Genomic DNA, 288,358 nt, shown 5'->3' with positions numbered 1-288,358 from the left:
AAAAAGTAATGGAAATTTCCACAAACCAACTCAAAATATATATATACACATAAAAAATACAACTGAATTTGAAAATTCAGGTACCAGGTGAAAATTTCCAGGTGCTGTGGTGACTGAATGCTCTGTATTTGTCTACACCTGATATTATCCCAAGTGTAAGAAAAATAATTAAAATTTATTATGAATATTTCATTTTGAACATAACCTTCAGTGAAACCTATACTTTAAAATAATGTTGCATTTCCTTGGACAAATGATATCCCAGCCATACTCAGGGCAGTTACAGGTACAAGATAACAGTTGGCCCACTCTGCCATTTGAGGCTAAAACAAAATCCATACAATATGTACCAAAGATTCTTTCAGGTAGATGGTGAATTCTACTTCCAGGGAACCAATTCACGAGTAATTTCTACGAAGACAAGTGCCAGGGGTACACACTTTCATATTTCAAGAACTGCAGGTGATTAAAATATCTTGTGCATCACTAGTTTATTAAAATGAATTTCATTACTCACACGAAGTCTTTGACTGTAACTTTCTTGATGGTTCCTTTATCCATATTTTTCTCTTATTGCGCCAGGTGCCACCAATTCTAAATATTAACATTTCTCAACATTTCTAACCTAAAAATGAAAGAAAATGTTTTTCATTAATTAGCATGCAAGCAAAGAACAATCATGATTGGTTTCCAACGTAAACTGTGCACACATTAACATAGAATCTGGAATATACATGTGTACATTCATAGACCCTCAGAAAATTTCCAAACAAATACATTGCCACCATGAGAGAGACGAAAGCTGTGGGGAAAAAAACAAGTTTTTCACTTACGAGGCAATCATACCCTTCATACATGACAAAATATATTTTATGAAAATAAAAAAAAATAATGTAATCTATTCCAGAAATATTCATAGTACTGAATATTCAAATAGACATAATTCTGCAAAAATATCTGCTTAGACTAAGGTGACCATAGTTTTAAAACAACAAAACGGGATGGCAAAATGTACATATTTTAATATAAAACTGTTTTCATAAATACTTATCTTTGAAAACAAAATAAATATATAAATACTGTGTAAATAATGTACTGCACTGTGCTCCAACCAAGCAGTTGTTTAGAATCAGAAATCATTCATTGTTGTAATAGTCATAGTAAGGAAAGTGTTGCGAAGTAATTCTATGCCAGTAAGTTACTATCACATAAAGGGGACAATTTGGCATCCCATTTTACACTTTTTTAAAATCGGGACACTCAAAAAACGACTGTCTCAGTTAATACTGGTCTGGTCACCTTAGCTTAGATACTCCTAAACACTGAATCTTTAAAAGACTTCAAAAGATTAACTCTTCTGATTATCACTTGATTTTTGGATTGATTTCGATACATATATCCATTGGTAGAACTTGAATTATAGATCTGCATATGCATATGTATGTTCGAAGCATAGCTACAACAATGCATTTGTTACATACCTCTTTACAAAGTTTGTGTGTGTCTGTGTAGTATGCTGAAAACTATACAATACCTTATTCTGTACTGTAAACTGGGGTGACTTTGGCACCTACAGTGCAAATTCTTTATTAATGGTTTCTGAAAAGAGCAAGTTGAATATCCACACTCTTTTGATGATACAAAATGTAGAGGTATAAATCCTTTTTAATCACCCCCTTTAGGACATCGATGAGTAGCTGTAGTCTATTATTGGTGGCCACAAATAGACAATCACAAAACCATTATATTTTATAACAGGAAAAAAAAACAACTTTAATGACCACCATAGTGTGTCCTTCAAAATGCCCAGGTAAGTCAATATCCTGTACTAATTTTCAAAGTCAATATATAGACCATATGAGAATGCCGATATGTTTTCTACTTCGGGTAACTTGCAGTAGTGTATTTGAAAGCAATTGTAACACTAAGTCTGTTTTTCATCAATAATATAGTCCTGCAATACTAATTAAAAATCCTCATTTATGATTCTCAGTTTACCTGGTTCTGAAATTCACTGTGCCACGGTTGATGTACTTGCAGGCAACTTTATCAACTTTTTAACATGGGAGTACCCATCAAACATTCAAGATACACATAGGAATAAGTGACCAGATGCCATTCACAAAGCATTTAAAAATAGAATGTAGAATTTTCAATATGATGGCTGGCAACCACTTGAGAACAAAGCTCCAGCCTGTAAGTACCTTTTTAGTATATTCAAAGGGTGAAGCAATTTGTACATTCGGCAAATTTTACTATCAATTTGTACATTCAACAAATTTTATTATCTTTACATTCATGTTAACAAAAGTTAAAAAAAAACTTCACAATATTTTCCCATACTTCCAGCACAAGAATTAATAGAAACATTGGGTAACAGTTTCGTATATTGGAGACACATTTCTTCATTTTTACAGAAGAAACTACTTACGGAAATGAGTTTCTCTAAGGTTTCCGACATTCGTCGAGGTATTCTCTTTCAACGTGGAATCTGTTTGACTGGGAAATCATGTATTTTTCGAGAGAAATATCTCACCGACGCACAAGAGCCATTGCTTTCGCTAAGTGAATCGGATGCTGCATACGTTTGATGACGTAACCCCCTGTCAGTGTTTCCAACCCCCTTTTTTTAAACTATGCTTGCCTAACCTAACCAAACCTAACCTTACTGGAAATGGTTCGTGGGGCTATCCGTCAGCTGTCCGTGTATAATGTACAATTTGCATATGTGATGAACACAATAGTAGGTATTTTTCGGTGAAGAAGGTTGGAAACACTGCATAACCACAACATTAGTCAAGCTGAGTCAGCCATATCCTGTGTTACGGAAGCGAAGAAAGGAATAACAAAACTTACTGTCTATGTGAAAAATTGTGTTTGATTTCGTGTAAAAAGCATAATGGCACCTTGAACTATGTTCCGCAATACATAATTGGTAAGTACAAACCATGCGAAACACAAAATATCCACTTTTAATGTGTCTCCGATCTATGAAACTGGTACTGAAAAATTGTGCAATTAAGGTTACTATACAATGTGTGTCAATGGTTTGGACAATTTTTAAAAATGATGGTAATTCAACAGTATAGTTCAATAAATGATAAAGTACTTCTTTTTTTTATACTATACTATTACACATGATAATAGTATATTATTATTAATTCCAAACAAGAATACGTACGAAAATACTGCACTTACGGTAGTGCCTTTGATTACAGAGAAAAAGAAACTTAGCAGCAACCAGAAAAACAGAGGTACTCGTAAATTTACCATTTACAGCCATAATAAAATAAATGTAGTTTCTGCAGGCATAAAATAGAATTAATATTTTCTCTAGAAACAGTTGCATCAATATTATATAGGCCTACAGTGAAAATCAACAGCCTTTAACATTTCAAACAACTTGTGTAAATGCAGATTATTAAATAGGTAACAGTTTGATATAGGCGAAACACATTTCTTCAATTTTACAGGAGAAAGTACTTACGGAACTGAATTTCTGTAGACTTTTGAAAGGTCGTGGAAGTGTTTTCTCCCTTCGTTCAATTTATTCGGCCGGTGAAACATGTATTTTTTGACTACCATGTCGGTCCAAGTTCAGTTTGTTTTATTGCAATTTCACCATGCTACGAATGCAATTTTTACATGGTTTAATTTCGATTTATGTCTGTTAACACATACTGCGGAGTTTTAGCAATCCCTTAATATTTTCTTCAATATATGCTTCGTGGTTAGGTTAGGCAGGTTAGGTTTGGTTCTCTTAGCATTAAAATAAAGTCCCTAAATGGATTCTACTAACGTTCCGATTTACTTCTACATTCAGTCGCACGCTTCTACGATATTTACTGTTGCTTGTCGACGGATAATATCTTGTCCATGAGAAGTTCGTAAGGTAATTTTCAAGTTGTTTTTTTCAACATAAATAACTTCTTTTGAGTCCAAGCAGCACTCATTACTTTAAGGAAGGTTCAAATTCCGTGTGACAATGATTTCCAAAATTCTACGATAATTAGTCTTTGTGCTAGGAGAAATCATAAAACAATCTGAACCGTTACCATAATGTCTCTGCGATGCACAAAAGCTCTTGCCTCCATTACCTTCGACTACGTGAACCAAATGTTCCATGCGTTCGATGACATAACCCGTGGTCAGTGTCTCCAACGACGCCATTGTTTTCCCAGAACATGACAATTTTAACTATGTTTGCCTAACCTAACAAACTAACCTAACCTTGCCGTGAAAGGTTTGTGGGGCTATTTATGAATGGTTTGTGGGGCTATCCGTAAATGGTGTGTGGGGCTATGCATGCATGGTCCGAGGGGTTTGGAACCCGGAAAAAAAAATAATCTGTAACACGAAAGTAGGAATTTTTTGGTTAAGATGGTTTGAAACACTGCATACCTACAGATGATAGACAACGCTAGTTAAGATTTGCCCGCCATATTGCGTGTAACAGAAGCGAAAAAGCAACGAACAATAAATACTCGTAATGTGAAAAATTACAATTATTTCAGTGAAAAAAGCAAAATCCCACCTTAAATAATGGGTAAAACTGTCAAAGCCGGGAATCGGCTGTAACTCGTTTATTCTGTAATTGTTGACATTCATACTTTGAATTTGAATTTAAAATTTTGGGTGTGTCAGCACTAAGGCTATTTTGCACCCGTCACATTATACGGGATCCAGCCCCTTATCGTTACACAGAACAACTCTAAAATCATAAAATATTAAAATCTTCAGACTTTCGTTAAAAGCTGAGGCTGTAAAGGAGCACTCAGCACAAATAAGGACAAAACACAGGACAACACAAACAAAATTATACTGGCCATGTGGCCAGTCACCAGAGTCTCGTTAGTCTGCAGTTCAGGGTGTACTATGTGGAAGTGTCGTACTTACTTATTCTGCATTGCAAAAGATTGTTAAACAGGGGATTTCACTTTTTTTAACGAAATTAGTATCTATTGTCGACATATTGAGTAATTATTGTTCGTTCTTTTCTTGCTTCCTGAACACGCAAAATGGCGGGCAAATCTTGATTAGCATTGTGTTTCAAACGGCAAAGCAGTGTTTCAACCTTCTTAACAGAAAAATTCCCGCATAGCCCCAAAACCCATTCGGGATAGTATGACCATCCACGAATAGCCCCCAAAACCATTCTGTATCGTATAACCATCCACGAATAGCCCCAAAAAACCATTCACGATAGCCCCATGCACCATCACGTTAAGGTTAGGTTAGGTTACTTTAGGTTGGGCAATATGGTGAAAAAACTGTGTGTTTGGAAACACTTACCGGGGATTACGTCACGAGATACTCGCAACATCCTGTTCAAGTACTTGGATGGAAATGCAAGCAACAGCTTTCGTGCATCGGGCGGACATTATTATTGAAAAATACATGAATTAGCGGCCAAATACATTGAAAAATGTGAGAAAACACTTCTATGACCTTCCGAAATTACACAGAAACTCAATTCGTAAGTACTTTCTCCTGTAAATTTGAAGAAATCCGATTCGGCTTGACAGTTTTACCAAATAATGTTTCGCAATGCATAACAGGTAAGTACGAATGTAAAAAAAAAACGAAATGGACTCGTGAAATGTGTTTTGGCTATATCAAACTGTTACCAATTATGAACCTAACCTTTTAAAAAGATACATTGTCGTCTTAAATTACTGCACACTTACCACGTCGTGTTTGCTTTGAAAGACTGACCAAATAACACCTGCTCCAGCACATACATGCTTCAATTTTTCTATAAACAAATATCACATGGGTTATACTACGTTTATTTTTTCTGTGGTTATGTGAATGTCATACCATTGACACTCATTCCGACAAAGAAAATTTCAAATTACTCATGTCTGTATTATAACTGTTCCGTACCTTATCAATAAAATATAGCTAACGGCATTTTTAGACTCATCACAACATGTTACCTGCATGACACAGAAGAAAAACCTTAACAATATTGAAAAACAAAAAGATCTTTACCGCCAAATTTTTGTTCGGAGAGAAGGGAAGGGAACAGATTTTCATGTTCGAGCATGTCAAGAAAAATCTTCAAATTTCCATTGGTATTCCCTCATCATAAACTTAGTTTGATCATCCTATATACAGCGCAGTGTTGGAACTGTTGAGTAAGGTTCGATCAATCCACTAGTGATGATAAAAAGAGTTTTAGGTAAATTATAAACGGCCTTCGATTACACATAATGGACAAACCACGATTAAAAATTTCCGACTATAATGTATACAGTTACAAACAATTCTAGGTAAACCAGAATATTTCAATTCATGAGAGACGGAGATAATTTTCTGATGAAAGTGGTGCATATTGTAACACAACGTCACATTGATGTCGATATAACTGCTATAATCGAGAGCACGTTTCTTCACTCTGGCAATACTCGATGTTTAGATGATATAAGCAGGCAGGCCCGTACTCAGGGGAGGGGCCACGGGGGCCATGCCCCCTCGAACCATGAAATATTTCAATATGAACCTATAAAAAGCAACGAAAATAACATCGACGATTTTCCAATTTTGTAAAGATTTCAATTTTGTTTTTGCATAAATGTATATGACATGTTTGTTGAGTAGAAGTCTGTAGTCTGAAATGTTGGGTAGTTTCAGTTTTATAACCATTGATGCAAGGCTGCCAGACGTCCGATTTAGCCGAGACAGTCCATTACTTTTAATCCCTGTCTCGACTTTTTTCGAACTGCAGTCGTGATACGAAAATGTTTCTTCCTTTTGTTTTTGATTGATTGATTGATTTGGTGTTTTAAGTCCACTTTATGAACAGTAAGGCTAATCGGGATTGGACCTACAGTTTAAAGTGGGATCCGAACCACTATGTGCCTCCACCGGGTATCGACCCCGGGATTCCTTGATTACAAGGCGACGACGTTCATCCTTTTGTTAACTCACATTTAGACATGTTCTTTATTGTAATAATAATGGCTAATACGCAACATTAAATATATAAATATATTACTTTCTAAACAGAATTATGACTTTTGAATAGCGCTGGTATAAGAAAATTAAAGGAAATTTTGAAAACATTGTTAATTTGCGGAACAAAGAACTATTTGAATACTTCAGATAATTGAATGTAAGCACTAAGGTGTAGCAAAAATTAAATAAAATCTAATACTTAAAAGCATTTAAACACTTCCAACTATTTTATAAACTATTTATATATATATACATATATATACACATACATACATACATACATAGATACATAATATATAACATTTTCGGATCTGGCCACTCATTCAAAAAATCCTGGGTACGGACCTGTAAGTAGGGGTGTGCGGGACAGAATTTTTTGGGTCGGGACGGGAATTTTTTTAAATCCTGACATTCGGGACGGGAAAAATTATGTTCCAAATTTTCCAAAGCTCTGCAAATCTCGAATTCTACACGTCATTTTCACTTTAACATAGGCTTGCGCAGACCCTCGTATTAGTGGGGCGGGGGGGAGGCAAAAGCCTTGATGAAAGTTCAGTCGGGAAAGAAAAAACTAATTGTATCTCACTGTTGTAGTTTCATTGCATTGATGGGTATATGCATATACATACTATATATATGTGTGCGTGTGTGTGTAGTAGGGATGGCCAAACGGATCCGGATCCAAAAGTTACGGATCTGGAACCGGGTCCGAAAGTTTCGGATCTGGATCCGGATCCGAAAGTTCAGGATACGAAAATCCGGATCCGAATCCGAGAGTTTCGTATCTCAATCCCATTATAATATTACCACACCTTAAAAGGTATTATGATCTTCGATTACAAAGAATTTTTTTATTAGTTAGTCCTACAAGATTTTTTTTCAAGTGTTGTTCCTAAAATACTTTGTTACGCATCGGCTAACACACACGTGCACAAAAATAATCTTACTTGTTTAACATAAAATATCAGAGGTGATTTTGTAAATACCATTGAAACGAATATGTATTCATTCGAATGTATTGGAAATGGAAACACACATAAATGTGAGACTTTCCATTCCAGGATGAAACCTTTAACACATACAAGATAGAAATGTTATACAAAAATTATACAATTTGTGTGCACTTACAGTTTTACAAATTAAAATAAAACATTTAATAGCTTTCCATGAAACTTGGCAGGTGTATAGAGGGACCCAATGGAAGAAATACGTATTTTTTTCTTTCAGCTAAAAAACAGTTTTAGGGGGCAAAACCCCCTCAAATGTCAAGATGAGAACAAATTGAAGTGAGGATCTGACCCTTATGTTCCCCTCCGCTTTCCATGATACTTGGCAGGTGTGTGTATAAACGGACCCAAAGGAAGAAATACATGTTTTTTTTGTTTCGGCTAAAAAAAACTGTTTTAGGGGCAAACCCGCCTCAAATGTCAAGATGAGGACAAATTGACGTGGGGATCATCTGACCCCTGTGTCCCCTCTCCGATTTCCATGAAATTTGGCAGGTGTATAGAGAGGCCCTATGCCCCCTGTTTCTTCCTATGCCATATTTACGTAGTTTCGGGGTCAGATCCCCACTTCAATTTCTCCTCATCTTGACATTTGAGGGGGGGGGGGTTGCCCCCTAAAACAGTTTTTTTAGCTGAAACACAAAAACACGTATTTCTTCCTTTGGGCCCCTCTATACACCTGCCAAGTTTCATGGAAATCGGAGAGGGAGACTTAGACCTCCTTTGTATGTGTAGTAATTAATTACAAATCGCGCACGTGCGCACACACACTAATATATATATATATATATATATATATATATATATATATATATATATATATATTAGCAGGTGAGAATATGTTATAAACACATTCTTACTTTCCAAAGAAGCGCGCGCATGTGGGATGGCAAAACTGATCCGGATCCGAAAGTACCGGATCCGGATCCCAAAGTTTTGGATCCGGATCCAAAAGTTCTGGATCCGGATCCGAAAGTTCTGGATTCGGATCCGAAAGTACTTGATCCGGATCCGGATCTGAAAATTCCGGATCCGAAAAATTTTAGGATCCGGATTTCGGATCCGCGAGGATCCGGATCTGGCCATCCCTAGTGTGTAGCAAAATAGAGGCACCATAACGAATAAATAAATTGTCTCTGAAATGTGTTGCGTTCCTTTTCCTCCAAACAATTATGTTCATGCATTTAAGACCAAGCTGTTTAGCAGCAAGAGTCTGAAATACTTAGTAGTTATAACTTATCTCTCTGGTAATTTACAATATATTCTAGAAAACAATAAAATTGCGAGCAAGAAAATTTTTAGATCCAAATTTTTGCAAACTCTAAACGAAATCGATTTAATATGGCACATGTATTCTCTTTTGCATTTTTTTTTTAATTTGGATTGTTCGGCGCCCACGGCCAACCCTCGCCGCCCCCTAACTACGGGTCTGAACTTGACAAGACTAAGAAAAGCTGAAATTGCGAGCGAAGCGAGCAAAACAATTTTACGTAATGTATTTTTATTTGTATAAAATTTGATATCGAGAATGGCAATTGCCTCTTTCTGTCCCCTGCAGGTGCTTTTGGCCGTCTGGAAGAAATAATGCAAGAAAGACGTGAAAACTAATTCCATCTTGAGTATTTTTTTTTGTCCTACTACTATTAGATTCTACTAGTCTTGCTTTCTTTTACCTCAATGTTTGCCCCCTAGAATTGATTTCCGTCCAAGGTTGGGGAGGAGCAATGCCCATTCCCCCTGTAGTTGCGCCACTGCACCCCCTTCCCTCGCAGTTGCTTTGAAATTTAATCGGCTTGAAAATACTTCATTTTCTTTAAGAGTATGATATCGTTTAATAACGGCGATAAGATTCGTCTACACTAAATTTCTAGGTGAAAGTATAATAATAATGTAGGGACATGGATGTCTGGAAGGGGAGGGCAAGGATGGCCACACCCCCCTTAGAAATCGAATGTCAACCTAAAAGTATATATTTCACACGTATAATATGATTTCAGCCATAGTAATTTACATTAATGCGATAATTTCAAATTAAAGTTTTTTTTTTTTTTGAGGGGACAACACTATTATCGGGATGGAGAAATGGAAAAATTCCTTGCTTGTCCCTCCGTGGAAAAATCTGCGGACGTCCATGATTAGGATTCCCCCGTGCGCATGCCTATGCACTTTAAGTGATTGTTTTTGCATTTCTGGTACAAAACTAACAATTTTCGGTAAGTTCCAGACATTTAAAATGCAGAAAAGAAAACGTCGAGCATTAACAACTTTTTAAAATGACCATTCGGTATTTCCCGACTGCTTGGGATCCCGAGAAGTCGGGAATTCATTTCCCGAAGTCGGGATCGGGACGGGAAATTTTTTCCCGATCCCGCACACCTCTTGATATAAGTTAACTGTGGGAGTTGCAATCAAATTTGAATGTCTGAACACGAGGGGTGTGTAGGATCCCGAAAAGTATAGTAATAGTCATTTTAAAAATTCGTTAATTTTAGACGTTTTCTGCATTGTAAATGTCTATGGAACTTATCGGAAATTGTTAGTTTTTGTATCAGAAATGCAAAAATAATCACTTAAGGTGAAAATGACGATTAGGAATTCGAGATTTCTAGAGCTTCGGAAAATTTCGAACATTCACCGTCCCGAATGTCGGGATTTAAAAAATTTCCCGACCCAAAGTATCTGTCTCGCACACCCCTACTGAACACACAACCGCTAGGGTAAGCAGGATTTTTTCTTTTATGGGGGGGGGGGGGGCTGAACTTGTAAACTTGGATGGTGCATAAGTGCGTTCAGTAGCGCAGAAACATTTTCCATCTGGGAAATACAAAATTGGTCTTCCATATGGGCGCTACTCACAGGATGTTTACATTTCTGTGCTTCCTTAGCGCTGGCGGCGACTGCACTTCCGGTTTTGAAAATAATAACATGAAATTCAAAGCTGTAAAGGCAGTGTCTTCGGAAAAGATGACAATCTTTGTGTGGTTTTCGGTTTCAACATGAGTATTAACTTGAAAAATTGGAACGTAGGGGAAGAGCTAAATTTGGCAAATCTGTTTTTAACATTTTTTATCTGCATGTTAAGGGGAAAGGATTTTCGAGGAAACGCCTTAAGGAAAGAGGCTACACTTCGTTGCATGCTAAATTTTGAACAAGTTTCTAATTGCGCACAAGGACTTTAGTGTTTTGGTGGATTGCTGCATTTATTTGGAATTTGGTAGTCCAGGAAAATAATTTAAGCAAAACTGACTTGACTCCTTCTCTCGTCGTTTATTTGTTGTAATAATATAAATATATGAAAGACTTACATAATGTACCAGAAATATAAATAAACCACATGTAAATCTTCATTTGTTAATTATACTACAAATATAAATCATTGATTGTGTATATTTTGCTTGCAAGAAAATTTCCAGCAGTTGCCTCTCAATCAGTAACTGTAACTGAGTTACTTTTTAAAGTGATTAACTGTAACTCAATTACTTTTTGAAGCAAGTAACTGTAACAGTTACTCTGAACACCCTGCTGTCGGCTCTAAACACAAATCCAACCTTTGCGAAATGTAACAAATTTCAATTTTTCCAAAGACATTTAACTCTAATATTACCGCACAGGCGAATTAAGTTGAAACTATTAACGAAAACCACCAACACTCAATACCTTTGTGCACAATCGTTAAAACAACTTCAGTTTTTTTAAGCGAAGATCTCTGTACCTTATGGACAAATAATAGAAACAAGAATGAAAGTTTCATTCTGATTAACTTTTCTGGGAAACAAAAGTAATTCCAACTGAGTAGGTACATATTAAAATTAATTAATTAATTAAAATTAAGGAAACATAAATTTACGGTGATAAACAATAATAAAAAAATTAAAGATAAAATAACTAGATTGCCTTCTATCGTCTTTCTTTCCTCTGAAGAGTTAATTAAAATGAAAACGTGCCAAATTTAATATTATGATAATTACTGTTGCATCTTCCAAAGGATTAAGAAGCAAGACAATAAAGATGAACTAATTAAAAGAGGGAGTTCTTAATAACGAACACTCATCCTACCACAATATCAGGGAACTTGATCCATTTTGAGACCGGGATACAATTTACATACAAATTACAAAGTTGACAGGGAGGTTACTTAAGAGTTGACGAATTGTGTACCCGGGCTCCTTTGCGATAAATTCTAACTGGTTAGGGAGGAATGGACAATTTTGTTCTCATGATCTGCGAATGCATGATGTTTTTAGAATTTATCATTTTAAAATATCTCTTCAAGATAACCAAATTTTACATTTTTAGCATATTTTGAGGACGAAATTTGCGATTATGACAACGTATAATGAGATTGTAACAAAATGAAACAAGTTTCTGAACGAAACCAGGTCGTATAGAAAATGCCGCAACTGAAGGTACGGATGGCAGAGACGAGGCGTGCCATGGCATAATCTTGTTTCGTCTCGTAAAGATGGAAGCTTATGTAGTTCTCGGTATGGTGTCTATATTAAAACTTCAGTCTCGTTCTCGTGTCGATTCTAGAAATAACAGCAATAAATATATAAAAGTGTTCCGTTTCCAAGTCCCGGTCTGGACATGAGTTTTTCTCTGCGAGTGTCGCTTCACCAGTTTCACCTAATTGGCCTAATCATCATTCATCCTCACCGTCACGGTTAGCCAAATTAGAAAAAAGTAACATAATTACGAAAAAAATACAAATTCAAGACGATATTATATGAACTGTCCAATGCGTAGTGGTAATGACGTAGTCTTGTAATAAGGGAGTTCTGGGTTCGATTCCCGATGGAGGTACGTAGTGGTTCGGCTCCCACTTTAAACTGTAGATCCAGGCCAGATTAGCCTATCTGTGCATAAAGTGGGCTCTAAACTTAATCTAACTCAGTCTCACATCTCACGAATTGCCCAGTATTTGCACGGAACCATTGTTTATGAAAGGAGCTATTGCAATTCCTAATCTATGAATATACCAGCATCTCTCTGAAAACAAGGTCGAATGCTAAAAACTCCCATTAGATTCACTTCCAATCTGCAAGCAACTTTACCTACCACCCACAAAAATAGAGCACGATCTACGAACGGGGGCAAACTGGGAGATTAAATAGATAAACTAAGTGCATTTGCATCTAATAATATATCCAGCATCAACCTGTTTGAAATCGATTTAGGCGCAGGGGCTGCAACCATTCCACCAGAACCTCTATTTTCTTTCCTTCTCTCCCTCCCATACTCTGGTGGAACTCCCAATCTGAATACAGCAGCAGTAGGGATAAAATAAAATAAGAGACTTTTCCGTTCGTGGCTCGAAAGAAATGAAGCGTGAAGCAGATAATATAATTTTGACGTCAAAAAGCATTTCTTCTCTGCGTCCTCCACTTGCGCTGGATGGAAAGGTTTTTCAGTATCCGAATGGGGGGAATAGACGAGGAATACCGAAGAAAAAGAAGTGCCAACAGCATATGCAACACGGATGTTCAATAGTCTGTGAGATATAACCACTTCTTCCCGCCAAGTCAATTGAAAGCGCGCCAGGTAGCGAACTTAAGCTGATTGGCTGCTTGACTCATACGCGCGCTTTAAAGCTAAATTTTTTGGCGGGAATACAAACTAATTACATTTCACTGGCTATTATTAGAAAATAGGTACTGATAGAAATTACATCCTTAAGCGGTACAAAATCTGTTACCAGATGTGAAATTTAGTTCTATTTTGCTTCGAAATTAATTATTTTACCATTCTCGCGAGCAGGTATTTGAAAACTTTAGGATACAATTTTTATACTTAAAACAAGCAGATGAGCATGAGCAATCAGGTAGCGAACTGGAGCTGATTGGCTGCTTGACTGATACGCGCGCTTTAAAGCTAAAATTTATGGCGGGAATACAATATTTCACTGGCTATTCATTAGTAAATAGGTACTGATAAAAATTACATCTTTAAGCGGTACAAAATCTGTTACCAGATGTGAAATTTAGTTTTAATTTGCTTCGAAATTAGTGATATTACCATTCCGGCGAACAGGCATTTGAATATTTTAGGATATACTTTTTTATACTTGAAAACATGTAGTGTGCTCGACTGTTTGTAAAAGTGCAAGATTTAAAAATCGTCGCTAACATAACAAACAAGGCGGAAATAACGCTACACTTTTTAAAAAAGCATGCAAATATGCATTACGGTTGCAAAAGTGAACTAAATTCTCTCAAAATATACGTTAGAGTTATGAAATCTGAAACGCACGAGGACAACACTGATTAAGTCTTTTTTTATTATCTTCGGAATATATATTGAACATTTAAAGATCCTTTACATTCATTTCATCTACCGAGACTTTCCAAGTTTGGGACCTTCACAGAGAACTGCAACTTAATTAGATCATTTATTTAGAATATTTCAGTTCTCGTCCTTCATTCTATTTTATGCACTCCTATTAAAAGGAATCGAGACGTGATAAACAAATCTCAATCTTGTTCCGAGAAAATGCACAACACTTGCAAATGTAAGTACACAAATAACTTGTCTTCTCTGAAGTTCTACATAAACATTATCTCAGAATCGATCTCTCAGAGAAAGGAGAATTGGGGTTGGGGGGGGGGGTCGTCGAGATTTCTTGCGACAGAAAACTTTGAGTAGTTCTGGTGTTTTGAAGCCAGTGATCCGAAAAATTTCTCATTACAGTTTGTCTTGCAAAATTTCTTTCACAACGATATATGCTCACGAACTTTGAGAAAAGGTAACCGACGAAAGTTTTAAACAAAAGAAGAAAAACTACAAGCACGTAAAAGACCTTCATGTAGTACAAGAAATTAACATCTACGAACGACAGAATTTTTCATCAGGTAATTAGAATGTAACTTGAAGACAAAATTAACGATCTCTGACTTTAAACATTTTATGTTGAAGAGAAATTTCATAATAATGTTACACGAAAGGTAATTTTCAACTACAGAAAATGAGGGGATTGGGTAAAATCTGTAACTTTCAAAAACTATCTTACAGTGACAGTTTACGATACGTACCTCACATCATTACTACGCCAGTATTTTCAAATATTTAATGAACAACTTTATAATGAAAATTATTTAGTATTTTGCTGATGCCGTTCAGAACACGTTAAGCCATAGGGGAGGCCCTGCAAAATGACCAAGATTAGAACAAAGGTTCCTTATGTGGCAGGAGACCAACAATTTGAGAGTCCCCCATCCCCGGGAGGCCACTATTGCCACTACTGCTCGGTTCATCCCCCACTTGAAACACAGAAAGAGACCGTTGTACGACAGAACATCCGTAAGTAAGTACAAGGACCGACCACATTCGATTGTTGCGAAAAATATCCAGTAGGATTTACAAGAGCCCCTTCCCGTGGACTGCAATTTTAATCAGCGCCGAAATATTCCACAATAAAGACCCAACCGATTATAAAGAACGGTCGTAATCCGGGTGTAATTAATACGTTATAAAACGCGCCTAATTTAGGAATATTGCAATATTCGCCACTTCTCTGCTTTGTACAACCCCACCGCACCCTTCCTACAAAACTTTGCACTCCTTATCGTCTTCAGGGGGGTTGGTTGGAGGGGGATCAATTCCGCGCCTTATAGTACCTCTCGCCGCTAAGGCAGATATAGTCGTCTCACAAACGACACTTTTATGGACACTATACGCTTTGGCCACTTCCATTAATGTTCACAATTCCCTTGCGATGATCCGCCGTTCACGAGACCCCCCGGTTTCATCATATTGTCATTAAGGGTCTTACCGTAAAACTGGAAACCGCAGCCCTTCGTGTCCTTAAAGGGCGCTGAGAATACAGTTAATCACACTGAGAGCCCTTCCAAGACGCCGAATATTTTCCAATTAACGTTCCACGCCAGGAAAAATAAACCGATATTACTCCAAGGAATTTCGCGTTATTGCTTGGGGAAGGAGTGGTGCTTAGTGCTCGAACACTTTCATGAGGACAGGAATATGCCATTTCCCGTTTTTTCCAGCACGTAATATTTTAAGTCTGTTCATAAACAGTCTCGTCGCATTATTGGATCTTAATAATAATCTAGCTGTTCTTTTAAGTACGGGAATTGTGCAATTTTGTTGTGACAATAGCAATAGCCAGTGTATAAGTTTATGCATACAGCAAATATTACACATAAATCTCTATACTTACAGTACTATTTTGAATTAAAAGTGTAATTTTGATCAGTGGCAGCGCGTGTCCTAATTAAAAATTATTTGACGTCAGAATTCTACTTTTTTTTTTAAAGCATAAGGGAAGATTCAGTGCTGGGGGCAAGTTGTTACATCTAATATTTTTCAGAGTTCTTACAATGAACGCCGTCTTGTGACTAGTCTTGAGTCAAAATTCATGGTCGTTTCTCGATCTTATGTAAAGTTATATTTTAAAAAATGCACAGAGACAAAAGTTTGTTTGGAATAACCAATCAATAGATTCGCATAACTAAATATTTGTTTAAAAACGCGACAAACAAATGATTATTCACAGAAACAAATCGTACATTTGCTTACAGTTACCAAAACATTTAGTCCAAAGTACTAAATTTAGTAAAGGTTACCAAATATTTTGTTTACGGTTATAAAAAAGCTTAACCTAATGTGTTTCGTATTTTCTGTGTAGTTTTATAACAAAGTTTGAAAAAGTCTTTTGATTGACGTTCGCGATTTCTTACATTACTTGCACTGGTACATGGAAAGTGTTTTCCTTCAACATACTTTAATAGTAAACTATTTTAGATGTCTTGCAAATTTACCTGTACTGTACAACATATTGGTTAGGTGTAGAAATTTAGTGATAGTAAACTGTACACGACAGCACGTAAAAATAGGTATTAGCTGAAGTAAGACTTGAAGCTTTCTTGGTGACGAATGATGAACAGATTCTCTCAGGCTATTGACCAGATGAGTTGGGGAAATGATTCCAAGCTTTCGAGAGCTAACATCACTCTCATATTCAGGGTAGAAGTGCAGTTCTGGATAATAAACATTTTTCGAGCAAGGCCTCATCTCCAGGAAGCTATCAACTCGCGGCAAGCCACGGCACCTAGCGACCTGTTGAGTGAGATGAGTCAAGGCAAAATGGATAATAAACCTTTTCCTGCTCCCACAAAAATAGGTGAGCGTCAACCCGGTGTATATACGTTCGTGGGGGGGTCCCGGTGAAGATGGCGGACCAATCGAGTGGCGTGTCTGCTACGTGCGCTAACCAGGTTGGGTCCAGTTCGAGCCCGAGTCGCGATTAAGATTGTCTTTTTCTTCATAAATGGCTATTGCTTCCTTCATAATACGGTCCCAGTAATTTGAAGTTTTGGCTATGATTTCTGTGTTGCTGAAATCTGGTCTATGTTGATTGAATGTTCTGCTAGTCCCGACTTTTCAGGGTGGAAATACTTGATGGAGCTTTGATGTTCTTTACAGCGCTGTTCTATTGTCCTACCCATTTGCCCAATGTATGCTTTCCCGCATTTGCAGGTAATACGGTAGGCTCCCGTTGTTTTGAGTTCTGGCTCATCCTTGGGGTTGCGTAGTAGGCTTCTGATCTTCGGAGGTGGTTTGTGAATGGTTTGTATGTTACGTTTCTTTAGAATTCGGCTGATAACTCCAGAGCGATTTCCTGTGTAAGGAAGGATGGCTATCTTCTGGTCAGCTTTGTCCGTGTCCCCTGGTGTGTTCGGATTCCCCGATGTGTCTGGATTCCCCGATGTGTCTGGATTTCCTGGCGTGTCTGAATTCCCCTATGTGTCCGGATTCCCTGGTGTGCTGGTTTTCTTGGACAGTACTCGTTTTAATGTTCTGTTGATGTTGTGTTCCGAGTACCCGTTCTGTTTGAAAGCTGTGCGAAGATGTTGTATTTCTTCTGATAGATGCTCCGCGTCGCTGATAGAGATGGCCCGGTGAAATAAAGTAGAGAGAACTGTAGCTCGTTGAGATGGCTGGTGAAAACTGTTGGCATTGAGATATAGATGTGAGTCGGTTGCCGGTATACACTGTGTCCCAAGGATCCGTCTGGCTTGCGTCTGATGAGAATATCCAGGAACGGCAGGCTGTTGTTCTTCTCAGTCTCCATGGTGAACTTTATATTTGGGTGTTGATTGTTTAGATGATCTAAGAATGGCTGAAGAGTTTCTTTACCGTGCGGCCAGACGACGAAGGTGTCGTCGACGTATCTGTAGAAGGCGGTGGGTTTCAACGGAGCTGTGCGCAGCGCTTCGTGTTCAAAGTTCTCCATGAAAAAATTGGCTATGGCAGGCGAGAGTGGGGAGCCCATTGCCACACCGTCGGTTTGTTCGTAGTACTGTCCACCGTAGCTGAAGTAGGTAGACGTCAGTGTGTGCTTGAACAGACTGATAATTTCAGGTGTGAAGTGGCGTTTTAGTAGTTGAAGTGAATCTTGAAGTGGCACTTTGGTAAAGAGTGACACTACGTCGAAGCTGACTAGGATGTCATCTGATGATGTTCTGATCTGCTGAAGTGTCTTGATGAATTCAGTGGAGTTTGTCACATGATGTTCACATTTGCCTATCAGTGGTTGAAGCTGGGCTGTCAGGAATTTTGCAAGTCTGTACGTTGGGCGTCCAATGGTGCTGACGATCGGTCTTAATGGCACTGCGGTCTTGTGTATTTTTGGCAGTCCATACAGTCGTGGTGGTATTGTTCCGCTTGGTATCAATTTGTCCTGAATGGGTTTCGGCAATGAAGTTTTCTTCAGAAGTGTTCTGGTGTTACTTTCAACTGCTGCTGTAGGATCTCGGGGAAGTTTCCTGTATGTGGAGTCTGCTAGAAGTTCTGAAATTTTCTTGTCCTAGTCTGCAGTCTGGAGAATAACTGATGCGTTTCCTTTGTCTGCTGGCAATATGAGGATGTCCATGTCTACTTTTAGTGCTTTGAGTGCGGATTTCTCTGCTGGAGAAATGTTAGGTCTAGGTGGAACGGCCCTTTTAAGGGCCATATAAGTTTCTCGACGTATGTCTTGAGCGGTCTCGTCGGGAAGATCTTTTACAATCTGATCAATACTGCTCATTAAAAATACATACAACAATATATACCTGTAGGAAATACAAACAATTAAACGAGCACATAGGCTGTTTAAATCCAAATTCAAAATATATTAATAATGAAATTTCACATGGGACGTGTTGATACTTTCAGCATGTACCGTAACTCTGCCGTTTTCCATTTAGAGTAAATCTTGTACTTATTTATAAAACGTTTAGGGTTGTTTATGCATGCACTGTCGATGCTTTCCATGCTTTAGGAGCCGAAAAAGAGAAATATGATATGCAGGCAGTGTTTGCATGTTGGGGAAAATTGAAATTATTCCGCTTAAGGGTAGCATATGAGTGGACGTCCTTACGAGGATGCATTTTCTTGAACAGGTACTGCGGCTTACCTTCTGCCAATACGCCGCGAATGAAACAGAGATAATGCACCTTGCTTCTGTTTGCCATAATATTACTATTTAAAATCGGAAGAATGTGGTTAGTTACACCTTTTTAGTTGGAAAATGTATTTAGTACACGCATTTTGCACCATTTGTATTTTTTTACTGAGCTTTTGCGAGAGTTGAGGTCCATGAACACTATCACAAGAGTCAAAAATTGGGTAAATTAATGTCTGGACGAGTCCTTGCTTGCATTCCACAGGGAGGAAGTCGCCGGAACAAATCCTGAGCGTTCCTTGAGCTTTCGTACACTGCGTTTTTACATGCTCGGTCCAATCAAATATTTCTTCAAAGACCTGAACAAGATTTTTAGCAGCTTTATTCATGACAATGGGCAAATAATTTATTTTGCTTCGATTTTGATATTTGAAATTAACGACATTGTGATATTGAAAGTGAAATTTTCTGGATCGATTTTCAGATCGTTAGATACGCACCAGCTATTGGCCATGTTCAGTGACTGAAGATTGTGTTCTCGTGATGTTGCGTATTTACCTGAACAGTATAACTGGGTTGGGTATCGTCTGCGTAAAACCGTGGATTCAATATGACTTGTTGCAGTTCTGCAGTGTAAAGGGTGAACAGACAGGAAGGGGGGGGGGGGGTAATTTCCATCCTCGTGGCACACCTACTTTTAGCATTATAGACCGAGAGTTTTCAGCAACGTGAACAACAGGTTTAAATCATGGCAAGAGGACATTGAAAATATACCAACTTCAGATGTGATTGATTCAATTTTTTAATTTATATTTCTCCTCTAAAACTTTGACTCTAAACAAACATTTGCTAAACCACGTACGCACATACGTAATATTTCATTCAATGAAGTTAATTGTTCTCTCGCTGACCACTACAAAGAACCAATTGAAAACACAGTTTGTCCTCGGACAAAAGAAAAAAAAACAATGCAAATTAGCCAAGTGTTCAACGACGTTAATTATCCGGCAAATTTAGTTAGAACCTTGTCCACGTCCAGAAATTCATTGACGTCAGAGTGTTCGTCACAGTGTACGACAAAACAAAACATGCACTATTTTCATTAGTACGAAGAATAATGAAGAAGAACTGAATAGATAATATAATTTGTAAAATAAATAGAAACTTTTGATGCACAAGTGAGTATAAAAATAAAACTATGAAATAGAAAACGCATAGACTGTAATGACAATATTCTGTGGTGTGGATCTAAAAGGGCCACTTTCATTTTGTAGAAACGAGGTTGTCGTGGAAGTCAAGCCCTGGGTGCTATTTTCTTGTCAAAAATAGTCCAAGTTGAGTAGGCAATAATTTTCAACTAAACTTTATATTATAAAGTAAAAACAACAGAAAGAGAGCATGCATGAATGTATTATCTGTTTATTTTTTATTTAGCGTCGCGTCTCTGCAACGTTTGGCTAATCGCGACGAGAAGGATGATTAGATGAAGGGCCACTTTTGCCGGTAACTTCGATGGCGAGATCTCATTTCGACCACCTAAACACCTAAGCGGCAGTTTACTCCTGTCATTCTATTTCACATATATTCATAGCAATTTGATAGTTACTCCAACACGAAGGTTGGAGTCCACCTAGACAAAGTACAAGTGGGAGTTGGTCGCATCGTTCGAGCGAACCAAGGCGCTACCAGGAGCGGAATGACAGGGGCTCAGGGCTATCCCCTGGTCGCCCGTGGCTACCGAAGAAAACATCTTATTTTCTTTTCCCCTGCATTTTAAAATTTGGCAGGTCATTGACCCTGACTTGAGGTCGATCAACCTATCAGTAGGGGGTTGAGAGTGGGGAGGGATTCTGAATTAAAGCCGAGGATCGACATTGAACATCATTAACAATAGTGACGCACTTTGCGTAATAAAGCCTCCCCCCCAAATAACATAAAGAGAACATTTTACGCGGGGAAAACAATTCTGAAATGTCATTAATTAATAGCTGAACTTATTTTCCTTCCATTTTCGAAACAGAAAGAAAATGGATGAAAACCCATTTATCGCTGCCTATCCTTCCAATTTTCATTTGTTTATTTGAAATAAATGAAAATCCCGCATCTGCACCACGTAGCGTTCCACCCTGTAGAACGCGGGAATCGACCAAGGGATGTAACTCACCCCCACCAATTGTAGCACTTGGTGGTAGAGACGGCCCTAAAAGAGCCAGGTGTGAATACCTAGCTTAGCATTTAGTAACAATTGTAAAACCCATGGTTTAGATTTAAACACTTCTGACTGAACAATGAGAATGGCAGATGAGGGTGAAGATGTAACTTACAATGCTCGGTAACGAATAAATTTATGGCTCCAGCTCCTCCAGACGATTACCAACAAAAGATCCCGTCCTACTCTCCTCACCTGGTTTTCTTCCATCTCTCGACCTTCGCTTACTTCGCTAAAGGTAAACGTCCTAGACGTTTCCTGCATAAACTCATTATTCTACAATATTCTAGGAACAAGTCCTGACAGGTTATTTATTCGTTACCGGGCGGGGAATGTTTTGGCATTTACTTGGTCAATAAAGAATACTATTTGGCCGTATTGAATCGTTTGCGTGAGAAAATCCGTCAGAAACGGCCAGATCTGTGGAAGAACAATTCGTGGATTTTACACGACGATAATGCGCCATCGCATACAAGGACAGTTGTGACCGAATTTAAGGCCAAAAACACAATAAATACCATCGATCAACCACTGTATTCACCAGATCTGGCCCCGTGAGACTTCTTTATGTTCCCAAAATTAAAATTGCCGCTCCGGGGTACCCGTTTTCACTCGATTGAAGCCATAAAGCAAAATTCGTGGAAGGAGCTGAAGGCCATATCGGAAAGCGCCTATAAAAAGTGTTTCGAAGACTGGAAAAAACGCTGGCATATTTGTGTTGCATCAAATGGGGCCTACTTTGAAGGCGACAAAATAAATATTGATGAATAAAGGAAAATTGTGCGTTTTATTTAACAATTCCCGGTACTTTTTTGACAGAATATATAATTGTGATATTCTACATGGATACTAATCAAGACATCGACATATCCATGGATTAGTGGTAACTTTCCGCCGAAATAACCGTAAGGGTTCGTTTGAGCTTGAGCTTGATTTGGTGTTTTAAGTCCACTTTAAGCACAGTATGGTTAATCGGGACTGGACCTACAGTTTAAAGTGGGATCCGAACTACTATGTGCCTCTACCGAGTATCGACCGTAAGGGGTCCCTTCCGATATATATTTTTAGGTAAGTGCCTGCTCGTAACGTCGTCGCTTTGTAATGAAAGGGCTCCGGGTTCGATACCCGGTACGTGGTGGTTTGGATCCCACTCTAAACTGTACGTTCACCCCGATTAGCCTATCTGTGCATAAAGTAGACATAAAACACAATGTCCCTTCATCACTTTCATTATCATCACTCGTCCTCCTCTTCGCGATTAGCCAAAAGACAGAAAAGCAAAGTAAAATAAACCAAACCAATCATATCATTATACACAACAGCACGAACTTATTAGAGGAAGCCTAAACTCAACATGACCAAAATGTAATGTATTTTCATATGAGCATGCCCAAAAGTCAAAACTGGACTTTAAAATCACCTCTCCATGCATTAAGTTTTCAATTTTTTTCTAGCTACATTTTTATCAACTCCCTTAGGACATTCGTAGTACCGCACCACAGCCAAACGTACTACAAACGTACACTTCAAAAAGGATAACCCCCCTCCCTCCGTCCGAACCCCCCAAATTCTCAGAGTAGGGACCTTTTCTTTTTTTTTCCTCTCTCCGGATGACCGTAAAGAGATTTTTAAAGCTTACTTTACGATGGTTTTCGTGGGTGGATGTCTAGCCTCGAAGAAAATTGGAAATTTTTATTGCTCAGAGGGAAAAGGGAGGAAGGGAGGGGAAGGGGGTAACAGTAGGAATCGGACGAAAGAAGAAGGATGATGGAAATACTAGTGAAGAACGGAAACGGAGAGCTTGGGGGGGGGGGGGGTCCAGAAATGGGAAAAATCCGTTAAGGAGAGAAGTCCCATTGGTCGAACGGTTTAGGAATGCAGGATCAGCATCCGTCGGATGTGGAAGCTGCTAGTGATTGAAGGGGAAATGATTGAACCCAGGACTCCTTTGGGGAGGGCCGGCCGGGGGGGGGGGGGTTCGGTAACAGGCTGCTTAGGAGGAGCGAGAAGAGGAAAAGACAAACGATCCGAGCAGATTCCACGCTGCGAAATCAAACTAACACATTTACAGTCATTTCACCCCCACAACCCATTTAGAATTTTACTTCCTTTTTTTATTTTATTTTAGTGGCTATGTTTAGAAATGGCGTTAAAATATTCAGGACAGTTTGCTGAGAGAATCGTAGGGAAGGAATATTTCAATTTTCCCCTCCTAATGTAGAATAACCCGCCTGTAGGGAAATCTTTTTATTCTCGCGAATCTATCCTTAAACACCGCCTCCCTGATGGCGCAGTGGTAGCGTCGTCGCCTTGTAATCAAGGGGTCCGGGGTTCGATACCCGGTGGAGGCACATAGTGGTTCGGATCCCACTATGAACTGTAGGTCTAGTCCAGATTAGCCTTACTGTGCATAAAGTCGACTTAAAACACCAACTCAAATATGCTCTATCCTTAAACACAAGATTAAATATTTAATCTAAAGTTAAATATTTAATCCAAGACTAACATTTTAAGCTGAGATTAAACTGATGATATATTCACCGTACAACTCATTATTATAATAACAGTTGCGTGGTTCAGTCGGTATGGTGTCTGATTGCTACGCGAGAGATCCTGGTTCGATTCCTGCGTGGGTCCTCTCCGATGGTGTAGAGAAACTTAATTTTATCCTCTATGTATGCAACCACGAGGTTCGGATTCATGGTTCCCACTGAAACCAAGTTGTACATAAGATCGTTAGTTTGAAACTTGAGATACAAAACGAGAAAATAAACGCTTCCAGAACAATTAATAATAAAAGAAACATTGCTGTTGTTTAGAACTCCATTAAATGGCAAAATTTTCACACTTCAAAATAAACCTTTGAAAACCAGTGGTTTGGGGAAACATTTGACTACATATTATTTTCTAATGTTTTTCTATTTCTGCTTTTGTTCTCTTACGTCGCTTTTCTGCCTTTTGGGTTAATCGTGATTGCTAGGATGGTAAATAGATAAAATGGATTTTTGTAATAGTAGTAAATCCGCCTCTACCCGCATACATTCGAGGGTATGCGCTTAGTGCTCTGCATGAATTTAACGGATCCCGCCTTTTGATTTATCTTATTTTATACATGACAAAGTAACATACATATAACAATAGACAAATATTGCATGGTACTTGATTTATAGTATTTTATTTGATTATTTTTGCCGTTATAGGGACTTTATTAAGTACTTCTGAGTGAGGCGATCGATGACTGAATAGTAGGTGTGAGATCTGTTATTATTTTTATTATAATTTAATTTATTATTTATAATTTAAATATTCCGAATGTGTCGGCAAGTCCAATGTTAGCAGAACGGGTATTTGGTTTGAAGCGAGATTTTGTTTCCCTTATTCTGGAGTCCAGAACAAATAACTTGCATTTTTAATGAAGTGTGTGCCATGTTACAATATGCAGTTTGAATCATAAAAATGTTTCAGAACGTATGCAATTTTGTTTTGATGGTCCAAATATTAACATGAAGTTAGATTTGAATGAAGATGAAATGGATGTTGAGACGAGCACAATGATCCATCCATGCCTTGACCATGGTTCGAACCTGAAACCACTTACCAGTTCTCCATTGTCATCTTCAGTTGCGCAGACGCACCTCGGTAAGGGCAGGCGAAGGCTCTTCCATTTTTACCAAGCAGAAGACGTTGCATTGTGTTTCCTCCTCTTTGAAGGCTTTACATAGTGGTTTTAAAAGACGTCCGGACGACGTTTACGGAGAACGAATCAGATTCATTGGAGTGAGAAAAAGGGAGGGATAAAGGGGGAGGAGCTGGAGGAGGCCAAAGGCAAAATGCGGAAGAAGGGGGAAGGGAAGAGAAGCAACACAACAATGAGTGTTGCTGAATTAGTTTTGTAGAAAGCAGCTAAATCGAATTTCAAAATAGGATATTCAAAGAACTAGATTTTCTAATGCTCGAAAAAATTGTCTTACTACAGTTTTGAGTTAAAAAAAATAATGGCGCATGCAATCAGATGTTATTTGTCAGAAACTCGCCTGCAACACACAGCTTTAAGGAAAAAATGAGCCAGAATTAGCCAATCGAAGGGTCATGATCTGCACCAGGACAATGCGAGACTCCATGAGTTGCAAATCCAAAAGAACATCTATGACCTGGGTACGGAATTTCTTGCACACCCCCAATACTCTCCTGACATGGCGGAATCGTATCATCGCATTACAGTCTTTGACCACTTTCCCAACTGAGAAAAACCATTGCTAATTCGGGCAGGCCCCTCCCTTTTCTTTCAGTTCACACCGGTGACTTGATGGTATCTGAAGGCCTACAAATGGCTGGACGAATGTTCTCTCATCACATGGTGAATACCAGGGTGCGAAATCATTGAAAACTGGTGGAGGGGGGAAGTTCTTCATCTACAAACCCCCTCCCCCACAAACATATGTGTAAATTATACGATACATATTTGTAATGTTATTAAAAGTAAAAATAAATTACTCAATTAAAAATATATTATTATTAATATTATTATTAATTACATAAAGGAAATTAATTTGTTACTTTTATACATATCAGATATTGCAAAGCAGCTAATTAATTCCTATACTAACTGGTTAAAGATATTAATAAATTATAAAATAGTTCAAGTGGTTTTATTATTTGTAAGTTTTTGTTTAGTTTGTGCTTTATGATAAATCAATTAGATTTCATAGTTGTTATTTTCTTGCATTCTTGTTGTACTTTTATTGAGCGTATTGATGTAGATTTGTTAATGATCTCTTGAGAGAGAATTCATTCAATACTGACAACTACACAAATTTGTTTATCTTTTGGATATTGTTCTTAGTAAAGTATATTTGAAATTAAAAGTATTTGCTTATCTTTTGTTTGTTTGGTGGGGGGGATTTTTGACGCCAAGATTGTTGGTGGGGGAAATCCCCCCTGTCCCCCCTAGGATTTCGCACCTTGGCGAATACAGCTGAACCAAGATGGAAAAACCCTGGGAAACTCGCAAACTAGGGCGAACAGTCATTTCTTTTTTTCCTATCGCTTCCCCTACGATACGGTTATACGTCAGAGTGCAACCGTGCTGCCATGTGTATAACTTCCCTCCATTGCTTATTTGGCAAAAGCTTCACAAACCTTAGATATTACGTCTCCACTGTTGCTGTGTTCGGTTTTTCCCTTCATGGTCATACAAAAACGTTGCACCGACTAAAGGTGACGACAATGTGTTGAAGAATGCCGCGCATTTGGGCAAGGCAATTGCAGGTTACATGGTAAGCAGCTGATTGCATCGTCCACGCTACCTCTGCTCGACTAAGGTTGAGAATGCGACTACAGCGCCACATGGGTATTCTCATCTTGGTAAAGCTGTAACTTGTGAATTAAAGGTGTTGTTTGTATGTTGGTGGTGGAATATCGTTATGTCATTACATGTGTGTTTATAGGCAATCGTAAAAGGACTGCCAGTGCTAAAAAGGGCTACATTGCAGAGCTAGAAAGCTTCTTAGAGTATTTCAAGTAAAGTGCAAAAGAGCCAGACTTGATCCCAGAAGAGCCAAGTTGGCAACAATGACAAGTCTTGCGATATTCGGGAGTAGATCCTCGTTCTCTAACGTTTCCAGTTCCTTTTGCGGGCAGGAATGCATTCAAGTATTCTTACTGGTAGATGCTTGGATCTCAAGCAACGGAGAAGAGGGGGACTAGTTTGAATGATGATATGGAAACGAGTTGTCTCATCGTGTAATCTCGTGCATCAGGATTTCGAAAAAAAGGGAGGACCCTGTGTATAAATTCCATGAAGTGGAATTAGATATTCAACCAAACAGACGGACGAAACAGGAACCGCCACGGGCTGGGAATTTTGGAATGGGTCCAGCAAAATTTCCAGTCCTTGGATCATAATCTTCCGTCAGAAGCAAGGCGCAGTGGGAATTTTATGTTTTTGCTTAACAAAACCTCGACAGGAGGCGGTCAAACTTGTACACTACGTAGAACTACTTGTACATGTGTTAAACGGAAGATTTTTCAAAGCTAGTCAACCGTATATTTTATCTATGTGCAGTTATTAAACTGTTTATTAGTAATATTTTCAAAAATCAATACGCACGCACACACACGCACATCTATGCAAGTGCCAGAAAAATGGCATGGCACAAAATGGATGAATATTTTCTGGAGGATAGTTGCATTTACACCGCAAGTACAACACAAGAAACGTGTATTTGGGATAAAATATAATTTTTTGTCCATTTTTCTGAAGTCGTCACTGATCTATGCATAGATATAATATAAATAAAGAATTAAGACCTCCCTAATGACACAGTGCTAACGACGTCGCCTTACAATCAAGGGATCCTTGGTTCGATATGATGGCACATGGTGGTTCGGATCCCCCATTAAATATATAGGTCCAGTCCCGATTAGCCTATATATGCATAAAGTGGACTTAAAAAACAAAAATTAAAATTCAAAATAAAAATAAAAAACACTATGCAATTTGGCTTACTGATTGTGGAGAAAATTGGCTTGAAAGTGAGCAGTGCAAGAATCCAACTGGAATCTTATTTCGAAGAAGGAAATGACATGGGGTGTGCCTCAAAAATTGCTCCCAAAGGATAAAGTGTGAAAAGTTTTTTGATTTTTGTTTCCAGGAACGCAAAGTTATCTTAGTATCCTCCGTACTAATTACGAGTATTATTTTTAATCGGGTTCATGGTTACAGCGCTATGTTAAGAAATGACGAATAAAAGTTTTAAAAAAAATCGAGTTATATTTCGATTTCTATATAAAAGTTTCTGAAAAAAGGGCATTTCACTTGCTATCACCATATTCTCTGAAGTATCTCTATCGATTACCGTTGGTTCAACGTTTTTACGTTGAATAGTAATAATTTACTCAGAAAATAAAAACCTGCAGGTGTAGTTTGCTGGCCATCATATTTGAAACCAAGATGGCGGTGATTACCCAAGATACCTGTCGAAATTGTGTTCAGGACATGTGCTTCATAGACTCTGTTAAAAAAAGACACTCAGCAACCCAAAATTTTAGAAATATGGATGTTGATTGATTCTAGGTCGTAAATAGAGCTAAATTCCAGAGAATGCAGTGCAGTTCGAATAGATTTCTAGAGACCAGAGTGTTATTTCTTCAAAGTTACATGGCTTATCGACCTACCCCATTGTTGCCTTGCGTAGCAACAAGAAAACAGCACCCCAGTTCACTTCATAGATGTGATTAATGTCTCCATCAGGACTGACTTTGTCAGCGAGGCATTCCACCGTGGGGTAGCCACCAAGAAGGAGGCATAATGCTGGTTACTTGTTCTCAAGTTGAAGTTTCGATGCCGCTTCGGGAGAGGGGGGAGGGTACCGAAAAGTTAGTTCTCATGGTTTTGACGCGAGGCTTCCAAGTAGAAATTCCGTGTCGTTAATCTCCTAAAGACAAGACGAACCGTCGTTAGTCAGGGGGGTACTCTTGGTCGAAACCTTCCCCCACTTTTTTTTCCTATCAACTGACACGTGGCTTTGAAAAGTATTGGAAGGAAAGTTTAGGGGACCAGAAATTTTCATCTTCGTTTCGCCGTTAATGTAGCGTCGTTGACCACAGTACTTTCCTTTCTTCTACCCCCATCCCTTGCCTTGGCTCTTTGACGTCGCATGCTCGTTCATCTTCTCTGAAAGTATTTCCTTTCTCCTGAGGGAGAGGATGAGGAACTTACGGCAGCCGAATTCTTACGGAGCTCGTCCTGTACCCACTCCGGCAGAAAATTCATATTATGGTTCGGTGACGTAACTTCATTTCTTCCCTGGTGTAAGGAATGCGCTAAAATGCCAACCTATTTCCCCAGCAATGTGCCCTAGGAACTGAAACAATAATTGGAGCCTAAAAGTCTCCAGAAACTATACTCTATCCCGGGTATCTTTGGAGCAAGAACGCGCACAAGGGCAGAGAAGGGGAGAGAGCGAATGGGCGGAGTTCAAGCAGCACATGCTGCTGCAAAGGCTGGTAACTTCAGTCGCTTTCCCCCCACCCCGCAATCCCACTCCCTCGCACGTGTTCACTGGTCGAGCCGTCTCCCGTCACTACTTGTTTTTGTTCGCTAGCTCCAGAGATTCCAGGGACAGAATATAGGAGACTCAGCTTTTCTCGAAAAAAAAAACTGGCAATAAACGACTGTTAGTAGAAAAATCGAGGCAGCTTTCTATTCAAAATGGCCAACATAATTTTAATGGCTACACTGGTCGACATTTTGAAAGAAGTTGAGCGATGTTTTGAAATGAGTGGGTGATCCTTAATGCATTTTTCCTGCTGAGTTCGAAAATGACTTCCGTTTTTCTCTATCACGTCAAGTTTTTTCCACAAATGGCACAAACTGGTTTTGATTATGGCGTGTAATACTGGCGCAGGTGTGCCATACAATTACTATCAAAAACGTATTATTCCACACACACAAACCCAAACAATAATTTAATACCAATACATTTTTACGTCATACAGTTACATTACGCACATGGAGTAGATGGGCTACGTGTTGAATTTAATCCTATTATATCAGTAATTTAGCCTTTTATGGAGGCTTGAAGAGCATTTTCTGGCAAATGCTAAGCGCTTGTAAGAAAGAAATAGGTGCTACTAACAATTTAATAATACCACTGGTCGACATGGGTTCCGATGGTTTTTTTTTATCTTTGTGTGTTTTATTATAGTCCCTTGGTAACTGATTCTGAAACAGCTTTTAGTTTCTTTCCATCACCCTCCATTTTCGAGCAGTTTATTTTTTTTTAATTTTCCAGCTTTTCAATTTACCCAGCGTGCAACCGTTCGATTAATTTGTCTGTTTAGTGCAATTATGTACTTGTTTGTTTTGTCCTCGAAAGTGAAAGTGGTCAGATTGTCAGGTCGAAAGTACAAGTGAGGTTTCCTCCGAAGCGGCATGCGACACGTGTCATTTGAGGATTTCGCTAATTGAAAGCAGACTTGCGCGGCTTGTAATGCCGATAGGATGTGAAGCATTTCTGTTGATTGATATGCGGCACAAAGCGGAAAATCACGTGGATATGTTTTAAAAACGTAGTTGTACACTTTCTAGGAAACTATAAACAAGAAAACCACTAACAGTATGAAGCGTGGTTGCAAAATGAGTCTAAAATTACATTCTGTACTCACACCTCGATTTCTTTCCAAGTAATCTTGGTGACATCAATCAGGAACAAGGCAAGCAATTCCACAAAGACATTATGGAAAGAAGATACCAGGGCAAGTGGAATGCAAGTAATGGCAGATTACTGCTGGATGCTAAAGCGGGACGTTACTGCTTCGAAAGGTACCACAGGCAGAAGATCTAGGAGAATGGAATTTCAGGCATAGTAATACGTGCTATCAAGGTAATCAAGATATCTTTGTCGGCTTTTTAATAGCGCAGACATCAAGGAAACCTTTAAAATACCGTAAATTTCAAGTGTAATTTTTCACGATACGACACTATGCATAAGCTGGTAAAACATATCTTATTTACGGAACCTTCTGATGAGAAGTGTTCCGGGTAATTTAGGTGGTGTGATGCTAAATTTTATTTTTATTTAAAAAAAAAAAAAATTTGAAGATAGTAAAATCCAGAACGTAATTGGAACGTGAAAAAACAAATACAGATTTCAGAAACATCAATTAACTTACGTATTCAAACTGTATTAAAGATTACAGACTTTTATGATTTATATGGAGTCGGACTTTCCAGCTCTAACTCCAACTAATTTTTAGATTGATTAGTGTTAAGTATTGAAATGTTCATTTTTAATTAACTGTCGATTCTCGTGTTTTTCTAACTAGTACAGATTAGAATGATTAAACATATCCAGATATTATTAGAATAATTAAATCAAGAAAACTTAGGTGGGGAGACCATGTGGCACGAGGAAAGAAGAGTTTAGAGGATACATTTTGGGAAACCTGATGGTAAGAGACCTGTAGGAAGGCCAAGACAAAGATGGAGGTATAACGTTGAGATGGACCTAAAGGAAATCGGTAAGGATGGAAAAGATTGGATTGTTCTTGCTGTAGTGGAACCGCGTGTCCTGTACATCGTACTCGTGCGTTGAGGGGAAGAGTAGAGTGGAGGAGGCTTCGTTATGGCCAGAGTTGAACGGATGGAGGGGAAGATGAGCGAAGGCTTTTGGTCGAAGGTTCTTTTATTGTGGTTGCTCTGTACCTTAAATCACAGCGCAGCACTCCAACTTCAACAAACACATTGTTGGAAAGAAATAAAAATGCAAGATTCAGCTAGCTCTGCGTTCTATTTTGCCCAATGAATGAAGCTGCGTTAAGAAGAACGGGGGGAAAAAAATAGAGCTATATACGAGGAGTGATTAAAAAGTAACAAAAATCTACATCGTTACACGTGTCACGCAATGGTGAGGAACGTCGGAAGTGTTTGGTTTCCGGGGTCTGAACTCCAATACACTTCCACTTGTGGTTGCACTGCGGCGTGTGTAAGTTTCTTTGTGTTGAAATCAGAACAAGAGTCGAATCTGGAGTGCACGAGTCCTTGTGGCGGAAATGTCCTCCAATGAAACCTCGGCAGCCGAAGACGTGGAAGCCAAGTTGCAATTTTCAGGAATCAATCAACCAGACCAGATTCCATTGCCAGACGATCGGTTACTCTATTTTTCTCCCCCCGGATTTAAGTTTCCTTTGTGTAACGTAAATAGCCGTGATTAGATCGGAAAGGTCGTGAAAAATCTCTCTCTCAACGGCTGCTCGGGTCAATAACTACTTTTTCCCTCCGAAAACAAAAAAAAAGACGAGACGGAAATAGAAGGAGACTCCTCTCGGAAGAGAAGAGAGGTAGTTTCTGATAAGTTATTACGACTGTTTGTCGAGGAGTGGTAAAGAGTCCCGAAGGTATTGGATCTCGTCATCTCCGAATCAAATCGATCAGAAGAAAGAACCACTCTTTCGACTTGTCGCGGCCATGGGTGGTTTTGTTGTTGATGATGTGGAAACCCAAGAACTGCTATCTCTATACAATTTCGCTTGAGACTGGTGCTAAGGCAATCTGCTGAAAGTAACTGCTCAAATGTCCTAAGCTGTGGCATGACACGGGCGGAGTTATAGTAAAGTTTCAATTCTTTTAGATTTCCTAGTCTAATTCTGCTATTTCTTCCAGTTTTCTCTATCGGGTAACAAACTAATTTTAAGGAATGTCCACGTTTTTTTAAAAAAATACATTCTTCCTAGGACAGAATTCTGTGGTCAGTTCGTGGCATCTTACAAAAATATTCATAATGAAATCATCACTTGTTAAGAATTGTCAAGCTTTGACAACTTACATTCAATTCTATTTAAAAGAAGAAAATATAAATATTAAAATCACTTCCTCTAAGCGCTTCCCAATTCGCTATCCCATGAATTTAATTTCGACATTCCCCCCCCCCCCCCCAAGGTTTTTCTTTAACACCCTTTCTCTTAGAGTTAGAGAGGCACTGAGAACGAAAACTCTTAGAGACTTGGTAAATTATATCCTTGAAAATTTACCTTGGAATACTACTTATTCAGACAGTCAGATGTGTACCCGATTCTTTACGAATAAATCATGTATTTTGCACATCGCAATTGCTAAGTTCATGAATCAGTGAACTGTGAATCTAAATATTTGTAATAGTTCCTTTACACCACAGGAAGATTCACTAGAATGCTGTTGAAAGAATTCTAAACAGATGTCATTTTTAAAATTTTGTATAATCATCGCAGTTTTCTTGATTCGAGATAATTTTTTTGCAAAATGAAACGTTATATCTACAGTAGGTGCACTAATCACCAGTAAAACCCCGCTCTTCGATTTGTGACGTCACAGAAAGAGAACGCTAGAAACATCAAACCTGACCTACCTAACCTACTCATACTTTTATTTTGCATGTAAATAAATAGTTTCTGTAGCAGTTTTCTTCCTTTGTGCTTACCTGCGTAGATTAGATGATCAGACTTAGTGTTCTAATTTCCTGACGTTACACCTTAAATGGGTTTTACTGAATGGTTCCAGACAAGGCAATTCTTGTTCCCAAGATCCTCAAGATGTAAATGTATTGCATAAGAAATGTATTTTTTTGTCAATATTACCCTTTCCCCATTATTTATGTGAAGTTGACGCTACCTGCTGCACATCAAATGTGCGAATCCCTCGTGAACGGACCGAGACTATCTCGAATTGCAAACAAACTCAAACTATGAGGAATAACCTAAGGAAAATCAGAAGAGGCGATAGAAAAACAATATAACAAAAAGCTACAATGTGTTCAAAAATTGGATAACAGTATTTTATGGATATTGTACTTATATTGCTCAGTACATTAGTAACAATAATGTTAGGAAAAAATAGTAAAACAAAACTGAAGTTACGCTTTAAAGAAAAGGTCAAGGGTCTTCTTGTTCAGGATATTGTAACGTTTACGTTCGCAAACGTACTTATCCGAACACTTACCAGAAGAAAACTCAGATTTATTCTTGCTTCGGATTAGGGTCTGTACGGATGAGCGCATTATTGAGACTCTACTGTATTGGATATCCAACTAATATTCTTATAATCACTGGTTACCATCTGAGTTTGAACGATAACCTTGCCCCATTGGTCACTTCAAACACCCGCTGTGCTGGCAGAAAACACTCTCACGTATCGACCAATTGCATCATCTACTACCGCCAAAAGAGGCGGGGTCGAGGTTGAGCTTACGGTAATCCAAGAGTAGCTAACGTGCATATTTAAGAATAGTATTAATTTGCGAGTTTACATTATCAATAAATATATCCTTAGGCTATTCTACACCTGACTTGAGAAATCGCAGATGAACGTTTAAAGTAAACGTTAGTTTCTGAATCAATGATTGTTTTCGAACAAACGCAGTTCAAAGTTAATCTTCACAAAGCTGTGACGTAAACGCGGGTGTCTAGGATAACATCCAATTTGTGTCACGCGGGAAGAAAACACGTCCCTTGTGTTTAATTAACAAGCAATTAAGATCGTGTGCATGATAATTGTTGGTCGGTGAAAGCTGTTGTGATGAGCACAGGGGCTGGTTGTAATATACTTGTACACTTCAAATGACATTACTCATTTAGGTCACAAATTACAGTAACGTAGTGGAGTATTTAGAACTTGCCCAGTGGAGGAACTACAGTACAACATATAGCCTAAAGGTAGAGTATAAAAGCACGAAGAATAGGATGATGAGAATGGAAGAGAACGTAAAGCGAGAATGAATATTAAGGAAACTGTATTTGGTAAATATTTGAGGAGTTTGGAGGATATTTGTTGAAGTGGCCAAGGTTTCACAAAGGCTGTAGCCCAGCCAATAGATAGATATATATAGCTAGAGAGATAGAGATAGCTAGAGACAGAAAGAGAGGGAGGAAAGAGGTGAAAATAAGCAGGAAGACATTGAGGAAGAACAGAAGGGTGAGAAAGAAAGTAGAAAAGAGATATGGAGAAGAAAGTACGTGGAGATAGCTAGGGAGATGTAAAGGAGAAAAGAAGTAGAGAGAAATGTAGAGAACGAGGAGGGGTGACATAGAGGAATGGAGAAAGACAGGTAAGGAAATACGGTTAGAAAGGGAGAGAGATGGGTAGGCTGTGGAGATAGGTAAGGAGTTATAGAGGAGAGAGGCAGAAGAAAAAATAAGAAGTAGAGAGATGTATAGGAGGGGGAGAAGTGATGTGACAGAGGAAGGGAGAACGGTTGACGGTTAGTTGCACCCCGAGAATACCTAAATGGGCGAGATGAACCGCTAAACTATTCGAATCCAGGGGTCAGTTGCACCGCTAAACCCTTCGGACCAAGGGGCTTACCCTTTCTCCGCTAATTTTCCCTTCACACTTTTCACAGGCTTAGGACTGTCATGGATAAAAGCTCATGGCGTGTTTAAAAATTTCCGGATGAGTTTCCTTTGTCTAATTTTACCTCTATATTTCAATTTTATTTCTTCTTATCCTTCTTTGAACTGTAGTAGGAAATAGCCTTTAAGAAATCAAATCCTGTTAGTTCTTTATTCTTATATTTCTGCTTCATTTTTTCCATATTTTCCTTTATCTGTTTCAGAAATTTACTATGTTTCTTTGTGACATCTGCACTATTTTTTAAAGCATATACATCAACCTGGGTCTGCTTAATCACTTCAATAAAAGCATAAATATTTGGATTAGGTGCACTGAAATTGGAATTGAATTTCGCGTGAACCGATTCACAAACATTAGTTGTTCTCTCTCCGTCTACTTTATCTGAAGCCCATAGTATTGGGACTGAGATGCATGGAAACGACATCCTATGATGTTGCTTGTAGGCCAGATTTTCTTAATTGCTGAACGAACGCCAATTTCAAAATCAGCAACAATAGGCTTCGGCTCAAATTTCAATTTTAATTCTTCACAACGCTTTGACAGCAACAGAAACATATCTACGTAAATGCAGGCACTTTTGTTTTGCAAAAGATAGTGAGCAAGTGGTATGTAGTGACCATTTTCTTTGACATGCAAGGAAAACATTTGATGGAAAAAATTTGGACAATGTTTGAAACTTCCATCGAAAAATATCGTATCATTTTTTCACAAAAATTATAGATTAGAGGCACTTGAAGAAAGAATTCTCTCTTATGTATAGTGGGCATCCAACAATTAGAGGAAGGAATGGCACAGGTTTTTTAGTTACTGGAAATGCGAGGAAATGTATACTTGGATTTGAACCAATAAATGACCGAATATGTAAATTAAGAATAAAAGGAAAATTCAACAATATGACCTTTATATGTATATATGCACCAACCGAAGACACAAACAAAGAAGATATTGAACATTTCTATAGTGAACTGTCAGATGTATGTGACAGAGTACCAAAACATGATGCATTAATTCTACTGGGGGATTTTAATGCAAGAATAGGTAATGAATCCAGCAGCAGTGGAGTATCAGGCAGATTTTCCCTACACAAAGAAACAAGTGACAATGGAGAAAGGCTGATACAACTAGCACAATTACAAAACCTTGATATCAGTAGCACCAGATTTAAGCATAAAAAAATCCACAAAGGGACTTGGAAAATACCCGGTGAACAACGATGTAATCAAATTGATCATGTACTGATCAATAAGAGGAGAGCTACATTAATAATTGATGTCAAAACATATAGAGGACCTAGTTGTGATACGGATCACTATCTTGTTAGAACTAAAATAAGACAAAGGATTAGCATGGTTAATGATGGAATATACAAGAAAACTAAGAAATGGAACATAGAAAAATTGAAGAAATCTTCTATACAAAATACATACAGACAAGAAATACAAACAAAACTCGATGAAGCAGGAGAAGAAGATGATGTAGAAGTCGAGTGGGATAATTTAAGAAACATCATAGATAGTACTGCTGATCAGGTTTTAGGAACCAAAGCATATGAAAAAAATGAAAATTGGTATGATGAAGAATGTAAAAAGGCGGTTAAAGCAAAAAATGAAGCTAGAAATAGTTGTCTTAATAGAACTACAAGATCAAATAGAGAAAAATATGAAAATCTGAAAAAGCGTGCTAAGAAAATGTGTAGAGAAAAGAAACGCCAAGCAGTAAAAACACAAATAGAAATGTTACAAGAACTAAACACCAAAAAAGAATATAGAAAATTCTATCGAACCCAGAAAGTTATAACACAACAGTATAAACCAAGAACTAGAAACTTAAAATCCAAAGATGGTCAAATCCTAACTGAACAAGCAGAAATAATGAATAGATGGAAAGAACACTTCCAGGGAGTTCAGCACAACCAGGATTTAGAAGTGCCCTACTGGAATACGACGAATCAGCAGGATAATGAAAACATATTAGTTGATGCACCAACATACGAAGAAGTGGAGACAGTAATTAAAAACTTTAAAAAAACGAAAGCACCAGGAAATGACAATATGAACAGTGAACTTATACAAGCAGCTGGAAAAGAAATGTATCGTAGAATACATAAACTTATAATTAATATATGGAATCGAGAACAAATGCCAAATGATTGGAACATAGCACTAGTGTGCCCTATACTTAAAAAAGGAGATAAAACAGTCTGTGAAAACTATAGAGGCATTTCACTACTAAATAACCTATATAAAATACTTGCAGCAATAATTAACATCAGACTAACTGATTATGCCGAAGATATTATAGGAGAGTATCAAAGTGGATTTAGGAATAACAGAAGTACAACAGATAACATCCTGATGATGCGTTTGATATTCGAGAAATGCTATGAATATGATATAGATTTGCATGTTTTGTTTATTGATTTCAAACAAGCCTTCGACTCAATATATAGACCAACAATATTACAAAGGTTACAAGAAATTGGAATACCAAATAAATTAGTAAGATTAATCCGAATGACAATTCAAAACACTAGAGCCTCAGTTAAAATTGAAAATTCAAGATCGGACTTTTTCGATGTCATGACAGGAGTCCGCCAAGGAGATCCTCTTTCAGCAACATTATTTAATTTAGTTTTGGACTCAGTGATTAAAAAATTAGATGTGAGAGGAGACATCAGTACTAGACTAAAACAAGTCACAGCATATGCTGACGATGTAGCTATTGTAGCAAGAACTAAGAAAGCTCTTTCAGAAACGTTTATAAGTCTAGTAGAGGAAGCTGCAAGAGTAGGACTCCAAGTCAATGAAAAGAAAACTAAATACATGAATATTAATAGAACAAACATGAATAATAACAGATCAATATTAATAAATAATTACTCTTTTGAATGTGTTAGTAACTTTACATACCTTGGATCTACACTTAACGAAAACAATAAAATAGAATCTGAAATAGATGAAAGAATAAAGAAAGGTAATAAGGCCTATTATGCAAATGTATCCCTGCTAAAATCGAAACTTCCGAAACGAAATACAAAAATGAAGATATATCTTACTATGATAAGACCAGTGGTTACATATGCTGCTGAAACCTGGACCCTAACACAGAAGGATAGAAACAAATTAAGTATATTTGAGAGACAAATTTTAAGGAAGATCTTTGGCCCAGTACAGATAGAAAATGATATATGGAGAATAAGAAATAATGTGGAATTAGAAAAATTAATCAATGGTGCAGACATTATAAGATATATTAAAAGTCAAAGAATTAAGTGGTTAGGCCACATACAAAGAATGGATAACATGAGAACTATAAAACGTATACTAGAATGGAAACCTATGGGAAGGCGAGCAATTGGAAGACCTAGGATGAGATGGATTGAAGATGTATGCGAAGATTTAAAGATTCTCAAAGTTAGGGTTGTGATGCTAATGGAAGAAGAAGAGGCACTTGAAAAACAAACAATACCTTTTTTAGAGCAGAATGCACCTCTTTTGAGTTTTGGTGGAAGAGGTCGAGCCGTGCTCGACTCAAATTTTTCCTTATATATTCCATATCTTTTACACTGAATTCGTCTGTAAAACCTGAAGGTGCATAACTTATTTCCCTTCTAATTAATTTTTGTGGCCGTTCGTTCAATTCGTCGAGAGCATTCCTTTTAACACTATTCGAGGTGACTTGTCTTTTAAAGTTCTTATCGGGGTCATGATTATGGTTCACATCACATTTTACAATAACTGTGGCATTTCCGTCCGTATAAATCTTTGCTAAGCAATTTCTTTTCACAATCTCCATTTAAGTCCTTCTTGCGTTTCATGCTGCCTGTAAAATTTATGACTACCGTAAACCATAAGCCTACGTCGATCATCATGAATTCCATTATTACTAAGAAACTTCAAACAAACGATAAGACATTCGATACTAACAAAGTTAGGTACGTACCTTCAGACAACGCACGTTACCACAGTACAAGCAAACGCCTGTTTGACTAGAAGAGAGGCGGACACTGGCTATGACGTCATGTATCCGGAACTGGTGCAACTCCCTTGTTTGGTCACGAGGAAGTCGGGTGCAATTCGCCAGTCGTTTGATTGACATGTTATGCTAGCGGTGTAATCGGCCCTCGTCCGGGAGAGCGACAGGGAAAGAAAGAGGGGTAGAGAGTGGGAATAGAAAGTAAGTGATATAGAGGAATGGTGGGGCAGGGAAAAGAGACACAGGAGAACATAGAGAGGATGAGACAGAGTGCTGTACAGGAGGAGGAAGGGCAAGAAAGATGGAAATGATGAGGGGTAGACAGATAGAGACGGGGTAGGATGTGGAGATAGCTAAGGAGATAAAGAGGAGAGAGACAGGAGAACAAATAGGAGGAGGAGAAGTAACGAGACAGAGGAAGGGGGAGCGACACGGAAAGAAAAAGGAGTAGATAGGGTGTTTGAGAGAGATAAGAATACGTATAACTCTGCAAATATATGTCAAAAATTAAACGCGACGAGGACATGTCAGGCGATTGATGTTTCCGGCCAAACAAACACATTGTTCTTTATGTCCATAAGAAACATCGTCCATAAGAAACATCGTCACTCCACGATCTTACACATGCAAAAGAAAACTCATTAAAAAAATTCTCCTTGACGGTGCGGTGATGGTTTTTCGTTCCTCGTAGATGTTTTTCGGCAGCCATATCGCGGCGGCCAGGGATAATTTGAACTTTCTTCTGCTCAAAAAGGTAGGGAAGGGGGAACGTGAGGGTTCGCAATTTTATTTTTCACCCCACCCTCTCGCCTTTCACGTCAATCCAACCTACGCCCAAACTTTTTCTTCCTTACGGGGGAGGAAGCTCACCATCCCTTTAATGTATTCCGCCACTTGACATGGGGAGAGAAAAGTTTCTGGGCGAATTTAAATGAAGTGATGCTTAACTTAATTAGGAAAAAAAGCGCTTTCTGGTCATTGAACAATTTGAGTGAGAGAGGAAAATAACGAGAAACATGCATATTTTAGATGTAAATTACGAGGAAAAGGGGAGATTAAAAAAATAAATACTAGTTCAGCGTAAACAGGATATGAATGGCTCAAGAATGGTGTGGGCGTTTTAAAAATAAAATAGATTCGTGTAGCTCATTTGTCTGGTGTATACAGGGTGATTCGGAACAATGGGGATAAACTTCAGGAGGTGATTTCTGACAGGACAAGGAAAAAAAAGTTTAAATGAACATATGTCCGTAAATGCATGTGTTCCAAGATAGATGGCACCACTCGTCGCCATGACGGAAGTTTCTCGTAAGATTGCTAGTTGTCCAACATGGGGAAAGATGCATGTGATGGGCAGTTCAGGTACAGAATTGCAAGTGTAGGTAGGGACACAAGCAGAACTACTTGTGTGGTGCGCCAGTGGAAACTTGAATTGAATCCTCAGAAATGTTCCTGCCTCACCTTTATGTCACTCATTCTTGAATACTGCTCCCCCATCTGGACAATGGCTTCTAAAACTAATCTTTCCAGGATTGATTCTGTCCTCAGCTTTTTCCTCGCCATAGAATATCTTCTCTCAGACACATCCATAAACCAGATATTATGTCTATTTTGAATATCCAGTCACCACATACTCGTCACGAACTAGCAGACATGAAATTTTTGCACAAAATCATCAACGGCAAAATTAAAACCGAATTCCTAGTCAACCAATTTCATCTACGAATACGGCCAAGCCGCAACGTAAACTCTTTCACATTCCCGCTACAAGGCTCTACCTTCTACAGCGATCTCTTTACTCAATAACCTGACTGTAAATTTTGATATTTTCTTGTCAGAACACAGTTTCCGGCAATCGCTAAGAATGTACGTGTAACATTTTCCTTTTTCCCCCTCTGTCATCTTGTATTTTCTTGTTTTGTTGTTGTTATTTTTTTCTTGTTGCTACAGTTTCAGTATAAAATGGTCTTTCAGTACTATATCTGAAACTTTAAGTAAATAAATAAAGAAGGCGGATCTGTTTGCTATGGATATGAGCCTAGTAGACGATCCGCATTTTCTTTCAATGCTCTTCTGCTTTTTACGAAATTCCTCAAAACGTGAAAAATCGACATTTTGAGCACCGGAAATGTGAATTTTAGTTAGTCCGTTTGCGAAAATATCCCATGTTAGGCAAGTAGTGTTCTTACGAGGGACCCACGGCATGACGACGGGTGGTGCCATCTATCTTGGAACACATGCATTTACGGACGTATGTTGATATGGACCTTTTTATTCCTTGTCCTGTCAGGAATATACAGGGTGTCCGAGACGAAACACCCTAATTTGAACTGTCTGTAATACGACATGTACTCGATGCATAAAGAAGATTGATACAACAATGAATACACATCGTTATGAAGTTTTGTTTGTGCAATCACACCATTTCTACATGAGCCCCACGAGTGGTACGGGGGATGTCTAATCGATACTCGATTTCACACCAGGTAGCCTGTAGCATGTGTGGCGTAACTGTCTCAATAGCAGCTCTAATCCTCTCACGAAGCTGTTCCACAGTTGACACTTTGATAGAGTACGCCTTGTCCTTAACATACCCCCACAGGAAGAAATCCAGGGGAGTAATGTCAGTAATTCTGCATACCACCACACGGTTTGTGCTTTTTCAGCATTCGTTGTCATTTTTCAGCACCTGCAATGAAAATGATCTTGCTCTTACATTACATAATTAAAATTTCCACAGCTATTCTACCATATACCACCTAACAAAATTGTCTTGGTTGTTTATTATGTTCAGTATAAGTGTTTCAAATTAGGGCGTTTCGTCTCGGACACGCGGTATTTCTGAAGTTTATTCCCATTGCTCAGAATCACCCTGTATTGGGTTTACTTGAGATGAGCAATAAGGGCACATGTACAGAATGTAGCCGTACAACACCATCTAACTTTCATGTAGAGGAAATCAAGGCGAACAACTTTTCTTGGTAACATTATCCTCGTTAAGTACTCGTTTCTAAGCACTGACCACTGACCAAAAGGGCATATTCAATCCCGTATATATGCAACCAGGCATCACAGATTCATAGTTGCCACTAATATTTAGTCTTCCTGTCGGAAAACATACATACACACTGTCTCGAGAATCTGTGGATCAAGCCCGCACATAATGTTAAAGAAGGGGAGAAAACGAGTAGGCGGAGCAAAGCAGTGCTGGTAGCTGCAGCCGCTTTCCTTTCTCTTTTGGCAACGATGAAGATGAGTGATGAGATGATGAAATTGATGAAGGGACACTCGCAGAGAACATCCATTCCCAGGCCGGGATTCGAACCGGGACACGTGGCGTCGTAGCCTGCTGTGCTAACCACTCGGCAACGTAGGCCGGCGCATGATGAGAGAGAGAGAAAGAAATGATTCAGAGATGGAGACTGGAACGACAGACAAGCATGGAGAAAAGCAACAGATAGGCCTATATAAATAAGCACAGAGATGTTCTTAACATTGTACAGTCAACGCCAAAGATAATGGTAGGCAAATTGTCCACCGTTATTTTCATTACATTTTATTCTAAATCCTGTGTTGTTTTAAGAAATGATATTATACTGGTGCTAAACAGGCATTGCCCTCTGCTTATTGACATCTTTATTTCAATCCCTTATCATCATATTGTGCAATACAGACCGAATGAAAATGGTGATGGAGAATTCGCCTACTGTTTCTTTTGCTGTTGGGTGTACCACCAAGTGGTTGAAACACTGTGCTCTCTTCTCTCAACATCTCCACCACCATACACCAACTGATGGAATAGCTCGAAGCATAGCACCCACGTCAGAACAAAACGAATGAATGAACGAAGCAAGCCACATGATCCGACCCCATATCAGATTCCCGTCCCAAAATAGCAAACGTCGCTAAGCATATATCAAAGACAAAACAGATCAAAATGCTATTTTCTGCCGTTTGTGGTGCAACAAAAGTGTTTCCCCATATTGAAGACAAGGAAAAGCCTTGAGGCATCCTCGTCCATAATTAAACACAAGCCTCACAGAGTCATTTCTTTTTTAATTCATCTTTTTTCTTCTTCATAAACCCGCCCCGTTCCCCCCTTCGGAGCAGGAGCGGATTTAAAGCCGTCGTTAGCTCGGGTAAAAAAAAGGAAGCTAGCCAACCAGAGGCTCATTTGAAACTAACGAAGCGGAAAGTATTGTAAATACCTGCGAGCCAAGCAACACAAAGGTTTACGAAGCATCGATTTTTATTCCTCTTTTTCTCTCTGATCGGATTGGCTGGTGGGCGAGCCTGAAGAAAATTGCGTGCGAGTTTCCACGGCGTTTTGTTCCTTCCTCGGTGTAATCTTCGACAGGGAAAAGATAATGATTTTTCTTATTTGCCGGAGGATTCCTCTTTTCAGCAACGTGTTGACTGTCTTACTAATTGACATGTGACAGATCCAACGCATCCTTTCGGGTAAAGAGCTTCTTTGTATTTTCCGCCAAAAGAAGTGACGTTCAAGATTTCACCAATGCTCACTGAAATGCAAGAGTTAATGCCTTGCATAAAAATTTGAATAAGATCGCTTTTTTGACAGTGAAAATTGCAACGTTCACTATTCCATAGGCTACCGAATCAGTTCAATATCATCTCAAACCAAATAGATATATTCAGTTCATATTAATCTTTTATCACCAACATAGAAAAAATGTACATAAGTAATGTTTTTGTGAAACTGATCCGTTTAGCTTGGTACTGTTTTGGCTTGTTTATTTTGTTATCCTTCTTTTGTGTTTTTAATCTTAGTCTACTGTTTTACTGTTGTATCTTTCTGGTTTAAAATGGCTTCTGCTGTACTGGAAATTTCAATAAATAAATAAATATTAAATGAACTTTTGTCCAAGTTTTGAAGTAATTGAACATATAAGACACAATTCCCAGAAGTGAAGAAGACAGATTTCTAGAATACCCTGGTAGAATCGAAAACCTGTCAACTGACACAAATATGTTAACTCCCATCACTACCGTACGCAGAATTTTCTTTCGAGATGGGCTGGAATTGTAAAAGTGAATAGTACATAGCTGCTTTCAAGAGGGGCGGTATACATAATATATTTCGCATATTTAGAACTTTCCACTCTCAAAAATGGCAATTGGAGGTCATTTCAAGGGAAGTTTTCATTTACCATATTTTCCCCGAGTCTTTCACTGTTTATATTTGAAAATATTGATTTTTCTCAAAATTTCGGAGGGAGCTGTAGCCCCATCAGCCCCCATCTGCGTACACCAGTGACTCCAATAACACGTTAAAATGCATAAATTGCTAATGATGCACTACCTAGTGCATCAAAATACTGCGTAACCTGCAGAACTACATAAAAGGGCACTTTTATCAGCTGCTCCAAAAATGCATCAGATCAGGCATGATCCGATCAGAGAAACCAAAATTACGCGTTTAGCTGAGTCAATTGTGCACCAAAAGTGATTTGAGTACTGCTTGATATTAGAAAAAGGTAAAAGCTGTTATGTTAATATTCCTGATAATATTTGTGCAACAACACTCTCAATATTACTAAAACATTTAAAGTGTCAACTTAACCACGAGGAAACAATTGCACAATTATTCAGATCTGAGTTCTATACCGGGTGTTTCAGAAGTAATTGAGGGGTTACAAAATTTATTGCAAGTAAAGTATTGAACTTACGCTAATGAAACCAGTCCAGAAGGAACGAGCTACTCAGTTTTTTACACCTACAAATGCTCAATGTGTGCACAACGGGTGACACGGCACACGTCGACAGGATAGTCTCGTATCAACATGGGCCTGTCGATAGTGTCTATCGCTCTGATGATACGCTCCCTTAAGTCTACGATATCACACAGCATCGGTGAGCCGATTACCTTGTCTTTGATGAAACTCCACAAAAAGAAGTCACACGGTATAAGGTCCGGTGAACTTGGGGAGCCAAACATTCCACACTGTGAGTGATGTAGGTGATTTGAGTGTCGCCTAGCGGCAGAAATGTGAACTCTCAGCTTACCAAAACATACACGCACAAATTGTTTCCGTTCCTCGTTCGTTCTGGACTCGTTTCATTAACGTAAGTTCAATGGTTTACTTGCGATAAATTTTTGTAACACCGCAATTATTTCTGAAACACCTGCATTATGCTCTGGTATTGTCTATTCTGAAATCACTTTCGATCTGCCTTTTATAGAATGGAAAGATGCAGGCCTAAATAAGTGTGATTTTGAAAAAGAATCGCAGGTTTTCGGCATCCCATAAAGAAGTCAGCATTTTACACATTTTTTATTGAATCTGCATTAAGAGACATTAACATATATATTATATTACTTTTACCAAAAAAACGGAAAATAGTACAGTTTTACACAAGTGAGATTTTCTTTGTAGACACACAATTTTAAAATATTCCTGCCATCTTTCGATTATCGAATGTACTATACAGAGGATTATTTTCAAATTTATCAACTGGCGCATTAATAATTTGATTCTGAGAAAATCTAATGAATCAAGTCTACAGAAAAGTAGGTTTTTTTGGTTTCAGAAATACCTTTCGAAATAAATAGGTGGACTTCAAAAGTAAGATAGGGCCTGTGTGGTAAGAATACAACTGAGGTAACATAATTATTGATGCAGTGAAAGTGAGGGATAGAAAGTCTTGAACCCTTTCTAGAAAGTGGAAAACGAGAATAGAATAGTAATTGGGTGTGAATTTACATGTGTAAACAAACATCCGGTTTGGACATGCACACCAGAGAGAGGCAAAGAATTACCTATGCTTCTGCTTCAGGGTTCAAACCAGGTTCTTGAGATGCTCAGCTACGTAAGCTGAAAGTTTCCAAGAGGGAGAAGTTTAATGAGGGATCGAGGTGAGAATGTTGAAGTCGGATTATTAAGGAATGCCACGGAATCATGTGTCCAGAGGCCACACGTGGCAAATACTGTTTCGGTGGATAGCCTCTTAATGTCAGAGTTATAATTCTATAGAAAAGAAGGAAAGAAATAGGAAAGAATGGAGAGAGAGAGAGAGAGAGAGAGAGAGAGAGAGAGAGGAAGGAGGGGGGGGGGGTGAAATCAGATAATATTGAAGATAATCTGGGACCTACAATATCCCATATACTAGTAAAATTTGCTCTCTTGACCCTCATATAATACCATGATGATTCATAATAAGGTGATTTGCAAATTTTAGAAAGTGTTACTAATTTAGTTGCTAATTTTGTACTTTATTCCACGGTACGTATATTCCTACAAATTCCACCTATAATATTTTTATCATTTATTTATTTATTTATTTGCTTTATTTTACTTCGCTTTTTGTGCCACTTTTGGCTAATTTGCGAAGAAGGGGATGAGTGATGATATGATGAAATTGATGAATGAACACTCACAAACATCCATGCACAGGCCGGGATTCAAACCCGGGACCGCTGCTGTCGTAGCGCGATGTGCTAACCACTCCGCAACGGGGACCGGCAATATTTTTATCAGTTTCCACATTAATGCATTTGGGGAGGGCTGCTGCAGCTCATTAAGTCCCTCCTCTTGGAACGCACATGTATAGCAGTATGAGGAAAGAAGGACCACATTGGAATACATGAAAAAAATGAGCTGGTTAAACACGATTATGTTCTGTGCTTGTACTGGCACCCAGAATTATCTTGATGATAGAGAAACATGTCATGTTTTGTAATGTATGAGCTATTGTGTATATTTACATATCTTGTTAGAACCCTGTAAAATCTGGGGTTCATCTTCAACACTTAAACTTGTCATAAATTGCAGGACAAAATTGCGACTGTAAACGTCTCTACACTGCTGTCTTAAATAATTTCCTCGCCAAAAAATCGGAATGCAAATTTCCAAATGTGAAAGAACGGAAATGGATATATAATAATAAGATCTAAAGACTGTCTCACAAGCCACAGTTCCAAAGGACTCGTCTTTATGACTTGCTATGTCGAATAATGTAAGAGCAGGACTATTTTATGACACCCAACTACATTGCCGTAACATTAAGGGAAATCGCATCTGATACGCGCTGTGAACATTATGTGCCGCATTATGCATCGACATATTAGACGCTTTATAATTCATTTGCATTAGGAATCGTGAGAGATCGTAAATTATTTCGATGGCATTTATGGTTGGAGATATCAAAATTATTGCTTTTCTTGAAAGGAGCGACAGAAAGGGCAAATGCTGGAGTCATCGTGTAGAACAGAATCGAATGCTTTAGCGAAGTCAGTACCTAATAACTTTGGGTTCAACAGTTCACTCGTGCTCATTGTTTGAAACGTTTTCTCTAATATTTTTCGTTTTTTAAAACATAGTAACACTACACGATGATTTTACCCTTCAGCTGGTAACGTCTTCAGCATTCATTTTCAACATTCTTCGCCACGCTTAATACAGTAACAGACAGTGAAGGGTTTTAACAACTTTCTCAACGCAAGGGCACCACACGGTTTATTGAGAATTTATTAATGCATTTAGACGTTTCGGGGAAAGGGATAGCATGATTTGAGACATGAAAGGGAGACTGGATATTTACTGCTAAATGCAGACGTTAAAGGGATGGTGGTCGCCCCCTGTTTTTCTTAATATACCATGTTGTTAGAGAGACCGCAACGCTGCACAACGCTGAGTTGTTCACAGGGATCTGACTATCCATATTGGTAGGACACAAATTTAAATATTTTTCACATGATCCGGTTTTGTTAGTAGAATTATTATTTGAAGGACATTTCGAGGGTTTGAACCCTTCACCTCCCTCAACACGCCCTTATAACGACTCATAGTAAAATAAATTGCTTACTGGAAGCATTTGTCCCATTCCGTAATGTTATAGAGGCTTGAAATACTTTTACTATAGTGTAATAATACTGAAACAAATACTAATATTCGATGGATTGATGGATATCTCGTATGATAAGTAGCAAAAAAATGATGAAAGGAAGCGATAAAATAAGAAAGAGAGAGAGAGAAACAGAGGACTGTAAATTTGCGAGCATCAAATGACCCATATTCAAATATATTCTGCAAGAATCTGAATTGGAGATACGTTCTCATATTGCTATCGTAAGTCACATTCATCAATTCTGACAGATCAATTTTAAAGTGACGATGTTCTCACGACAAAAACACTACCTTCTTTCCATTCGTATCATGATTTATCACCAACTCACTTTTCTGTGCCTCTTATCCAACTCTAAGTATAAGTGTCGAACAGAAGAATGGAGAGTGAGAGAGAGAGAAAAAGAGAGAGAGTCAGAGAGAGAGAGAGAGATATTATGTAGTGGTAAATAAACAATGCGCATATATTTTCCACAAAATACCCACAACTTTCTGCTCCTGGTGTGTACATTTTCTAGGTTAAAATCGACCTGGCTGGCAAATAAGTTCGACAATCAACTTCTTTTCTTCAGCTTCTGTGCCACTGAAGTTAATACAAAATCAGCACTTTCAATGTCAATATATAGTAACTAATGATGTTTATATTTTAGTTACTTTTACGAAGTTGTCCATTTTCCAAGCAAGAATAATCGTTATTATGTAGGACTGGTGAAACGGATCCGATTAAGTCATCGTGTCTTAACTGCGATTCAGACCATGAAATTACAGTCCCTACCAAAAGTTTAAGACCACCAATTCTTTTCATATAAATGAATCATGACCGAAGGTTTTTGGTACAAATATGGAGTGAAATTGTATGGAAGTAATATAGTGTGTGAGGCATATATTGCCGAAAAAATATTGGTACACGTCTTGTAGTTCTTGAGATACGAAAGTGGAAAATCAAAATTTCTTAACTGAAAAATCCAGCATTTTGAAGTACAGATGAATGTTTATACACGTAACCAACGTCGTTATGACAGTACTGAATTTTTTCCAGTCGCGGTGGCTCAGTCGGTAACGCGTCTGACTACCATGCTAAAGATCCCGGGTTCGATCCCCGGCCGGTTCAAATCCGGGAACTTTTCTAACGATGGAAGCGGTCCCGGCGCCCACCCAGCGTCGAATAACATGGGTACCTGGGGGAAACCCTGGGGGGGTAAAGGCGGTTAGGGGCGTGATGCTGATCACATCACCCCCACTCACGACCGGATCAAGAAAGTGTGGGGCGTTACCCCCACACCCCCTATATGCCTTCATGGCATGGTGCTATGCACAGGGGAACACTTTACCTTTATTATGGAACATGAACGAAGGTTTTTGGCCCAAAAAAATCCAAAAAAAAATTCTCGTGTTTTATATTTTTTTCTTCTAAAATTCGCAAAAAAAAAAATACAGTGAAAACTGAGAGGTCTTCAGATAACAATATCTTCCTCAGCGACTGTGCTGGAGTGAACAAATTTTATCAGCCATTAGTTGAAATGTGTGTCAATAGATGGCACAGAAAGACATATCTCGAGTAGCAGCATTGTGCAAGTCCAAACCTGTTTTCGTTACGCTTGATAATAAACAGGCTGTTTGAATCACAAGCTACGTGATAATGGGGAAAAAAATCTATGCCCGTGGGCGTGAAATGGCAAATAATTGTTATGTACAGATGCAATAGGTCTCATAGAGAAATTGCAGTCGCATTGAATGTGAGTAAAACCTGCGTGGCGAACACAATAAACAAATTCAAGCAGCAAGGTGCAGTGGTTCATAAACCACGCTGCTGCTGACCCAGCAAAAAGCCATTGGTAAAAAATGTACATAAGAGAAATCGTGTGAAGTGGTGCAAAAATAAAAGAAACTGGTCCATGGAACATTGGGGTAGGGTTCTTTTTGAGTGATGAATCGCGATTCGTGCTGTACAGCTCCCGAAAAGTGAGAGTTCGGAGGACAGCAACCGAGAAACTTCTCCCCGAATGTCTCGTGCAAGCTGTTCAGGGTGGGGGTCAATCAGTCATGATCTGGGAATGCATGTCTGCTGCAGGGACCTGGATTTTGAGATTCATTCCTGGCTCCATGGATTCACGAGAATACATCGAAACAATGAAAGATAACATGCTCCCGTCCGCCCAGAAACTCTACAACAGGTACTTCGTCTTTCAGCAGGACAACACGACTTGCCACACGTGAGCAGCAACAATGGCTTGGATTCAAGCGAGGGATATCCCATTGTTGCCTTGACCAGCACGAAGTCCGGATCTGAATCCTATAGAAAACCTATGGAATACCATTGGTCTTCGTGTAGCCAGACGCCAGCCAAGGAATGTCCAGGAACTTCGTGAACAGATCTCCGAAGTATGGAATGAGATTGCGTCCCAAGAATGCCATAAATTAGTCCGCAGCATGAGAAAACGTGTGCAAATGTGCTTGAAACTTAAAGGTAGACCATTTGAGTATTAAAATTTCACACTTCCAAGTATATTTTCAAAGTTCAGATTTAATGATTTTACAAATTGTACCTTTAGTTGCATCTATTTATTAGTCATAAGTGCATTAATATGCCCTTACACTTTCTTGATCTTAATGTACCTTTCAATAACATTAGATAATAATTCCAACTTTGTATTAAAGTGTTTATTTTATGAAAAGCACTCGCATATATACTTTTTCTGTTTGATGGTTTTGGTAGGGACTGTACTTCGGTCGATTGGTAACCGATACATATAGACGCCATTGAACTCCTATCCTTTTTTAAAATTCAATCGCAAACTGGAAAAGATATTAAATGCAGAAAATTAAAACACACAAAGTAAGGAGAGAAAAATATGAAAGAGAAAGAGGAATAGAGGGAGAGGAAGAGAATGAGAAGCAGAATAAAAGTGAAAAGGGAACGAGAAATAGAAAGAGAAAGAAAATATGAGAAAGAGAGAGACTAAGACATAAAGGAGTAGAGAGAGAATATAAAAGAGAGAGAAAGAAAATGTGAGAAAGAGGGAGACTATGACATAAAGGAGTAGAGAGAGAATATGAAAGAGAATAAGAAATAGTGAGAGAAAGAGTGAGAATTTCAATTCCAATAGAAGAAAGAAGAGAATATGAGACAGGATGAGAAATAGCGTAAAAAAGTAAAAGAAATGGAGAAGAATAAAGATTGACAGAATGAGGGGAAAATGATCCAGAGAGAGAGAGAGAGAGACAGAAAAGTATTTAGTGTTGTATGACAGAGGATAGGGAAGAAGAAATACACATTAACACCCACATTTCAGTTGCGTCTTTCTGTACCAATGCAAGCAACCTCTTCTAAGTGTGTGAAAGAACAACACCACACACACACACTCACGCACACGGTAGAAAGAGCCAATCTACTTTAGAACCATAGCGTGGCTTCTCTCGCTGAATGCACCTACTTATCGTCGTAGGAGACGAACGCCACACCTGCTGCTTGCGGAGACCAAATAATATTTGTCGAAAGGTCGCAATTTCCACTGGTTTGAGACGCTTATCGCGTTCAAGCCGTTCCCTGACTGAGGTGCGTGTGGGATATTTCCCACCCCCTCCCTTCGGTTGGGAGGAGACGAAAGATGGTGGTTGGGAGGTGGGAAATGGACCAAATGTGAGCTCGGAAATCTCTCTCTCTCATCTCAGAATCGCGAGAGAAGAGCTTGGCGTAGACACTTTATCACCAACATTGGAGCCACGTGGCTGGCTTATTGAATACAAATAAAGCGATTTAGTGAATGCTTCTCTCCTCCATCCTCGTCTTAGCTTTTCAACCTCTCGGAGAAAGATGGTTTGCTTTCTCGCACCATTCGTGCTATTTGACTGTGACGTGTGTATTGATTTCTTCACGTGAGTTGGGATGTCTATATTTCTCGTGACAGTTTCCGCGCGATGTCTCACACGCACACTAAAGGGCTAAAGCCCCCTTCCCCCCTTCTTAGTCTCTCCTTACATAGCTCATCCCTAGGGACATTGAATTTTCGCGATGCGCGAAATCGCGAAATGTGAAAAAAAGATGCAATTTTGAACATTCTGCACGTAACTACACCCCCAATGATGAAATATTCATGAGTTTTATTCGCGAAGTAATTCGAAATGTGTGCTTTTCCACGAAATGAACGCTTTTTCGCGAAATAACCGTGAAATATCATCAAATTAAGTAGAAAACAAGCAAAAACCGGCAATCGAGGTTGTGAGCGCAAACTGTCGATTTGTAACGAAACGTTTGCCTAAAGTTTCCTACCACTTGCAGCTGAAGAACGTTTTATCTTCGGTCACATCAGGAAGACGCTGCAAATTGGGATTTCCCATGCACATAATCTCAGTTCGAAAACTTCGCTCCCTGTCAAGCTGCATTCCTTTCTTCCCCCAAATGTCTACTCAACTTCCAGTTTCATTGAACGTGCTAGCTGTAGCAGCGATAAAATTAGTCTGTTCCCGCACATCAAGGGAGACAATGGTGTCATTTGTGTTCAGTCATGAATGAATTTTGTTTATCATCATGTGATTTTCAACATGTGTTTGTGTATGTGCAGTAGTGATTATTTTATTTGTTGGACAGCAAGGATATCCTTTAAATACATACAATGAATAAATCACTTGAGATATGAAATTTAGAAATGAAGTGATTTTGTGTTGATGTTTTCTTTTTGGTTGGACAGCTAAGTACTTGTGCATGTGTACAGTATATAAAAATGAAGTAGTTTATCAATTTATAGCTCTTTTGTATGTTGTTTCCTCTCATAATGAAAAAGTGTGTGCAATTTTTTTCACCGCTGGTATATACCGCTGATCTAACATTTTATTTACAGCTCTCCTCAGTTTTTATTTACCATAAATTTGTGTCCCTACTCATCCCTATCTTCACTTACACAGGCATAAACAGTATCTCAACTGAAGAGGTTCTTCATGAACATGAGTATTGAAAATAAATTCAAGCAGACTGATGTGTCATACATGGTATTAGTTCTTTAACACAAAAAATTGAAAAGTGTGTTTTAAATTTATTTTGTGAATGGAGAAGCTAATCAGGGCTGGATATGAAGCTTAAAGTGACACCTGAAACACTGAATTGTACCCAAACTGAGAATCGAATCCATGGAATTTTGATTACAAGACTACAGCGTAAAGGCTATCTGGGAGGTTTCAACAAAAGTTTCTGCTAAGAAGCAGTAACTCTTAGCGAGTAAGTAAAGTAAAAATAATAACATTAAAGGAAAGCAAAGTAAAAGGAAACGAAGCAAGGTACAGTAAGGTAAAGCAAAGCTAAAAAAGTAAAGAAATGAAAACAAAGTACAGTAAAACAAGCTAAAAATTAAAATAAACAAAGCAAACTACAGCAAAGTAAAGCAAGGCTAAAGAAGCAAACAAAGCAAAATACAGAAAAGCAAAGCTAAAAAGTAAACAAACAAAAGTACAGTAAAGTAAAGCAAAGCTAAAAGTAAACAAACAAAAGTACAGTAAAGTAAAGCAAAGCTAAAAAGTAAATAAACAAAAGTACAGTAAAGTAAAGCAAAGCTAAAAAGTTAACAAACAAAAGTACAGTAAAGTAAAGCAAAGCTAAAAAGTAAACAAACAAAAGTACAGTAAAGTAAAGGAAAGCTGAAAAGTTAAGAACATAAAACTGGGTCAGTGCATCGAGTACCATCACCGCTGTTTTAAAATTATATTTTAGCCTTACTTTACTTTGCTGGACTTTCTTTTGTTTTCTTTAATTTTTAGCTTTTGTTTACTTTACTGAACTTTGCTTTGTTTGCTTTTTAGCTTTACTTTACTGTACGTTGCTTTGTTTTCATTAATTTTTAGCTTCTGTTTACTTTACTGTACTATTCTTTAATTTTTAGCTTTGCCTTACTTTACTGTACCTTTCTTTGTCTACTTCTTAGCTTTGCTGTACTATACTTTGTTTTAACTTCATTCATTTTTAGCTTTTCTTTCTTTACTATACTTTTCTTTGTTTGTTTTTTAGCTTTAATTTACTGTAATTTTCTTTGTTTTCATTAATTTTTAGCTTTGCTTTACTTTACCGTACTTTTCTTTTTTACTTTTTAGCTTGGCTTTACTGTACTTTGCTTTGATCTTTTACTTTACTGTACTATTGCTTTGTTTCTTTTACTTCTTTGCATGTAGCTCCCTAATTGTCCTCATGATATTGAGTCAATGCCAAAATTCGGAGCTTCCACATAGAAACGAACCTGGAACCTCACGCAGCAAAGACGAGAGCACTAACCATTCTGCTAAGTAGGAGCTCACGCACACCAAACAAACCTGATTTTCCTATTTCTATTTCTGGTCATTCTAAAGTTGGTTTTCCACCTCCTTGGATGAACGGCGACGTTTAGAATTGTGGCGAATAAATACACATCCATGCCTTAACAGGTATCGAACCCAGAACCGATGAATCCGGTGCAGAGGCTGTCGAACCTAATTTACCCATCTTCACTGCAGGCTGTGCTTACGCGAACATCCGCAAACTCTTAAGAGAGCACGTGCCACGTCCATGTCTGCACGAACAAACAACTAATTTGAATGAATGCCACATGTTTCATTACGCTCGTAATTCAGTTTCAGGTGAGGAAAATACAATCACTAAATTTGAACATCCCGCATTAGTTGGCTAACTTTTGAAGGCCCCCCTGGTACTGGTAAATGTTAATATTAACTCTCGACATCATTCATCACTTTCATTACCACAATAAACCAAGGCAAATTACGTTTAATTAACAATTTCATTATGTGCCCGTGACACTGGACTCTTTAACCAATTTCCATCACCGGTGCCTTTATTTGGGATTAATTGCGTGTGTATGCACATCGCTTTGCTAATGGAGCTGTCATTTAGGAACAACGTTCTCTATGCATTTCCCTAGATGTTCATGTACCTCGTACATCACAGTATGCAAGTTCAATGTTAAGACAAATGTTGCTTTATAACTATCGGTCTTGTTTTCCTCTGCAGGGGTGTTTAGTACAGCGCACTACGACGCCAGGGGTCCCGGGTTCGAATCCCAGCTTGGGCTTTATCAATTTCATCACATCATCACTCATCTTTATCTTTGCGATTAGCCGAAAGTGGCAAAGAAAAGAAGTAAAACAAGCCAAAACAATCAATTGCTCTTCAGAGGACCTCAGTACCTCCGCTTAACTATAGTTAGAGGAGAAATTTTCAAATAATGACAATAAGCGTTTGAATACGATAATAATAGGGCTAAATATGCACACAGAGATTAAAAGAAGGAGAAAGGTAGTGAGATACAGAAATGATAGAAAAAGTGATAAGGTTTGAGAGAAAAGCGTAAGGAATCAGGAATATAAATAATTGGAGAGAGAGGAAATAGACAGAAGGAGAAAAACGAAGAGAACGAGAAAGAAACATAAAAAGGAAAGAAAGACACAGAGAGACAGAAATACTGAAAGAGAGGGGAAGACGGAACGATAAAAGGAAAGAGAATCCAAAGGCCACCGAAAGGAAACTTACCTGAAACATCCAAACGGAATTCTCTGTTCTTCAGTCACAAAGAACCTTTATGACTAGTTCACAGAAATTGATTTGCATTTTATTTGGGCATTTTGTTTTGCATTTCTCGAGGATAGGTAATTTTTTAGGTCATTTAGAGCAATTTTAATAGTTTTCTGAAAGTCAATGGCATTTTTCGTTGAATTTGGAATTTTTAGTTAATGCTTGTTCACACGTATAAGAAAACAACATTTCCAGGAAACAAAGTACGTAGGCCTGTATCAAAGCTCCTACCCTTAATTTTCAAATTTTTCTCTTGCCGACTGTAAATTTAAATCCAGGAGACATTGCTTGCTTTCAGTATTATCTAGTTGTATCAGCGAATACAGAGAAGCGCTTCTCCATGTACAAATCATTACTTGCAGACAATGGACAATCATTTTTATTTAGGGCCTCCCAGATGGCGTTTTGGTCATCGCCTTGTAATCAAGGGGTCCCGGGTTCGGTACCCGGTGGAGGCACATAGAGGTTCGGATCCCACTTTAAACTGTAGGTAGAGTCCCGATTATCCTTACTGTGCATAAAGTGGACTTTATATACCAACTCAATCAATCAACTCAATCATTTTTATTTGAGAATCTCTGCCAATATTGTTCATTATAATTCAGATTTATTGTCAAAAGGGACTGCAAGTTTTGTTTTCAATAACAGTACAGAATACAACTATTTTTGCAAATTGGTTTTAAATTGTATATACCGTGTGCGTCAAAAAAATGTATACACACTTTGAACTGTCATAGAAAATTTATTTTCCTACCTACAAGGTTAAATTTCTGGGAAAAAGAAATGTTATGTTTCCTCAACAGGTGGCAGTAGAATCGTCGATCTAGCTGCGCAACCCAGTTAGTGGCAAGAGAGTAACATCAACATGGCGGACGTACGTTCAATTCAAACTTAATGGAACTGTCAATAGGCATAATTGTGTGTACTGGGCTAAAGATAATCCCCACATTACTGTTGAAAAGGCTGTGAATTTGACTGGTGTAAATGTGTGGTGTGGTTTGTCTCCTAGGGGACTCATTGGTCCTTTCCGTTTTGAAGGTACTGTAACTGGAGAAAAGTACCTAACAATGCTTGCTGATACCATTTTCCCTGCCATTCATGCAATGTACAGTAATGACAGGTTTTATTACCAACAATATGGCGCCCCGCCGCACTATCATAGGGATGTGCGAGCATACCTGGATCAAAATGTACCAGGCCAGTGAATAGGACGCCGGGGACCAATCGAGTTTCCTGAAGCCTCTCCAGACCTTACGCCGCTCGATTTTTTCTTATGGGTCACAGTAAAAGATGAGGTGTACCGTTGTAAACCACCGTACCCTGGGCACACTTTGGGATGCGATTCAAGCGGTGTGTGCAGAAATCCCATTGGACACTTTGGTGCGAAGTACGGAATCAGTCGTGACTCGTACTCAGAAATGTATCGAAGCTGAAGGCCATCATTTTGAACATTTGCTTTAACCACCATTTAGAACATTCAGTTTGACCAGAAAGTACACTTATTTTTCAAAATTGGACTGTAGCCTTTATTTTCCCAGAAATTTAACCTTGTAGGTTGGAAAATAAATTTTCCATGACAGTTCAAAGTGTGTATACATTTTTTTACGCACCCGGTATTTGCCAGTTCTGCAATAATCCGAGTGTTTCCTAAATGAGGTGTCGAAAGGAAATGAACCCCCTTCCCGAACGAGTTATAGTAAATTTGATCACTTTGCACTGTCATCCATTAAATTATTTAGATATTCATAACAGAAATGTTAAAATAAAAATATTGGTCACTTTGTTTCAGGTAGCATTTGCGTACGTAACGCAAACTTTCGCGTCGTTTGGAATAAGAAAGACGCCGAAATAGCAAACCAGCCTTAGGCTATAAAGATATCAATATTGCACGCTGTCTGGCTTTGGCACAGCACTAGAAGAAAGCAGCTTCATACCATTATAACTCCGTTATGTACAGTCACCGGCAATAAAACTGGGACACCTAGATCCTGAAATACTTGCTTCCCTGCAAGGCAACGTATTGCGATTATTTCAGGATCTAATTGTGACATTTCTATTGCCGGTGACTGTACCAAGTAGCAGTCCGTGTTATGGTCATTAAATTAATGCTCATGTTTCTTGCTTGATTCATTGATTGATTTGGTTTATTTCACTTCGGTTCTTGCACCACTTTTGGCTAATTTGCGAAGATGGGGGTGAGTGATGATATGATGAAAGAACACTCACAAACATCCATGCCCAGGCCAGGATTTTAACCCGGGAGCCCTGGTGTCGTAGCGCTATATACTCGTATATACATACATTTGCATGTGTGACGTGTTTTCGTAAATGTAGTCACCAGTCAACAAATTTATACAGGGTGACACAATGATGTATACCCATTTTGGAATGAACATTACACAGTTAATTGTACACCAAACTGTATTATTTTTGTTGTATAATGTGTGTGATATATTGCCATTTATTTTACATTTATTTATTTATTGCAGTTACCATGGAATATAAGGGGGGAACCCCCGAATACAACCAAACCTCCACCCGTATGCATTCGAGGGCATACGCTTGTCCCAGTGCCTCTGTAAATAAACTGGGACGTCTTTTGCTCGAATTACGGTTCCCCCGTTATCGTTGTGCACTACTATTTTATTGATAATTGCAGATACATAAGACTGAAAATAAAAAGAAAACAATACAAGATTAAATAACATAGTTAATAAATTGAGTTACATTACATTACATTTGTAGACAGTACAATGCTATACATTTTTTCACGTGAATAAATATCTTCCGTTACATATTGTTTGTATTACAATTTTAGATGATATGCTGTAATGTGTGGTGATCTAGCATGTACCGGATCCTGGGCTCCAGGATCTATGAATGAGAAGTTTTTGGAGCTCGCACGCCCTATACATTACATAATATTGTTTATTGATGCATCTTGCATCAGGAGCCGGCAACCGAAAGCGGGTGAGCTCTTGGTTTAAGACCATTTATTTTTACGTTTTGCAATTATTGTTGTCAAAGAATGCTCCACCCCAGAGGCTAGGTGTTCCGCTGTCGGTGTCCAGCCCCCGTCTGTACAAGAGTTTGGGATTTGGAGTTGGTAAAGAGTGATTATAGCGCGCGCGAGTTTCCTTAGAACGGGTATGTGTGGTTTCTTAATGCTTTGAGATAAAAAATATATATGAGATAATAATAGATATAAAAATTTAAAAGAACATTAATTTAGATGTTTGATGTTCTGGATGCAGCCACCCTTATAAGGTAGTCTTTATGTTTCTCACCAGGCATTCTGATTGGACGAATTCTCCTACGCTCCTCAGTTTCCTGCCTTCCCAGTAAGACAGCGAAGAATCTTCTTCTTGAAGCATTTTCCGGAGCTTCCTCCACTTCTTACACTTCGTCTCCTTCTGCGTCCAGCCGAGCCGGTGCGGGAGGCACATTCCTGGTGTGTGAATTCCTTGCCGGTTGAAACCTGATATTCCTTACTTCTTCATTGTGTCTTGCCGGGATGGGCGCTTCCGGTTGGGGATTTTGGAGCCGAGTATTAAATTTTCTTTGTTCTTCTAATGATACTGCGTTCGCCAGGGCTCTAAGCTTGTCCAACTGCTGAGGACATAAGAGTGTTTTGATGTCAGTGGTTGGTAGTTCCCGTCTTAGTCGTTTGATCTCTTCACCAGCTGCCTGGCAGAAGAAGACTTTGTGTTCTGGCGTATCTCTTATCACACCACATGCACTGCACGCAGGTGTGGGTCTGCTGCCTATTCGGCAGAGGTGCGTACCATATGGGCCATGGCCTGTCAGAAGATGTACGAGTCCTCTTGAATATTGATTGCTGGCTAGTTTATTGTATCTGATGTTTTGCACAAAGCTATATACTCTTCTTCCATTCTCAGCAGTTTCCCACTCCATTTGCCATTCATTTGTCAATCTTGCTCTTATATCGTGTAGGGTAGGGAGGAAGATTCCAACACATTTCGTCAATTCCTGTTCATCTCCTTTCCTGAACTGGTATTTGGCTGCTCGCCATCTCACTTCCTTATCTAGTTGTATGTTACCAGTTACGGCAAGGAGCGCCTCCGTGGAGGTCGTGCCAAATGCTCCCGTCACTCTCAGGAGTATTCTCCTTTGTGAGGATCGAAGTACCCTAACATTCTTCTTATTTTTGAGTCCACCCACCCAGACCGAGGACGCATATGTGGTAATCTGTTCATATATGGACTTTATGTATGTATCCATGATGCCTGGTGGCAGATTATAGTTTTGGGCTGCCAGTCTCGTTAACTTGCTCATGGTATTTTCGCCTTTTTGGGTAATTTTGCGAATGTGAGCCCCAAATCTCATCCCTTCCTCCAGTGTCACACCCAAGTATTCAAATTCTTTTGTCCTTTTCACTGTTGAGCCAGATATTTTAATGCTAGGATTCCTCTTATGACTTAGATGTCCTTTGGCAATAAGGTATTTCGTCTTAGATGACGAGAGTTCTAATTTTGCGCCTCTGCACCACTCTGCCAACGTTCTCAATGCTTGATTTGCTTTATTCTCGATTTGAGCTCTCGAGTTGGCCGAACACACCACCGCTACATCATCGGCATAAGCAATAACTTGGTCAACGTTTTCGTCATTTTCTAGCGCTCGAAGACAGGGTTCAAGGTTTACATTCCATAGATGCGGGCCCAATACCGAGCCCTGTGGACAGCCCTTTGTAGTTATTTTTAATACCTTTACTCCATTTAAGTCGAGGTGAACTCGTCTGTCTTTGAAGTAATTTTCCAACAATCTGAGGAGTGTAACCGGGCAGTTTATTTTCCTGAGGGTGTAGAAGAGGTGGGGCCACCACAAATTGTCGAAAGCTCCGCTAATGTCCGCGAAAACGATTACGACGAGCTTCGTTTCTGATTTTTCCACAACCTGTTTTAGCTTATTTATAGCGTCCTCCGTAGAACGACCCTTTGTGAAGCCATACTGGTTGTCATTTTTTCCTACCATGGCGAGGAATTCCTGCAGACGCTTGTTTATAAGTTTTTCAAAAAGCTTCCCCATAGTATTTAACAGGCAGATGGGTCTGTACGATTTTAAGCTCGCAGCATCTTCTTTTCCTTCCTTCCTGATTACTACTAGGCGTCCCTCCTTCCATGCCCTGGGGAATTCCTTTCCTATAATACATTGGTTGAAGAGGGCTGTAATGAAAGGTAGTGTTTTTGGAAGCGTTTGCTTGATTACTCCAGCTGGTATGCCGTCTGGGCCTGGCGCCTTGTTACTTTTCATTGATGTCAGCTCTCGGACAATTTCTTCAGATGTGAATGGGGCTATGGGAGTGTTGTTAGGATAGCGTCCACGTTCCCTCCTTATCGCGGCATTTTCCTCGTTGTCCGTTTGTTCTTCATCATCTGGGAGGAGTCCATGCAGCATCAGTTCCGCGGTTTCCCTTGCGTTATTGGTTAGGGTTCCATCAGATCTTTTTAGGGTTGTTGTCACCTCTCTCTGTTTAGTTTTGCTCGTGATAATTTTATACGGCAGACTCCATTTATCCTTATTAAGATATCTATTTACGAAATTATGCCACCTTTTCAATTTGAAGCTTTTCAACTCTTCTGCATATTTAGACTTTGCTCTTCTATAGTCTTCTAGATAAGTTGCTCTTATGTCAGGAATGTTTGGTTTTTGGTATAGTTTTCGAGATCTGCGCATGTTGTTCCTAAGCCTTGTCAATTTGTTTGACCATGGTTTAGGAGGTCTGTCCATATCGTGCCTAGGCGTGGATGCCTCTATGGCTGCTTGAAGCTGTTTCGTGAGCAATTCTGCAAAATCATTTGCGTTATTTGCAGATCTAGAGCATTCTGGCAGATCGATGTTGTTTAGCAGAGCAGTCTTGTCCGTTTTTGCCCAGTTGTAGGTAGGTGGTCTCATCGTGTGGGTTTTTGGAGCATCTTCCAGGTTGACATAAAACTCAATGACGTTGTGGTCACTGGTTGTTACCATGTCCAGGACTTTCCATCCCTCTATAAGAGGGCTCATGCGGTTGTTGGATAGAGTTAGATCAATATTACTGCTCGCCCCCGCTCTACCCCGGTAAGTTGGTGGGTTACCCGGTTGATTTTCTACATTTAAGTTTAATTCAGCTAGAAGGTTCATCATTTTTTCGCCATTGGAATCCATATCCCTGCCAAACCAGAGGGGTGAGGAAGAGTTGCTGTCTAGAGTCACCAGAATCTTGTTGTATGAATAGGCCCTGCAGGCTTTTCTGATGTGGTCTATATATTTGTCGATGCTGTGACTATATTGACAATAGGTGTTTATGATTGTAAAATTTTGTTTATTGTATCCTATTTCTACGCAGTTTGTGTGTGAATCAGATAACTGTTCTATTTTGAGCATATTTATGTTTTTATTTAGTGCTACTATTGCAGTTTTGGCATTCTGGTTTTGGTTATAGGCTAGTATAGCGTCCAATGGTGCATGTATCACCTTTCCGTTTAGAATGTAAGGTTCTTGTAACAACAGCAAGTCGACGTTGTTTGTTCTAGCTAAGATGAAAATCTCCTCCGTGGCCAGTTTCGCTCCATTCAGATTTACCTGCAGTATGCCTAACTTGTTTCTCGTTAATGTCTTATTACCGAGCTCCACGACGGCCAAGGCTTGGTGGCATCCTGGACAACTCTGCCATATCCCCTTGCGAAATCTTTGTAGACCTCTTCTAAGTCTAGCTTTAGGTCCCTTCGGTGAAACGTTTGTTTTAGTAAGTCGTGCAATTCATCCGGACTAACCGGGATGTTGCTGCATCTTAGGATCATCTTATCCACAGCCTCCGGGTAAGGGAATGTAATGGATTTTCCGTTATCATGTTTTAATCTAACCAGCAAACGCAGCGCAGTGATTAAATTATCCCTCTCTTCAAGCCGGCTAAGTTGTAGATCAAGTTCGAATTTACGGTATATCATTGCTGGGTTGATGTTCGTTTTTGGGGTATCTTTGAGTTCTGGTCGGGGTGGGTTCATTATGACTGGTGCGGTAAAATTTGAGTATTTTGTTTGTACATGGAAGGGAGGAGCTTCCGGGTTTAGACTTGACCGACTTGGAGGTTCGACTAGGTCAATCAGGGAAGGAGAATGAGACGATAGATTGGGGCAGGGGTCATTCTGGGGGGTCTTCATAGCTATGAGAGAAGTATGAGGTGGGGCTGAATGGGGTGTGTGAGAAAGACCAGGAGACTGGCGAGGATTGTGCAGAGTGTGAGTGCGGTGGTGTGAGTAGGACTGATTCAGGGGGAGAAAGTGAGAGTGGCGATGGCGGGGGGATATGGATAACTGAGGGGGAATAATGAAGGCACATGGTTTCAGGCCAGGTATCGGTGTGCTAAGAATGGGTTTTTGACAGTTATAGTGAGTAGGTAACGGCGTTAGTGTGGAATGAAGAGAGAAGTTGCTGCGGGGAGGGGTGGGGGATAAAGTAGTTCTCCGGAGATTAAGGTATTGAGGTGGAGAGGAAGATCTATTGTGAAACGGTATTTTAGAATTTCCTGAAGTTCACCCTGTTTCCTTACTGCGTATGCCGCCGCTCTTGTCGCATTACGGCGTCGGCGGCTAGGGGTGTTCCTATTTCTCTTTCTTATTTGTTTAAATTCCATAATTGGTTTTTTCTATTAATCTCTGCTGAAAGAACTTCATTGTAGGGCAATCCTGTATATCGGCGTTGCACGTTCTTTTCCTTCTCATGCAGGGTATGCATAATTTTTCTACCCTCTCCTTTCTGCATTCCTCTCTAGAGTGTCCCTCAGCTCCACATTTTATACAGTATTGCTCCCCTTTGCAGTGCTTCGCGACATGTCCATATTCCAGGCACTTGAGGCAAACCGGGACGACTAAATAGTCCTTCATTGACAAGGACAGATAGGCTAAATGTACCTTATTCATATTTAGGATAAGTTTCCTAATTACGGGATCCACCTCGTATACTCTGTGCGAGACTGGTCGGTTCCTGGGCCCGGTTTTAAACCGAAACTTGAATTTGGTCTTGAATTCATCTAGAGACATGTTCAAGTGTTCCTCGATACCATTCAGTGCATAAAATTCCTCTGTTATATTCTCCTCTTCTCTTTTGATTGGGATTTCATAAATGATCATCAGCGGGTTGCGTTTTTTAGGGAGTTCTACACTCAGTTTCTTGGATTTGAGGTTTTGATTATTCATTATTTTTTCAAGGTCCTCTCTGGTGGCGGTCTCCACAATAAGGGTTTTTGGGGTGGTTCGCATAGCTTCGATTTTTACCCTCTCACGGACTGGATTTATTGCCATAGTGAAATTATCCCATATATCACGAACCTTTTGGTTATCTTGCGCTGTGATAAATACGGTATGTTTTGTTTGGCTGGTGATTTTTTGTATTTGAGCAGCTTTTTCTCCCTGCTGTGCTGGATTGGACAGTGTTTGCGCATATGTTGGCTTTTGTTGAGTTGCTACTGTTTGGGGGTTATTATTAGTTTCCAAAATACGGCACGCCGTTCTTAAAGAACGGGACTCTACTATGGCTTCTGTATGCACTTGATTCATTTTGGCCAGGATTTCCAGTAGTAGCCTTTTTGTCCGCCGTAATATTCTTATCTTTCGATATCACGGTAGAAATATCCAAATGTAGCCTCTGGTACATTCCCAAGTTGTATTCTGACGAGTCTGATACAATTGTGCTTATTTGGCTTCCTGGGGGGTTTGGGGTGGGAGTTAGGTGTGGTTGGGATGCAGCGGTCTGACCGGGATTCTCCTGCTGCGAAACTGTATGCTCTGGGCTATCCGACAAGTGCTTCCTCTTGGAAGGGGGTGTGCGTGCTAATCCTCCACCCCTTCTAAAGGGGTCGGTTGTTTGCTCAGAGGGATAATCCATGCTGTGGCGGTTATTGGTATTCTTAGGGGTGGCCCCCGTGGGAGCCATCCTTCACACTGCACTTCGTTGCGTTACAAAACAGCGTATCACTCGCGGAGAACACAAGACAGCTTTCCCGCCAAGAGCGCACGTGGAGTTTGTTATTGTTTGACATGCGCTGCGAAACGTCAACCGATCACAACATCAAACGTGTATCACCACGTCACATCCCTTGAAGACAGGACGTGTCAAGCCTGGGTCGTCGCCCGTGTCCACGTCCCACCGCTACAGCGATTTAACTGCAACACATGCCGTCACTCTGAAGGGGGTGGTAGAGTCTCTTTTTCACTTGAAGGGGGGTAATGGTCTTGGTGCTCGGGGAAGGATGGGGCTCTTCGGTGGTATAAGTCCCGCCCCTTAGCAAGGGCTAGTTCTCGAGTTATCGGGTGGTAGACACAGAATGCACTTTTAGTCCTTTTAAGCCTAATCCTTGCATAAGGATAGCATGGGGGAGGTTTAACCTATGTAGAAAAGTGAGAAACAGCGACTCAGTGGTTGCAACTCAGAGGTTATTCCGCCGGCACTTCCACGTAAGGCGGCATGGATCAGTTCCAACATGCAAAACAATCTTAAAATGAGTTAAGCAGTTTCGATTCACAGGAACTGTAACTCCAAAAACAACACCAGGTGCTGAACCTCTGAGCTGCAACATAGGCATCATACGTGAACACGTGATGTTCCACCGACCACGACTCCATGGTGACTGCAATAAATAAATAAATGTAAAATAAATGGCAATATATCACACACATTATACAACAAAAATAATACAATTTGGTGTACAATTAACTGTGTAATGTTCATTCCAAAATGGGTATACATCTCTGTGTCACCCTGTAGTACAAAATTAAAACTATATGTACATTATACATAAAACATTATTACAATAACAAGAATAAAGTGCGACAGGAATTGATGTTGGTGCTGGGGGTGTCCAGCCAATTTACATGCAAAGATATGTGAATATGATATAGTTTGACTCGTCCTTTTTGGTGAAGATAAATACACAATCCTTCTCTTTAGTCTTTTAGGAAAGATGGAATGGAAGATATAGAGAAATATGGAGAAAGAGAGAGGGAGCTAGAGAATATTCTGACCTCCGAGCCAAGTTGGAAATGATTTCGATTCTCACTGCTAGGCGCTGAACCTAAGCTAACTTTTGGCTCGTTTTTCTTCCCGTTCCATAAGTATGGCTTTTTACCAACTGCAGCGTCGTTTTATCTTCGCACTTCCAGCGCTCCAAAGAAGAGGGGGGGGGGCAAAAGGGGGGGAGGGAGAGAGACAATTTGTCCGCGCGGGACCGCTCTCTGGGTGCGACAGGATGAGGCTATGATAAAGTGCTTTGTATGACGTAATAGGTCACTGTTATTTAAACCAAAAACGAGAGATATTGCCAAGAACTTCTCGCCTTTTGCTTCCAGCACCCTCTGTAGCCAAGCTGTGAAAGCGTGCTCCAACAGTTCTCGAAAGTCATACAAAAAATTTCCCCTCTTTCCTCAATTCGTTGCCCAGTCTCCCAACTCGCTTGAAAGGGACAATCGGGGAGTTGAATTTATTCGTTTCTTAATAAGTTTTGGGGCAGCATAAATATGAATTGAGACCAGGAATAATTTGTGAATGTAACTCTCAAAATTTAGATATGTATACATGACTTTCCAGCTCTTTTTAATCTCTCATATCGACTTCTCTTTTGCTATTTTCTTCGATTGGATCTAATAGGAGAATATGAGGGAAAAGGGATAGGGGACGAAAATAAGCGATAAATAGTTTAATCTTTCTGTGCATAAAGTGAACTAGAAACAAAAACTCACTAGATTCGAACCTGGGTCTCCCGCGTGGTAGTCAGACGCCCTGCTGACTTTCTTTTTCATACATATCTTTTAAAGGAAACCCCTAAGCGATGGTTCCACTTGTCAATATCTTTCAATTCTCTCATATGTCAGTATTACACAATTCTCTATTTTTACATTCAGGACAAGTACAAACATCCATGTCTTACACCCGGGATTCGAACCCGGGACCACCCCTGGCAAGGAGATCGACGTACTGGAGCAGCGCGCAGTGTCGGCTCCAGACTTTCTGTTGTTGATGTATCATTGGATGCTACTAAGGATTTGGGTGGCCCAAATCTTCAATAAAAATGTATTTTAATATTCACATATTAATTCCATAATACGATCAAGAATTTATTGACCAAAGAAATAATTTTGTACAAATAAATCATATAAATTCGAGTGCTGTGTTAAATTTTAAGTTCAGACTTCCATCACCCAGGGTGTGACTTGAAACAAGAGGAATGGAATCATGTGCTACGTTCTGTAAATATTGTGCTTCACTTCTTTGGCGGAGAATAACAAGGCGTTAACAGCTTACTCTGAGGCCACCAGACAGGGGATAAACCTTAACACATTGGAAAATCTATCATAAACATCGACACTACCTTATACGTTTACAGCTTCCACTGATGTTACCTCCATGTATCATTTACACTTAATAAAGAAAACACTTAAGTAGGCAATAACAATATTAATCTCGAACTAACTTTCTTCAATTACACTTGTCCATATCCCGCAAAACATAAATCAGCATACATCATTATCTCTCTACTATCTCGTACAAACTGGAAAGAACTTTACAGGCTTGTTAATGACCATTAGGATGATCACAGGATTGACGTCATAATATGAGAAGAGTAATTGTTTTTTTATATTTAAACATTTTAAATGTAGTATTACTGAATTTAGCGGCGGATGTGTAACAATTGTAAGATTTCCCATCATTACAAGGGTGAGTCAAAAATTATCTACACTTTTCACCATAACTTTCTTTAGGTTGGCCACACTGTCCACAGCTCTCGCATGCTGAAAGGTGGTACTGTTGTGGTTACGTGGCTGAGGTTTCATTTTATTTGCTCCATTTCTCTGTCTTTTGTAACAAAGTAAACATGGCCTTGCTACTGGTAATGTGCAGCAAGGGAAAACAGAGAGCAGTGATCTGAAGCTTGTCGTGGACGATTTCGCACACAGAACCATGACTAACAGTGGCGTGTCGAGAACTTTTGAAAGGGGACGGATTTATGTATACTTTTTTTTAGTAGTCGGTCCTCATTTTGCCATCTTATCCTGCCGTTGACATTCTTTTTGTTGAAGAATACTGGGCGAAAGAGGAGGGGTTATAACCCCAACCAACCCTCCCCCCTCAGGCATGCCACTGATAACCAATTTGCAGAGAGCATGCACCTCATCGGCTGCCACCCTGCGACCCATCTGTTCGTCAGAATCATCTCTTGAGCTTGTTGAATCTTCCCATCAGTGGTGGAGGTTGATGGGCGTCCTGCTCCCGCTTCGTGCTTCTCGCTTGTCCGGTCATTTTTAAACCTCTCGATCCACTCATATACACTTCTACGGAGTAGAGCACTGTCCCCGTATTGTACTGAAAGCCTAAGGTGAAAATCAGCCCCTGACACACCTTCCGAGCAGAGAAACGGATCATTGTTCTCTGTTCTGCGTTGGTTATAGTTTGACAGTGTGTGCCAGCAGGTGAGACTCACTTTGGATGGGCCGTGGCCCACTATGTTCCACCCTTGGCAGCGCCTCCCTTCCTTGGCAATAGGTGGATGTTAATACAAAGAGGAAAGAGCGCAGAAATATAAAGATAATACAAGCCAGATTAGAAAATAGAAAGAAATGAGCACAGGGGGAAAACATTGGAAGAGGCTTCAACAAAAAAGAAAAATACCGATGCCAACAATGCAATACTTCAACTATTACAGTCGATTAACTGTTGAGAATGAAAACGGAGAAAATTGATAGCGAGAATGGGCAGCAGGATACGATTACAGCAACTATTATGAAAAAAAAAACAATAAGCTTCGTCGACACCATTCCCCTTCACGAGAAAAATAGCAAAGAAAGAACAAGGAAGCATTACCCAGCTTGGCGAAGCTAATTTGTTGGCAAACAGTTGCGTGCGCTCTGTATCTCATCCAAGTGTGAAGAGATTGTTGTAAGTATGCTAATATTTTCTGCTCTTCGTAATCCTATACCTCGTTAGTTCCTAGGGAAACCCTCTGTTGATATAAAGCCAAAGCTTCAGCAGCCCATTGTGAGGGAAGCAAGTTCCTTGGGTTTAAGAGTTGGAGGATTTGGGAATAAGTAAAATATATCGCGTCATCTGCATAAGACCATGGGCAGTAGGGTCCTCCTCTTTTCTTCCCAAGTAGAACTGCTAGTCTCTGTAATAAAGTTAGGATTCACTTCCATAGTATCTTTGCTAGTTTTACAAGTTGGCAGTTCTTTATGGAGTCATGAATTTCTTTTGTTCTGTCGGCGTTCTCTCGGAACGAAGCTGAGTTTCTTTTTATGCTGATTGCGATTCTGATGCATAGTTGATTGCGGTTGGAGTTACACATTTTCATACTTCGGATGTACAGTTCTTGGCAATAAAAGGGGGACACCTACATCCTGAAATATAGGCTTCACTGCAATGGGTTATGTGGGTTGCACAACTCTACAGCAACGACAGAGCCTGCTATGGAAAAGTTGCTATTTTAGTTCGCTTATCGCCGGAAACAGACATTGCAAGGGAGAGAGAATATCAGTATCTAGGTCTATTTTATTGCCCGTAACTGTACCTCGGGAAAGAGATCGATCCTTTTTATTTTCAATTTTACTGTGCATTTGCGGACATCAAAATTACTTCCGTTAAATGAACAAAGTTTCTTCCAGCAAGTGAAAAACTTCGACGAAAGTGAATTAAACGACGTTTTATCATATATATTTTCAAATTTGCCCATGAAAACAACAATAGAGATTTGGATTGCGCATATGCCATAAAGATAAAGCTACTCTTACCATGAAGGTATTTGTGAAGGTGATGTGATCTGCACCATGTTCCGGCAGCCTTTACTCACAATAAGTAATACATAAGTAGGAAATGTTCGTCCATTAGAATCTCCTTTTCTAATTTTTTTAAAAAAATGCACTTTTCAGTATGTTCTACAAACGTGAATGTAGCGTAATAAATTTCCTCAGCTGTGCCCTGTGATTTTTTCGTATCTTTTAAAGTGAAGACTATGTGATGTTAAAAAAAATATGACATTAAGTACTTTTCTTTTCAAGTCTCACAGGACATATTTAAGACTCAGTCATGGTGCATGTCCAGGGAAAAGTAGACGTCTGTACGAACGATTCAAATTCGGATAACACGGCTGCCCGCAAGGAAGGTCTCTAGAGGGGTAACTTCATCCCCTTCGAACAAGTAGAAATGTCTGTTTCCCCTCCCTCCACACCTAATTGTAGCTCCTTTCTCTATTTCTTACTTGTATCTTCTTTCTATATTTAGATCTTCCTTTTTCACTTCTCGTACCCCCTCGCCTACGTTCGTGTTTACTTTCTCTCTTCTTGATAGATACTTCTCTATTCTCAGATAAACATTCTGTCTATTTCTTCCTTATTCCTTCTCTTTCTCTCTCTTTCTGCTTGTCTTTCTTCAATATTTTTCTTCCACTTCTCTCTTTACTCTTTCTATCTCGCTTATCTCTTTGTTTCTTTCTCTCGCTTCTATATTTATTTTTCTCCCTTTCTCGCTTCCCTATTTCTTCTTTCTCCCTGCCTATTTCTTTCTTTCTGTCTCTTTCCATCTTCTTTGTTCCTCTTTCCCCCTCTTTCTCTATCTCTCTCACTTCTTTATCTCTCTCTCTTCTTTTTTATTCTCTCACTCTCTTCTTTTCTCTCTCTCTCTCTCTTTGTGTGTCTTAATCTTTCATTATCTACCGCAAATTTTCTCTCTTTTCTTCTATCTCCCTTAAAACATTTCTTTCTTTAATGCAATGTAAACATGATGTAAACGTAGGCATATCTAACACACTTTTTTTTATTTTTTTTATTTTGACTCCCATTGTAAATTTTTTTGCAGCGATCCATGTTCATGTGATCCTACTTGTACACCCAACGGCGAGAGAAACAGTAGGCGAATTGTCCACCACAATTTTCATTCGGTCTGCATTACACAGTGTGATGACAATGAATTGAAATAGAGACGTCAATAAGCAGAGAACAATGCCTGCTTTGAACCAACATAGTTTCAATCCTTAAAACAACACAGGATGTAGAATAGAAAAAGTAATGAAAATAGCGGTGGACAATTTGCTTACCATTATCTTTGCCGTTGACTGTACTCCCGAAATGTACTTACGCATCGACAAAGAAGTGCGTTCAGTGCGTAGGTGTGTACATTTCTATAAATCCATTCAGGGGATCAAAATGGTCATTTGTGGATAATAATTCGATCTCAATTACCACAATCCCTAAATCTGCAAGCAAAGAGTTCGTTCTGGAGAATTAGTGGTCATCTCATCACAGAATGGGTTCGTGGAATCTATTAGGAAGCAATACACCTGATTATGAAATATAATGCCATCGACGTAATTAGAAGCGTTTGATTGATAGATATTTCCCATAGGAGTTTCCTCGTAATAATCGGCCGTCTTTTACACGTTTTACAACGTAAAATTGGTTACGCCGGGGAGAGAATCCACATCGGAACAACCGACACCACGCTTCCATACTTGCAATATAATCCACACTTCCGATGGTGGTGAATTATGGCGTACAAAGGCATGCATGCACCGTTCGCAACAATTAAGGCAATTTATGGCCAATGTGACTTACTTGTAATGAGACACACAGATTCTATGCTCTAATCGGATCAGTGATATTCTAGCCCGTTTGCATTAGTGATTTTGTATTAATTATACACAGTTGCACACCTGATCAAGCGTACTGAGTGGTGAAATTTGTGCACAATTGACTTTATTAATATTAGCAATGATTATGGGACGACGATAAGTAGGGAATGTAAAGAAACAGAATTTGTAAAAATTACAAATGATTCTACTAATTATGCATGTAACACTAAGAGGAAATTAATTTGGTGGAAAAGAACATTATTCTCTTTGAAAATATATTTTCTATCTAACTAACTCTCTAGCCTTCTTCAACCCGAAGGTTCATGGCTGCAGCAACACAGGCCTTCCATCTTTCCCTATCTTGAGCAAGTTCTATATACTCCTTTCCATCCCTACCGACTTCCCTTAGGTCCATCTCAATGTTGTCCCTCCATCTTCGTCTTGGCCTTCCTACAGGTCTCTTACCATCAGGTTTCCCAACAAGAATCCTGTAAACTCCTCTTTCCTCTCCCATTCGTGCCACATGGCCTGCCCATCTAAGTCTTCTTGATTTAATTATTCTAATAATATCTGGACATGAATACAAATTATGTAGTTCTAAATTATGTAACCTTCTCCACTCACCTGTCTCCTCATCCCTTTTAGGTCCAAAGATTTTCCTAAGGATCTTATTTTCAAATACTCTCAATTTATGTTCCTCTTTCAATGTAAGGGACCAAGTTTCACATCCATATAATACTACAGTCAAAATTACTGTTTTGTATATTTTAACTTTTAGTTTCTTAGATATTAAACGAGAAGACAAAAGTTTATGAAGAGAGAAGTAACATGCATTTCCTGAATTAAGCCTACTTTTTATTTCCTCTTTAACATAATTTTCATTTGTTAATATTACTCCTAAATATTTGAATTTGGAAACTGGTTCAAACGAGTTGTTATCAATAATTAGATTTTGATTATTACCTAACACTTGGTTTCGGCCTGTAAGCATATATTTAGTTTTCTCTTTGTTAACTTCCAAACCTATCTCTTTAGCAGTTTTGAAAAATATTTTAGCATTATTCTTAATTGTATTCACATCATCCCCCAGTAAGTCTACATCATCTGCATATGCTAACAACTGAGTCATACCATTTAATTTTAGTCCTTCTTTAGTTTCTTTTACCTTCCTAACAGCATATTCTAAGGCAAAATTAAAGAGCAATGGAGATAATGCATCTCCTTGTTTTAACCCATCATGAATTGTAAATTTGTCAGACATATTAATATCTACACGAATTTTACTTTCTGTTTCACTGGTGCATATTTTTATCATACTAACAAGCTTCTTAGGTATTCCAAACTCGACTAATATATTATATAATTTATCACTTTTGACCGAATCATATGCTTTTTTGAAATCAATGAATAGCTGATGGACATTTTGATTATATTCCCACTTTTTTCAAGTGTCTGTCTGATGTGAAAAATTTGATCTGTAGTTGACCTGTTACGTTTAAATCCACATTGATAATCACCTATAATTTCATTAGCATATGGAGTTAGTCTTGTTAAAAGAATGTTAGATAATATTTTATATGTTGTTGAGAGTAGAGAAATTCCACGGTAATTATTGCAGTTCATTTTATCACCTTTTTTAAACACAGGAACAATTATGGATTCTTTCCACTGTTGAGGGATTTCTTCCTTATTCCATATTAAACAAATTAATTTATGAATTTGATATATTAATGAATTTCCACCATACTTAATTAACTCATCTGGTATTAAATCAATGCCAGGTGCTTTGTTATTCTTTAGCCTTTTAATAGCATCCTTAACTTCAATCAAGTTAGGTTCTGGAACTAAAGGTTCTGCTGTGTGGACTTCATTTACTTCTGATTTATCTCCTACATGGACATTTAAAAGGTCATTAAAGTAGTTCTTCCATCTATTTAGAATATCGCTTGGGTCAGCTAGAAAATCACCGTCTTTATCTTTTATCAAGTTTACTTTAGGTTGCCACCCCTTTCTAAACTCATTTACACCTTTATATAAATCTCTGATATTTTTATTTTTGCTGTTTGTTTCAATTTCGTTAATTTTGCTTTTCAAGTAATCTCTTTTTTTACTTCTAAACGTGCGGTTAACTTTTCGCTTTATTCTATTATAATTGTTTAGATTTTTATCATCAGAGTTATTTAACCACATAAGTCTAGCCTGATTTCTTATTTCTATTAGATTATGACATTCATTATCAAACCATGGCTTACTTTTTCTTGGTTTATGGTATCCTATACTTTCTTTAGCTGCTGATTCTATTGCATTACGTATATGCTCCCAATTCTTATTTACGTCTGTTTCATTTATATTTTCATCATCATTTAAATCCTGCAAAACATCAAATCTATTTGACAGTTTAATTTGGTAATCTTTCTTAATTCTTTCATCAGTAAATTTTCCTGTATCAAATTTTAGAACTTTTAGATTTTGTTGCTTATGATTTATCACTGAGAGTCTTTCTCTTAATTTAGCAATTACTAAATAATGGTCACTGGCACAGTCAGCACCTCTATGTGTACGAACGTCAATTATACTACTATGCCTTCTCTTATCAATGAGAATATGATCTATCTGATTATGAGTTTTACCATCTGGAGAAGACCAGGTATATTTATGGATATCTTTATGTTTAATAGTGGTACTTTTCACAATTAAATTCTTTGAGGTTGCAAAAGTAATCAATCTTATGCCATTATCATTACTTAATTCATGAAGACTTTCTTTACCAATCGTGGGTTTAAATGTCTCTTCTTTACCAATCTGTGCATTACAATCACCTAACAGAATTTTCATATCATACTGAGAAAATTTATCAAAAACCTGTTCTAACTCTGTATAAAAATCATCTTTAGTATTAACATCTTTATCTTCCGTTGGTGCATGTATGTTTATTAAAATAATTTTACACCACCTACCCTGTAAAACTGCATATGATATCCTATCATTAATAAATTCTACTGTTTTAAGAGCCGATATAATTCTATTATTTATGAAAAAGCCTGTTCCAAAATTATGATTTTCAGTACCACCATAGAAAAAAGTATAATTTTTAGTTTTACAATTCCCTTCTCCTGGCCACCTAACTTCTTGGACAGCTACTACATCTAATTTATACTTAACTATCTCATTAACAGTACACTGAAATGCCCCAGGCCGGTAAAGGCTCAGAACATTCCAGGTGCCTAATTTAATATCCTTATTCCTAATGTAGATCTTATCCTTAGTCCAGGGACCTCCCAAAGTAGTCCCCACCCGGAGATCCGAACGGGGGACTATTTTACCTCCGGAATATTTTACTTTGGGAACATCCATGGCCTTATATTGCTGTTTCTTGACATGTCTTTTTACAGTGCAGAGTTGTCAGCTCTACGCCTAACCCCCAATATGAATGGAGGAACTACTACACAAGACAAACACAAACACATTAGACAGCACAATTACTACACAAGACGAACACAAACACATTAGACAGCACAACTATTACACAAGACACACACAAACACATCACAACTATAACATAATATAAACACAAACACACCACAACTACTACACAATATAAACATAAACAAACTACACACCACAACTACTACACAAGACAAACACAAACAAATTAGACAGCACAACTACTATGCAAGACAAAACAAACATACTAGACAGCACAACTACTACACAAACATACTAGACAGCACAACTACAACACAAGACATATACATACATATCACCGATACTACACAAGACAAACAGAAATACATTAGACAACATAACTACTACATAAGATAAACACACATACACTAGACAGCACACCTACTACACAAGACAAACTCACACACTACACAGCACAACTACTGCACAAGACACACAAACACATAACAACCACTACACAGAGGACATTTGCTTTACATAAACATAATTTCACTGAAAACACAGGATGTACAAAAAAAAAAGAACGAAAATAGCGATAGACAATTTGACAACTATCTTTGCCGTTGAATGTTTAACCAAGACAAAGAAAAATAAATTATTTTGAATTTCTTAAAATATTACCCACTCCATCCTCATGTTTACTTTTTCGGAATTTAGCCTATAAATGTTAATACACTGCATAAGGTATTAAATGTTAGTTATTTCAACTTCTTGTTCCAGAGAGCTTTTCTTTTTCAACAATTTAATTTATCAGCAAAAACAAACAAAAAAGAAGGGCAGGAAAAGTAAAACAACTAATTTTAAATCATGATGCAATGCATCAATGCATTAAAATTCATCACATTTTAAATTCAAATTAAATTCAAACACAAAAGAATCATTCATCCTGATAATTATTTTCCCTTGCTGCATTAAAAATACATCCGATCAGAAGCTTTGTTCAACGACGAACCAAGAAACCAACAATTACACATGTATCAGTTGATGCATTTGAAGTTAGAAACATAACATTGATGCATTTTCTTTTGTGTGTGTAAGCTTAGAAAGGAAGTTATGTTAAAAATTCCCTTCTGGCACTTGAAAATACCTAGCACTACTGTCATCCACTACCACACTAAAGAACGGATTGTAAATTTTATATAGTATGGATAAAAAAAATGTTCATATAAGCTCTATTTATGATTTGCTGAATAGAATTGTAATATTATAACACAAAAATGTAAACTCATAGCAGTTATCTCACTTAAAAATTATCTGAAAGTAAAAATTTTAGAATTATAGAAATAGAAAGCAATCTCATAATCTGTTTTTTTTTTAAACAAATTACAAAGAATATCTATAATTTGAAGATCAGTGTTTTACTCCTTTTCTAATTTTTGGATATTAGACTGAAATATCTCCACAAGTGAATGCAAATGTAACAAGTAAGATTCGCTTAACTTATTTCGAAAAGCCAAATTAAAATTTTAGGTAGTTTAGATTGGGTAGAGAAATGTGATTTCAATGCCACGAACATTTCTAGCACTCTTTCAACAGCAGGGGAAAGTGACAGCCACCTAACACTTTACCTCATATCCGTTTCTTCCATCCTTTAAAACTGGATATTTTCTTTCGCTTCGTTATTTCATGAAAGTAAATATTACTTAATAATCAAAATTCTCACTACGCATTTCTGTATCGCGTATGCATAACTCGTAAAGGAACTGGCCGACCTCTGTGTTGGAGTGGTTAGCACACCGCGCCAAAAAAGCAGAGGCCTCGGTTTCGAATCCCGACCTGGGCATGTGTGTCCTTCATCAAAATCATCATATCATCGTTCATACTCATCTTTGCGATTAGCCAAAAGTGGAAAAAAATCGAAGTGCCTATTTTCGTGCCTTTTCTTAGTTTGTGGTTCTTTTTAAGTGCCTATTTTCATCATTTTGGTGCATATTTGACTGCCTACTTCAGAGATTTTTAGTGCCTTAAATACGCGCCCTACTAATGACTCAGTCGGGAAAGTGATCGTATTGAGCTCCCAGATGCTAGGTGAGCTATTCTCGAATATTTAACGCGCCCCAAATTAAGCATTGTGTATGCAGCACATTTGCTATGGTCAATGCTATACTCTTTCCAAAAAACGAGGACATTTACCGATTTCTGAAAAATCTGATATTTTCTATCGGCTATAGAAATTTTTTTTGCACATATATTAGGGTCGATTACAACACCACAACATTAAGCACTAGTCTATCGAGGAGGCCAATCTGTACGAACGATTATAGGGTTCACTAAACACATGAAACTTTATGGCTATTGTTATATTGATTGCAATTGACTAGATAAATTATATCTTTATTTTCATGTACTATAATGTATTTCATTTTATTTTCATGAAACACTATAACTGAATTATTCGTATCGAATTGATACTAATGGCAAATCAAGTCTGGTCCCATAAGTAACAGAAATTGTTTCTTGCAACTGAGAAAGGAAAATTTATTGAGTTCATTTCAACATATTTATGTAGTTGTAGGCCCCACATAGATATGCACCAGGCCCCGTTACTAACCGAGACCGTCTCTAAACCTAACAGCACAAATAAAATTGATTGATTGAATGTTTTAATTCATTTTTATTCGCTATTCTGCCACTTTTGGCTAATCGCGAAAATAAAGCACAATCGCAAACACATATGGACAGCACACAACCCAAACTCCCATAGGGGATTATTGTGAGTTCAGTTGCCAGAGCGTCGCTAGTCTGCAAAATGCAGTTCAGTGTGTACTACGTGAAATGAGGTTGACAATTGGGTGCCTTCCGATAGGGTCACCCCATACTCCAGCGCAAATAAAAAACGACATACACATGCGAGCTCGCGCATATACATTATATACAATTTAATTAATGTCATTACTGTTATAATGGTTAGATCGTGTGACTACGAATTATATCATTGGATTATACTCCTTCAGCAAGAGTAAGACAATAACCTTCGAACTTGACAAAGAGTAAAGGAGATAGTTCCCGTGAAGGAAGAAACGACCAGGGTTAATTCTGTTTCACTGCCTCATCAATTGATATTTGTGTCAGCTAGAATTGAGGATGTTGGCACAGAACTGCCTTATCAGTAATGGATGCTGTTGGATCCATCCTACTCAAACATATAAAATTGATTTACTAAGATAGTGGTTTCTTATTAAGAGCTGGAATGACGCAGTCTGTCACAGCAAATACTTAATCGAAAAAGCTGTGCTGATCCTAGATGCTTGGAATAACACTTACTCCTATTGTAGTGGAGCTATGACACTGACAAACTATTTATTTTAAAGAATTCGACGATCATATAATTTGCTGATTCTAGATATTCTCTCATACGTCGCTGTCTTGGATTATTAAGACTTGGAAATATCACGGTTATTCGTCTTCTATTTGCACCATTTTTAGATTTGATACTTTCGGACCACCCTCAGAGGCGGAGTGGTTAGCATAATATACTACGAAGCCTGAATTTTTATTTGATAAAGTTCACTTTATGTACAAATAGGCTAATCAGGACTCGACCTACAGTTTAAAGTGGGATCCGAATCACTATGTGCTCCACAGGGTATCGACCTCGGACCCTCGATTATATATATGTATATATGCGGGTATCTTTGTGTGTGTGTGTGTGTGTGTGTGTGTGTGTGTGTGTGTGTGTGTGTGTGCATATATACTGTACACACACACACACACAAACAAACAAACTTTCACAGCGCATGTGAAAATGTTCTTGAGACGTCGTTTCCCCCCAATAGGTTCCATCGAAAAACGGCATTTTAAATATTCGTAACATATAACCAAGCTGTGCAGTCTCATGATTGACACTGTCACTTTTTTTTGTCAGATAACATTCTAAATCGTTAGGAAGTCATGGTGGCACTTTCATGCCAGGAGAGGCACCAACACTGTTGTCACAAGATTACACCGTCTGCTTACATCCCGCACATGTTACATATACTATTGTATGCAATTACATACGATTTGACCGGGAGTTTCTCCCCCTAGAGAAAGACTTTGCCTTGATTGATGGCTCAGTCTGTCCGTAGCATACTAAAGGGTACCTAGCGTCAAAACGAGGCCTTGACAACAAGATAAGTCTTCATGTTCTCTTCAAGTGTGTTTCAGTGTAAATATAATGTATATATAGGTCCTGCATATTTATTTCTCTAAGAACGAATATTTATCCACTGCTTCTATGGAAACAAGATTGAAGAATAACGATCCTACAAATGCAGAAATAATCTTAACAAATGTAGTGGAGAATGAACATCTGGCCTGAATTACAGATACGTACACGGGGTAACAATCTCCACTCGTCACAGTAATCCAACCTTGCGTATTAAAAAGCTCCAAAACTTGACAACTCTCGACATCACTTCAGAGACCCTTCAGCTTATAATTTTTCATCACAAAACGAAGAATTGCAATGAAAGAAAGTCTTCTCTTCTGATTTATTATGCCGTATGACGGAGTTAATTCTATGCAACAACCATATCAGTTACTCGCCGAAACGGATTTGTCGAGTCGAGCGTTCATTTGTGCTTGTAGTTCCGAGCAGACGGTGAAAAACAACACAGTGGACTCTGCAATCCAATCACCACAATAACAGAAGCAGTTTGTAGGAGTATAATGTAATTGCCACCGATGCAAGCTTTTGCATTACAAATTTACGTACATCGACTGACAACGCTCCAAGCCCTGCTTTTGGCTAATTGTGTTTTGCATTAATTAGCCTGTTTGTTATTCGTTCAAGTTATCTGCTCCGCGAGTGCTCATAAAACTCGTTTTTCTGTTTGGACAGCTTGCAACATATCGTATCTTTCGGCGTTGATATCGACGAAGAAGCTGACGCTGCATTTCATCACAGGTAGAATATTGACTGTTCTGTTTCATACAGATCCTACCACAGATATTTATTTCATCACAGAATATTGGCTGTTTTATTTCATGTAGATTCGACCACGGTCATTTGATCACATTTAGAATATTGATTGTCTTGTTTCATGCAGATCCAACCATAGACATATCACTGAGTATCGGTGGTGCGGTTTCATGTACATACCACCAATGGCAAGACACTCGAGACCCTCGTTACATTCTTTCTATTTCTCGAGCTCGAAAAAACAGACTTTAAAGTAGCAAACACTTTCATATAACACACTGTATTGTAGTTTACTAATGTGCCGAACGAGACCGGGAGTCTCGGACACTAAGTCTAGGAGGGTTCATCTCGATTTCACAGTTCAGTGGCGTCGTCATGGAAAAATCAGTTGGGCGGAAAGGTCTAGCGAAAATAGTTTTTGGGGGTTGTTAGTTTTAATATACCAGTAAATACCACGCAAGAAATGCATATTTAGACTAAAAGAACATTTACATATATATTGTTTCTCGTTTGCTAAGGGAGCGTTGGTCTTGTCTAGACATGTTTTGAAAGGGTTAGTCTCGCTCTAGTCTCGGTTTTAATAGGACTTCGTTGTCTCCGTAACATCCATAAACTTTTCCAAGCTGGGCGCTGGGGGATTACAAAGCAAACAGGAACTTGAGACAAGTTTAGGAAAAGGTTCAATGCTTAGTTGCTGTGTAATCCAGAAACAAACATAGATAAACACAGATAAAACTTCTTTTTTATGTATAACAAGCAATATAGAACAGAACAATAATGTTATATAAAGCCTAGAAAATATTTTATGTGAGGTGATAAAAACCAGTCAATAAAACCCAAATGATAGTTTGTTGACACATCTCATGTGGCAATATGATGAATGGACCGTCATGTGACGTCGGTGCACTACAGAAGACGGAAACTGAGAGAAATGCTCAATGTGTTACAATGTTGTCATGTGCGAAAGACTTCGAAACTCTATTGGAGGAAAATGGAAGTGAGAATCCAATCAGGTGACTGTTTCCGCCAGACGCGTACAGGCAGGCACTATTTACCTCTTCTCTCACTGAGTTTGTATATAACACATATCGATATTTACAATTGTTAACATTCAAACTTTAAGGTGATAAACTTGATCACTCGCCAAGATGCCCGAAGACCTCTCATGTTGCCCTCAGCCTTTGTCGCAGCCATAAAAAAGATTTGGTTTTCAGATATTTGTTTACCTTTAGTTCTGGGAAGGGTTTATCAGTGCTACTGCTGTAAGCATGAACGTCGGCGGAATACCAAGTGCCCAAATGACGAGTAGGCATAGCATTTTTCCAAATATCCTCCCCAAAAAGAACCACTGTTTGAATTTGAACGTTCTTGCAGCGAACCTGTACTGGATTTGGTCATAATGATCAGTTGGTGACGACAATGAATGTGATTCACTGTAATTACACGTATGAAATATAATTATCCAGAAAGGGCTGTTCTTTCCGGACGTTCATGTTCCCATGTCGTTTAGTTCTGTGGAGAGAATCCCTTACTGTTGAAGTGAGTTTGCCAGAAACCTAAATTCATTAAAAACTAAGTATCAAACGAGAGACTTCTTGATAGCGTCAACGGGATGATCCAGATACATTTTTCATGCTTCAATATGACCAAAAGCAGAAAAAATGTAGATATGAAGAATGGAGAAGGCCAATAAAAATATGAAACTGAACTAAGAATATTATTTGAAAATGACATTTTTCATATTCTACCATTATCTCAAACTTTAAATTGGTGGAGGAGTATATCCACACAATCAACGCGTTTCAAAGTTACACTTCAGACGCTGAAAGGTGGAATTTTTCACGCCATAAAAAACGCAATAAAACGAACCGACAGCCCAATGGCAACTTGAAGCGACATTTCTTTGTCGTGGAACCTTGAAAGCGAAAATAAAACGGGCAATGAAAAAGTAACTTGCGGTTGCCGAAATGGGGGCGAAATCACGAATTGCCACACTTATGTTCTCTTAACTGCTTGAGGTGAGTAGGACTGCCATTTTTTTCTGCTTGAAAAGCCGGAACAATAATTCACGACTGCTGAATCAGATATGAGAACATCAGACACGAAGGCAAATTGCCGAAGCTTCCAACAATGGAGACATATATTTCCAAAAGTCTGTCTAAATCAGCTTAATGGTAGCGCTCCTCTTTCTCCACGTGTGGTTTATTCTGTGAGCACTTCCAAGCACCTGTAACTCCGTAAAGACCATTTTCATGTGGCAATTGTCTTCTTATGTAAACCTCTTCCGATTTCTTGTTTGTTTGTTTGTTTGTTTGAGTTGGTGGTTTAAGTCCACTTTATGCACAGTAAGGCTAATCGGGACTGGACCTACAGTTTTAAGTGGGATCCAAACCGCTATGTGCCTCCACAGGCCATCGAACACGGGACCCCTTGATTACAAAGCGACGACGCTACCACTGCGCCATCGGGGAGGCCATGGATGTTTGTTCGTCTACTTCATTCATCATCATTGTTCCATAAAACTGCGTAGGGATACAAGTTAAGGTTGATGATTCATTACCTAAATATAGTTTATTTCCAAGAACCAAGAGTCGCTGAGGTGTCAGAAGAGACAAATTTCTGGTCACCACTGAATGATTGATTTGGTTTAATTTACTTCGCTTTTCTGCCACTTTTGGCTAATCACGAAGATGAGTATGGGTGATGATATGATGAAATTGATGAAGAAGGGACACTCACAAAGAACACTCTTGCGCTGGCATCGTAGAGTACTGTGCTAAACAGTCACTGAAAAAGGCACAAAACCAAAGCGGTTATATCAATATCAATGATGCACACAAATCATTAGACTTACAGCTCCGGACAAACGCCGGCACCCGTGGCTGAGTGGTTAGCACATCGCGATACGACGCCAGGGGTCCCGGGTTCGAATCCTGGCCTGGGCATGGATGTTTGTGAGTGTCCATGCATCAATTTCATCATATCATCCCCATCTTCACAAATTAGCCAAAGTGGCACAAGAAGCAAGGCAGTATAAAGCAAATCAATCAAAAAGCTCCGGACAAACTTTAGGGAAGTACAGCTTTATTTGCCTCACAATATTCACTAGACGCGTAGGGGCATTTGATCTCTACATGTAGCTTCGATGTTGCCAATTTTTGCAAGGACACCAATGTCGAAAGAGCAGCAGTGGTTGTCGGTGGAGAATTCATTTTCGTGTAGTAGAGGGTCGAACAAAGTTCTGCATATTCATCAATAAAATAGGAATTTTTTTCATATGTTTTTTGAGATTTTTTTTTGTTTGAAGACCGAATTTGAAGTTTGGCTAAAATTCAACGAATGTTTTGAAATTTACCAGATTTCAAAAGAAAGGAAACCTGAACAAAAAAGGCACAAAACACAGTCCTCGCGTTATTTTGTGTCCTTTTCGAAACATTTTAGGCACTTAGACACTAACGTTCAAAAGAGGCAATTATAGGCACTATGGAATTTACATGTAATGATTGTATTACCCTGAAACCTACTTCTGCACTGAAAGCATACGAATCTGGTCACAGAAACAAAATAGGCATTTCGGTGAAGACCAGTCCCGATTAGAAAATCTGTGCATAAAGTGGACTTAAAACAATAATTCAAACAATTCAAAATATGTATTCAGGAAAATATCCGGGCTCTATCACCACGGTAACGAGGTTGTGGCGCCTGGAACTTTCACAGACTCTAATGAGGATCCGAAGAATTTTATAACGTTTTCTTCGAGACGTCAACCTCACCCTCGGAAAGAGCTGTTACCCTTCACACCCGCTAATTAAATTCTTCCCGAGCATACTTACATAGATCATTTCGGCATCGGGGCGGAATTTTAAAAAAAGTAGCAACGTCGTGTCAAGATACGCAATAAAGATAAACAAACTACGGGTGCGCCAATGAGTAATGGCCGATGGACGAAACGGCGCAGATACGCAGGGGACCTAATGAGCACTAACAATGAGTGGAAACATGCCTAGCCTTGCGGAAACCGCTTGCCTCGGCACTATTAGCGCTAATCGCCATTGGATTCCGGCCAATCTATCTGTTAGGCTTTTGTCAGGCGCGTTCGGATGCCCCCTGATGCCTCTCTGGGAGGGAAACACGTGTCGTCATCGCTTTTGTTTGCCGCCGGCCAATCCATGCATCTTCCTCCGCTCTCGGCCAGGGAAGATTTCGCATATTACTCGGCAGCGACGGAGAAAATTACGTCTCCAGACCAATCGCTAAGGCAAGGATTAGTATATGAATGAACAAACACAATATAGCCCTAGACGAAACTCGAACCCAGAACCTTTGGGTCCGAGATAGCTTTGTGTGTTTGGCCACCAAGGCAGAACAGAGTCGAGGAGGAGGGCTCTAGCACTGTGAAACAATCTTAGTCCGTCTATCTACATGTCTAAGTACGAATTTCCATAATCATTTAGAGTAGAACAGATTGATACAGAGAGAAAAAGAGACAGGAAGAAACAGAGAATACAGGATGATTACAGAAAGAGAGAGATAATGCAATAGAAGAAACAAGAAAACAACAGAGAGAAAGATTTAAAAGACAGAAAGTGATAAATAGGGAAAGAGAACCAGAGAGAAGGAGAGGTAGCTTGAGAAACAGAATAAAGTAGATAGAAAGAAATAGAACAACAAAAGAAGAGAGGACGAGAGAGAGAGAGAGAAATGGATACAAAACAGAGTAAGATAGAAGAGATAAAGAAAGAATGAAAAATAGAGGAACAGAGGAAGATAGAAGAGAAAGAAAGGATGGAAGAGTGTTGTTTTTAAGTCCACTTTTCGCACAGAAAGGATAATCGCGATGGACCTGCAATTTAATGTGAGAACCAAACCACTATGTGCCTCCACCGTGTATCGAAACCGGGACCCCTTGATTACAAAGCGACGACGTTATCACTACGCCATCGAGGAGGCCAATAAGATTGAAAGGTAGCGAGAAACGGAAGAAACATAGAGAGTAATCTGAAAATATTTGATCAATTTTTGAAACCGTGTCGCTTCTGTCTGAAAGCTCTCATAGAGAATCTATAAACAAGCGTACAACAAATGAGCAGCGAAAGCAAAATATATGAATAGTGGGTGCGGATTTTTATATAGTCTATAAATGCCTATTTTGAGGGTTAGTGCCTATTTTGCTTAATCATGCCTAAAAATGCCTATTCTGCAATTTTTGCTTAATGTACGTTTGGCTTTTCCTACATTGAAGAAGGTAAACCTTCGTAGATGTTGAACTGACCGAAATGTGGTATTCGCCAGATTTGAGAGTCGCAAGGGATGTCACATACTTGGAAATAGCAAATGTCTCTTAATCAGGGTAAGCAAACTAAACAACCTGTTGGTGACTTATACTTGGATAAAACGAGGTCAATCCAACCCTTCTTTTTTTCACCATGTAAATCTGAAAGCTTGTAGGAGTCAATCAGTATTCATTTGCTTTGTTGTGTGTGTGTGCAAGAAAGTAGATAGTTATCTGTAGAGATATCGTGTTCTTGTGCACAAAAATGCCAAAACACAAGACGGCCAGATTTTCAAAAGGTAGGGTTACATATACTTTGTTACTAGTCAGCCCCCATTTTACCATCTTCCCCTTTCTTTAATATTATTTTTATTTTGGGAATACTGGGCCAAAAGGGAGGGTTATGATCCCCACCAACCCCTCTTTTCTTGTGCACGCCCTGAGTATGGCTGTGCATTGAAAAAGGAAAATAGAAATAACTTCATGTTCAATGCCTATTTTTATGTCAATTTTTTTTTGTTTTGGGGTGCCTTTTAAGTGCCTATATTAGTGCCTATAAATCCGCACCCTAGTGATAAGGAAAGCTGGCCATTTCAATGACGCGTCCTGAAGAGAAAAACATTGTTTATTTGGTTGTCAATTGCCGTTTGGCTTCTGGACCACACTCCTGAATTGCTGGCCACAGCCTCGATTCTCCTCTCGTGTTGTTGACAGGCGAAAACTTCCAAATAGAATTCTCTCCGGACGCTTCTGGGGTTTTTCTTGAGGGGGGGAGGAGGGGGTGTTTGACGAGGGCGAAAAGCACACCAGGGCGAGCGGAGAATTGTGAAGTTCTCGAAAGGTTGGCCCCTTCAGACCTTTTGGAAGAAAAACAATAAAGAAAACCACCGGGAAAAAAGGTCGAAACGGAAAAAGAGAATAAGGCAAAAAGATGTAACTGGTGTAGTTTTTGTCTTAAGTTGGAGTAGCTTGACCGGAGGAATTCCGTTGTTGGGAAAACCCATTAATTTTCCATTACAACTTGCGCTCTTTTCCCTCGGAGAATGTTGCTGAAGGCCACTCGATTTGCGGGGAAGTGGTGTCAGAAAAATAATTAACGAAATAAGAGCTATGGACATCCACACCAGAATTCCAAGTAATATAAGAGCAAGGATATACTTTTCCTTGCTGGAAAATATTGGTTAACTTATCTAACGGACGAAAATTGAACTTCAGATCATTTTTATGACTTCCTATTAAAAGTAAATGACTGCAATGACTAATTATCTCGGATGGAAGAAAATATATTGACAGTACCCGCATTGATCAACCTCGTTATGTTAATATGTAGTACCCCAAGTGCATTTAGAATACCCAGGATTATACATACAGAAGACAATCTTCTTGCACATGCTACACCTTTTTGATTCAACAATAATTAACAAAATCATGCCTCATCCACAAATAGAAAGAAATAAAATGTTAATATTCATATTTAAGTATAGCTAGGAGTTCTTTTCAAACTTTTCCCCTGAGATTTCGGTCAGTGAATGGGACCGGTGGTCACCCACCATCGTAAGGGAATTGGGTAGCTACGAATGAGTAGCGTAATCCGGTCAAGGAAACCTACACTACCGACTGGGGGTTCGTCGTGCTGACCACACGTCGCCCCGTAATTAGTTGCATGATCGTCCAACTCCGCTGAGGAATAAGTAGGAATGAGGCCGGCAATCGGTACGCAGGTCCTGGTCCTCAAGGGCTGTTGCGCCACGGGTTAGTTTATTTTAAATTTATTACTTACATTCTTATATTGTAAAAACCTATGAGCATTATTATAATTTGTTGAAAATTAATGTGTACTTTTGATTGTCATCGATGAAAAAAAAAGAACAGTCCTCTTGTCATTCATGCATGAAGCACGAGATTTGTATTTTATCTGGAGCAAAGGAACTCTAAAAGGGAACTGAGTTATTGTAATTCCAACAAATTACTTACTGTCCGATCGCGAACTAGCTCAACAGAGCGAATCTACAAGCGACAGGGGTAGAAATATGCCCTTAACAATGTTGCAGGTTTCAGATCAGTAAGTATCTTGTTTGTTTGATTTCGGTTATTTTGCTTATTAAGGCTCGGTAGGTTGTGCTTGTGACGGCTTTTACAATTCTTAACATCTTGCCAGTGACGTGCTGTGTGTGAAGCTTCAATATCGTTTCAGCAGCAGCAGACGTTTTTCACTTCCCCTTGTACAATCACGAACACTTCTGGGTTTTAGTAACGCTATTGACTTTCAATGGAATCATTACAACCCAGAAGTGTCCGTGGCTTTACGTTCCCCCTATTTTGCCAATGGATTCATCCAGTCAGCGCACTTGAGTCAATGGTCGCGACGAATGCAGACGGACCATACTGTAATTGATTGATTGATTGATTGAATTTGTGTTTTAAGTCCACTTTACACACAGTAAGGCCAATCGGGACTGGGCCTACAGTTTAAAGAGGAATCCGAACCTTCGAACCCGGGACCCCTTGATTACAAGGCGACGACGCTACCACAGCGCCATCGGGAGGCTTATACTGTAATTGAAACTCACATACTTTTAAATAGTAAGTTTCCAAACACCGATTCAGACTTCCGCACCACACAGTACAAAAATATATCTCAATATCTTGCACAGCCTACTCTACCAGAAATTTTGCTGACCTTATCTAATACTAATGCGTGGAGGGGGATCAGAGACCGGATATCTCTCGAAGATTTTCAGCTTCTTCTTAATCCACTTTATCTGTCTTAATGTCTACAGGGAATCCGAGAAGTCCCCACACCCCTAGATTATTACATAGTACATATCACCCCAAGATATATGACATATACAGATTTTGCAACAGTACATCGTTTTTCCCATACCTTGTCGTTTGTGCACCCACACACACGTCACTAGCAGTTCCTCACCACTGTAACTATTGATTGAACGATTGATTTAGTTTAGTACTTCGCTTTCTGTTTTTGGCTAATCTCGAAGATGAGGATGAATGTTGATAAGATGAAATCGATAATAACATATAAGGACAACACAACACGGCAACGGAGGATTATACTGCCCGTGAGTCCAGACGCCATATCCTCGTTAGTCTCAAAAAAGCAATCTAGGGTTGACATTTCGGTGTTTTTTTTAAAGGGTCACCAGCACTGTAACTATTTCTGCTCACATCAGCCATGGTGCAACAACGGACATACGAATTCCAGCAAAGATTGCAGGGATGCCAACCACGATAACGAAATCATCCCCAAACAACCGAATACCGGTAAATTTTCAACACTGTCGCAACAGCATGCATGCAAGTAGGGGTACAGAGTCTTCTCGGACATACCGTACATCTGACGGTTTCGGCAGAGGCTGGCGCGTGGAAACAGGATACAAAAGAGATGCTGCTCATTCCCAGGATGTCTTGAGAGAGAGAAATTGATTTTTCCGAAGGTCTCGATAATTGACTATTGAGCAGAAGATTCTTCTCCGTTGTCGTCAATTCTGTATTCTGAAAGGAGCGGCTCTATGCAGGATTCATCTCCTTCGGGGAATAAAAAGTCGTATATCATAAAGAGGAGTTATGGCCTTTCAGCAACTTGCTTTAAAAGACGCTTTCACCAACTAAAAGTCGCTGCCTCAGTTTCTATCCCGTGGAGACCCGACTCGCAGTACTTTGGCCGGGACCCAAAGTTCTCCATCTTCTCGCGGCGCAACTCTTCGGCTTTCGTTTCCTCCGGACCCCCTCTCGGAGGGACTGGTGATGCCGTCGTCGAAATTGTCGTTCTCTGCCAAGTTTTCATTCCCAATATCCTTGTTTGGGTAACTGGATTGCTTATTCCTTATCGGCCGTTGGCTTAAGAGCGTTCGAACGTCTCGGGCCTTTTCGCTGATGCGGAAAGCAATTCGTACGAGCAATTGGTTCTGTCTAAGTCGAATTTCTGTATGCTTCGTGAAATCGCGACGAAGAGGATCAGTAAATGAAATTGATGGAGCTTCTTGTGAAGAAACACCCATGCCCACGCCAGAACTCGAACCCGAAACCGGATAGATCATTAATCGACGATTCAACGCGCTCAGCTATCGAGATGGCTAGGTGAAGGTCTCGCATTCAGAACGTCGCTGATTTGACTGTGTTTTCTCTGCTTAGTCACACCAGTCATGGACACCAGTACTAGATAAATGGAGACAACGAGATAGAAAAAAGGGAGGAAGGGGTGCGAGAGATATGTAAACATGAAAAGAAAAGAAGAATGGTGTAATATTGGCTGCACAAGGTAAAGAAAAGTGTGACATATATATAAGAAGGAAATTAATAGAAAACAAGCGAGAGGTGGAAAGAAGGAGTTAGCTACAGATACAGAAACAGATTAATAAAGAAGAAAGAAATTAGGCAAGAGAGAGAAATTGATACATAAACAGGGTAAGAAAGTAGGCAAAAAGAAATAGAACTAAGGGAGAAATAGGAGAGGACGAGAGAAAAAGAAAGAGAGAAGTAGACAAATAGAGAAAATGAGACAGAGCTACATAAACAGGATAAGAAAGAAAATAGATAGAAAAATTGGATCAACGGAAGAAGAAAGAAAGGGCGAGAGAGGGAAGTAGACATGAAGTAAACCATATCGAGGGGGAAACTAAATAGACGTTATAGGAGACAGAAATATTGGAAAAGAAGAAAGACCTAACAAGCTATGAAGGAGTATGTATTTGTGCGTTTTCTTGTCTGTTAAACAGGTGGAATTACATCTTAACATTTATCATCAGTCCTACTAACCATGAAATCACATCCAATTAAGCTCTATACGCACCTCATTGGCAGACTGTAACGCAGCTACAAATAGTACAAAACGACACGAAAAGTTGATGTCATGTTTTCATGCCTAATGATGCTTCGTACGGAAAATGAAGTTATAAGCTGCAAATAACGAATACATTGAACTGGTAGCTGTATTTATTAAAATAAATCTGCATATATTTGTATAAGGTCGCAGAAAGTACATTTCTCTATCGATGCGTTGACAGTGTAGCGGGTTCTAAATTGCAAATATTGCCTTTACCCAATGCGTGTTGTGGTGAATCGTAATTAGCGGAGAGAAAGTCTCTCCCAAGGGCTAGCCACTGTCATTCGGTTTGGACAGATTTCCACCAACGCAGGCCGCCATTTTTTGACAGACTCTCTTTTTATTTACTTAAAGTTTCAGATACAGTACCGAAAGACCATTTTATACTGAAACTGTAGCAACAAGAAGAAAATAAAAATAATAATAAAAATAAAAAGTAAAAAGAACAGTAAACAGTCCTAAACGACAGAACTACCCCCTTTTCTTTACAGAGCATCCAGCTCGAGGAGAAAGGGGGATTTTATTATTGAAAACAAGCAAATTGGATAGATTTTCCAAAAACATAAACAAAGAAGTGAAACTCTGATCTCATTTATATTCTTCTAACTTCAGAAAATTTGACTTCAGAAGGGGTACCTGGTTTGATTACTTACGAAGGTACAAGTGTGCATTAGTTCAGAACCTACTTTAGGCTGTAGGCCTTGTCCCGATTAGCCTAAACATAAACATGCATAGCCTAAAGAAACATAAAATGAACTTGAAACAAACTTTGCTTTCTTGCACAATTATGTGAGTCGGGTGTACCATCCATAATCACTACGATGAAAGCGGGATTACATGTCCTTGAAGAGTGATCTTTTGTTGTGTTTCCCTGCAAATTTGGTCCATCCAGCATCCATAGGGCTGATACTAGAAGTTATTTTACGGAAATTCTTTCCATAAGATGGCAACATTGCTTTCCTGTACATTGTTATTATATTCCCCCACAAGAGGTATCTGCTTATTTCCGGCCTGTCTTTGCAAGGTTTGTAGAAATATTACTTTGGCTGACCATACGGATAATATTGGGAAAAAAGATTCGAAGAAGAAATCAAAGATGTCCCGCTTCCCTGCTCGCGGATATCAAGACGAGAGGGTACAATACGCAGAGCAATTTCTAATGAAATTAGTACTAATACAAGGGGCAGTAATAAAACGACCGTCATCTCGGATTTCATGCAAGGAGACGGGATAAGGCGCCCGCCATTCCCACGTCTTACGGGACGAGCAACGCGGACCGCAACGAAAGCAGTAAAAGAGCACGTGACCCAGCAGTAAAGCCCGCCGAAAATCATTTCCCGCGCGCGGGCAATCTCGCACTTGTTGACCTTCCCGAGGGCGGAATTGCATTAACATGAATAATTGTACGACCCTTCTTTACTTCCAGCGAACCACTTCCTGTACATTCTCGTTTATGGCTTCGGAAGGTGCCAAGAAAGCAGCGATTGTAACGCTAGTGTGTTCATTGCCTAACCTTTTATATTGATTTCGAGCTGTCTCAATTGTGTGCAAGGGGACAGAGAGGCGTGGGGCGGTTATGAATTTTAATGGTACCTGCTCGTCCGAAATTACTCGCTAATTTGGGATGGTAATGGAGCAGGAGGGCGGACATGGGCTGTAATATTCGCCGGTGACTAAATGGCGACGAAGCCAATAAAGAGAAAGAGTGGAACCAGATAAGGGTCTGTGACGGCACCTAACACATACTCTCTCTAATCAATATTCAGGCATCATGTTCAGCAGGGATTTTAGCGCTATCTGGTTTCATTGTACACCATTGGGCAGGCGTGTTCAGATAAAATTTTATCATCGCCGGTTATATTCAATATCCCCCATACATAAATCGTTTAAAGAATTAAAGGTCTCTCGCGAATTAAATAGAACTAGATCATTATGTACTCTCACACAGATTTTTGGATTATACCGTTCTCAGCATCCTTTTAGAAAGTCGTTTGAGGTGAAATTTTATATTAACAGTGAGGATTAGAGAAATATAATAAATATTATGATTAAGCAAATTTCGTTTAATCGACTTTGTATTTAAGAGGGCGAATATTGAAAGGGCTTCTTACCTGTTTCAGGCGAGTGCTGCTATGGTGCCTTAAGCGAAGTCCAAGGTTACATTCAATTTCTTAAACGCAGATATATTTCCAGCTTTCGTGGAAATGCTCACTGTCAGTGATAAATAACCATTTACAAACGACGGTAAAATAAATTAAAAACAAAAACAAGAATATCTGACGAGTACACACTGTAGCGTGTAAAATCATTACTTAAGGCAAAATATATTTAGTGAAGGATAATGTTCTACCAAAATTGTAGATCCAGTTTTGCTTAGCTTATGTGCTGAAGTTGAATTCCATTTCGAAACTTCTGACAATTCTAGATTTTTGGCAAGAACACCCACACAGAACACTGCCAAAATGGTGTTAAACCACACATACAACTACACACTACATTCCAGTCAGCGTTTAACCTCAGTGGTGTTAACAAAGACACATGCTTGTAATCAATACCATCTTAACACCACAGAAATTAATAACGTGGAATATGTGTCGCTTTAACACCGGTGTTTTTTTTCAGTTTACTGCGTCATAAGAGTATGTAATTGAGTAAGTCATGATCAACCTTAAAGAAGCCTATATCGATTTCTACGCTGTGTTAGTTGTGTACTATTTATTTTGATTTCTTTATCGAAAATCGTGGCTCATTGATCGTAGCCAATGTCTGATCACTATTCTTCATTGACTTTCCTGTCATGCAGCCAACATGTTGTTTCATAAAATTTTGTTACAGTTATGGAAACATAAAGTCTTCCGTGCCCACGTTGAAATAATACTAATGCATCTGCTTTCAATACATTGCGGATACAGTCTTTCTGGAAAGATATCAAATTATCATCTCCCATCACCCCACCGAGACTAAACTAGACGATTAGTCAATATGGATGCACCAATTACGCACCAATTCCGAAAACAAATAATATTTTCGCAGAAACAGTATTTTCCTCAGATCTGAAAACATTTGGAAAGAGGAAAGGGAGAACGTGCAGTTCCTACCCCATCGCTCGGTGAAAAAAAAATAATGTTTAAGGTTAGAAAAAGTAGCCTCGACATCTCGTACGTTAATTCCTGATATTTTTGAAATGTTAATTTGATCAAGAAAATTATGAGAGAGAGAGAAAAAAGAAAGTAATTGCTCTTGGTCTTCTCTTTTAATTCGGAAAAAGCGTGACTCATCGATGCATCTTTTTACCCCATCGTCGAGAGAGAAATGGGGGAGGGGAGGCATTTCTCGTCTTTAATTAAAACTACTTCAGAAGTTAATTTTCCAAGCCTGGATTGTTTCCAGGGTTCCTAAGATGCGCGTCCGAGGTACCATGGGGGTGAGGAGGATTCAAATCTTCCGAAACGCTCCCCTTTTGCAATGCTCATTTGAATTCCACCCTCCACCCCCTTTCCTCGAGTTCTTTGTTCCTGTAAACAACAGCATCTGATATCCAGGACAACAGAGCCTTGCTGCATGCATTCCCTATTCGACTTAAATTGGAATGTTTTTATCTTCTACCGAAAAAAAAAGCGTCAGGAAATGGAATTTGAAAACAAATTACATCTTCACACGAACACAACTCGGGCGAAGTATGCGGCGTATGCTTGAATATTGAATACGCCGAAACGGAAAGATACAAATGGACTTAGAAATACTGTAAGAAGGGCTTGAATTTAAACGTGTGAGAAATGAGTCTTTCAGAAATAGCAATTTATTAATGAAAATTAAAATAAAATGCTAAGAATGCAATACATGCATACTGTGAAATTAAATAATATTGTTATTATTCTCGTAATAGAATTTACCAAATTTCAAGTCTCAATCTTTTATGTATGAATAACCAATTTCAACTATTTTGACTTTTCGCAAGTACCAAAAGAGATTAAATTCTGATATCTTCAATAAATTTCTCTTTATGACTTCAGTCCCGATACTTATTGGACAAACCCTGTATGTCGAAAACCAATCCCCTCACCAAACTTATTTTACTATAATATAATTCAGTGCACTAAAAAGTACAGTTTCAGGGTTAGTCTGTACATAGCGACACTCTTAACACACACGTTCATAGGTAAAAATCAAATTGTTACAACATGACCAAACTTCAATTGTAATACGTAAATACAAATTTTAAGAAGAATATTCCCTTTTTGCACAACATTTTTTATTGGATTTTTAGACTTGCACGATGCAACTATGATGAACAGACATCATTCTTATACTAACGTTTCAGTATAGTACACGTGTGTGAATAAAATTTCAAAGCAAAATGTATGTTTAAGGCCAGTTGCCAATAATCCTCGTAACTCAAGAAATTCAGTTCCCCTGTCAAAATAACAACGTAAAAAAATTGAGTGGAGGGGGCAGATGTGATGAGGTGGCGGGAATATTTTCTGGAGACACATTCGCGTTCAGTGCAGTCGTAAATATCACACCGAAATGAGTGTTGGGGATGGATTTGCTTTGATAGTTATTGTAGAGCGAAAGTTTTATTGGTGGATATCCGCTTTTCCTGTTCCCCTCCCCCACTCTTGATGTCACAACTTTGCTATAAGTGACATCTCAATAATTTATTTACACTTTCTCTGGAAATAGCATTTTGACGACATGCTTTTGTAGTTCAGAGAGTAAATATTTTCCCCAAAACATTCACGATTACACCGTAAAATGCAGTCTACGTGCTGGTATGTTTATATATACATGAAACATATTGCACTGGCAAGTTAATTACATCTTACTGACCTTATACTTCCCCCTTTACACATACCACTGTACCAAATAGTCAATAGCATAACATAGACTGGGAAATAATACTTTCACACAGAATTTTATGAAACTTTACTCTCCTTTAAAGAAGATGTGTTACTTTTCTTTTCAAGAACCTACATTTTATCAGTTCTAAGAACAAGACCATTTAATGCTTTTCCTTATCAGCTATTTACGTAGCTCCTTTGTCGGCTATTCCTCTGTAGAATACAATTGCTGAGTTACATACTCACCTTACCAAAACTTGATGATTAATGTAATGGCCAAATGAACATTGTTTTCTCTTACTTTTTTTAACGTATAAACCAGAAGAGGAATAAAACTTGTCAGAAACCTATAATGTGTAATATATCCTGGGCGAAAATAATAAAGAAAATGCTTATAGCACACTACACTTCGCGATGAAGAAATTACCTTGCGAAAAAGCTACTTGACTTTCGTCGAGAAGCAGGTTCCAGCTTGCACGGGGACAAGGCAAGTACGTATAGGTGGCGCCAATTACTGGCAATAAAATGGCATTCGTTGACGATAAATGGCATATTTTTTAGACATGCAATTTATGATGAACGAAATCGTATTTACTCCGTCAATTTTAATGAGACTTGGCGCATAGCTTCTTAGTGGTAAAAAGAGAAACAAGAAGACAATTGCAAATATTTAGGATTATTTTCCTTCGTCAAGTTAAAACTCAAGTGCTTGCAGAGAATGAGAAAAAATATCTTGCACGTTAATAAAGAGTTTATTAATTTTTATGTCGTTTTCTCTTGACTAATATGATGTAATGCTTGAGTGAAAATTTGATAAATAATAAGAAAAATACATTATGCATTATTGTGGATACATTAAGTCAAACAATTTTCATATTGTATTAAGTTTCAGTTTAAACCAGACTTTATTGAAATAACTTATAATAATTGCCTAATTGGGGTCCCCACGATATTGTAGTGGATATCGCCGTTGCCTTGTAATCAAACCGTCAAGGGACCGATTCTCGGTGGCACAGTGATTCAGACCATACTTTAAACTATTCGAATATAAAGTGGACTTAAACGTTGTCAACTCTTTGCAAATAGTTTTTATTCAAACGATGTGATAAATTCATTGTTCTTTAAAACCTTGAAGTTTTTACGATGGGCCTGCAGAAGAGGTACCCTCTTTTTACGATTCTGGTGAAATAGTCTAGGAAGAACAACCAGCCTTGTTATCTTTAAGAAGGAAACAACATACATTATGCTCACAGCTTCAATGCAAGTAAGGAAAAGCATTTCATCACTTTAACACAGACGCGTAAATTTCCAACAGTCCTTACTCACTCTGAAGAATGAGACATCCAGCGTTGAAACAAGTAGCTGACAAAATGAAACTCATTCTCTCCAGAGATCTTCAGACTTTGATTAACTGAAATCTTCTGGTCCTAAATCACCCAAGGTGCTTCGCGACCAAACAAGGAGACGTTAAAGCCAACAATTAAAGTCGGGGAAGGACCGGGATCAATTTCCGTTGCAGATCTTCTCCATGGTTCTCGTAAAGGGTTACGTCATTTGACGGTCCTACAGAGAGAGAGAGAGATTGCAATTGCCCTTTTTCTCTCTCTCCACACTTTCTCAGAGAAGCGAATGAAACTGTTTATCACGTGCACTTTTAGGGCACTTCAATTTACTTTCCATGAGGTCTGAAGGGACAAACCCCTTAATTGCATGGATTATAAACCGACGTGCGTGATGCATCCCCCACGTCGTTTGGCCAAGTGCATTAATTCATGGGAATGATCGAAACGAAAATGACAAATCTCGATGACTTTGTAATTTCCACTCATGTGTCTTCTGCAGCCGTCCATATTTCACAATTCCCGTACGTAGGACATGGGTTTACTGCGATATCCAATCGCTCAATTATCTTTTCGTACATTTCTCATTGAGGTTCTGTCCAATTACCAGCCGCTCCAACCATTATTTACCTCTTGTGCTCATTTGTCTCTACCGTTACTTAACGTCGAGTACATGTACTGTCATTTTAAACGGCCACATGATTGATGACCAGCTTTGAAGAAAAATGCAACTTTCACGGAGGAACAACGGCTCTATAGCTATGCGAATGAACAATTACATTGAATTTTAGTTATCATTTTTCTACCTCTCCAGATAAATGACGGCAATGAAAATGACAAAAGTTTAACAAAGTTTGTATTAAGTCAACTTTATGTACACACAATCTGAACTCACAGCGTAGAGCAGCCCCGTAGCTAGATATTTTGGCACCCTAGGCCATCGTTTCTCAACCTATGGGGCGCGACCCACTGCTGGGTCCTGAAGGGGCGTTTGGTGGGTCGCGAAGTCAGGATCGAAAATTTAATGGTAATTTTTTCTGCCTTCCGGACCTTAGAATCGATTCTGTAGTATCTTTCTGTTCTCGGTAACGAGATTGAAAATTACTTTCCAGAAAGTTACGTTGAATTCAATTGAATGCTCGTATTTTGAAAGTTCGAACATGTTGTCAGCAAAACTAAGAGAACAACTGTGTGATATCAGCTGTAGTTCTGACATTACAAATATTTTTTTGGGATTCAGACTTAACATAGTTAATTATCTTCAAGGTTATCTTTAAGATGCGTGTATCCTGAACTTTCGGATGAGGCATTAAAGTTGCTCATGCCGTTCTGTACCTTATATCTGTGTGAGAAGGGATTTTCATCTGATTCAAGTGAAGAAGAAGTACAGATATATACTTGACGTGTACTCAGATTTGAGACTTAAGTTAACAGCCATTGAACCCAACATACCCCAGCTTATGTGGAAAAGGCAGCCCCAACCATTACATTAGTTCGGTAAGTAAAACTGTTTAGTTTTTAATTTCAGCATGTGTATTTAATTAGGTGTTAGACAAGAGTAAATTAGTATTTTAAATTACATATTTACTTTTTAGAATGAAGTATGTGTAATCTGTGTAAGGGAGGATAAAAAAGCAAGCTTCTTAAAGTACTCAATGTTAGCAAAAATATGATGATTATAAACTGGGTGCACACCCCTCTACAAGTAATTCCGCCAGCGCCATGCTTATGGGTCCCACGAAGTGTAATATCCTTCAAGGTGGAAAAAGGTTGAGAACCACTGCCCTAGACAGAATTGTGGCTTGGCACCCCCCTCCCTGCATTACCAAGCACCGGCATTTTTTGTGCGTTCTTCAATATTTTCTTCTTATAACATGGTTTGTGATATTTGCATCCTACAAATTTTGAAATGAGAAAACTAAGAAAATTTCTTTAAAAATAATATAGGTTTTATTTTAAGATTCATAGTTTGAATTTCTGATTTCAATTTTTTTTTTTGCATATTTAATAATATTTTAGGTATGCCTTAGTGTTTGAAGAATATCTTTAAAACACACTATTACTACTACGTTGAGAAACAAAAATGTCAGCAGTATGTTACCAGAATGTGCGGTTATAAGAAAAGATTCAGGATGATAATTGAAATAAATAAATAAAAAATAAAATATTCAGTAGAAAAAGTTGTAATATAAAATTATTCAACTCTGCGTGAAAAAATAGCATCGTTATAAACACAGTTTTGTATTACACATTATTGTGGATAAAATTTATAAAATATGTATACGATGCCTTTAAAAAAAGCTTTGAATGGTGCCCTCTGGCGCCCTACGTTTAAGCCCCCCTACCCTAGCCCTCGCTACTGGTATAGAGTGGAATCTGAAACGCTGAGTTGTGTCATACGATAAAGATAACAAGAGGAGGCAGCAACCATAATGAAATATAAATGCCTTGTCCGGGATTCATGACCAGGATCTTTGGTTTCAGCGACGGGGTTAAGGTTGTGCCAGGGGTTGTGGACCCCTGAAAAATTCCCAGTCGCATTTCTCCTGCAAGAGCCTCCCCGATAGCTTAGTGGTAACGCTTTTCCCTTGGAATAAAGTGCTCGCGGGTTTGATTCCAGTATAGACACATTTCATAGTGGTTGAGATTTCACTTTAAATTTATTTGAGTTGATTTTTCTGCTAATTGCAACGATTTGAACGAGTGATAATATAATATTTTTTTTTTTTGTTGTTATTTAGCGTAGCTTTTCTGCCACTTTTGGCTAATAGCGGCAATGAGGATGAGTGATGATATGATGAATTTGATGAAGAGACACTCACAAAGAGCACCCGTGCCCAGGGCGGGATTCGAATCGGGGACTCCTGTCACCTTAGCGCGCTGAGCTAGCCCCTGCGTCACGAAGGTGGGCTTGTAGGTTCAAACCCGATTAGAATATTTGAGCAAAAAGTTAACTGTGTGTGCGCGTGCGTGCTTATATGAACATGACAATACACAGTTTTGTGTACTCTCACCTCCCCCTTTGCCTCCCTATAAAAAGTATTCTGGCGTTTCTAGTGTTGGTTGTACCGGGTGTCCCAGAAGTCTTTCTCCGATTACAAACTTTATACATATCCGATATATGCAATGTAGAGATGTGAAAGTCGTGCCAAAATGTTGGAAAACTAACCAACTTTGTTGCAGGTTTCAGTAATGTGGCTGTAGTGTAGCAGTGTCAGCGCCAAGGAATCCGGAATTAATGCTCTCGACATCGGGTGGCATCTTTCCATATAATGTTTCTTGGACGTGACAGGATTTGGGAATGAAGATAAATTCCATTTTCTAAATACCAACTTATTGATGGCAGATATTCTAGACGAAAGAATTCTGTACATTTGAAAGTTCCTCTGCACTGTTATTGGGGCCGGGTTTCGTGATACCAGAGGACATGCTGAGCTTTTTCCTGATTTGTGAACATTTCCGGTTTTCTGGGCACTGACACTGCTACACTACAGCCACGTTACTCAAACCTGCAACAAGAAAACTTGGTTAGTTTTCCAACATTTTGGCACCACTTTCACATCTCTACCTTGCATATAGCGGATATGAATAAAGTTTGTAATCAGGGAAAGACTTCTGGGACAAGCGGTATATTACAGCAAATAAGAAAACAAGCAATACGAAGCCAGGAGCTCCAGGTTAACTAAACATACAGTAGCAAATAGTTGTCTTCACTGACTTTGTGCAATCTGTGTAAAAACCGTCCACACTTTCGGTCTTTTCGGAAGCACTTCACCGCGTGCTTTTAATGCTACAGGGGATACGTATATTTACCAGACCACCACATAACTTTGTGGTGTTCTAGAGGTTAGAACTTTCTTTTTCCTTGAAATAATTCTGAAAGAAGAAAAAAAACATTTAGTATCCCGCTGCGAAATTTGAAGTCAGGCACCGTGGCGAATAACGCGTAGAATTTATCACAAAATGCGATGTTCAGAGTCAAGAAGTGTGAAATTAACTCGTCATACGTCGTCATACTGACTTTCTCTTGTTAACAGCAACATCCGATTTAACCGCCAGAGGGCCGAGGGCTGGGAGACGCAGATTGTGAAGGAAGATTAACTGTGTATTAAATACAGAGACACTGCGAAACGGAACGAATGGGTAAAATCCTGGTTGAGAGTACGAGAACAAAGAGTTTGGCTAAAGTGGAAGATGAGTAACATGAAGATTGGTACAAACTAGAAGAAAAGCGTAAGATTATTACTGTTGCTTCCCAATAATTGTTTAAAGAAACTTGTTAGCCTTAACAGGTCCTATTAATATGCATGAGCACGTGCTCACGAGCACGTCCCATCTCACACTCAGCTCCAATCTATAGCGACCCCTCATAGATATATCAAACTTTCAAATGACCTGGGAACATACATGCCTGAATGCTAATGCACACATATATCATTTTCCATTCATATCAAAATGTGAGCACATGATAAACCTTCTTGTTCTTTGTTTGATTTTTGTTAATTTACTTTGCTTTTCTGCAACTTTTAGCTAATCTCGACGATGAAGACGAGTGATGATACGATGAAATTAATGAAAAGAACAGCCATGCCCGGCCGGGTAATCTCGTTCATACGAAATGCAGTACTTGTTAGAAAATCTTGAGAAATGAATACGCATCGCACCGTTTCATCAACTTTGAAATCTCAGCAGACAGATGTCACTCCAATCGACTCTGCTTCAGTCGACTGTATTAACTGAATACGTGATCTGTTACGCAGTTGACTGGGGAATTCCAGTGGCGAGAAGTGCGCGCAGTGGTTCCACGAAACGAAATTGAAAATTTTTGAGCAGAGACGGTTTAGAAGTTATCTCCGTGGAAGAGAGGTTAGCACAGCGCGTTACGAGGCCAGGGGTCCTGGGTTCTAATCCCGGCCCGGGCATGCGTATCATTTGCGAGTGTCCCTTCATCAGTTCCATCATATCATCATTCATCCTCATCGTTGCAATTAGCCAAAAGTGGAAGAAAAGCGACGCTAAATAACATATATCAAATCAAACGATTTAGAACCAAGTCCCACAAAGCTCCTCCTTGCCTGATTAAGCAAACACCATCAAAGCTTAGTACAAAGAAAGAAAAATATTGATTTGTGAAAGGAACTTGATAATGTTCTGTAATTTACAGAAATAAGTTGTGTAAGATTAGTACATATTTAGTTTGATTCTTTTGAACCATTGAAACAGGCGCTTTTTTTTATTTTATTTTTTTATTATATATATATATATAAAAAAGAAGGGGTCATGAGACTAGGGGCCGAACGAAGACGAAGAATCTCTGACTCAAGTATCAACCTCCGTTCCGAAGGGAAACAGACCGTGTTGACATATCTGATCTCTTCATGGACGAAAGCAGAATTTTTTGTAAAGGTGGATCAAAATAAAATAGTTGTGTTCGGAAGTGCAGATGGTGTAACGTCATTGTTACAGGTCATAAAACTGAAATGTTACAAGAAAAGAAGACAGGGAGATATATATTTGTAGAGAGAAAACAGAAATCAGGAGATATAAAGAGAGAAGAGAACACAAATGGAAGGGATTGAGCATGTGTGTTGGTGTGTGACAGGGAGAGGAAAATAAAAGAAACGAGAGGGAGGAAGAAATGAATAAAAGATGTTCGAGGGAGACAGGGAAAAATAGAATAAATTGGCTTTGATTAATCGATTGAATAGGTTAACTTACGTCGTTCTTCTCCCACTTTCGGTTAATCGCGATGATGAAGATGATCGATGAAGGGACAAAGAACAGCCGTGCCCGGACTGGGATTCGTAGTGCGTTGTGCTAACCACTCCAGCACGGAGGTAGGTGAGGATAAAGGTAAAAGTGGAAGAGAAATAATAGCAAACGGAAAAGAGTAACAGAGATAAAATACACTCAAAGCCATACGAAGGAAGGTGAAAATCTAGAGCCAGAAATATAGAAAAATAATAGGTTTCATTGCTTTGGTTTATTTTACTTCGCTTTTCTGCCACTTTAGGCTAATCGCGAAGGACGAGTAATGATATGAAATTGAGGAGGGGACAATCACAAAGAACATCCACGTCCAGGATTCAAACCCGTACCCTAGAATAGGTAGTACGTAGGTATACAAGTATAAGAGAGAAATCTATATTAGGTAAACAATTTCTCAATCTTTCAGGGAGATCAAGTCCCTGCGTGTGCCCATGGATCCTTCAAAGATATACTGATGACATTTTCGCATCTTGTACATCTCCGACGAAGTGATCTAACACGCTGATTTGGCAACATCGCAATTTCTGCCAGGAGCCTCCTTTCATGTAACCAAATATAGAACCTTTAAATTCTTAGCACCACTCCGGCACGGATACTCACAGATGGCGCCACAAAGAAGCAGTAAGCACAATGAAGGAGAATGAGTATCAGAACTAAACAATAAAAAAAATTATTTAAAAAAAAAACAGTCTGTTGCGACGACAATGAAAGACCTCCAATGTTCACTCTAGCGTAAAGGAATTTACAGATGCGATTTATTTTTTTGCAGCGTAGGCAAATGCCAGACGGGTAAATTAATATTTCTCGAACGAGAAATTTCCAAGCGAGGGAGGACAGCATGACTGGCAATGCTGCTTTTTTTTATTCATTCGTTTCGGAATCGGCCACGCATTGAAACTGACATCGGATCCTCATCAACACCCACTCTCGGAAAAAAAATGGAACTTATTCAGATGAAAGTTTTTCCTGGTCTGCTTTCGATCCTCCCCCCACGAGATCCGATCTCCCCAAACAATGCTGCATAGGCACGCCTCTCTACTTTCCATTCCATTTGCAGACTTCGGATGACGTAACAGAATTCATATCAAAGATTATCTGCACCCTTCCACCGAGCAGAGCAGCAAAAACGGTTTGAATTAACTTCACTCAATTCACGGCCTGGATTCGTTTTCCAGAATGATCTTGAACAAATAAAGGTGCAGATATTAGGAGATTTAAAACCAGCACTTGCAACACCTATAAATTAGAAACTAAAGTCCCCATACTGCCACCAAAGAACAAAAAATGTTAACTTTATGCAAATATTGATCGAGACTTGAAAACACATTTATGTACAAATAAAAATCAGAAGTTATTTTTCCATTATATTTACTTATACGTTCTTCAATAAATTTTCCAATAAAGGTTGTACCTTCAATTTTTCCTTATTTCCTGTTTATTTCTCCCTCTTCAATAAACTCTAAAATATTACTTCATGTACTCTTCAATAAGCTTTAAAATATTGCATGTGCCCTTTTCGGTTCAATATATTGCGGCACATTGAACATTCCATTCTCTTACTTCATATTATAGGTATATTTACACTCTAAAGTATTCTATGTCTCTCTCATTTGTGATCATTAAACCCTAATTTATAGAATGTTCACTTTATTCTTGTTCATTAAATTTCTTCTTACTTCGTTGCCATTAAACTTTGAAATGTAACATGAACCTTTCTTTCCTCTTCATGGAAGTCTAAAATATGGCCATTTCCTCCTTCTATCCTGCTTATTAAACCATAACCTCGGCCTGCTTTTTTCCACCCTGTAAATTATATTCTAAAATATGGCATGTTTCGTTCAATAAACTATAAAATATGTCATATACCTGTTCCAAAATCTAAAACAAATGTAGTTTTTTAGTTTTCCTGTTCAATATACTCCAAAATATGTCACATTACCTTCTTTACTGTTCATAAAACTCTTGAAATATGACATGTTTCACCATTTCCTATTCAAAGAACTCTACAAAATATGGCATCTGTTCATTAAACTGTAAACCTTGATATATTTTAGCCTTCCCTGTTCGATGAACTCTAAAATATGGCATATTTTCTTCTTTCCCGTTCATTAAACTTTGAAATATCTTATCTTTACTTCAGGCGTAAGAACTAGAATATCTCTTGTATAACCTTCACGCATATGCGTGTGGCGCTGCCGTCTTGGCAGTGGTTACGCATCAGTTCGAACGCGGGAAAAGAGAGAAAATAAACCGAACTTCACGATCGCGGGATGATAAAAAAAGAGGAAAGTAAAGAGGAGCTCACGAAGTGATGTTTCCCGCCGCCAAACCGTCATCAGGTTAAGTCAGAGCTATGGCATTCGGATAATGGAGATATTCAGCGAAAACAGACACCGTGAAAAGTGGAGAGTCAGGGTAAAAGTGGATATAAATCTGGATTCAGTAGACTGTCAATACAAAAATCTCCGCGCTTTCAAATCGCACAAAAGAGGGAATGGAAAAGGACTCCATCCGCTCCGTCTATCCCCCTCCACCCTCTCTCTCTCTCTCTGCGTTGGGCCATTTCCCGCCATCAAATATCGTTTCTTTGTGTTCCTCGCGTCCTTATATCTCTCCTTCCTGACGGCAACAAATGTTTGCTTTCAAGGACACATACGATAATGGCCGACGAAGGAGAATCGAAGGTAAAGTATTAGAGGGAAAAAAGATTGGTTAATGCTTTCCTTTTCGAAGTGATATTGTTTGAAAGATGGCAAAGTGCTCTTGGGGCATGGGTATGCATTCATGTATGTATGTAAATCTCTAGATTCTTGAATCGCATCACCAGGTCATTCATTCTTTTTTCCCGCCCGAGAAAAATATGCCATGCTTTATGCACATATACCAGTTCTATACATAAGCACACTCGCCTCATTAGTGCTCCAATTCGGTTCTTTATAGAGCATTGTTGTCCAGTGTAGGTCTAACAGCAGTGGACAAAAATGATGTACCAAAAAGTGTACATTCGCTTTACTTCCTTCTGCCGCAATTCGCTCCTACATACACCATTATTGTCCAATGTTCCTGGAATTACACCTTGGACAAAAATGATGCATAAAGAAGAGAATTGCGGCACTACTAAGATGAGTGCACCACTATCTCACAAACTATTTCGGATTTACTTTTATTACCTGTAATTCAGTGCAAGTTTCATCAGAATCCGTGATGATGTTTCTGAGATATTAGTGTCCATATTTGTATTTTATAACTACTATTTGAACTTCATACCTTACTTGAAATATTAGTTATTAAGTAAATTTGCTTTCTATTACAATTATTTTCATGTAATAATAATAATAATATGCATGATGTGGAACGATGACTATGAAAATGGATACATTTCTTATTCTTTCTAAAGCTAATGGCTGCCGGTTGTATTCACATATGGAGCCAAAAATTATCAGTACACATGTACACACAGAAAATTAAATGCATCTAATCTATTTGATGCACCACGATCGCATCGATGCACTAAAGTGAGTTTTGGCCTTTGTCAATAATCAGATTTACAGTTTCATGCATTTTTGTGTAGGCCTATCGTTTGTACAGGAAACGCCAAAGTGCATCATATGATGAAAATGAGTATTTCTTTCTGTCATGATGTTTTTTTGATGCACCTTCTTGCATATTTTTCAATGATGCACTTAGCACTTTGAGCTACATGCATTTCTTATTTCAACTTTTCTGTGTGAAAAGTTTCACATTTTCACCAAAATGCGTCAGAAAGAACTGAATAGCAAGAACAAACTAGAGTGTATGTCTAAAATTGATACCTTCACCAAAGAACTCATCCACCCACACCATTTTTACCAGTGACAGGATAAGGGAACATGAAATAATACAATAACGAGTTTTATTTTCAAACAATTTTTCATTATAAATTCACATCGGAATTTATAAAACCGGAAAACGTTGTGTATTTCTTTTTCACCTCAAGATTTCACAGTTTATTATTTCGATGGCTATGAGTCGTTTCTGGTTTTACTCTTCCCTGCACTGAAAAATCAATAACTTCCATTGTTCTCTGGTGTCTAGTCTTCACCATTTATTCTTGCGCACGTTTTTCAGTGTAGAAATTTCAAGCCATCTCACTTACCGTTTCATGCTGCACTTGTACGTCATGTACTATGTTCGATAATTCAGTTTTTTTTTATTTGATTCCTATTTCGTTAAGCTGATGCTCATTACGTGGCACACGATGTAGTCGGTTGAGTTTATTTCTCACGTGGTAGATGGATGTTGTACATAAAATATGATCTGTTTTTAAGTGTCGTTCTACTGTACCTGTCAGATCTACGAATTGGTCACTTACAATTTAAATTGTACATGACAATCAGACTGTTTTTGTGTAAATTCTATAACATTTCCATTGTTGCCTTCAAAGAAAGGGGCAACCACATCTGAGACTGTACTTTAAAAATGTTTCTGCTGATATACAAGCAATATTTTTATGGATCAATTAAATGCTGAAATTAGTAACCATAGGATATGCACTTGCAATGTACCTTTTTGGAGGTATAAATCAGAAACATTAAATACAGAAGTGATTTCTTCGTGCGTCCAAAACAATGATTATATTAAAACTTATTCTAAAAAACATACACTTTTGATCGTTACTACATAATAACAACACTAAATTAAATCTAAATTTTCTCCAAACGAAACACAAAGGGAGAAGAAACAACCTTCGCAAAAATTAAAAATGGAAAACTAGGTTATGAAACTGCATTTGGCAAGTATATTGTACAAATGTTTTTTAAGCTCTTTCCAAAAATGTTAAAAAAGAGGTATTTGTAGCTTTTAAGGGACCGGTTACGATAACACTAAAAACGGGTTTACCATACGTTAAACTATCCATTTGCGCTCACATTAGCGTCTATAGATACATCACCATTTTTGTAATACAATGAATAGAGGACAAAATAATTTTTCTTCTCATGTTTATGTTAAGTTTCCTTTAAACACGGGTTAATGTAAAATTTGACGCTACTCTTTTGTTCTTCTTTTCCTTACGGAGGTTATCATACACTATATACACTGTATATTTCCTCTTATAGTACATGCCTCTAAACATTATATACTCGGACGGAAAACATCCGCACAACCTATATCAACTCATACCCGAATACTTGTCAATTTGTGAGACTACACCTAGGTTTATCCACTGTTGCGTCACGCCAGCCTTATCCATTGTTGTGTCACGCTATCGTTATTCGGTTCATTCCGTATCGAATCACACCAGCCTTATCCATTGTTGCGTCTCGCTACCACTTTGTTCATTGTTGAGTCTCACTCAGGCACAAACCAGTAACAGTAGAATCGTTCCCCTCCTCCTCACCCCGTCGTTTGAAGAATTTCCTGCCCCCTGTGGTCTAAACACGCAAGATCATGCAGGGGCAATGGTTGAAGGATCACATGCGGTGACAATGTTCCTGTTTCTGCGACAAGGACTCTTGAGAGAACAAAAAACCCGTGATTACCTTTTCGAGGTGGACCGGCACTGCGAACCGTTTAACAGCACTTCCTCCACCACCAACGAATGCAACAAACAGAGTATCATTAAAGTCAAGACATTGATCGAACTATTCGAAAGTCCTGCCGACCCAGTCTGCATTGCGGCCGGCCGTTCCCCTGCAACGAAACAAAGGAATACATGAGTAAACATTTGGTCAAGGAGGAACATTGAAGGGACAGGAAAGACCGACCACTCCCTATTCCAAGTAAGTAATATGTACGAGAATATTTCTTTCAGGATGATTAGACGATTATTTGACAAATATGTTGTTGTGTGTGTGAGACAGACAGAGTAGAATGGGTGGACAGAAAGACCAAAAGACTAAGAAAGAAGTCGAAAGAAATAATAATAAGAGAAAAGATAAAACATGAAAAATGAAGGAAGTGATGATAGAAAAGTAAGAGATGGGAGAAAAAGTATGAGAATGAGAGGGAAAGAAGATGAAGAAACAAAGAGAAAGAGAATGCCAGGGAAAGAAGATTAAGAAGAAAAGAGAAAGGGAATGAGAGGGAAAGATACAGAGAAATAAGGAAGAATGAAAGAAAGAGTTAAAAAATAATATGGAAAGAAAGATAAGATACGTGAAAGAATGAATGAAAGACAAAGATAGATATGAAAAATGTAGTGAAAGTGAAAGTAAGGAGAAGAAGGAAGAGAAAGAAGGAATGAAAAAGAGAGAGACAGTCAGGAAGATAGGATAGTAGAGAGAGAGAGAGAGAGAGAGAGAGAGAGAGAGAGAGAGAGAGAGAGAGAGAGAGATAATGAATAAATGAAAAACACAGAGAAGAAATGGAATGAGAGCGAAAAGATATTTTAAGCAATTTTTGCTTCAAATAGAAATACAAAATCAATACAATTTCACCCAGAAAATAACATAGAAACACGAAAACATCGTATCATAACCAACGAAACGAATTTTCATTATCATATACCAGCAATTACTAATTGCAAGGACATGACCAAATGGAAACTATTTTAATAGAATTCCATTGATTAAAATAGACCTGACATAATTTTTATTACAACGCATAATACAGAATACATTTCTTCAACATTTACGGCAAGGAATTTAACACTATGTTCAGTAGGTTGGAAATTTTGGAGACTTGGGTTTGATTTTTTTTTCTTTACTTGGCTGCCTCTGTGAGTTATTCTCGATAATTATCATGAATGAAGAAGTGGCAGTCAAAATGAATTGAAGGTGAAGAAGAAACATTCATACACAGGCAAGAATTCGAACCGAATTTTTTGTGAAACTTAGAAGTAGTCAAGCAATTTAATAGAAATCTCATGACTCAGTTCTCTTATAATAGATATTTTTGAGAAAATTAATCACTTACTCTTTTAAATACTAACATTATTTGTTTTTTAACATGTACAAAATTGCATCATATTTCAAGTGAAAATAAAACTTGATTTTAGAATAACGAAGGAGCTGCGTGTGTTCAGAACAGGTCTGTGATCTTGCTCGACCAATTATGCTCTTTTAGATTTCGCATTCATCATAGCAACTATTTATATGAGAGCCTTCAACATATTCAATGCGGAAGAGGGAATATTTATTGCTTTTCCTATGAAAAAAAGTATTTTTTGATATAATATCTCCTGCTTTTTTGAAAATGAAATATTTCGGTTCTGAATCAGAATTGATGACAAATATCACGTTTTGGAAGATGGCTTCTATGATTCTTTTCAAAACTCTTGAAAACTGTTTTCCTCTGCTCACCCAAAATCCCGTCTACGACACAAATCATTTACATCTGTGGTAAATTGCTGCGAGGTAAGTTTACAGAATGTTGATATCACTGTTGAAAATTTACAATTATTCTAATAAATATGCTGAGGCTCTTTTGGCGTTAGACATATTGCAGTCTGTGCCTGGCATTTCTAATGACTAGCCACATGGACGCCGAGGGGAAACTTGCTTTCAAATTAAATCCCCGTTTAATCGTAAGTAAAAGCGACGTTCTCGATCCCTCCGGGTACGTCAGATTCTCAAAGAATGGAGTTTCCACACGAACGCTTGCGTGTTTCAAAGCCCTTTCTTCAAAATTTCTTCAATTCGCATTCCTCCCTTCGTCGTGCAATGGCCACCGAAGATCATGATCACGTGGTCCTTCAAAACGATCCACTTATCTCTTCCTTGCCACAAAAGGATTGAATTGAATAGGATTCTATAATAACGCTGCGTTGTAAACAGCTCGACATCTACTTCACTGCCTTGAATAATCGCCCTTTGGGAATGTGCAGTCTGTTTTTCAAGATGAGTAGCGCAATTGAAACAAGAACCTAATCACAGGTTTTTCTAAAAATTCTAAATCCTTAAAATGATTATGAGGTTAACGTGTCGCAATATAAAAGCTAAACAAAGGACACTGAGTAAGTCCAAATTAAAGAAACGAATAATATTTATAAAATCTGTAATTGAAGTGGTTATATTTCGATGTAGTTTACGCACGTCTTTTTCAAGTGCAAATAGTTTAATGGACTGTAAATGTTGTTACAAAATTTGATCAGTTTATTGAAAAGAGTACTACTAAGTCAATTTTTCTTTGCAAATGAGAAGTTTTATGAGGTTAAATTTCTCTAGCCTACTTTGAGTTCGAGTTTTTGAGTTTTGATTTTAAGTCTATTTTATGAACAGGAAGGCTAATCGAGACTGGGCCTATAGTTTAAAGTGGAATCCAAACCACTTGTGCTCCACAGGGTATCGAACCCGGGACCTACTCTCATTTGAGACCCTACTATTGTCCTTTTGTCCTTTAAAATAATCCATTCATTAAAGTTGGGGTAATAAAATTAAAGACACACACATGGACTCAAATTTGATTCTTAAAAGAAGAGCATAATTTATGAATGTTACATGATATTGTTGAAAAATTAATTTAACACTTTAAAGAATTGTAACCAATTCAATTGTCAAAATGATGGACCCCTTGAAAGAGCAATATCTGATTGGTCAATTTGGTCATTAGTAATTCCTCGTTTACACAACTTGTACAATTCCCTTGTAAGGGAATTAATGTTGAAAATATAATGTTCTAGGTCAGTGGTTCCCAAAGTGTGCGCCGCGGCGTCCTGGTGTACCTTGGCTGGCTTACAGAGGCGCCGCAAAATGTTCCGATATTTTAACTGAAATGACACGATTGATATGATTGTTTCAATTATGTGATCACTTAGTACTTATTGCACATAAAACTTTCTTGAATTTGAATGTGTTCATTTTTTAACTTAAAGCAAGCCTACATTGTGACTTGGGCGGCGCAAAAAAATATTGAAACACCAAGGGCGCCGTGAAACGAAAGAGTTTGGGAACCCATGTTCTAGGTGAAATCTGCGTAAATAAGGATTTTTACTTCGAATATTACTTACCCACACAGTACATAATGTTGGAATATACGAACATATGCTCGTAATCGTAACTCCTTTTAACAATTGCTGAGTTATATTTATAGAAATAAGTACATAGTTATAATATTTCTTAAAATTCAAACTACGCCAAAAAACTAGAATGATATAGGGTTATTTCGTGCTTCACAGACTTATGAATCATCCTGTATTATCACATTAATTCTACACACTCACAACCTTTTAAAACCTAGACATTTGTTTTGTTTCTGCATAAATGTCTAATACAATACCATGAGAGTAAGGTCAATATCTCTTGTTATTAATAAGAATGCAATGTAGGGGAAACTCCAAAGTTTCTGATCAGCGAAAACAGCGGAGCCAGAGAGCGAGTCGCTGTAAATCTTACCGTTGAGCACATGCACCCTCACGCTGGCCACATCTGCGTTCGAAGGTCTGCAAGAATATTTCCCGGAGTCTGAGACTTTGGCGTGCTGGATGAGCAGATAGCTCGTCGTTATTTTATCCCCTTTCTCCGTGATGACGCTCACTCCGCCCCTGTTGGAGTCGTAGCTGATAACCTGGAAAGACAGAGGACGAAGGTTATTCGTTACGTGCGTGCATTGAATACAATTGTAATAGTCCATATTAGCGTCCACGTATTAGGAAAATGTGTACTTGTAGCGGAAATATTTGGCATGACGGATTCAGAATATTAAGACGAGTACACCCACGGGGAGTGGCGTATTTGCGTGGGAGCAGTCAAGCTTGATCTTCCCCGAAATGTCTTAAAACCCAGAAAATCTGTTATCATCATTGGCTGATTTAAAATTTATTACTTTGAAAAGCACTACTCGCATATGAATTAGGGTATAAATGGAACGTAAATATGGAGTCTAAGGATTAGAAGGACACACATTCGGCACTGAAATATAGCTTGACCTTCACCCTCCAAAATGAATCGTAAATACGCCACTACCCTTAGGGAAAGGGAAGTGTTGCTTACTCAAAGAAGAACAAGGAAATACTAAATAGGAGAATGTTTCAGCAAAGCAGTTAAGATGTAGGTTAGGAGTTGGGGTGTACCAAAATCGGAATTTAGTCAACGTGACTTGGTCATCAACACACTTTTGTATTTGTACTGTTCTAATTTTATGCCTCACTTTTGCCAACTTTGGCTGATTGTTACGTTAAGGATGAAAGATGATTAGAAGAAATTGATAAAGCAATATTCGCAATGAAACACCAACACCTGTACTGCTGGTTGGTTGGTTACAGAGATCGGCCATCGAGACTGTAGCAACAGTAAATTTCTATTGGATTGAATGTGTTTGCTTGTTTAGCAACACCTTTTATTCTCATTACGATACTCGCGGAGATGAGGATGGATGCTTATAAACATGGAAACATAAAAGGAACAAAAATGATGTTCTGGTCGACAATCTAGCTAAGTATTTGGATGGCGAGCTCAACTTTGTCAGTTACAGATTCAATTTGTTGCAACGAATAAGTGAGCAACTACAAATAGACATCTAGGATTGGAATTCAAGGTTCCTAGCTTCATAGCGCCGGAGTTGTACAAGAGAATTCAGTTGTCCTTACCTTGTAGGCCAACAAGTACCGAAAGTTCGAGGTACGGTGTTGAAAGTCTGTTTACCGTTTGAATAGCATTAAATTTTCTGATACTTCTAACAAGGGAGGTTATCTAAGTGTCCCCCTCCGATTTCCATGAAACTTGGCAGGTGTAGAGGGGGGCCCAAAGGAAGAAATACGTGTTTTTTTTGTTTCGGCTAAAAACTGTTTTAGGGGGCAACCCCCCTCAAATGTCAAGATGAAGACAAATTGACGCGGGGATCTGACCCCTGTGTCGCACTCAGATTTCCAAGAAATTTGGCAGGTGTATGGAGGGGCCTAAAGGAAGAAAGAAGTACGTGTCTTTGTGTTTCAGCTAAAAATATGTTTTAGGGGGCAACCTCCCCGCTCAAATGTCAAGATGAGGGGAAATTGAAGTGGGAATCTGACCCCGAAACCACGTAAATATGGCATTGGAAGAAACAGGGGGCATAGGGTCCCTCTATACACCTGCCAAGTTTCATGGAAATCGGGGGGGACACAGGGGTTAGATCCTCACTTCAATTTGTCCTCATCTTGACATTTGAGGGGGTTTTGCCCCCTAAAAGTTTTTTAGCTGAAACAAAGGAACACGTATTTCTTCCTTTGGGCCACTCTATATACCTGTCAAGTTTCATGGAAATCGGAGTGGGACGCAGGGGTCAGATCCCCACTTCAATTTGTCCTCATCTTGACATTTGAGGGGGATTGCCCCCTAGAACAGTTTTTCAGCCGAAACAAAAAAACACGTATTTATTCCTTTGTGCCCCTCTATACACCTGCCAAGTTTCATGGAAATCGGAGGGGTGTTGTACCAAGTCAAGCAAGCAACGCTTTCGCTGGAACGTCACACAACAGGTTAGTGTCTACAAGACAAGGCTGTGTATGGAACAACTCATACAAAGTGCAAATCCCGTGGGATCGGCCCAGAAATGAACCCAAGATCAATCACCGACACATTGCAAGGGGGAGAAGAGTAATAACCTTGTCTATGGGTCCCCGGCGACCACGACTTCATTAGCAAAATATACATCGACAGCGCATTATCTTCGCGAAGCCAATTACGTTCACCGCGAAGTCGAGAAGTCATCAGTAAGAAACGACGACGCAGGGGAACGCTGAAAATAATGCAATCGTGAGTGTCTTGTTGCTCGAGGTTTGATTGGTACCCGAGGGCCGCGTTTTCTCCAAGTTATCTCTTTATAATTTCACTCTCTCCGTCCATCCCCGTCCGCCTGGTCCAGAGGGGATGCTGAGTCTCCCTGATCAGCGGACAGATGACCTCATCCAGAAAATGCCTATCGACATAAAAATCAATGACAGCAGCAGGAGACCAACATTGCGAACCCCATAATTTTATTACTGCCGCGGCACATTCTAGTAATCCAATGCCTCTCAGTCTTCTTCAGCTTTATTCCCCTTGAAACGATATCTGCGTCTTTACAGGCAACCAGCCCATTTCGTACGTCTTACTACAAATTTCTTAAACATGGCAAACAAATCTTTCATCACTGCAACTTAAACATTCTAAAATGAACTCCAAACAAGTTATTCTTTAACAGAATAAAGTGATAATTGATTTGGTGTTTTTTTTTAATCCACTTTATGCACAGAAAGGCTAATCGGGACTGGACCTACAGTTTAAAGTGAGATCCGAACCACTATGTGCCTCCACCGGGTATCGAACCCGGGGCCCCTTGATTGCAAGGCGACGACGCTAACACTGCACCTTCGGGGAGGCCGAGAATAAAGTGATAAGAAAAATACAGAAAAATATTTTCAAATTAAAATTCAATGGAATCCCGTTTAGTTCGCTGCACCTTTCGACACTAGGTGTATTGCTTGTGGAAAGAAATTGTGTTGAACCAAGTAGACGCTGTGGGCAACAATAGTGCAGATGATTCAACAAATGCATGCCTGCTGCTTTCAATATTCCTTGATTGGTCAGAACGCACCAGGTGACCACACACCACACTGTGCACCGCTCCAAAACGTAGTGCAAACGGTGTAGAAGTGCCACCAAATCAACTAAGCAGACGACTCGGTGTTGCACTTTGTAACCAACTAGATGCGTGAGTGCACAGAGTAAAAATGTACAGCAAATTTAAAGGGATAGTATAACTGCGCAGAGAAAGTTCCATTGTTGTCTCAATCATAATTGATTGTTAAGCGTCAATATATTGTTTAAATATACTACTAAAGGGTCAATCCATATGAAATCATACCAGCTGGTTGCTTGACCATTTTTAAAAAAGTTTATTTTTTGAGTGGTGTGAGCCTCATATATTGACAGTTCAGAACCACTCTTATTTTATTTTTACTATCACCGATTTGAAGATGGCGGGCATTTTTTTATCATGGCGCGCGTCATTTTCTCCATTCGTAAGCATCAGCGGCAACTTTTTTTTCTCAGGTCTGGTAAGTCCTACGACAATGAGACAAAATCTGTGATGTTAAGCACATTATAGGCTACAATTATATTTCTGTGTAATTTTCTAAATATTATTCGTTCACAAAAAATTTTAAGGTTAAAAATGTGTATTTTAATCTCTCAAAATGACATTTTCGGACATTTTTTTGGGGGGAAGGCAGTTTGTTTGATACTTGGATTTTTTTGTGCAAGTACCTGTGTACCAATAGAGTACGTCAAAATTATTTGAAGCTTGAGACTTTAATTTTTTTTTCTACAGGGTCATAAACATGTACTTTTTGTTAAAAAAATCCAAGTTCAGGGTTAAATATCTCTGGTGGGCAGTTGTTTAAAAATCTGAAATTTGTACACAATACAGTACTTCAGGATAAGTAACTTCAGTAAAAATTTTGAGTTTGAGATTTAATTGGTTTAGGAGATACAAAACTCGTGAAAAATTCAACATTTTGCATTAAATGTGGTATGCCTAATTTCATTTCTTATTAACATTTTGTGTTGAAATTCTGCAAACTGTAATTTGGAATGTCAATGAACAACATTACAATCCTGAAATGGCTCTGCAATAAAGTATATATACGAGGGCGTGCTGAAAAGTAACGCTTCCTATGTTTTTATTTTCTTTGTTACCTTGTAAACGCATTTTGGATTTTGAGCAACCATACATTGCACTTATAAGACTTTCCAGCTTCTCCATTGAAGGTTTCAAACTTCTATCGCCAGGGGGTGCTGAACTATTGCGAGGAAAATGGCAGCATGTAACCATGCAATGTCTGTGAAGCGCCTGAAGTAGCATGCAGTGATCGAGTTTCTAAACGCAGAAAATGTGCTACAAATTGACATTCATCTGAGACTGAGGGAATATTATGGGGATGAATGTGTTAGACATCAGTACTGCGCGATCTTGAGTTTATCATGCTCTTAAAGAAAACCCACAGCTGAACACGAATCCGATGACCTCCATCAGTTCTAGTTCCTGGCCTTTCACTCCATTCTCTCACATAGCTGAGATTTTTTCAGCTGTGTGTTTTCTTTAAGAGCATGATAAACTCAAGATCGCGCAGTAAATTAGTGAAATTAGGCATGCCATATTTAATGCAAAATGTTGAATTTTTCACGAGTTTTGTATCTCCTAAACCAATTAAATCTCAAACTCAAAATTTTTACTGAAGTTACTTATCCTGAAGTACTGTATTGTGTACAAATTTCAGATTTTTAAACAACTGCCCACCAGAGATATTTAACCCTGAACTTGGATTTTTTTAACAAAAAGTACATGTTTATGACCCTGTAGAAAAAAAATTAAAGTCTCAAGCTTCAAATAATTTTGACGTACTCTATTGGTACACAGGTACTTGCACAAAAAAATCCAAGTATCAAACAAACTGCCTTCCCCCCAAAAAAAATGTCCGAAAATGTCATTTTGAGCGATTAAAATACACATTTTTAACCTTAAAATTTATTGTGAACGAATAATATTTAGAAAATTACACAGAAATATAATTGTAGCCTATAATGTGCTTAACATCACAGATTTTGTCTCATTGTCGTAGGACTTACCAGACCTGAGAAAAAAAAGTTGCCGCTGATGCTTACGAATGGAGAAAATGACGCGCGCCATGATAAAAAAATGCCCGCCATCTTCAAATCGGTGATAGTAAAAATAAAATAAGAGTGGTTCTGAACTGTCAATATATGAGGCTCACACCACTCAAAAAATAAACTTTTTTAAAAATGGTCAAGCAACCAGCTGGTATGATTTCATATGGATTGACCCTAAAGCATTTCTTGTACAAATATGTCGAGAAAACAACAGAAAGTGTTTTCCCGCAAGGAAAATATTTTGTATATGAGTTAAAGTTCACATACTGGTAAAACAGGAAATTGCAAAATAATTTTAATACTAATTTTCTTCCTCCTTGGGGTAATTGCAACGATGTATATGTTTGATAATTGTATGAAACTGATCGAAGGACACTTACAAAGTCAACATGCGAAGCTCTGTCGCGGAGTGTTTAATGTAACGCGCTACGAAGCCACAGTTTCCAGATAGATTCCTAGGCAAGGCATCATTTGTGTTTCGCCCATCATCCATTTCATCAGTTTACATCATCGTCGCGATTAACCCAATAGGTAGAAAACCGAAATACTGATAGGCACACATGCAGAGATCTGCTGAAACTTGATTAGTTAGTTTTCTCTTACAGATAAATCAAAATCTCGTTAGTCTAGCATTATTAGTTTCAAAAATATTTCAATGGTAGCAGTTCTCATCAACACACTGTATATTCTCCTCAGAGACCTTTCGGTCCTCCATCATCACAAATGTTGATAAATAATATAGTCATACCATCTTGGCTTATTCTTTTAGGCTTTTGTTCTTTTCACAGCGTAAAATGACCGTTTGCGTTATATCTAGGATTTTCTCAATAAGTAAATATAAGCAAACAGATAAAATTTTTAGACAACCAGGCCTACTATCGTGAAGCTACACCCCTCATTTCAATCTACTAATATTATAGGAAATACTTTACCCAAAAGGTCTAACACAAAATAACAAATTTCCTACTAAATGGCGAAGATTATATCATGTTACCGCATGCTGATTCGAACTGGGATAAACCGAAATAATGACGCTATAAAATTGAGTTCCCCCCTTTCGGGTTAAAACAAAAACCAATATATTCTAGTTTGTGTAATCCTGCACAAAGCTCATTGGTTGAAAAGTAACGATGCCAATTAGTATTCCTGTAATTGATCGGACAGGTAATCGTGTAAAATCCCAAGTTGAAAAACTGCCAGGTCTGGAAAATTTGATATTTGGCTGTTTTAAAGATAAAACTATCGCTGTGCGACAGCAGACATGAAATTTTACACACGTAACCTATGTGTTTGTTCTACAGGAAGATTATTTCTGTAAAATCTTTGGCTCTTATGCATTTGAAGCATCGGAACGAGTCACAACTCTCGAAGCAGCCAATTAACCAAGCGAGCCGCTGACGTCAACCCAGAACCTATCGCTAAGCCCGTTGCTCAGGTTCTACACGCCCACTAGGCTCGCTAGACAGATTCGCGCAGTTCGCTAGAGATGTTCCGAAAGTAATTAGACTCTACCTGTAAATTTCCGAGAAGTATTAGTGCAGACAATTAGTTACAGAAAGTTATTAATATCCACTTTACTTTTGAAATTATTAAAGAAATACTTTTTCTACAGAGACTAAATTTGTGTAAACACTAAAGAAATTTTACCTGTATCTGGAATGAGTGTACTTTAATGTGGCAAATTTATACCTACAGGCTAATAACATCGACGGACATTAAAAATGATCATACTGATGTGGATTAATGAAATAATCCTATTTTAACCGATGCTTTAATGGGAGTTAGTTTGAAACATTATATGCAACTCTCCTGATTCGTGAGCTTAAATTATACAGTGTCTTCATTTAGTTATTGTACCATTTGAACGCATGAAACCACGCCGCTTGCCGGGGACACCGGATATGTGTATAAATAAACACATCTCTTTGCACTTATAATTTTCTTGTCTAATGTACAACTAAACGACAATTTCCAAATGTACTTACGTCATCTTGGTGATACCAGAAAATGTACGCTGGTGGTTCCGGGCTATACTGTATGATGCAGGTCAAATTAATAGTACTGCCTTTGTCCACATGAAGGTCTGGCGCTCCGAGAATAGCTGCTGTTGGCACTGAAAATACATTACACACGACGTAAGATTATGAACATTTTCAAATTGCCTGTGGAATTTTGCAACTACAAAAGTTTAGTAATTCTATATGTATTCTGCAACATGCGAGACGTTATATGAAGTTCAACTTCAACTGAAACAATGTGAAATGTTAATGGTTGAGACATTCAAGTTGATTCTTGCTAATTGTTGAGGTATCTATAATAGTCACTACAAAGGATAATTGTTAATGTGCAAACAATGAAAACACCATTAAGCCTTGTTTCCATTATTATGAAAAAATATAAATATGCTGACCAAGGCAGTAATTTATTTTATTAAAAACATAAACTAAACGTAACGTTTCAACCTTCTAGCAAGGTCTTCATCAGACTCTGTATCAAGTACAAAAGTCTTTTGTACTTGATACAGAGTCTGATGAAGACCTTGCTAGAAGGTTGAAACGTTACGTTTAGTTTATGTTTTTAATAAAATAAATTACTGCCTTGGTCAGCATATTTATATTTTTTCAAAACAATGAAAATGCAATGAAACTTCCTAAAGGTGGATTATGGCTGTAGAGACTGGAACCAGAAACTAGGGTTAGTTTTGAAACAATTAAGGTTTTAGAACTAAAAATATATCAGTATTGATCTGGTTAGGAGTCATAGCGAGCATAATTTTTATAAAAATACACACCGACAAAGAGAAATGTTAGTTGGATAGAAAAACTTATGGTTACGAACATTTGATTCAATAATAGGCAATCGAGTGTCAACCTCAATAATGTGTGTGTGGACACGTGTGTGTGTGTGTGTAGTGACGGATTAAGGTGGGTGCTATTGATGCTGCAGCATTAGGCCTATTCCTGAAATAGGCGCAGATGAAAACTGACGAGAATTTTCCGAAAGCTGAACAGTTTTCTTTTGCTATATTAACCTGAAAATAAATCTTAGAATGAAATTTGGAGCCCCAATTTATGACGCCTAGACACAGCGTTACTTATTATACAGTTACTATTATTCTTTGCACTGTGACGTAACTATAACGTCGTTGTGTTTATTGTTCACCGAACATTTCAAGTTAATGCTATCAATTTTACGTTAAACAGTTTACTCAGTAAAGCATCAGGCCCAATTTCGTCTTAATCCTACCCTGTGTGTGTGTGTGTGTGTGTGTGTGTGTGTGTGTGTGTGTGTGTGTGTGTGTGTGTGTGTGTGTGTGTGTGTGTGTGTGTGTGCGTGCATTGTGTGCCTGTGACTTCGTAAGACACTAATAGTTTCGAAACAGCTAATAAATCCGTAGAGAGGAGGGGTGGGAATTGTCTTGGAAAATTTGAAAGGATAAGTTAGGTCTAGAAACAGAGGTCTCTTAATTTCAAAATTTTGTAGAATATATCCTTTGTTTCTTGGTATCAGTGGTTTTTGAATGGCTGCCCACCCAAAAAAGCTCTCCTGTTAAACTCAGTCTCGGTACAGGCTAATATTTCAAAAAAAGTTTCCTATAAATTTTCTTGAAATAAAGAGACCCATTCAATAAGGTGTCACTCGACTTAAATTCCCATTTCAAATTTTCCAAGAACCCTCACCTCCCAGACTATGTATTCACCAATAACTTTCGAACACAACCATTCGACTCGTCCTATGCATTTTCATGTGATGGCATGTTGCCCTTTTTTATTCCTTTTTGAAAATATTTCCCTCGAAGTTTGAAACACACTGAAGCATTTAAACGGTTTATCGAGGAAACATTCGAAAACTGTTTACCAAAAAAGAGCTTCCTACATAAGCCTCTTTAAATTAAAAGGTGTGTCACAGTAGATGTCACTGGATCTTTCTTTACTATTTGAAATTTTCGTTAAGTAACCCTTAATGGGAAAGCACACTGAACAAAATACCATCCTTCAACTGGCACTGTATGTTGTTGTGAGGTGACATTCATGTTCTGTGTAATATATTATACACTTCAAATCTATCAGAGTGTTATGTAATTACACACTCACCCTGTATGTGTGTGTGCAGCACACAAACACTAGGTTCTTCAATAATTCAACAGTTTTTTTCATTTATGAAAAAACTGTAAACATGAAAATATAGTAAAACTTTTATACGAAGATAATTTTGAACGAAGTTGGATTTTGAAAATGATCTTTTTCATGAAAATATATATATATATATATATATATATATATATATCACAGTAAAGAATAAAACTTTAGGAGATGAAAGGTTGCCACTCACACTGTAATTTAATTTATTTGAAATTTCATAAGAGTTAAGATTTTTAAATAGAAATGAAAATATGTAACGTCCCTTTAATATTCCAATTACTACGTACAGATGGCTCTGGACTAATATATTTTTGACATTGCCAATGATTTTTAATATTTTGCATTTGTGTGAAGAATTCTGTCTAATCAAAAACAAGTTAAATTACTATACTGTCTACGTTGAGTGCTTTGTGAGATACACATAAAAGTTTGTATTTATACTTTTACAGAGAAGTAAATTAGTGGTACGAGTACTTTAGAAAGTATTTGATAAGTGTGTTTATTTTTCAACTTTAATAGTAATATTGAAGTCGAAAGATAAACACGTTGTTCGCGTTTCATGCAGTATGAGTTGCCAGCAAAAGTACTCTTACGAGAGTTAACGTTTATTAAATAAATCCTAAGTGCACGTGTCAATTTTAATAAGGCACACGTGTCGTTCAGAGGAAAAATTATATTTGTTACAGAAAAAATAACGTCAAAGTTCGCCTCGCTCACATGAAAACCGTGAAAGATGCATGCGAGAAGAAGATCCCCTTGATAATGTATTCCCTTTAAAGAAGGAGGAGTACGAAGCTTGCAAGTCCAGAGAGCATTTGTTACCGTTAACGAGCCGGGTATTCCCCGAGCTCATACGCTCTAAGCTTCTAAGTTAATTTGTTCCTTCATCACTGACACAGACATCCATTCATAGTACATGCTCGTATTTTTTATAAACTAGTCAGCGCATTAGTTAAGTCTTAAAGGAAGGTAAAGAGGTCACCGTTGGACTGGAAGTATGTGGCACAAAATTCTCATTAAAAAGCGAAAATGATATTATATAGTCTCTGCAGATAATTTGTTAAGTATGCACATCAGCTTGTGGGTAAATCTAGATGTGTGTATCTAGAAATTGTGCATAGAATACCGTAGTGTATTGGTTACAATAACGAGATGCCAAGCAAAGAGTCCTGGGTTCTGTTCCTTGGTCAGTTAATGATGTTTATTTGAGGTTTCGCTTGACGTATTACAACTAAATTCCGGGCCTCCACGATGGCATGGTTGTAACATCGTCGCCTTGTAATCAAGGGATCCCGGGTTCGATACTCGATGGAGGCACATTGCACAATGGTTCGCATCATATTTTAAACTGTAGGTCCAGTCTCAATTAGCCTATCTGTGCATAAAATGGACGTAAAACAAAATTTAATAACTAAATTTTATTACGGAACATTGAAGATAAGCCAGATGGCTTAATGATAACTGTAGTCTTATAGTCAAGGGGTTCAGGGTTCGATCCCCGGTGAAGAGACACAGTACTGCGGATCCAACTTTAAACTGTACGTGCTATCCCGATTAGCTTATTTGAGCATAAAATGGACTTCAAACAAACATTGTCTTCGACAATGATTTACAGATTGCACAGGCATATGGTTTACATTATACAAAACTACATGTTGGATAGCGTAAATAAACGAAAGTAGTTTTAAGTTCACTTTTGTGCTCAGATGAGCTTCTGCGGAATGGGTGACGCTCTTTCATTTGGTGCGAACGGTCCCGGGTTCGATTCCCGGTAAGAGCTTCAAAATGTCTGTGTTAATGCAGCATCGTGAGGACAATTGAGAAACTACTTGAAAGCCATTCTAGCGGGCTCCGGTGTCGCAATCCAGAGAACAGCGGTGATGGGACTCGATAACGCGTCATCCAATGATCTGCTAGTATGTCCTGATCACAAGAGGTTGTTGCGTCACGGAGTAGGAAAATTGGGAGTGGACCTACAGTTTAAAGTAGGATCCTAACCGCTGTGTAATGTAGCTCTACCGGGATCTCTTGATCACAAGGCGACTACACCATCGAGGAGGACCAACAAACGAATAAGCACTTAAGAAATAGAATTACATTTGGTGCTCTAGGAGTTAAGAAAGGGTGCAAAGGCCATGTAAAGACTTAGAAAACAACTGTATCACTGTACGAATATTAAAATAGAATACTGACGTAAGAAGCAAACGAGGATGAACCAACGAGATGAGCGCAGGGATAGGTGAATACGCGAGAGGAGTTAAACAAATTATGGGAACAAATTCACTTAGCAACTACAAATTGAATTACGTCAAGACAATGTGCTGCATGTTGTAATTCCTTTGGGTGTTAAGTGCATGAAGATATGAGGAAGGATAATGTTCACAATGAAAATGGGCTTTATTATCTGCGTCAGTTACTCCCTAGCACGTCTCAAATTTATATTAATAAAATTAACAATGGGGTCGTACTGAAAAATATTGCTGTAGTTTCTATTTCCCATTTCTAAAGGGCACTCAAGAATGACGAAGTGACGGAATGCACGACAGAACAAAAATAAATTCCCATGTATCAAATAGTAATACTAATCCAAAATGGCCATCTTAAAGAGGGACAAGGTTTATAAAAATATATCTTGACTATCAATACAGGGTTATTCAAAAAATAATGGTACAAAAGTAAAGTTAAATTATTTTTAAGTGAAAAGCTATACAAAAGCAATTCTGGTGGGAAAGAAGAAAGGAAGGTTGTATATTTACCTGGGCAATTACAAATGTTGGATATGAGGACCCTGGGTAACACGGCAGATGTCAAAACGATAATCCTATCCACTGTCTCCCTCGACGTTCCGGGAATTTTTCTATTGCACAGACATCCAGTTGATTCAAACTTCTGCACCCAGCGTGTAATGCAGTGTCTATGTGGTGGTCGTTTCTTAAATTTCGCACGAAAGTGTCTCTGAACTGTAACAACTGCCCCTGTTCGTGCAAATTCCATTACGCAATATGCTTGCTCTACCTTCGTTGTTACCATTTTAGCTATCAACAACAAGTAGCGCCTCTAGCGGATTTTACGTCAACTACAACCACAGGCTATAAATTAACAACCTTCCCTTCTTCTTTCCTACCAGAATTGCTTTTGTATCTCTTTTCACTTAAAAAAAATTAACCTTACTTTTGTACCATTCTTTTTGAAAAACGCGTATATAATCGTCATCTTCATTACCATATACATATTCTGTACCAGCATTTCGAACTTTACAAAAAGGGTTTTGTACCCCCTTCATTTGCCACTCTGACCTACACACATACAGAATCATTGTTGTCTCAAATGTTCTACAATCAGTAACAGTTGTTAAGGATTATTGTGATTAGTAAATAAATAAATTTAAAATTACTCTTTCTACATTTTCGTCAAATTAGTATGGGGTTAGTCATTACACACAAAATGTAAACAATAAAAGTAAAGAAGCAATGTTAGAGTAAAAAAACAAAGTTAGTCAAAATGAAAATAATTTTCTAAACAAACGAAACCTTGGAAGTAGATCCAACCCGTATCGTCTTGTGTTCCATCGTTAAGATTTAGTGGAATCGAAGTGGGTAATGTGTCTGAAAGAAACAAAACAAAACAAAAACACTGTTGTGCTAATGTTGTGGATAAATTCTGAACAATGCAATAAACAAAACTAAAGTAAACATAAAGAATGCCATTTTCATGACTGTCCATTAGTCTCTTCACGGAACGTTAATAACTTATAAAAGCTAAGCAGCTAAGGCACAGTCAAGTTCAAAGCTACTTCGACGTACATTGTCCACTACTTTCAACCATTTACTAATTTATACAGAGTGAACTTTAGATTGTTCAACATAAATATAGTGATAGACAATTTGGGTAAACAGCAGGTTTAACAAATACATTTGAACACGGTATATTATCAACATTTCATAATTGAACGTTAATTGTACTATCTATTATTTCAAATACTCTAAAACAAAGAAAGATGATAGAAAATGATAATAGTAGCTAATTATTTTGCTTACTTAAATAAATAATTTTAGAATTTGAAAGACATGAGAAGTAAACTTACAAGGTAAAATGATGAACACTTGCTGAAAATGAACATTCACGGTCACAAGATGATGATAATATTACATTATGCTGAAAACATAATATAATATTATCGCTTCGTAACCGTTGTTCTTACCTCATGACTTCTTCTCTTAAAGTCATAACCTACCCATTTCTCTCGACTATTATCATTACTTAAATCTTTTTCAATATCAACTGTTGAGGGGACAGTACTCCGTCTATACTTCAATAAATGCAATCAAGGTTTCAGAGAAAGCGTGTACGCTACGGATGGTATCATCTGTGGTATCATCCTCATCTCGACATGCGATTCGGTTCATGATCGATATGGGAGGTATCGATAGTTTGCATAATATTGCTGACTCGCAAGAAAAGATCCACTACTCGAGACAGCCTATGAACACTAGGTAAGCACTTGGTTTGCCTGTCGGTTCACCGAATTGTGTTTTCAGGTCTTGTAATTTCGGAGCCATCGATAACTGTCGACTAGAATGTTCGGACAAGTAAGATTTAACTTGTAACTCTCATCGGAAGGACAGGAAAAATTCAATTTCCCTTCATGTAGAAACACTGCCTCTGCCAAGCGCGGCACAGAAACAGGAATGAACAAACAGTTTTCTCCCGCCAATGCTGTTTCCAACGGTGGCAGGCTGTGTACTTTTAAATAGTCACTTGTTCTTCAGCTCCGTCGCTCTCACCGAAACAGGAAGAAGGAAAGAGAATCCCGAACACTTGGTAGCGAAACGTGAGCTCAACACGCTCGGTAACACTAGACAGTAATTGTAGACAATACTTTATAATCTTTATAACCCTACACGTCAAACGCAATTTAAGATTTTCCAGGTTAAATATACCCATAGCACACTGTCTTTTCATTCCAGTATGAAGTAGAACGCCACTCCTTTTCTGCTAGTGGAAACAGTAGACATTACGGACATGCAATTTAACATCTGCAATTCCATCCCGATATGCGGTGGTCTGCCGAGGAAGACAATTCTTGAGATCAATTCTCCCCTGCATAAGAGAAGTTAATTTTGTCGTTGAAACCCTGCTGGTCATAAACCAAGGAATCACGACCAGCGGCTTTAACTGAAATGGTCAGGTCCTGCACTTATCTGAGTTACGGCCTCTCCGAGCCTTGGCTTTACGATAGGGAATAGTCACGAACAGGAATGGAGCGATGGTCACATTCAATCTACTTCCTCGGCGGAGGGGAAGGATGGGGGCGGTATCTTGTCACGGGAAGGCGGAGGGACAGACTTTTCTATTGTGTTTCCGTCATGACAAGATAGAGGTATCATTTTTTTTATGTTCTAAGAACTTCTACGTCAGACGTACAAGTTTATTCTGAAAGAGAGAGAGAGAGAGAGAGAGAGAGAGAGAGAGAGAGAGAGAGAGAGAGAGAGAGAGAGAGCAAGAGAGATACAGAGTTTGATGAAGTTATAGAAAGAAAGAAACACGATAAATGCAAAACTAACGGAAGTTAACATGAGAACTAAAGGCGAACGAACTGAACAGGTGAATAGCTTCAGACACCTGGTTGAGATGTATCATAGGCAGTGACGTGAGATGCAGTCAGAATGCCAAGAGTGGAGATAATGGCAAACGAAGCCTTTAATAGAAGTATTTTTGTGGACCTTTGATAAAATAACTACAGAAGAAACCAATGAAGTGCTTTGTGTGGACAGTAGCATTGCATGGTGCAGGAACCTTAATACTATGAACAAGTGAGGAAAGGCGGCTAGAAGCTTTAAAATTGTGGCTATGGTGAAGATATCGGCGTGTCAAATTGACAGGCAAAGTAAGAAACAAACCTCTTCTTTTGGAAGGAAGCGTAATGATTCAAGTTCATTTAGCAGCGAAACTAGACGTGCTAAATTTGCATATTGTCTACCGAATTTAATTATTTTACCAGTTTGTCATCGGTATAACACCTCGCAAACTATTAATTTATATTCTGCCCTTATATGCCTATCAGGCTATACAATGAAACTTGTTCTTTTATTCATGGTGAATATTTGTACTCTGCAAGTCGTAATATTTCTGCACAGTTTGGGGCAACTTTAACAACGATCATTTTTTTCTGGCTGAATATATTTTTGTACAATACCGGTTGGTTTCTGTGAGATCTCCACACTCTCTCAATCTCCCACTGCAAAACCCTCACGCACCTTAGGTGAAAATTTAACTTTTATAATAAATATAACTTCGCAAATGCATACCGTGGACCAAAAGTCACGCTCGGATACTATTATTAGTGCAAGGACGTATTATTCGCAAGTGAAATTGACGCAAAAAGTTGCCGTAGGTTCAGAGGAATATTTATTCTCAACGTTGTGTGGTAGTAATTCGTCTGTTTTCCGATAGAGGTCTGTCCGAATGCTGTAGCTAAAAGTCACGTTGTAAAGGAATAGATTAGCGGAATTCGTTTGAACTTCGTTGAAGATTTAAAGGAGAAATTACCAGTGTCTTTAGTATGATGAACACCGGAATGCTGATGTTCGGAAGCCAACGCATACATCGGCGAATCCGGCTGTACACCGAGAATGATTGTCAACATACCGAGGAGTTCAACAATTAAGAGCTGTATACTGACGAATCAGAGTATGCTCATTCTTCTTATTATTTGTTCAGTTCAATTTAGTTTCTGCATTGATTACAGCCTTTTCTTTCCCAATGAAAATCATTACATTATTTTTAGGCCCCCCTGTAGATATCCACGGATAGGATGTGAAGTTCAAGTACATCTGCTACGGGTTAACATACATTTTGAACGTCCTTTCGCGCGCTGAAACTCTTGATAAAGGAAATTCTATCCCGAAATTGGCGATTCCTTTCACATTACTTCCTTGCCAGAAACGGAGTCATGTAAGGCACCATACGTCTCTTTAGAGAAGGTGCAAAAGCCCCCTGAGCCACTCTTCCAGAGGGCACCATTTGGTGCGGGTAAAATATAGCACCGCCCCGATAAGGGTACGCCTATTCTAAGATCGTGAGGAGAAAGCTTGGAACTCACCGACGACGTTGAGTGTGACGTAATAGCTTCTGTGAGGCTGCGTGCTGATCTGGCACTCGTAGATCCCGGCATCTCTCTTCTGAGCCCACTTTATCTGCAAGGTCCACTCCTCATTGTCCCTGTGGTGAATAGCCTGGAATCTCTGGTCGCTCGTGTAGGTGTAGCTGCCCACGGTCAGGATGTGGATATCCCTGTGTCTTATCCAGGAAACCTGAGAAGAAAGAAAGAACATATTTTAGGGCAACGGCCATGGAAAGGAACGTTTCCAGAAATCGAACAACGAATTTCAAGAAAAATGTTATCTAAGGGTAAATGTATAAGTGTGTCCATATGTTACTTAAAGAAAGATTTTTTTAAATTCAATTTTTGTTCAAATGGGTTAATCATTAGTGACACTGCAACTTAAAGCGCAATGCAAACAACCGTGGAGTGTTTCTTCGTTAGGAATCGAACCCAGTACATTTGTTTTTCTCTTCGGCCATTATTTCAAACGCCATCCAGCTAATTCAATCTTTGATATCTGTTCATTGAATTCGAGTGCGAGTCAAACAATAACCTTAATTTGTTTCTTGCTTTCATTCTCGTCGATTTGTGCTTGTACCATCGCACAAACTTGCAATTTTTCAACATGGAGTGCCTCCCGATGGCGCAGTGGAAACGTCGACGCCTTGTAATCAAGGAAAGCCGGGTTCGATAACGGTGGAGACACACAGTGACCCCACTTTAAACTGTAGGTCCATTCCCGATTAGCCTCTCTGTGCATGAATTCAATTCAACAAGGAATCTAATCTGAATACCTCTAGGTATTGGATTGCACGTGCGACTTAATAAACCTTTTCGAGTAAGCCTCATCTCTAGGAAGGTATAAACTCAGGGCAAGCCCTGGTACCTATCGATACCTATCGACTTGTTGGGCGAGAATGAGTAAAGGCAAGGACTTAATAAACCGTTATCTTTTCCCGCATCCCCACAATAACCAATGGTTAGGTTGGACAGTCCAATGAACTAACTGATTTTCTCTAACTACGCACTGGTAATGGCGACAGACAAGGAGTTGGACAGCGCGTACGACATCAGCTTAAATCTTTCCACCTATGTGTCTGCAAAGTGACGTCATTGCCATAATCATTCTTCCATTGGTGAATTTGCCGGACAGGCGTTATTGCGATTTTGTATATTCATTAACAGTAAAACATATGTAGGTTCGAAGCTTCCAGATGGCACGAAACCAGCGCTTTCTGCCGTTGAGCCACCATATGTACGAAAAATTGTATTTTCCGGCTCATGTGCTGTACCCTTGCGAGCATTTTCAAAATAGCGGCTAATACTTCAAGCAAATTGGTGCCTCCCCGATGGCGCAGTGGTACCGTTGTCGCCTTGTAATCAAGTGGTCCCGGGTTCGATACCCGGTGGGGACACATAGTGATTTAAACCTATTTAAACTGAGGTCCAGTCTCTATTAGCCTATGTGCATAATGTTGTCTTAAAACAATTCATTCATGTAAATTTGGGCTGCGCTCAATTTTCCCTGCAATTTTTGCCGGGCTTTTAAAGTTTTTCATTTGATGTCATCACTGCAAATAAATTATTTCAAAATATTCTTCAAGGCAATTTTAAATTGTTAAACTAATTCGTATCAGTTTGAAAGGATACCTTGTTCTAAAGCGTATTTGAAAGTACAGCGCAAACCTTATCAAACTGTTCACCGTAGTAAATGGTTACTGAAACGTGAGTGGAATGCTAAAAAGCGAAATCAATTGAGGAAAAGAAAAGAAGAAACAAGAATGGCAGTCAACTAAAAAATTCACTTAAGATGTACGGCTTTTTCCTCTTCGCGATTGAGCAATAACGCATTTCTGTTTTTTTGGACTCGGTTCTCTTGCGAGGGCAGTTGATGAATCCCGAGGGAACTTGCCGCTGTTAAATTTCTTCCTGTCCCTCCCGAATCAGTATTCCGGGAATGGGCTCGGGACCTCGCTCAGTCCGGTCCCGAGCCGTGCGCACCCCCGCGGAATGTCAAAGCAGAAGTCCCCAATTCGATTGTAGACGGAACAATGAGGAAATCAAACATCTTATTCTTTGTTATCAACCTTGGAATCTGCTGTCTCTGGTTCTCTCTCTCTCTCTCTCTCTCTCTCTCTCTCTTCCTGGCCTTTTCCCTCCCCTCCACGGTCCTTTTGTTACATCCTGGCGGTATTGCGAGGGAACCGTGTCAGAACGAGAGGAGAAAAGACCCGGATGAATTGAACCAAACTTTTGTTTCTCTGCGTGATGAACACTTCAATCTTTTTCCGGATTGTTTCCTTTGATTTTTTCGTGCATTGTTGCTTCTTATTGCTCAATTTGTGAACAATAGTTCCATCCGGGAGCAAAATTGGGGCCGATATTGGGGTCTGAATTACAAAAAAACAACTATCGTTTGTGCTCAATTTTAAAGCTAAAATGTACGTTAATACGTACATACTAGATTTTTAAATTTAATTCTTACTTATTAAATTCTTCAATCTTTGTAAAATGGCAGGAAATACTTTAATGAAACCAGAACAATATAATTCACAACGAAATTTAAATCTAAGTTACACGCTTGTCAAAAAAAAAAAAAAAAATTAAGCTATGAACATTTTTTTAAAAAAAAATGTACAGTAAAAACTTAAATCCGAATTGTTTATTATTGCAGACATCACAATTTATGTATGTGGCACTGTTGTACACAGGCTGGGAGCTGATGGCGCTACAACCCCTTCTGCAATTTTTATAAAATCAAAATTTTGAATTGAAAGTAGTAAAGGACTCGGAACAAACTTGTGGTAAATGCAAACTCATTTTAAAGTGCCCCTCCCCCTCCCCCTCCCCCTTACCACCATTACCATTTTGGTCTTGGAACATATTTTGAAACGAAGGATAATAATAATGGTAATATGAAATATTTTATAGTGTATTCCGCTTCTATCTAGAAGGCAGAAATGTGATATCCACTTTTACAATTCCTCTCCGAAGAAAATCCTACGTACTCTAGTGGTATGTGGTAAGAGTAATGAAATTTAAGAAATAGAACATAGAATTCGTCCCAGTACCTTAAGTGCAGGAGAAACTGGGAAGAGGGTGAAGTATCCTTAAAAACAGGTAATATAGATGCAAGGAAAGTTCCCAACATGTGGCAATAACAAAAGAAGAAAGAGCAATGTCCTGTTTTAAGAAATTCAATGGCCCTACTAAGATATTTATACAGATCCTGAGCAGAATAAAAGAAGTTCGTTTATTGGGGGTACCTCGAACTTCAGTTGTTACCGAACACTCAACAAAATACTATAAAATATTCACAATCTTATCTTCAAAAGAACAATAAAAGTAATCAGTTTAAATCCTTAAGTCAATCAAATACACACACAATGGACACATAGGATATTGCCTCTCAAACCCTTGAAGAATTAACTTTGATTAAGTGGGTGATTAATCCTCATTAATATCCTGTTAAGATGATTATGCGAAGCACATCGGTAAGACCGAATAATCTCAGGCGATTCTACGGCCGAGACAATCATATTCCAATGCACAATAGCCAGCTTGGCGCTGACAAACGCAGCTACCAATATCTCTTTGCTTGGTTCCCAAGCAACTAATTCCTCTCGTCATTTGCACAAAACCCTCTCAGTTACAACAAGAGCTATTTTGGACGCGTTCTCCCGCTAAGAAGATAACCAAGCTGAATTCAATTGATCCAATAAGAGACGTTTTCTGATATTGACAATCTCGTGCCAAACTCGTGCCTTCATTTTATCCCCTTTGTGCATATAAAGTTCTACGAAGCATAATTGGAGAAAATACTTTCGAGAGAGGAATTCGTTATTTCTTACTCTCCAATAGCCCGCGATCCGCACGAGAGTGAACCTCCTACTCTATGCACAATAATAATATTACTACTGGTAGTATTGCACTGCGCATCTAATACCCTGCGTCGGAACAAAGCAGCTAAAGCCTATCTACGGAAGGAGTGGTGCTTCGAACATATGGAAAAGTCTTTACAGATAACAAAGGTATTCGATAATTTGCTTCCAATAATCGTCAAGATGAATTCACCTGTCAGTCGTTGCTAATTCCAACACAATGCTGGAACACGTTGCTAGAATACCAAATGTTAGTTAACGTAAAGTCCTATTGACGTACTCCAGTCCAGTATTGTGGCTGGATATGCGTATGTAGAGTACATTTCTTCTTCCATTGGTTAGGTATTTAATATAGGGTTCTTGGTACTCTTGTCCTAGGTTTCTCTCTACTGCTATGGCACTCAATCATAAGCTTGGATAAGTCTCCTCTTCTTTTGTATGTACTAATTTCGGACTGTGACCTAACGAGGAAATGGCTCCAAGGCAGTGAGGATGTTTTTTCTCTCACTCAAACATATTCTTAGGGTATACTGTAGAAGATCAAAAGATATCCTATTTCCATAATACACTGAGTTAAAGACCTAAAAAACAATGGATGTTATGCTGGAAGAAACTTTAGAGTTTACAAAACTATATTACTCTCAAGGTTTTATCCATCACCCTCCCCTCCCCCTCACCAAAAGGTGTAAAGACTGCCCATCAATAGTCCAAATCAGCCATGTTTGTTGCTAAATCCCCTTAACTACAGAGTCCAAATTCTGAGGATGAAGCTTCAGTACTAATGCGGTTTCTTTGGTTATTATTGTTGTTTTTATTATTTTTTATTATTATTACTATTATTATTATTATTATTACAGTGGAGTGCATATAGAGCAATATTTTCCAAAATCATAATATTTCATTGTATTAATTACTGACATGGCTCCCATGTAATTTACAATAAATAAACAGGACATTAGCAGAAGCGTAAACAGATGTATCGATGCAGCAGAATCCCACATTTGAAAAATTGCGACTGCTATTGTACACGTAGAGCCAATTAGATGACAACGGAAAGGCGAGATAAAAAATTCAAGGTCACCAAAACACAAGTACAAGTGATAGGTCACCAGGGTGAGTCATCCACAGCGTTGCCAGTAAGCGATACAAAATCTTATCGATTGCATGATATTGCTCCATCAAACCGACCTATAATTTTCAGTGCCTTGACACGTTTTATTAAATAACACTACACGAAACATGCTCATTAGGAAACACTTTACATTTAATACCAGGTTTCAGCAAGTCATCGGCTTGTAATTTGAGAAGCAGAACCTTTCCCCTTGCATCAACTTCCGTCTTTTGATATTCGAGCGAAAACGTAAGCCCTACTCGAACTCGAAACTTGGACCGAACTAATCACCTGATGCTTTTGAATGTTACAGCTTTTTCCCCATATAGGGTCGTAAATATTGAAAGCAATGTGGTTCTAATGAGAGAATTCTTGACGGAAAATATGGAACGTTAACAAGGTACTTACACAAGAACTGTCCTATTCAAGACTTCATCAAAACATGTAGGAGAGAAATTGGAAAAGATTTGTTCATGTGAATGTGGTAGAAACGTGCTTCATGGTAAATGTTGAGCAGATAGACGGTAAAGTAATACGGAATATACAGACTGTTGGAGCTGCGTTTACGATATGTTTTGTGTGTAGTAATCAGAAGCTGTAGAGTGTTCCTTGGTTATTGATTCGTCAATGAACCGACCAAGGAAGGTTATTTTCATAGTAATAAACTACGTAGTACATCCTAGCCTTTTTTAGACCAAATTTTATATTTGTATCAGTAACAGTTTCTAAGCTTTTCCCAAATAGTCTACATGTCATTCACTCTTCTTGTTTTGTCTACCTCTATGGCGGACTATTTAGCGCAGCGCTTACCACGGCAGGGGTATCGGGTTCGAATCCCGACCTGAGGATTATTTGTGAGTGTCCCTTCATCATTTTCATCACATCATTACTCATCATCATCGTTGCGATCAGCCACAAGTTGCAGAAAATCGAAGATAAATAACAAATCAAAGATCCTTCAGTTTTATCTTTAGTGGATTCACATCATCCACTAATGCAATGCATTTCTGCTGAATTTTGTTACCTGAGAATGTAACCATTGAGAATGTCATTATGCCCACCTAAGCCTAAAATATGTACTAAATATTCAAATGTGCATTTGAAGTATTCTGAAAGTTGGAAAGTGATCCAAATGCAGCACAAATTGGTCCAAATACATCGCATATGTACAATACCATCTACATCTCCCTCGAAATTTGAGTGAGCAGAAAGGTTTGTGTTAACCCACAAGTAGAGGACATGTACTCACAGTTAACACCACACCACCAATCAGAACTGCACCGCATCCAACACGTCACTTCCGCCGTCCACAAACCGCTTCCGACGTGGTCGCAGACGACAACTTCCGGTGGATCGAAAGAGCGGAGGAAAAGTGTGTACTTGACATGAAAGCCACTACTCCACCCTTGCCGCCCCTGAGGGAAACCACTTCCGATATACCCAAGCGAAACCCTTCATGGTCTACGTAGATAGATGTACAATAACTATTACATTTCTGACATTGAAGTCATGCCACAGCAGAATGTTTTAAGCCCACTCATTGCTCCGAAGTTGTCCAATAAGCCTATTGGTAACACGCCTAGATCAAATTCTGTAGATTTTACTCTAATGCCGGATGGCCTGAAAATGTACAATGAAGGCTTCCCCATTACACGAAAAACCGTGCGCGCCAAGTATATTGCGAAAAGGTTAGCTACGGTAAATTTGCCACAATGAAACGCGTCGATCATTGTCTTTCAAATTCCTCAGTACTTCCACGCATATAAGTCTACACGTATTCTAAAAAAAAGAAATCATCTCCTACTATCTTCCAACTTACAGATTTTTTTATATGTGTATAACATAGGAAATATACGTTTATAATCCACCAGCTTGTAACTTTTCGACTAAATTCTCCGCAGTCAACACGTAATTTCAGCTTAAAATCTCTACATGTACGGCAGCGGTGCCACATATTCACTCCTGTACGTCACATCCTAAATGTTTACCTTATTCCAAAGATCTTATTACCAAATTATATATCAGATGTCATAAAAATACCACTAATTTAATCTCTAAACCTACGAAAATGTAATCTAGACAACTTTATAAAAATATCAACAACATTTGGAGTACATGAACCGCAGAGAAAAATCGGTTTTTCATCTTGAAACGTGTGGATCGATTTCGTCCAGTACTCGAGCTTATATAGCGGCTACACAAATGTCAACTCAGAACATATAAAATTACGGTAGTTATTGCGATCACAAAAAATACAATCCGACTATTTTTGGCTCCACATTTCTCTTAAACTGCGCACATATTTTTTTTTTTTTTACTTCTGTAGTCCGGTTCAATAAACAGATATAAAATAAATTGCATAAGTTATAAGAAACTATCTGTAGTCGCTCATAAAATATTCATTCAATAATTCAGTATTATATCTAATATATGGGTTATTCTAAAAAGAGGTAGAAACCTTGTCCGGCAGTCATAAAAAAATTATTTAAAAATAGTTTCACGTTCTTTTTCAGTAGAAGTTAATTTAGTTATTAGTTTCAAGATTCATCAGCTCAATTGCTTACAGAAATATTTTTCTTCTTCTCAGAGTTTTACACAGAAAGTAGATTTCCCACTCCGTGGACTTTCCTCATTCAAAATTTTTGGATGTAGATTATTTTTATATATTTATATATTTTCCTTTAGACAAGTTAAGTTTTAATATGTTGACTAATGAAGAAATCGCCTTAGAATCCCCTATGAACATCAAAAATATTTTTTATGAAAATCTTATTCGAGTAAAATATCAAATCATAACGTTCTAGTGGGAACTGTCTTGCTTTTGTATGAGGGATTAAGTTCTGATATCCAAACTTTGTTGAGGTCACATGTCCACTCCGTGGACAAGCTTCTCAATGTGAGAATATTTGGAAATCATTTATTATTATGATTTGAGTGATAAACCTTATGCACAGAATTAATCTGAATCTTTATGTTTGCCTAACTTGTATTTCCATGGAGTAATACAATAAATGAAAACACTTTGTCCCATCCATGGATGTTCACTTCGTGGACATAGATGCTCACGGAGGGGACAATTTCAAGTTTTTATAATTTTTTCAATGCCAATCAATGAAACTATTTGTGATTTTAGACCCAGCTATCCATTTAAAGTGAGTTCTTGCAGATTCGAAGCCATGTATTTCCTTTCTTGTTCAAAAAATGAATAAGCTAAGTTATTGATAGGGAATTCAATTTTCCTTAAATGTAACCTGCCAAATTTATGGTAGTTTAAAATATTTCAATAATATTTCTGAAACTAGCTACTCTTAAATTTTCTTAATTCTGAGTAAAAAACTCAAATAAATTGAATGGTAAGGGGGGAAAAACAGGTAAGTCAATTTTCTGTCGTAAGCCAGGCAGTGGTGTAATTTCCTACCATGTGATGCTACACTGGGCATTCCCTCTTCCGTTTTATGCAATTCACACTTCCATTCATCAAAGCATGTGTTTTTTGTACCTTTTCATTTACATGCCGTGTAAGGTTTTGCAACTGAAATTTAATTTTTCTGGAGTTTGACGAGCGTTGACTTACCTGTTCCCCCCTTCTGCATTTTCAATTAACAAGCAACATAACATGAAAAGTCATCGCACGATTTGTTTCTCTAATCTTAAATAAAGTTCAAGTCTACTTTTCGTCAAGGAAAAGGTTATGTACAGAAAAAGTTTGGTTGCTTACAAGGGGAAATAACACAGAAAGACTTCCAAAGGCTTCAAAAGTCTCCTTGGTGGACAAGCCAAACTTAAAATTTCTATTTTTTAATGAAATAGGTGCAAATGATCTTCGTGAAGGTTAGCATTCCATTTGGTTCTTTAAGGACAGAATATTTAATAATTTTTACAAATTTTCAACAATTTTAATGTTTGGTGAAACCATCTCTTCGTTTCTACCCCTCTTTTTGAGAATGACCTATATACACATTTTTGGAAAGCATACGCCAAAGAAATATGTGAAATACCAATCAAAATTCAGGATTAATGTAAGGATTAATTCGCGAAATAGTTAATTCCAGATGAAATCCGCACAGAATAGTTGTAAACATGTCGAAGGGTAGCTTGAGGCTGCTGTTCAAATGGGTAATGAAGCGTCCAAAAACACTATCATATTGATTTCAGGAAACAAAGTATTCAGAACACAGAACTGTTATTGTATTCTTGTCATAACGTATGAGAACGGTGCTGAGAAATTCAGGACAAAACCATGCACGAGAAATGAAATTGCGATAATTTAAAATCAAAGTAATACAAATTAAATACCAAGAATAATCTCACAGCACATAATCCTGTGCTTCTTACATACTGTCCGTATTATTTTGAGACTTTTATAAACGAGATGAATGAAAAGAAAGAAAGTCTTAATTATTTTCACACGAGGAATAAAAAATAGAGTTCGACGTCTCCTAATCAGATTGATTTCATCAAGATGAAATTCAGTTTGAAGGTAACTGAATTACCAAGTGACAGATGATTCGTGTCACAATGACGTGATTGCTTGACACGATGGAAATGCTCTATAAATTTCAGATTCAATCATTCATGGAAATAAAGATGTTTCCTCTGCTGCAATATTTTCGGCTTTATCACACGTCAACTTTGATATTTTTGATTTTGTTTTCTCCGTTCAAATCCAGATAATGAAGGGAAAATAATTATTTAAAAAAATATTAGAGTTTACGTAAATCTAAACAGTCATATTGAGATGAATTGGTGGCATTGTAGTGGAGTAGTTCTTGACTAAATGTAAGTTTTAGAACCGAGGTTTATTTTGGACGTGGGTATGCAATACGTATATCAAGTAGCGAAGTGTCAATATCATCAACATATTAATTTCAATAAACAATAAACATGGAATTGAATTTTTATTTTACGTTAATATTCTTCCACGTTTGAATTATCGCGACGATGAGGACGATTGATGATCACATTAAATTGATGAAGGCGCACTTACAAAGAACAACCAAGTCCTGGTCGGGACTCGAACCCGGAACTTCGGGGTGAGACGAAACGCCCTCGGACACCTAACCGGTGGAATTGTTATAATGTAGTGTTATGGACAAATGCATATTAATCTTTGCATGCAAAGGGAAGTCTTGTTTTAATAAGAAGTAACGAAATTAGAAATTGTACCTATATTTCCTGAGAGTGAAAGTACTCGCCGACTTAACCTGCCTGGTAGCCCGAGGACACTTGTTTAAGTAAAGAAATGATTTCAAGTGTTAGAATTTTGTAACCGTACGAACAAATACATGCCAATGACAGCTGCCCTCGTCCTCCTTTCGTGCAGTACCCATTATCCAAGGTTCTCCCCATAAGTCACTCAAAGCCAGAGCCATGATCTATGGCGAGTTGAAAATCTTGCAAGTGGTTAAGGTAAAAATTCTGGGTGGGGTCGTGAATAACCACATAACGCTGGGGCAACTAAAGAGTTTCCCCCTCACACCTGAACGAGGGGCGTTGTCTTCGTGAACACACCTTCCAATCTTTTGTTCACGTGACTGACTCTTCTTCTTCGGATGAACCTTTCTCTAAAGTCCACCGCAGCACAATTTAAAGTGTAACATTTTTTATTTTCCTTACATGATTCTCATGACTTGACCGGGACTAGAACCTAGGACCTTTGCAGGTGAGGTTTGGACAACATGCTAGGACACCGAAGATGTTGTTGATTAAAAACAAATACAATTGGGTATATTTTCTCAGGACATTATCACCCTGTATGATTATTCAGGATTCACTGCTTAACCAGTGAGCCTGTTGTAAATACGAATGCGGGGTGTGTGGGGTGACCTATCCACGTAGTATCCAATTGTCAACCTCACTTTCTCCAAAGGGGCTATTTACACCCCTTCTTTTAAAAGTTTAAGTCAGAATTTTAGATAAGGGAATATTTCCCCGTATACATGGAAGGGTGCAAAGTGTCGACGCACCCAAAACTTTTAATTCAATCATTCAACCTCACTTCAACGTAGTAGTTTCGGTGTCAAACAGGCAACATAATTCTCCATAATCGTAGCCAGTTAACGTGATTGCGCCACTAGGCTCAACGCTAACAGAGAGGGCCTCTAGATGGCGTAATGGTAACATTGTTGCCTTGTGACAAAGGGGTACCGGGTTCGATACAGATGGAGGAATATTATGGTTTGGTTTGGTTTCTATTTAATTTGAACTCTAGGTACAGTCTCGATTACCCTATCTGTACATAATGTGGACTTAAAACAAATACCAAAGAAACAATCAAGCTAATAGAAATGGGGTGGAGAAAGAATGAATTACTGAGGACCGGAAGAAGGAAGATAAAAGGAAATGTCCTCGTGTCAGTCAAGAACAAGATGATGCACGACGTGGTAAGCACAGATGAAAGGCGGGCAGTCTAAGATTCCAAACGTTCTCGTTTGATTTAATTAATGTAGTTTTATTTGTAACGTTACGTTAATTACGATGACGAGTTGAAGCAAAAAGAGGGACCAGAGGGATGCGGAAGAACTTTTGGTAAAGGTATCATCCCAATACATGGCCTGTCTAGAAAGTATCGGACTTTTGTTTTCCCGTTGAAAATATCTATGGTAGGTTGGCTACACTCTGCACAGAGGTGAAGAGAACCTTCATATATGTGCACGCATGTTGCTGGGTGTGTCGGACCCGTCAGTAGATGACAGGCAGCTGGCAAGTGACGTAGTGTTTCTGTGTAATGTCGCATTTCCTTGCTCGATAGGATGACGGAACGCGTAGAGCAGAGATACTGCATCAAGTTTTGCTAGAAGATTCGGAAGACGAAAACGGAAACAATTCACAAGATTCAAAAGGCGTTTGGCGATGATGCCATGGGAGTTACACAAATAAAGGACTGTTACAACCGCTTCAAAAATGGCAGCACATCGGCGTAGAGTGATCTGGGAGGCCATCAAGAAACCGGAATGCAGAGAACGTTGAGAAAGTGAAGTCCTTGATAATGGAAGATCGCTATTTGACAGTCAGGGTAATTTCTGATGACACTGATATTAGTAAGGATTCTGTGCATTCAATTTTACGGGAGGATTTAGGCCTGCACAAGGTAGCAGTAAAACTTCTGCCCAAGCTTCTTTGGCAGGAACAGCGAAAACTTCGACATGACGTCACACAAGACATGCTGGAGACTGTCAACAGGGATGCAGAGTTTCTCAACACCGTGATAACTGGAGATGATGATGATGGACATGGCTCCACGTGACTTCTAGTTGTTCCCGAAGCTAAAATCTCCACTGAAAGGCTCTCCTTTTGACAGCCGAGAGGACAATATGGGCAACGCGACGGCGGAGTTGAGAGACATTAAAACAGAGGGGTTCCAGGGGCGATTTCAGCAACGGCAGGCTCGTTGTGTTAAGCGTGTGAAATCCCAAAGGGGCTACTTTGAAGGGAATTAGGACGTGAACCACACCAGGTAGGTGACTTTCTTTCACAGGCATAAAGTCGGATACTATTTTGACAGGCCTCGTATGTTACGTTGCCAGGTTTCTATCACTGTAATAATTTACATTCACTCCTTTCGCAGAGAACAACGAGATGTTACCAACCTGCTGTGAGGCGATCTCAAACGTGGGATAACCCCTAACATATTTGATGAAATGGCAAACACACTAACCGACAGTCACCACTAAGCACAACTTCTACTGACGTTAGACCCATACGAAAAAAGATGAAATTGGAAAATAAATAACAATATTAACTTTGAAAATATTTCATCAGTTACACTGTAGAAACCACACATTTGAATCCTCTTACATTAGTTTATCTATAAACAACTGAAATCTCCGGAAAGAAATTTACAAGTGAGTCAATAACCATTTGATAGGGTTACAGGATAGGGTTACAGGATTGTGTCATAATAGAAATGACGTCGCAATATGATAAAAGTACTATTTCTGAATTCAGCATTTTAAATATCGTATTAATGAATTATTCGAGGGCGTAATGACGGTTGAGAAAATTGAAGACAGGTAACTTTGCTTGACTATTCCATGAGAAGTTCACTTGGAACAGTGACTAAGTTTTTGATTTTACAATAATGCCGAATGATGACTTTTGCTTTTGGCATCGGGTTCGATTCTCGGCGAGAAACTTAGAATGTCAGTGTTGACTCAGCATCGTGAGGACAATTATGGAGCTACAGCGGCGATGAGACTCAAAGGGCCACCGCGTAGCATCCCTCGACCCTCAAAGGGCTGCTGTCCTCTAACAATCTTTTACAATAAAATATGGTTATGCTTAAACGTATCGCTTTGATTAGTAGACATACATTCTGATCTATAATCCGCAGTATGGCAGGAATGTCAGCCTACAAATTGAAAATGACAACAGCATAACAGTGTTTTCATATGACCGACTGGCAATGTCCGATTCGCCTATTTCACGAATTGCACAGTGCTTTAAACTGCAATTTATCTAGTCGATGCAATATCCCGAAACATTTCTAGGCTATTTCACGCGTCGTTTCATTTCATTGTACATGATTTAAATTAGCGATTTCGGGGATTCTATGGGCCAAAACTTTTGAAGTATGTACACATATATATGAGCAAACCGATGGAAATGGGATGTAGAAGGCAAAAGGCATCACGGAGGATGCGAAAAATGTACTGGAGAACGTCGTAAGTTTGTCTCTTCTCTCCCTTCCCCCGTCTCCTATTCTTCTCGTACGAGAGTGAAACACCGCCAAAAGAAGGCCTCATGCGTGCCATGTTTTATTGGGAGCTGAGGCCCTGTATTTTCTCTCGTCTATTTTCTGGCCAAGACAGTAACTGGGAGGCTCGACCGCTAGCCCAAGTGGAAGACCCGCTCTCATTTCTGAAATATATGACGGTTAAATTTTGCGCCCGGCTCCAGAACTGGGGAGGGGAAGAATTTCACCAATAAATTCCCCCAAAGTGGAAGGAGTTTCGGGACAAGAAACGCCGGGGGGGGGGGGGGGGGGAAGATTTCTCCGCTGAAGAACTGAGCGCAGCGCGCGGCACGGTGCTTCGAAAGGATGCATCGACGTGTTGCCATAACGTTGGAAGCGAATCGTCGAGGGAGGAAAGAGCTCTCGTGAAGATCTGTTACAAAGCAGTCACTCCGGGAATCGAATCTACGCCCCCCGGTCCACCGACTCTATAAATGTAGAAGAGAAACGTTAAAAAAGAAAGAATAACAACCAAAAAAGATACTGTGATACCGGCAGTTGATGTTAAGGCAAAGAGTGACAATTTCGCACCAGGTATGCAGTTATTTCAATATCGTCGGAAGGGGCACTGCTACGGAAAGAAACAAAACTTAGCACAAGAGAGTATAAATTTCTCCCATGATGCAAGGGAAGCGGTTTTTTTAAGTTGATTGATCTGTAATAAGTATTTACAGACTCCCATATATTCCTTATGGACAAAAAACTTCAACTTCAAGTTACGGTTAATCAAATGAATGCCTCGACTTTTCAAAACAAACAAATTCTTCAACCTGTCCTGTTCCCGTTCATGTGTTTTTCTACGCCATCGGAAGTTTGGCATTCCCAAGAGAACAAGTAAAATAATACTCCGATAAGCGTAATGCTTTCTCCTCCTCCTACAACCATCCAGCTCGCTTCTGGGCAAGATCGGTGGAGTTTCGCAGTTTCGGGACCTCACGTCTGGTTGGCCATGGAAACTGTTCCTCATCCCTTAATATTCCAAGATTGTAGATTGACTATTGCGAAAAAAGAAACCTGTAATAACATGCAGGGTTGCACCAGTTGATTTATTTAAAGTACTACTTTTGTCACTTGTGTTTAGGCTAATCAGTGTAAAAAAAACAACTAAAAATCGTTCGTGAGATGTTTTATGCACTCGACTCGACTAGAAATACATAAGAATAAATGTCGAGTCATTGGCGGTTCGAAACTCAATCTACAGGCGAATGGTGCAAGTGTTTGGGTACCTTGCATATATGCAACCAAACTTACTTCAGCGCTTTGCACAAATGCATAAGACCTAGGATGAAAGATAAAAATTATTATCAACAGCTGAAGCATGGTTCACTTTTAAATAACTATACATAAATTGAAAAAACGGATAGATCTGCTAGTTAGCACAGAATGTAATCTTTAGACACTAAAGAAATTACATACAACAATAAGACAAATGAAGATTTTCTAAAAATGTAAACTAAAACACATTACACGCGCCTATAATAAATATCATTCTCTCTAGTGCTTGGATACTGGATACTGTCCCCGCCGACCTCCGTAGCAGATTGGTCAGCACAGCGCGCTACGACTACATGCCCTACCCTGGGCATGAGTGTTTCTTTGAGTCTCTCTTCATCAATTTCATCATCCTCATCTTCGCGATTAGCCAAAAGTGGCAGAAAAGATAAATAAAATAAACCAAATTAATCAATCAATCTTGTCCTCTGCACTCTGCACTCTGTGAAAGTCTGTAAGTGTTTTACGGCAACACCATGTGTATGCTTGTGGGTGTGTACGCGCGGCTACTTGTTTGAAACGTGTTACTAATCAATATCTACGAATAAATTTGATGTATGACCTGCGTCAATTTCATTTTCTCAGAAATCGTACTTGCACCGAAGCCTTTTGAATTGATGGATTACAGCTCATGGCGGCCTTCTAGAACAAGTGGATAGAAGTTGTTCGTTTTAAAAAGAACAAAATATTTCCAACTTTTCTCCATCCCATCGCAACATCAAAATTAACCACAACAACTAATCTTTACGTAGCATTAGAATTAACGACAACTACGCTTTATGTAACATCAAAATTAATCACAACATATACGCTTTACTTAGCATCAAAATTAGACCTCGGCCGGTTATCAAAGAATTACGCTCTATTTTCACAAGGAAGTTTGTTGAAATGAACTGAAAACAGCCGGAGAATTATAGTACGATGTTGATGAAACGGTTGATTGAAGCCTCTTCTCTTAATCACTTTGTGCTCCTTATAAGATTCTTTCCCTCTCTTTTGTAGCCAACGGAATCTCAGTTTCCTTCAACCAAGTCCCTCAAACACGTTGATCAGATAAATTGTGCATCACGTATTCTACGTGACTGGATAAGAACCTTCCGACCAACTTGCTGTAACATTCCGAGGAGCAAGGTTGTTACGTTGCTGCAGAGTGTTGACGTTTGTTCTTATAAATGGATACCAACATTTTTCGTCTGATTTCATCATGCGTTTGAAGAGAAATACTCGCCAAAAACACGCTGTAATTTTTTGTAACTCTCCTTTAATAAAATTCTTAAACATGTTTCAGAATTTAAGCTACTTTAATTTCTGATTGCAGAATTTCTACACATTTTACTTATATTTAGTAATGATGCTTCTTAAGACATCACATTATTTATCACAGACATAATCACAATTTTTCATTCAAATATTGTTGTTTTATATATTGAAGTATCAGAGATGTAAGCGCCATCTAACAATGTAAAATTCAAACTTTACAGTTATAAATATTAACAGCATAGAAAATTTAATGTATTTCATATTTACATGTAAATTATCGTGAATTTAAAACACGTTTAAGGATTCACGACTAAATATATGCAGAATATTATTATTTAAGCACGTTATGTCATGGGGTTGCTTTATGTATGTGTGAAATGTAGATCATTTATAAAATAAGAAATTCAAAGAATAAAACCACCCATCAATAAGTTGATTTTTAGAGGGAGAAAAATGAGATGGATTGAAAAAATGTGGAAAAAAGAACTTTCTGAAACATATAATACCAATTCATAAAATTTGCAAAATGAAAGTAGTTAATCATATTATAAACATAAAAATCAAAATTGACCGTCAAGAAAATTAGAAGTTAAAAGATGAAAAAGGCGCTCCGACACAAGAAGTCCCTGGTTCGAATTCTGGCCTGGACATGGCTGTTCTTTGTAAGTGACTCCTCATGAATTTCATCATGTCATCACTCATTATGATCTTTGCGATTAGCCAAAAGTGTAAGAGAAGCGAAGTAAAGTAACCAAATCAGTTAATCAATCAAGAAGGACGATGCGTATTTTTCGATTTCGATTACAATTTGTTTGTTTTATAACTAGAGCTCGGAAGATGAAGACCTATAAATTGCCAAAAAAAAAGACCTATAAAAATACCTGAAAATATCAAAAAAAGGACCTAAAACGGAAAAAAGGACGTATAAATGTGTTCCAAATTAATTAATAACTTCAGTTATAATTATATATTTAATGAATATGCGCGGTACCTCCTTATCTGACTTCAGATCCTTTCAGACGCGTACTGTCTGGTCGTATACACCGTGCTGAAAGCTTCAAAACAAGATAAAGTTGCCATTTACAGCGCGACCTTCCAGACAAGATACGGTTAAAGGACCTTGTACCGTACCTCCTTCAGTCGTCCAAAAATGTTTTTCTCTCGTTTCAGGGATGGTTCAAATATATATTTTTTTATTTTTTATTTATTTACTACAGAAAGGATGTTTGAGAGGTGATGAACTGATGATGATTCGAATTGAGAATGGGCAGTAAAAACCTAGTCGAAAGAAGTTGAAGTTGCAAAACAAAGTCGTTAAGACATAAAATAGGCTAAAAAAGGACCAATAAGCCAAAAAACGCCGAAAAAGGCAAAAAAGGACAAATAAAACCCACCTTTTTCTGGCCTACAATGACCCAAAATGAACATATATTATGTTGGGCCTCGTCTTTGGACACTGGAAAAAAAAAAGGATTTTTCCTCAACTTCCAAGCCCTATTTATAACCTATGACTATTTTACAATGAGCTTGTTGTTTCTAAACATATATGGTTATGTCTGCTTTTAATGTAGTAATGCCTATTTGAGGAACATACATACTTACTAACCTTTACAAAGTATTTCTTTGACTGATTAATTTGGTTTATTTTATTTCGCTTCTCTGCCACTTTTGACTAATCGCGAAGATGAGGATGTGTGTTGAAATTACTGAAGGGATACTCACAAAGAACACCCGCAGACTGGGATTCGAATCCCTGGGACCCCTGGCGACGTTAATCCGCTGTGCTAACCACTCCGCCACGGAGGTCAGCTACAAAGTTTTTGGCATTCACGAAAATGAGTTGAAAGAAAGCGAATGAAGCGTTACAAAATGCAAATGTTTTCATTGGAGATTTAGCTTTCCCTTTCTACCCTGGAGTACTTATTTTGCATGGTATCATCAATCTCTCCCTGAAAACTTCAATAACAGAAAAGAATGACGGAGAAAATACACCAAAATGCCTTCTGAATAAAAGATGAGGTGTTGGGTATGGTTGGTCAGAACCTGCACGGCCACAAACGACTGATTCGCTACTTGCGGCTGATATATTCCAAGCCAATAGCCAAAAATTAAAAGAAGACGAACGAAATCGAGTCTGTGCGTTCGTAGTTCCATTTCCCCCTCCGTAATATCCTTTTCCAAAATTCCACTTCCCTCCCCGTGCACAATTAACGGACTTTTGGTCCAGAGAGAGAATTCGAGTGCGACCGCCAGGATGCGTTAGTGTAGCCACGTTACATTTTACAAGAGGCGACATCAGGCCAAAAAGCGTTGACCATATCGATTTTTCAAAATATAATCTGCGAGGGTTTCTTTTTTTCCGTCTTCTTCTTTGAGTGATTTCAACTTGTGGTTCCCGCGGGTTGACCTAATAGACTTCGCGTGGACAGAGACGAGCAGGGGGTGAAGCGGAACAGCGAAGCAGAAAAACAGGAAATAGAAGAATAAAATTGAAGGTGTGAAGGCCTCATATCTCGCCTTGCAGGCGTTGGTTTTTGAGGTTGGTAGAAATAAAGAAATCGTGAGTGTGCGGAAATTAGAACCGAATGAGACACCTCAAACGTCAGCCGTAGATTGGATCCCTGGAAAAAGGGAAGACGGAACGATTTTTTACACCTGAATGAATCCGCCCTGTTACAGCGAAGCAATAATGTTCCGCCAAAGGTGATTTTGGCAAGTCGACGAAAGTTCATATATTCTTACATTCTTTATACGCAGCATATAACACGATGCTCATATTTCACACAGGAGGACTTCCATGATACAGGGTGTACACATTGAATGATTTACTATATTTTACTTCGATTTTGTGTAACTTTTGGCTAATTGCGAAGATGGGGATGAGTGATGATATGATGTTATTGATGAATGGACACTCACAAACATCCATGTCCAGGCCGGGATTCGAACCCGCAGGACCCCTGGTGTCGTAGTGCGATGTGATAACCACTCTGCCAAGGGTAGACACAGGGTGTACGCAATAGAATATCGGAATTGTAGGCATTTCGCATAAGTAGCTAATGAACGCATTTCTACTTTAAATGTAATGAAAGACTGGTTGAACGAAATTTAAAATGTGGGTGCGTCAACAGTTATGCTATTTGCACTTGTCTTATTACGCGGGATCCGGTCCCTTACCGTAGATGAAATCGACATTTCTCTCCGAGGACTAAACTCTCTTTACCTAGTTAAAAACTGAGGCTCTAAAGGGGCACCCAGTACATATATCGACTAAACACAGGACAACACAGCTCTACAGAGGATTTTTCTGTCCGTAGGTCCAGGCACCAGAGCCTCGTTGCCCTCTAACACTGCAGTTACAGGAGTATACTACGTGGAAGTGAGGATCACACTTGGGTGTCTTGTCAAAAGGTCACCTCTTGCACCCAAAAAGTAATGAAGAAATTAAAAAAAACAACTCTGACAAAATTGAAAAGCTGTTTCCCCACCCCGCCGCGTGAGAGCGCCAGTGTTCAAGATGGCGACTCCTCAGCAGAAATCTTTGTGTGTACGGCAGTTTGCGTTACAGTTCAGCGGGCGTTCACAAGTGAAAAGTGATAGCAACATTGAGCACTTGTAGTGCGTGTTTGTGTGGAGTGCATTAGGTGTTGTATAAATTTGTACTCACTATTCCATATCATGTATGGTTTCTTATTGTATACCACAGATAAGAGAAATTACACAAGTTTAAAACTCTAATATTCTTTGTATATCCTCAGTATACAGGGTGTATTAGTATTGTAAAAGTAACTAAAGTAATGTGTATTACGAATGGTGTATATGAATCCTTCATAATTTAGAGCAGCGAGAAAATGCTGCCAGTAACAAGAAAATAGAAAATGTTCTGAGTACAGGACAATCAGCTTGATATCTCACTCGGGAAAAATTCTTCTAAGAATTCTGAACAGACGCCTATAGTGGAAGGTCAGTGGCGAGTTAGAGGAAGAACAGTTTGGTTTCAGGAAAGGAAGAGGTACAAGGGATGCAATTGGTTTACTGAGAACCATTGGGGAAAGATATTTAGAGAAAGGAAAGGAGGTGTTTGTAGTATTTGTAGACCTGGAAAAAGCTTTGATAGAGTGAATTGGGTTAAACTTTTAGAAATTCTGAAGAAAATTGGTGTATATTGGAAAGAGAGAAGACTTCTAAGCAACTTAAACATGAATCAACGAGTTAAAGTGAGAACAGGAGACGAAATGACAGAAGGCTGTGAAATTGGAAGAGGAGTACGACAAGGATGCTGCCTATCGCCTACTTTGTTTAATATCTATTTAGAAGATATAGTGAAAAATTGTTTCCAGGGAACAGGAGGTGTCAAATTTGGAGGAAGGAGAATAAACTGCATAAGATTTGCTGATGACATGGCATTATTCGCTGAGGATGAAATAACCATAAATAGTATGTTAGAAGAGTTAAACAGCAGCTGTGAGCAGTATGGGATGAAGATTAATGTAAAGAAGACAAAGGCAATGGTTATAGGACGGAAACCAAGGAATATTAATGTGAGAGCAAACAGTGAAAGAATACAGCAAGTGGATAGCTTCAAGTACCTCGGATGCACTATAAGCGGTGACATGAGCTGCAAACAAGAAGTGACAATGAGAATCGCAATAGCGAAGGAAGCTTTCAATAGAAGAAAAAATGTTTGTTGTGGACCCATGGACATAGGTCTAAGGAAGAGATTAGTGAAATGTTTTGTGTGGAGTGTAGCACTATATGGTGCAAAAACCTGGACGTTGAGAAGAAATGAAGAGAAACGCCTCGAAGTTTTTGAAATGTGGACGTGGCGAAAAATGGAGCGTGTAAAATGGACGGACAAGGTAAGAAACGAAGCCGTACTGAAAAAGAGTTGGTGAAAAAAGATCTATACTGGAGACCATCAAGAAGAGGAAAAGAAACTGGTTAGGACACTGTCTAAGAAGGAACTGCCTGCTAAAGGATGCCTTGGAGGGAATGGTTGAAGGAGGAAAAGTCCGTGGAAGAAAGAGATATCAGCTTATGGATGATATTAAAATAACTGGGTCGTATGCTATTACGAAGCATAAGGCAGAGAATAGGGAAAGCTGGAGATTGCAGTGAAATAACTGCCAATTAGGCAGAAAACAATGAATGAATATTATATATATATATTCACATATGTGTGTGTGGTGTACACATATACACACATTTGTATACATATGTATATAAGTGAGCGTGAAAAGGAAAGAGTGTGTGGTAAAGAAATGGGTGGGTGTGAGGGAGAAATTGAGAGAAGTAGAGAGAGAGAGAGAGAGAGAGAGAGAGAGAGAGAGAGAGAGAGAGAGAGAGAGAGAGAGAGAAGGCGAGGAAGTAGCTGAAGGTGAGAGAAACGAGAGGAGAATTAGGGAAGCGAGGGAGAAAGGAGAGCTGGGAGAGAACAGGAAGAAAGAGAGATAAATCAGAAAACAACAAATACAGATAGACGGGGAGAGAAGACATAAGTTAAAAACAAATGTAAAAAATGGAGTCCTAATGTTTACAAGAAATAACCCCATATCTTTTCCAGCACGCTTACATCCGACCAACGATGTTCACGTTATACACAAACGTCCAAATCCTACTTAAAATGGCGTGCATTGAAATTTTGTAGAGGGAGGCAATTATGCCTACTTTCAGCAGTCAGTAATATTTTCTGTCATCTCTTCACACATTTAATGTTCCTTTCTTTGTAATCCTGGAAAAAATTACAGAGAAGGGGTACAATGAACATCCACGTTTTGAGCAGACTTTGCATTAAAGTGAATCCTCATTGAAGAACTGCTAGTTTTTTTACGACGGTGGAGCGGAGGGGGGGGGGGGGGGGAGAATTTTGCAAATCAACTGTAAGCGAACAGGTTAATCGCACGCTCTTCTAAAAGGTCCACCTTGTCGATGCGTTTTAGAACGCTTCAGCGGAAGAATCTGCTATTGATCTGCCATTTGTAAGAATTGGAGGAGGCGATCCCAGCACACTATCTCCTAACGGGTTCCCGGAAGCTACTTTTCCTTCTCTCTAAAACGCTTAGTCCTGGAATCCGGGTGCAGCTGCCTCCAAATGAAAGTGGGCCTTGTTGGAAAACCAGCTGCCTGTAATCAACTCGCTCGGGACTTTTGTTTTCCATTAGCTCTGGTTCGCATCCTCCCAATGCACCTTCGCTAGATTGAGTCTAGGTTACAAAAATATTGTCTTCGAAAGGAATCCCTACGCATCTCTGTAATGAAATGATGACGGCTGACTAACGTGGTAGGTAAAGGAACCCGGGTTCGACTCTCAGATGGTATAAGTGAGCACTTTGGACTGCACTCCAAGCTGTATTCGTAGCCTGTCTTAGCCAATATATCAATACACTTGATAAAACCAAACAATGCACATTTTAATGTCACTAATAGGATTTTTATGTAGCCAACATCCATGGCGGAGAAGTCATGTAACGTGGAACCAAGCCAGAGGTTCCAGGCTCGAATCCCAGTTAAGGCATGGAAACATCATGTTTGTCTCATCATCTAATACATCAGTTCATCATTCATCCTCGCCGTGATTTCTTATTGAGAACATTTCAAAAAGAGAACAAATGGCCATTTTTACTATGAAATCGTCAACAATGAAAAAAATAAAAATAACAAAAAATGAGGAATATAAGTCAAATATATTATTTACCAGCATTTGTTCTGATGAAATACCGAGAGGCGTACTCTGAGGAAAATGCATCATCACTTGATGATACGTAATTATATTGGTTGGGAAGTCTGTAGAAGAACGATCCTCTTTTTAATTTCCATTGTAGGTCTCTCTGTATAAAATATGTTTGTGTTACGTGTTGTGTGCATAGGCACTCGAAAGTGGAATTCCTGAAGGGGTGTGTCGTAGCGAATTTTGCCATTGGCAATTTTGTACAGATAAATAATCTCATTAAACAAACGGTCCTAATAAGGAGTCCGTAAGTTTAGAAAGGGCAAGAGATACATTGTTGAATTTTACCCAAGAGGCATAAAAGCGACGTAATATAACCACAATAGAAACAAAAGAAAAAGTGTCACTGTGTGCACATTTCCGTTTTATAGAATAGAATAGATGCCGTGAGATTTACCCCCCTCCTACGGAACTACGACAATAGTCTTGAGAATGGGTGATATAAGAAATGGTTATTTGAGAACACAGAACGTTCTATAAACTATCATTTTCTTCAATATTCACTTGCTATTAATAATTACCCCACACTTTCTTTGTCACCGCTGTAACGTGGCGATTAAGGCACTACATATTAATGCACCCTCGGTCTGCTACTTTCTCCTGTGTATGTGTATATTTGCTTTTTGTATATTTGTATGTATTTTCTTCTTCTTTTGAGGTAATAACAAAGCTGAGGCTGAATGATGACTAGACGAACGTGAGGAGAGTAAAATCATAAAACATCCATGGATAGACCGGGACTCGAATCCAGATCCTTCGATAGCGACCACTGGCGTACGCTGGGAAAAATTCCCAAAATTAAAAAAAAAGTATTTTTAAGTAAAAGCAGTAAAGAACTATGGAAAAAACAAAGTGGTAAATGCACTCCCCCCCTTAAAATGATCCCCGATAATTATCATTTTCGTCTGAAAAACATTTAGTAATATTTAAAAGTTAAAAATGATAGTTTCGAAAAATTTTATTGTGTATCCTGCTATAACGGTCAAATATTGAGTGACAAGTAATTAATCTAATTGCCCGTTAGTAGGAATCAATTGCAATTGGTAATATTAAAATCCGTCGCGAATACAGGTGTCTAGTGAACTGTCTTAGCCAGCACTAGCGTGCTCAACCACCGTTTTTCGCCCGAATTCGGATTTACATGCATTCTTATGGGAAGAGCAAGAAAAATGCAACTTCTAAACCAATGGACCGAATTGGATGAGATTTTCACCAGCGGAAGACCACATCATGAAAGTACTGATTCCAAGATTTGAGCCTAATCAGAACAGCAATACGGGAGTTATGATTTATTAAAGATTCATCGCCGAATTGAAAGGGAGGCGCTACCCTACCGAGTTGTTCCTGCTTTTCGTGACTGAATACAAAAGAGGAAGAGTTAGCCTAATCTCTGCGCGAGGGGCTGCTGCCAGGGGTTAAGGACCTGAGTGAGCATTGGCCAGGATAGGAGGACAACGGTCAAAGCACCAGAAACAATAAACAAGCACCTGATCATAGAGGGTACAGCGTCACTACGTTCAAATCTGGAATAAAAGGGATGATTTGGAACAGTTTTGCACAGTTTTGCCTACAATCGCCACCGGAGTGTGAGCTACGTGCGACCGAGCTGCGAGTTGCAAGCAGACTCGAGGTCTGGATTTGTTTTCCTCGAGTGAGTGTTTCAGAGCCATGGAGTAGAGCAGAATATAGAACCAGGGGGTCGTCCTCCCCTTGCCGTCAACGCATCCGTGCACATACGTGTAGTTATGTGAGAATAACGCCAGACACGTCCACCCGTGTCAATCGTCCGAAACAACGTCCTAAGTAGTGAAAGTTAATAACATTTGATATCCATGTGAAACCGCGAATGGCTCATCGCGTACGTTCGTCTCATCGCCCAAGTCACGTATCTGTACTTACGAGTGACCGCGAAGAACTGACCTATTATTGCGCAAGTTGTCGTATGGAGTCGACAGTGAACGAGTGAAGCCAGGATCCGATGAGGCCAGATGGAGCCGCCGACCGATCCACTTTCGCCAACCAGGATAACCGCGAGGTGCAACACTGGAGTGCAGATGTCTTCCAGAACTGTAGGACCACTTCCGCCCAACCCAGGTCAGAGGGAATGCAGTTAAGGTAAGATCCAACCATGTGCGTGTGTGAGAAGGATGACGACTATCTACCGCGAATCTGCGTGAATCAAATCATTGCATAACTTAAATCAGTGCTATGGCAACCCTAGACATCTGTTTTCCGGCGGAGTAATCAAATGTTAAAGATGAGAGTTTATGTTAGCCGCAAACGATAGTTCATGAAATATATTTATACCTTCAGAAAAGATAGAAGGGGTTCGCACAAGGAACAATTATTCACTTTATACTTAAAATCCTAAACGGTAAATTGTAAAAGGCAATGTAGCCAAGACATAGCAAGAGTATGATCAAAATAGTAATTAATCTAACCTTTGTATTTGTCATATTGTCGCAATATGCCATAGAATGAGAGAATGAATGTGAGATCGAGTGAAAGAGGGCAAGATGTAATGTGTATTTATCTGTGCTTTAATATATGTGTATATTCAGAAACACCGTAGTATTATGTAACGTCATTTCAGGTATTTAAAATCAAATCCTCCTAGGTTTATTCTTGGTAACTCCGACTGTTAGGCACTTATCCTGACCGTATTATATTTCATGTAATGTTTAATTCGCCCAGCAGGTGAGGCGAGAGATTCTTCGTTGTTGCGTTGCTAAGCTCAGTTCAGTGGAGTTAATTGAGTTAGTTAGTTATTAAATTAGCATCCCGTAACAAAATATGGCGCCCGAACAAGCGACGAGTAGGCAAATAAATATGTGGGCATATAAAAAGTTGCCCACACAAGCGACGAGTAGGCAAATAAGAAAGTAGGCAAGTAAAAAGTACGCCGAATAATCGACGAGTATGTGAATAGACAAGTAGGGGTGTAAAAAGTAGGCCCGAATAATCGACGAATAGGCAAATAGAAGAGTAGGCAAATAGGAAGCAAATAGGAATTAGGCTCGTAGAACGATGTTACAGGCAGGCTAGTAAGGAACCTGGAGGTCACGAGTATTCTAATTAGTTGCTTATCTACTCAATGTGAATTTTTATGAAGTTTGATTGTAATGGTTAACAATCAGTTATGTCTATTACCCAAGGGGATTTAATACTTGTTGTTAAAGAGAGTTTTCAGCCTACGAATGTCTACGACAGGGTACCAGAATTTAACGCTAAGGGGGAACTAAGATTTTTTTGTTGAAAGTTAAATAATTGCAACCTGTAACTGAAAATCCTGATAAGAATCTATAAAGACGTGTTCATTCAAAGTATTAATGTGTAATTTGCACGGTGATTTTAATTAACTGAATATACAATCCATGTGTAGCTAGAACCATTTTGTGTGTTTTTTATGGTGTAATAGTGAAATACTTTGTTGCGACTATAGCATTTTTCCATAGCAGAATTATTAGAGGATCTTATTATTTTATTAACAATGGGCGTTATTAACTTCGGACGATAAAGGACAAAAGGACACGCGTTATGACACGGAAGCAGGTGAGGGGAAGCGATCCCCGGGATCTGAAACCAGAAACCAGGAAAAGAATTTTGATATCTTTTTTCCTTCGGCGATAGCCAGCCACGAGAAGAAGAAGAAGATTGGCATGCAAAGAACTACTCGGCTCCGCAAGAGATTAGCCAACGACAATACCATGGACCGCCCAGGGTTTGAGCATTCTACAGATACAGGCGTTTCGTCAGCCGGCAACGTTGATAAGGATCTAGGGAAAGATCAGTCGGTAACAGGGTTGCCAGTTCCAGAGAAGATGGACGTGCAGGCCATGTTCTCTCAGCTAATCAGTTATCTCCAAGCCAGAGATGAAGAAAGAGAACAGAAGAGGAAGAGAGAAGAAGAAGAAAGGCGGAAGATAGAGGCTGCCGAAAGGAGAGAAGAAGAAGAAAGATTGGATCGCCGTTTCCAAGTGCTGCTATCAAAAATTGACCAAATGAAGGATTTCCAAATCACGCAACGGAGAAGAAATGAGGACGAAGAGATTCGCCGATTGGAGGCAACGTCCAGGGATGCGAACCCAACTCCTTTGCTCGTCGCAGCAGACGTGACCAACCAGCTGACCTGTCAATCAGCACCAACTTCCTTAGATCACCAAGCAGCGCGTGACGTCATCGGCCGGAGCGGGAGTCCGCCGAGCTTGAACGCTTTCGCCCAGCAGGAGACACGCAGTGTGTCCAACCCGGAGTTGAATACTCGCGGAATCTTCTCAAAAGTCGGCATAGATAATTTTCAAACGTACAACCCCGATCACGACGAGACTTTACCGTCAATGTTCATAAGGGACTTCAAGGAAGATTGTTTGTTGTACGGTGTCGATAGCCCAGACTGCTTGAGGCTAATGCGAAAATTACTCAAAGGGAGCGCAAGGATCTGGCTCGAGCAGCGGAATCCACAATTTAATAGCTTTGAAGAGTTTGAACAAGCATTTCTGCAACAATTTCAAGGTCGCCAGCTAGTAGAACGCCAAATCACTTTGCTTAGAAATCGCAGGTTTGATGAGAGCCAGAAAATCACCTATAAACAATTCTTTTGGCAGCGAGTGAGTGATTTCCACGCCCTGAAGCCCGGGATTGAGCCAGTTGAAATGTTAGCCGCAATACGCGCAATGTTTCCACATTATGTGCAACGTCAGCTAACCGGAGACGCACTTTCCAACCTGGACACGATGTCGATGATTCTTTGCGATTTGGACGCGCTGGAGCAAGAGAAACGAGCAGCCGGGGAAAACAAGAATCACAGAAGAAAGTATGGGAATTTTGAAGAAGAAAGGCAAGAGGGATGCCCGAAAGTAAATTTGGCAACAAACAGTAGTCGGAGACAGAACTCTGGGAGGAACAATAGAGAAGCTTATCCCCAGCGAGGCCAGTACAGCAATCACCGCCCACAACAACAACACTTCCGAGACGATAGGGATGGAGAAAACGCGAGATGGCAACACTGCAGGGGTCAAAACAACCCGAGTCAAGTTGAGAGGAATCGTGCTGTGAATGCGGTTAGAACAGTCTTGTCCCCACAGTCTACTGCTAATTTACTCGAATGGAATAGACCGTCTACTAGCCGTGACTTGGACTCACTCTCCCCAGATTACCAACCTGGACGAAGTGGACTGAGGCAAGAACAGCGATCTCTGCAGCGGACAGCCGATATTCAAGGCCCGACGGGAGACTAGAAGACTCCTTTGCCAGTCCGGCTCATGTCAAAGGAGACACTGAAGAAAATACCGCACTAGAGCCACCCCGATTGTAAAGTAAACAATAGGAAAATTAGAGATTATTTTTTTATATTAAAAGGCAAAAAATGTAGACCTTTCTTATAATTAATGCAAGAAGTATGCAAACATATGTGTGAGAGGGAGCAAGTTGCAAACCAAATATTTACTTATATCTCATTTAGCTTATTATTCAGTAGTCACATTATTATGTATAAAACTACAGGGTGTATCCAAAGTTAGTATGTATGTGGTAAGACACGTTGAGATTTCCATGTTAAAATGTACTTTATATTGTATTCTTGTATACGTTATCATATTCGTTTATATTTTCATAATTATCTCACAATTGCAGAAAGTATAACTTCATTCTAATGTTGAGTTAAAAGTTATACAGTCCAGGGTTCGAGTCCCTATTCAGACGCCTATGTGTGCGATCACTAACAAATATCATTAATATGTGGTATGAATTTTTTCCTGTCACTCGCAAGTTCGCTCTGAAAAAAAATCATAATTAAAAGGAGGGGAATGTTATAACGGTCAAATATTGAGTGACAAGTAATTAATCTAATTGCCCGTTAGTAGGAATCAATTGCAATTGGTAATATTAAAATCCGTCGCGAATACAGGTGTCTAGTGAACTGTCTTAGCCAGCACTAGCGTGCTCAACCACCGTTTTTCGCCCGAATTCGGATTTACATGCATTCTTATGGGAAGAGCAAGAAAAATGCAACTTCTAAACCAATGGACCGAATTGGATGAGATTTTCACCAGCGGAAGACCACATCATGAAAGTACTGATTCCAAGATTTGAGCCTAATCAGAACAGCAATACGGGAGTTATGATTTATTAAAGATTCATCGCCGAATTGAAAGGGAGGCGCTACCCTACCGAGTTGTTCCTGCTTTTCGTGACTGAATACAAAAGAGGAAGAGTTAGCCTAATCTCTGCGCGAGGGGCTGCTGCCAGGGGTTAAGGACCTGAGTGAGCATTGGCCAGGATAGGAGGACAACGGTCAAAGCACCAGAAACAATAAACAAGCACCTGATCATAGAGGGTACAGCGTCACTACGTTCAAATCTGGAATAAAAGGGATGATTTGGAACAGTTTTGCACAGTTTTGCCTACAATCGCCACCGGAGTGTGAGCTACGTGCGACCGAGCTGCGAGTTGCAAGCAGACTCGAGGTCTGGATTTGTTTTCCTCGAGTGAGTGTTTCAGAGCCATGGAGTAGAGCAGAATATAGAACCAGGGGGTCGTCCTCCCCTTGCCGTCAACGCATCCGTGCACATACGTGTAGTTATGTGAGAATAACGCCAGACACGTCCACCCGTGTCAATCGTCCGAAACAACGTCCTAAGTAGTGAAAGTTAATAACATTTGATATCCATGTGAAACCGCGAATGGCTCATCGCGTACGTTCGTCTCATCGCCCAAGTCACGTATCTGTACTTACGAGTGACCGCGAAGAACTGACCTATTATTGCGCAAGTTGTCGTATGGAGTCGACAGTGAACGAGTGAAGCCAGGATCCGATGAGGCCAGATGGAGCCGCCGACCGATCCACTTTCGCCAACCAGGATAACCGCGAGGTGCAACACTGGAGTGCAGATGTCTTCCAGAACTGTAGGACCACTTCCGCCCAACCCAGGTCAGAGGGAATGCAGTTAAGGTAAGATCCAACCATGTGCGTGTGTGAGAAGGATGACGACTATCTACCGCGAATCTGCGTGAATCAAATCATTGCATAACTTAAATCAGTGCTATGGCAACCCTAGACATCTGTTTTCCGGCGGAGTAATCAAATGTTAAAGATGAGAGTTTATGTTAGCCGCAAACGATAGTTCATGAAATATATTTATACCTTCAGAAAAGATAGAAGGGGTTCGCACAAGGAACAATTATTCACTTTATACTTAAAATCCTAAACGGTAAATTGTAAAAGGCAATGTAGCCAAGACATAGCAAGAGTATGATCAAAATAGTAATTAATCTAACCTTTGTATTTGTCATATTGTCGCAATATGCCATAGAATGAGAGAATGAATGTGAGATCGAGTGAAAGAGGGCAAGATGTAATGTGTATTTATCTGTGCTTTAATATATGTGTATATTCAGAAACACCGTAGTATTATGTAACGTCATTTCAGGTATTTAAAATCAAATCCTCCTAGGTTTATTCTTGGTAACTCCGACTGTTAGGCACTTATCCTGACCGTATTATATTTCATGTAATGTTTAATTCGCCCAGCAGGTGAGGCGAGAGATTCTTCGTTGTTGCGTTGCTAAGCTCAGTTCAGTGGAGTTAATTGAGTTAGTTAGTTATTAAATTAGCAGCCCGTAACACTGCCACCGATTTTCACTATCTAATCTGCACCTTTACAATTTTAACCCCCTCTGAAAAAATCCTGGGTACTCTAATGGTAGCGAGGTGTTTGCTCACCAGTAACTAAGGGAACAGATGCTGCAACGAACACATCTCTTACAGGAATCCAATCTAGGGCCTCTCCCTTCGTAGCGCGTTACACAAACCGCTGCGCAACCGTGCATGTTTCAAAGGGGCTGACGACATAAGTTCCAGCTTTCAACCGGCTAACTCCACAAAATTATTTAAGAACCACGCACGATAATCCATTTCCCTCAGATATAACATTTTTAATATTTAATCAGGGGCTACGACGCATGCCGATTCGCGTCCACTCCTTGACGCAGGCCTCTGTGTCGAAGCATTAATGTGAAAATCCTCTCTGGCATCGCTACCAGGAAATTATACGCAGCTCCTTCTCGTCCAGAGAATCGCTTTGGCTTTAATCCTACCGGCTTGGTTTCCCATTAGGATCCTGCAGATTAAGCCGATGGTTTAAGAAATATTTATCTGCGGCAGAAGACTCGCGTTTCTCCGCCACGGCATCGACCATTTGTAGCGTCCGACCTCCTCCAATGAGATCACAAGAACAGGAAACGGCAGCGGGATTTTCGCTGCTCCATTTTGAAGGTTTCATGACATTCGTTTAAGATGGGCAAAACCCCATGCTTTACCTGTGCCTGCTTATATAACAAGGCCAACGTAGAAATTCTTCGTTTACATGCCACGTCATCATTGGTAGACCACGGGTACCCATGACACCCATACGATGTCACAATATTAAATTATTACACCTTATCCACACATACTACTAGGAATATTTCGATGTTAGTTTTCGGCCTATTTTACATACATTTGCAACCGTGGTGTTGATTTCGCGTCGAGATTCATTACCTACCAATGGTGACGTTCCACGTAAACAAAGTGTCTATGCTCAGGCCTTATTACAAGAAGGTAGTGGTTTGGCATGTAATTGGTATAGAGGCGACCTTTTCGAAGTTAAACCTCTTTTTCACTGCATTCTTACAGGCATTTGTGGCTCTTCTGCCTGGAATTACACTCACGGTAATCATATGTGAAGTTGCTTGCTTGTGTGTTCTACGTGCCACTATACAGCATTAGCTCTATGCTCGTATAAGTTTATTCCATAACATTCTTACATAGATTGTTATCTAAATCTGCTAATAGGCTAACAAGGAACCAGAGCTTTCATTTCACAGCACCAGTGTACATAATTCATGCTAACACTGAATTAAATAAAGGAATGACAAATAAAGAACAATCTTCAGAGCTTGAATCAAAATGGGCCAAATACTACATTTAAAATATTTGTTAAATTTTTCTTTTAGTACGGTAAATACCGCGAATGTGATTAATTACAAGCACTGATTCAACTTTCATAAAACAAACTTACGTTGTTGATACGTGAAAATATGATTTAGTACTAACCTATAAACTACTCATTCGACAATGTCTAGAAAACAAATACCAGTCCGCGAAGTTTCGGAACCATCCTTCATTCCAACCGTGTGGCTCAAGAGGGATCAAACACCTTTCCGAAAAGGGAAAAAAATCGCCAAAGAACAGCAAGCGATGACATCACATCACACTAATCAATGCCGCGAGTCAAATATCACAAGATGGCACTGAGGTCGTCTACCGACCTGCTAACTTCCTCCCGAAATCCCTCCTCATCCTTTTAACATTTCCTCACCCCCCTTTCCCCTGCCCGCCACCCACAAGGGAGAGAGGGAGGGGAGGGAGGGAGGAAGGAGAACCTCCCTTCGATCTGCCTAGCTCCTTTCTTCCCTGGACACCTTCCAATTGCCGTTGCAGTTTTTCTCTCTCTTTTTTTTTTAGCAGAGTTCCTGGAGAAAACTTCCATATCCCACGTTGCCACATTGACAGCAGCAGCTACGAGCTCGCTATCGTCAGAATTGCTTCCTCCTTCATGATGCACATTCCCTCCACCCCACCCCCATTCGCCTCAGAGGGATGGTAACAGTAAATTAGAAATCAACACGAATTCTCTCTATGATAATGTTCTCCCGAATGGCGCAGTCGATATCGCAACGATCCGCGAATTCCCAACGCCAATACAGGGGCTCGTTCCTGTTTCCTGCATTTCCTCTTTTTCCCTACGCAAACCTGGCAAAAGAGCATCAGCTATCATCGTTAGGCATAAATACATTTCTGCCTCCGATAGACTTGCCTTGAAATGCACGCCATCTCCCATATCGATGATGGAAATTCATTTCCCATTCGTTGTATGTTTTCTTATTTTTCTACCCCTCGAGGTAATGATAAATGGTGAAAAGATGAATTATATGGAAATGTCCATGTCTCATCCAGGATTCGAACCATGGACCTCTGCTTCATTCACAAGTCCGTCGTGGGGACTGGTATTTATTATTTGGCGTCAAAAATCTCCCACTTGAATTGTGAAGAACGCAATCTTCCTGTTTGCAACCCAACTTCTTTACCTGTAGAAGGATACCATTATTTTCAGAAAAACAATGATTTTAGACACCTTGAAAAAATTGAATCGTAAAATGATTAAAATTTTTCGGATTTCTGAATATACAGTAGAGCGTCGATTATCCGAAGTACTTGGGGGACATGGGTGTTCGGAAAACTGGTTTGTTCGGATAATCGAACTGTACATGTTTATTTGCCAAAAAGAAGTACTGTACAGTAAATGTATTCATAAAAACAGGCATCTCTTTAAGTATGTATTACAAAGTAACGTACAAAGGCAACTTTAGTAGGAATATATAGTATGTGGTATAGTTTATTAAACAAAAATATGTACATATTACATACGCATTTGCATGAACAATACACACAGTACACAAAATTAACGTTTAAAAAAATCCTTTATTTTGGTCTGTCTAAGCAAGCCTACACGCTTAGCAGCTAAGTCACGTACTTTTTTCATTACAGATATCTGAAAGTGAGCGAGTACACAGTTCGGTTAAGCGGTCGTTCGGTTGACCGACGTTCGGATAATCGACGCTCTACTGTATTACAGTTTTATTTAGACGTTCGTTCAAATTTTATCAATAAGGTTTTCATTTCATAACCTTGAACACGCTCAGAAGATAAATCTTCCCTTTTCTCACCCATTCTTTGTGTGTTCCTCTCTCTCTACAGCTCCTGTGTCTCCTCTCTCTTTCCTTACTGCGCCTCTGTTTGTTCTAACTTCCCTTTCTCAATGTCTTTTCTTTCTGTCTCCTCCTTTCTTTAGTTACCTCTTTTCGCCTTCCCTCCCTTTTTTATTCCTAACTCTATTTACTCCTTTCTTCCACTCTCTATTTGTCTCTTTCTATTGTATCTATTTCTCTCCCTTCCCTCTTTCTCATCTCCTACCTCTTTCTACTTTCTCTCTTTCACACACAAACACACACAAAGAGGCATCAAAAGGCTGCAGACCCCTTCAAATGCATAAATCTAAACAAAATCGGAGAATAATGGAAGGGATTGGTATGCATATAAATATCTTTTGGGGAAAGTACAAAATTAAAAACTAAATTAATAACATTTTTTATTTTGCCAAATCAAAACATTGAGTATCTTCATTGCATTTGTCCGGTTTCCTCTGACATGGCGAACACACATAGAACCATTCTCTCCTTCTCTCTCTCTCTCTCTCTCTCTCTCTCTCTCTCTCTCACACACACACACACACGATATACGATATATGTATAAGCGGGGGGGAAGAGATCAAATTAATTTGTACCAACACTTCCTGCATGGGATATTGAGATCCAATCTTTCTTAAAATTAAATATTGGGTATGCTGCTGCATACACAAAACCTGCAGATAAATGTAACCAAACAAAACACACTGAATATAAATTACAAAACATTTCAAGCCAATGAAAACTTCTGAATAGAAAACTAACTGGTATTACTTGCAAATAAAAGAGCGCCAAGTGAATATTATCCTCATAATGGGAATAACCCAGTAAAAGAATTGCAATGTCCATGATTATAAAGTTTTATCTATTGTGTTTATACACATCTTAGAATCATCGGCTTCGCTTGTTCGGCATGGAATGGAATTCATCATGGTTACACACACGTAAACACAGTGGATGAGCTAGCGACAACACCGCTGGACAATGGATGGTTGCGCAACGATAATGTCATCATATAGTATTGCTGAGATAATGCACGCAGAGCGGTTGCAAAACGGTTATGAGATCATCATCTTGTTTGTGCGTAACGAGCTAAAAGGATTATCTGGCAGCATAACAGGGACATCGCATTCTGCAGCTGTTACGACGCATGCGCAGGGGACATGATTCTGGGAAGCGAAGGCGGTTGCTTAACTAATTAGCGGGAGTTCGAGTTGTGTGCAGCGGCACTTTCGTATTGAGCTTATCGTGATCGTTGCAGAAATAATTAGATTAGTAACCTTGTAATGTGATAGCGCTACATGAGATTACACTAGAGATGCACAATCATCTTCAAAGAGTACCGAACATTCAGCAACAGAAGAGAATGGCAAAGGACAGATTAATATACAAACGCACACAATACCGAAACACTCACACACCATGATTAGCGAGGTTTAGATATTAAAATGACTAGAATATGCGAGGTTTTAAAATCCGAAAACTTGAAAGTACACATTATTTCTGTGTCCCTCTTATTTTGCGATATGAGTAGTCTTCTGGTTATCCACGAATCCCAGTACATACGTACGTTGAAATCTCATAATGAACCAGGCTTACATTCTTCTGGAAGATCTTATACACTTTTACATTTGTGCTGCCGCCTGGAATGGCTGATGCGAACTAACTGACACACATTTCACACAGTCTATATGAAATTTTTCCTACTCTTTGGGGAACTTTTTAGAATGAACTCAAAATTGTAATTTTCTGCTTTATTTTGAATAGCTTCTTTCGGAATCTCAAGAAAAATCCCCAGAGCCGGTTTTCCGGTATAAAGGTGTGTATTCTAACGCACTTCCACGAAACGACTAGCGTTACTACTGTGTCATCGGGAAGGTATGAAAGGAACTAGCACACCTTGCCTTTACAGTCCGTAGTGTACTAAAACTTTTTCGTTTTTAGGAAATAGTGCTGTCAGTGGCAACCATGAATCTGTACTGCCTACTGCATACACACACACCCACACACATACACACACACGCTATAAAAATAATTTCGTACCATTCGTGAAACGAGGCCTAAGCGAGCAAAACGTACTATATTTTCAATCCGATGTACTTTCTTTCTTCCTATAAAATCGAGTGTAAATTCACCCTTAAAGTATCAACCATTATCCATCCACACAAGCAAGCATTTTCCCACAGAAACGGAACTGCGATAGTCATGATTAGCAAGAGAGATATGTGACCTTTTTTGGCTCGTTAGGTCCGAACTCAATACAACACAGGCTCCGATGGAGATGCAAAACGAATCATAACATGTCTTATGCAGTTGCTTCAATCCTGGTGCTGTTGTTGGTTCTGTTGACGTCATACATTGCGGACGTCAAACTCACTCTTCCATTATTTATTCGCAAGCTTTTTTTAAATATACATACATACACATATGACTCACACACAACTCCACTAGCAGAGTTAAAGAGACCAGACTCTTAAAGCTCATCTATCTAGAAAATTAAAAAAAATAGCTGATTATTACGAAACCCAGTATTTCACTCATGTCCTGCCATGAACAATTTATTCAAGTTCATCTATATATCCTGTGCTAAGTAAATAAAACAGTCCCTTCATTTAGCATAGAAAAGATTTGACTACAGCAAGTAGTAGAAATATAATTGTAATCTTCATGTCGTTACATACTGACAAATAAGATAGCGTGATTGAATTCCAATACTATTGATTATAACAATTCATTTCATAAATTCAACATTCATACAGCTTTCCTCTAAAGTGTAGAGTGACTTATTTCAGTAACATCTCTGGCTCTTATGCATTTGTAGCTTTGAAGCGAGTCCCAACTTCCGAAGACGCCAATCAACAAGCGAGACGATGACGGCATCTCCACCTAACCACTATCGCTAACCTTCTTGCTCACGCTCTACGCTGTTGGTAGGTTCGCTAGCTAGACTAGCTTAATCAGTTGGAGATGTTCCGAAAGTAATCGGACAGGCTAATGCACAGTGCCACAAAGCTAGGTCTTTTTGAAGGTCAAGTCCTGATAAACTTTTCTTAATTGGGTGGCACGTAGTTCTCTGATTTTCGAGACGAGAGTCAGCCACTGTTGCTTTCAAGTAGCTCCGCAATTGTCCTCACGATGCTAGTTCAACACTGCAATTTCGGAGCTCTCACCAGGGATCCAGCTAGGGACCGCTCGCACCAAAGGCGAGAGCGCTGCTTTGGTTACACAAGAGTTGCCATGTTACACACAATATGCTAATATGGATTTGACTTACACGTAGTTTAAGTCAACAATTGATTGCAGTACGATAGCGTTAACCACTAAGCTATTCGAGTCATTCCTGAAGAGTGGAATCTTCGCCGAGTGGAAGAGGAGAGGGAAGGTCAAGAAGTCTCACTCACACGCCAGAGGTCCCGGGTTCGAATCTTCGAAAACTAGTCTGACGTTATATTTCGACGAACGTACTCTAAATTGCATTGAGTTATTTTACTTCGAATTTCTGCCACTTTTTGTAATTATGAGGATGAAGATGAAGGGTGACGAGATTGATGAAGGGACAATCACAAATGCATATGGATGACACACAAACTAAGTTCCACATAGGACTTTCGTTTGCCATGGGTACAGACGCCAGGGCTCCGTTAGTCTGCAGAATGCAGTTCAGAAAGTACTACGTGGAAGGAAGGATGCCAATTGGATGTCTTAAAAAAAGGATCATCCCTTACACCCCTCTAAATTGAAGAGCAATAATATTTCCATATAAATAATATAAATGGTGTAAGTTTTGTCATTTGCTATTTACCGAACATTTCCCTGGCGAGACGTGGATTTAACGTCGTTCCTCTAATAAAAAATCACTTCGCAAACTACATTAGTGCCACTGTACGCAAAAGCGTAGCAGGGGACCGCGATGGTAAAAAAAAAGGGAAGAGATATTCAGGAAAATTTGTTGGCAATTGGGTCTGATCAAAATAAATAGGATTGTTTTGTCCCAGTACTTCTCGCCCGACGCGGGAAATAAATTTTAAATGATGAAATACTTTCACCCCCGCGGAGCACCGAGAAATTAACAGTGATCGATTGCAAACCGAGTCTCCGCTCAAGTGGAGCTTTGCCAAATGCTCACCCGCTCGCCAAGGCGTTAGGGGCAGCCGTGAGAGTTTCAAGAGCTATTTTCGCGACTTTCCCTTGTAGTTCCGCTCCGTGGAGGACGCTTGTTAGCTTCAACTTAACAGGAAAGGAACTCACGGATGAAACAAAAGCTTTATTGCTTGTACAGTGGGATACATGAGTATTACACTGCAAATTGTCCATCAGCATGTTCGTGCACCTTATTTAACCCAATAAAAGCTTCAAGAATTAAAAGAAAGCGCAAGACAAGCTGTTGACAACTTCTGCACCAGTATACATGAATATCCATCGCTTAGAAACACACAGGATGTAAGAGAAAAATTAATTAAAATAGTCATGGACAATTTGCCGAGCAATACTAGTGGATTCCACTGTACACAGGACACTACCACGTTCTCGCGACTCGACAAACGAAGATCACTTGAAGAGAATCCTCGCCATCGACTAGTAATCAAGGTATCCCGTGTTCTGTCCCTGGTGGGGGCACATCGCACTTTGGTTCGGGAAGCACTTTAAATTATTTCTGGTCCCTATCTGAGCTTAAAGTGACTTGCGTTTCGGAAATAGGAGATGCCTTTAACACAGAAATCACTGTAGACGGTCTATTCAAAATATGCAAGAACATTTCTAATGTTAATATTTCACAATGGAAATATCTTGCTCTTAAGCTTAACGCCCACTGAGAAGCGCGGCAACAGACCGTAACAAACGCAATTCCGGCGTCTCAATGAACGATAACTTTTAAGATAACCTATTGACTTCTGGCACGGAAATTCCGCCTGTTTCCCTGTAGTGGGCGTTACACCGTTTGATTTCAATAGAAGCTGACAACAGAAGTTCTCTTGTCTTGTTTCTCCGCATTTTCTCAGCTTTAGATACGAGGGTAAATCAAAAACTAGAGGCAATTTTGTGTTTTCTCAGGAATAAACGAAGACTGGGTGTGTCTGACGTCACCACGTGTATACTTGGAGTGACGTGGAAGTAGGAGTATCCATCATTGCCCCATTCAGTCGAGTGTCGCGGAGCAGAAAGGTCACACGTATGGACGCACCACTTCACGAATGCACCATCGAGGAACAGAACGTTGTAGTGCGCTTTCTGTGGTCGGAGGGAGTCAAACCGGCATCCACCGTCGGCTGTTAGCTTTGACTTGCTTCCCCATCCTCCGTACAGCCCTGATCTGGCACCATCGGATTACCACATCTTCGGCCCTTTGAAGGAGGGGCTGCGTGGTCGTCGGTTCAGGTCAGATGACGAGGTCCAGCAGGCGGTGTAGACGGACGTGACTTCGTGACCAACCAAAAACCTTCTTCGCGGACGGGATACAGAAGCTGATTGCACGATACCAAAACCGCATTGCCGTGCAGGGGGCGTATGTGAAAATTGCCTTTACTTTTTGATTTACCCTCGTATAATAATGGAAAATTTTTATATTTTTTTTACATTACTAAACTCTATTTCAACTTGAAGTTGAGACATTAGAAAACAGATTCGAGTGTGTTAAGGAAAGCGCATGAGAAGTCTTCTTACAGCGATAACATTTTCAAACCGACAGTTTATGTAGGGCTTCGGCAGAGACTAAACGCAAAATGCTTACCCGGCATGTTTTCAACGTTGCCCGAAATAAGGCGCAATGAATTGCGGGGAAAGTTGTTCGCTGAATATCATCAATTTAACCATTTTCACTTGTCAGAAAAATTTTAAGGAGAGATAAAAATACGCCCTCTGTTCCTGCACCATTGGTGGAAATAAATTAAAAGCGTATTTCAAATTAGTTTCGTCGGTTTAATGCCGGAGGTAATGAAAAAGCGATTGGTACTTACACTGTTATAGATAACACCTTGGAGTCGTTGAATTGTACAGCGCAAGAATGTTGACATCTTGATTATTTCTCAATATGAGTGGTTAGGTTGCAACACACAGGTTGCTTCATGTACTTTGCATAATAAGTTGGATGTATGACGTCACCAGGGAAATATTATGACGTATTTTAAAGTATGAAGCGAAACTTATTTAAATAACGGAATTTTCTTTCTAAATAAAGGTCTCTGTGACATATTTAATCATTTTTAAAGTAAAATACGTTCAAATTAATACATCATCAAAGTTAACATCTCAAACAGTAGTGTAATGCTCAAAGTCATCGCCCCCTATATACAATTTCAGTTGAAACTTTTAAAGTTATGTCATACGGTTAGGCATATTTTTACATTTCAAATACAGTAAAACCTGTGGATCCCGGAACATGATGGTTCCGAGTGAAAGTTTCCGTCTTAACAGTTTTCCTTCTTACTTATACAGAGTTGACTTTAAATACTGTACAGAGCGCTGCAGGAAATAAAGGAAAGATAGGTTTACATTTCGCATTACTTATAATGTAGAGTACTAATGCATGTACGTACATGAATAAAAATGCGATACATTCATCAATTTCATGATATCATCACTAATCCCCATCTTCGCAAATTAGCCAAAAGTGGCACAGAAAGCGAAGTAAAATGGACACTCACAAACATCCATGCCCATGCCAGGATTCGAACCCGGGACCCCTGGCGTCGTAGCGCGATGTGTATAGAGGGAAAGAGAAAGATTGAAAGATGGAATAAGAGAGGTGCAGAAAGATAGAGATAAAAGTGAAGAAAAAAGAAGAAACAAAGAGAGATAACAAGAAAAATAGAAAGATGACGAAAGAACAGAGGAGAAATAGACAAAGAAAGGTGGAGAAAGAGGGTAAGAGATGAAAGAAAGAAACTGAATCGTAACAGCTATGAGTATTGTAGCGCATTCTTTCATATCGACAATGTTACCGATAAGCGAGTGGCAACAGAGGCGCGTTTCACTTACAGTATTGGATTGTTTTCTTGCGAGCGAAAAAAATAAAGGAAGAAATTTCCGTCTTACTGAGAATAAAAACATCTCGTTGGTCTTTAAATGGCCTTCCGTTTCCGCGTTAAGGAGGTTTCCGCCTTAAGCAGGTCATTTTCAAGTATAAAATCGGTCCGTTCTGGGGACTTTTTTTTTCCGTAATTACAGGTTTCCTTCTTATAGAGGTTCCGGAATATGCAGTTTTACTGTATATTATTTTTTTTATTCTGTGGACCTTTACAAAGAAATTTCGCCCCAGTTGAATATCCTCTGCAGGTGGATATCGAGGGCTGCAGCCACCCACCCCTAAATCCGAGTCTGGCAACAAGAATGGCTGAGAAATGCAAGAATGCGTCCCCAAAAGAAAAAAGCCCTGCATCTCGTTCATTGCAATTCTTCGTAGATATATTTCCTCCGAAGCCAGCCAATCCATTCCAAGCTTCCTAAAACCCAATCCGCACCCGCAAAAACTTGTCAATGTCACAGCCTGAGTTTATTAGAGCCCCCTTTCACTGCGAAAAGAAAGGCTTCGAAATCACAGTTCCTCCCACTGTTATCCACGGCGAGGGAAAATACAATCTGCGAGGTCACAGTCGGGGAAACGGCGAGTGGGAGGGGAGGAAGGGGAGGGGGACGTAAGGCTACCTCCGTAAGAACCTGTAGCCCGGGTGACCATTCAACTAAAGCTCTCCAGCTTTCTCCTCTTCCGCAGTGCCTTTTCTCCTCACTTTCCTCTCCATAATATCGAACTCCGCCATTTTTTTCGGATATTTATTTTCTCTACGACACCCACCGCTACCTTCTCTAACCCCTCCACCCCCCATACGGCAACTGAATGAATTTTACGAGTAACCCTCCTACGGGATGTGAAGGAGAGCATGGACGAATGGATAAAAGTAACAAGAAAAATATATCGATTCTTGATGCTGACTTCATCTTCTGACGAGTGAAATGTCAGAGTGCGAGCTTTGCATGAATCTCTTCTCAAGCTGTGCAATACAAAAATGTGCCCAGCCTTCTTGGAGGAGTACTTAGCAGACCCGTTAAGGCTCCAAGGAGATTCCATTGTTTATTCATAATCACTTACCCACAGCCAGGGGTGCCCACAAGGGGGATTATGGCTCAGGTTGCGCCATCGAGATTTTTGGGGGGGATTTTTCCTCTTCAAATAACATTTATATCTTTTTCCAAAATATATGTAAAGATTTTACACCTTAAATGTACCATATTTAATCCATTAGATGAAGAATTAAAAGTGTTTAAGGGTATTATCAAAGGTGGGGAGGGAGATATCCGACATTTACACATTAGGCCTTAATTGACATGTGGGTTCTGGGGGGGGGGGATTCTGAATTAATTTTTTTTTGGGGGGGGACAGTATCCAACTCTAGGTCTTAGATTATGGCGGGTATTTTAGTTAGAGGAGAGGGATATACAATTCTTGTGTATTGCTTTTGTCTAAGACTGTTGCGGAAATTCTGGTGTGGAGACTGAGAATTATTTTTTTGGAGGAGGCAATGCCCACTCTTAAATATCAAGTCTAAAATTGATTGAGTATTAAATTTAAAGGGGGAGATAGAAAGCTCTTGATAAAGTGTTAAATCTTAGATTGCCAATTGATTTCTGTAGTGAAGAGAGAGTTCGAACATTCAATTTTGGAGAATGTGTTTAGCGATATGGTATTCACACGTTTTCGATCCCGAACGTGCCAAAGGAGAAGCTGGAAAAGACGAAGAAAGTATTGACACCCCATTAAATTAATATTCTTGTAAGCCTTCAAAGGAATGGATGTAAAACATTTCTCATTTCGCTCGCAATATCTATTGCTAGGATGCTTGTTTGGCGCTTTAATGAGGTGATTGTGGAGTTCTTATATTATAGCTGCATTAATGGGCCCCCCTGTTTAGGGAGGAGGGGCAGATCAATTATAGTGTTCAGTAAAGCTAAGGAAAAAGTTACTTTCGGTAGACACGCTGTGGTAATTCACTATTTTATGCGGATTACGATATGGTTTGAGGGCGCGAATGATATGATTTGGGGGGGATGCGCCATTGGCCTTGTGGGGGATGGGAACTCCTGCCCACAGCGACGATCAATTGTGTCTGCCAGGGAAATACTAGATCAAATTTCTTCCTGCCGGAAGGCACAGACGTTATTTTGGGTTACTGTCCGCGACAGGAAATGGAAGTTAGAAACTTTTGCGTCTCTGATTCTCAACCAAAGAGAAAATGTTCTGTTAGGAAGTAAGCAGGTTCCAGATATACTGTAACGTGGTTTGTTGATTGATTCGCCTTCATTCCACATTTTGCTAATCGCGAAGACGAGGATAATAAGATGAAATGTACGAAGGGACAATCACAAACATATAGGGACGACACAACACGAGGATGCGAGTCTAGACGCCAGAGTCTCGCTAGTCTGCAAAACGCAGTCCAGAGCGTACCACGTGAAAGGGAAGTTAACATTTGGGTGTTTTAAAAAAGGATCACCCCCCTTACATCCTTGTAAAATGGCCTAGTTTAGCAGATTATGTACTTCTTACATTGCATTTCTTTCAGCAATAAGTTCAAATTAGGCTAGCCATACCACTAAATTGAGACAAAAATTACAAAGAAAATACAACACACACACACACACACACACACACACACACACACACACACACACACACACACACACACACACATATATATATATATATATATATATATATATATATATATACACTGCAATATTACATAAAAACATAGTACTTGTTTGGTTTGGTTCTGAGCCTGAAGAAACCGTGATAGAGGGTCGAAACGTCACGTGTTAAGTGTTTCCCTTTTCACTGAAATACATACCCTGTTCCGGCTATCTTTGAAGCACGCGAACGAAAGCAAGTCTCTGCGCAAGTATTGACGCGAGATGGTTCCACCAATGAACACGTGAGGGAATGGGATTGCGTCGAGGGGTAGAGACTGCAATTACCAGGCTTTGCAGCGGCGTGTACTGCTTCGCTCTGTCTACTCGATTCCCTCCCTTCTCTACCGCTGTGCGGGGCCTTGCTCCATACATGCCCGGAACAGGGTATAGACTGCATTGGTCAGCGTATTTAGTGTTTTTTCTATTATGAAAACGAGGCTTAATTGTGTAAACATGGTATCATTCTTTTATATAAATGTGAAAATGCTGTAAATAAGGATCTTCAAGAAAGTAAAAATAAATTCAGCTAATACTGACTGCATACAAACCCCACCTAACCTGAAAGAAACCTTTGTACTTTAGAAAGATACATAAAAAAAAACAAGTGTAGTTTTTGATATGTAATGGATAGTAACAAAATATTAATAGAAATGCATATCAGTGAATGTCATGTATCAAGAAAATATGTTCACAACAAATATCATGTAACTAAATAACACCCAATTCACGTGTTTCAATATCATAATTTGAGAATAAAATAATCAGTCCTGGAACTTTTCTGACAAATGAAACAAAGGTTACATTATCTTGGTAACCATTATTAAATCGGACGCATGTTCATGTATATCATTCTTTGCTTAGTTTCATCGATACTTTCATCTGCCGAAATATTACAGATTTCTCCTGAAACACCCTGTACACAAACACACACAAATACACACACACATGGTCTCAGAAGTCGAAAAACATGGGAGATGGGACTCGATGCGCTGACCTAGCGTCACCCAATGAAAATGTCGCTTGATTGACCATGGTCCTGAGAGGGCTGTTACGAAAAAGGGTTTAGTTTCATGTGTGTGTGTGTGTGTGTGTATGCTGCGTGAGGAAGGAAGGAGAACCAACAATGCTCTCTGCTTTGGTTATTAGCTCTCGAAACGGGCGGCACAAATCCATACAAAACTAAAGCCTCCCTCACGCACGTAAACGCACTCACGCACCGAACCATCAATCTCTCACGCATCGAACTCCTTCCCCGAGGAATTCAATTAAAACGACATTCGGGAAATCAACTCTCCAACCCGCAGTCAACACTTAATGGCGGTGCCGGAGAAAATGATCGATTCATCGAAATTCATGCAGATATCGGATGGGCGGAGGAGGTTGGGGACGGGGGTTGGGGGGAACGTGCCGATGATTGCGCAAGAGAATTTGAATGTGGCGTAATCACGTTGTTGATGCCAGAGATGGAAGCGGGAAATTTCCACCAGGGTACGTAGCTTGGAGATACACAGAAAATTACAAAAAAAAAGGGGGAAAAAAGGTACGCATTATTAGCCGGAGGGTATGTTCAAAAATGTATTTCCTCGGGGTTGCATACTGATTGGAGAGGGGTACGCGTTGTATTTATTTCGCGCTTCAGTCTACCAAATGTGACAATGGTGCTTATTGTCACATTAGTGATTTGTCTTTTTTCCGCTAGTCTCGGGAACATGAAATGAGGCGTCTGGCGGAATTTACACTGTTGCCACATCTTTAACGACTTAACTTTTTCCCTTCGTATCAATCTATAGATATTTTATTTAAAGCCTCTCTGATGCTTCATGTTGACCAGGGCATTCACTTTTTTGTCTCAGTTGTCTCAACCTCTGAGGTATGTAAATAATGTCCAGTGTTGAGCTTTGCAAACCTCCTGAGGTATTCAGGATATAGGAAGTTCCATCAGCCTATGGAGTCAGCGGTTTGCATAGTGGCAGTAAAAATCACGATTCGGCATGGAGGAAGGTCTTCATGGCCTGGGTGATATAGAGGTGAGACAGGCTGAGAAGGGACTGACTTTTAATTTGGATTGAGGAGAGAGAAGAGCTTAGAGAATAGGAGTTGAGGAAGAGTGAGAAGACGGGCTGGTCAACCTATAGAGAAGCCAACAGAGGACTTAGTTTATTTTTATTCTTCGAAATTATCTTCATTCTTCAGATAGACAGGTAACTATCCTAACCCAGCCATGATTCAGGTCCAAAGGTTCATAAAACCCAATGAGTGACCATTGTCTTTTCTAGTTGTTAGTTTTGCTTCTTAGGGGTTTAGTGTTAGTTGTGCCTTTCGCACTGCCAAGCGTTAACTCGTCATGTTAATGACGAATGCTCTCATCATCGAGAATGAAGGATGAATAAGTTACATCACCCATTGATTAATTGTGAAAGTGACTGGTTTTGATCCCATCATTCTGTAGAATGCAACAATTGTTAAATGCACCACAGACGGTCATTTTCAATTGAAGCCGGACTTTTTACTTGGGACGATTCATACCAAAACTGATCATGTGTGGAGAGTTCATGAAAGAAATCACGGCTTGTCAAGCTGGGAAAGAATGATCAAACCAGTTTATTTTACTGATACCTATTCCTGTAATGACATGGATCAAGTCATTCTTATTAATTTTTGTATGCTGGGCGTTTCTTTAAAGTTTGTCGTGTCTTGCAACCCGGAACTAAATTATACTAAACAAAAAAAAAACGTAAGGAGGGTAGTAATAGATTTTTATACATTGCAACTTGGGTTCGAGTCATAACTCCCGAAGGTACCAATCAGCAAGCAAGACGCTGACGTCACTTCACACCATAACTTATCCTTAACCTTCTTGCTTATGATCTGCACTGTTGGTAGACTCGCTAACTATACTCGGAGATGTTCCGAAAGTAACCAAACTTTAAATAATTTAGTAAAGTAAATAGATTATTATCTGAATATTTGTAGTATATTCCTTGCAGCCAAAATGTAGAACGACAATACCATTTCTTGTTTATTGCTGTCATCTAACAACATTGGAATAGCCACAGATAGGTACTCATTTAGTAAACACTGCAAACGAAGAGCTCTAGATTAATTCTGTCGAGTACTATACTGATTAGAGTATCATGCAGGAGAGGACAGCCCCGCGTGTCTGTGCGTGCTTCCGTGGCAGAGTGGTTAGCACATCCCGCTACGAAGCCAGGAGTTCCGGCTCCGAATCCCGGCCTGGACACGAGTGTTCACTGTAATTGTCCCTTCGTCAATTTCTACTATCATCAGACATCTTTATCTTCGCGATAGCCAAAAGTGGTCGAAATACACACGCACAGTTTTCGAGCCGAAAGTCGTGAACTCCCTTATATTCCCATTTACAAGTTTCATATTACCAAATTCGTTCGCAACTGGAGAGGAAAGTTTGCCATCCTGACAATATATGGAGTAGCTTCATTATTTTTCTTATTAATCATGCACGTTCAGAACACTATTTAATATGGGGAAGCGACAAATGTGCTACTGGGGTAACTGAAAGAAAAGTTGACAAATCTTTACAATCAAGTATGGACTGTATTCTGAGGTGCATTGTATCCAGGAAATGCCAAAAAGAAACATCACGAAATCTGTGTTATACGTAGTGCTATCACTTTGACGAGACTATTTTTTATTTCTACTACTCGTGTGCGCTCAATGACGACATTCTCTAGATAAGTATTTTCCCATGAAATATACAGAGAAAATTCAGCGTTGTATTAATAATAATGTTAGTGACAATCTGTATCAGAACCGGAAACCGAACAATGCTCCTCCCAGGATATTATGAGATAAAGCATCTTTTCGTTAATTGCCTTTATCATCACTTTCGGTTGAAATGTTTGTGTTTGGGTGTTTGTGCGTGTGACACGCATTGCGATTCCCGCGCGATCCGCAATCACGCAATGAGACGATTTAGGAGAATCAGCTGTTTTTACGAATCTAATTTTACGCGAAAGCGCCATTACCCGCATAATAATTGCAACAGCACGCAACGGAAGCAGATTGAGCTTATCTGCCGACAAGGTATGCCCCTTTGGATACGAACGAATATATTCCTTCGTGCATAAACCACCTACGGGATTGCCAGATCCGTGTATCTGCTGTAACGAGATGGCGAAAAAAGAGTGTATATCATTGGACAGAGCTCTGCTTATATCGTTGTGTATGTTTGAAGCAGGTCTAGAATATGACGTCGCAGGTTTAAGATTGACTCCACCTACATACGAAAGAGAGAAAGATGAGAGAGAGGAAAAGTAAGAGTATGTGAAAGAGAGATGAAGAATCGAGTGGAGAGAGAGAGAGGAAAGAGAAAGGTAGAGGTAGTAAGAGAGATAATAATGGGGAAAGATAGAAAGAGATAGTACAGAGAAAGAGAGAGGGAGGAGGGAGATAGAGAGAGAAGGGGGTAGTAAAGTAGAAACAGAGGCAGCAAAACGTAGAGGATAGGTAGAGATGAAAATAAACAATGAGGAAGAGAGTAAACAATAACAAATTTATTCAAAGATTGAAGAATTAAGGCGAAAAAACTTTCAAGAAAATCCACAGAGAGGTGGTCCTTCACCCTTCTCCATGGATGAATATTTTGGATTTATGTGAAATGCAGCGTGTCTTGCAATTAAATGTAATAATAAATTCTGTCAAGAAAGTCATATTTGAAATGAACAGCACAAATTCATGAGCAACGGGATGGGATAAATTCGCTTCAAAATCGTTTTAGTGCAAGCTCTTGTTCACCAGTGACCAAGTACACAATACAACGGTAATAAATTTAGCTTTATTTTCTAAATTTGTTCTTTTGTCGTGCCCTCAAGTATTGATCGTCAAGTTATAAAATATATCAGTTTCAGGAAAGTAATCTAGCGACTAAGATAACGTTTCCCGAGCACTTAGCACTTCTTGCAGCAACTCTGTTCACAACACATGTACAAAGTGCATAGCTCATGTCTAGGTCGCACGAAAAGAACAGCAAAAACCCGGATAATTGAATGCCTCATGTTGAATTTATATATAAAAGGAAGCTAGGAGTAAAGAAAGAAAACAAGAACAAGAGCCCAGAAAATTCGGCCAGCGAGGACTGGAGATGTATTCCACCCTGCGGACTAGCTCAGAGGAAAATTATAACACCATATATAACGAACAGGAAATTTAAGACGTTGGGAACTGCGCTTATTTTTCTGCTCTCAAGTTACGATATATGTGGACCTTCAGCCCACGCAGGCTAACGTTGTACAAGGTGATAAACGTCTAATACCGCACAGGGTCATACATCGTTCATGAACCTTCCTCCAAGCACGTAAAGCTTTCGAGATGTACGCCTCTCTCCACAAAAATCTTCAGAGAACTACCCGCCATTCCCGAAACATGAAAAATGTACACTTCCGGTATTTATGCAAGCGTCGTAGCACCACTTACAGTTACCCTCAAGCGAGCGTTTATTTTTGGAGCATTTGCTCGTTGAAGGTTCTTTGAAAATGAAATGTTCTTTACAGCGGCATGTCCCATGTTATACAACTGAATGAGATCTTCGCTTTATTGTCCCTTGTCACGCCACCATGAAAGTTTCTGGTCTCACGGATGGCATAGTGGTAATGTCATTGAGATGTAATCAAGACGACCTGAGTTCGATACCCCGTGGAGGCACATAGTGGTTCGGATCACACTTTAATTTAATTTAATCCAGTCTCGCTTAGCCTTTAAGTGTACTTAAAACATTTTTTTTTAAATATGAAAGTTTCCTCTCACTCATAAGTGTCGGGAAGGGGGTCTAAACTGTCTGGAAACCACCCCTCTGGAAATTGGCATAGTTTATTTCCAGTTCGAACAACGAAAAGGCTTATTATTTTTTATTGTTGATAAGATTTTGATTTGATTTTTTTATTTATCTTCGCTTTCTGTCACTTTTGACTAATCCCGACAATGAGGATGAGTGATGACATGATGAAATTGACGAAGAGTCATTCAAAAAGAACACCCGGAATTCGAACCCGTGACCGCTGGCGTCGTATTATTTGGAAGATAAATAAAGTTCAGTCAATATACGAACAGAATAACCAAAGTAAAATCTACATTACAGGAAATAGTTGTTTATTACCCACCATTAAATCCTTGGTTTCACAGTTTTCAAAATTCCTGAAATTAGAGTTGTTTTTTGTCAGAGGTCAAACAACATAAACTTCATGAATAAATTTTCCGTCTAAGATCAAGAGAGCCTGTTTTACAAGGTTAAGTAAATATCAGTTAAACTAGGTAAAAGGTAATAACAGAACAGGATAACTATGCATTTCAGTACACTTACTGTACGAAATGTAAAAAGATAATTAAAAAAACATTTTGGATCATCTTTTGGAATGTTTCGAACGGATATAATAATCATAATAATAATAATAATTATTATTTATTTAAGTGATGAGCACCATTTGACAAACAGGTACATCACTATGTCAAAATAGGTGATTGAATATATAATTACAAATAATACAATGGATCCTACAATGTTATATATCAGCATAAGTTTACATTGTAGCTTTCCACAAGTTCAGCTATTAAACCTCTGACCTTTTTAAGATATGTTAGAATTTATATATTCCTCTACGAATGTCTGGGAATTTTGTAAGATATACTATTCACGAATAGGACAAACTATCGTTTCATACAGGTGTATTAAGGTACTTTGTTTTTTAAAAAACTTTCCATGAGAAAAATTTGTAACCAAGCATCTTCTTAACTGGTTTGAAAATTTCTGAAATGTGCTCATCAAATATGAGAGAGCAGTATATTAATATTCCGAAAACTTTATCTCTATTGTACACTTGCATTTTATTTTGATAAATGTAATAGTTAGAAACTATGTAATGAACTTTTTAGTACATCTTAAGACTTTACACTTTTTAAAGTTAATTTCCATTTAATTAATCTTGCAAAAATATGTCATTCTATCAAGGTCAGATTGAAGTTGAATGACATTATTATTTGTTAAAATACTCCTAAAATGTTTATATCATCTGCATATATTAAACATGTGCTAGATTTGAAACATAAAGTAACATCATTGATAAAAACTGCAAATAGAATTGGGCCATGTGGCGACCCTTGAGGTACCGCACAAAATATTTCTATTCTAGAGGAAACTTTTTCATCAATCTTAAAAGAAAAAGTTATATTTTCTAGAAAGTTGGAGAACCATTTGAGAAGTCGGGGTGATAATTCTACTTATATAATAATAATAATAATACATCTGGTTTATTTTTACAGATTATAATGGTAATTATTGTATAATAATAATCGTATCCATGATAATAATAACTATTATTGGTATTATTTATACTATTCAGTTTTATCAATGGCTTGACACGCCTGCAAAAATTTCTGGCTACGCCAATGCTCTCCCACTTTATTTGCAATGCATTTCCCTCGTCCTCTCAACTCTTGGTCGAGCTTATCCAAATGTACAGGGTGTTTCAATAAAAAAGGAACTCAACATGGTATGTTTTGGATATTTTGAGTTACGTTTTTATTGAAACACCCTCTACAAGTAGGTGACGATAATTTTCGTAGGTACAGTCAGGTAGCGGCGGAGAAAGGGGTAAGGAAATCGGTTAGTTTGGTCAAGAGTGAGTTGATCTTGCTCAAACCTTCGGGTTTAGAAATGTCAGACGGCAAATAATATGCTGTTGGATAACAAGACGAAAAATAAATGCATGAACTCCGTCCGTCATTCCTTCATTACAAACGACCCTTCTCCCCACCCCTTTCAAATGCTGTTCGTGTTCGGGTAAGGCCCATTGTAATTCGCAATTGCCATAACAGCATGCTCGTGTACGCTGGCGATTCCGTGTGAAAAGAGGCTTCCGTTGGAGGAGACAAACTGCTAGTCACTGCACGCACCAGAGTGGTTCACAGGCAGCGGCGCCACCAGATACATATCTTACCCAAACACGTCACGTCAACCCCGGTCCACAATTTGCATACATTCCTCTCCCAACGGCCAAAAGTGATAGAGGAGTCTGTCCCGCTCTCCTCCCGTAAAGGAGAGCGATATTCCCCGAGCATCTGGGAAGACAGGGAGGGGGAGGGGGGTGGATTAGAATTTTATACACGCTGACGTTTAACATGTTAGCTAATGAAGGAAACGGTGACTGACGGAAACCTGACGTTGAACTGACGCTGAGTGTTAGAACGGATAGCTCCTGTCTTGTACAGTCACGGACATTTCTGGGTTGCAATAGTCCCATTCTCTTTTAATTGTATCATTACAACCTAAAAGTGTCCGCGACCGTACAAGACAGATCTAACTTTTGGAGACTTTTAGAAATTGTTGTTCCCTAGGGCGTCGATTAATCTTTACGGGACCCAAGTATACAAAGCTTTTCGAGTTTTATTCTGAGCTCACTTTTAAGAATAGATTCGCTATCTTGGACTAAACCTACAGTTTAAAGTGAGATCCGAACCACAATGAGCCTACCGTCAGGTATCGAACCCGGGATCCTTTGAATACGAAGTATCCAGAGCAATCCGAAGTTTATTCCCCACTTGTAGCTCTAGTCTTACGGTGGACGCTCCATATGCTGGAAAAGGAAGTGGAGAGCGCGAAATACGCAGCAGACCAACCAGACAACAGCGGTGGCGCCGAGAGTTACGACGTCGCGGGAGGACGTGCTACGAGCACCTCGTTCTACAAGCTGCTGTGTTTCTCATCGCGCTGGATTGGTCGCTTCTCCGCTCTTCACTTTCCTTGCCAGTATGTAGGGTGCCTGTCGTAAGACTGGACAACAGCTACAATTGTCCCTCTTTCCTAAAACTGCTAGTTTTGACCAAATTATCTGCGAATTCTAAAAAAAATGACCTAATTACTATTCTAAAAAATTAAGTTTGCGAGCACTTATGTGATCATTTCAGAAGTATTTACTTCTGTGCACCACATTAATATTTCAAAACGATATAGCTCTACTTCAGACTATGACTTCCCCGTTCGGCGCGAACTTCCCGCCTGCACACTAAACCTCAAGCCCAGTAAGCTGAAGAGCAGAAGTGGAGGAGACGTTTGCATTGGATGGAAGAAAATACTGTGGTGGAATACGCACTCCTTTTTACGGAATCACTTCCTGTTTGTTCTACCATGATTACAATGCCACACTGGCGGAATGATTACTACGGCGTGCTAAGACACCAGGGGTCACGGATTCGAATCCCGACCTGGGCCTGGATGTTCTTTGCGAGTGTCGTTTCATCGATTCCCTCTTGTAGGTTCAGTTCGGATTACTTTTTCTTTGCGTAAAGTGGACTTAAAGCAAAAATTCAATTCAGTTTCATCATTAATCGTGAAAGCTATGAGTGGCAGAAAAGATTCGCTAATTAACAAAAAAAATGAAATAAAAAATCAACAACGCCACACTGCATTGCTAAGTGGTAGAGTTTCTCGGGTTTTGAGTCAGAGCTTGGTTATTTGTGTTCTTTCTGACTTGTTGCTTGATAAACGTCATCTAAACCAGGATTTAATGGTCCACGAACTAATTAATTCTAATGGGTTCTATTGGGTTCCATAACTGGGCCGGAACCTTTTTTCTCACACAATTAAAATTCGGTTCAATTGCGAATTGTTTGATTTCAATACGGAACTTGGACCGTAATTAAATTGCTCCGTAAATAGGTTTCTGGGCCGTATTCAAATTGATCTAAAAAAAAAAAAAAAAAAAAAAAAAAAAGGTTCCTGGACCGTATGTAAATTGATCTGGAATTTTTTTCCTGGATCGTATTTCATTCGAACCGGAATAAAAGGTTCCTGGACCGTATTTAAATTCATTCAGAAAAAAGGTTCCTGGACCGTATTTAAATTCATTGGGAAAAAAGGTCCCTGGACCGAATTTAAATACTTTACAGATATAGATGTTCTTTACGGTCCAGAATCCATTTACGCTTGCTGATTTTCTCTCCTGGACCGGAATTGATTTTATTTAAAATTCCTGGACATTTTACAACCCTGATGGAAATATCACTAATCCTCATCGTCGCGATCAGCCAAAAATGAAAGAAAAGGCACTCTAAAGAACAACAATACAACGAGAGATTTCCTGCTGCGCTGATGAAGCCTCCAGTCTCTCTCACCACTCCTTTTCACTCTCTTACAACGCTGCAGTACCGCAACTCGCTTGCAGTCCGCACGTGCATACTAGAGCGCTCTCTCACAAGCACGATCGGTTGCCCTGGCGGCATTTGAAGTTTTGCGATGTCTACGCAAATAATCAATGCTAAATAAGTCGAAAGCAATTTAAGAGAACGAATGTGCAAGAGACCAGGATGTAGCTAGGGACGATATCGCTGCAAACCAAATCAGAGCTGTTTAGATTTTCAATTAATGGCAAACCAATCGCGAGCGATTAGAGGGGGGACTTCAAGCACACGCAGAACAAAACCGACATCGTGGTCAAGGGCTTAGCTTTGCGTAATACCACGACAGGTTGTCCTGACGTAGATAGAGGCAGGTTTACTCCTGTACGTTTCGCACCTAACGGAAATCCAGGATGTTTGATTTTGCTCCAAGCGGAGGTTAGGCGTGTAAAGAAAAAATGAAATGGTTAATCCTGGGGCAGTTGAAGTGGATTTTCGGGTTAACGGGAAGGGTGAACGTTCTGGCAAACGCTCTACTCTGTGTTAATGGCGGCTACGTACTGTTTTAGACGCATATGATAGTCTAGTTTGCTGATTTTGCAAGACGAGTGCGCTACAAAGTTTGAGGACCAGGGTAAGGAGGATTCTACTACCTCCCCGATGGTGTAGTGGTATGTCGTCGTCTTGCAATACCGGGATTTTTATCCGCTTGAGGCATATAGTGACTCGGATCCCACTTTAAAGTGAAGACCCAGTCCCGATTAGCTTGTCTGTGTATAAAGTGGACTTAAAGAAAAACTCAAAAAAGTGCATTTGTATTTCCTAAGTAAATATACTGGAGCTTCTGATCTCACAATTAGTTGATTGAATGCGTGTTAGGTTAGTGGTTTAATTTGATTTATTTTACTTTGCTTTTCTGCCAATTTTGACTAATCGCGAGGATGAGGATGAGTGATGATATGATGCATTTGATGAAGGGAGATTCAAAAAGGACACCCATACCAAGGTCTGGATTCGAACCCGGGACCACTTCGCCATGTAAGTTATAATAGTAATTAAAAATTTAGAGGGCGTTTACGGGTTCAAAAATCCGGTCTTACGTTAAATAATTATTAAGGCATGGATGTTCATTCATGTAAAGAAAATTAAATGTAACATTAGGCTTTTAATCTGACGGTCCAAAAGTTCGGCCGATGGAGAAGGACGATCAGGTTCCTTATACATCGGTCTTCATTTACGAGCCAAATATTGTTTTTACAAGTAGGAATCAGAAATCAGAAATCAAGACACTGAACACTGAAACACGTTATGACATAATATTTAATGCCTTACTGTTGAAATACTTACAACCTCTGGTCGCTCACCTACACTAGCACCATTGTGGACAAAACACTCGCAGACCCATGATGCACCGGGTCAAAACAAGTTAGCAGCGCAGACCGCTGATGGTCGACGTTGCACGTAAACAAAACTTTACTCGAACACCATTGTCTAACCAGTTAAGCATTAAGTTTGAAATCTCAAAGCTAGGAATCTAGACTTGGTCAAGAGAAGAGAAAACAATTTCTCTTTGACCTACAAAGGTGCTGAAATGAGAGTCTCGATCTCAAAGTTTTAACTGTGCATCTTGCACTGTGTCTCTCGCTGTGTATGTCGAACTGCCAATATCGAACTGCGTCTCTCTCAAAACTGTGAATATCGAACTGTTTCGTCGCGGGTTGCCATTCCAAGTGCTACCCCGACGGAAGGTATTTTCAGATCTTCGTTGGGGACTGGGTTCGAACCTAGGTCTCTGTACCCTGACCTGCCTAGCCTGAAAGTTTTCTTGCCTATTTTGAGGGTACCGGGGTTGGAACCTCCTTTGGTCCTCCCTTTGGCTGGATTGGGACACTATGTCCAACCTGGCCACAATCTCTGCTGCCATCTCTAGGCTAATGTAGGGGTGGATTAAGAGAGCTTCCTTAACCTTGTTGGGGAGCTGATTGGCTATGATGACCGTCTTTTGCTGGTCCGTCATGCCGGTTTGTATGTTATTGAGTAAGTTGACCTGTTGCCAAAAATAAGAAAGCATGGAGCCCTTGCTATGGTCAGTATACCTACTGTTCATTACCTTAGCTAGGTACGTTGACTTCCACGTATCTGATTGATACGTGGACAGAAACAATGCCTTGAACCCTGAATATGTATCGAAGTTCCCCTTTACTTGTAGGTACCAGTTTTTGGCTACCCCGGTTAGCAACTTCGGCAGGTAGGATAGAAAGTCAGATAGTTTGGGGGTTTGATTTTTTGTTTGAAGTCCACTTCATGCACAGAGGTTACACGGGAGTTGACTAAGAGTTAAAAGTGGCATCCGAACATCTATGTGCCTCCTCCAGCAGATATCGAAGACGGTGACCCCTTGATTACAAGGCGACAACATTACCACTACGCCATCGGAGATTCCGTGTGTTAGTGTGCATACACACAGAACCCAAAACGTGTCAATTGACATATATATATATATATATATATATATATATATATATATATATATATATATATATATATATATATATATATATTTATTTCAATAACACGTTAACGTGCATAAATTGCAAATGATGCACCTTTTAGTGTGTCAAAATACACATAGGAATGTATTAAATGGTATTTTTATGAGATGAAGTTCCGTGTGATGCACTAAAATGCATCAATTTGGAAGATCAGACAAGATCATTTCGAAGATAACAAACTTTCACTTTTAGTGCATCAATGGACACAGCTAAATGTTTAATTTTGTTATCTTCCAAATGATCTTGTCTGATCTTCCAAATCGATGCATTTTAGTGCATCACACGAAACTCCATCTCATAAAAATATCATTTAATACATTCCTATGTGTATTTTGACACACTAAAAGGTGCATCATTTATGCACGTTAACGTGTTATTGAAATCAAAATATATATGTGTCAATTGACACGTTTTTGGTTCTGTGTGTAATATTGTTTGCTTATTATTGCTCGTCGAGACTGTAATAATAAAATGTGTTCGTTTATTTGTTCATGTTACGTTCATTCAACTGATGGAAGATATTAATTGAACAGTTCAAGCACATCCCGCTACGACGCCAGGGGTCCCGGGTTCAGATCCTGACCTGGGCATGGATGTTTGTGTCTATTCATCAATTTCATCATATCATCACTCACCCCCATCTTCGCAAGTTAGCCAAAAGTGGCAAAAAAAAGCGAAGTAAAATAAAGCAAATCAATCAATCAATCAATTAACATTTCAAATCGTTGAGTACACATGGAATTAATAAAACATTAAAATGCTGAGCAAGGCAAAATTTATTGTAAAACAAATAATCACTAAAAGCGTAACATTCCCACCCTCTAACAGGGTCTTCTTCAGACGAAGTTTCACTAGAATTTATTGTTAATCTTCGTCTGAAGAAGACCCTGTTAGAGGGTGGAAATGTTACGTTTTCAGTGATTATTTTTATACTATAACTTTTGCCTTTGTCAGCATTTTAATGTTTTATTAACATGGAAACAAGGCTCAACAGTGTTGCCATTGAAATTAACATTTCAAAAGAAAGCAATCATCATCATAGTACCCAAAAAGAGGAATTACATATCAGTATTGGATATAAAATTGTTCCTTTGTCTTTTCAAATGACAATACCAATAAAACGTACAATATTTCTGAGTTGAGGTAAATGTAAGTATGGGATTATTAATAAAACGTCCAATTAATTGATACGCTTGTGTCGTTCAATTGCACCAAGCTATCAGACCAAAATTACTTTTACGTAATGAAGAATTGATTCCTCTTCATTTTGTGAGTAATACGATTGGTCGCAGAGAAAACCGCAACGATTTCCAACGCAATGCATTTCCATTTACCTCGATTATAAATGCAACGACTTTCCAGGATAAAACCTCGAAAAGGGTTCCCAACATTCAAATCAAACTAATTCGTAATTCAAGTACGCAATTTTTTGGACGGAATGAGCTCATTCCTTAAGGACAACTTCAGGAAATAGAAAGGTTTTTTGAGGCGCGAATAAATTTGCATACGTGCTGCAGCTTTGTGGTTGAGCGTGATTCATAATTCTCTTTTGGAATTCGTAGCACCGCACACATGCTCTCTCTCACACACACACACTTGCACACACATATACAGAAAGAGAGATAAATGGAAATGGGAACGTTAAAAACTTGCAGTACAATCCGAGTATGTCCTCGGATCTACGGTAAGGGAAAATGTACTTGGATTTTTGATGGGAAAACTTTGTTTGTCAGGAAAAACGCACACACACACACACATGCATGCTTACATGCACACACGAATACACAAACAGAGAGAGAGAGAGAGAGAGAGAGAGAGAAAAGAGAGATAGAAGAAAATGGGAAAGTTTAAAAATTGCAATACAGTTAGAGTACGTCTTCGAATATACGGTAAAGGAATATGTAGTCGGATTGTTGATGTTGAAACAAATGAAGGTTCTCATATGGCAGGAAAGACACATATCCGCAGAGAGAGAGAGAGAGAGAAAAGGAGAGGGGGAGAACGAAAAAGAGAGATAAAGGAGAGAGAGAGAGAGAAGGAAAAGAAATGGAAAAGTTGAAAACTGGCTGTACAACCCGAGTACGTACGCGGATCTACAGTAATGGAAAATGTGCTCGGATTGTAGATGTTGAAACATATGAAAGTCCTCGTCTGTCAGTAAAGACACACACACACACACACACTAACTCAACTAGGTACGTACGAGTACAACTTCTCAAGTTCCGCAAAGAAAAACCATGAAGCTGCCACCTCAACAGAAAATTGACACTCCCAGTTCTGGAGAGCTCTGGGAAATTCCAGAATATGATTTAGGTTAAGAAACACGTCTCTTTGTGTGCAGCCCTTTCCATGTCTAAAAGTTTTGGCATTGTCTCGAGTTATCCGTCGCTCTCTTGTCGCGGTTTTCTTTTCGTGCTGAGCTTGTTGTTTCCTGACTGCTGCCAACGTACAGAAATAAAAATAAAGAGTAACGGAGGTGGGGGGGGGGGGAGCCTTCCAGTACAAGAAAGAGAAAGTGGCGGAGAAATAAGAGGAAAGGGGAGAGGGGTTGTTGAGACGCTCTACTCTTTACAAGACGGAGGGTAATTGTATTAAAAGTTGCTCCGTCTTCTGAAGATCTCTCCCTCAATACCCAGAAAGGGATGAACATGTTGACCTTCTGGAGGCAGTGGATCGTGCAGGAAAGGGTTCCTCTGGGAAAAGGACGCAACAGAGGGTCGTCGATGAATCTCTTGTTAATTATAAGAACTGAGAAAGTTTGAGGTTTAAAATCCTGTTTCTATCCTCACGGATTATTGACGTTTAACTCCGGAATTTCCACTCCAATATGAAGACGCCGAAAATGACGTCCAATCGTTTTGTCGTTGAACTACAATTAAAATGACGATGAATCGAAATTACGATATTACCCATGATGCCGAATCACAATTTCGATATTCTCCACGGCGCTGAACAACAATTATGATATTACCCTTGATCCTGAATCGCAATTACGAAATTCTTCCTGGTGCTGAACAACAATTACGATATTACCCATGACGCTGAATCGAAATTACGATATTACCCATGATGCCGAATCATAATTTCGATATTCTCCACGGCGCTGAACAACAATTATGATATTACCCTTGATCCTGAATCGCAATTACGATATTCTCCCTGGTGCTGAACAACAATTACGATATTACCCATGACGCTGAATCAGAATTACGGCATTGTGCATGTAGCTGAATCACAATTACGGTATTGTCCATGACGCTGAATCACAATTATCATATTTTTCCATGACGCTTAATCACAATGAGGATATTGTGCATGATGTTGAATCACAATTAAGATATTGTTCATGACGCTGAATCACAATTAAGATATTGTCTATAATTACTATGGATAATGGATAACCGTATGAAATGAGTATGTAGATACAGCCTGTTATATTCAGTCAATGTTGGTAGTGGATCAGGTGAGAACGGTGAGAACAAGTGTAGATACGTAGAGACTTGTAAGAACACGACATATCTATGTAAAACCGAGACGCGATGAGACTTAGTCTTCGAGATTATAGTTTGATGGTTTATTTTACTTCGCTTTTCTGCCATTAATCGCAACGATGATGATGAATGATGGTATGATGAAATCGATGAACAGACACAAGAACTCGAGATCCCTGGCGCCTTAGCGCGCTGTGCTAACCTCTCCGTTTTGAGATCAGCCGTTCTCGTTCGAGCCACCAAAAACCAAAATAATTTTAATGTACGACTTCGTTGTCCTCCTATATTTTGTTTATCAAAATTGCAAGGTTATACCATTATAACAACTGTGAACATGAGGTTGCTTATAGTCGGGATAAAATTCCGTTTTGCCATCGTTCGTAGCGTCGAAGGAAGGCGTCAAACATAAAATAAACTTTATTTCGCTTTTCTGCCTCTTTTGGCATGATAGTAAAGATGAGAATGAGTGATAATGTTATGAAACTGACGAGGGAACACTCACAAAGAATACCCATGCCCTGGTCGGGTTTCGAACGCGGGACCCCTGGCGTCGTAGGGCGCACTAAGGCAAGTTGGTTTGAATTATTTTTTTCTGTGTGCGTGAGAGAGAGAGAGAAAGGGAGATATGTTTTTACTCCCCTCTGAATGATTGTAAAATTTTATTTTCTAGGCTTGTGGGTGGGCAGGAGGTTTGGCCTTTTCAGTTTGCGCGACCCACCCGGTACCTCCTTCCGCCGTAAACACAGCTCCAACAGAGGCACCGAAAGGTCAGCATGCAACGTTCCACAGCAAGAGCCGCGAATCGATGCCATAACATACCATCTTGACGGTGGTTATCGATGGATGGCCTATTAGACTAGATTATCCGGAATCCCCCTGATTTATCTGTCGGCCCGCTCTCTAATGACGCAATAACACCTCAAGCTCTTCACTCCACGCGCCGTATCACCGTACCATAATTCAAACATTATATACCGTGCCTGCGACATATATCGGGACGGATTCCGTGTCTTTCCAAGGTAAAAGCATCTAATTGCCAATATTATGAAGGAAAGAGAAATAAACTATAGGGTACTGTCTGAGAGCTGACGTATATGTGTCGCTGCACTCTCCGAAACAGTAAGAAAAGAAGATGAATGATGCCATAAGTGGCCAGAATTGCTTTTTAAAGTAAAAGATATTTTGTCCTGTGCTGCACAGAGAATTGTAGAAACGAAGAGGTAGAATAAGCACAAATAAGGTTCGAATCCTGTTTTTCTGATGTTGGTTTCGTGACGTATTTCAGTTCAATGTTAAGTCTTATAGTTTACGAGCGACGCAAAAGTATCACAATAAACGTTAAAGAACATACACTGATTGATTATTTGGTTTGATTTTACTTCGCATTTTTGCCACTTTAGGCTAATCGCGAAGATGAAGATGAGTGGTAGTAGTATATTTAATGCTATAATAAACTCAGGAAAGTATGAACCCCCCTCAGGCAGATTTGCTTACACTTAAAACAAGCTCAACATGAGCATATGAGCTTTTTGCTCTAGTGTGGAACCCTGCCTAATCCAAGATTTTTGTAAAAATGCCCTCGGGAATTTCCTGGGAAAGTATGAACCTCCTCAGATTGATTTGCTTATACTTATAAAAAGCACTTCTGTGAGATTGTTGTCCATAAACTTGTCAAAAATATGCCTCTCTTGATATTTTTTTTGGCCACACTTAAAACTAGGCTACGATACACCTATATACACACATACACACACATATTTACTTCCAGTTTAAGTTCAATTGGATACTAGGTTCAAATTGTATATTAAAACAATGTAATATGCAGAGCAATTCTAGAATTGCTCCGTGACTCTCTCATTTCTTACATCATAAACATATGATTTTTCACCTATGAGAATAACACTACATATGGTGTCATCAGGTAATGCCTCATGGAATTCACAGATAATTTTAATGTTTGTTCTGTCATTCACCACAACCTGTTTCCTTTTTGAAGTGTTAATTACAAACATGGGTCTCTGTACCTTGAATTCATCTGGTGTGTAATACATGTCAGTATTGCCAGTAGTGACCCTCTTGAAAGCCGAAAAAGCCTCATATAATTTGAGGAAATCATTCTTGGACATGTCTAAATTATAATTTTCTCTAGGAAATACCTCATTTCTGCCATTTTTAAGATATATGTTCTTGATGTTGCAGTTATCAAATTTACTTGAATTTTTTTCCTGATTGTTGTGTCTTCCAGTCTGAAACAGTACCACCACAAAATCAGGCATGTCATATTGTATGCTGGAGAATGAATTTGTAGCATCAAACTCATAATATGTACCAGTTGCGGGCTTCTGTACACATTGATATGTATAAAATTGCAGAGGAAGCTGTGGATTTTTTATTATATCAGCTTTGTATTTAAGAGCGTAACTGGCTTCATACTCAACAACAGGGATTCTTAACTCCATAGTCTGAATAATGCATTTGCCTGCATCTGGTAGGGTATTAGGCAGAGCTTCTCCTGTGGGGTTTATTGCACTGTACCTCATCAAAGCATTGTTATCATTTGCAGCTCTTCTAAATGTAATTCTTAACCCACCCTTCCACATAATTTCTTTGTAATCCGAGAAGAATCCTGGCAATAGGCGCATCGGGAACAGCACTGTGTGGTTCTTAGATAATATCTTATCACCAGCTTCAAATCCACCGATTTTGTAGTATGAAGCCTCGGTTTTGGATAATTTCAATGTGGCCAAAGCCGTGGAGGTAATGCCGGGATAATCTATTCTGTTTATAACAACGCCATGTTTTCTGATCTCAATTTCAGAGAATAGATGCGGCACAAAATTGTCTACAAGTCTTATATTAGAATTTGCTGGATAATCTGTTCCATCGAGTTTTACAACATCAAATTTGATGTATAGATCTGCTCTGTGAGGGTGTATAAATCCATCCCCTACATCAAGATCAACCTCAATCTCTGTGTTGGGTTGATTTAAATTTGCAAATGTCCTCCTGTTTGGGGGGAATGATTGTAGCTCATAACTCTCAATATTTTCCATTTTCTTCTTGTATGTATTTTTATTTAGATGTTAATCTCTATGATTGCAGTTGTTGTGGCTCCAGCAAAATCAACTAATTCTTCTTTTTCATTAGTAACCATCAATTCAATATAATCTATTCTATTATGACACACAGGAAAATATAATGTTGGGGATGGATTGTAGATGATAGGCTCCATGAATTCAGAATTAGGCTTGAATGTTGCAATAATGCCTGTTTGTTTGTGAGTGCCTATGCCATTTGATTTGGTGATCATACCCTCAGCCACATTACAGTGAATATTCAGAGTTTCTATGGCCAAGAATTTGGGTATATTCATAGCAGTGTGTTTGATGCCTGGTTCAAGTTTTGTGTTGTTCTCAAATCCTAACAGCTCTCCTATAGTACCCAGATTCACTGTTTCTGTAGCAGATACAATTTCTACTCTGTGAGTGACAGAATTTTGACTTAACACTACACCTCTGGGTAATTGAGCATTTAGAGTGGACAGATTATACTGCCCTGGAGTGATGACAATTTTTTCATCCCCAACTGCAATTGTATTGTTGTGGTGTGTAATATTGGGGATTAGGTACATGCCATAAAATGCCCTGAGAGCTATTGTTTTGGGATATACTATGTCATCATGCAATTTGAGTTTCAATATTGAATTTTGGCTGGTGAGATGGAATACCCCCATGATGTTTTAAATACCACAAGGCTTTTTGAAAATCTTCAATTGATGGTTTATTTATTTGAGACATATATCTAAGAACAGATAAACACAAATGTCCGCAATTAACATCTTTGAAATTTTGAACACGGGCATTATTGTAATAAAGATTAGGTGATTTTAGATATTTTATTAAATTTTCAGGTGGAACACCTCCAAATGAATCAAACACAAATGCCTCATTTTTTACATATTTAAGATAACAAATCCAGTGAGTGCCCTGATTTTTGTACTCATCCAAATTAACAATACCACACTCTTTGTTGAGTGGTTGTTCTGGTAAAGAATCAGACATGTACACACCTCTAAAATGTTTGATGCCCAATGGCTTGATTAAAGCTTCAATATCTTGGTTTGTAAGCGGCTCTTGTTTTTTTTAAACTTATTCATGGCTCTCTTAACACCTTTGCCTTGTTTCTCCATGGCCAGGTTATGGCGCTTCTGCTCATCTAATTCTGCCCTATTTTTCTTGGCATCTATTACTGTTTTTGCTATGGCGGCTGATCCCCCAGCCAAGCTCCCAACAGCCCCGAGAGCAGCTAAGATGGCAGGGATGGTAAATATAAATCCCCCTACATGCGATTTTTTTCTTGATTGCTGTAATTTTTTTAATTGGGGGGTACTAAGCAACAATTTCATACCATGCCCCTTTGCAATACAAGAATTTTTTTTCTTGCGCTGCTTTTTGGTCAAAAGACTGTCAATAGTTTTAAGAGATTTGAGACCTGCATAAGGTATTTGATACATAACACCCTTGGCCTTCATTGTAGGTTTATTATATACATATTCACAACCCCCACCCCAATTTTTGTTTGGTGCTCATAGCTATGGTGGTTCCTAATGCTGCTATTTTTTCACTCAAAGATGCATCTTTGCTTACAAATCTGCCAAATGCAGCCTCTTCTAATTTCTTATCAGCAACATGTCTCTTGTCAAGATCAGAATGTGTGTTGTATGCTATGTCATGGTCTCTACAAGCAGCATCTAAAGGATTAACACCAGGATCACCTCTGTTTAATCTATGGTCCAATTTTGTACCGGGACCACAATACTGATAGCCTGGAATGTGTAGTTCAAATGGCAACTTGTTTATAATGTCATTAACAAGGCCCCGACCCTCAGAAATATTCCAAAATTTAGGTGGTAGAGTATTAATAATTTTTATAAGATATCCAATCCCCTTAGTGTCATTCACTATAAAATTAGACAATTTTGTGCTTATCATGTCCATAATTCCAACCTTTTCATTGTAAAAATTGTGGTTCCCAGCATTTTCTTCCCCAGCTATCACCAATAACCTATCTACAAGTTTCCTGACATCATCAACCCACACAAATTCTTTAGGCAGGGTGTTGTATTGTTTGATTCCACTGCCAGTCTTGATTTGTGACCATATGGGCTTGATTAAATTGTTGTATTTTGCCCCATTGCTCGATTTAACTCTAGTTTGTGTGGGATCATTGTTCTGGTATAGAGCATCTGATTTTATTAATATTTCTTTGTAATCCTCATAATCCTGATCTGTATAGCTGCCAGGCCTTTTCCTGGTCATCAATTCCCACAATCCAGGTGTTCCGGAGTACTTAACAAAAGCACCTTTTTCTCCGAGACGAGATTCTGAATATACAATTATATCATCTCCCATAAATGTTACTCTGAAATTGCCAATTCTATGAATAATGCTGCCATCAAGCTCTGTGTCAGCATATAAGCCAAAAACCTCATCTTTATTGTCTTTAGGTGTTGTTAAATATTTTTGAGCAAGAAGACCCAATTCAATAGGATCCTGACTAGCCTCAATTCTTCTAGGAGCAATAGGACTAGGTGTGTGAATACTTGAAAGTGGGGTGAATGGATAATCTAATATGTTCCTAGCAGCTACAGGTACAAGCTCTGTGAGCAAATTTTGATTTTGCTCTGTAACAGTTTTGATATTCTTACCTAAATTATTAATAGCATCAATTACAGGCTGTTCTGTTTGTTTGTGTTTTTCATAAATTCCACGGTTCTCTGATTTCCATCCCTTAAATCTTTTTACAAGATAATCTCTTAATTTAAGATCATCAATGATTGGCCTTTTCATGTTTATTTATATACGTCTCTACGTCTAGAAAATTGTTGATTTTATTTCTGTATTTGCCACTATTGGGTGTTCTTGTCATATCAATTGTGACAAACCCATAACTGTCCTGGTTCCAGCACTTGCTGCAAAATTTGGAAAAATCATTGTAGCTCAGGTCCCCACCTACATATTCATCATGTATGTGTTTGAGGTTGGTATGATCCTGATGAAATACACATATAAAATTGCTGTTGTCTCGGATCAGCTGATGAAGCTATATGATGGATTGGATATTGCCACTTTTGAACCAGATGTTAAGCCACTTCATGACTGTCTCGATAATTCTGTTGTTGTGTTTGATGACATTATACTGGATAATCAAAACAAAGTTAGAAATTTTTTTACACAGGGCCGACACAAAAACATTGATTGCTTCTACCTGGCACAGACTTTTTCAAAAATACCCAAGCAGCTGATCCGAGACAACAGCAATTTTATATGTGTATTTCATCAGGATCATACCAACCTCAAACACATACATGATGAATATGTAGGTGGGGACCTGAGCTACAATGATTTTTCCAAATTTTGCAGCAAGTGCTGGAACCAGGACAGTTATGGGTTTGTCACAATTGATATGACAAGAACACCCAATAGTGGCAAATACAGAAATAAAATCAACAATTTTCTAGACGTAGAGACGTATATAAATAAACATGAAAAGGCCAATCATTGATGATCTTAAATTAAGAGATTATCTTGTAAAAAGAATTAAGGGATGGAAATCAGAGAACCGTGGAATTTATGAAAAACACAAACAAACAGAACAGCCTGTAATTGATGCTATTAATAATTTAGGTAAGAATATCAAAACTGTTACAGAGCAAAATCAAAATTTGCTCACAGAGCTTGTACCTGTAGCTGCTAGGAACATATTAGATTATCCATTCACCCCACTTTCAAGTATTCACACACCTAGTCCTATTGCTCCTAGAAGAATTGAGGCTAGTCAGGATCCTATTGAATTGGGTCTTCTTGCTCAAAAATATTTAACAACACCTAAAGACAATAAAGATGAGGTTTTTGGCTTATATGCTGACACAGAGCTTGATGGCAGCATTATTCATAGAATTGGCAATTTCAGAGTAACATTTATGGGAGATGATATAATTGTATATTCAGAATCTCGTCTCGGAGAAAAAGGTGCTTTTGTTAAGTACTCCGGAACACCTGGATTGTGGGAATTGATGACCAGGAAAAGGCCTGGCAGCTATACAGATCAGGATTATGAGGATTACAAAGAAATATTAATAAAATCAGATGCTCTATACCAGAACAATGATCCCACACAAACTAGAGTTAAATCGAGCAATGGGGCAAAATACAACAATTTAATCAAGCCCATATGGTCACAAATCAAGACTGGCAGTGGAATCAAACAATACAACACCCTGCCTAAAGAATTTGTGTGGGTTGATGATGTCAGGAAACTTGTAGATAGGTTATTGGTGATAGCTGGGGAAGAAAATGCTGGGAACCACAATTTTTACAATGAAAAGGTTGGAATTATGGACATGATAAGCACAAAATTGTCTAATTTTATAGTGAATGACACTAAGGGGATTGGATATCTTATAAAAATTATTAATACTCTACCACCTAAATTTTGGAATATTTCTGAGGGTCGGGGCCTTGTTAATGACATTATAAACAAGTTGCCATTTGAACTACACATTCCAGGCTATCAGTATTGTGGTCCCGGTACAAAATTGGACCATAGATTAAACAGAGGTGATCCTGGTGTTAATCCTTTAGATGCTGCTTGTAGAGACCATGACATAGCATACAACACACATTCTGATCTTGACAAGAGACATGTTGCTGATAAGAAATTAGAAGAGGCTGCATTTGGCAGATTTGTAAGCAAAGATGCATCTTTGAGTGAAAAAATAGCAGCATTAGGAACCACCATAGCTATGAGCACCAAACAAAAATTGGGGTGGGGGTTGTGAATATGTATATAATAAACCTACAATGAAGGCCAAGGGTGTTATGTATCAAATACCTTATGCAGGTCTCAAATCTCTTAAAACTATTGACAGTCTTTTGACCAAAAAGCAGCGCAAGAAAAAAAATTCTTGTATTGCAAAGGGGCATGGTATGAAATTGTTGCTTAGTACCCCCCAATTAAAAAAATTACAGCAATCAAGAAAAAAATCGCATGTAGGGGGATTTATATTTACCATCCCTGCCATCTTAGCTGCTCTCGGGGCTGTTGGGAGCTTGGCTGGGGGATCAGCCGCCATAGCAAAAACAGTAATAGATGCCAAGAAAAATAGGGCAGAATTAGATGAGCAGAAGCGCCATAACCTGGCCATGGAGAAACAAGGCAAAGGTGTTAAGAGAGCCATGAATAAGTTTAAAAAAAACAAGAGCCGCTTACAAACCAAGATATTGAAGCTTTAATCAAGCCATTGGGCATCAAACATTTTAGAGGTGTGTACATGTCTGATTCTTTACCAGAACAACCACTCAACAAAGAGTGTGGTATTGTTAATTTGGATGAGTACAAAAATCAGGGCACTCACTGGATTTGTTATCTTAAATATGTAAAAAATGAGGCATTTGTGTTTGATTCATTTGGAGGTGTTCCACCTGAAAATTTAATAAAATATCTAAAATCACCTAATCTTTATTACAATAATGCCCGTGTTCAAAATTTCAAAGATGTTAATTGCGGACATTTGTGTTTATCTGTTCTTAGATATATGTCTCAAATAAATAAACCATCAATTGAAGATTTTCAAAAAGCCTTGTGGTATTTAAAACATCATGGGGGTATTCCATCTCACCAGCCAAAATTCAATATTGAAACTCAAATTGCATGATGACATAGTATATCCCAAAACAATAGCTCTCAGGGCATTTTATGGCATGTACCTAATCCCCAATATTACACACCACAACAATACAATTGCAGTTGGGGATGAAAAAATTGTCATCACTCCAGGGCAGTATAATCTGTCCACTCTAAATGCTCAATTACCCAGAGGTGTAGTGTTAAGTCAAAATTCTGTCACTCACAGAGTAGAAATTGTATCTGCTACAGAAACAGTGAATCTGGGTACTATAGGAGAGCTGTTAGGATTTGAGAACAACACAAAACTTGAACCAGGCATCAAACACACTGCTATGAATATACCCAAATTCTTGGCCATAGAAACTCTGAATATTCACTGTAATGTGGCTGAGGGTATGATCACCAAATCAAATGGCATAGGCACTCACAAACAAACAGGCATTATTGCAACATTCAAGCCTAATTCTGAATTCATGGAGCCTATCATCTACAATCCATCCCCAACATTATATTTTCCTGTGTGTCATAATAGAATAGATTATATTGAATTGATGGTTACTAATGAAAAAGAAGAATTAGTTGATTTTGCTGGAGCCACAACAACTGCAATCATAGAGATTAACATCTAAATAAAAATACATACAAGAAGAAAATGGAAAATATTGAGAGTTATGAGCTACAATCATTCCCCCCAAACAGGAGGACATTTGCAAATTTAAATCAACCCAACACAGAGATTGAGGTTGATCTTGATGTAGGGGATGGATTTATACACCCTCACAGAGCAGATCTATACATCAAATTTGATGTTGTAAAACTCGATGGAACAGATTATCCAGCAAATTCTAATATAAGACTTGTAGACAATTTTGTGCCGCATCTATTCTCTGAAATTGAGATCAGAAAACATGGCGTTGTTATAAACAGAATAGATTATCCCGGCATTACCTCCACGGCTTTGGCCACATTGAAATTATCCAAAACCGAGGCTTCATACTACAAAATCGGTGGATTTGAAGCTGGTGATAAGATATTATCTAAGAACCACACAGTGCTGTTCCCGATGCGCCTATTGCCAGGATTCTTCTCGGATTACAAAGAAATTATGTGGAAGGGTGGGTTAAGAATTACATTTAGAAGAGCTGCAAATGATAACAATGCTTTGATGAGGTACAGTGCAATAAACCCCACAGGAGAAGCTCTGCCTAATACCCTACCAGATGCAGGCAAATGCATTATTCAGACTATGGAGTTAAGAATCCCTGTTGTTGAGTATGAAGCCAGTTACGCTCTTAAATACAAAGCTGATATAATAAAAAATCCACAGCTTCCTCTGCAATTTTATACATATCAATGTGTACAGAAGCCCGCAACTGGTACATATTATGAGTTTGATGCTACAAATTCATTCTCCAGCATACAATATGACATGCCTGATTTTGTGGTGGTACTGTTTCAGACTGGAAGACACAACAATCAGGAAAAAAATTCAAGTAAATTTGATAACTGCAACATCAAGAACATATATCTTAAAAATGGCAGAAATGAGGTATTTCCTAGAGAAAATTATAATTTAGACATGTCCAAGAATGATTTCCTCAAATTATATGAGGCTTTTTCGGCTTTCAAGAGGGTCACTACTGGCAATACTGACATGTATTACACACCAGATGAATTCAAGGTACAGAGACCCATGTTTGTAATTAACACTTCAAAAAGGAAACAGGTTGTGGTGAATGACAGAACAAACATTAAAATTATCTGTGAATTCCATGAGGCATTACCTGATGACACCATATGTAGTGTTATTCTCATAGGTGAAAAATCATATGTTTATGATGTAAGAAATGAGAGAGTCACGGAGCAATTCTAGAATTGCTCTGCATATTACATTGTTTTAATATACAATTTGAACCTAGTATCCAATTGAACTTAAACTGGAAGTAAATATGTGTGTGTATGTGTGTATATAGGTGTATCGTAGCCTAGTTTTAAGTGTGGCCAAAAAAAATATCAAGAGAGGCATATTTTTGACAAGTTTATGGACAACAATCTCACAGAAGTGCTTTTTATAAGTATAAGCAAATCAATCTGAGGAGGTTCATACTTTCCCAGGAAATTCCCGAGGGCATTTTTACAAAAATCTTGGATTAGGCAGGGTTCCACACTAGAGCAAAAAGCTCATATGCTCATGTTGAGCTTGTTTTAAGTGTAAGCAAATCTGCCTGAGGGGGGTTCATACTTTCCTGAGTTTATTATAGCATTAAATATACTACTAGTGATCATATGATTACATTGATGAAAGGACACTCACATGCCAAGGCCGGGATTCGAACCCAGGATCCCTGGCTTCATAGCGCGCTGTGCTACCCACTGCTCCACGGCGGCCGGCAGAGTGTACAGTGAAATAACACCGGTGTTAATGAGACAGAAACAGTGGGTGGTGCTAAAATGATGCTGATTACAACCGCTCAGGCGGTTTAGCCTGAGCTCTGGCATGCGCAAAGCGGGAAAGGTTTTTCTTCTGAAGACGCCACGTGACTCATAGGAGCAGTGTTGCAATTCGCGAAAGCGAAAATTCTACTAGACATGAAACTGCAAAGGCTATATGCTGTTGTCTCAAGAAAAAAAATACATACGAATCTAAAGTAGGACTCTGTCCTTCATGATTATGAAATTCGTCAATTGTTCTACGAATAACACACTTGTCAAATTCATCCACTTCATTTTAAATTTCTTTCTTCTGCATGGTTTGCTAGGCATTACTAATCCCTTCTCAGTTACTTTGTTGCGATCATTTTCGTTTTATTTGCATTTCGAAGTACTTAATGACACGTCAGATCAGCGGAACATATGCTTTTGTACTTGTTTAACATTCAACGCAAGAGCACTGTCAGCTTCTTTCTTCATACACTTATGCACGTCGAGATAATATCTCTACTCTGACTGTGAATCACTTTGCATTCTCCAATATTTTACCCCAGCTTCCGTTGAATAAAAACACCCTGCAACACAGGTTAACAATCACCTTACTAGTGACAACAGGGTCTGCCCTCATACCTCTTTCGCCGAGGCGGCTTAATCAATGGGGGTTTCATTGACAAGAAGAATCCTCTGTCATTCTTTTCCTTGAATCACCTTCTCAAACTGTCACTTCAAAAAAAGAAACTAAATGCAAGTACAGAATACCCCTAGCAATAAGCTCTGTAGTCAGATTATGGATGTAGGTAATTGTTAAGGTGGTTAGCAACTCTGCTCTCAGTGGAACTCTCGCAACATCGCGCTGACGGTGTTAATGCTATACCGAATGGCCTGTACAACCTTTACCTCTGCAATTTTAGCACCACAGAGGTTAAACGTTGACCAACATGTGGTGTGAAATTTTTGCCACAACTGTCCCTTTAACACTGGTATTTTTTTATTCAATGTAAATTTCGCGATATGTCCATGGAGGTGTAATCGTGACAATTCCCTAGCAGCCCATCTAACTTCTAAGAGAGCTCTTAGACGGAAGTGACAAGGGGCAAGTAAACAAGCTACAAAGGGCAAGCGACAGGCGACAGGCGACACGGAGGATATTACACCGAAGTAACAAGCGGCACGTGCAGCTTGTTGTGTCACTCCTATACAAAATGATGCATTTATTCCTAACGGTTAGATTCCAAGCAACACATATCGCTTTTGGCTTGTCACTTGTCGCTTCTCACATTGTATTGGTCCGAAAGCTCCCTAAAATATTTGTTTGTAGGGTGAGTTAGCTTCAGAGAAATTTGTCCATCTGGTATCGAACACAGGTCGACCAAACACAGCTGTCTACCATGCCAACTGCAAAATCATTTCTTTAAAGCAACTCTGCTTGTCAATCTATCACACAATGTTTTACAGTTCTCAGCTGTTAAACAATATCAATACAATTTTACGAGTAAGTAGCATCGACATGAATTACTGCATGTTAGCTATAGTTTGAGGATACCTGAATATCTTTGTCATGATTTATTAAGCATACAAATGTTGTTACGGAATCTACACCTCCAACTCATTACTGCAAAAAATTCAAATCAACACCACTATTGTGACAAATAAGTGAACATCAGTACATTGCAAAAAGGTCAATTTAAACTTCATTTTGTTCGTAGCAATGAATAGATTACAGTATATTAAAGCTCTCTTTGCTATATCTAGAGTAAATATCGTTAAAAAAGTAAAGCAAGAAAAATGTAGTATCTCGTTTCATTTTGTTATTGATATTAATCTGAATATTAGTATCCCAGCTGTTTTTTAGATGTCGTAAGATCAATGTATTCTCTTAAAAATAAAATAAACATCATCTTCGATGAATTTTTAAAATAAAACATGTTATTGCCGGAAGGAATATTGTTCTACAGGTTTTGACTTGGCAATTTTTAGCTCATTTAATAATTGGCAGGAAATGTTTTATTTTAGTCTTTGATAACCTTCTCGAGACTCATTTGTATCTCTAAGTAAGCACCATTTTAATTGCAACAAAAACAGGAAATACAAATAAATTATCCATTTATTGTCTGAAAAAAATTCTTTTATTCCTTACTGATTGTTACTATTTAGTATTAAAACACGTCATTTCCACTTGCAATCTATCGATTCGGTGTACACTTACGGGAAGAATTGGATTGACCAAAACTCAAACCATGTAACAAATTAGCATGTTGCATAACCTTAAGGGATCGTATGAATAAGGGCTATGGCGTAATGACGAGTTTGAGCAGTCTAGAAAATATCTCAGCTTATTTAAAAAAGTTTTGTGCCGATAATGAGTGATGTCAATTGGAATCCACAACAGTAAATCCATATCCCCCATACTCTCGGCACACATTAACTGAATAGGCCCCTAACTTCCAGAAGCTATTATCAGGTAGCCAGGCACAAGTCATCAAACCAGGGTTGCCACATATGATATCCACGGCAATTCCTGGAACTTTCTGAATCTGCCTCGTATTTATGAGTTGATGTGTGTAAAAACAGAATTTTAAATTCGTGCAGCGGAGTAGAATAAAATGTAAGTGAGCAAAAGGGTGTAAAAACCTGATTCGAAAATGAGTAATAGATAAAAATGAGGCAAGGGTGAACAGAGAGAGAGAGAGAGAGAGAGAGAGAGAGAGAGAGAGAGAGAGAGAGAGAGAGAGAGAGAGAGAGAGAGAGAGAGAGAACGTAAACCAGAGAATCCAGACTCCGGTATCCGCGGGTGAAGCGAGTGAGAAAAAGAGAAAGAAAATGAATTACTCGGAAACCAGTAACCCAGACGCATTAGAGATAAAACAGACCTGAGATGTTTATGGGCTGCAACCAACTTCCTCCAAAATCGTCCAAGTGGCGGGGCGAAGGGAATGGAAGGAGGGGGCTATAGCTTCCTAACGCGGAAATTCATGATCGGGTTCTTCCTTGACTAGGGCAAGATGATGTTACATCTATTTTTTTTAATGAGAGATTGATCGAATACATAAAATTATGTATTGTTTTATAATTAGTTAGAGAAACCAACAGTTTTCTGAAAAATAACGCCATTGTTCGTTATATATTAAGATTTCATTTATTATTGAATAATTCAGATTGTTATTGATTGTCCTCACACAGGCAAACATTTCCAGGAAAAAAGTAGACTTAAAGCAATATTTTTTATAACTCTATTTTACAAGTTTTGATAGGTGAGTTGTTTTTGTCTTGCTGACTGAGAGTTAAGTACAAGAGACTGCTTGTCTTCAGTAAGTTCCAATTGTTTCACTGCAAGTAGAGCCATAGCTCCATTACCCCCTTCACGAACAACTTACAGTAAAATTAAACAATTTGCACTCTCATCCATAAAATCGCTTTCTAAAATTTACTCATTACCTGTTTAGGGAATAATAATAAAGAAAGTTTTTTTTAAAAAAAATAATCGTCATTTTTAAAACCTTTTGGGTCTTTTGAATACGTTTGGTTCAGATATCCATTCTTATTTGGAACTTTGATCAATTTTTAAGTCATTATATATCATGACTGTATTCTCAAAGTAGGAAATGGAATTTTTCCAAAATCATAAAATTTGGCTGCCGATTACAGGCTTCAACCGGATAGCCTAATTTTCCATTTTCTTCATCGATATGCTTGTTGCCATTATATTCCTTTGGAATGGAAATTTAGTGGTATTCTAAGTGCGTAAATCTTTATGATTATAGTACTATTTTCTTTTAAAAATTGTGAACTAAATCCCATATGATTAAAGAACAAACCCAGACGTTTCGTTTCCAGATGTCAAGAGTTTCCAAGTACAAAAAGCAGTGTTGCCATACGATTGATTTTTGCTCAGTCGTAAATGACACCTTCTGCTGTCAACATGCGCCCTTCGCTCGCGGTTCAGGGAGAGGCAGAGCATCGGAGACCCATTCGTTTGCTACGTGGAGGCAACCATTAGGTTTCGCCTCGCTTTGGCCTTGTTAGGGATGCCTTCGCCACCTGTTATGCTGTCAGGCATAAGTTTGGAAAAGCAGAACACGTGAAGAATTTTCTTTCCTCATGGCGACTGGAACAAGCCGTTTGGTTCAAGTGTTAATGTGACCATCCCTGCCTTCGGATAGGAAAGACAAACATAGAATTTGAAGTTGGTTCTCTGAGCGATCGGGTTTTAATGCTGACTCACTTTTTTATTTCTTTTTTACGGTGTGTACTACAGCAGAGGTTCAATGCGCTGGGGAATCGTCGTGCGCTATGCGGCAACATTGTCCCATGGTGAACTCTTAGCTGGGGATTGTCAATACTCGAAAACATTCGTCCTTAAAGGAAAACCGCGGCGAGGATTTCAGATGAGTTAATGTGACACCATCAGATCTTATCCTCAGAAAAAAGGGGGAAAAAGCTTTCCGTCTCACAGACCGAATGTTGCATATCTGGCATGATGCCCGCTCCACCGGAAGGAAACGAGTGGTTATAATGAGAGACATTTAGTAATTTGAAATCTTCCATCAGTCACAGGCGACACCGAGAGTCGGATAGTCAGATCTCGTAATCGGAGGGAAGCTGTTTGCCAAGTGAAATCAGTTTCCAAGGCAAAAAGTCCGTTAGGATGGAAAGAAAGGAGGCATTTCAGTAGCAGGTGTGGCGCAATGAAATAAAATCTCTGAATCGATAACTTCCCTTCGGTTATCTCCATCATTTGTTAGTGGCTGGTTTCAGAAGCTCGAGTTGCAATATAAAATCAGAGTTTGGAAGTAACGGCTTAGGATATATGTTGAGAAATTCTAACCGTAACAAGTTACTTTAAAAAGTAAATTACTGTAACAGGGTTACTGTTTCGCAATATCTTACGTAACGATATCAACAGTTACTTCACGATAGTTAAGTTGTTAATTTGAAAATTTGTAACGTGGGAGATTTCGCAACTCTGTTTCCAACTACGTGTCTTCTATGCATGCTAAAGTGAAACGATTTTCGTTTGACTTGATTTTATTCTTGTTATTTAGCGTCGCTTTCCTGCCACTTTTAGCTAATCGCGACGATGAGGATTAGTGATAACATGATGCAACTGATGAAGGGACAATCACAAAGAACACCCATTCCCAGACCTTAAGACAAGAAAGCTAGGTTTTGTTGTCTGCTAAATTGAGAACATTCTCGCTTTGTTGCAAATCGCCAATTCTAATTACCTGAAGATTTTAGTATTTTGGGTGGATAGCTGCATTGATTGGGGACGTGGTAGTCGACAAGAGAAGTACGAAATTGTTTACCACTGTACTTGGTTACCAAGGTTTCAGAGACTCGTTCAGTCGCCGTATTCAGGGTAGTGTGTTGTTTTTATGTAAGCATAGTCTATATTACGTAGGAAATCCTTGAACACCGGATGCGCTTGGGGAAAGCATTCAATATGAACGGTATTGCCTGGGAGGGTTATGTACGATGGCAGAGGCTTCACATTGTCTAGTAGTGTATCCGGGCAGACTTGCTTTGATGAGGCGAAGGCAAATTGAAATTAAATTAGTGTAGATAATATACACCTTGGAAGATTATTTTGCGGTAGGCAAGGTTCCACCATATCAAATTTAGCCGGGGTTGACACTAAGAGTAGTCAACTTATTTGATATCCCACAATTAGTAGTAATATGCAGAATTAATGAGCGCATAATTATTTTATACAGGGTGGTCCAAAAAGATGTTACCACTTATATGGAAGGTTGAGTTATTTATATTTATTGATGTTACCACTTATATGGGAGGTTGAGTTATTGATATTTATTGATGTTATCACTTATATGGGAGGTTGAGTTATTGATAATAATTGATGTTATCACTTATATGGGAGGTTGAGTTATTGATATTTATTGATGTTACCACTTATATGGGAGGTTGAGTTATTGATATTTATTGAAGTTATCACTTATATGGAAGGTTGAGTTATTGATAATAATTGATGTTATCACTTATATGGGAGGTTGAGTTATTGATATTATGTTTATATTTTGTGTTATTTGCTGTCATTGCAGATAGTTATGGCACGGTTGAGTCTAGAGGAGAGTGGTGCCCAGGTTGAAGGTGTTCACTGAATCAATGATGGAGCTTAGGCAAAACATCAAAAACTGTATTTCACAAATCAAATATAAAATAATGACAAGATATACATAATAACTCAACCTCCCATATAAGTTGTAACATCTTCTTGGACCACCCTGTATTTTACAAATATTAATTTTTTTGACAACGAAATTACATTACATTGTTTATTTTTGTAAACATCAAAACAGAGGGAAAAAGTGGGAAATCCTATTAATTTTACTTTTTTAATAATTCCAAATTACTATCAGAGAGAAAAATAATGTTTATGTTTTTCATACATTGGTATTGTACTGTAATTTGGCGACTGAGTTTCATTAGGAGGCAATAGTCGCATAAGTATCAATACCCAGTTTCGAACAATGAAAGGCACTATCGAGCTTCTCACAGGCATGCGTGGGTTAGACATGTTTGCTTTACAGCGTCTACGAGAGCACATCAGCAGAAAGTGGCTAACGTCGTCCCCTTGTACTAAACAAGTTCCTGGATCGATTCATAGTCGAGGCACATTGCACAATGCTTCACGTCCCACTTAAAACTGTAGCTTCAGTCCCGATTAGCTTATCTGGGCATAAAGTTTACTTAAAGAGAAAGCATTTGTTTGCCAAAACAGGCCAAATTTTACGAGAAGATGTACAAGAATCGCAAGTCACTGGGGGATGTAGATTGTAACGGAGTCATCTGCGTTGGCGCACCAAAAACAATAAATTGAAAATTTTGTATTCAGGAACTTCGTCCTGAAATTCCTTACTGAGGAAAAGAGCCAGAAGAGCAACACAAATCCTTGTTTCGGTCGGCGAAATTGAAGCCGGAAATTTGGCCTAGACCCAACAATTGATGCATAGCGCAGGGAGATTGCATTGAATAAAAGCGTCGCTCTAAGAAAAACTCCTCTTTAAAACCCCTTTACCTCTTCCAAGCAGTCCGGCACAACATACATGATTTCCTGGGGGAGCTCTTTACCTCTCCGACATAGAAACTCCCAAGACTCGGTTTTAGGAAAAGCCAATTGCTTCGACTCCACACGCTCTTGACAAACAGGAGCTTCAGATGAAAGGAAAGGGGAGTAAGGACAAAATCATGCGTGTAATTGGAAGCTATCGGATGGAATTTCTCCTAGGGAAAGGAACACACACACGCACAAAAACTCTTAACGAGTGGCAGGGGTATGTCGCGAGTACGAAACACGAGAAACTCCAGGATATATTTTTGTCTTCGATACGTTTCTTCTTGTGACTAAGTCTTGACGCTGCACTGCTTGCTATTTTTCACTCGTTACCATGGCGACCGCAAGTTTAGTATCTATACATAGAACTCTGATTACTCTCTTGGAGCTGGTGCTTTTCAAGGAAACATCTCGGAAGGGTAAAGTTTCAAAGTCCCAAGTTGTACACCTAGAGCCGAATCACAGAAAGGGTTGGGATTATCTATGATGTTAAAACAAGACATTAGTAAAATTTAGCAAAATAATTAATACCTATTGGAACAACGGAGATCTATAATATGTTGCCATAGTAATAGTGCGGATTTTATAAATAGAGAGGGATACACAGAGAAGTGTATTTTTGTTAAAATAAATGCACTTCCTGCTTTCTGAGGAATTGTAGCTTTCCTGGCAACGAGACTCGAACATGTATTCTCCGGTTACCATCCACGTTAATTTGCGCGATGATTCTCTGATGCTGAGAGCAATGTATGCGCTCGAAACGTTGGACGCTAACAACGACTTAACCTGGCTGATAAAACCTGTTCCTGCTTGAACTTGATATAACAACAGGAGACACTCTCCCTTCAAAGTTTAATTTGCACGCTGCCTTCGATTAACAGCGATAGGTATACAAACGGCTATCGGATTGATCCAATACGCTATATTATTGTTATTATCTCTCTATATAGTATAAAAATGGATGTATGTGTGTGTGTGTGTGTATATATATATATATATTTGTTTGTTCTGGCATAACTCTCGAACGCCTGGAGCAATTTCAACCAAAGTTGGTACACGTATCACTTGCAATCTGGAAAGAAATACTGTTGGGGTAAGACACCCCTGGCACCCCTAGGGGTGGGGTGGAAATGGGTGACATGTAAAAATAATCGAGAACCACCGATATTAAATTCCGCACAAACAAACATCCGTGACTCTATGGCAATCCGCACAACGATAGTATTTCTCGGGTTTTCTAATATTCAGGCTGTGTTGCGAATGGAATCCATAGTTTTTGTGACACTCCAAATACCAAGTTCGTCACCTATCGGCATGGGGGTGAGAGGGGGTGAAAAATAAAATTCCACAAATGACCTAGATTAGTGTCAAATCCATAGTTTTCGGAGTGGCTAATCAAATTGGCGACATTCACGATCACATTTAAAATTAGTTACATTTTACACTATAGTTAGAATTCATTATTTTCCTGTCTAATACAAGATTGAGATAAATAAATACCCGGGCAACGCCGGATAATATATATATATAATACATATATTATATAGGCCTCCCCGATGACGTAGTGGTAACGTCGTAGCCTTGTATTTAAGGTGTTCCGGGTTTGATACCTGGTGGAGGAACATTGCACAGTGATTTGGATCCCACTTTAAACTGTAGGCCCAGTTCCGATTAGTCTATCTGAGCGTAAAGTGAACTTAAAATACCAATACGTTTTAATATACCACTTACCAGGCCCATCGGAGGCCTCACTGCTAACTACGGTACCAGCATACACTAATTTAACTCGTTCAAAGTACCAGCAAATCTAAAGCGCATCCACAACAATAAAGTCATCCAACATAAAGCAATAAAGATCCTTTATGCTTAACTCTGCACCGATAGTTAGGACGATTCTCTATCTCTCTTATGGCTACCAATAGACAAAGCCAAATGTTCAACATCACGGCATCTCGTCAACCTATCAGGAGCCTCTTGTGGCATCGTGTACTGTTGAAGATTTAAAAACACAAACGTGACAAGAAATTTGCCAATATGATGAGAGAGATATAGGCATAACATCAACACCATTGCGAAGTTTAGCTCGTAAGTAAAATCTGTTGGGGAAAATGCAGTAAATCTCCTTTTTATGTCCACTTTACGAACAGTCCACCAGGAATGTAACTAAGGTGATCATTAGGACTCGGAAGTTGAAGACCTATAAATTGCCAAAAAAAGACCTATAAAAAGACCTAAAAATATTTTAAAAAAGGACCTAAAAACGGAAAAAGGACGCATAAATATGGTCCAAATTAATTAATAGCTTCAGTTTTAATTAGGCTACACATTTAATGAATAAAAAATACAAAATTCTGGTGATATGGAACACACAGTGCGAGAAAACTATATGAATGAAATGCATCTTCTTTCAGACATTATATATTTTTTAGATTAACATAATTTGAAAAATCATGTTTGGCCTAACCAAATATATTTCTTTCTATCTTTTATTACTTCTTTACTACAGAAAGGATGTTTAAGAGGTGATGAACTGATGACGATTCGAAGTGAGAATGGGTAGTAAAAACGTAGTCGAAAGAAGGGGAAGTTGGGAAAAAAAGCCGTTAAGACCTAAAAAAAGGCTAAAAAAGTACCAATAAGCAAAAAAACGCCGAAAAAGGCAAAAAAGGACAAATAAAACCCACCTTTTTCTGGCCTACAATGACCCAAAATGAACATATATTATGTTGGGCCTCGTCGTCGGACACTAGGGAAAAAAAGGTTTTTTTCCTCAACTTCCGAGCCCTAGTGATCAGTAACCTATACAGGTTCAGGCAATCATGAACTGAAATTTTCTCTAGTGATTCCCTTATCGCGGTGCGTAACACTAGCACATTGTAATCACGAGTGTCTAGTTCAGAGGTGTCGCCATTAGGTGGGCGGAGATTGGCTCCAACCGTCAGAAAGATAGCCTTAAACCACCCTTCAGAGAGATTGTGAATGTGTGGAGCCCTGCCTCAACACCCCTACATTTGCCTTGGCGGCATGTTTCAATGTGCAGGAGGTAGCTTTACCTTAAATGCACATGAACGTACAGTCAACAAAAATGACCTGTGCCTAAATCCTGAAACATGTGATCCCATGCAAGGAGTTATGCGTGTTGCCTAACTCTACGGCGACGAGTGGAGTTTAATTGCAAATCTATATATATCTAAAAATGGATGTATGTGTGTATATGTGTATATGCGTGTGTTTGTTTGTTCAGCAATATCTCAACAATAACACCTGGAGCGATTTCAACCAAACTTGGTGCACGTATCACTTGCAATCTCCAAAGAAATACTGTGGGGGTAAGACACCCTAGCACCCCTAGTGGTAGGGATGGGAAGGGACATAAAATAGCATTTGTTGCGTGGCATTTTCGTGTCATATCCTGCAAGTTATGCTTCCTGCAACACAGCACGGCGAAGTTGGTTGCTTACACAGAAGGTGTGATATTGCTATCCTCGAGCAATTTCAAGACTTACAATCTGGAAAGAAATACTGTGAGGTAAGACACCCCTGGCACCACTAGGGGTGGGGGTGGGAAGGGGGTGATATGTAAAAATAATCGAAAACGACCGATATTAGCGTAGAATCCATAGTTTTCGAGGTCGCTAAGATGAATAGTGACACTCCCAATGCCGTTCAACTCCAACTTAATTTTACACTATAGTTACAATTCATTATTTTCCTGTCTAATTGAAGATTGGGATAAATAAATAAGTATTTCAGGATCTGTGTGTCCCATTCCTATTGCCGGTGGGTATTTTTTCGTTCGTCACTGTCTTACGGAAGCAGTGGTGAACCACGGATACATGAAACCGTGAAAACAAAATCCGCGTATGATGCGGCAGGGCTACAGTACCTACGTATGTCGTAAGAATCAACGAGAACAGGATATTAACGAAGAGTATAATTAAAACTGATTGCAAGTATTCAACTTGGAAATAACATCGTCAACCCATAAAATTAAAACACCAAGGAAAAGTTTCCAACTCGAATATTTCTCACAAGCGGCACGGTGTCTACGTCTGCCAGGTCGACCCTGTGCCCCACGACCGTAAGCTAACTTCATCAAAAGTGTGTGCGCGGAATTGGAGAAATTGTATTACTCCGAGGCAATTTTAGGATTCCAACCAGTGTAATTCGATTGCCGATGGAAAATTTAATATCAGTTCTGCAAAAAGAAAGTTGACGCTCGCGCAGGCACGGTCCATTACTATCACTATCGATCCTACCACGTCAAGGAACATGAATGTGATGACGCCCACATTTCTGGATGTTTGCGTACATCAGTTTCTATGTCTCAACCCCCTCGCTCTTCACACTGAAGATTATGAAGGGGTGCTGGTAAGACACCCATAAGTCAACCTCACTTTTGCGTGGTACTGTACACCCGGGTAACAGCTTCTTGCATGGTAACAAGGCTCTGGCACCTGGATCCACGGCCAGGATAATCCTCTGCGGAGTCGTGTCGCCTGCGTTTGTCCTTGTGTGTGCTGATTGCCTCTTTACAGCCTCAGCTTTTAACCCAGGTATGGTATTTTAGATCTCAGAGATCCAATCGATCGATTGATTTGCTTCATTTTACTTCGCTTCTTGTGCCACTTTTGGCTAGCTTGCGAAGATGGGGATAAGTGATGATGTGATGAATTGACACTCACAAACATCCATGCCCAGGCAGGGATTCGAACCCGGAACCCCTGGCTTCGTAGCGCGATGTACTAACCACTCCGCCACGGGTGTCGGCAGAGAGACAGTATAGTTTTAGTTATTGGATAAGTATTGAATGAATGAATCAGTTTTGAAAATTGAGCAAGGAATATTTCAACAGACATAATTTATATTATTGTTAGGAGCCTGTCTTCAATTTTGTCTTAGTTAAAGGGCTTATCCACGTATTGCGTGACGGGCAAATATAACCTAAGTGTTTATAAAAATCAATAAAAATTATGAATCATGAGACCTGTTTGGATACACACTAGGGAATAAAACGACTTTTTTTCTATATACATGCCCCCTGCGTTGCAAATGTTCGTCGCTATTGCCTTTGGTGGAACTGGTCTAGTGTTGATTGCCGGCGGGAGTCATAAACATTTTGGTGTTGAGTCTGCATCGTGAGAACAATGAACCATATTAGTAGTGACGTCACGAAAAAACAACTGAGTATGATTGAGTCCAAGCAAATCTGTCACTTGGTGCTCCCCAATGTCATAGGATTGGATTTTCCATCGCCAAGAGGAATTTTTTAAACTGTGACAGCAGTCATGAAAGAAAATTGTGATGTGCATCGTACATCAATGCAAAGAGATTTCGTACATATCTCATAAGGTAAAGGATAAATGGAGTAAGGATATGCATTTTAAAGAAAATAGAACCATCCCAATTCCGAAGCTCAATTGAAAGGTCTGAGGGATAAAAACAGGTAAGTCAATTTTCTGTCGTAAGCGAGATAGAGACGTCATTTCCTTCCATGTTCATGTTATGCTGGACTTTACAACATTTCGTTTTATACTGCATTCATCAAAACATGAGGACTTTTTTCCTTTTCATTTTCATGTTCGGTAACGTTTTTTAATTAAAATTTTATTTTTCTCGAGTTTCAAGAGTGTTGATTTACCTGGCTTCATCCTTTGACCTTTCAATTACCGCATTGTTGACGTGATGGCTACTGGGAGCTCGGCAGCCTTACGTGGCTACAGTAGCGCCGCCTATTGGCTGCGGTTGTCCCGATCGGATGTCTGGTAGAAGCATCCATCGTATTTGATTTCTTACTCCATGTAAATGTATATCACAACTGAACCCTGGAAATGGCGTAGAGATATTCATTTTATGTCAGTTGTAGGATTGGAATAATCTGTAGTAAGCAATGTCCGGTATAAACGGGGAGCAGTTGATTGATTTTTGGGATTGCTTTATTTTACTTCGGTTTTTGTGCCAGTTTTGGCTAATTTGCGAAGATAGGGATGAGTGATGATGTGATGAAATTGATGAATGGACACTCGCAAACATCCATGCCCAGGTCGGAATTCGAACCCGGGACCCCTGGCGTCGTAGCGCGATGTGCTAACCACTCCGCCACGGGGGCCGGCAAACTGGGGGCAGTGGGAAGAACGATGGGTACATTAGCGGGCCGCATCCAAGTTGTTCGCGGACCACAGTTTGGTAACCGCCGACCATAGGGGACTGTCAATGGGTACATTTATTAGAAAACGGACACTTTCTTCTCATAATCCGTGAGAACAAAGCCCCAACCAGCAACCCTGCACTTACCGTTTTGTTGCCCAGGTTCCGGACCTTGCAGCTCAGATACGCCGACTTGCCGACCAGCGCTGTAACATTGCGGGGCGTGGCAGGATCGAAGTAAGGTTCATTTCGCCCGATAGATGGAGGTGGTGACGCAGGCGCTTGCAACGAGTTGTAGGCAGCCCCTGAGTTGTACCCTCCGCTCACGTACGAAGACCCTTGAAAGAGAAGAATGGGGAAAATTAACTATCACTCCCAAAAAGGGACATTGTAATAGCAAATAGAAATTCTTAATATCTTAGAGCTACGCAAAGCACGTTCTTTCCTAAAAAATATCCCAAAGGGGGGCAGAGCACCGTTCCTCTCTTATGTATTCTCAGCTACCATATATTTAATGTTTATAAAATATACATAAAAACATAAACTTTGTAATCCAGAAGCATTTATTCGTCTAATTGATAATCTGAACGAGCGTTCATTTTTATTTATTTTTAAAATCATGAATACAGAATAAATCAATTTTATATCAGGATATAAACTGTCAAAAATAACAAGACACACACACACACAATATATATTTACATATATCAAGAATGCCGTTCTGAAAGTCTGTTTGGATGGATGGAAATACGGATTGTCATTTAATGTGTAGAGGGTATATAGCCTATAGCATATATTTCCTATACTGGACTATTGCGACTTAATTTACAGACCAAACCTATCCGTTCGAAACAATCAAAATTCAGAAAGTCCAAAATTCATGTTTCCGTTTCATGTACAATATAAGGAAATACGATCATATCCTCCCAATCCTAAACGCAAACAAAATGTTGAACATTGCCAGACGCCGAAAATTACATCTGTGTCGTTTTCTTCATAATCCTTCACAAACCAAAACACCCAAAAACCTATTCCAGAAATTAAAATTCAGAAGTGAAATACATGATTATAAAACAAGGGGAAAATCGAAACTTGAGCTTCCAAAGCACACACTACTGCTTTTCGAATCATCATTCACATATTCAGCTGCAAGAGCGTGGAATGAACTTCCTCCTTCCATGACGTCCCTCACTAATCGCAACAAGTTCAAAGACAAACTGAAAAATATATTGTTAATTGAACAATATCTGTGTTCCAGCACTCACGAATAATAGCTCTCACTTCTGAACCAACTTTATAAAAACAAGTATTTTCATTTTCATTTTGTTTTCCATCTTACATGTTGCCAACCCTTGACGATATCACACCAAGCACAATTGTGTCAATTAATTTGTGTATTTGTTTTCCTTTTTTTCTCTTAGTGTGTAGACGAGCCTTTGTTCTCAATTTTGTATTTGTTCTTTTTGTGTCTTCTTTATGTTTCTACCTTTCTTCTTTGTTTGTTATTGTACAAACATTTAGTATGTAGAATGTATTTAGTATGTATATGTATCCATCGGGGTTAGATGGTAGAACAGCCGCATGCTGAACCTCGCCCTTTAATAAAGGATAGCCTTGGAGATTTAGTGTACATTAAGTTGTTACAAGAGATTTATTAGAATAGTACTAGGACGACGATTTATCTCAAGCAACGAATAAACAAAGCGTACAATCTTTCACAGAACATATTTTTAAAAGACGTTATACTGTTCCACTTACCTTCATACTGTTAGCAAGTGAATACTATTGAATCCTCTGTAACATTTTCACTAAATTATATTTTCCTTGTTATTGCACTCACACCCTACATAAATATTTTGTTGATAACAATCCCCTATATTGCTACCTTTTAAGGGGAAAATGTGTCACCGACTTTAGTGGGAGGCACATTTGATCCAAATATTCGACTGGAGGGAATGAGAACAACAACAGGAAACCACAATCAAGATGGTTAACAGCGGAATCTGAACATACGACTTCTTTATTTACCTACAATAGTTAGGTGTTTATATAGTAAGAAAATCATCGATGTTTATCATCCCCGCCGTTTTTCACATAAAATGGCTCACTCGGCTACTTCTGCATAATTCATTTTCTATTGAATTACATTGACTATTTCCACTAGCTAAAGGAAAGGAGGTTCTGAAATATTCACGATCCTTTTTAGAAACACCAAATAGCAACACAATCGGAAGAAATGCAGCAAGAGCATTCGGATATGTTTGATGAAGAAACTAAGTACGATCCTTTAAAGAAGCAGCCAGTAGCATCACAATCTAAGGAAATGCATCAATAATATTCGTACATGTTTGGGGTAAAACCTAAGCACGACCCGTTTAAGAAACATCTGATAGCAACACAATCGTAAGAAATTCACCAAGAACATTCGGACATGTTTAGGGTATAAACTAAGCACGATTCTTTTAAGAAACAGCTAATAGCAATACAATCGCAGGATATGCATCAAGAATATTCGCACTTATTTGAGGTATAAACTAAGCACGGTCCTTGCTAGAAACAGCCAATAACAGTACAATCAAAGGAAATGCACCAATAATATTCGGACATATTTGAGATAGAAACTAAGCAAGATCCTTTTAAGAAACACCTAATAAGAACACAATCGGAGAAAATACATCGAGGAAATTCGGACGTGTTTAGTGTAGGAACTAAGCACGACTTTCGCCTGGTGGAAGGACAGATAAAAGCAGGCAAGGAATGAAGATTACTGATTGCAACATTCCATCTACTGAGCGGGAAGAGAAAAGCGGAATTTCATTTGCCAGGAGTGAAGGAAGAAAAATTAGCACAACAGATAAGCACACAAAGAAACGAGAGGCTCTCTGATCTTCGGTGGAGAAATATTAACGAGCCAACCCACAGGAAAGGAATGAGAGAGATAACGCCCGCGAAGAAGAAAGTAGGAGGAGGAAGGGGAGAAAGGAAAGAATTCATGTGATAAATTTCAAAAGATGGAGAAAGGATGCTTTCCTGAATCGTCAATCACTCTCATTGAGGGCCTTTCTCGAAGGAACCGAAGACAACCGCCTTGCTTGGAAAGACCGAACCCTTATATATAAAAAGAATCGATTTTACTGCTCTGGATAATGCATTAAAGACGAAATACCACGCCGTGGTTGGGCTTTTCTTTCAACCTTTGTGGAGTAGATTTCTGAAAAGATACAGAACTTCGAAAGTTCATGAGCTGGCTCTCGTTCATTTCCCGCCATTTTTGAAATGCTTACTTGAAGTAACTAATTTTAGTCCACGTTCCTCTCTCCCTTCCCAAATTGTATTCAGTTTAACATTACTTCATTTCCAAAAAGAACTGGTTCTAGTTCACGTTCCTTTCCTTACTAAATAAACTTGTTTAAGTTCATTTCCTTTCTTCTTCTTGCCTTAACAAAAGAACTGATTTCATTTCACGTTCATTCCTTACTAAAGAAACTTGTTTTAGCTCACTTGCAACTTCTTTTAACAAAAGAACTGGTATCAGGTCACGTTTCTTTTCTTACTAAAGAAACTAGTTTCAGTTCACTATCCTTCTTACTGATAGAACTTCTTTCCTTATCAAAAGAACTGATTTCAGTTTTCTTCCTAAAGAAATATGTTTCACTCCACTTCATTATCAAAAGAACTTTTCTCCTTAAGAAAGGAATTTTTTTCATGTCATTCCTTCCTTACAAATAGAACGGGCTTTAGAACACGTTCATTTCTTACCAAAATAAACTTATTTCAGTTCACAATCTTCCTTGCCAAAGGAATTTGATTCAGTTCACTTCTTTCCTTACCAGAAAAACTTGTTTCAGTTCATTTTCTTTCTTACTAAACAAATTTGTTTCAGTTCACTTCCTTCATTATAAAAAGAACCTCTTTCATTACCAAATGAAATTGCTTCAAGTTACTTGCTTCCTTACCTTACGAAAGAAACTTATTTCAGTTCACATTGTTCCTTACCAAAGAAGTTTGCTTCAGTTCACTTCTTTCCTTATAAAAAAAAAACTTCTTTCAGTTCATTTTTCTTCCTTACGAATGAAACTTGTTTCAGTTCACGTTACTTTCTTCCATAAAGGGATATTTTTTTTCGGTTCACATTCTTCCCATCCTTAATGGAAATCTTTCCAGCTTGAGTTATCAACATGATTTCAAACTCCTAAACAAAGAAACACGTTACTTTCTGAACAATCCTGATTTTGGCAACGACATTTACGTCCAATATATACTCTAGTCACTTCAAAGCTGGTACATACGCGATCAAAGCTTCCCTTGGAAACTGCTCAGGTTCGTGCATGAAAGGAACTAATTTAGTAACGAACCTTTCCGGAGTTCTTAAGATTTGTATTGTTATCGAAATATTCAATATTTCACTAATGCCCTGGTGGGCATGTTAAGGTTAAAGGGAAAATCTTCCGAATATTTCAGAACCTAATCACGATACAAAGTGTTCGTAAGAAAAGTTCCTTCGTTTTAAGTGAGAACGCTAGCTTCTCAATACCGGCATTTACGTTGGAAGGAGAGAGGTGGAAAGAGTTTAAGTGCTTGTCACTTATGCAAGAGGGGGCGGAGATTTAAAAGACAGAAAATGAGTCTCTTACCTCATGCAAAATAAATAAGGTATTGCAAAGGAAAAGTTGAGAACAAAGGCTCGGCGGAATTACATCTGCCAGCGAAAAGAACGGAGAGGAAAACATCTGGGGCTGATATGCCATCGGAAAGAGAGAGGCAGAAGGTGGAAACTCTGCTGTAGTAGTGGATTAGATGGAACCATCCATATGGAGAATTTGGTAACTAAATGTAGAAAAGTACAAATTTTAATCAAAATACGAATCCTTTAAGACATCTTTACTCTCATGGTATCTAAATACAGAATACGTTTGGCCAAAAGAATGGCTATTAATGAACAAAGAAACATATCCAAAAAAGAAACAAAGTAAATGAAATAAGTAGTCAAATGTTAAAAGTTGACTGATTCGAAAGATTAATGGCGCAGCATAAGAAGTCTTCCATCTGCCTCCATACTGGACAAGATTAGTCCACTCTCAACCTTCCTTGCTAATTTCCGTTCTCAACCCTGAAGATAGGGTGTCTGACTGCCACGCAGGAGACCCTTGGTGGGATGTTTCCAGCAATATTCTTGCATGTAGTGTCTCTGGGGTTCACCCAGCCTCTGAAGCGTGTGCTGATCACAACTTCTAAAATTTCCGAGAGAAATAATTGTTGAAACCCTACTCCACACGCCCCCCGCCCCCTTCACACGGTTTCACGACATGGTACAGTGGATTTACCTTTTTACAGATCATCCTTCCATATTCGTCTTGGCTTTCCTACATTTCTTTTACCATCAAACGATAATCCTGAAAAACTTTGTATTCCTACAGATATGTCCCATTTGCAAATTATGAAGGAGTGTTCCCTGAAATAAGTCTGGCATTCAATCCATGGCAAATTATATTTTTCCATTCTCATTTTATCCTTTTCGTTGGCTTCTTTCATCACGAATTCATGTATTTGTATATCTCTTATCCAGATGTCGGTCTTCATCTTTTGTTGCTTGGCAACTATAATTCCTCACGATTAGAGCTCTGAATGATCAAGTGTGTAGTGGTACACTTTTGATCATTTACATTCTATCTGTCCTGAAACTGTATCTCGAATCACTTATTTTTTTCATATTTACTTCGAACTCAGTCTCCTCATCTGTCATTGCCTCTCCTGTTGACGCCGTGGGTAGAAATTATTGAACGAATGTAAAGTTTCTTTGATCAGTTCTTGATACTAATAAAAATATTTTACTATTATATATTAATTTATGAGCAACGTTCGAAGAAAAGTAGTAACGTATGAAGATAGATAGACGGTCATTTCAGTAAATCTCTAAGGAATTTGAAAAATATTTTTCAGCAGCAGTCCATGTTATAGCGGTCAGATTAACACGTTGTGGACCCATTTAGCTCTGATTTCTTTCTTTGAAGTCACGGATGACTTTTGAACGCATTTGGGTGCTCCTAGACGAATGTACGAAGTACGATTGTTTCTTTTAGAATTCAAAAACTGGGTCGGTCATTCTGCAATACGATTCATCATCAATCCTTATCCTATTCTGTGCCTTGTATATTCTCCTTTACGACTGTCCTTTCATTTCTTCAGTTTTATTTAGTCACCTTAAGTCCACTTATGTGCACTTAACGTACATATAGGCTAATCAGGTCTAGGAGTACAGTTTACAGAGGGGAGTACTCACTTTCACGTAGTACACCCTGAACTGCATTTTGCAGAGTAGCAAGACTCTGGCGTTTGGACTCACGCCTAGTATAATCATCCATGGGGTTCGTGTTTTGTGCTGTCCGTATGTCTTTGTGATTGTCCCTCCTTCCAGTTCATCTTACCATCATTCACCCTCATTTCCGCAATTACCAAAAAGTGGAAGAAAAGCGAAGTAACGTCAAACAAATCAATGAAGTTACAGTGCGATCCGAACCACTGTGTGCCTCCGCCGGGTACCGAACCCGGGACACCTCGATCACAGCGACAGAAAATAAAGAAAATATAAAACGGATATGTTCAGGCAAAGCACGTAAACTGCTCTAAGGCAGAAAATTATAGATTATTCTATGCAATTATGTTTCTATTTAGTTTCATGCGGTGTAGAGTTGAATTTTAATAATAATGAACATATTTTACTTTTAAATGTTTATTCTCTAAATTATCTGAAAGGCAAAAGGTCAACTTATTTCGTGGTGGATCCTTCTGGATCTTGGGTCTCGTCGTAGAATTTCCCTTGTCTCCTGGCCAGCATCCTGCACGAAACCAGCGTACCGTTGTCGCGTCCAAAAGGCATCACCCTTCGGTGACACCAGCTGTGACATGACATGGCCATTGTCGCATCATTTTCGCGTCCCGACCTCCGACCTTAGCAAGTAGGGCCGGGTCAGCTGCGACGTGGCTGGCGATTCGTTAGCGTGGAGTTTGATGACATGCCACGCAGACGGCGTTCCGGAAAGTTTCCACATTGATTATGCAGACGTCTCCTCCTCTAGCAAGCGGGCTGCGCGAAATTCTGGTTTTTCATTCCATTTCAAGTTGATGTTTTCGCTTCCAACTAACAAATTCGCCGCGGAAAAAAATCTGGTCTCCCCTTACACTGGATTTGTAATGCTGATGTAGGGTCATGTTTTTGGTGCCAAATTCCAACTTTAGTTTTCATTTCATTTCATGGACCAGCGAGGTGTTCCGTCCCTCTCCACTGCTCATCCATCCAGTAAAAGCACGACATGTATTTTTAATGCAATTTGAATCCGTCCAGCAGACGTTATGTAACATTTTTCCCTCGGTTTTTCACAGGGAGTGTTAATGAACAATTCGATTTTTTGTTTTGGAACTTCAGTTGAAGGCTGACCTAAACTCAACTGGAGCAGGTGTAAGCGGACAGAAAAACTCACAACCTCCAGCAATATGCTAGTTTTATTTTTGCACTCGGAAACAAAACCTTTTTTTACATTAATTTCCTCCATTAAATGAGGTAAGTAGAAAAAAATATAATTCTTATGATATACTAAAACACAATGATACATTCAGTTTAAGATCTATTGCCCACTGCTGAAAAAATATTAAGGAACAGCTAAATAAATATCTCGAAGCATACACTCCTGTTAGGAAACTTCTCACTTTCGCGATGCTTATTGAAACAGTTGAATGCCCCCCCTGTGTCTCAAGTAATATCTACTCTAAAAATATTCTACCGCACCAGCGTAACTGGTGGCAACTTGGTAGTCACCCCAATTGATGCAACTTGGTAGTTACCGCAATTGATGCCAACTGAGTAGTCTCTGCAAATGATGGCAACTGAGTAGACTCCGCAAATGGTGGCAACTTGGTAGTCTCCGCAATCGATACAACTTGGTAGTCACCGCAAATGATGGCAACTTGGTAGTCACCGCAATTGATGCAACTTGGTAGTCTCTGCAAATGATGGCAACTGAGTAGTCTCTGCAAATGATGGCAACTGAGTAGTCTCCGCAAATGATGGCAACTTGGTAGTCATTGCAAATTATGACAACTTGGTAGTCACCGAAACTAATGGCAACTTGGTACTAATCGCAAATGATGGAAACTTGGCAGTAGTCATCGCAAATGATGGCAACTGAGTGGTCTCTGCAAATGATAACAAATGAGTAGTCTCTGCAAATGATGGCAACTGAGTAGTCTCCGCAAATGATGGCAACTTGGCAGTTATCGCAATTGATGCAACTTGGTAGTTACCGCAATTGATGCCAACTGAGTAGTCTCCGCAAATGATGGCAACTTGGTAGTCATTGCAAATGAGCAACTTAGTAGTCTCCGCAAATGATGGCAACTTGGTTGTCACCGCAATTGATGAAACTTGGTAGTTACTTCAATTGATGGCAACTGATTCGTCTCCGCAAATGATGGCAACTTGGTAGTCATTGCAAATGATGGCAAGTTGGTAGTCACCGAAACTTGGTAGTCACCGCAAGTGATAGCAACTTGGATGTCATCGCAATTGATGGCAACTTGGTAGTCACCGAATTTGACGGCAACTTGGTATCACCGCAATTGGGAGAAACTTTATAGTTTATAGCTACTACAATCTGTGGCAACTTGGTTACTACCCAAATTGATGACAACTTGATAACAACCACAATTGATGTAACATAATGCCTAAAATGTTAAAGTTCTCTATAATTGATATTGAGTGACATTTAATGATTTAACAATATACCGAAGTAGGTGCTCAACGATGCCAATCCTACATTAACACCGCAGTAAGTGTTCTGTTATACCAGGTCTGAGTATTTATAAGACCACACTTGGCGTGGAGTCGGCCGGAGTGCGGTGTTAGTCACATCACATCCGCAATGGTCAAGATTGTAAATGTGTGAGGCTCTACCCCCACATTCCCCACATGACTTCACGGCATGTAGCATTGTGCAGGGGATACATTTCATATCATATACGTGTGTGTGTGTGTGTGTGTGTGCCCACATGTACAAACGAACTTGTAACAGAAATGTTTTCTTTGTTTGGTTTCACAAATACAAACGTGAAGTTAAACATTGCATTTCTAAAGTCTATTCACAGGACGGCATGCTACTAGATTTAGAGCCGCAAAAGGACAGAAGAAACGCTTTTGGTTCAAGGAAAATGATATCCTCGGCATCCGAACTTGACACTTTACACACGTGGAAAAAGACTAATCTCTTCACCCTACTTCACTTCCGAAGGGAAAATTATTTTCCGATCCGCTGGTCCCACCTTCCGAACAGCTTCAACCGCTAAGCACAATCCCCAAGCGAGTGCAATGATAATTTCTCTTCCATTTTCTCCATTTGCCGTAGGATTACCAGACCTGGACGGAAAGGAAAAAAAACCTTCGATTTGGTTCCAGCTGTTTCATTTCAATAATGGTCTGTCCCTTCGATTGTGGGAAGAAGACTCGGCGAAGACGTTGAAGAATGGAGCAGAAAATAGGATTTTCGATGGCTGAGGTTAGGGACCCTTTGAGGCGAAGCTGGAAATCAAGCGGTTTCTCTGAAAAATGATCTTTAATAATGAAATTAGACGCTGGAAAACCTTCTCATTCTTTTTCTACCTTAAGCAATCATATAGGACGACATTCAAATGTCAACCTCTCTCTCCAACATAGCACATCCTGGATTGCATTTTGAAAACTAATGAGGCTCTGGCCAGGATAACCTTCTGTGAGACTTATATCTTGTCCTGTCCATGCATGTTTGTGATTTTCCTTTCATAGATTCATCTCATCACAGTTCATTCTTATTCACAATTAGACAAAAGTGGCAGAAAGCGAAATAAAATAAAATAATTTATTCGTCCATTGATACAACACAGCCTGTATACTCTGTCCCGGAATCTATGGAATAAGTAGGACATACGTTGTGTATGAATCGCAACCACATTGGCTTAACTCTCACGGTGTCTTTTTGTAGAATCATACTCTTTCCATATCTATCTCTTGTAGTTAGTTTCCGGCAAAAGATAATTTTGTGTTGCGTTGTTGCATACATACAGGAGAAGATGGCTTGTAGAGTAACTGTCAATTTTAATGCACTCTCCTATGCATTTTTGAAAATGGATAACCTGTAATCAAATTTGATGCACATGAACATAAGAGCAAAGGAATATCATAAATAATTCCATGTGATTAGTAAATTCGCACTGTGAACTTACTCCAAACGATTTTTTAATCAATTTTTCTTTGATTATGAAAAACTAAATATGCTGACCAAGGCAGTAATTTATTTTATTAAAAAAATAAACTAAAACGTAACGTTTCAACCTTCTAGCAAGGTCTTCATCAGACTCTGTATCAAGTACAAAAGTAACAAGATACACAAAAAGGGCATTATATATACACAAACATTACTCCCTCCAGACTATTAGAAAGTTGTTAGGAACTTTCTAGCAGGTGGCTTTCACTTTCCAACTGTACTTTCACCTAAAAGGCTAAACATAATTACTTTCATATAGAATGTGAAGAGATATTCATATAGAATATCTCACGCTCTTTTTCCTTCATTTTTCTCCCTTCTCCTCTCCTCTTTCTCTCTTGTCCTTTCCACTCTTTCTAACACCTTCTTCCATTCTTTGTTTAACTTCAGTCCCCCATTCCAGTTCATTATGTCTTCTTCACCTTTCTTCTCTATTTCCTTGGCTTCCTTCCATTTTCTCACTAGCATTCTCTTCTCCCTTCCTATCTGCTTAGCCTCATCCCACTCTATGTCATGTCCTGTTTCTCTCGTGTGTTTAAATATTGCATTCCTCTCTCTCTTAAGTCGTACATCATCCCTATGTTGTTTCAACCTGTCTTTCAGCCTTTTTTTCGTTTCTCCTATGTACACACTCTGACATTCTTTACATTTCACTTCGTAGATAATCCCTTCCTCTTCCTCTTCTCTGTTCTCCTTTTTCTTGCTTGCATTCTTCGAAATTCCTAAGATGCTTCTCCCTCCCTTCCTGTAAGTTTTAATTCCCGCTTTCCTAAGCACTTTGCATATCTTTTCTGTGGTCTTCCCCAGGGAGAAAAATGAAGGAAAAAGAGCGTGAGATATTCTATATGAATATCTCTTCACATTCTATATGAAAGTAATTATGTTTAGCCTTTTAGGTGAAAGTACAGTTGGAAAGTGAAAGCCACCTGCTAGAAAGTTCCTAACAACTTTCTAATAGTCTGGAGGGAGTAATGTTTGTGTATATATAATGCCCTTTTTGTGTATCTTGTTACTTTTGTACTTGATACAGAGTCTGATGAAGACCTTGCTAGAAGGTTGAAACGTTACGTTTTAGTTTATGTTTTTAATAAAATAAATTACTGCCTTGGTCAGCATATTTAGTTTTTCATAATCATGGAAACAAGGCTTAATGGTGTTACACTTTTTCTTATTCTCTGTTGTTTTTCTGTCACTTTTGAATAATCGCGACGGTGAGGATGAGTGATGATATGATGGCATTCATGAAGGGACACACACAAACACCCAGGTACGGATTCGAACCCGGAACCCTTGGTGTCGTAGCGTGCTGTGCTAACCACTCCGCCGCCACGGAAGTCGGCTTATTCCAAACGACAATAGCAAGGAGACAATGTATGGGACTTTAATTTGGGAAGTGATATTAAAGTATTATTCACAGATAATTCCAGTACTTACATGCAAATTCCTGGTTGAAATGCCTATTTCTCCATTATCATAGTTCATTTCTACGTATAGTTTTTATTATGGGTTCACCTATCTTAATTGCTCTCACACCATTTTATACGACCTTAAAAAATCTGTAATCTTTGCTTAGGCTCTCACAACACTCTTCACCCTTCGGCCAAAGGTCAAACTACACCGCTACCGTTGGGTGGCGTACGAGCACAAACACACGGAAATAGCTCGGTGCGTATCACAGAGACCAGCATACGCTAAGTGAACATGATCGCGGACTTCCGGTACAGGATTTCTCCACTTATTCAAGCCGCACGCAAATTCTGCAGCAAATGTTTGCAGAGCAAATACAATCTACCCTTGCACGTTGCTCTCAGCGACGCTTCCATTTCTCTTCCGCCCCGCTGCATCTCTCTGTGTATGCGTGGTTGGCGCTCTTTCTTGCCCTGGGAACTGCCAAAGCTTTGCTGTGTTTATTCATAAACTCACATTTCCACTAACGTTCTGCATTGAAGTTACCCGACACAAAAACATAATTCTCTCTTCGTTGCATGTGCTACTGTTATGACCGTTGGATAATTTTCGTCGTGAAAACCTACAGATAAGATCAATGAGGGCGCCAGAACACAGTGAATGGGGAGACACAGGGGCGGGAATATTTTCTGAGGGAGCAGTCACGCTTAAATATACCCTAAATACCATGTGTATCTTACCTGAAAGAACATTTATATTTATTTAACCTTTGTCATTTGCTGTGGGGTGCAGTGCCGGTTGTAGTGCAGACACTGGTCGATATTTCATTAACGAATTTTTGGTGTTAACACTGCGTTTCCTGAAACTTTAAGTACTATGAAATGTCGACGACATCGTTCGGTCAGTCTCGGGAGAAATCCATCTGCACCCTGTACCCGGAATCTTTGACTCGAGAGGGCTCGACCAATGTACGTGTGACAGGGAAAGTGAGTGCATGCAGGGTACAAGCGGCTGCAGCTACCACTGCTTTCGCTTCGCCCACTCGCCTTCACCCCTTCTCTACCATTATGCGTGGCCTTACTCCAAAGATTCCCGAGATTGAGTGTACTTGTACTTTTTGGGTGAATGTAAACATGACTAATATCTACACACACTTCAGTCCAGAAAATCATATACAACTACAGATTTCTAATTAGAAAAAAATCCCCATTTAGTGATAAACACAATGGCATACAATTAATTACAGAACACATTGTGCAATAAATAAAATACATTACAATTAAATTTTCAATAGAAAAAAACATAATTGGCTTACAATCCCAAGGCAGGGAAACTTGTGTGAATTCTAGACTGCCCATGGTGACGTCATACAATATGGGCCATAGGACAGCTGTTCCTTCACGTAACAACGAGAAGGAAGTTAGGGACAAAATCTCTGGGTGTTCCTTGGCCTGATAAGCAAAGTCTCATAGCACAAAGCGTGGATCAGGTGTTCAGATTGCTGCCGCGAAAATATATCTAGGAATTTCTCCCATTTGACGCCGAAACAAATTACACTAATTTGACCGCTTGGGGTCCTGGCAGCCCCCAAACAGCTTGGCAGTCTACAGATGTCACTTGTATCTCTGTTTCCCCTTGTTTTTTTTCTCTCCTTTTATTAGAGTCCCTCGAAGAGACATATAATTTGGTGTTCCTTCGTTATGATGGAACGACCTGTCAAGGTCCCCCAACGTTCATAAGGCATTTCCTGAAACGGAGACGAGCCACGGAAGAGAGAAAACACATCGGCAACAATCTCCTTAGCTCCTCCAGTGCAGATGAAACAACCAATCATCCCAGGCCTCCTCCTCACCCTCCGATTCTTGTTCCCAGCATCCTCGGAGAATGGCAGCTTCTCCCCCCCTTCCGCACCTGATGAGAGATCTTCAGAGAAATCTGCCGGGAAGGACAAGGAATACAGTGCAAGGGGAGGGATGAGGAGGGGAGATTTTCACTTCCCAGATGTCACCTTTTTTGCCTTTTCATTCGTGGCATAAGAGGAAAGCGTGCGGCTTTTCCAATAATGAGGTAGACACAAATACCTGCTGTGAAATTCCAAATACGACGTGCTTCGTGGATGAAATGGAGGCGTACAATGGTTACTGAAGCACGTGATAAATGTCTCTGGGATTGGCTCATATCTTCCTGAGGAACGATACCATTCAAAAACGTATTTGAACATTTAGCCCTACAATGAAAACAGCCTATATTAGCAACCTTTGGTTAGAACGACAAAATACGACCAGCGAACTGATTAATGTGGCAAGTATTCTTCAAAAAATACTATTTTCCATATTTTAACATATTTTAGTTATTTTTACATATAATTCCCATATTTTTTAACATCATTCAACGTATATTCTATATTCATGTCACTATTACTACATTTCCCATTCTTGTGTTAAATACCAGAGGTTTTACGTTCATTTGTGTACTGTTCGTTTTGTACTAAGTCTATCTTAAAGCTTGACAATAGACAACACATCTGTCTGTTATTTTAACATTGTTGTCAACAATAGAGAATGCATACTCAAGCGTTCACCATGAAATCCATTGTTATTTTAAAGATACTCCCATTATTTCATGCGATACTGGACGCAGTTTCAGTCAATATAAACCTGTCTTTAGGGACAATAGGACGGGATTCACATTACAGCACTTAAAAGAAAGTTTAGTAATACATTATTTTGTTAACAGAAAGTAAAGCATATTTTGTGTTTGAACTATGCATTACAGTTCGTGTCATGTAAGCCTAATGCATTTTATTTAGCTACATGAGCCGCTTGCTTAATGAAAATTGTCATCTTTCTTTCCGTATTTAAAGTCGCGGTGGCTCAGTCGGTAACGCGTCTGACTACCATGCTAAAGGTCCCGGGTTCGATCCCCGGCCGGTTCAAATCCGTGAACTTTTCTAACGATGGAAGCGGTCCCGGCGCCCACCCAGCGTCGAATAACATGGGTACCTGGGGGAAACCCTGGGGGGGGTAAAGGCGGTCAGGGGTGTGATGCTGATCACATCACTCCCACTCACGACTGGATCAAGAAAGTGTGGGGCGTTACCCCCACACTCCCTATACGCCTTCATGGCGTGGTGCTATGCACAGGGGAGCACTTTACCTTTACCTTTTTTACTTATATTTACATATCCAACTCTCTATTAGTACAAATAAATCCATTCCCTGTTTATGATCATAAAGCATTATTGAAAACGGCCCTCGTGGCGGAGTGGTTAGCACATCGCGTCAGGTGTCCCGGGATCGAATCCCGGCCTGGGCATGGATGTTTGTGTGTGTCCATTCATCAATTTCATCACATCGTCACTCATCCCAAAAGTGGCACAAAAGCGAAGTAAAATAAACCAAATCAGTCAATACTGAAAAATGAAGTCAAGAGTGTTTTCTTGTAATGGGTCACACTTATTAGGTCGTGTATCGTAATTTATAGGATTTAGGAGCCTCCGTGGCCGAAATAAGAATAAGAATAATAAGACAACACCACTTCTACGACTATTTCACACCAAATCATCACTAAAGTTTTGCATTGAAGTTTTCATCTGTCCACCACCATTGGTGCAGTTTAGCGAGACGAGGAAATTTTGTCTAGTCCTGTAGCAAAACTATTTGAAGACAGAGTGGTTCCAAATCAGGAAGCACAACTACGAAAGGCTTCAATACAGCCACATATCCACTCAATAACTCCTGATTTGTCAACAAGAGACCAACATGATTGGCACAGCAACGACTTCCAAGTTCGATCCATCACATCAAACGCTCACGGCAGAGTACATAACTAACCTCTCCTCCGAGCCTGACATGAAAGGGGGAAATCGTTTCCGGTACGTCACAGGAAGAGGAAATGAATTTTATAACCAGAGAAGGGGTAGGTAAAAAAATATTTGTGTTCACGGGAAAGGCACACAAAAAGGGGGAATCATAGAAAAAGAAATAAAAAAATTACGACATGCAATTGGGAGTTTCTGAACATCAATTATTAATGCGTGACATAAATTTCCAAGCAATTACAAGCGAGGCTCCAGCTCCTCCTAATTTATATGTGCAGGTGCGTCATCAACGTGATGACGTAACGGACGGACAGAGAGGGCGTTGGACACTGACGGAAGTTCACAGTATCTTGAGGTTTACGCAGCATACAATTATGACGGTTGCCGAATGATTTTTTCAAAGCCTCAAGCATTCGAGGAATCTGGTTACAGCACTTGCGTGTCCCATGTTTCCCCTTCCGTGCAATGTACATTGACCAGCGTAACCTGTTCATTTTTTTTCGTTCTTCTACCCCTGGGAAATCACGCCTGACATTTCAGACTCCATGCGTATCGAGTACATTTTCCACCCACCGTGCTATTATCATGTGCCTGTCGCTCACCAATGCTGCAGGGATTGTGCAGTAAAGTTTGAAGGCTCAGGAATACTTACTGTTAAACTGTTAGATGATAGGAAAACCCGTATGAAACGCAAAGAGAGAGAGAGAGAGAGAGAGAGAGAGAGAGAGAGAGAGAGAGAGAGAGAGAGAGAGGAGGGACGTAGAGGGAGAGAGGGTGAGAGAGCGAGGGAGAGAGAGAGTGTGTAAGAAAGAAAGGGAGATGAGAGAGGGGAAGAGAATGAAGAGCAAAAACAAAGGAAGAGAGACAGAAAAAAAAACGTTTTTCAAAGTTTATTTAAGACCACTTTATACTCATACTCATCGACGAGGACTCGAACCCGGGTCTCTGATATATTGTACCATTAAATATACCAACTTTTTAAGGTGCAGACTTAAATTTTTCGGTGCTATTTAATTACACTTCATTCAATAGCGCTTTTTCCATTTTCGTAATTTTCTCTATAATTTCTAAACATAAATAACACATTTCTTTGCCAGTTATTGATTGGTATATTTTTTAATGAAGGGCCATGGTTTGGCCGAGACATTAACCGCAATCTTATACGTGCTCAGTCACTGAGAAGGTTTGTTTATGATCGGTAGAAACTTCTCTCGTAATAGGATTGATGTTTAGTGGATGTTTAGGTGTATGCACCAACGTAGAGAGAATATTTCGTTGAAAAAACTACATCCCATACTATGACGTAATCTAGGGTGACCAGATTTACAAAATGGAAAGAAACGGGACACTTGTGGCAGGCTGGAACATTTCGGAAATATTCGATCTAGCCATTTTCTTTATTATTTCGTTATTTCATGAAATTCTGCATTAAGTGTCTAGTTTTGAGGAAATAAAACGTTTCCGCGTGTCCGTTAAATTGTATAAATTAGGCCTACTTATTTAACAAGTTCGTAACGTTAAATTGTTTAGTTACTTAACACGTCGATAATATCATTATCAGAAATCACATCGGAGCATCATCACATGTTTAGAAATGGGAAGAAAAAAGTTATATTCTAGCAGCTAGAATCTGGAGACCGGAAGAATAACTCACTGCCACCTATTGAAATATACATGAAAACTTATGCTAAGCGAGATATCGAACATCTAAACCTCGATTAGAGAACTATATGAACAAAGGTCTTCATATTCAGGTTAAGGGAAAAACGAAAATGAAAGAAGAAAATGTTCTTTTTAATGATTAAAGCAATGCTATATAAAGAACGGTACGTTTGGTGTCCCATTTGCATTTTTATCAGGACACCGGACAAGAAGGTAAAAAATGGAACGTCCCGCTAAAAATAGGACGTCTCACCCTAACGTATTTACACATTTGCAAGCGAGAAAGAACTTAAGTTTTAATATAAACACAAAAATAAAATGACAAATGCGTAAAACAACACCCTTGAGTGTAGTTTACCACCATGAATAATACCAAATCACGGTGACTCGACATATCTTAAAAGGTACCGGGATCGAACCATGGGATGTGTTACTTCGGCTTCAGTAAGGTATGCGAAGCATGTACAATTAACATAATCTGAACACACTGAAATGAAAGGTGGCGCACACACAGATTGGTTTACGGTTACGACTCAACCGGTATGGTCATTTTCAATAAAAGGGGTTTACCTGTCTCGTCCAGTAAGCCTCGTCAGATAGGTGGTCCTTAATCTCACACACACAGAAATTCTGTTTAACTGGTTGTCGATAACTTAGCTCCAAATGACATCTCCCTGTTCTCCAAACGTTACAGTCTAAAACTGAGTGTTCCTCCTGAACTTTAAACGAGAGACCCACTCCGAATTTTTCTGTAAGATCAACCCTTACTCTCTCCCAATCTCCCAAGCAACAACTGAGCTCTCAATCTCTCAAGCAACAACTGATCCTATCTCCCAAAAACAACCACTTCTTAACCTCTCTCCTGCCCCAAGCATTCGGTCATTCCCCTCAATTCACTTTTCCTCCCTTCTCCTCTTACCATTCAACGCTCCCAACAATGTACAATACCTCCTATCTCAGTTGGCACATTCTTAACTTTTCTGCCAGCTGTAGAATGACTGAACTACACAGGAATGCTTAAGGATGATACGAATGTGTTCCTTACTCGAGTAAAGCCAAGTATAGGACATATGAAGATCATAAAATCGTCGAATCTGGAACCACTAGTATTCTTAGCAGGGAATCTCGTAAATGAAACTTCAAAAGAACAAATATATTGAATGACACAGTCGAGTCAGCTTTGGACACACAGATTTAGTTAAAGAAAGTGTTTCATTTTGAAAAACTTATACACCGATTGTGTCGTTTTAAAGGATGTCCAAATATAATCAGATGAGTAATTTTTTTAATATTAGAAGTCAGACCAGTAAAATATTTATAAATTAGAAATGTAACTTCATTATGTGAGATAATTGCAAACAAAAGTACAGCATACCAAATTCATTAGCTTTAGCTTCATTTTCCCCTCAAGCGTTGCTGAAAATAATTAATCATATATTTACTTTAAATAATTCGATCCTTCTTTTGTAAAACCTCAAGGTGTAGTACAGAAAAGTAAAATCTTTATTTCCTGCCATCTATTGTCGTTAATTCAAAGAATTACTTTTTACAGAAAAGTGAGTTTGTTTCGGAAGCATACCCAGTTGATATTTGTGTAAATATTGTGGATGTACTCAACATGAGAATGACAACGAAAATGTATATTAGCTACTGTTTTCAAAATAACGCCTATAACGTGTCATTTGGGTGAGGAGAATATTAGTATATTTTGACTTTGGAATTAGTTTTATTTATGTAGGAGTACAAGCATGCTGGCATCAAACAAGGCAGTGTAAGTGTGCTGAACAGGGCCGGATTAAGACGAAATTGGGCCTGATGCACTTACATACTGTGACTAATATATATATATATATATATATATATATATATATATATATATATATATATATATATATATATTAATGTTTTTTCTTGTTTTTTATTTATTGTTATTGTGATTATGATAATGTACCATGAAATGATTATGAGAGGTGCGCTAGTGCTGCTTACTTATATTTCTGTTTTTCGAACCTTAGCAAGCGCAAATTCTTCGATCGCGTCAGTGAAGTCAAGGCTGCGCACCAGCTCATGCTCAATGCTCATAAGCGCCAGCATGCTTAGCCTTTCCTGCCTCATTGAAGACCGCAGCTCTCCTTTGACTATTCCCAACTTTGAGAAGCTCCGTTCGCCGGAGGCATTGGACAGTGGACACCATCATGCACAGATAGATGCACAACGCAATCTCGACGTTTGGAAATGTCTGAGAAAGATTCAACGATGACAGAAGACTGCACATGGTAAGCTCTGCCGATTCGTTCACAGTCACCGGTTTCTGAGTGCGCATAAATGTAGCAAACTGTACCAGCTCAGCCGCCAGTGTGTCTTCCACGTCATCTGGATACGTGGAAACGAGATTCTTTGCTTTCTCCTCGATCTGCTCAATGCTCAATGACGTTAGCTCCGAGAGAAATCCGAATGTTTTACAAATATCGTCATATGCCTTCATCCGCTTTTCCAGTTCAGCTAACAGACTGTCGATCATGACCAGATACGTCTGAGTTTTGAACGTTTCCCTTTGGCTGAGATCTGCTTCGTTTGCAGCTCCTTCATCAGGCATTCGCTTTCGCTTACGGCCTCGACGATGCTCATCTTTGCATTCGCCGTGTTGAACACTTTCGGTAGCCATCTGCTCAAACACGTCAAATCTATCCCGTGCAAACTGAACCGTGTCGACCAGTGATGCCATCAAGCCAATTGCCGTATTCATTCCGACTGTAGGATGTTGGAGGCTAATGCTCGTACTGTTGAGACGGCCAAGGATATCGTTCCAGGCAGTCGCCATAACTGCTGTCTCAAGTTCGTTCATCTTGCGTGAAAATCCCGCGCTCTGGTTTCTCGTATCTGCCTCCTTCTCCTTATCTGCCGAAAGCTCATCCAGGACTTCCTGAATGCTCTTCCACCCAGGCCGCCGTTAGGGAACGCGAGGCTCTGTGCGAACTATATCCGCGAGGTCCTTGTATTATGAAATGTTAAAATATCGATAACATTTCTTGTAAAATTATTCTTTAACGCCGACCTGGTTATTACAATTGTGTAATTATTACCTATTGTTAAGCACGAGCGCGCGTTCGCAGTATCGCCGTTTAGCACCAATAAAATGTAAAATTTGGCAACCAGCTTTTCTTAATGACTTTTGCTGATTGAGACCTAATTTTAGTGATACAAGCTCGAAATTTTTTTCTTATTCTTTGTGTTCGCAGGCATGTACTGTAAATTTACCCTTGTTGTTGATATGATTTTTTCTGCCAGAAAACGCACTAAATACGGAAAGGGGGGTCATGACAGTGGTGGCAACTTGTGTGCGTTTTTTTTAACAAGTTTATAGGATGCTGGTGCTTCCAATTAAGTAACTTATCTCATATAGCCTGCATGTGTGTATTATTTTGACATACTTAAATATATCCAAAATTACTGAAATCATAACCAAAGTGACCACGACACGAAGATAGTGTTACAAATATTTGTATAAAAAATACTTAACATATAGGCTATTGTTTGCTTACTTATAGAATGAAATATGATATGAAAATATTATTTTATGGAAGATGCAAATTCACTACAGTGTCAAAATTCAATGAAATGTAAAGAAAACAATTATGTTATTGGATATGATTAAATATTGCTACTTTTTTAGTTAAAGTATGAATATGATATTAAACATTCCCGTTTTTGCAATTAAATATAATGAACGTCAGATTGATTGATTTGTTGTTGTAAGTCCACTTTATGCCCAGAGAGGCTAATCGGTACTGAACCTACAGTTTAAAGTGAGATCCGAACGACTGTGCCATGTGTCTCCACCTGGTAACGACGTACATCAACTAAATGAAAATGTAATAGTGTTATATACGATTTTGTAGGACACCTATACTTCAGACTAAGGAAGAAAAATTGAAATATATATAGTACGTCCCGCGAATATTTTATGCCCCAGGCCCCGTAATGGAAGATCATGCTCTGCCAAATACTTAATGACATGTGGGCCTAGTATTCGTTTCAAAGCCTCACGCTAATGCTGCTTTTCCTGTGAAATTCACAGCCCCTGTTTCTCATCAATAGTTATGTTTTTCTGCAGTCTAAATTCACATTCGGTTCATTTTTTAATGCATTAAATTTGACTTTCTGATATTTCAAGGTTTTGTAGTCGATAGCTTAAATGCCTCCAGGGCCGGATTAAGACGAAATTGGGCCTCATGGTGCATACCGTCGATTGTTTTGTATACAACTAACTTTCAAGGTGAAAATTTTACTACCTGTTTCTAGGCGTCCGAAATTGGGGCTCCAAATTTCATTCTAAGATTTATTTTCAGGTTAATATAGCAAAAGAAAACTGTTCACCTTTCGGAAAATTCTCGCCTGTTTTCATCTGGGCCTAATGCTGCAGCATCAATAGCACCCACCTTAATCCGGCTCTGGTGCTGAATAGGTAATTTACATGAGCATAAATGTAAGTAATGGATTATGGAATCAGATTGTTGCTTTTTTCCTGCACCCAGCAAGTCCTAACATCATATGAGTTGTCATGTCGATGTCTGCGGCCATATAGGGGTAAACCTTTGTCTCTCTCTCGGGTGTAGTGTGTAGCGTGCAGTGTGGCACGTGGGAACGTAGCACGCTAACGAAAGAAAGGAAGCCGTGGATAGAATGGTGCCAACCACGCCAGAGCGAAAACATGAAAACTAGGAAAGACGACATTTGCGAGAACAAAACGAGGCACCTCAGCAATGTCTTCCACATATATCAGAATATGAAAGTAAGAAGGAGCCAAGGTGGAGTTGTACGTTATCCAAATTTAGAACTTCTCAGAAGTTTACCCGTTTACCCAGAAACTTGGACCCCGAAACTGTGCCTTGTTCCTCTTTCTCTCTCTCTCCGCGGCCGAAATGTATGTACAAAGGAAACGGAAGAAGTATTGTGTGCGTTGTAGCTTGGCAGGAAGTTTTGCGAAACAAGGCTGAAATGCGAGTCGAGGAAACTGTGCAGACGCGGAAGACCTGCACTAAAACGTCTCCTAACAGGGGGGACCGAGAGGAGAAAGAGGGGGGGGGGTATTTGGAACTGCTTGGACTTTTCTGGAGAAAGAGTCGTCGTTATTATGTTAAAGATATTGACGACAACGGTTCGATTATAAGGTTCCCGCTCGAGTGCAAGTAACATGTGACACACGTGACAGAAAATTATAAGAAATCACAGAAGAAAATTTGAATTATAATAATCTACAATTATCAATTATGTTGAACAACAAAAATTGCAAATCTCCTCCGCAGATCGCTGTACAAATATGCTAATCACAACTAGACCTTACAAGGAAAGATTCGAAAGATTCAGATGAATTCACTTCCAAGTATAGGCATTTTTAACTTGTATATCTTCCTACAAGCAAGTTTCAACTATTCAAGCAGCCTGGAGTTGAGGAAACGTTAATATGAGTTGGTTAATAAGTTCTGGTTTCAGCATGGATCACCTAAGATAAATTTAATTAAGCGAATTTTTGGTTTATTTTTTCAATTTAAAAAAATAATCAATTAATCCCATATCTTTTACTTCATCTCTTTCTGTGCATTTCTTGTCAAATGAATTGTGTTTAATTGTATTGACAATATGAACCTGGTTTTTTTAATAAGGTAATGTGTTATTGATATTCAATATGGAAAGGTTACATTGCTTAATTTATAGATAAAATCTTATATGGGTGATTTTGTAAACCGAATACATTGCAAAAGTGTGTATTAGAACAAATCCAAGACATTTATATAAGAAAAAACATGTTCAAGAAACAAGACATACAAAGAAGGTATATTTATCAACTAACGTATAGCTTGTTAGACAGTAAAATAATGATTGCCACTTTAACATATTTTAGTTTTAGGCTAAATTGTATGAATGCCACACGACCTGTTAAATTATATAATATCCTTTATAATTCAAGAAAGTGATGTATTGAGGAACATGTTCTCAGCAGCCAAATATCAAATAATAAAGACGAATAATAATTCACGGTGCTCCCGGTTTGATTCAAGGGGTTTGGATTGCATTTTAACAGTAGGCCCAGTTCCGACTAGCATATCTGAACATAGCCTTAAAACATACTTTGGCATCTCAAATACAAATGTAGATTCAATCACACAGGTAACCAAGACTGATTGGCAGCTTAACTCACGTGACCTCTACGTCAAAAACTTTCGACAGGAAGCGATCAAAACTTACATCTCACAGACTATAAATGTTTCCGCCACGGAAACTGTCCAGTCAAGTTCGGATCTTCCCCTTGCCTCCTCCACACCCCTGGCCCTCCAGGGTTGCCACACTTCTTCTAAGCTGCTCAGTCGACACTTCGAGCTTTGTACAGTGGGATCCATGAGTATTACCGTACAAATTGTCCACCAGCATGTTCGTGCACTTTACTTGACCCAATAAGAGCTTCAAGGATTAAAAGAAAACTCAAAACAAGCTGTTGACAACTTCTGCACCAGCGTACATAAAAATCCATCTCTTAAAAATCACAGGATGCAAGAGAAAAATTAATGAAAATAGTCATGGACAATTTGCACGGTAATACTCATGGATCCCACTGTACGTACGTATGCGGCCGATTGCGTCTTCGCTGGTATATTATGTACGGATTATTTGGTTTTGCATTCATCAAGAATGACTTTGAGAAGCGGCGTCCTACGTGCGGTACAAATAGGAGGTTGAAGTGAAGGTGGTGTATGTGCCTGCCGAACGAACATTAAAAAACAAAGTAAGGTAAACATTTGAAACATTTACAAGTTTTTCAGAAATCTTGCATGTAACAAAGAAGGAAGGAAGAACATCAACTTTGCACAAGTGCAAAAACTGACGGCGGAAGTTTCTGTGATATCTGAAAAGTCTGTACAGAGTATCAGCAATACTTCCAACTTCGGCAGAGGCTCGAGGTGTGAATGTTGTCTTCGAGTCACCAACAAAGAGTTACAAACGGGAAAGCAAGAATACTGAAATGGACGATTATAAAATGTGCTTTGATGTGGTAGCGGCGGTCTCTTCATAGATCAGCGGCTTCTGTCTCTCTTTCGCCAGCATTGTTGTTAAGAATTGTTTCTTCTTATGTTTATTCAGGCGCCTGTTTGTCGTTTTAGGTTTACATTTTATAACCACATCCGTACATGATTGTTTCATGTTGTTTTTATTTTCAATTTAATTCCGCATTCCCCTCCGCAACCCTAGATGGTTAATCCTGGTGCCGCCACTGTTATAGAGAGAGACAGTAATTAATATTACTGTGAACGAAGTACAAATATGTTGACACGGGAAATATTTTGTTCCCCCAGTCAGTAAATGTAGCCGGGCACACGTCACAGTAACGCTCAGATGAACGCAAGATCGATGCGCGGCAAAATCCGTTCAAATAAAACATAAAATACAGTTGACATGTTACTATAAAGAAGCTGTATGTGTTCTTAAAATTAATTTCAATGTTTTATTACAAATTTTCTCGCTGATCAAATAGAACGCAGTTAGCTAGCGACGATATTTTACATTATATAACCCGAAAATGTTTGCGAATCTTGGAACATTTTACTTCTTTACTTCACATGCTTATATATTTTGTGTATAAAATATATACTTTAGGCATCTATGAACCTTAAGAATGTTTCGCTATTTTTTCAACCCTCTTGTGTCACTGCTTCCATTATTTTTACAATTTGAAGTTAAAAGAATCCTCGTGAATTTCATGGGAACATATTTTTATTTTTTTCTGAATGGCCAAGAAAGTATTTCAGTGTAAAAAATACCTCGTTATGCTCTTTACGTTTAGTAATATTTTCTAACATTTTTTAAAAATTATTATTGAAAGTTGAAATTGTTGTTTATTGGCAACAGTGTAGGTGGGTGGCGTGACCTTGACTGGTCAGTTTTCGTGGCGTTCGTACTTATTGTTTTTGGTACCAAAAGAGATCTCAGGAGCATAGAAGAGCAAACTTCCAGACTTGCTACAACAATGCAGCGTTGCTCGTGTTTGTCGGGAGAAGTGACAGGGGGAAAAGCAGCAAGAATACTGTAGCTGATGAAAAAGTCTCCACAGCCATTTGGTCAACCCAAGGGACACAAGGGCGGACCATTGTTCAAGCAAATTTAGCGTCACCGATAATGTCAACTCACGCGTGACGCATTACGCTCGAACGACTGCCTCAAAGAGGATCCTGAGGTGGATATCTTTGCCTCTTCCGAAGCCAGAATTCTCCCACGAGATCAAAGTGGTCATCTTACTGGCCATTTACATAAGAAAGACTGTGCTTATCTTCCCGTAATTCGGGCGCTGTAGCTTCCTAAAGCTGTAGCTTCTGTAAGCGATTGCTTAACGATACGCTGCGTAACTTAGGTTGATCTAAACGGCCGTAGTCAATGTCGCATGTCACATGAAGCTTCGTCCAATGTCCTTGAGGTCTTTGCAAACCTTTTGAATTTGGCCATACCCTCCAGAAGCATCCCGTAGCTAGATATTTTGCCGTCCTAGGAGGGATTGTGGTTTGGCTCCCCCTCCTGCGCTATCAAGCACTGATATTTTATGTGTGTTCTTCGATATTCTCCTCTTAAGCCATGGTGGGTGATCGCACCATGATCATGCGAATCGCACGTGACGCAGTAGTTGCAAGAAAAAGAACAAGAAATCTGAAAATTATTTTTTCCACGAAATGTGAGCAGATCCGTTGACAACGCCGTGATTTCGAGGTTGGGATTGGTCCAGAAATAATTGGCTATGTGTGTTCCTATCTAGTACAATGAATTACGCAATTGTTATTGTTACATTCCGAGAAACATTTTTGAATGCAAAGAAAAACGCTCGAAATTTAAAATAATTGTGTAGCGCTCTACATTAATTTTAGATTAGCCTTAGATAATGTCCTGACTATAGATGTTTTTAAAATTTTTCATTAGTAAATTGATTGTTGTTATGGTTACATGATGCAATAGGAAGAGGGTGAGGAAAAGTACAAATTTCGTGGAAAATAATATCATTTTCAGCTTTCTTCTTCTTCTTCCCATTAGTGAATCATGTGTAACTCACATAAGAATGTCCTTGTAGTGCTGTTTATACTAAACAAAATGAGGTATCTTTCATATCATCACTAGTTTCCAAGATACAAAAATTTAATTTAGAGCGTTGCCCAATTTCAAATATGAAGAGCTTTTCCTTGCATTCCATTTTTTGTCGGAATGTAACAATAACAATTGCGTAATACACAAATAGCCAAATATATTTCTGAACCAATCCCAACCTCGAAGTGGCGGTGTTATCAACGGAGGGTGGGATAAGTGAATTTTAATAGCAAATTCTACCACGCCGTAGATTTAGGCAACACACATAACGCCTGGCTGGGGAGCGAGTATGTCAGGTCCTAGGTGTCCCTTTTTATTGCCGGTGACTGTACATAGCATACCGTGGCATGGGAGGCAACATCACGTAACTTACACCCCCCCCCCTTTACCAACACAATTTTCCCGGCTAAAGTTTTCGAGAAAAGACGCTGATATGTTGATAATGCAGGCAGGGGCTTAGTTAACTCTAACCCATTGTGATAGGAATTCCCCAATATGCGGGATTAACGACAAGGGTACTCCAGGGCTGCAGGATAAACAACAATCTTCACTTGGTCCGTCGGAAGCCTGCTTGGCCGTAAACAAACCCCTCCTTCCACGCACGCAAAGATTATAAGACCGACGATTGATTTTGAATCGTTCCATTATTCGATGCCGCGTGGGAGGGGAAGGATCGCCCCTGGACCGCGGGTGGTTAGCGGAAAGGGGCCACTTCAACCCGCCTGGAACATATCGATTGCTGAAAACCTGCATCACTCACGCAGCTTGCCTGCTGGAGCATGGAAAAAAAAGCTCCCTCCTTTGCCAAATTGAAAAAGGGAGCTGTATCTGTGTACGGGCCATGTTATACATGAGTTGTTCTTTTGTTGGGAAGTAGTTCGCATGTACTATTACCTAATGCATCCTCTCTTTCTCCTCCTCCCCCTCCAAAATCTCTTGAATCCTCTTGCCGATTTGTTTCGTAGCTGCACTACGGGCACGGAGCAAATAAAATGCTCTGCTAACTAGGATTTATCGCTGTGTTGTGCCTTGTTTGGAAGGCTTAGTCTTCTGTGCGGCAATCGAATAACTGCTCTACGCCACACGAAGTCTCCAGTTCGTAATATTGTATCATTGGTTGCAGTGGTCTTCAACTTATTTCGGGCGAAGGACGATTTGCGAACCGCAGGGTGCGTCAAAAGTCTCCACGCAATGGCACGATGCACCAAAGTTACATAATGTGTTCGATATGTACAGCGTTACGTGTTATATACATGAGAAGACGTTGCCATTTATTTCAGGTGCATGACATGAGATGATTTATCTCATAAGTGTCTGCTGAAACCTAATAACCTTGAAGCGAACCTCACAAAAGAAACTATTGGGTTAAGATCTGGAGATCGTGATGGCTATTCAGGCACGCTCGAGGAACATCACGTTATATATCTTTGAAATAGATTACTTTGGTGTATTTTGCCTAGCCTATGTATGGAAATATTAATAATATCATGTAAAATCATTAGCACACAATAACATTATTCTAAGTTAGTAATCTCCTACTTAGAATAAACAACTCCACAAATAGTAATAATGCATGTATGCTTTTATAGATTTAGAATAGGCTATTATAAGTTCAAAACAACTTTAGACATGCAAATATGTACATTTTCATATCAGAACTGTGTATCATATAACACAGTATTACGTTTCCTGATTCGCAGTATTTCAACCAAGGTTCTTTAATTATTTGAGTAAAACAGTTTCAAACAATTGAAAGAAACACTGAAAAATGTTATCCCTGACATCTAGTGCTTGATCCACAATCATAATCAACAACACCCATGAATCATTCCTCGTAACATAGGAATATGAATTATTTACACATACTGTAGACGGAACCTTGGTGAAACCACTGATTTCTGCTACGAGTCTTGTATCAATTAATTAAGAGGATTCCTGAGCTTGCGCACAGAATTAAATTAAAATTCTTTCTAAACTCACTACAGTATTTGGAACGTCGATGGAAGAATAGGATGTATTAGGAAATATATTGAATTCCATTTAGAGAAGTGGAATCCGCTGAGGCATTCCACGCTATTGTTCCATTTGGCCATTGTTTTCCACGCGTCGAAACAAGAATCTCCAAAGACGCCAGGTTGGATTGTAACTCTTATTACTACAACTTATTTACAAGGACAATTGCACAAAAAGCAAAAACATGAAGCAACATGGTTCTCGAGAGTTATGAAAACATAAAGAACAATAAAAACTCTTGGTCATGGAAATATAATTTAATATAACTACGGAAATGTTATTTTCATATTTACAATACTAGAATAAAGGTTGGAAAACGAAAGAGAATTCGAGAGCGAATTAAATACGAGTTAAAAAAAAAGTATTTCTGGAAACTCAGTTAACCTTGACATCTATATATTATTCATTTAATTTAGCTTTTATGCATCTATAATTATTTGTTATTTGACCGTGTGAGGGGTAGAAAAGGGCAAAAGTGAAAATTACAAGTGAACACAACACAAGGTTGAAAAAACATAGTGCTTTGTGCTTTGTACCACGCCATAAAGGCGTATAGGGGGTGTGGAGTTAGGGCCCCACAAACTTTCTTCATCACGGCCGAAGGTGGGATTGATGTGATCAGCACCACGCCCCTGGACGCCTTTACCCCTCAGTTTCCTCCAGGTACCTACTTTAAACTTTATTCGACGCTGGGTGGACGCCGGAGCCACCGGGTATCGAACCCAGGACTCCTTCATTACAAGGCGACAACGTTACCACTACGCCATCGAGGAGGTCCCAAGAGCTATTTAGGACCCTCCGCCATTTTGAAATAAATAATTTACTCCCACTTAATTATTAATTACTTAATAATTACACCTCACTCCGTAAGCGTAACACAATACTAAAGTTGTTTAAAAATGTTACAGAATTTACAAATATGACAAATAACCACAATTGTATAAATTAAGCACATCATTGTGAGGCTTGGATAGGTATTTTATTCAAATGTATACAAAACTCTGGTCAATGTCATCAACAGTCACAATTGACAAGCAATGTGTTTGGGAATGCCTGAGTTACAACCACTGCCATTGAATTCAACTAATGTTCAGTACATTGGTTTTTCAGACTACTTGTGCGATATGGGCAACTTTTCCCTATCTACCAATCAAATGCCAAGTTTTCCAATGCAGTACATGCTGTGCACCAAGGTTATTAGAAGTATAGGTTGGGCCAATCCGTTGTTTACTCGTGATGACGAAACAACGGTAAGAGGTGAATTTATCCATGAAATGAATTCCAAATCTATGAGCTAGTGTTGCACTATGCAGATAGGAAACCATGCCAGAAACTGAACACACGAAATCGAGTAGCTACACAAATGAGCATTTCCACCCATTTACATTTTGTGGCTTCAGACAAATTGATATCGATAGGTACTTACTGTTATGCGGGACAGAATATTATTGATCGGAACGGAATTTTTTTTTAAAATCCCGACACTCGGGACGGGAAATATTTGCAATTTCTCGACTAGTCCAGAGTCCGAGGCTCTGGAAATCTCAAATTCTACACGTCATTTTCACCTTAAGTGATTGTCTTTGCTTTACTGGAATGAAAACTAACACTTTCCGATAAGTTCCAGACACTTGCAATGTAGAAAACGTCAAGAATTAATACCGTTTTAAAATGACCATTCGGTATTTCCCGACTGCTCGGGATTCAGAAAAGTAGGGAAGTCATTTGCTGAAGTCGGGATCGGGACGGAATTTTTCTTTCCGATCCCTGTCCCGACTTTTAGAGATACCGCACACCACTTGTTATTATTATTTATTTTAGTTCAGCACAAGATACATCTTCCAAGTACGTTGAACATAATATACTGTGCATACCAGAAAAGAAAAGTTCAAAAGAGCATTTATGTACGCTATATTTACACTAGGCTATGCACTAGTATTTTTTTCTTCAGTGCACAACATGTTTCCGCGAATATATCCAAGTTTGCTTAACATGAAATGTATACTTACTGTTCAACTTTGCTTTCACGCAAACTTGGCATGAAGTAATATTTCATTCTCTCAGGCAGTGGCGTGCCCATGAGGGGGAGGTTGGTGGGGGTTATAACCACCCCTTTGGCCCAGTGTTCCTAAAGAAAAGAACGTTAAATGTAGGAGAAAGTGGCAAAATGAGGGATGACTACCAAAAAATAGTGTACGTAAGCCCTCCCTTTCGAAAATCCTGGGCACGCCACTGCAGTCTCAGGTTAACATGCAAGGGCACATTCTTTCCACCTTTTGATGTGTAGTCTTTAATTTCTGCAGTGTGGCTTCTTACCGATGTGAAAAATGATTAATACGACAACTTTCGTGTTGGTATTTTATAAGCACAAAATATACACGAAGTTTTGTTCAAAGCTAAGTTGCGTTACTGCGAAGCCGTAATTAGAATTTGATCAGCTGTAGGAGTTTAGCTTAATGGTTTAATTTTTGCTTTGTAACTTGGCCATAAGGTAGAATTCAGTTGCAGAAGTATTGTATTTTTTAATATCGCTTATACGTTCTATGAAATAAACATTACTGTGTCTGTAATGGTCTTACAAAGTAGTATACATTTTTAAGAATACTTCAGTAAATTTTGAAACATTAATTTATAACAAAATTAAAGGCGTACAGCCAACTACAAAGATTAATTCATTGATTTCCATTCACTTGATCATAGAAGTATACATTTCACTATGATATGGGATATGTCAATAATACTAATATCTAATTTTGAATACAAGGAAATTAACCTATAGTTTACTTATATCTATTAAATTAGTAAAAGCAATAATACTTTAAGAAAGTTAAGAAGTAATGTAGTGTATTTTGTAATAATAAGAAAAAGTTTTGAAGTTAATGTCCATTAATGGAAAATGTGACCCAAATAATCTTCTATAAAACAAATGCTACATTAGCAAGCTCTTTACTGTGGTTCTAAATTTAGATGTATTTTTATTCTTGAAGAGATAGATGATAGTAGGCAAATTGTCCATCGCTATTTTCATTTTCTTTTTTTGTTCTACATCCTGTGTTGTTTTAAATAATGGAAAGCATATGTTGTCCTCTGCTTATTTCAATTTGTGATCAACAGATTGGGGAAAACAGACTGGAGGAAAATGGTGATTGGCAATTCGCCTACCATTTCTTTTGCCATTGGTGTACAATTCTCTCTCGTTTTTCCCTACATATTCACATAAAGCAATAAAAATACAAACTTCTAATTTTTCATTCAATTTTGGTTATATATTAAACGGTATATTTTTGTATTTATATTTGATAAATTTACTTTGCTCTTAAGACATTTGCATTTAAGACAATTGAGATGATGAAGAAGTGATAAAATAGATGAATGACCAATCACAGTTCCCCTTACTTATATGAGCGACCACAAAGAAAAGAACATTCGTCGAAAAGTCCCCGCGCAACTTCCTCTTCCGTTCAACTCGGGCTATAAGAGACCATGCTCCACTCTCCCCCTCCCCTCCACACTGGAGTACGGTGCACAGGAGTCGCGAGTCTGCACAGGTTTCTTTGCTTGTGGTTCCACTATAATAATAATATAAAACTGTACACTCACCTCACTTAGTTCTCCGGCAGTTTGTTTCTTAATACAGCATATTTGGAGAAGATACAATTCAATCTATAGGTGTACACTGTATATAATGCACCTTATTACTGACTTCCTTGACCCAGGATGCACAGGGTCAAGGAAAACAAAGCAATGAGCATAATTTTCTCTTCGGAGAAGACGTTGAACCTAAACCAAAAACAACAGAAATAATGAACTCGACAATGTAAATTGATGAGATTTAGTAAATCATTGGATGAAGTGAACTAATTCTGAGTAGACTAATCGCAATAATACTACAATAATCAGCTCAGATCCTATTACATCTTCATGGTATGTGGCGTAAAGTCCCAGCCAAACCGTTTGACGGCGTTAGTGGCTATCGCATATCCTTTTCCACAGCCTGTAGTACACATCCTCATCTAGACATTGTTCTTGTTCTGGTGTTTAATATCTGCACACTGCAACACTGTCGTTCTGTCACTTCACGTGACTTCACATTGAAGTGATGCATTCACTTGGCCGGTCACACGTCATCGCACACAAAAACTTCAACCGTTACCATGGATATGGGCCAGGGCTGCTGTGCACCCTGGTGGCAGCTTTCAAGGAATCAACAATCTCTTACATGAAAATAAGTTCTAAACTTTCAATGACCTTCAATTTGTACAACCAACTAAAGAATGGCAAAATTATATAACTGTACTCTATCACAACTTGTTATATCACTTCCATGACATCATATAATATGGCGCAATCGGTTTGCGTCAACTTTTAATCGATAAATGGGCTAAAACTAGAAAACAGTTGACGTGAGGAAACATCGGATTACAGATTTTGAAAGCTCATATCAATGTACAGATTTTTCTGTAATATGTCTAGATTTATCTTTTATATGACTAGTTTGGGAATTCTTGCATGTTTTTTGTAATCTTGTAGAAACTCGTAAGACATATAACCCACATAGAATGGAAGCCCAGTAATTATCATGTTATTTACATGCAGGTTTGCATGCAGTATTACTAATAGATGCTGAATTTGCGTTCGAAACTGTGTCACACTTTCATTCTGGTGCACCCTAACAAGTATAATGCTAAAACTGTATGTAAGAAATCTAGCTATCCTGCTCATTGCAACATGCCATTAAGACACATGGTGTGTGATTAGAGGTAGGGCCCCACACATTCACAATCTCGGCCTTTTATGGAGGTGATGTGATCAACACCACTCTTCGGCCAATTTATGAACCAGGGTTGCACCCCAGGTACCCATTTATTAGAAGCTGGGTCGCTCCAAGCAGGAGCATGTCTAGAAAGGTTCCCACCTGATATCACCCATCACGTGAATCAAACCCGAGTCTCCAGCGTGCAGAAGATTCTCTACCGACTGGACCACTGCTGATATGACGTTAAAACAATATATAATTAGTTAAATTTAGCGAAATAATTGAAAGAGAAACTGGATTTATTGGAGAGAGAGACAGAGAGAGAAAGAGAGAGAGAGAGAGAGAGAGAGAGAGAGAGAGAGAGAGAGATTGATTGATTGATTTGTTGTTTTAAGTCCACTTTATGCACAGTAAGGTTAATCGGGACTGGACCTACAGTTTAAAGTGGGATCCGAACCACTTGCGCCTCCACCGGGTAACGAATCCGGGACCACTTGATTAAAGAGAGGGAGAGAGAGTTGTCTTTGCGAAAGGATGAAAAGTTGCTTCAGTCAAAAAATTCATGTACACGCTACCTTAAAGTAGTTATTTTGTTTCAATTTCCTTTACAACAAAGCAGATTAGTTATTAAATGCATAATAATAGCAATACGACAACAATTGTGGTAAAATTGCATATGTTACCGCTGGATTCCGAATGATAATGCTTTAATGTAATTTCATTTCCAGCATATAAAGGGATCCCCGTGACTTGCGCACTTTATTAGGGCCATAGATTTGAAAGACAAAGGCCCGGTGGTGGGATTTAACAGCCGGGCCCCCCCTCCCATTCCAAGGCCCTTTATGCTGCTGCATATCCATTTTCTAGCGGAGAAAAGAGAACATATTAAACACGACCGCTGTTATTTTTTTCGGACTGTCATCATGGGAACAGAATCATTATAGTGGAAACTCTTTAACTCGGGGAGAGCGGACGCCGTGGAAACAAAAGTCCTTTCGAGGTTTACGATGCACTTAAACTGTCGGCCAAATTGCAAGCCGACCTCTGTTGCAGGCAACGCTGATGCCCACCAACGTGTTACCACCCACGTGACTGCATGTGCAGGGCCTGGGCGTGCACGGGAACTGTTTTTTTGTTGTTGAAACTCACACGTGTGTAATATGCGGTTGGATGTTCCAGTTTAGCATGTACAGTGCTGTCGTCTTGCGGAACAAAAAGAAAATTCATACATTTCAGTTTCTCCTTAATTTCGTATCAATCCATAGGATTATTCTTTATTTTAATTTTAACTTTCTCAAAGCTTCATTTCACCTAAGTTGATTCACTTGTTTACACCAGCTGTCCAGTCCTCTCTCTGCAGACTTCCTATACGCTGATGAGTCAGTTTTTACCTTCCTGCTCATGTAAGCTGCTTCTTGTTTACCTCATGTAAACCTTGCAGCCCCAATATATCAGGAAGCGGAAGTCTGCGTAACACACGACTGTGCATAATTCAAATACCTGAGAGGACTGGACAGCTGGTGTAAATAAGTAAATAAACAGGTGAAATGAAGCTTAGAGAAAGTTAAAATAAAAATAAAGAATAATCATATGGATTGATACGATTTGTAGTTGTTTTAAAAGGTACATAAAGGGTAACTGTAATCAAAAGATAACAATCTACTCCGAAAATCGTAATTAAAGGTTATTAACAATTAATTGTATAGTGCCTTGTTTAAGGAATTATGAAAAAATCAAATATGTGAATGCGTTAAGTGCAATTTAAGTGGAACATTATCATACCATGAAACTGAATAAAGGAAGAACAAGAAAGTAATGAATAGCAAAAGAAAGAAGAAAGAAGGAATGACGTAAGGAAGAAAGAACAAAAAATGTAAATGTTTGCCAAGGTATATTCTAAGTCCACTTTATTTAGAGTAAGGTTAAGCAGAACTGGACCGACAGATTCCAATCAGAGGAATAGAACCCGGGACCCCTTGAATACAAGAAGACAGCGTTACTATTACAACATCCTTAAGACTTTACTGAAAGAAAAAGTAAGTAAGAAAGAAAGAAGTAAATAACTTTATGGAAACTGCACAGATGTTCACGAGTCTCTTCCCGTCAACAAAAAATCACTCGATATCTGTCAATTGATCAGTGGTAAACATACATTCAAAAGAAAGGTAGCGGGAGTTACACAATACTTCTTGTTTCAAGTATATATGTATACACAACACACACATTTCTTGTAATTATATATATATATATATATATATATATATATATATATATATATATATATATATATATAGACTTATACTTAGCGTTTTGTGCCTCTTGGCTAATTTGCGAAGATGGGGATGAGTGATGAAATGATGAAATTGATGAATGGACATTCACAAACAACCAAGCCCGACCGGGATTCGAACCCGGGGCCCTTGGCGTCTCAGCGCGATGTGCTAACCACTCGGCCACAGGGTCGGGCAAATAAAACAATGTAAATCTTCATATTACAATAATCATTGATTGCGTGTAATTTGTTCAGAAGAAAATTTCCGGCACAAAGTAAGTTCAGTTACTTTTCCTGAAACGGTAGCTAGCTGCAACTGAGTTTCTAGCCGCACGATGGCGTAGTAGTAACGTCATCGTCTTGTTAGCAAAGGATCCGCGGTTCGAAACCCGGTGGAGCCAGGCACATATTGATTCGGATAACAGTTTAGACTGTGGGCCCAGTCCCGATTACCCCTTCTGTGCATAAATTAGACTTAAAACTAAGCTCAAACCAAACATACAATTGAGTTATTTTTTTAATAAATAGGTAAGTCGGTTACTTTTCGAACCAAGTAACTGAAACTATAACTCAGTTACTTTAGAAAAACAAACTGTAACGAAATCATAAACAAGCGCCTAACATAGCATGAGGATCGTCTAAAGCTTGAAGGGTGAGTTTCCTGAAACTCTCGCCCGTCGGAAGACGTCGCCAGCGTCAACGTTAACAGCCCGCAGAGCAAGCCAGAAACACAATTTTACAGGCCGCTTAATCAGCGCTTTGTAAGCAATTTGAGGCTCGATACCGAGCGCAGGGTGCAAGCAGCGTGACAATTAATTGGGAGGACGTCAAGGTAATGCGTTTGCGTTCGTGGAAATTCCGTAAATAAACTACGAAGCAGAAGTGATTTTTCGTAATTCCTTTTTTATATTTTAGCAAGAAATTCTGAAACAACTCGCAAGCATGTTACGGTAACTTGACACGACTCAGTTAGTTGTTATTCCGGTTGTTAACTTCTAATGAATTTAGAAGCTGTTGTCTATCTCCTTAGTCTACCTCTGCATACACCTCTCTCTCTCTCTCTCTCCCTGTATATGAAACGCATGTTGTTGATTTTGCGAGCCTATAGAGGAAAGGAAAAAACTGGAAAATTAGATGAGAGAAATATAATTGAAAAATAAAAAAATCTATTGGGACGGGGCGGGGGGGGGGGGGATGACTGGGGTTCGAATACAGGGATCGGTGAGTTCAGGTTGGAATTCCTTCAATACTGTTCGTGCATAAAGCGTGGTTGGGTACCTGGGGGATTAAGGCTTGGTGCTGTTTACATCACCTTCACAACTGCTGACACCGTGATGTGTGCGGGGTCCTACCTTTTATATGAATTCATGGCACGGTACGATAAACCAAGGGCTCAGGTGTAAGACATGGTAAGCGACATTTTGGTGATTTTTTAGTTACAAAGTAAAATGTGCCATTCTTCAATTTTCGAGTGGAATTGCTGTCATACAATCTGCATTGGACTCGGTGAAACCTTGTGAAATTGTCAAACCCAATACGAAAACAATTTATCTACGGTATAGCTTCTAATAACCTTTTCTCTTAATGAACTCAGAAATCACCAAAATGTCACTTACCATGTTTTACACCTGAGCCGTTCAAATTGTACACACATACAACATTATTATCGGTGATTATTGAGAGATAATTCATGTATTTTGTTTAAAGCCGCGGTGGTCTAGCGGTTATGGAGTCTGATTGAAAGCCGGGAAATTCAGGTTCGATTTCACCCTGGTGGGTGGTCCGGTCTTGTCCCTGCATAAAGCGGCTCTGGGTGTCACCCAGCCTCAGATAAATGGGGTACCTGGGGGCAACCCTGGGGTGTAAAGACGGGCATAGTGTGATAATGATCACAACAATGACAAAAATTGTCAAGATGGAAAATGTGTGTGGCTGTACCTTCACACTCCCCTATGTGCTTTCATCGCACAATGTAATGTGCACGAGGAACTTATAGAAGTTATATATATATACTGTTTATATTAATATAAAACCAATCCGTTACTGTCTATTATAACATTATTATGAACATCTTCTGCGTGGTTGCACATACGTTCAAGAAAAAAATATTTGTTTTTTGGTCGAAAAGAGGCGTCAAATTGGAAAATGTTATTAAGAAAAGTTGTTTCCCTTAATGACTTCTGTATGTCAAAACTCTTGCGCTGACACTTTGTATGTGTTCCTTATACTATTTCGGGACTCGAAAGGCCAGACCGAGAACGGTGCAGTTATTTACACCTGTAGACGAGCCTTGGAAGTGTCTCGATACCGTCCATAGCATTCTCTTTTAATAACTGATTTCGATTCATTGGTCGTTGATGATCTTGTGCGAGAAACCTTATCTTCGGGAAGGTCCTCCACTTTCTTCACCACCCTATTCAGAGCAGCGCACCCGTTGTACAATTTAATATTTTATGCAAGTGTGCGAAGGGAGATCCTAGTTTTTACCTCCTTGTAAATCTTCTCCCAGAGGGGAGGAAAAAAACAACATGACGCCGTGCATACCTTAGGTCACGAAGGACCCCAACGCTCTTAGAGGATGGTACGTAACGTCCTCCGCAGTAAACATGGTCTCTATTGAATTGCCGCTGTGTGAAAAGCGGTTTTATCGAAAGGAGGAGAGAGGCAGTTATTCGATTTAGCCGGCGGTCCGCGGAGCACTATGTTAGCAGAAAACATTCTCCGGAGGGGCATGATATGGGGGTCAGTGGGGCCGCGTCTTGTTGACAGCCGCCTCGTTTGGAGCGTCACGGCGATAGAATATTCTTCCAGGGGTCCGAGGGCAATTTCTATCTCTCGAGGAACGTGCTGCTCTTAAAAGATGGCCAAATATTGAAAAGAGAACGGAAGTCTTGCATGCAAGAGGCCGTGCTGACCGTCTTTCTGGCTGTAGTTGGCCGTTGTCGCAAACAAAGCTTCGATCTATGTAGAGCACAGCTGTAGAACGTCCTGATTTAATATACCGGATGTTTCAGAAATAATTGAGGGGTTACAAAAATTTATTGCAAGTACACTATTGAATTTTGCGTTAATGAAAGCATTCCAGAAGGAACGAGGAACTCAAAACAGTTTTTTGACACCTACAAATTATCAATATGTGCAGCACGGGTGACATGGTCATATCGACACGATAGTCTGCATCTTGCCACACTCGCATCACAGACAAGGGTATTATCTGTAAACTGGCCTGTCGATAGTGTCTCTCGCTGCCATGATACGCTCCCTTAGGTCGGCATCGGTGGGACGAATACACTGTCTTTGATGAAACCTCACATAAAGAAGTCACACGGAGTAAGGTCCGGTGATCTTGGGAACCATAACATTGCACAAAACACTGAGTGATGTGGGTGATTTGAGTGTCGCCTAGCGGCAGGGATGTGAACTCTCAGCTTAACAAAACATACACGCACAAACTTTTTGCGTTCCTCGTTCGTTCTGGACTGGTTTCATTAGTTCAATAGTTTACTTGAAATAAATTGTTGTAACCCCTCAATTATTTCCGAAACACCTGGTATTGTAGGTCTTGATCGTGGAGTCAAGAGAAACCAGGGCGAGGATGACTAAATGAAGGAACTCTCACAAAGAACTCGAACACGATAACTTCTGTAGCGAGATCAAAAGTCAGCCACTTAATATTTTCGGCCATCGAACCAGCGATAACTGTTCACGTTCATACACACACGCATGAACAAAATTCATATACACTTTGTTGAACTTCGATAGTGTTTTTTCACATTAATTTACATTTATTAACATTGTAACATATGCACAAAGCACACGCAGGACCTGCAATTGTCTTTCAGAGTGCAAATGAAACCAGAGTTTTCTATTATGTAAATGATTCTAGTGAATGTGTGTCGGCTCGGCACACCCGTAACAGAATAAAGTTGACTTGAAAGCTTTTGATGAAAATTGGTTTTTAGCTCCAACGGCATAATTACACAATGTCAACATGTGTAACCCATTATACAAAACGTCCACAAATGAATACATTAAAATGAAGGCCGTTTCGTCCATGCTCACATGACATCAATGTAAATAGTAGAATGGAATGGAATATAGAATTGAAGAAATCAATTAATAAATAGGATCATCAACGTTCAATCGAAACGACAGAATATTGCTTAATCTCCCTTTCATACTGTATCAACATTCTCTCGTAATTAATTTTCAAAACATACAATTAAAATACACAGGGCACTCTCCAATGTACAAGAATATGAAGATCATTTTTGCTAGAACTCATTAAAAGTGAACAATGAGGGAAAATGATGGCTGCTACACTACTGGCTGATGTTTTAACACGGGGTAAAAACAGTTTAAGATATGGAAGAAATTTGACTGTCTTCCAAATGCGACGAAATGTGCGTGTTCCTACTTACATATGCGAGTAACAATGTACGTCCAACAACCCATGTTCTTCATATTACCTGAAAGGACAAACAAATATATGAGATGATGTTTACCATATGTATGAAATCTATGAAATGTAGTTATTAATGACTCTCACACTATATTAATTGCTTGTTCATAACTCTGATTTAAGCCATTCTTTCAGATTAAAATTATAAAATTATAATCACAATTGAAGTGTTTAGGTACAAATCTGAAAAGTTCAAACTTCCGTTGGATTTTTGTTTGTTTCAGGAAGATATGACTAAAATTCACAATGAAAGTGTTTAGGCATAAACTTGAAATGTTCAAACTTACGACGTATTATTATTTTTTATTTAGGAAGAGAGATTCATTCTGAAGGAGGGCTTAGTATTATTTAGGTTCACTGAAATATTTTGTACATATATTATCACCATCTAGTGACAAATTTGCTCATAACTTTCGTAAATAATAGGGGGAAGAGTTATTTTTTTCTAATTGGAATCGATTTTATAATATTAAGAAAAGCAAAAGACATAAATTGGTAAAATTAAAACACGAATCAATTTTGCACTTGTTAAATTTATCTCCAGCGGGTCATAATCGTCGCAAAAACACCAAATCTGATATGCCTAACCTACTCAAAGTTTAATCTTTCCGCAGGATAAAATATTTCTGGTCGTAAGACTGATTCTATATCCTCACGGAAATTTGCTTGTACGAGATGCATAGGACACTGTTTAATCCAGCAAGTAAAGATGAGTTGCGTGAGAAGTCGTTGCGATAGATATTTTACATCGAAACATTTACCGTTCGGCGATGTCGATCCAGTTTATTATACTTGGGAGGGGACATCACAAACACATATGGACGACACAAAAGAAATCCCCACAGAGGATGATTGATTATGCTGGCTGTGCGTCCAGGTGCCACGAGTCTCGTTAACCTGCAAAATGCAGCCTATGGTGTACTACTTGAAAGAGAAGTTACCATTTGAGTGGCTTCAGAGAAGGGTACCCCTTAGTGAGCTCTCAAACCAAAGCGACACACGACAGGCGACAAGTTACTAGTTAACAAAATAAGTATAGAGATTGTGGTTGTTTAAAATCTTTAAGTAATTAAGTTTGATTGGCTAATCACGAAGATTAGGATCAATGCTGATGCAATGAAATTGATGAACGGACAATCACAAACACACATGGACGGGAGAGGCTTTCACTGGCTGTGAATCCAGACGCCAGAGCCTCAATAGCATTGAAATTGCAGTCCAGAGAGTACTACGTGGACGAGATGTTGCAGCAGACGACAATATGGGATGTGTCTGTAAGAACCAATCAGGTCCGCGAATGAGCGAGCCCGGTTGCCACAGCTAGCTCTTCTGGAAGGGTGAGTGACCTCTGCCTCTTGCTACCTCGGTCTGTTTGTTCGGCTGATGAGCAGACGACACGAGAGTATCGGCAACAGTGTACGAGCGACGTCTGCTGTTAGCCCGCGAAGCGCTCTTTCTAAGGCCTCCTTTCAGTATAAGAGAGATAAGGAAGAGGAACAGAAAGCCTAAGAGATCGAAATTCACCCTCTGCCTACCACGCACTTGACAGTTAAGGGCTATATTATTTACGTCATAATTTAGACAACTCACACGAGGAAAAAAAAAGTGTTTTCACTTCGGAAGGAGGGCTCAGAATTTTTATCAGGCCTGAAATGTTGATACACACTAATCCTTTCTTTGTATAATCCCCCTCTCCTTGCATCCCCTCTTCTCAAATCAAGGAAAAGTTGCAAAAAAAAAAAAAATGACTGAAAAAAAGCCTCCCAACTTTTTCCTATGGTGTGAATTCAGAAAGAGCTTCTACACTTTATGTTGATATTCGTGGTTGACTTTGCAGTAAAAAAAAAATCTAAAACTTTCATGAAAGCAATCTAATTTTTGTCCTCCTTGTTTTCCTCCCTTCTTTATTTCCCCTACGCTCCTTCAGGGTTTTTTTAAAAACCCTCTCCTTTCAAATTTCACTTCTTAAGAGATAAGCTAAATACGGCTTGGGGCCGAGGAGGAGTCGAAAAATGCACGATTTCCAAGCACGTCCCCTGGCTCGTGGGAAAAAAGCTAAAAAAGAAAATAAAGCGAAAGCAGAGAGAGAGACAATGTCAGATGAATACTGAAAGGAAGACGCTACGAGTTTCTTCCTTTGCATTTAGGAAAAGCGCAGAAGAGAAGCTAAATTACCTTCGTAGCTTCTTCACAATTAAGAACTCTACCAACGTAAAGATTCGTCTCTTAAAAAATGTTGGAGAAATACGCAGCTACGATTGCGCTTTAGATTTGGATGCGCATCAAGCATTGCGTGTAGATTTTCGTCAGCGCGTGTATGGAAAGAATAAGCGATCCGCTTCACTTACTTGTGAACGCTCCACTGCATATGCTGTTAATAACGCACATAAATTACTGGGTTTTCATTATTAGAAATACTAAGAATTTCAGAAGTATAAACTGTCTCACAACCATATACAACAGTATTGTAAGAAGCAGGCTTGAATATACTTCCATTATATGGTCACTAATGTACAAATCTCATGAAAATGCCGTAGAGAGAATACAGAATAAATTTTTGAGATACAAATAAGTCACTTCAACAAAATATGACATACAAAAATTATGTTACAAGAATTTAATTTTAAGAGCCTTTGTAATAGGCGGGATATTAATACCAATTATACTTGTATAAAACTATATATTGGACAATAGTAATTTTCTCAGTCAACTGCAATTCAATACGAGGAAAAATAATTTACGTGGGCGAAATTGACTGATTCCAAAAATACCTAAAACTCAGAAATATAAGAGCAGTCCATTAATTAGAATGTGTGATTTATATAATAAGCTTTCAATTAATAACCAGAGCTTTTCCCTTTCAAACTTTACAAAAAATTGACTGAATCAAAAGTATAATAACAAATATATTGTAATCATTTTTGTAGAACTATCTTCTAGTTTATTCTACAATTATGTACAAATACTATAATCAATATATGTAATTATAATTAATTACAACTAATTTGTACTTGTATGGTGAAATTCAACTGAAAGATACAGAATTTTTAAGTTGTTTAAGTTGATTATTTGCGATTATGTAATTGATTACTTGTACTATCGGTCTATGTATGTTTGTATGCATGCTAATTCCATTTGTTCTGTTTAGTTATTTTTCGTTTTTTATGTGTGTATGTGCATATATAAACTTATCTCTTGTAATATTGCTTATCTGCCTTCTGTAATTGTGGGCCTCCCCCATGGTGCAGTGGTAGCGTCATTGCCTTGTAATCAAGGGCTCCCGGGTTCGATACCCGGTGGAGGCACAAGTGGTTCGGATCCCACTTTAAACTGTAGGTCCAGTCCCGATTAGCCTTACTGTGCATAAAGTGGACTTAAAACACCAACTCAAACCAAACCAAAGCCTTCTGTAATTGGAGGATTTACCTCTGTTGAGGCAGTAATTGAATAAATAGATACATAAACTATATTTTAACATGCAGATAATGACTATGTTGACTTAAGTTTCAATTTCACTGCGTCCTTCACTTTACGATCCCTATTTGAGGACAGTGTCGGATCTACCAATCTTCCTCTCCCCGCAAAATGTTGCCAAAAGCCCTCCCCCTTCTACCTACTTACCTTCACACACACACACATGTATACGTGTGTGTATATATATAATCCGTGTGTGAATTTCTTCATATCATGTTGACAAAGCCACATACAAGGGCCTACAGGGTGATTCAAAAGTCACTTAACACCCCCTTTAAAAGTAAAGGAGTTAGGCTGGATACAATTGGTCATGATAGAAACAGATTAGGCTATTGGGAACCACATTGGTGTATGCCAAGCGGACGTCCGCCATATTGAATTCAACTCAAATTTTTTAAAAGAAAGGAGGTGATGTGCATAGACGCCGATTTCTTCGGATATGGGGGGGGGGGTAAAGCTGAGTAAAGCATAAATACGGATTTGTTTATGTTTTCGGGGGGTTAAGTTGGGACCTAATACACTTGAGAAACATTTTTGAAAATTGTAATTACAATAACTAGCTTTGACAACAAAACATATATCAGCGTAGTCTCCATCTAACTTTATTAGCCGAACAAAAAATTCACTGTACTACTTAACTGTACTACTGTGATTATGTAATAATATATTATGTAATAATACAACGTAATACTTTACATGTAACTTTTGACTGAGAATTTGAGTTTCATATTCGGTTTTAATACGTATTCCTACAATCATTTATAGGAGTTCAGTATCTTCACACATATTTATACACAAAAAAAGGAAATCTAAAGATAAAATTTCCAACCAGGTGAGGTCGATTGTCCACCAAGTCATAATATACCATTCATAATAACCAAGCGTTTTCCTTCATTCATTATCGGTTTGAAAAAGAAAATACTGAAATAGTAAACGCACAAAAAAAACAAAAAAAAACATTCAAACTGAGTGATAGTCCCACATTATTGATTCTGAGCAGAATGTTGCGTAATTTCCCACCTGTTGTGTGCGAAATTTCTGTGTGCAAAAGTTATGTAATATGCTAAAAGCTATACATTGGGCCCTTATAGGGGAGGGGGCAAACAAGAACTGAAGGGGCCAGGGCCCCCTGAACCACCCGGTTTCGGCGCCCGTGGTGATGTGATATATATATATTCTCACACCTGGAAAATGATACATTTGTTACAATCACGCAGCCGTAACGTTTTCCTGATTAAAGATAGTGTAAAGGAACCTTCACCACTGGATTTCTCGTGAAATTCTAGTCTGAAAATATGTGAGACCCTACCTCTACAAACCTTAAATGTGGATAAATGGCAAGGTGTTATATGCACAGGGAACTTTACCTTTACCTGTATATATTGTATTCGTTTCTGTACGTTTATTTTTTACATACACGCATCTACTACTGTCAATGGCTGAGGGCCACCTAAGGACTTACTTGCCTCCGCACTGCCTGGTTTTGCGGCTTATAGATCCGGCACTGTTTGAGGGCCCACTACCACAGACAAACGACAGCTATACGTGTACTACTGGACTTCGAGCGTATACCGTTCGTTTTGCCTGTTCGAGCGTCATTCGCTCAAGCGGAGAAGCTCTAAATTTCGTAAGCTATCTAGCGTTGTCCATGCGAACTATTTGACGCTAGAGTTGGTTGGTTGGTTGATTTGTTGTTTTAAGTCCACTTTATGCACAGTAAGGCTAATCGGGACTGGACCTACAGTTTAAAGTGGGATCCGAACCACTTGTGCCTCCACCAGGTATCGAACCCGGGACCCCTTGATTACAAGGCGAAGACGCTACCACTGCGCCATCGGGGAGGCCGTGACGCTAGAGTGAAATCCTGGTTATTCTCTGGGTTCAAATCCACGTGGGTACACATTTCGTCCATTTTGTTAATACTATAAACAGCACATAGAGTCCTGATTAGCCTATCTGTGCATACCATGAACTTAAACTTCTGTGACCAGTGATTCCTTACTTATTAAACGTGATACTGTAATGCACTTTTATAATTCAAGTAATATGGTGGCAATATTTTTTGAAAATATGCGTCTTTTAGAGGCACTTATAGATGCTATATTTGTATCAGCACCTTACTCAGCACTATTCCTTAAATGCACTCCTCACAAAAAGTTTGGAATATTGTTATAGACGCAATAGGTGATAGGCACTTCCTTGGAATGCAACAACACATGGTATCTGTCTGGTGGACGTTCTCTTGTTTTCACCGACATATGCCACCGTGCATATCACCTATTGCCTAATATATAATAATGTTTCAAACTTTTTGTGAGGAGTGTAGAATGAAGGAGCTGACCTAGCAATGCTAATTTATAGTGGCATACCCAAAGGGAGATGATAGATTTAGATTCGCTCCGACTTTCAAAAATTAATAATTCCAGTTCGGACGAAAATCTCCACACTTCTAGTATTTACCTAGATTCAAAAGTAAAGATCGATACAAAAGTCTCAGTTAGAGATTCTTAACCGAATTTCACAGTTCCATCTCAAAAAGCCAAAACATGCACATCACGACACAAATTTAAAGTTTCAGCTCCGTCCAAAATTCAGAGTTACAGCTCTAACGTAAAGAAATCACAGGTTTGGCTCTAACCAAAATTCAAAGTTTCAGTTACAATCAACATACAAAGTTCCAGCTCGAAGCAAAATTCAAATTTGAATTCAAATTCTGAGTTCTAGCTTCTTCCAAAATGCAGTTTTAACCCTAACGAGAAAAATACCGGGTGTCCCAGAAGTATTTCCCTGATTACAAACTTTATTCATATCCGCTATATGCAATGTAGAGATGTGAAAGTGATGCCAAAATGTTGGAAAACTAACCAAGGTGTTTTGTTCCAGGTTTCAGTAACGTGGCTGTAGTGTAGCAGTGTCAGTGCCCAGGAAACCGGAAATGTTCACAAATCAGGAAAAATCTCAGTGTGTCACGAGACCCGGTCACCAATAACAGTGCAGAGGAACTTTCAAACAACTTATGGAAAGATGCCGCCCGATGTCGAGAGCATTAAGTCGTGGTATGACAAGGTCAAGACCACAGAATCTGTTGCTGACTTACCGAGAAGTGGCCGAACCATCAACCTCAGCGATTTCAAACAACGTAAAACATCAACCAAAAAGTTATCTTTATGATATCTTACACAAACGTTTATTCTTCTTGCATACAAAGTGCAAATTGCACAGGCTTTGTTGCCTAATGATACCAGGGGACACACTGAGCTTCTTCCTGATTTGTGAACATTTCCGGTTTCCTGGGCACTGACACTGCTACACTACAGCCACGTTACTGAAACCTGGAACAAAAAACTTGGTTAGTTTTCCAACATTTTGGCACCACTTTCACATCTCTACATTCCATATAGCGGATATGAATCAAGTTTGTAATTAGGGAAATACTTCTGGGACACCCGGTACATCCGACCAAAATACAGTTCCAGTTCAAACAACCAACATCCTCAGTTCATATGAAAGTGAACAAAATATTTTGAAGAGAAACTACCAAAATTTATACTTTCAGACAAAGCGACCAAAATTCACAGGCCCATCTTCAGATTGTTCCGTACGCATAAAACGACTCAAAGATGACTTGTAACAAACTTAACTTTGTTTCCACTCGAAATGTTAAAAGAAGAAAAAACAAACACAGCGTAGGGGTTGGAAATAGTAGTCACGTGATCAAGGGAGACAGTAGCACGGAAACACCTCACTCCGAAACCCAAGTTTGGAATTTGCGTGATGCTGGAGTTTCACGAGGTTTGATAAGACGCGCGATGCCACGTCATGCCAGCCTCACATGACAATTTTTCTTTTCTTTTACATTTCTCAATCCTTTCTGCGTTCTTGAACATACTACCACCCTGAAACTTAAATTTGTCTTGTACAGGCTGTCTAAAAAGAAATAAATAAAGTTAGTTCCGCTGACCTATATTGCGTCACGGAACCAGATACCCATAGATTAACTCGAAGAATTATTCAGCAATTTTACGGGCTGTATTCCAATCGCCATTTAGTTATATCTATTTCAATTACATTACGCTACTTTTCTAACTCACTGAGTACCTCGTCCCTCAATAAGATGATATAGTTGCAATACACACAACTAAAAATGTCAATCACTCTCCTGGATTCAAACTAGGACTCAACCAATAGGATCTCTGCTGATCTAAACTAAACTAAAACTAAAATCCATGATCGCATCGAGTCCCATCGTCGCTGTTTTCAGGTTTTGGGGATGGTAGTCTGCTACTTCTTATCAAATAGCTCCCCAATTGTATTCACGACGATGGGCGAACCCTTAAATTTTGGGTTCTCCATTCAGAATCGAACCAGGGACCGCTAGCACCAAAGTCGAGAGCTCTAACGCAGGAGCCCAATACAGCTAATCAGAGACCGAAAATTCTCACTGCAAATCAAAAGCCAGCATAGGAATATTACATACGTGATTAAATGCTTCACAAATTCTCATTTGTAGAATAGAGGGCCTCCCCGATGGCGCAGTGGTCGCCTTGTAATCATGGGGTCCCGGGTCCGATACCCGGTGGATGCACATAGTGGTTCGGATCGCACTTTAAACTGTAGGTCCAGTCCCAATTAGCCTTACTGTGCATAAAGTGGACTTAAAAACACTAACTGAACTCAACTTATTTGTAGAGTAGTGTGCAGCACGGAACGGTAGTGCTAGAAGATTGAGTGTTCATTGTTAGAAATTATTACCAGATTTTTCCATGTAGAATATGTTGTATACGATTTTCCAAAATCACTGTCTTCCTAAAAACTTAATAATTTCGAGAAATAATCATTCTCCGGGAAGACATCAGTACTGTAAGTAAGCCGAGGTACTTTGCGACCCGTTGGCTGAAAATGAGGGAGGTTGAAAATTTAATAATTTCCTGCACGCCAAAAATAGGTAATTGCTAGGCAACATACTTCAAATCAATCATCGAATCCCATATCTTGTGAATAGCCTAAAAATATCATTCTCAGCTGATGTAGTAAATTTAGTCAGAATTTGTACATCAGTCAAATGCGATTTTCATTACCATTTGTCTTTAGAACCTAAGGAGTTTGTACATCTCTTGATAGTTCTCTTAGACAGCTCAATAATTTTGTTTTATCCTTATTAGTGACAAAATTCGACTATAAAAACCTTTCAGGCTTACTGTGAATATGGATATAATTGTAGTATATTACATGCTTCCCTCTACAAGCGGAAAAATGAACATTCATATTTTCCTCACATTTAAAGAGATCTTGCCTTAAAAAGTCAGCGCTTCCGATTCTGAATCCCAAAATTTTAGTGTTGACTCATTACTGTGAAGATTTTTGAGGAACTACTTGAAAATTACTATTTCTAGTCTGTAAGACCTCCGATTGATGTTAGTTTTTAATGTAGGCAAGTATGGGGAAAATAGCCATAGTATCGTGTCCCATCTAACAAAAAATAGAATGTCGGAATTCTTACGTGGAGACATTCGTTACGTAAACTGAAAGACTTGAGAACAAGCTGGAAATTTTCAAGTAGGATGATAATGACAAACACAACAATGAAATAGTTATTAAAGACAATAATAGATGGAGCCAAAAGAGGAGGAAAGAGAAGGAAAGAAAAATTTTGTTGAGCTACTTTAAACATTAGAGGACTACTACATTAAAAGCCTTTATAATTTTCTTGAAAACATTTACTTCATCGAAGTTTGCAATAGAGAATATGTGTAAAGGAAACTTTCGTCGGTCCAGAAGTACATATACTTCAGTTTCTGACGATAGAAGAACAGTAAAGTGAAAAACTAATTTGTTAAATCTGTTTGCACTTTATTTATGAAACGAATATTCAGTGTATATAAAACGTAAAGGGGTCATTTATTGTTTCTTAATATTTAGTTTTGCACGGCACTTTGATTTAATTAATTTATACCTTGCTTTGCTGTAATGGATATTACAAAGCATTTATTGTTCATATATTTGCTGTTATTACTATTAATTAGTTTGAAAGAAATACGAAACTGGGGACTCTATGTGATGAAATGCAATGTTAGATAGTCTACGGATGAAAACAAAATAATATTATTTGTTATGTATTGAACACACAAGCACTATAATTTATGAGATATTTAAGATATAACCTACTACAGTAATATGAAGGGTTTTGTTTCTTGTAAATTTGAATATTAGAGATTTTCAAGAATTGGCGGTAGTTTTACATCACTTTGATGCACTATAACCACTACAACGTGGAGTAAACGAATGCTACAAAATAAGAGTATCAAGGACCACATTCTTCTCATATTCTGGTATTTCTGATGATACTGATAATAACGGTTTTACCTAAAGTAGTACTTACAAGAAAGATGGAAACATTTGCTGAAAGAGCAGTAGGCCATTGCCAGTGTGGTTTCCTGCTTAACAGACCAATATTCATATTGAGAATTAATCAAGGAAAGTCCAATAAAAAAAGTTATATTTCACTACGTAGTTGTTTCTGGTTGAAAATAAGATGACATTACGTTAATGTTGTTTAAAATAAGGATGGTCCCTAATATGAGAAAGCGGCCTATCTCACTTATTTCAGCCAGGCGCACAAGTTCTGGGAAGTACAGGGATGTAAATACCGGCCAAAGGAAATGTAATCTCCTATAAATAAAATTAGACTAGCGATCGAGGTTAAACTATTTCCGAAAGCTCACATAGTCAGTAAATGTCAAGAAAGATGACACTAACTCTGTATATTTACACGACCTATAGTGCAGTATATGGTACAAACATGGACCTTGCGAGATAAATAAATATTGGGGTGATATGTAAAGGAAATGGAACAGTATAGAGAAAGGGAGACTGGAGCATAGCAATAATATAAACATTATTTACATGCTTACTCTTATTAAGACTCAGACATATTCGTAAGAATACATTAATTCCTCTCTCCTGTAAATTTGATAAAATGGAATTACGTGTCTCTGATTCTCACACAACGCATATATACGCGTATACTCATTCGCAAATTACTCCATATTTAGAAACGGCTACACTCGATTCGTCATACAAAACAATAACTTGAAATTATCAGGATTCAAAATAAAGGAAAACCCTAACTGATGAAAATGATATTAAAGAGGAAATAAAAAGCAGGCTTAATTCAGGAAATACATGTTACTTTCATCTTCATAAAATTTTGTCTTCTCGTTTAATATCTAAGAAACTAAAAGTTCAAATATACAAAACAGTAATTTTGCCTGTAATATTATATGGATACGAAACTTGGCCCCTTACATTGAAAAAGGAACATAAATTGAGAGTTTTTGAAAATAAGATCCTTAGGAAAATATTTGGACCTAAAAGATGAGGAGACAGGTGAGTGGAGAAGGTTACATAATTTGTATTCATGTCCAGATATTATTAGAATGATTAAATCAAGAAACCTTAAGTGGGCAGATCATGTGGCACGAATGGGAGAGGAAAGAATAGTTTACAGGTTTCTTGTTGGGAAACCTGATGGTAAGAGACCAGTAAAAAGACCAAGACGAAGATGGAGGGATAATGTTGAGATGGATGTAAAGGAAATCGGTAAGGATAGAAAAGAGTATATAGATCTTGCTCAGGATAGGGACAGATGGAAGGCCTGTATTGTTGCAGCCATGAACCAAGAAGGCTAGAGAGTTAGTTAGTTAGTTAGGGAAACCCCTAACCGAGAAACAAAGGTAACTGGTCGAATGAAGATAAGTTTCGCTTCTGACGTGAAATCAATAACTTCGCGTGCATCATAAAGTTTCAAGCCGCCGCTATCAGGGATTGATACGACTTCCATCGGGCGTCTGCGCCGAAATATATGAGGCAGATTTCAATCATGGGAGGCGCACTTTTCAATTATCGTTAGCAATAGCTTTCGATGTCGCCAGAATTTGCGCTTCGATCGGCGCAAATAATTGAAATCGGTGATGCATCATTGCCGGGATAAATGAAGCCATTTAGCAGAGGGAGTTGCAATGTTTTAGAGCATTTAGAAATGTAGTATATTTATGAGTATATACACGGCGTGTTCAGTTTTATTGGTCATCGTTGAAAACGCTCACAATGGCTCTTTAATGTTTACTAAGCAATCAATATTTCATTCCTGATAATTTGTTAACGGGCTCAATTTCCGATAGCAATAACAAAGTAAACATGTGAATAATTTTTCAGTTTCTGGATGGATTTTATTAAAGGGGAAGTGTGAAGAATGCTGTAGAATCATCAGAATACAAGATAGATTGTAATACTACAATTAGGACATCAGCATGCTGACAAAAAGTGACTTAATGGGGTGGTCGTGTCATAGTACAGGTAATACAGGAAAAATAATGGTCTATCATGGAAATAACAGCAACACAAATGTTTTTTTTTACTCGATTGTGCGGAATGAGAGAAACCCGCCATCTTGGAAAATGGTGGCAACAACCTTCTTCTTGAGACATTTGAGAATTTTGCCATAAGTTTATTTATTTATATGCATATGTTTGTATTTTTCTGTACAGAATATATCTCTAATATGATTCAAATTGAAATTTTGGAACAATTTCTCATCCTTCAAAAGCAATGGTGATAGGACGCGAAGCAAAGAGGTGAAACTGGCTCCAGTTGAGCTGGCAACCGCCTGGAAGGATGGCTTTTCCGTCGGGTTTCAACTACAATAAGAGAAAATCCTCTAGCGTCAGTGGCGGTGATGAATCTGGGGGTTTGGTTCCTCCCTGCCTCAAAATTTGAAGGTTGAACTCGTTAGGGCCGGAAGAATCAAGTGAAATCTGAAACAAAGAAACTCATACAGACAGAACACAGAACATATCCCATAGAGGATTATTCTGACATTCAGTCAGTGATGTGTGTCTACGCGTACACAACGATAGTCTACATTCTATACGTAGACTATTTTATACACGTAGATTACGTAATCTATGTAAACAACATGGCGAAAGGTAATAACTTAACAAAGGGCGCCGTGGAATTAAAATAAAATTATACGCGTATCAGTTGCTGATGTGTGAAGAAAACTTTTCATACTCCTTCTTCCAAATTGGAACAATTTCTCACCTAGGAAGAAACCTAATTTAGGAAATATTCTAGTGTTTTATGGGGAAGAGACCACTCTTGCCTCACGACTGCCATCTGTTGTTGTTTTTTGCATACTATTTATCTTCCATAGTAGATAATAGAAGAGAAGAGAAATTTTGTTGTAAATAGTATTCTATTCATTTCGTTAGGAACCAATATAGTTGAAAATGTCACTTTCCCTTCATGAAACCCTTGAAAATTAATTTTAATGCAGTTTAGATTGTCTACGTAGTCTATGTAAACTACAACCCAATGTAATCTACGCGTAGATTACGTGTAGACAAAGCATGTAGACGAAACTTATAGTCTACTGCACATCACTGCATTCAGTCCAAGCGCCAAATCGTCGTCAGCCTGAAATAATGCAGTTTCCAAACCTGTGATGTATTGAAATTAAATTTGCATGAAAAGTTGAGTATACGAAAGAAATAGTGAAGCTGCAGGCAGTGATGGATTCGGGGGATGGCCGGGATGATCTCTCCCAGAAATGGAAATGTCTCCCCATCCCGAAAATTTCAATAACCTGGCAGAGCATTCGGACAATTCCTAAGAAATTGGGCAACCATGTTCACTTTCATTCGCAGTAATTGAACGTAGAACGTACGTGTTCTATTTTTTCGTAGTAATAAGCAGAAATTCAGCCCTGGTTATAATTAAAAGTCAAAGTAATGAATGAATTTAAATTATCGTCCGTTTCCATAACTGCTAACCAGTTCTATACAATTAAAGCTCTCTTCATTGAAACTCAACAATGGAACGTGTAGAGCTGCAGGACTGGTGTAATATTAGCTTTTACTGTGGTAACGAATTTCAATTTCGTACAGCTATTATAATGGTTAGTGTCTACCATTGTTGTAGAATGATGATGACGTGCTTGTGAGTGTTTGAGATTTATCTATAAAACTAACCACGTTTATTCTTTCTTTATATATTTTATATTTGCATATAGCTTCAATTGTTTCTTTGTGTACATCAAATGCCTTAAGAAACCTGCACTTCCATTGGTTAATTCATTCAGAGCGCGGTGTCTTGCTACCGCCATATCTTTGCACTCTGCAGTTTTCAGTGTTCGTGGAGAAGCCACTCGGGCAACAGCCGGAAACCGTCGCGGACAATTACAGTATTGATACCGTAAGCCTAACGTGGCTACGTTTCATTAGTGGCGTGTTATTGTGACACCAGCTGCAAACCTCGTGAAAACAGTTTTCCTTAGGCAGGAGTGCAGGGAAGTGTGATTAAGTGTTATGTGTATATACATTATAATACATAGTTATCAGTGTGTGTGCCTGTGTTTTCTTTGCAAATCCCAAGAAGATCGCGGTGAACTTAGCCCTATAATTATACACGTACAATCGATTCCAGAGGGATTCTACCGGTCCGGATCATCGTATATTTTTGGTCATCAACGGACCAGGTTCTACATTCATTTTCATTTTGGTCCTCTACGGACCGGATTCAGTGTTCATTTTCGGCCCTACCGGGCAGGATTCACAGTCATGCAGTCTTATCGAAATGTACACTAAATTTAATTTGAATACGTATCAGAGGGGCCTCCCCGATAGCGCAGTGGTAGCGTCGTCGCCTTGTAATCAAGGGGTCCTGGGTTCGATACCCGGTGGAGGCACAAGTAGTTCGGATCCCACTTTAAACTGTAGGTCCAGTCCCGATTAGCCTTACTGTGCATAAAGTGGACTTAAAACACCAAATCAATCAATCAATCAATACGTATCAGAGGTAAAGAGAAATTTAAAAGTATTGTTTTTATTAGTATTACGATTTGATGTCTATGACATTCCCCCCCCCCCCCAAGTTTGATATCCACCCGAAGGAAAGCAGCTGGATTCAACAGTGGATGCAGGGAACAATTATATTTTTGACAACACACGGAAAATCCATAACTTGATACAAACATGGTGTTGGATATAGATATACCTACTTAAATGAGCAATGAAATTCGGAGAGTGCGGTGGAGTAGTGGTTAGCACTAGATCAGTAGTAAGTCGCAGGACCATCCTAGTCTCCGTTTCCACTATACGAATTCTGTAAAAACCAGAATTTCCCTCTCAACACCTAGTGTTAGGAATAGAATAGGAAAAAACTGACAATGAGTAACATCCAGATAAGATTACAGTAAGCGCATTGATACAGAGCGACTGATACTTCCACATTCTCATAGATAGTACTACATTCATTTTCCCTCAAAAAGTCCTTTTAAATCTCTAAAAGAGACGAGGGAGGGAAGAAGGCACCTTATCACACGTTATACATGCATGCCCGCTCCATTCCTGGCGAGATGGTCATTTTTTTAATTCTCCCTCCGTCGCTTAAACACACATGGGCGGGCAGGAAAGCGACAACACGACCAGCTCTCTTTTAATCTAGATTAATGAGTCGTAGAGTGAAATTACCAGATTGAAGTTGCAAACTGGAGTTTGCTTTACCCCCACGAAAATCTCCATCGTAAGCCGGATAAATTATTACCAGATTAACAGCCGGCCTCAGTTCTTTTACTTCTGGGTGGAATGTTTATCTCAATGATAAGCTTTACTCTGAGCCTGGGAAACAGAGCATTGTTGTCGTGCCCTGAGAGGATTGGCCGGAGGACGTATTGTTGAAACGGTTCATTGTAGCAGAGCCTTCTCTGGCAAAAAACAAACGGATTTCGTTAATATATTGAGCTATCTTGTATGCTACAGCTTCAAGGCTGGACACTCAATAAGGACTACTTTACAAAGTTATCCATCCTGTCTGGCTCTTTAATATGTTTGACGAAAACATTCGGAAGTTAAGCCTGTTAGAAATAGCAACTTTCAGGTTGTATATAAAAAAAATCTATGCAAGTGTAGTGGAGGTCGTTAGTATTAACATGAAGAACATCTAAAAAAAATCTTCCATGTACTTGGCAACACTCGGTCCCATCATGCAATTGCGACAAAACAGAAAAATGGCGACGGTGCAGGAAAATACAATGTGTGTATTGTGATTGTGGGAAACAACCGTTCCCGGACCTTATACTCTTAGATTTCTTTATGTGGGGTTACGTGAAGAACATTGTCTACATAAAGAAGGTTACTGTCTTGGTAGAATTCTGAAGTCCAGGATCGAGGAGGCTGTGACATCAATCACAGTGAATATGGTCCGCAACACGTGGCGTGAATTCATCAATAGACATGATATTGTGAAAACCAATCAGGGTGCCCATGTAGAGGTCTATTAATAATGAGGAGTATGCTCACTAAAAATTCCATATCTGTTGTTTCCGAGAAACTTTTTACTGTAAATATATTTTGATCTGTTATGGGGTGAATCCTTTATGGACACACTCCAACTTCAATCTTGTTAAAAACAAAAAGCTGGTTTATTGCATATCCTTCGTAAATATACAATATATCCCTATAGCTCAACTATTAAAGTTATTTAGAAGAACTTTTAAAGTCAACCTCAACACTAGTTGTCATCATGGCATGCCAAACTGCAGGGCGATATTCGATTTCTGCTCACGTGTCTTGAGCAAGATACACATAGCTATTGTTCTGCGTTGTCCGAGTTGGGCAAGGTTCTTGATCTTTACATAATACGTAATGTTTCCTACACAGACCGAAATGAAAGCAGTGTCTTGAGACCTAGGAGACCCGTGGACTAGCAGATGTCAGCGAATGTTCTGTAATTGCCAAAGTCAATGTGTGCATACGAAGCGTAAACAACAACCAGGTTAAATACTGAGAGTTTGACTTGTTCGTGTGATAAACCACAGTTTCAAAGAAACACAAACAACTGGAACACCCTGTATTTATTAACTAAGATGATGATCAAACCTGTATTATTGCTACCACAATGTAAAACACATGGCTCTAGAGTTCTGAAGCACTTTTCGACACATCCCTGTCCTTCTCGTGCTTGCGGTTGTAGCACAACAACACGCAGGGAAAGAAAACTGATCCTCGCCCCACCTGTCGACCGCCACCTCAACCTTGCCTGAGACCGTGATGCTCAGACCATGACAGCCTGTCACGCACAACGAGAACTGCAAGACGAGACGGAAACTCCTTGCCCACTCCGGAGAAACTCAGCCCAGAACTCCCCCTCCCCCTTTCGTTTTTTTTAGAGAAATAGCTGACGTATCCGTGCGCTGCAGGGATCATGCAACATTGAGTTTCAGTCACTGCCGTAGTTAGCCTGTGTCCTTGTCTCTCACACAATCTTGGCAACGGTTTAATCCTTTCTTTACCTCGTTCCGTATCAAGATATCGTTTTAAGGCAATCCTTAGCCCATGATAGCTTTCTACAGCTAACTTCAGTTTCCTACTCTTAAGGCTCTGCCGAACGTTTGGCCAACACCAGGACAGCACTTTTTGAATGTTCCTCCTTTCTATCCGAAAACCGCTACGATATCCCAAAGTCTGAAAAATTACATACGCTTAGAATTCCTTCTAGAGCTTTCACGTAAAAATTGGTGTGGTTTTCTTTTGCTGTTGTTCATATATTCTCAATAGTTTTGTGGCTATGTAAGTCTATTAAACTATTGATAATATCTATACAACAGCGAAAGCAGACCACACAAATGTTTACGTAAATGCTCCAGAAGAAATTCTCTAAGCATGTGTAATATCTTAGCGAAAAGGATAATTCAAGAACAGCTGCCCTGGCGTCGTCCAAAGGACCTGCCGAGCCTTAACTCCTTCTATCCAATTGAGTTGTTTAATAAAATAAAATATATTGACAATTGGGTGTCTCCAGAAAATCACCCCTTACATCCCGACGGTGAGGATGAATGATGAATTCCGTAGCGTTTTCTCCGAAAGCGAAATTCGTAAAAAGAAATGCTACAGTTCGTCCGCGACGGTTTAATGAGTTGCGTTTTGTCCGAGCCTGGCTGATGATGAGTCACACCTTGACTAACCGGTGGCAGCGGAGGGCTCAAGATATTGTTGATCTTATTTGGATCAGTTCTTTCAAGGAGAACACATCCATTCGTAAGATGGAGTTTACAACAACCAAAAGGGGTCAACCGAGTTTGATATGTAATGGGTACCGGTACACAAAGAAGAGGGAGAATCGGTCTGGTGAAGTTGTGTGGTGGTGTGTTGCGCGACCATGTCGCGGAAAAGTTATTGCCAACAACTGTGAATTAATTAAAGATGAAAGCCACGAGTGTGTTCCAGATGTGATTATGTATTTGAAGAAGGAAGCAGAACATTTAGATGCTAAGATTGTAAGAATGGAGTGAAAAGAAAGAAGAAATATGTCTCGATGAACAACAGAATTTTAAGAGCCACTGAAGCAATGGAGCAGCCAGGAGACATAGCCAAATTTTTAAAAAATGTCTCTTTCTTTATCCAAATGGATTAAAATACTTTGAGATTATAGTTTATTATTTTATTATGTATTTTAATAGAAGTGCCAATTAAAGAAGGCACGGAGTCTTGGCAGGCGCTAACAATGAAACAGAGGCGTCTCGTGAACGCATGCGGTGCATGCTGCGCATGCGTCAATTGTTGGAGAAAGGACAGCTTGCTCTGCGACGACATTCATGAGCATTTCTACATTCTAATTCTTCATATAGGATAAATATATATATTTTACACGAGAGCGCTGAACTAAGCTTATATTACATTTCTTAGATCTGAAGTGACGCATGCATCAATTGTGGGAAAAGAATTATTACTTTCTTTCACTTCAGATCCAAGAAATGTAATATAACCTTAGTTCAGCGCTCTCGTGTAAAATATATATTTATCATATATGAAGAAATTAGAATGTAGAATTGCTCATGAATGTAGTCGCAGAGCAATCTGTCCTTTCTCCCACAATTGACGCATGCGCAGCATGCACCGCATGCGTTCACGAGACGCCTTTGCTGAATGAACCTTATCGCAATGAACAACAGGTTTCAAAGCTTCATTAAACACTATTAGGATGGTAGTCCTCGGACGAAACGCTACTCGGTCAGGTAACCGTAAGCTGCATGTCCCTGGAATTCGGACGAAACGCTACGCCACGGAATGATGAACTCATGATATAGGTGACTGGATAAACACACCATTCTCTCCCCCAATTAGGTTGTTTTCCGCGGCTTTTCTTCGTTCGATCAAAGCATCTCCGTCCAAATCAATAACATAACGATATGTATATAGATATAACAAGTATATACATCGTTTAGGTGAAACGTTCTTGCAATTAGACGATTCGTATTATTATACTATTAATATTAACTTAATAATACTCAGCGGTGAACGATGAGACTTGGTGAAGTACACAGACTCTTCTCAGGTACAGGGATAGTGTTAGGCAAAGACAATATTCACAGCACAGAGAAATAAAACCACATTACTGCAGTATGTATAAACTGAAAGGTTTTATTCTTTATTTATTGCAATTATAATGCAAATATACTTGAGACGAAGGCGAGGTCTTCGCTTTGTCGATGAATTGACTCAATTAAAACGCATAAAACTCAATGCGTGGCTATCGGCAAGCCTATGATCACATAGACCTAGCTTGCGCCCCGAACTACCACACCAAGAGATATGCAATGATAACTGAGCCAATATTTGCTCTTTAGCCTTTTATTTCCAAATTAATCCTTAGGCTAGCTTTATTATTTAATGTAGAATGGGTGCAGTATTGTGCATATCATCATTGCATGGCTATCGGCGTACCTTGGCGTACCTATGATCACATAGGCCTAGCTTGCGCCCCGAACTACCATACCAAGATGTATGCACAACACCGAGGAGTTCTTTTTAATTTCAAAAGCTTCGTCGATCCGTGGCGAAAAAGTATGATGTTTCTTACGCGATATCCTCGCTTTTATACTATTTTCGAGAACACAGATTAAAGTACAGATGAATCACTCACTATCTACAAAGGATACTATCAACAAAACTGACATCTATACATCTTTAGAAATACAAATTCGTTCAGTGCACTCTTGCAAACATGAACAGAGCATAAAATGCAATAAACATTAAACAAAAGATATATATTACAAACAGGGTGCAATATTACATATAATAACACAACATTTACGTGTCCTTTCATAAAAGTATTATATATCAGTGACATATTTTAAAGTTGTGACGTCACATAAAAATATGGATCATATCACAGGTTCTCACTCTTTACTTTTCAGTAGTTTCTAGATCCTGTTCGGTACTTTCAGTAAGGACTTCAGGCACATCAACACCCCGGACTGAAAGATCAAACATTCACTTTATATTTTATCTGGAACTTCAACTTACTTGCTGACCAAAACACATAATACGTCATTCATTTAAAACATGATTATTTCAAGCTAATCAAACTTAGATAACTAAACGTCACCTAAAGAAACTTACATAGCTAACCCAGAATATCCACGCTTAAAACCCATTCGCGTCATATGACGAGCAGGACTCGCATGAACCTGTTATGACACATAAGTCGTATGACGAGCTCAGCTCACAATGCTACACTGGTTGATAGAAATGTACGTAGTTCAGTGTGTAGCTCATATATGTCAATTGTATTCATTCTAAAACGAAGTCCAGACATGTGATGTTTGAAATTCTGTCAGTGTGGCGCCACTCGATGTGTTTGTGTGGAGTAAGAAAAAACAAACATTTCTTTATCGTATGCCGCTCTCCTCAGCCGCCATTATGGCATCAAAATTTCGCATTTTCCCCAGTTTAGTAACCAAGTTAAATTTATAAGTCATTTTCGAGTTTCTATGCATATTTAGCCTCTCAAAACGCATATAAATCTGTTATTTCGACAATAGGATCAAAACGCGATTTTTCGTGGAATCTGGTGTTCAATGCTAATATTCCTTTGAAACTCGTTTTCTACACATTCCAAACCAGAGATAATTATGAGAAAAATATTGGATTATTAAACAGTTCTGAGCCAATAAATCTTATATATTCTCACATTTCAACCCTTTGATCTCAAGTTTGGTTTTAATGGAAAACTTAACATTTTCAACTTTTATGTAGGCAATATATTTTAATTTATTTTTGCACTCCAAACTGCCGCACTACGGAATTTAAATATGATTCCTTGGTCAACTCCGAAGGTATTTAAACATGACATCAATGGGTTCCAACCATGCTGGTATAACTACACTACATAACTATTTAACCAAAGGTAAATAAACAAACTTCATCTAGCCCTTCTGACTTTCATTAATCAGGTGAGCATGTTGTCTTTCACCAATTCGAAATCTCAAATGATTACTCCACAGCTTTGGCTCAAATCTGCAGTAAACACTTTTTCTTTATAATCTTTACTGCGTAAACTAGCATGTACATACTGAGGAAAAGTGAAGTAATTAACGAATACAACAGCTTAATCCGCTTGAATTTAATATTAATAGCAATGCCCGGAGAAAATTGAAATATCCCAGGTTTCTACAGTTCTCTTCTTTTTTCCTGTTCCTCATCCGCAATCACCAGGGAGATGCATCCAAATAAAAGCAGACACTTCTTTCTTTGAGCCGAAAAAAATTCCGTTTCGTTTATTTTTAATCAAACTAAGTGTTTACTTGCGTCTTGTCTGGCTCAGAGGGAAAGGAAAAAAATAGATATTTTCATCCAGCAGCGAGTGGCTTTTCTTGTACAGATGCGAGCCTTTTCACTCGATTTTCAATCACCAAACGAGAGAATTGCAAATGCTAGGCTTTGGAGGTTGATTTGGGCATTACGTATTAAGTAAATGAGACCCACGCTCTGTTATGGAACGAAACGTTAAGGGAGAAATTTGCATTCGGACTTAGCATATTTTGGAAATGAACCAATATTTTGTTATAGAGCAAAATGTTACATCGGAAATTTGAATTTGGACATACCAGATGAAGGAAGTGAAGCCAATATTTTTGTATGGAGGAAAAAAAAAGACCACTCAAACTCGATCGAATCTCCCACACTCGAGCGAGATTCGCTCGAATATATAGAGTAGAGTGCTGCAATGAGCATTTTTCGCTCGAGCGGCAAATAGTTCGCACGGGCAACGCTAGATGGTAAACAGAATTGATAGTTCTTCCGCTCGAGCGAAATACATTCGAACTCTCGAACCCTATTAGTAGACGTATTTCCATAAGTTGTCTATGCTAGTGGACCCTCAAATATGGATCGTGAAGTAAAATACGAAGTGAAATTAAAAAAATAAGTGAACATTGTCATCATCCCCATGTTAAAATGCAGTTTTGTGTATCTTACCGAGATATGTCAAAATGAAATAGATGATTATGGGCTGAAACTGCTTAGGCTGACATTTTATGTTTCTACGATTATTGTCACATAGAAATGATGTTCGATTGCATGTTATAACTGCATTTTATTATTTTGCAGAATATGATTATCCTCTTCGGTATGTGAACAATTATCTACACGTATTTCGTGCACTGTGAAACGATATTTGTAATTGCTTAGGCAGGTTTGTCAGCATGTGTATCCATTTTACGGTCTGTAGATATTGCATACTTTTCATATATGCTGTATTTGAGCTTACATAATAATATACGGAATTATGATTTCTAATTCTAATTGCGTAGAGTGGTTACCTTTCATGTATGGGTTTTAGATGGACAGTGCTGCGCATTAGGTTCTGAAATACGGGATGTTGCCAATCATTCCGCTACGAGTGCGGTACGATCGAGCGTAGCACGCTCGAGTGTGGGAGATTCGAACGAGTTTGAGCGAGCGAAAGTGGTTCGATGCAGTACTCTAATATAGAACATCAAATATCATTTCGATGTGACAATAATCCTACAAATATATGTGTAAAATTCGTGCTGGCAGTTTCAGCCCATAATCATCAATTCATTTTCATATATTGCTATGTATGGGTAAGATCGGCTAAATTACGTTTTAACATGAAGATGATGACTGCGTCTTTCACTTCACGAAGTATATTTCAAGGCCCACTACCAGAGACATATTACGGTTGTACGCGAACTACTGAGCTTCGAGCGTATACCGATCGTTGGAAAGTTCGAACGTCAATCGCTCGAGCGAAGAAACAGTCGATTCCGTAAGCCATCTAGCGTCATCCGTGCGAACTATTAGACGATCGAGCAAAAAAGCCTCGATGCAGCACTATAGTCTTAACACACTGAGGAAATTACAGTTAATTTTGTGGACAGTAATGCTCCATCGGGTAAAAAAATAATTTGGACATAACATATTGAGGAAATAAAGTCCAAATCTGGGTATGGGGGAAAATGTTTCCCATGAAACGTGGATTCGCAAATAATTTCTTGAGGAGAAAGCAAACATCTTGGTGTTTCCAAGAAATTTGAATTCAGACATACACCGTAACTTTGATAATTACAATATGCTGATGACTGTGCATATGAATATGACAAGAAAGATTATCTGGCAAACTTGAGTGTTGATAAGGAGATATTGAAAGTGAAGAGGAACTGTAGAAGGGCTTTACCCGCAAGGTTACAATCTACCTTTATAATGAGACGCTAAGCATAGGGGATAACATAATCATCCTCCGCCGACTTATGAAGGCTCAAGATTCACTTGAGCGCAGTCGGTTCCTCATCCCAACTTTAACGTTAATGTTCATTCCTTTAAGATTAGCCACGCAGGAAACTCGTTCGTGAAGAATTTATCACACACGCTAGACAGAGTTCGGCCTCATCCACATCCGGGTGAACCCCCGGAGGGATATCTTATCTTCCGCAGCCGAGATGTTAATGCCCGAGAGTTGCGGTACAAACGAACGTCCCTCGCAAAGGCCAGCATCCCTCGGAGTTCTCCTTGTCTCTCCGGGTGTTAATGTGGGCCTAAGGAGCTAGATTAATCTCCCATGAGGCACTTCGACGGAGTTGAGAAAGGTGATGCCGGCAGTTGGAGAACTAAAGTCCCGAAAGAGTGGGGACCACAGTTTCGAACCCTGGGCGATCGATAGCCCAGAAAATGAGGCGGTCACAGACTCCCCGCCAGCTAACTAACTGCCTCGTCCCCTTGCAGAGAGGGATTACCAGCGAGAGAGGTCAACTTCTCACGAAACTTTGAAACGACGTTAGACCAATTATACAGAGCGTCCAAGAAGTCCCCAAACCTGTAGATTACATTACATATTACATATTCCCCCTAGATATATGACACGCATCAATTTATTACAACATCTGTATTTATCTATTTACATTATAACATACTTGCAAGCGATCAAATTCAATAACAACTTACCATGACAACAACAATATAAGCCGGCCTCCGTGGTAGAGTAGTCAGCATACTACGACACCAGGGATAACGGGTTCGAATCCCGTCCTGGGCATGAGTGTTATTCGTGAGTGTCCCTTCATCAATTTCATCAGATTATTACTCATACGCATCTTCGCGATTAGCCAAAAGTTGCAAAAAAACAGGTAAAATAAACGAAACCAATCAATCAACAACAATATAAGAGCTTCCCCAATGACGTAGTGGTTACATCGTCGCATTGCAATCAAGGGATACAAGGTTCGATATCCACTGGAGTACACAGTGGTTCGGATCCCACTTTAAACTGCATGTCCACTGCCGATTAGCCTTTCTGTGCACAAAGTGAGCCCAGAACAAACTAAAAACTTTGAAAAAAAAATTTCAATTTTGGGATGCAGCTCATATTGAACACATAAAGTCATGAGTAATCAACGGTTGAGTTAGTCAACTACCAATTGTCCTGTGAGTACAAAGCGAATGTAAAGTTGAAAATGAAAGAAAACCGGGCAATTTTCAACATAGTCACAACATGATACATACAAGTAAGGGTACTGGAACTTATCGCACACTCTTTAGATCTTCGCATGTGAGGAGCTCTGTAGTACTTCATCTCGTTTCTAATTGTAAATGCCTGTCTCGCTCACGATCTCGTGTCGATGTGTAAATGCTTCTGTCTCGTTATCGTCTCGAAATACATACACCCAGTGTAAACAACATTATGTAGAGTGTCACTGCAAAGACTTTCGTATAGTATAGAGGCTTATCTCAACAAGTTATCGTAATAACATTTTCCTTTTTGGCGTTCTTTTACAAACTCGTGTAAAAACCCTGTCGGCATGCCCTTCTTTGTCAAGCATACAATAACGTGCATATCTAATGTATGTGAAATCCTACATGGGCACTAATAGATCCATACATGTCGAAAGATCATGTTATGCCTTGTATATTTTCATGCTATTACGATTTATTTCTTTACTACTGTTGTTTGTGTTATTATCGAATTCATAGTTACTGAATTTAAGTTGAAGAATATCCATTATAAGCAATAGAAAAAACTAATAATATTATCTTTTAAGAGCTGCAATTAAAGTAATATCGTACTATTAATCATTAAAAGTAACTATTAATAACAATATGGCCCGGGTTCGATCCTCGGTGTGGGAGAATCCGGCGCCCACCCAGCGTCGTATAAAGTGGGTACCTGGAGGAAACTCTGTGGGGTAAAGACGGCTAGGGGCGTGGTGCTGATCACGTCACCCCATTTTCGGTCGTGATGAAGAAAGTGTGAAGCCCTAACTCCGCACTCCCTATACGCCTTCATGGCGTGGTGCAAAGCACAGTGGAGCACTTTACTTTATGTATATAAAAAGTAAATATCTTACAGTTAGAGCTACTTACTATTAAAAGTAACTAGTTAAAGTTAGAATTGAAGAGTAAAAGTGGTAAACGCTGTAAGTGCCACAATAATTCAAACACCGTTTTCCACGTTAAACTGTGCAATGTGCCATGCTTTATAATGTGGTAAACGTGAAAAGTGGCTGGTAGCCCACTAAGTAGTTTAAAGGGCGTGTAAAGAGGAGGCCACTAGTGTGCACGTTCTTACGGGCTGATGTGCGGAACGATGCGATTTCCAACACTTTCGCTTTTGGCACTTACAACGTTTACCACTTTTAGTCCTCAATTCCTAATAAAAGTAAATGTATAGTAATATAATTTATATTATGCAATAAATTGTACTTCTCTCTTAAGTTATAAAGTTTTATTGTGGATTGAACTTCTTTAGTTAAACTTTACATATGTATTTAATAAAGAAAGGTAAAATATTCCGACGCTCCTGGCGAGTTTGAGGAGTATGAGATTTAAATTAGATTTTAGTTCGAGATGTATACATTTCTTTTGTTTAGTGCAATTCAAATGACTGAGCTTTGACGTTTAAGATATTTTCCGGTTAAAAGTTATTTGTAACTAGCTACTTCCAAACACTGCTGGCAACCCTGGTGGTCAGCGTGGCGGGCTACAAAGCCAGGGGTCCGTGGTTGAGGTATGAATACACAGTGTCCCGTCATCTATTTCATTACCTCATTGTTCACCCCCATCGATGCGATTAAACCAAGAGGTAGAGAAGTGACGTAAAATATACGAAATGGAAAGAAATATAACAATGTACCCAATATTGTGGTTTACAACAGGCTATATTGATAGCTGACGAACCCACACACAACTGGGGGTAGAAAGACACTTTTCTAAGCTTTGCCGATTAGAACCGCGAAAGGAAGTTCTCTTCCAAAGCATTCTGACCGTTCACCGTGGTTTACTCTCGGAAAATGTAGAAGATGGAACGGGTCCTCGTAATGTCATATTTTCCACACCCAAATTTCCTGGACAAGAGTACAGTGGGATTATCTTTTGGTCGTTATCCGAGATGATATATCGTTGCAATCATGCCATAATTTTGCCGGATTCAGTGTGTCCAGGACTTAGGAAAACCATGAAAGAGACATTGGCTACAAAATTGTAAAACTTTTGATAAAAAGATAATGAAAAATCTCGATTTCTCTCCTATGTTTTAAAGAAAATAAAACATGTGATATACAAAAAGTAAGTTATGGTTGATACTGGGTGATGAAATTAACGTTTCCTTATTTGAACCACAAGGTTACCAGCGACGAGGGGCTGCAAAGACGATCTGCGAGATAGCATCTCGTAGAGGATGATGCTCTAGTACACAGGGAAACAACGGGAATATCTAAATCAGGAATTCAAAATACAGGTTATTCCATACAATTCAGACAAAATTTACTACAGGACGTGCATCTCAAAGTAAGTATCCATACGCTACTTTCGTGAAGTTAAAAAGAACGCAACTTCTGGTAACAGAATTTGAAAACATTGCAATTTTGCAAACTTTATGTCCTCTACTTGGTGGGACAGTTTATCCATGTTCCACGCACGTGAAAACATCCTTAATATTACTTGTAACAAAACCCCAAACATACAGAATTTAATTAATTGCATGCAAATTACTACAGCATACATAACGACAACAAATGACGTAACAGATTTAACTATATAAATATTAAATTAAGTTGTATCAATAGCTTCTATTTGGATAGCTGGTTTGCAGAAATCACTTGTAATTAGTAGCAAATATATTTTTGTATGAAATTATTATTTACTACAGTGATGGCAAACTTCCTCGGCCTATGGGTGTGCAGCGTACAACTTTCAAAGTAGAAAAGGCCGTAGCACCCCTCCCTCCAAGTTGGCTCACTACATTTATTGAATAAACTAGTGCTAAAAAGGGTGGGATATAGAATGATAATGTTTTGTTGATCATTATGTTGACAATAATAATATGATACAATAATGAAACTTATTTAGAAAAAATATTGTAATTTAATAAATTTTAGGTGTGCTATTCATAACAGTGTTATGTTTACAGTAGGAAATTCTTATATATAATTTCTTGGCATGAAGGCATATGTGTTAAATTTCTTCGCGCAAAGGTTTATTTGAAACGTTTTAGGCAACTGATAATCCCATCAAGATGGACAATATAGTGTGAAATATTCTCGTTTCTTTCTTTCAATTTTAGGTCCAGTTAATTAAGGTTGTGTACAATGTATATTAAGAATGTAAGCTTAACATTGATGTCGACATCTGTTTTTGATTTTTGTAAGTACTAACAACTCATTCGAGCAGGGGTGCCCACAGGAGGGATTCATAACGCAGCGCGTCATGGGAATTTTTTTGAGGGACAAAATTTTATAGTTTAGTTACCAATTCTATATATATTCACACAAAAATGGGGGGATCGTTTCATTTGATTGACTTGTTATTGATTTTTAGTTGTGGTTATTAGTTTTTCTTTCTACCTGTGGGTGATCGCGGTAATTGGGTTGGAATGAAACCACCACTTCTTATGCCCTTAGACTCGCTTTGAAAGGGGTGAGGGCGTGCTGTTCGCATTAATATAAGGTTAGTCAAGCAGACATTAAGAATAAGATTGATTCAGTACACTATCAATGGCAGTGAGCCTGAGCAGTTTTGCACGTTCTATGTTAGCAAACATGCAAGTGAGCCGTGCTTTTCCTTTTTTAGTCTCTTAATTTCAACTGCAATGAAAGCATTTGAATTTCATGCGCCTTTTAATTGTTGGCATCTCGGCCAGTGGTAAACTGTATGGTGTCCCCCTCCCAAAATCGTTCATCCCTCCCTCCACACACACACACACTATTGTTCCGAGTCGGTTCGGAACTTCCTACATGCGGACTTCAGTTTTAGTATTGGATGATTTCAGGCACGATTTATTTCGCTTATACTAGGTAAATCAAAAACTAAAGGCAATTTTGTGTTTTCGCAAGAATAAACGAAGACTGGGTGTGTCTGACGTCACCACGTGTATCCTTGGAGTGACGTGGAAGTAGGAGTATTCATCACTGCCCCATTCAATCGAGTGTCGCGGAGCAAAAAGGTCACACGTATGGACGCACCACTCCGCGAATGCACCATCGAGGAACAGCGCGCCGTAGTGCGCTTTCTGTGGTCGGAGGGAGTCAAACCGGCAGATACGAGGGTCACTATTTATATTTTAAGCCTTGGCAACACTGATTGAAGTTAGGCGCCATTTGACGTTTGCACGGAATCGTCTGGCATTATTGACCATAACGTACTTTAAATGTTTTGTCAATAGCTTCATTTGTGTTGTTTATGTTGCCTTGGAGATTGCGCGACAACAATAAAATGGAATTAACTCGTGAACATTTTCGTGCGATGATTTTTTACGATTTTCGACGTGGATTATCAAGACAAGAGTGCATCGATCAACTTACTTCCACATTTGGCGATGAAGCCCATTCGCTCACCGACGAGATTCGCGAAGGTCGTCCAAAATCAGTTGTTGTTCAAGAAAACATTGATGCTGTGCAAAACCTAATACTGCAAGATCGTCATGTGACATACTGTGAGATTGAGGCAATCATAAGCATTAGTTCCACCAGCATATATAAAATATTACATGATCATTTAGCTGTGAGAAAGGTATGTTCTCGTTGGATCCCACACAATTTGACAAAAACTCAAAAAGACGCTCGCGTCAATTGGTGCAAACAAATGCTCAATAAATAAAATCGTGGTGCTTCAAAAGACGTATATACAATTGTAACAGGTGACGAATCATGGATATATGCATATGAGCCGGAACGTAAACAGCAGTCGACTGTATGGGTGTTTCAAGATGAACCCAATCCAACAAAAGTTGTTCGCGCTCGAAACGCATCGAAACAAATGGTCGCCTGCTTTTTCGGGAAAACTGGTCATGTGGCAACTGTGCCTTTAGAGGAACGTAGAACGGTCAACTCTGAATGGTACACAACAATTTGTTTGCCAGAGGTCTTCGGTCAAATACGGAAAACAAACAAACGCCGTCGGATCATTCTTCATCAAGACAATGCCAGCTGTCACACATCTCGTCTAACAACCGACTTTATGAACAGTCAAAAAATCGAATTGATGGGTCATCTGTTGTACAGTCCTGATTTGGCACCCAATGACTTCTTCTTGTTCCCGAATGTCAAGAATAAATTGCGTGGACAACGATTTTCGTCGGCGGAAGACGCCGTTGATGCGTTCAAAAACCATATTATGGAGGTGTCTCAAGAAGATTGGAAATACTGCTTTGACAAATGGTTCGAACGAATGAAAAAGTGTATTGACCATAAAGGAGAATACTTCGAAAAACAATAAAGCAGTTTTCAATGCCAAATTCCTGTTTTTTCATTGTTAGGCTCAAAATATAAATAGTGACCCTTGTATCCACCGTCGGCTGTTAGCGCAGTATGGAGCAAGCACCATGACTCAACGCAAGGTTTTGATTGATTGATTGATTTAGTTTATTTTACTTCGCGTTTTGTGCCTCTTGGCTAATTTGCGAAGATGGGGATGAGTGATGAAATGATGAAATTGATGAATGGACATTCACAAACAACCAAGCCCGACCGGGATTCGAACCCGGGACCCTTGGCGTCGCAGCGCGATGTGCTAACCACTCGGCCACAGGGTCGGGCTCAACGAAAGGTGTATGAGTGGATGGACCGCTTTAAAGCTGCATGGTTGTCGGTTCAGGTCAGATGACGAGGTCCAGCAGGCGGTGCAGACGTGTCTTCGTGACCAACCAAAAACCTTCTTCGCGGACGGGATACAGAAGCTGATTGCACAATATGCCAGGGGGCATATGTGTAAAACTGATATGTGTAGTTCTTCTTCTTGTGTGGAAATAAAGCTGTTATGTGAAAATTGCCTTTACTTTTTGATTTACCCTAATATGTGTCCCTGTGCTACGACTGACTGGATAATTGTAACATTCGGTCAGATCTCGTTGTCTAAAATTTAATTTAAAAAAAAAATCGAATTATCGACATTCAAACAAAAATCAATTATTTCATGTTTATCCAAACTATATTTGTGTGTGTGGGGGGGATTATGATGAACAATTCTTCTGGGGGGATTTTGATGAACGATTTTGGGGGAGATGCGTCCTCGCCCTTGGGGGGGATGGGCACCCCTGCATTCAAGGTTACAAAATCGATACCTTTGCCACAATCAATTAAACATTCACTCGAGAGCCATCCCCGATTTACTACATTTTCCAATGATTTCTTCATAATTCACCTACCTTTGCCATACTAATGGCCAATTGGATTTAGTTCCAATCAGTGTCAACCAATCTCTACATTTATACACTGTCCGCCATATCTCTGAAGCAAGTGAACAAGATCAAGTCTCTGAGCAAGTAGTGACGCGAGACGAATCCACCAATGAACACGTGGGAGGGAACGGGATTGCATGGAGGGGAGAAGCGACTGCTGTTACCAGCCTTCGCAGCGTGTATTGCTTCGCTTTGCCCAACCACCCTCCCTTTCTTAGGCGCTATGCGCGGCCTTGCACCAGAGATAACTGAGACAGGGTATATGTTCGAAATATCAAACAAAAAATTCAATTTGTTCATATATAGCAGGGTGAGAGAGGGGGCAGAAAGGGGGGAAATTTTCCAGAGGGAAGTCACATGTAATATACTCCTGCCAAAAGAGCATTTATTTATGTACATTTACGTCTTAGGTGGAGGAAATTGGTTAGAAGGAGCAGGGAGCGGGGGAATCGCCCTCACACAGCGTCACTTACACATGACACTAAAGTATCCGGTGAAATGACCAATTCATATTAGATGTGAACCTTTTTTTCCTTTGCGAATTTCAAATTAACACTACTAGAAAACTTGGGAGTAGTCGATAAACATGCTCTGAGGAATTGGAAAACGAACTTTAAATACGGCGTGAAGTATTACGTTAGGTGAGAGGGCACGTTCTCCCGCACACCTTTCCAAGAAACGACGCCACTCCCTTTCCTACGGGAATTGCCTAAGCGCCATTACGCTCAGCGGAGGCCCCTTACAAGCTATCAGCTTTACGGTCCAAGATAGCAACCTCTCATCGTTCGCCGAAGATATTGACATCGGAACTCTCTTCCCCAGACGCCTTTTTACACGCGTCCGTGCAGTTCGTCTCTTCTCGGATGCATCTCTTGAGCATTGGAGCCAGTGTTGCCAACTCGAAGAGTTCTGAAATGTATCTCCGATCGGTACACACCATTTTGTGTAAACTAATTCTGGAGGAGCGGGTCTGAGTAACAGCAAGCGAAAGACTTACTTCTTCATGGGTAATCGAGATTGACACGTGATGTGCATGTGTGGCAGTAAAACAACAGTGTTTCAATATGCAGGTGTTAATAAAGCCTGAATTCATGCTGCACATAACGAGAAATACAGAATGGGCCAAGAAACGTAGCCCCAGATTGAAGCAACGAGCAAACGAATTATGTATAACTACTACTACATTATTACTATATTTACAGATATTACACTAGTTAATTTTCTAAGCTAACACATTCACGTGTCATAAAGGGTGCTAGAAATGGTGTCCGTTTAATTCAACGTACTGCTGGACATGTCGCAGAATACAGACTGATAGTACTGCCTGCAGCTCTTCTACGGTTGATGGATTGAATGAATTAGGTTAATTTACGTCGATTTTCGGTCCTTTTTGTGTAATCGGGAACATAAAATTGTTGAAGGGACACTCACAAAGAAATGCTCAGGCCGGGATACGAACCCGGGACCCCTGGTATCGTAGCGTGCTGTGCGAACCACTCTGCCACGGAGATCATCCTCTTCCACGGTGATGCTGCGGATAGTGTTCATGATGTTTTCTCTAAGTTCATCCAGGGTATGCGAATCAGTGCCCTAAACTTCTCACTTTAAATTGCCCAGGGGCAAAAATCGCACGTGGACAAGCCAGAAGACAACGATGGTCGTAACCCTTTACTGACGGGCCTCCCCGATGGCGCAGTTGCAGCGTTGTCGCCTTGTAATCATGGGGTCTCGGGTTCGATACCCGGTGGAGGCACATAGTGGTTCGGATTCCACTTTAAACTGTATGCCCAGTTCCGATTAGCCTTGCTGTGCATAAGGTGGACTTAAAACACCAACTCAATCAATCAACTCAATCAATGAAAACCTTCGCTGACAGTTCTCTCTTCCGAAAACAGTTCATGAACCCGTGCAAGCGAGTCGCTCGAGGTGTGGCACGTTACCCAATCTTGTTGGAAAAAGCAGTACATTTGTTCTGGGGTTTTTGTTGGCCGTTAAACTGTTCAACGATGTCCAGATACACTCCTGAATTCACAGTCGATTCGAAGAAAATTGGGTCCACTAGAAGAAAATTTAGTGCGCGTTCCTGACACTGCACACCAAATGCCAATCTTCTGGTCTTGTGGCTCTTCATGAGTCACGTAAAGATTTGCAAAGGACCAGTATCTATTCTTCGCATTCATATAACCCAACAGGTGGAACCAGGCTTCATCAGTCATAAAGTACTGCAATAGGTAAAAACAAAAAGTCCTCCGGTAATCATATCAAGCAACCCATATACAGGGAGGTTATTTCAGTCGTTTTCCGCGAGCGTGTCGGCCGCTTAGCGGCCCCTTCATGCAACAGGTCCCGGCAAATTGAGTTACAGGAAGTCCGTAACAGAAACAGCTTGTTTTGTAATTGTAATTGTGAAAAGTGGAAACATTACAAAACAAGCTGTTTCTGTTACGGACTTCCTGTAACGCAATTTGCCGGGACCTGTTGCATGAAGGGGCCGCTAAGCGGCCGACACGCTCGCGGTAAACGACTGAAATAACCTCCCTGTAGTAGCGTATGCGTTTAGCTTCAGTTAATGGACACATGTCATTTGGTACGGCTTCAGTTGAAGAGATTTCAGCACTCGTCAACACGTCGTTCGTGATACATCTTAGGTGACAGTGTCGGAGTTGATTTCTGGGGGCTAGCTTTACTCCGCTGCTGAATGTCACGGACGACTTTAAAAGTGTGAACTATGGATTACGGGGTGGTTGATATTGACGACAGAGGTGGTTTCAGACCCTGAATACAGCGTTTAGCTGATGGCTCTATTCCTGGATATTTGTCTGCGTTCTCCTAATCGATCCACAATCATTATTCTCTGTGACACAGAGAACACTATCTTCCTGGCGCGAATTGTAGGTGCAGCGTAACCATGAACAATAAACAATAAGCACGTGCCGGGATGAGCCCAACAATGAGTATAAAACAATAAACAATGAACACATGATGATTGATATGATCCCAACAATGAGTATAAAACAATATGCAGGGGAGTCCAACAATGAACAATGAACTCTGGCATGCGGTACAGTGGTTCACTCAGTAGAAGCGTTACGTTAAGTATAGAACTGTAAATTAGTTCATTCATGACGAAGAAAGCAACTTATCGTACTGTCAAATTGGATCCGGTTTCAGCCTAATCTGCTACGTGGAAGTCGTATAATAATTTCGTATACTACCTTAACTGAAGACAAAATATCCCAAAGATGAAATATTAATACTTCCTCTGTCCCATAATTATCGTCCGGTATGCCAAAATGGTAGTACAGGAATGACAGACGAAGAGGCAGATGGAAAGCACAATTTGTACTGATCCTTGAGTAATAAAGTTGTATGACTCATTCCCATGTTTCATGTTCTTCTTCTGTATACACCAATGTCACAGTTTGAATATCGGACAATTATTATGACACAACAAACAAAAATATACCGGACAATAATTGTGGGACAGAGGGAGTACAATCTAGAAAGTGACTCGACGATTACTGATAAATATTAAGTGTACACTGAAAAGCACACACAGTATTCAAATTAACAGGATTAACAGTTTTCAATTCGTTCCAAACAAAGAAAAAATCTTTCCCTATGAGAATATATGTTCCATGATATTTATTTTCTTATTAGGCACCAGGAATTTTCAATATTACAACGTAGACTTTTAGGCGAGAAAGTATTAATTGCGCGACCTGTACAGTGGGACGTACAAGTATTGATCGGAAAAAACTCTCCATGATTATTTTCATTAATTGTTCTCTTGCAACGTACTTTATTTAAGGAATGAAACTTAACGAATGCTCTGGCAGTGGATGCCAGCAGCCTATTTTGCATTTTTTTTTCAATTCCTGAAGTTCTCATTGCGTGAAACAAATACAATAAACATGGTGACGGAAATTTGTTTCGTAAGGTGTATGCATTCAACTCTACTATGTGATAAAAAATAGATATTCTGGAACTGTATGCCCAACAACAATTACTGTTAAATAAAACTAGTCTGCGTATTTTAGTAAATATACCTTAAATGGTAGATTTTGTAGTTATTTTTAGGAAGATAAGGCTTAAACGTTAAATGTGAAAAAGATAACTTTTATGCATTTACAAGACTGACCAGAAGGGATTTCATCAAACTGGGAAAAAATTCCCTCAATATAATCAAATCTCTAGAACAAACAGTTGCAGAATAGGATTGTCGAAGGTAAATAAAACAGGATGAACAGTGTGGAAACCCATAACATGCGTCCGCGAAGGTGTGAAGTTAAAAAGGGACATGACATTGGTTGGACGTGCCGTGCATAATCAGTTACATCCGGCGTGGAGAGTTCACTGAACAGTTGGACGCCTACAAAATCGTATTTGCATGTAATTCACAACCTCTGTAACAGGATCAACATCATGCTCCGCGAATAACTAATGTTCGCCCACACAACCCACGTTCCCAAATTTATAAAGATTGAATGGATAGGATGGTCAATAGCCAAACATCAACGTGGCATGAGCAACATGTAGTTTGTTATTACCAACGCGGTTACAGCTTAAAAAATATAAGAATGCCCCCGGTAAACTGGCAAACTAAGTGCACAGTCATTTGTCTTCACCTCTCGCTTTCCCCTCTCTTCTGCCTTTAGACATATTATCACTCATCCTCATCGTCGCGATCCGCCAAAAGTGGCAGGGAAGCAGGGCCAAAGCCAAATCAAATTATTTAATTACGACAGCGTATATACGATTATCATATTACAAAAAGTAATGTTTTTAGCTTTACTGCTCATTTTACTTGATCTGACCCACTAAATTAATCATGCTTCTCATCTAACGGATTAAATGTGGTGCACCCAGAAGCAAAATAACTTGGAACCAGCTGAAGTAAATTAATTACTAATTAAATATATTCTGATTCCCCCGTACCTCATCGCACATATTACAGCATGCTGATAAGGTGTATATTTTCTACATATATATTTTAGAAAACTACACTATCTACCAAAAAGTAATTGGGCACCTATGATGGTGGTTAATTTAGTATCTAATTTGAATCATTTATATCATTTAGTGGGACCACTGGTGGTTGTTCGTGGCACAATGAACTCACAGGCATACTGTACAATACTAGACAATGAAATGCTCCCAACCTTGTGGCGTTTTTACGGAATGGACCCCTGTTACTTCCAGGATGACAATGTTAGGTGGCATGTTTCGGAGGCTACTATGCAGTGGTATGCCGACAACAATGTTCACCGATTGGTCTGGCTTGCACAGAGTCCTCATCTCAATCCCATAAAACACCTTTGGGAGGCACTGGACTGGCGGGTGAGGTCTCGGGAGATGCGGCCAAATTCCATTGTCCAACTGAGCGAGATCGTGCAAGCGGAATGGCGACACATTCCAATGGACGTCCTCCACAAACTAGTCGAGAGCATGCCTGACAGAGTGGCTGCTGTTATAGCAGCACGAGGTGTCTCCACGAGGTTCTAACAGGGTTCGCACCACCAGACAACCATTTTGTACACGTGCCCAATTACTTTTTGGTAGATAGTGTGTATACATGTTGAATTTTATATTATTTTAAGGAGAAAGCCCCTCCCAAATTTTGGTTGTGCGGTCCACGCCATTGTCCCCCACCGCCGTGGTTTAAAAATCACATAAAATCTGGTGGGAAAAGAGCGCAGATGGCAACACTGATGGTGACTGCTTTTAGAGAAAGGTTCCTTCCTTCAGAAACCGCCACGTCGTAAGCACCAGGAGTCGATCAGCAGCCCAGGCTATCCTATCGTCCTCCTAAACAGATATGGCCCCGCCATCCGGTCTTTTCCTTGATGCTGAAATATGCATACCACTCATCAATTCCGACCGGTGCTTTCGGGGATGGCCCAAAAAAAAAAAAGGATAATGGCGACGAAGAAACTTCCAACCTGATCCCACTACGCTCGCTATCCGATGATGAGTTTCCCGGCGTAAAACAGGCTCGCATCCCATGCGGTGGCACCGTATCTCACGCAATTTTCAACGACGCACGTTTACGGAGATACGCACAAAATGCAAATGTTTACATATTAATATTAATAAGGACTGATATAGCACTGGTGGCCCGTGGTTGCCGTGTGGTGCGTGCATCGTTTCACGTTTGTTTACTTTTTGTACCGGATAAAGTGGACTTCAAAGCACGTATCTTCCACATATACGGAAAGCATCTTTGGATTACACCTAAGTAAACTTGTCTTTTAGCAGTCACCTCAAACGCTAATAGCTTCTTTACGCACAGTTTGAACCTGAGACTCGCCGTGCATACACTAGACGTTTAGGGCATGAAAAGTTATTTACATGGCAGGCTATAAATCCCAAACCGTCCATACATAGAACCAAAAGATTTTTCTCGCACTATTA

At 39.0% G+C, this 288,358-nt stretch overlaps 3 protein-coding genes across 6 annotated transcripts in view; all 3 read right to left on the bottom strand.

Moving 5' to 3' along the window:
- SMC5 (structural maintenance of chromosomes 5) overlaps positions 1–6,085 on the bottom strand; it is a 73,327-nt gene extending 67,242 nt beyond the window's left edge. The window contains exons 1-2 of one of the 4 annotated variants that reach the window (XM_083130681.1): positions 5,995–6,085; positions 518–625 (exon numbers count right to left, since the gene is read on the bottom strand). In XM_083130681.1, coding sequence (XP_082986807.1) covers positions 518–561 — 44 coding nt within the window. In that variant the 5' untranslated portion in view covers positions 562–625; positions 5,995–6,085. Of the gene's footprint in view, positions 1–517; positions 626–5,687; positions 5,829–5,886 lie in introns of those variants that run through there. The other 3 variants (XM_083130682.1, XM_083130684.1, XM_083130683.1) reach the window with 3 other exon arrangements.
- Positions 6,086–17,772: 11,687 nt separating this feature from the next.
- Positions 17,773–25,264, bottom strand: LOC145995369 (uncharacterized). Its single transcript, XM_083131974.1, has 2 exons — positions 25,173–25,264; positions 17,773–18,748 (listed from the first exon to the last, which is right to left on the bottom strand). The coding sequence occupies exons 1-2, from the start codon at positions 25,262–25,264 to the stop codon at positions 17,773–17,775; spliced, it is 1,068 nt and encodes a 355-aa protein (XP_082988100.1).
- Positions 25,265–105,816: 80,552 nt separating this feature from the next.
- LOC145995367 (zwei Ig domain protein zig-8-like) lies at positions 105,817–218,086 on the bottom strand. The gene is made up of 7 exons (XM_083131973.1): positions 218,071–218,086; positions 211,793–211,983; positions 127,672–127,882; positions 124,100–124,174; positions 118,413–118,540; positions 111,196–111,367; positions 105,817–107,554 (listed from the first exon to the last, which is right to left on the bottom strand). Exons 1-7 carry the CDS (start codon positions 218,084–218,086, stop codon positions 107,400–107,402), a joined length of 948 nt encoding a protein of 315 aa, XP_082988099.1. The 3' UTR covers positions 105,817–107,399.
- Between the last annotated feature and the right edge of the window lie 70,272 nt (positions 218,087–288,358).

The sequence above is a fragment of the Lepisma saccharinum genome, chromosome 11 (genome assembly GCF_977018435.1).
Source record: "Lepisma saccharinum chromosome 11, izLepSacc3.1, whole genome shotgun sequence".
Taxonomy (NCBI): Eukaryota; Metazoa; Arthropoda; class Insecta; order Zygentoma; family Lepismatidae; genus Lepisma; species Lepisma saccharinum.
Note: the sequence above shows the minus strand (reverse complement) of the source record. Positions and strands in the feature narration are given on the sequence as shown.

Coding starts and splice junctions, on each gene's coding strand:
- LOC145995369 (XM_083131974.1), bottom strand. CDS start 25,264: ATGCAACGTCTTCTGCTTGGTAAAAATGGAAGAGCCTTCGCCTGCCCT. Junction 18,749..25,172: donor AAGATGACAATGGAGAACTG/GTAAGTGGTTTC, acceptor CTCCACATACAG/GAAACTTCCCCGAGATCCTA.
- LOC145995367 (XM_083131973.1), bottom strand. Junction 124,175..127,671: donor CGTCACACTCAACGTCGTCG/GTGAGTTCCAAG, acceptor TGTTTCTTTCAG/ACACATTACCCACTTCGATT. Junction 111,368..118,412: donor TCTGGTATCACCAAGATGAC/GTAAGTACATTT, acceptor CTGTCTTTCCAG/GTTATCAGCTACGACTCCAA.